Source organism: Eucyclogobius newberryi, unplaced genomic scaffold (assembly GCF_026437365.1).
Source record: "Eucyclogobius newberryi isolate DKJ021-1_F unplaced genomic scaffold, fEucNew1.0.hap1 SCAF_3, whole genome shotgun sequence".
In the NCBI taxonomy this organism is placed as follows: Eukaryota; Metazoa; Chordata; class Actinopteri; order Gobiiformes; family Gobiidae; genus Eucyclogobius; species Eucyclogobius newberryi.
In genome coordinates this window covers 40,691,986-40,980,343 of record NW_027315945.1, presented here as the reverse complement: position 1 = coordinate 40,980,343, position 288,358 = coordinate 40,691,986, and the positions used below count along the sequence as shown (strand labels likewise).

At 52.4% G+C, this 288,358-nt stretch overlaps 1 protein-coding gene across 1 annotated transcript; it reads left to right on the top strand.

The window, feature by feature from the left end:
- The first annotated feature begins 93,457 nt into the window (after positions 1–93,457).
- On the top strand, positions 93,458–242,459 carry npr1b (natriuretic peptide receptor 1b). Its single transcript, XM_072461371.1, has 21 exons — positions 93,458–94,247; positions 115,941–116,128; positions 120,908–121,021; positions 121,476–121,680; positions 192,518–192,612; positions 198,782–198,917; positions 199,949–200,033; positions 200,206–200,323; positions 205,719–205,793; positions 207,419–207,496; positions 211,302–211,406; positions 211,973–212,044; positions 212,489–212,651; positions 213,685–213,840; positions 214,815–214,983; positions 215,116–215,262; positions 217,464–217,587; positions 218,545–218,613; positions 239,088–239,262; positions 241,847–241,945; positions 242,280–242,459. The coding sequence occupies exons 1-21, from the start codon at positions 93,485–93,487 to the stop codon at positions 242,432–242,434; spliced, it is 3,291 nt and encodes a 1,096-aa protein (XP_072317472.1). The 5' UTR covers positions 93,458–93,484; the 3' UTR covers positions 242,435–242,459.
- The last annotated feature ends 45,899 nt before the right edge of the window (positions 242,460–288,358 follow it).

The window sequence follows — 288,358 nt, the reverse complement described above, 5'->3', positions numbered from 1 at the left end:
ACGTTTACACCATGGCAACACTCAGAGGTCACCTGCAGGTCACTACGTTAACACCATGGCAACACTCAGAGGTCACCTGCAGGTCACCACGTTTACACCATGGCAACACTCAGAGGTCACCTGCAGGTCACTACGTTAACACCATGGCAACACTCAGAGGTCACCTGCAGGTCACTACGTTAACACCATGGCAACACTCAGGTCATCTGCAGGTCACCACGTTTACACCATGGCAACACTCAGAGGTCACCTGCAGGTCACTACGTTAACACCATGGCAACACTCAGGTCATCTGCAGGTCACTACGTTAACACTACGTTTACACCATGGCAACACTCAGAGGTCACCTGAAGGTCACTACGTTTACATCACGTTTACACCATGGCAACACTCAGAGGTCACCTGCAGGTCACTACGTTTACACCATGGCAACACTCAGAGGTCACCTGCAGGTCACTACGTTTACACCATGGCAACACTCAGAGGTCACCTGCAGGTCACCACGTTTACACCATGGCAACACTCAGAGGTCACCTGCAGGTCACCACGTTTACACCATGGCAACACTCAGAGTTTATCTGCAGGTCACTACGTTAACACCATGGCAACACTCAGAGTTCATCTGCAGGTCACTACGTTAACACCATGGCAACACTCAGAGGTCACCTGCAGGTCACTACATTTACACCATGGCAACACTCAGGTCATCTGCAGGTCACTACGTTAACACCATGGCAACACTCGGGTCATCTACAGGTCACCACGTTTACACCATGTCAACACTCAGAGGTCACCTGCAGGTCACTACGTTAACACCATGGCAACACTCAGAGGTCACCTGCAGGTCACTACGTTTACACCATGGCAACACTCAGGTCATCTGCAGGTCACTACGTTAACACCATGGCAACACTCAGAGGTCACCTGCAGGTCACCACGTTTACACCATGGCAACACTCAGAGGTCACCTGCAGGTCACTACGTTTACACCATGGCAACACTCAGAGGTCACCTGCAGGTCACCACGTTTACACCATGGCAACACTCAGAGGTCACCTGCAGGTCACCACGTTTACACCATGGCAACACTCAGAGGTCACCTGCAGGTCACTACGTTTACACCATGGCAACACTCAGAGGTCACCTGCAGGTCACTACATTTACTTCATGGCAAGACTCAGGTCATCTGCAGGTCACTACGTTAACACCATGGCAACACTCAGAGGTCACCTGCAGGTCACCACGTTTACACCATGGCAACACTCAGAGGTCACCTGCAGGTCACCACGTTTACACCATGGCAACACTCAGAGGTCACCTGCAGGTCACCACGTTTACACCATGGCAACACTCAGTGGTCACCTGCAGGTCACTACGTTTACACCATGGCAACACTCAGAGGTCACCTGCAGGTCACCACGTTTACACCATGGCAACACTCAGAGGTCACCTGCAGGTCACTACGTTTACACCATGGCTACAATCAGAGGTCACCTGCAGGTCACTACGTTTACACCATGGCAACACTCAGAGGTCACCTGCAGGTCACTACGTTTACACCATGGCAACACTCAGGTCATCTGCAGGTCACTACGTTAACACCATGGCAACACTCAGAGGTCACCTGCAGGTCACCACGTTTACACCATGGCAACACTCAGAGTTCACCTGCAGGTCACTACGTTTACACCATGGCAACACTCAGGTCATCTGCAGGTCACTACGTTAACACCATGGCAACACTCAGAGGTCACCTGCAGGTCACCACGTTTACACCATGGCAACACTCAGAGGTCACCTGCAGGTCACTACGTTTACACCATGGCAACACTCAGAGGTCACCTGCAGGTCACCACGTTTACACCATGGCAACACTCAGAGGTCACCTGCAGGTCACCACGTTTACACCATGGCAACACTCAGAGGTCACCTGCAGGTCACTACGTTTACATCATGGCAACACTCAGAGGTCACCTGCAGGTCACTACGTTTACACCATGGCAACACTCAGAGGTCACCTGCAGGTCACTACGTTTACACCATGGCAACACTCAGGTCATCTGCAGGTCACTACGTTAACACCATGGCAACACTCAGAGGTCACCTGCAGGTCACCACGTTTACACCATGGCAACACTCAGAGGTCACCTGCAGGTCACCACGTTTACACCATGGCAACACTCAGAGGTCACCTGCAGGTCACCACGTTTACACCATGGCAACACTCAGAGGTCATCTGCAGGTCACTACGTTAACACCATGGCAACACTCAGAGGTCACCTGCAGGTCACCACGTTTACACCATGGCAACACTCAGAGGTCACCTGCAGGTCACCACGTTTACACCATGGCAACACTCAGAGGTCACCTGCAGGTCACTACGTTAACACCATGGCAACACTCAGGTCATCTGCAGGTCACTACGTTAACACCACGTTTACACCATGGCAACACTCAGAGGTCACCTGAAGGTCACTACGTTTACACCACGTTTACACCATGGCAACACTCAGAGGTCACCTGCAGGTCACTACGTTTACACCATGGCAACACTCAGAGGTCACCTGCAGGTCACTACGTTTACACCATGGCAACACTCAGAGGTCACCTGCAGGTCACCACGTTTACACCATGGCAACACTCAGAGGTCACCTGCAGGTCACCACGTTTACACCATGGCAACACTCAGAGTTCATCTGCAGGTCACTACGTTAACACCATGGCAACACTCAGAGGTCACCTGCAGGTCACTACATTTACACCATGGCAACACTCAGGTCATCTGCAGGTCACTACGTTAACACCATGGCAACACTCGGGTCATCTACAGGTCACCACGTTTACACCATGTCAACACTCAGAGGTCACCTGCAGGTCACTACGTTAACACCATGGCAACACTCAGAGGTCACCTGCAGGTCACTACGTTTACACCATGGCAACACTCAGGTCATCTGCAGGTCACTACGTTAACACCATGGCAACACTCAGAGGTCACCTGCAGGTCACCACGTTTACACCATGGCAACACTCAGAGGTCACCTGCAGGTCACCACGTTTACACCATGGCAACACTCAGAGGTCACCTGCAGGTCACCACGTTTACACCATGGCAACACTCAGAGGTCATCTGCAGGTCACTACGTTAACACCATGGCAACACTCAGAGGTCACCTGCAGGTCACCACGTTTACACCATGGCAACACTCAGAGGTCACCTGCAGGTCACCACGTTTACACCATGGCAACACTCAGAGGTCACCTGCAGGTCACTACGTTAACACCATGGCAACACTCAGGTCATCTGCAGGTCACTACGTTAACACCACGTTTACACCATGGCAACACTCAGAGGTCACCTGAAGGTCACTACGTTTACACCACGTTTACACCATGGCAACACTCAGAGGTCACCTGCAGGTCACTACGTTTACACCATGGCAACACTCAGAGGTCACCTGCAGGTCACTACGTTTACACCATGGCAACACTCAGAGGTCACCTGCAGGTCACCACGTTTACACCATGGCAACACTCAGAGGTCACCTGCAGGTCACCACGTTTACACCATGGCAACACTCAGAGTTTATCTGCAGGTCACTACGTTAACACCATGGCAACACTCAGAGTTCATCTGCAGGTCACTACGTTAACACCATGGCAACACTCAGAGGTCACCTGCAGGTCACTACATTTACACCATGGCAACACTCAGGTCATCTGCAGGTCACTACGTTAACACCATGGCAACACTCGGGTCATCTACAGGTCACCACGTTTACACCATGTCAACACTCAGAGGTCACCTGCAGGTCACTACGTTAACACCATGGCAACACTCAGAGGTCACCTGCAGGTCACTACGTTTACACCATGGCAACACTCAGGTCATCTGCAGGTCACTACGTTAACACCATGGCAACACTCAGAGGTCACCTGCAGGTCACCACGTTTACACCATGGCAACACTCAGAGGTCACCTGCAGGTCACTACGTTTACACCATGGCAACACTCAGAGGTCACCTGCAGGTCACCACGTTTACACCATGGCAACACTCAGAGGTCACCTGCAGGTCACCACGTTTACACCATGGCAACACTCAGAGGTCACCTGCAGGTCACTACGTTTACACCATGGCAACACTCAGAGGTCACCTGCAGGTCACTACTTTTACTTCATGGCAACACTCAGGTCATCTGCAGGTCACTACGTTAACACCATGGCAACACTCAGAGGTCACCTGCAGGTCACCACGTTTACACCATGGCAACACTCAGAGGTCACCTGCAGGTCACCACGTTTACACCATGGCAACACTCAGAGGTCACCTGCAGGTCACCACGTTTACACCATGGCAACACTCAGAGGTCACCTGCAGGTCACTACGTTTACACCATGGCAACACTCAGAGGTCACCTGCAGGTCACCACGTTTACACCATGGCAACACTCAGAGGTCACCTGCAGGTCACTACGTTTACACCATGGCTACAATCAGAGGTCACCTGCAGGTCACTACGTTTACACCATGGCAACACTCAGAGGTCACCTGCAGGTCACTACGTTTACACCATGGCAACACTCAGGTCATCTGCAGGTCACTACGTTAACACCATGGCAACACTCAGAGGTCACCTGCAGGTCACCACGTTTACACCATGGCAACACTCAGAGTTCACCTGCAGGTCACTATGTTTACACCATGGCAACACTCAGGTCATCTGCAGGTCACTACGTTAACACCATGGCAACACTCAGAGGTCACCTGCAGGTCACCACGTTTACACCATGGCAACACTCAGAGGTCACCTGCAGGTCACTACGTTTACACCATGGCAACACTCAGAGGTCACCTGCAGGTCACCACGTTTACACCATGGCAACACTCAGAGGTCACCTGCAGGTCACCACGTTTACACCATGGCAACACTCAGAGGTCACCTGCAGGTCACTACGTTTACATCATGGCAACACTCAGAGGTCACCTGCAGGTCACTACGTTTACACCATGGCAACACTCAGAGGTCACCTGCAGGTCACTACGTTTACACCATGGCAACACTCAGGTCATCTGCAGGTCACTACGTTAACACCATGGCAACACTCAGAGGTCACCTGCAGGTCACCACGTTTACACCATGGCAACACTCAGAGGTCACCTGCAGGTCACCACGTTTACACCATGGCAACACTCAGAGGTCACCTGCAGGTCACCACGTTTACACCATGGCAACACTCAGAGGTCACCTGCAGGTCACTACGTTTACACCATGGCAACACTCAGAGGTCACCTGCAGGTCACTACGTTTACACCATGGCAACACTCAGAGGTCACCTGCAGGTCACCACGTTTACACCATGGCGACACTCAGAGGTCACCTGCAGGTCACCACGTTTACACCATGGCAACACTCAGAGGTCACCTGCAGGTCACTACGTTAACACCATGGCAACACTCAGAGTTCATCTGCAGGTCACTACGTTTACACCATGGCAACACTCAGAGGTCACCTGCAGGTCACTACGTTAACACCATGGCAACACTCAGGTCATCTGCAGGTCACCACGTTTACACCATGGCAACACTCAGAGGTCACCTGCAGGTCACTACGTTAACACCATGGCAACACTCAGGTCATCTGCAGGTCACTACGTTAACACCATGGCAACACTCAGAGGTCACCTGCAGGTCACCACGTTTACACCACGTTTACACCATGGCAACACTCAGAGGTCACCTGCAGGTCACTACTTTTACACCATGGCAACACTCAGAGGTCACCTGCAGGTCACTACGTTTACACCATGGCAACACTCAGAGGTCACCTGCAGGTCACCACGTTTACACCATGGCAACACTCAGAGGTCACCTGCAGGTCACCAGGTTTACACCATGGCAACACTCAGAGTTCATCTGCAGGTCACCACGTTTACACCATGGCAACACTCAGAGGTCACCTGCAGGTCACTACGTTTACACCATGGCAACACTCAGAGGTCACCTGCAGGTCACCACGTTTACACCATGGCAACACTCAGAGGTCACCTGCAGGTCACCACGTTTACACCATGGCAACACTCAGAGGTCACCTGCAGGTCACTACGTTTACACCATTGCAACACTCAGAGGTCACCTGCAGGTCACTACATTTACACCATGGCAACACTCAGGTCATCTGCAGGTCACCACGTTTACACCATGGCAACACTCAGAGGTCGCCTGAAGGTCACTACGTTAACACCATGGCAACACTCAGAGGTCACCTGCAGGTCACCACGTTTACACCATGGCAACACTCAGAGGTCACCTGCAGGTCACCACGTTTACACCATGGCAACACTCAGAGGTCACCTGCAGGTCACCACGTTTACACCATGGCAACACTCAGAGGTCACCTGCAGGTCACTACGTTTAAACCATGGCAACACTCAGAGGTCACCTGCAGGTCACTACGTTTACACCATGGCAACACTCAGAGGTCACCTGCAGGTCACCACGTTTACACCATGGCAACACTCAGAGGTCACCTGCAGGTCACTACGTTAACACCATGGCAGCACTCAGAGTTCATCTGCAGGTCACTACGTTAACACCATGGCAACACTCAGAGGTCACCTGCAGGTCACTACGTTTACACCATGGCAACACTCAGAGGTCACCTGCAGGTCACTACGTTTACACCATGGCAACACTCAGAGGTCACCTGCAGGTCACTACGTTTACACCATGGCAACACTCAGAGGTCACCTGCAGGTCACCACGTTTACACCATGGCAACACTCAGAGGTCACCTGCAGGTCACTACGTTAACACCATGGCAACACTCAGAGTTCATCTGCAGGTCACTACGTTAACACCATGGCAACACTCAGAGGTCACCTGCAGGTCACTACGTTAACACCATGGCAACACTCAGGTCATCTGCAGGTCACTACGTTAACACCATGGCAACACTCAGAGGTCACCTGCAGGTCACCACGTTTACACCATGGCAACACTCAGAGGTCACCTGCAGGTCACCACGTTTACACCATGGCAACACTCAGAGGTCACCTGCAGGTCACCACGTTTACACCATGGCAACACTCAGAGGTCACCTGCAGGTCACTACGTTTACACCATGGCAACACTCAGAGGTCACCTGCAGGTCACTACGTTTACACCATGGCAACACTCAGAGGTCACCTGCAGGTCACCACGTTTACACCATGGCAACACTCAGAGGTCACCTGCAGGTCACCAGGTTTACACCATGGCAACACTCAGAGTTCATCTGCAGGTCACCACGTTTACACCATGGCAACACTCAGAGGTCACCTGCAGGTCACTACGTTTACACCATGGCAACACTCAGAGGTCACCTGCAGGTCACCACGTTTACACCATGGCAACACTCAGAGGTCACCTGCAGGTCACCACGTTTACACCATGGCAACACTCAGAGGTCACCTGCAGGTCACTACGTTTACACCATTGCAACACTCAGAGGTCACCTGCAGGTCACTACATTTACACCATGGCAACACTCAGGTCATCTGCAGGTCACCACGTTTACACCATGGCAACACTCAGAGGTCGCCTGAAGGTCACTACGTTAACACCATGGCAACACTCAGAGGTCACCTGCAGGTTACCACGTTTACACCATGGCAACACTCAGAGGTCACCTGCAGGTCACCACGTTTACACCATGGCAACACTCAGAGGTCACCTGCAGGTCACCACGTTTACACCATGGCAACACTCAGAGGTCACCTGCAGGTCACTACGTTTAAACCATGGCAACACTCAGAGGTCACCTGCAGGTCACTACGTTTACACCATGGCAACACTCAGAGGTCACCTGCAGGTCACCACGTTTACACCATGGCAACACTCAGAGGTCACCTGCAGGTCACTACGTTAACACCATGGCAGCACTCAGAGTTCATCTGCAGGTCACTACGTTAACACCATGGCAACACTCAGAGGTCACCTGCAGGTCACTACGTTTACACCATGGCAACACTCAGAGGTCACCTGCAGGTCACTACGTTTACACCATGGCAACACTCAGAGGTCACCTGCAGGTCACTACGTTTACACCATGGCAACACTCAGAGGTCACCTGCAGGTCACCACGTTTACACCATGGCAACACTCAGAGGTCACCTGCAGGTCACTACGTTAACACCATGGCAACACTCAGAGTTCATCTGCAGGTCACTACGTTAACACCATGGCAACACTCAGAGGTCACCTGCAGGTCACTACGTTAACACCATGGCAACACTCAGGTCATCTGCAGGTCACTACGTTAACACCATGGCAACACTCAGAGGTCACCTGCAGGTCACCACGTTTACACCATGGCAACACTCAGAGGTCACCTGCAGGTCACCACGTTTACACCATGGCAACACTCAGAGGTCACCTGCAGGTCACCACGTTTACACCATGGCAACACTCAGAGGTCACCTGCAGGTCACTACGTTTACACCATGGCAACACTCAGAGGTCACCTGCAGGTCACTACGTTTACACCATGGCAACACTCAGAGGTCACCTGCAGGTCACCACGTTTACACCATGGCAACACTCAGAGGTCACCTGCAGGTCACCACGTTTACACCGTGGCAACACTCAGAGGTCACCTGCAGGTCACCACGTTTACACCATGGCAACACTCAGAGGTCACCTGCAGGTCACCACGTTTACACCATGGCAACACTCAGAGGTCACCTGCAGGTCACTACGTTTACACCATGGCAACACTCAGAGGTCACCTGCAGGTCACTACATTTACACCATGGCAACACTCAGGTCATCTGCAGGTCACCACGTTTACACCATGGCAACACTCAGAGGTCACCTGCAGGTCACTATGTTAACACCATGGCAACACTCAGAGGTCACCTGCAGGTCACCACGTTTACACCATGGCAACACTCAGAGGTCACCTGCAGGTCACCACGTTTACACCATGGCAACACTCAGAGGTCACCTGCAGGTCACCACGTTTACACCATGGCAACACTCAGAGGTCACCTGCAGGTCACTACGTTTACACCATGGCAACACTCAGAGGTCACCTGCAGGTCACTACGTTTACACCATGGCAACACTCAGAGGTCACCTGCAGGTCACCACGTTTACACCATGGCAACACTCAGAGGTCACCTGCAGGTCACTACGTTAACACCATGGCAACACTCAGGGTTCATCTGCAGGTCACTACGTTAACACCATGGCAACACTCAGAGGTCACCTGCAGGTCACTACGTTAACACCATGGCAACACTCAGGTCATCTGCAGGTCACTACGTTAACACCATGGCAACACTCAGAGGTCACCTGCAGGTCACCACGTTTACACCATGGCAACACTCAGAGGTCACCTGCAGGTCACCACGTTTACACCATGGCAACACTCAGGTCATCTGCAGGTCACCACGTTTACACCATGGCAACACTCAGAGGTCACCTGCAGGTCACTACGTTAACACCATGGCAACACTCAGGTCATCTGCAGGTCACCACGTTTACACCATGGCAACACTCAGAGGTCACCTGCAGGTCACCACGTTTACACCATGGCAACACTCAGAGGTCACCTGCAGGTCACTACGTTTAAACCATGGCAACACTCAGAGGTCACCTGCAGGTCACTACGTTTACACCATGGCAACACTCAGAGGTCACCTGCAGGTCACCACGTTTACACCATGGCAACACTCAGAGATCACCTGCAGGTCACTACGTTAACACCATGGCAGCACTCAGAGTTCATCTGCAGGTCACTACGTTAACACCATGGCAACACTCAGAGGTCACCTGCAGGTCACTACGTTTACACCATGGCAACACTCAGAGGTCACCTGCAGGTCACTACGTTTACACCATGGCAACACTCAGAGGTCACCTGCAGGTCACTACGTTTACACCATGGCAACACTCAGAGGTGACCTGCAGGTCACCACGTTTACACCATGGCAACACTCAGAGGTCACCTGCAGGTCACTACGTTAACACCATGGCAACACTCAGAGTTCATCTGCAGGTCACTACGTTTACACCATGGCAACACTCAGGTCATCTGCAGGTCACTACGTTAACACCATGGCAACACTCAGAGGTCACCTGCAGGTCACCACGTTTACACCATGGCAACACTCAGAGTTCACCTGCAGGTCACTATGTTTACACCATGGCAACACTCAGGTCATCTGCAGGTCACTACGTTAACACCATGGCAACACTCAGAGGTCACCTGCAGGTCACCACGTTTACACCATGGCAACACTCAGAGGTCACCTGCAGGTCACTACGTTTACACCATGGCAACACTCAGAGGTCACCTGCAGGTCACCACGTTTACACCATGGCAACACTCAGAGGTCACCTGCAGGTCACCACGTTTACACCATGGCAACACTCAGAGGTCACCTGCAGGTCACTACGTTTACATCATGGCAACACTCAGAGGTCACCTGCAGGTCACTACGTTTACACCATGGCAACACTCAGAGGTCACCTGCAGGTCACTACGTTTACACCATGGCAACACTCAGGTCATCTGCAGGTCACTACGTTAACACCATGGCAACACTCAGAGGTCACCTGCAGGTCACCACGTTTACACCATGGCAACACTCAGAGGTCACCTGCAGGTTACCACGTTTACACCATGGCAACACTCAGAGGTCACCTGCAGGTCACCACGTTTACACCATGGCAACACTCAGAGGTCACCTGCAGGTCACCACGTTTACACCATGGCAACACTCAGAGGTCACCTGCAGGTCACTACGTTTAAACCATGGCAACACTCAGAGGTCACCTGCAGGTCACTACGTTTACACCATGGCAACACTCAGAGGTCACCTGCAGGTCACCACGTTTACACCATGGCAACACTCAGAGGTCACCTGCAGGTCACTACGTTAACACCATGGCAGCACTCAGAGTTCATCTGCAGGTCACTACGTTAACACCATGGCAACACTCAGAGGTCACCTGCAGGTCACTACGTTTACACCATGGCAACACTCAGAGGTCACCTGCAGGTCACTACGTTTACACCATGGCAACACTCAGAGGTCACCTGCAGGTCACTACGTTTACACCATGGCAACACTCAGAGGTCACCTGCAGGTCACCACGTTTACACCATGGCAACACTCAGAGGTCACCTGCAGGTCACTACGTTAACACCACGGCAACACTCAGAGTTCATCTGCAGGTCACTACGTTAACACCATGGCAACACTCAGAGGTCACCTGCAGGTCACTACGTTAACACCATGGCAACACTCAGGTCATCTGCAGGTCACTACGTTAACACCATGGCAACACTCAGAGGTCACCTGCAGGTCACCACGTTTACACCATGGCAACACTCAGAGGTCACCTGCAGGTCACCACGTTTACACCATGGCAACACTCAGAGGTCACCTGCAGGTCACCACGTTTACACCATGGCAACACTCAGAGGTCACCTGCAGGTCACTACGTTTACACCATGGCAACACTCAGAGGTCACCTGCAGGTCACTACGTTTACACCATGGCAACACTCAGAGGTCACCTGCAGGTCACCACGTTTACACCATGGCAACACTCAGAGGTCACCTGCAGGTCACCACGTTTACACCGTGGCAACACTCAGAGGTCACCTGCAGGTCACCACGTTTACACCATGGCAACACTCAGAGGTCACCTGCAGGTCACCACGTTTACACCATGGCAACACTCAGAGGTCACCTGCAGGTCACTACGTTTACACCATGGCAACACTCAGAGGTCACCTGCAGGTCACTACATTTACACCATGGCAACACTCAGGTCATCTGCAGGTCACCACGTTTACACCATGGCAACACTCAGAGGTCACCTGCAGGTCACTATGTTAACACCATGGCAACACTCAGAGGTCACCTGCAGGTCACCACGTTTACACCATGGCAACACTCAGAGGTCACCTGCAGGTCACCACGTTTACACCATGGCAACACTCAGAGGTCACCTGCAGGTCACCACGTTTACACCATGGCAACACTCAGAGGTCACCTGCAGGTCACTACGTTTACACCATGGCAACACTCAGAGGTCACCTGCAGGTCACTACGTTTACACCATGGCAACACTCAGAGGTCACCTGCAGGTCACCACGTTTACACCATGGCAACACTCAGAGGTCACCTGCAGGTCACTACGTTAACACCATGGCAACACTCAGGGTTCATCTGCAGGTCACTACGTTAACACCATGGCAACACTCAGAGGTCACCTGCAGGTCACTACGTTAACACCATGGCAACACTCAGGTCATCTGCAGGTCACTACGTTAACACCATGGCAACACTCAGAGGTCACCTGCAGGTCACCACGTTTACACCATGGCAACACTCAGAGGTCACCTGCAGGTCACCACGTTTACACCATGGCAACACTCAGGTCATCTGCAGGTCACCACGTTTACACCATGGCAACACTCAGAGGTCACCTGCAGGTCACTACGTTAACACCATGGCAACACTCAGGTCATCTGCAGGTCACCACGTTTACACCATGGCAACACTCAGAGGTCACCTGCAGGTCACCACGTTTACACCATGGCAACACTCAGAGGTCACCTGCAGGTCACTACGTTTAAACCATGGCAACACTCAGAGGTCACCTGCAGGTCACTACGTTTACACCATGGCAACACTCAGAGGTCACCTGCAGGTCACCACGTTTACACCATGGCAACACTCAGAGGTCACCTGCAGGTCACTACGTTAACACCATGGCAGCACTCAGAGTTCATCTGCAGGTCACTACGTTAACACCATGGCAACACTCAGAGGTCACCTGCAGGTCACTACGTTTACACCATGGCAACACTCAGAGGTCACCTGCAGGTCACTACGTTTACACCATGGCAACACTCAGAGGTCACCTGCAGGTCACTACGTTTACACCATGGCAACACTCAGAGGTGACCTGCAGGTCACCACGTTTACACCATGGCAACACTCAGAGGTCACCTGCAGGTCACTACGTTAACACCATGGCAACACTCAGAGTTCATCTGCAGGTCACTACGTTTACACCATGGCAACACTCAGGTCATCTGCAGGTCACTACGTTAACACCATGGCAACACTCAGAGGTCACCTGCAGGTCACCACGTTTACACCATGGCAACACTCAGAGTTCACCTGCAGGTCACTATGTTTACACCATGGCAACACTCAGGTCATCTGCAGGTCACTACGTTAACACCATGGCAACACTCAGAGGTCACCTGCAGGTCACCACGTTTACACCATGGCAACACTCAGAGGTCACCTGCAGGTCACTACGTTTACACCATGGCAACACTCAGAGGTCACCTGCAGGTCACCACGTTTACACCATGGCAACACTCAGAGGTCACCTGCAGGTCACCACGTTTACACCATGGCAACACTCAGAGGTCACCTGCAGGTCACTACGTTTACATCATGGCAACACTCAGAGGTCACCTGCAGGTCACTACGTTTACACCATGGCAACACTCAGAGGTCACCTGCAGGTCACTACGTTTACACCATGGCAACACTCAGGTCATCTGCAGGTCACTACGTTAACACCATGGCAACACTCAGAGGTCACCTGCAGGTCACCACGTTTACACCATGGCAACACTCAGAGGTCACCTGCAGGTCACCACGTTTACACCATGGCAACACTCAGAGGTCACCTGCAGGTCACCACGTTTACACCATGGCAACACTCAGAGGTCACCTGCAGGTCACTACGTTTACACCATGGCAACACTCAGAGGTCACCTGCAGGTCACTACGTTTACACCATGGCAACACTCAGAGGTCACCTGCAGGTCACCACGTTTACACCATGGCGACACTCAGAGGTCACCTGCAGGTCACCACGTTTACACCATGGCAACACTCAGAGGTCACCTGCAGGTCACTACGTTAACACCATGGCAACACTCAGAGTTCATCTGCAGGTCACTACGTTTACACCATGGCAACACTCAGAGGTCACCTGCAGGTCACTACGTTAACACCATGGCAACACTCAGGTCATCTGCAGGTCACCACGTTTACACCATGGCAACACTCAGAGGTCACCTGCAGGTCACTACGTTAACACCATGGCAACACTCAGGTCATCTGCAGGTCACTACGTTAACACCATGGCAACACTCAGAGGTCACCTGCAGGTCACCACGTTTACACCACGTTTACACCATGGCAACACTCAGAGGTCACCTGCAGGTCACTACGTTTACACCATGGCAACACTCAGAGGTCACCTGCAGGTCACTACGTTTACACCATGGCAACACTCAGAGGTCACCTGCAGGTCACCACGTTTACACCATGGCAACACTCAGAGGTCACCTGCAGGTCACCAGGTTTACACCATGGCAACACTCAGAGTTCATCTGCAGGTCACCACGTTTACACCATGGCAACACTCAGAGGTCACCTGCAGGTCACTACGTTTACACCATGGCAACACTCAGAGGTCACCTGCAGGTCACCACGTTTACACCATGGCAACACTCAGAGGTCACCTGCAGGTCACCACGTTTACACCATGGCAACACTCAGAGGTCACCTGCAGGTCACTACGTTTACACCATTGCAACACTCAGAGGTCACCTGCAGGTCACTACATTTACACCATGGCAACACTCAGGTCATCTGCAGGTCACCACGTTTACACCATGGCAACACTCAGAGGTCGCCTGAAGGTCACTACGTTAACACCATGGCAACACTCAGAGGTCACCTGCAGGTCACCACGTTTACACCATGGCAACACTCAGAGGTCACCTGCAGGTCACCACGTTTACACCATGGCAACACTCAGAGGTCACCTGCAGGTCACCACGTTTACACCATGGCAACACTCAGAGGTCACCTGCAGGTCACTACGTTTAAACCATGGCAACACTCAGAGGTCACCTGCAGGTCACCACGTTTACACCATGGCAACACTCAGAGGTCACCTGCAGGTCACTACGTTTACATCATGGCAACACTCAGAGGTCACCTGCAGGTCACTACGTTTACACCATGGCAACACTCAGAGGTCACCTGCAGGTCACTACGTTTACACCATGGCAACACTCAGGTCATCTGCAGGTCACTACGTTAACACCATGGCAACACTCAGAGGTCACCTGCAGGTCACCACGTTTACACCATGGCAACACTCAGAGGTCACCTGCAGGTTACCACGTTTACACCATGGCAACACTCAGAGGTCACCTGCAGGTCACCACGTTTACACCATGGCAACACTCAGAGGTCACCTGCAGGTCACCACGTTTACACCATGGCAACACTCAGAGGTCACCTGCAGGTCACTACGTTTAAACCATGGCAACACTCAGAGGTCACCTGCAGGTCACTACGTTTACACCATGGCAACACTCAGAGGTCACCTGCAGGTCACCACGTTTACACCATGGCAACACTCAGAGGTCACCTGCAGGTCACTACGTTAACACCATGGCAGCACTCAGAGTTCATCTGCAGGTCACTACGTTAACACCATGGCAACACTCAGAGGTCACCTGCAGGTCACTACGTTTACACCATGGCAACACTCAGAGGTCACCTGCAGGTCACTACGTTTACACCATGGCAACACTCAGAGGTCACCTGCAGGTCACTACGTTTACACCATGGCAACACTCAGAGGTCACCTGCAGGTCACCACGTTTACACCATGGCAACACTCAGAGGTCACCTGCAGGTCACTACGTTAACACCATGGCAACACTCAGAGTTCATCTGCAGGTCACTACGTTAACACCATGGCAACACTCAGAGGTCACCTGCAGGTCACTACGTTAACACCATGGCAACACTCAGGTCATCTGCAGGTCACTACGTTAACACCATGGCAACACTCAGAGGTCACCTGCAGGTCACCACGTTTACACCATGGCAACACTCAGAGGTCACCTGCAGGTCACCACGTTTACACCATGGCAACACTCAGAGGTCACCTGCAGGTCACCACGTTTACACCATGGCAACACTCAGAGGTCACCTGCAGGTCACTACGTTTACACCATGGCAACACTCAGAGGTCACCTGCAGGTCACTACGTTTACACCATGGCAACACTCAGAGGTCACCTGCAGGTCACCACGTTTACACCATGGCAACACTCAGAGGTCACCTGCAGGTCACCACGTTTACACCGTGGCAACACTCAGAGGTCACCTGCAGGTCACCACGTTTACACCATGGCAACACTCAGAGGTCACCTGCAGGTCACCACGTTTACACCATGGCAACACTCAGAGGTCACCTGCAGGTCACTACGTTTACACCATGGCAACACTCAGAGGTCACCTGCAGGTCACTACATTTACACCATGGCAACACTCAGGTCATCTGCAGGTCACCACGTTTACACCATGGCAACACTCAGAGGTCACCTGCAGGTCACTATGTTAACACCATGGCAACACTCAGAGGTCACCTGCAGGTCACCACGTTTACACCATGGCAACACTCAGAGGTCACCTGCAGGTCACCACGTTTACACCATGGCAACACTCAGAGGTCACCTGCAGGTCACCACGTTTACACCATGGCAACACTCAGAGGTCACCTGCAGGTCACTACGTTTACACCATGGCAACACTCAGAGGTCACCTGCAGGTCACTACGTTTACACCATGGCAACACTCAGAGGTCACCTGCAGGTCACCACGTTTACACCATGGCAACACTCAGAGGTCACCTGCAGGTCACTACGTTAACACCATGGCAACACTCAGGGTTCATCTGCAGGTCACTACGTTAACACCATGGCAACACTCAGAGGTCACCTGCAGGTCACTACGTTAACACCATGGCAACACTCAGGTCATCTGCAGGTCACTACGTTAACACCATGGCAACACTCAGAGGTCACCTGCAGGTCACCACGTTTACACCATGGCAACACTCAGAGGTCACCTGCAGGTCACCACGTTTACACCATGGCAACACTCAGGTCATCTGCAGGTCACCACGTTTACACCATGGCAACACTCAGAGGTCACCTGCAGGTCACTACGTTAACACCATGGCAACACTCAGGTCATCTGCAGGTCACCACGTTTACACCATGGCAACACTCAGAGGTCACCTGCAGGTCACCACGTTTACACCATGGCAACACTCAGAGGTCACCTGCAGGTCACTACGTTTAAACCATGGCAACACTCAGAGGTCACCTGCAGGTCACTACGTTTACACCATGGCAACACTCAGAGGTCACCTGCAGGTCACCACGTTTACACCATGGCAACACTCAGAGGTCACCTGCAGGTCACTACGTTAACACCATGGCAGCACTCAGAGTTCATCTGCAGGTCACTACGTTAACACCATGGCAACACTCAGAGGTCACCTGCAGGTCACTACGTTTACACCATGGCAACACTCAGAGGTCACCTGCAGGTCACTACGTTTACACCATGGCAACACTCAGAGGTCACCTGCAGGTCACCACGTTTACACCATGGCAACACTCAGAGGTCACCTGCAGGTCACTACGTTAACACCATGGCAGCACTCAGAGTTCATCTGCAGGTCACTACGTTAACACCATGGCAACACTCAGAGGTCACCTGCAGGTCACTACGTTTACACCATGGCAACACTCAGAGGTCACCTGCAGGTCACTACGTTTACACCATGGCAACACTCAGAGGTCACCTGCAGGTCACTACGTTTACACCATGGCAACACTCAGAGGTCACCTGCAGGTCACCACGTTTACACCATGGCAACACTCAGAGGTCACCTGCAGGTCACTACGTTAACACCACGGCAACACTCAGAGTTCATCTGCAGGTCACTACGTTAACACCATGGCAACACTCAGAGGTCACCTGCAGGTCACTACGTTAACACCATGGCAACACTCAGGTCATCTGCAGGTCACTACGTTAACACCATGGCAACACTCAGAGGTCACCTGCAGGTCACCACGTTTACACCATGGCAACACTCAGAGGTCACCTGCAGGTCACCACGTTTACACCATGGCAACACTCAGAGGTCACCTGCAGGTCACCACGTTTACACCATGGCAACACTCAGAGGTCACCTGCAGGTCACTACGTTTACACCATGGCAACACTCAGAGGTCACCTGCAGGTCACTACGTTTACACCATGGCAACACTCAGAGGTCACCTGCAGGTCACCACGTTTACACCATGGCAACACTCAGAGGTCACCTGCAGGTCACCACGTTTACACCGTGGCAACACTCAGAGGTCACCTGCAGGTCACCACGTTTACACCATGGCAACACTCAGAGGTCACCTGCAGGTCACCACGTTTACACCATGGCAACACTCAGAGGTCACCTGCAGGTCACTACGTTTACACCATGGCAACACTCAGAGGTCACCTGCAGGTCACTACATTTACACCATGGCAACACTCAGGTCATCTGCAGGTCACCACGTTTACACCATGGCAACACTCAGAGGTCACCTGCAGGTCACTATGTTAACACCATGGCAACACTCAGAGGTCACCTGCAGGTCACCACGTTTACACCATGGCAACACTCAGAGGTCACCTGCAGGTCACCACGTTTACACCATGGCAACACTCAGAGGTCACCTGCAGGTCACCACGTTTACACCATGGCAACACTCAGAGGTCACCTGCAGGTCACTACGTTTACACCATGGCAACACTCAGAGGTCACCTGCAGGTCACTACGTTTACACCATGGCAACACTCAGAGGTCACCTGCAGGTCACCACGTTTACACCATGGCAACACTCAGAGGTCACCTGCAGGTCACTACGTTAACACCATGGCAACACTCAGGGTTCATCTGCAGGTCACTACGTTAACACCATGGCAACACTCAGAGGTCACCTGCAGGTCACTACGTTAACACCATGGCAACACTCAGGTCATCTGCAGGTCACTACGTTAACACCATGGCAACACTCAGAGGTCACCTGCAGGTCACCACGTTTACACCATGGCAACACTCAGAGGTCACCTGCAGGTCACCACGTTTACACCATGGCAACACTCAGGTCATCTGCAGGTCACCACGTTTACACCATGGCAACACTCAGAGGTCACCTGCAGGTCACTACGTTAACACCATGGCAACACTCAGGTCATCTGCAGGTCACCACGTTTACACCATGGCAACACTCAGAGGTCACCTGCAGGTCACCACGTTTACACCATGGCAACACTCAGAGGTCACCTGCAGGTCACTACGTTTAAACCATGGCAACACTCAGAGGTCACCTGCAGGTCACTACGTTTACACCATGGCAACACTCAGAGGTCACCTGCAGGTCACCACGTTTACACCATGGCAACACTCAGAGGTCACCTGCAGGTCACTACGTTAACACCATGGCAGCACTCAGAGTTCATCTGCAGGTCACTACGTTAACACCATGGCAACACTCAGAGGTCACCTGCAGGTCACTACGTTTACACCATGGCAACACTCAGAGGTCACCTGCAGGTCACTACGTTTACACCATGGCAACACTCAGAGGTCACCTGCAGGTCACTACGTTTACACCATGGCAACACTCAGAGGTGACCTGCAGGTCACCACGTTTACACCATGGCAACACTCAGAGGTCACCTGCAGGTCACTACGTTAACACCATGGCAACACTCAGAGTTCATCTGCAGGTCACTACGTTTACACCATGGCAACACTCAGGTCATCTGCAGGTCACTACGTTAACACCATGGCAACACTCAGAGGTCACCTGCAGGTCACCACGTTTACACCATGGCAACACTCAGAGTTCACCTGCAGGTCACTATGTTTACACCATGGCAACACTCAGGTCATCTGCAGGTCACTACGTTAACACCATGGCAACACTCAGAGGTCACCTGCAGGTCACCACGTTTACACCATGGCAACACTCAGAGGTCACCTGCAGGTCACTACGTTTACACCATGGCAACACTCAGAGGTCACCTGCAGGTCACCACGTTTACACCATGGCAACACTCAGAGGTCACCTGCAGGTCACCACGTTTACACCATGGCAACACTCAGAGGTCACCTGCAGGTCACTACGTTTACATCATGGCAACACTCAGAGGTCACCTGCAGGTCACTACGTTTACACCATGGCAACACTCAGAGGTCACCTGCAGGTCACTACGTTTACACCATGGCAACACTCAGGTCATCTGCAGGTCACTACGTTAACACCATGGCAACACTCAGAGGTCACCTGCAGGTCACCACGTTTACACCATGGCAACACTCAGAGGTCACCTGCAGGTCACCACGTTTACACCATGGCAACACTCAGAGGTCACCTGCAGGTCACCACGTTTACACCATGGCAACACTCAGAGGTCACCTGCAGGTCACTACGTTTACACCATGGCAACACTCAGAGGTCACCTGCAGGTCACTACGTTTACACCATGGCAACACTCAGAGGTCACCTGCAGGTCACCACGTTTACACCATGGCGACACTCAGAGGTCACCTGCAGGTCACCACGTTTACACCATGGCAACACTCAGAGGTCACCTGCAGGTCACTACGTTAACACCATGGCAACACTCAGAGTTCATCTGCAGGTCACTACGTTTACACCATGGCAACACTCAGAGGTCACCTGCAGGTCACTACGTTAACACCATGGCAACACTCAGGTCATCTGCAGGTCACCACGTTTACACCATGGCAACACTCAGAGGTCACCTGCAGGTCACTACGTTAACACCATGGCAACACTCAGGTCATCTGCAGGTCACTACGTTAACACCATGGCAACACTCAGAGGTCACCTGCAGGTCACCACGTTTACACCACGTTTACACCATGGCAACACTCAGAGGTCACCTGCAGGTCACTACGTTTACACCATGGCAACACTCAGAGGTCACCTGCAGGTCACTACGTTTACACCATGGCAACACTCAGAGGTCACCTGCAGGTCACCACGTTTACACCATGGCAACACTCAGAGGTCACCTGCAGGTCACCAGGTTTACACCATGGCAACACTCAGAGTTCATCTGCAGGTCACCACGTTTACACCATGGCAACACTCAGAGGTCACCTGCAGGTCACTACGTTTACACCATGGCAACACTCAGAGGTCACCTGCAGGTCACCACGTTTACACCATGGCAACACTCAGAGGTCACCTGCAGGTCACCACGTTTACACCATGGCAACACTCAGAGGTCACCTGCAGGTCACTACGTTTACACCATTGCAACACTCAGAGGTCACCTGCAGGTCACTACATTTACACCATGGCAACACTCAGGTCATCTGCAGGTCACCACGTTTACACCATGGCAACACTCAGAGGTCGCCTGAAGGTCACTACGTTAACACCATGGCAACACTCAGAGGTCACCTGCAGGTCACCACGTTTACACCATGGCAACACTCAGAGGTCACCTGCAGGTCACCACGTTTACACCATGGCAACACTCAGAGGTCACCTGCAGGTCACCACGTTTACACCATGGCAACACTCAGAGGTCACCTGCAGGTCACTACGTTTAAACCATGGCAACACTCAGAGGTCACCTGCAGGTCACCACGTTTACACCATGGCAACACTCAGAGGTCACCTGCAGGTCACTACGTTTACATCATGGCAACACTCAGAGGTCACCTGCAGGTCACTACGTTTACACCATGGCAACACTCAGAGGTCACCTGCAGGTCACTACGTTTACACCATGGCAACACTCAGGTCATCTGCAGGTCACTACGTTAACACCATGGCAACACTCAGAGGTCACCTGCAGGTCACCACGTTTACACCATGGCAACACTCAGAGGTCACCTGCAGGTTACCACGTTTACACCATGGCAACACTCAGAGGTCACCTGCAGGTCACCACGTTTACACCATGGCAACACTCAGAGGTCACCTGCAGGTCACCACGTTTACACCATGGCAACACTCAGAGGTCACCTGCAGGTCACTACGTTTAAACCATGGCAACACTCAGAGGTCACCTGCAGGTCACTACGTTTACACCATGGCAACACTCAGAGGTCACCTGCAGGTCACCACGTTTACACCATGGCAACACTCAGAGGTCACCTGCAGGTCACTACGTTAACACCATGGCAGCACTCAGAGTTCATCTGCAGGTCACTACGTTAACACCATGGCAACACTCAGAGGTCACCTGCAGGTCACTACGTTTACACCATGGCAACACTCAGAGGTCACCTGCAGGTCACTACGTTTACACCATGGCAACACTCAGAGGTCACCTGCAGGTCACTACGTTTACACCATGGCAACACTCAGAGGTCACCTGCAGGTCACCACGTTTACACCATGGCAACACTCAGAGGTCACCTGCAGGTCACTACGTTAACACCATGGCAACACTCAGAGTTCATCTGCAGGTCACTACGTTAACACCATGGCAACACTCAGAGGTCACCTGCAGGTCACTACGTTAACACCATGGCAACACTCAGGTCATCTGCAGGTCACTACGTTAACACCATGGCAACACTCAGAGGTCACCTGCAGGTCACCACGTTTACACCATGGCAACACTCAGAGGTCACCTGCAGGTCACCACGTTTACACCATGGCAACACTCAGAGGTCACCTGCAGGTCACCACGTTTACACCATGGCAACACTCAGAGGTCACCTGCAGGTCACTACGTTTACACCATGGCAACACTCAGAGGTCACCTGCAGGTCACTACGTTTACACCATGGCAACACTCAGAGGTCACCTGCAGGTCACCACGTTTACACCATGGCAACACTCAGAGGTCACCTGCAGGTCACCACGTTTACACCGTGGCAACACTCAGAGGTCACCTGCAGGTCACCACGTTTACACCATGGCAACACTCAGAGGTCACCTGCAGGTCACCACGTTTACACCATGGCAACACTCAGAGGTCACCTGCAGGTCACTACGTTTACACCATGGCAACACTCAGAGGTCACCTGCAGGTCACTACATTTACACCATGGCAACACTCAGGTCATCTGCAGGTCACCACGTTTACACCATGGCAACACTCAGAGGTCACCTGCAGGTCACTATGTTAACACCATGGCAACACTCAGAGGTCACCTGCAGGTCACCACGTTTACACCATGGCAACACTCAGAGGTCACCTGCAGGTCACCACGTTTACACCATGGCAACACTCAGAGGTCACCTGCAGGTCACCACGTTTACACCATGGCAACACTCAGAGGTCACCTGCAGGTCACTACGTTTACACCATGGCAACACTCAGAGGTCACCTGCAGGTCACTACGTTTACACCATGGCAACACTCAGAGGTCACCTGCAGGTCACCACGTTTACACCATGGCAACACTCAGAGGTCACCTGCAGGTCACTACGTTAACACCATGGCAACACTCAGGGTTCATCTGCAGGTCACTACGTTAACACCATGGCAACACTCAGAGGTCACCTGCAGGTCACTACGTTAACACCATGGCAACACTCAGGTCATCTGCAGGTCACTACGTTAACACCATGGCAACACTCAGAGGTCACCTGCAGGTCACCACGTTTACACCATGGCAACACTCAGAGGTCACCTGCAGGTCACCACGTTTACACCATGGCAACACTCAGGTCATCTGCAGGTCACCACGTTTACACCATGGCAACACTCAGAGGTCACCTGCAGGTCACTACGTTAACACCATGGCAACACTCAGGTCATCTGCAGGTCACCACGTTTACACCATGGCAACACTCAGAGGTCACCTGCAGGTCACCACGTTTACACCATGGCAACACTCAGAGGTCACCTGCAGGTCACTACGTTTAAACCATGGCAACACTCAGAGGTCACCTGCAGGTCACTACGTTTACACCATGGCAACACTCAGAGGTCACCTGCAGGTCACCACGTTTACACCATGGCAACACTCAGAGGTCACCTGCAGGTCACTACGTTAACACCATGGCAGCACTCAGAGTTCATCTGCAGGTCACTACGTTAACACCATGGCAACACTCAGAGGTCACCTGCAGGTCACTACGTTTACACCATGGCAACACTCAGAGGTCACCTGCAGGTCACTACGTTTACACCATGGCAACACTCAGAGGTCACCTGCAGGTCACTACGTTTACACCATGGCAACACTCAGAGGTGACCTGCAGGTCACCACGTTTACACCATGGCAACACTCAGAGGTCACCTGCAGGTCACTACGTTAACACCATGGCAACACTCAGAGTTCATCTGCAGGTCACTACGTTTACACCATGGCAACACTCAGGTCATCTGCAGGTCACTACGTTAACACCATGGCAACACTCAGAGGTCACCTGCAGGTCACCACGTTTACACCATGGCAACACTCAGAGTTCACCTGCAGGTCACTATGTTTACACCATGGCAACACTCAGGTCATCTGCAGGTCACTACGTTAACACCATGGCAACACTCAGAGGTCACCTGCAGGTCACCACGTTTACACCATGGCAACACTCAGAGGTCACCTGCAGGTCACTACGTTTACACCATGGCAACACTCAGAGGTCACCTGCAGGTCACCACGTTTACACCATGGCAACACTCAGAGGTCACCTGCAGGTCACCACGTTTACACCATGGCAACACTCAGAGGTCACCTGCAGGTCACTACGTTTACATCATGGCAACACTCAGAGGTCACCTGCAGGTCACTACGTTTACACCATGGCAACACTCAGAGGTCACCTGCAGGTCACTACGTTTACACCATGGCAACACTCAGGTCATCTGCAGGTCACTACGTTAACACCATGGCAACACTCAGAGGTCACCTGCAGGTCACCACGTTTACACCATGGCAACACTCAGAGGTCACCTGCAGGTCACCACGTTTACACCATGGCAACACTCAGAGGTCACCTGCAGGTCACCACGTTTACACCATGGCAACACTCAGAGGTCACCTGCAGGTCACTACGTTTACACCATGGCAACACTCAGAGGTCACCTGCAGGTCACTACGTTTACACCATGGCAACACTCAGAGGTCACCTGCAGGTCACCACGTTTACACCATGGCGACACTCAGAGGTCACCTGCAGGTCACCACGTTTACACCATGGCAACACTCAGAGGTCACCTGCAGGTCACTACGTTAACACCATGGCAACACTCAGAGTTCATCTGCAGGTCACTACGTTTACACCATGGCAACACTCAGAGGTCACCTGCAGGTCACTACGTTAACACCATGGCAACACTCAGGTCATCTGCAGGTCACCACGTTTACACCATGGCAACACTCAGAGGTCACCTGCAGGTCACTACGTTAACACCATGGCAACACTCAGGTCATCTGCAGGTCACTACGTTAACACCATGGCAACACTCAGAGGTCACCTGCAGGTCACCACGTTTACACCACGTTTACACCATGGCAACACTCAGAGGTCACCTGCAGGTCACTACGTTTACACCATGGCAACACTCAGAGGTCACCTGCAGGTCACTACGTTTACACCATGGCAACACTCAGAGGTCACCTGCAGGTCACCACGTTTACACCATGGCAACACTCAGAGGTCACCTGCAGGTCACCAGGTTTACACCATGGCAACACTCAGAGTTCATCTGCAGGTCACCACGTTTACACCATGGCAACACTCAGAGGTCACCTGCAGGTCACTACGTTTACACCATGGCAACACTCAGAGGTCACCTGCAGGTCACCACGTTTACACCATGGCAACACTCAGAGGTCACCTGCAGGTCACCACGTTTACACCATGGCAACACTCAGAGGTCACCTGCAGGTCACTACGTTTACACCATTGCAACACTCAGAGGTCACCTGCAGGTCACTACATTTACACCATGGCAACACTCAGGTCATCTGCAGGTCACCACGTTTACACCATGGCAACACTCAGAGGTCGCCTGAAGGTCACTACGTTAACACCATGGCAACACTCAGAGGTCACCTGCAGGTCACCACGTTTACACCATGGCAACACTCAGAGGTCACCTGCAGGTCACCACGTTTACACCATGGCAACACTCAGAGGTCACCTGCAGGTCACCACGTTTACACCATGGCAACACTCAGAGGTCACCTGCAGGTCACTACGTTTAAACCATGGCAACACTCAGAGGTCACCTGCAGGTCACTACGTTTACACCATGGCAACACTCAGAGGTCACCTGCAGGTCACCACGTTTACACCATGGCAACACTCAGAGGTCACCTGCAGGTCACTACGTTAACACCATGGCAGCACTCAGAGTTCATCTGCAGGTCACTACGTTAACACCATGGCAACACTCAGAGGTCACCTGCAGGTCACTACGTTTACACCATGGCAACACTCAGAGGTCACCTGCAGGTCACTACGTTTACACCATGGCAACACTCAGAGGTCACCTGCAGGTCACTACGTTTACACCATGGCAACACTCAGAGGTCACCTGCAGGTCACCACGTTTACACCATGGCAACACTCAGAGGTCACCTGCAGGTCACTACGTTAACACCATGGCAACACTCAGAGTTCATCTGCAGGTCACTACGTTAACACCATGGCAACACTCAGAGGTCACCTGCAGGTCACTACGTTAACACCATGGCAACACTCAGGTCATCTGCAGGTCACTACGTTAACACCATGGCAACACTCAGAGGTCACCTGCAGGTCACCACGTTTACACCATGGCAACACTCAGAGGTCACCTGCAGGTCACCACGTTTACACCATGGCAACACTCAGAGGTCACCTGCAGGTCACCACGTTTACACCATGGCAACACTCAGAGGTCACCTGCAGGTCACTACGTTTACACCATGGCAACACTCAGAGGTCACCTGCAGGTCACTACGTTTACACCATGGCAACACTCAGAGGTCACCTGCAGGTCACCACGTTTACACCATGGCAACACTCAGAGGTCACCTGCAGGTCACCAGGTTTACACCATGGCAACACTCAGAGTTCATCTGCAGGTCACCACGTTTACACCATGGCAACACTCAGAGGTCACCTGCAGGTCACTACGTTTACACCATGGCAACACTCAGAGGTCACCTGCAGGTCACCACGTTTACACCATGGCAACACTCAGAGGTCACCTGCAGGTCACCACGTTTACACCATGGCAACACTCAGAGGTCACCTGCAGGTCACTACGTTTACACCATTGCAACACTCAGAGGTCACCTGCAGGTCACTACATTTACACCATGGCAACACTCAGGTCATCTGCAGGTCACCACGTTTACACCATGGCAACACTCAGAGGTCGCCTGAAGGTCACTACGTTAACACCATGGCAACACTCAGAGGTCACCTGCAGGTTACCACGTTTACACCATGGCAACACTCAGAGGTCACCTGCAGGTCACCACGTTTACACCATGGCAACACTCAGAGGTCACCTGCAGGTCACCACGTTTACACCATGGCAACACTCAGAGGTCACCTGCAGGTCACTACGTTTAAACCATGGCAACACTCAGAGGTCACCTGCAGGTCACTACGTTTACACCATGGCAACACTCAGAGGTCACCTGCAGGTCACCACGTTTACACCATGGCAACACTCAGAGGTCACCTGCAGGTCACTACGTTAACACCATGGCAGCACTCAGAGTTCATCTGCAGGTCACTACGTTAACACCATGGCAACACTCAGAGGTCACCTGCAGGTCACTACGTTTACACCATGGCAACACTCAGAGGTCACCTGCAGGTCACTACGTTTACACCATGGCAACACTCAGAGGTCACCTGCAGGTCACTACGTTTACACCATGGCAACACTCAGAGGTCACCTGCAGGTCACCACGTTTACACCATGGCAACACTCAGAGGTCACCTGCAGGTCACTACGTTAACACCATGGCAACACTCAGAGTTCATCTGCAAGTCACTACGTTAACACCATGGCAACACTCAGAGGTCACCTGCAGGTCACTACGTTAACACCATGGCAACACTCAGGTCATCTGCAGGTCACTACGTTAACACCATGGCAACACTCAGAGGTCACCTGCAGGTCACCACGTTTACACCATGGCAACACTCAGAGGTCACCTGCAGGTCACCACGTTTACACCATGGCAACACTCAGAGGTCACCTGCAGGTCACCACGTTTACACCATGGCAACACTCAGAGGTCACCTGCAGGTCACTACGTTTACACCATGGCAACACTCAGAGGTCACCTGCAGGTCACTACGTTTACACCATGGCAACACTCAGAGGTCACCTGCAGGTCACCACGTTTACACCATGGCAACACTCAGAGGTCACCTGCAGGTCACCACGTTTACACCGTGGCAACACTCAGAGGTCACCTGCAGGTCACCACGTTTACACCATGGCAACACTCAGAGGTCACCTGCAGGTCACCACGTTTACACCATGGCAACACTCAGAGGTCACCTGCAGGTCACTACGTTTACACCATGGCAACACTCAGAGGTCACCTGCAGGTCACTACATTTACACCATGGCAACACTCAGGTCATCTGCAGGTCACCACGTTTACACCATGGCAACACTCAGAGGTCACCTGCAGGTCACTACGTTAACACCATGGCAACACTCAGAGGTCACCTGCAGGTCACCACGTTTACACCATGGCAACACTCAGAGGTCACCTGCAGGTCACCACGTTTACACCATGGCAACACTCAGAGGTCACCTGCAGGTCACCACGTTTACACCATGGCAACACTCAGAGGTCACCTGCAGGTCACTACGTTTACACCATGGCAACACTCAGAGGTCACCTGCAGGTCACTACGTTTACACCATGGCAACACTCAGAGGTCACCTGCAGGTCACCACGTTTACACCATGGCAACACTCAGAGGTCACCTGCAGGTCACTACGTTAACACCATGGCAACACTCAGAGTTCATCTGCAGGTCACTACGTTAACACCATGGCAACACTCAGAGGTCACCTGCAGGTCACTACGTTAACACCATGGCAACACTCAGAGGTCACCTGCAGGTCACCACGTTTACACCATGGCAACACTCAGGTCATCTGCAGGTCACCACGTTTACACCATGGCAACACTCAGAGGTCACCTGCAGGTCACTACGTTAACACCATGGCAACACTCAGGTCATCTGCAGGTCACCACGTTTACACCATGGCAACACTCAGAGGTCACCTGCAGGTCACCACGTTTACACCATGGCAACACTCAGAGGTCACCTGCAGGTCACTACGTTTAAACCATGGCAACACTCAGAGGTCACCTGCAGGTCACTACGTTTACACCATGGCAACACTCAGAGGTCACCTGCAGGTCACCACGTTTACACCATGGCAACACTCAGAGGTCACCTGCAGGTCACTACGTTAACACCATGGCAGCACTCAGAGTTCATCTGCAGGTCACTACGTTAACACCATGGCAACACTCAGAGGTCACCTGCAGGTCACTACGTTTACACCATGGCAACACTCAGAGGTCACCTGCAGGTCACTACGTTTACACCATGGCAACACTCAGAGGTCACCTGCAGGTCACTACGTTTACACCATGGCAACACTCAGAGGTGACCTGCAGGTCACCACGTTTACACCATGGCAACACTCAGAGGTCACCTGCAGGTCACTACGTTAACACCATGGCAACACTCAGAGTTCATCTGCAGGTCACTACGTTTACACCATGGCAACACTCAGGTCATCTGCAGGTCACTACGTTAACACCATGGCAACACTCAGAGGTCACCTGCAGGTCACCACGTTTACACCATGGCAACACTCAGAGTTCACCTGCAGGTCACTATGTTTACACCATGGCAACACTCAGGTCATCTGCAGGTCACTACGTTAACACCATGGCAACACTCAGAGGTCACCTGCAGGTCACCACGTTTACACCATGGCAACACTCAGAGGTCACCTGCAGGTCACTACGTTTACACCATGGCAACACTCAGAGGTCACCTGCAGGTCACCACGTTTACACCATGGCAACACTCAGAGGTCACCTGCAGGTCACCACGTTTACACCATGGCAACACTCAGAGGTCACCTGCAGGTCACTACGTTTACATCATGGCAACACTCAGAGGTCACCTGCAGGTCACTACGTTTACACCATGGCAACACTCAGAGGTCACCTGCAGGTCACTACGTTTACACCATGGCAACACTCAGGTCATCTGCAGGTCACTACGTTAACACCATGGCAACACTCAGAGGTCACCTGCAGGTCACCACGTTTACACCATGGCAACACTCAGAGGTCACCTGCAGGTCACCACGTTTACACCATGGCAACACTCAGAGGTCACCTGCAGGTCACCACGTTTACACCATGGCAACACTCAGAGGTCACCTGCAGGTCACTACGTTTACACCATGGCAACACTCAGAGGTCACCTGCAGGTCACTACGTTTACACCATGGCAACACTCAGAGGTCACCTGCAGGTCACCACGTTTACACCATGGCGACACTCAGAGGTCACCTGCAGGTCACCACGTTTACACCATGGCAACACTCAGAGGTCACCTGCAGGTCACTACGTTAACACCATGGCAACACTCAGAGTTCATCTGCAGGTCACTACGTTTACACCATGGCAACACTCAGAGGTCACCTGCAGGTCACTACGTTAACACCATGGCAACACTCAGGTCATCTGCAGGTCACCACGTTTACACCATGGCAACAATCAGAGGTCACCTGCAGGTCACTACGTTAACACCATGGCAACACTCAGGTCATCTGCAGGTCACTACGTTAACACCATGGCAACACTCAGAGGTCACCTGCAGGTCACCACGTTTACACCACGTTTACACCATGGCAACACTCAGAGGTCACCTGCAGGTCACTACGTTTACACCATGGCAACACTCAGAGGTCACCTGCAGGTCACTACGTTTACACCATGGCAACACTCAGAGGTCACCTGCAGGTCACCACGTTTACACCATGGCAACACTCAGAGGTCACCTGCAGGTCACCAGGTTTACACCATGGCAACACTCAGAGTTCATCTGCAGGTCACCACGTTTACACCATGGCAACACTCAGAGGTCACCTGCAGGTCACTACGTTTACACCATGGCAACACTCAGAGGTCACCTGCAGGTCACCACGTTTACACCATGGCAACACTCAGAGGTCACCTGCAGGTCACCACGTTTACACCATGGCAACACTCAGAGGTCACCTGCAGGTCACTACGTTTACACCATTGCAACACTCAGAGGTCACCTGCAGGTCACTACATTTACACCATGGCAACACTCAGGTCATCTGCAGGTCACCACGTTTACACCATGGCAACACTCAGAGGTCGCCTGAAGGTCACTACGTTAACACCATGGCAACACTCAGAGGTCACCTGCAGGTCACCACGTTTACACCATGGCAACACTCAGAGGTCACCTGCAGGTCACCACGTTTACACCATGGCAACACTCAGAGGTCACCTGCAGGTCACCACGTTTACACCATGGCAACACTCAGAGGTCACCTGCAGGTCACTACGTTTAAACCATGGCAACACTCAGAGGTCACCTGCAGGTCACTACGTTTACACCATGGCAACACTCAGAGGTCACCTGCAGGTCACCACGTTTACACCATGGCAACACTCAGAGGTCACCTGCAGGTCACTACGTTAACACCATGGCAGCACTCAGAGTTCATCTGCAGGTCACTACGTTAACACCATGGCAACACTCAGAGGTCACCTGCAGGTCACTACGTTTACACCATGGCAACACTCAGAGGTCACCTGCAGGTCACTACGTTTACACCATGGCAACACTCAGAGGTCACCTGCAGGTCACTACGTTTACACCATGGCAACACTCAGAGGTCACCTGCAGGTCACCACGTTTACACCATGGCAACACTCAGAGGTCACCTGCAGGTCACTACGTTAACACCATGGCAACACTCAGAGTTCATCTGCAGGTCACTACGTTAACACCATGGCAACACTCAGAGGTCACCTGCAGGTCACTACGTTAACACCATGGCAACACTCAGGTCATCTGCAGGTCACTACGTTAACACCATGGCAACACTCAGAGGTCACCTGCAGGTCACCACGTTTACACCATGGCAACACTCAGAGGTCACCTGCAGGTCACCACGTTTACACCATGGCAACACTCAGAGGTCACCTGCAGGTCACCACGTTTACACCATGGCAACACTCAGAGGTCACCTGCAGGTCACTACGTTTACACCATGGCAACACTCAGAGGTCACCTGCAGGTCACTACGTTTACACCATGGCAACACTCAGAGGTCACCTGCAGGTCACCACGTTTACACCATGGCAACACTCAGAGGTCACCTGCAGGTCACCAGGTTTACACCATGGCAACACTCAGAGTTCATCTGCAGGTCACCACGTTTACACCATGGCAACACTCAGAGGTCACCTGCAGGTCACTACGTTTACACCATGGCAACACTCAGAGGTCACCTGCAGGTCACCACGTTTACACCATGGCAACACTCAGAGGTCACCTGCAGGTCACCACGTTTACACCATGGCAACACTCAGAGGTCACCTGCAGGTCACTACGTTTACACCATTGCAACACTCAGAGGTCACCTGCAGGTCACTACATTTACACCATGGCAACACTCAGGTCATCTGCAGGTCACCACGTTTACACCATGGCAACACTCAGAGGTCGCCTGAAGGTCACTACGTTAACACCATGGCAACACTCAGAGGTCACCTGCAGGTTACCACGTTTACACCATGGCAACACTCAGAGGTCACCTGCAGGTCACCACGTTTACACCATGGCAACACTCAGAGGTCACCTGCAGGTCACCACGTTTACACCATGGCAACACTCAGAGGTCACCTGCAGGTCACTACGTTTAAACCATGGCAACACTCAGAGGTCACCTGCAGGTCACTACGTTTACACCATGGCAACACTCAGAGGTCACCTGCAGGTCACCACGTTTACACCATGGCAACACTCAGAGGTCACCTGCAGGTCACTACGTTAACACCATGGCAGCACTCAGAGTTCATCTGCAGGTCACTACGTTAACACCATGGCAACACTCAGAGGTCACCTGCAGGTCACTACGTTTACACCATGGCAACACTCAGAGGTCACCTGCAGGTCACTACGTTTACACCATGGCAACACTCAGAGGTCACCTGCAGGTCACTACGTTTACACCATGGCAACACTCAGAGGTCACCTGCAGGTCACCACGTTTACACCATGGCAACACTCAGAGGTCACCTGCAGGTCACTACGTTAACACCATGGCAACACTCAGAGTTCATCTGCAGGTCACTACGTTAACACCATGGCAACACTCAGAGGTCACCTGCAGGTCACTACGTTAACACCATGGCAACACTCAGGTCATCTGCAGGTCACTACGTTAACACCATGGCAACACTCAGAGGTCACCTGCAGGTCACCACGTTTACACCATGGCAACACTCAGAGGTCACCTGCAGGTCACCACGTTTACACCATGGCAACACTCAGAGGTCACCTGCAGGTCACCACGTTTACACCATGGCAACACTCAGAGGTCACCTGCAGGTCACTACGTTTACACCATGGCAACACTCAGAGGTCACCTGCAGGTCACTACGTTTACACCATGGCAACACTCAGAGGTCACCTGCAGGTCACCACGTTTACACCATGGCAACACTCAGAGGTCACCTGCAGGTCACCACGTTTACACCGTGGAAACACTCAGAGGTCACCTGCAGGTCACCACGTTTACACCATGGCAACACTCAGAGGTCACCTGCAGGTCACCACGTTTACACCATGGCAACACTCAGAGGTCACCTGCAGGTCACTACGTTTACACCATGGCAACACTCAGAGGTCACCTGCAGGTCACTACATTTACACCATGGCAACACTCAGGTCATCTGCAGGTCACCACGTTTACACCATGGCAACACTCAGAGGTCACCTGCAGGTCACTACGTTAACACCATGGCAACACTCAGAGGTCACCTGCAGGTCACCACGTTTACACCATGGCAACACTCAGAGGTCACCTGCAGGTCACCACGTTTACACCATGGCAACACTCAGAGGTCACCTGCAGGTCACCACGTTTACACCATGGCAACACTCAGAGGTCACCTGCAGGTCACTACGTTTACACCATGGCAACACTCAGAGGTCACCTGCAGGTCACTACGTTTACACCATGGCAACACTCAGAGGTCACCTGCAGGTCACCACGTTTACACCATGGCAACACTCAGAGGTCACCTGCAGGTCACTACGTTAACACCATGGCAACACTCAGAGTTCATCTGCAGGTCACTACGTTAACACCATGGCAACACTCAGAGGTCACCTGCAGGTCACTACGTTAACACCATGGCAACACTCAGGTCATCTGCAGGTCACTACGTTAACACCATGGCAACACTCAGAGGTCACCTGCAGGTCACCACGTTTACACCATGGCAACACTCAGAGGTCACCTGCAGGTCACCACGTTTACACCATGGCAACACTCAGGTCATCTGCAGGTCACCACGTTTACACCATGGCAACACTCAGAGGTCACCTGCAGGTCACTACGTTAACACCATGGCAACACTCAGGTCATCTGCAGGTCACCACGTTTACACCATGGCAACACTCAGAGGTCACCTGCAGGTCACCACGTTTACACCATGGCAACACTCAGAGGTCACCTGCAGGTCACTACGTTTACACCATGGCAACACTCAGAGGTCACCTGCAGGTCACTACGTTTACACCATGGCAACACTCAGAGGTCACCTGCAGGTCACTACGTTTACACCATGGCAACACTCAGAGGTGACCTGCAGGTCACCACGTTTACACCATGGCAACACTCAGAGGTCACCTGCAGGTCACTACGTTAACACCATGGCAACACTCAGAGTTCATCTGCAGGTCACTACGTTAACACCATGGCAACACTCAGAGGTCACCTGCAGGTCACTACGTTAACACCATGGCAACACTCAGGTCATCTGCAGGTCACTACGTTAACACCATGGCAACACTCAGAGGTCACCTGCAGGTCACCACGTTTACACCATGGCAACACTCAGAGGTCACCTGCAGGTCACCACGTTTACACCATGGCAACACTCAGAGGTCACCTGCAGGTCACTACGTTTACACCATGGCAACACTCAGAGGTCACCTGCAGGTCACTACGTTTACACCATGGCAACACTCAGAGGTCACCTGCAGGTCACCACGTTTACACCATGGCAACACTCAGAGGTCACCTGCAGGTCACCACGTTTACACCGTGGCAACACTCAGAGGTCACCTGCAGGTCACCACGTTTACACCATGGCAACACTCAGAGGTCACCTGCAGGTCACCACGTTTACACCATGGCAACACTCAGAGGTCACCTGCAGGTCACTACGTTTACACCATGGCAACACTCAGAGGTCACCTGCAGGTCACTACATTTACACCATGGCAACACTCAGGTCATCTGCAGGTCACCACGTTTACACCATGGCAACACTCAGAGGTCACCTGCAGGTCACTACATTAACACCATGGCAACACTCAGAGGTCACCTGCAGGTCACCACGTTTACACCATGGCAACACTCAGAGGTCACCTGCAGGTCACCACGTTTACACCATGGCAACACTCAGAGGTCACCTGCAGGTCACCACGTTTACACCATGGCAACACTCAGAGGTCACCTGCAGGTCACTACAATTACACCATGGCAACACTCAGAGGTCACCTGCAGGTCACTACGTTTACACCATGGCAACACTCAGAGGTCACCTGCAGGTCACCACGTTTACACCATGGCAACACTCAGAGGTCACCTGCAGGTCACTACGTTAACACCATGGCAACACTCAGGTCATCTGCAGGTCACTACGTTAACACCATGGCAACACTCAGAGGTCACCTGCAGGTCACCACGTTTACACCATGGCAACACTCAGAGGTCACCTGCAGGTCACCACGTTTACACCATGGCAACACTCAGGTCATCTGCAGGTCACCACGTTTACACCATGGCAACACTCAGAGGTCACCTGCAGGTCACTACGTTAACACCATGGCAACACTCAGGTCATCTGCAGGTCACCACGTTTACACCATGGCAACACTCAGAGGTCACCTGCAGGTCACCACGTTTACACCATGGCAACACTCAGAGGTCACCTGCAGGTCACTACGTTTAAACCATGGCAACACTCAGAGGTCACCTGCAGGTCACTACGTTTACACCATGGCAACACTCAGAGGTCACCTGCAGGTCACCACGTTTACACCATGGCAACACTCAGAGGTCACCTGCAGGTCACTACGTTAACACCATGGCAGCACTCAGAGTTCATCTGCAGGTCACTACGTTAACACCATGGCAACACTCAGAGGTCACCTGCAGGTCACTACGTTTACACCATGGCAACACTCAGAGGTCACCTGCAGGTCACTACGTTTACACCATGGTAACACTCAGAGGTCACCTGCAGGTCACTACGTTTACACCATGGCAACACTCAGAGGTGACCTGCAGGTCACCACGTTTACACCATGGCAACACTCAGAGGTCACCTGCAGGTCACTACGTTAACACCATGGCAACACTCAGAGTTCATCTGCAGGTCACTACGTTAACACCATGGCAACACTCAGAGGTCACCTGCAGGTCACTACGTTAACACCATGGCAACACTCAGGTCATCTGCAGGTCACTACGTTAACACCATGGCAACACTCAGAGGTCACCTGCAGGTCACCACGTTTACACCATGGCAACACTCAGAGGTCACCTGCAGGTCACCACGTTTACACCATGGCAACACTCAGAGGTCACCTGCAGGTCACCACGTTTACACCATGGCAACACTCAGAGGTCACCTGCAGGTCACTACGTTTACACCATGGCAACACTCAGAGGTCACCTGCAGGTCACCACGTTTACACCATGGCAACACTCAGAGGTCACCTGCAGGTCACCACGTTTACACCATGGCAACACTCAGAGGTCACCTGCAGGTCACCACGTTTACACCATGGCAACACTCAGAGGTCACCTGCAGGTCACCACGTTTACACCATGGCAACACTCAGAGGTCACCTGCAGGTCACCACGTTTACACCATGGCAACACTCAGAGGTCACCTGCAGGTCACCACGTTTACACCATGGCAACACTCAGAGGTCACCTGCAGGTCACTACGTTTACACCATGGCAACACTCAGAGGTCACCTGCAGGTCACTACATTTACACCATGGCAACACTCAGGTCATCTGCAGGTCACCACGTTTACACCATGGCAACACTCAGAGGTCACCTGCAGGTCACTACGTTAACACCATGGCAACACTCAGAGGTCACCTGCAGGTCACCACGTTTACACCATGGCAACACTCAGAGGTCACCTGCAGGTCACCACGTTTACACCATGGCAACACTCAGAGGTCACCTGCAGGTCACCACGTTTACACCATGGCAACACTCAGAGGTCACCTGCAGGTCACTACGTTTACACCATGGCAACACTCAGAGGTCACCTGCAGGTCACTACGTTTACACCATGGCAACACTCAGAGGTCACCTGCAGGTCACCACGTTTACACCATGGCAACACTCAGAGGTCACCTGCAGGTCACTACGTTAACACCATGGCAACACTCAGAGTTCATCTGCAGGTCACTACGTTAACACCATGGCAACACTCAGAGGTCACCTGCAGGTCACTACGTTAACACCATGGCAACACTCAGGTCATCTGCAGGTCACTACGTTAACACCATGGCAACACTCAGAGGTCACCTGCAGGTCACCACGTTTACACCATGGCAACACTCAGAGGTCACCTGCAGGTCACCACGTTTACACCATGGCAACACTCAGGTCATCTGCAGGTCACCACGTTTACACCATGGCAACACTCAGAGGTCACCTGCAGGTCACTACGTTAACACCATGGCAACACTCAGGTCATCTGCAGGTCACCACGTTTACACCATGGCAACACTCAGAGGTCACCTGCAGGTCACTACGTTTACACCATGGCAACACTCAGAGGTCACCTGCAGGTCACTACGTTTACACCATGGCAACACTCAGAGGTCACCTGCAGGTCACAACGTTTACACCATGGCAACACTCAGAGGTCACCTGCAGGTCACCAGGTTTACACCATGGCAACACTCAGAGTTCATCTGCAGGTCACCACGTTTACACCATGGCAACACTCAGAGGTCACCTGCAGGTCACTACGTTTACACCATGGCAACACTCAGAGGTCACCTGCAGGTCACCACGTTTACACCATGGCAACACTCAGAGGTCACCTGCAGGTCACCACGTTTACACCATGGCAACACTCAGAGGTCACCTGCAGGTCACTACGTTTACACCATGGCAACACTCAGAGGTCACCTGCAGGTCACTACATTTACACCATGGCAACACTCAGGTCATCTGCAGGTCACCACGTTTACACCATGGCAACACTCAGAGGTCACCTGCAGGTCACCACGTTTACACCATGGCAACACTCAGAGGTCACCTGCAGGTCACTACGTTTAAACCATGGCAACACTCAGAGGTCACCTGCAGGTCACTACGTTTACACCATGGCAACACTCAGAGGTCACCTGCAGGTCACCACGTTTACACCATGGCAACACTCAGAGGTCTCCTGCAGGTCACTACGTTAACACCAGGGCAGCACTCAGAGTTCATCTGCAGGTCACTACGTTTACACCATGGCTACACTCAGAGGTCACCTGCAGGTCACTACGTTTACACCATGGCAACACTCAGAGGTCACCTGCAGGTCACCACGCTTACACCATGGCAACACTCAGAGGTCACCTGCAGGTCACCACGTTTACACCATGGCAACACTCAGAGGTCACCTGCAGGTCACTACGTTTACACCATGGCAACACTCAGAGGTCACCTGCAGGTCACCACGTTTACACCATGGCAACACTCAGAGGTCACCTGCAGGTCACTACGTTAACACCATGGCAACACTCAGAGTTCATCTGCAGGTCACTACGTTAACACCATGGCAACACTCAGAGGTCACCTGCAGGTCACTACGTTAACACCATGGCAACACTCAGGTCATCTGCAGGTCACTACGTTAACACCATGGCAACACTCAGAGGTCACCTGCAGGTCACCACGTTTACACCATGGCAACACTCAGAGGTCACCTGCAGGTCACCACGTTTACACCATGGCAACACTCAGAGGTCACCTGCAGGTCACCACGTTTACACCATGGCAACACTCAGAGGTCACCTGCAGGTCACTACGTTTACACCATGGCAACACTCAGAGGTCACCTGCAGGTCACTACGTTAACACCATGGCAACACTCAGAGTTCATCTGCAGGTCACTATGTTAACACCATGGCAACACTCTGAGGTCACCTGCAGGTCACTACGTTAACACCATGGCAACACTCAGGTCATCTGCAGGTCACTACGTTAACACCATGGCAACACTCAGAGGTCACCTGCAGGTCACCACGTTTACACCATGGCAACACTCAGAGGTCACCTGCAGGTCACCACGTTTACACCATGGCAACACTCAGGTCATCTGCAGGTCACCACGTTTACACCATGGCAACACTCAGAGCTCACCTGCAGGTCACTACGTTAACACCATGGCAACACTCAGAGTTCATCTGCAGGTCACTACGTTTACACCATGGCAACACTCAGAGGTCACCTGCAGGTCACTACGTTAACACCATGGCAACACTCAGGTCATCTGCAGGTCACCACGTTTACACCATGGCAACACTCAGAGGTCACCTGCAGGTCACTACGTTAACACCATGGCAACACTCAGGTCATCTGCAGGTCACCACGTTTACACCATGGCAACACTCAGAGGTCACCTGCAGGTCACTACGTTTACACCATGGCAACACTCAGAGGTCACCTGCAGGTCACTACGTTTACACCATGGCAACACTCAGAGGTCACCTGCAGGTCACCACGTTTACACCATGGCAACACTCAGAGGTCACCTGCAGGTCACCAGGTTTACACCATGGCAACACTCAGAGTTCATCTGCAGGTCACCACGTTTACACCATGGCAACACTCAGAGGTCACCTGCAGGTCACTACGTTTACACCATGGCAACACTCAGAGGTCACCTGCAGGTCACCACGTTTACACCATGGCAACACTCAGAGGTCACCTGCAGGTCACCACGTTTACACCATGGCAACACTCAGAGGTCACCTGCAGGTCACTACGTTTACACCATGGCAACACTCAGAGGTCACCTGCAGGTCACTACATTTACACCATGGCAACACTCAGGTCATCTGCAGGTCACCACGTTTACACCATGGCAACACTCAGAGGTCGCCTGAAGGTCACTACGTTAACACCATGGCAACACTCAGAGGTCACCTGCAGGTCACCACGTTTACACCATGGCAACACTCAGAGGTCACCTGCAGGTCACCACGTTTACACCATGGCAACACTCAGAGGTCACCTGCAGGTCACCACGTTTACACCATGGCAACACTCAGAGGTCACCTGCAGGTCACTACGTTTAAACCATGGCAACACTCAGCTGTCACCTGCAGGTCACTACGTTTACACCATGGCAACACTCAGAGGTCACCTGCAGGTCACCACGTTTACACCATGGCAACACTCAGAGGTCACCTGCAGGTCACTACGTTAACACCAGGGCAGCACTCAGAGTTCATCTGCAGGTCACTACGTTAACACCATGGCAACACTCAGAGGTCACCTGCAGGTCACCACGTTTACACCATGGCAACACTCAGAGGTCACCTGCAGGTCACTACGTTTACACCATGGCAACACTCAGAGGTCACCTGCAGGTCACTACGTTTACACCATGGCAACACTCAGAGGTCACCTGCAGGTCACCACGTTTACACCATGGCAACACTCAGAGGTCACCTGCAGGTCACTACGTTAACACCATGGCAACACTCAGAGTTCATCTGCATGTCACTACGTTAACACCATGGCAACACTCAGGTCATCTGCAGGTCACTACGTTAACACCATGGCAACACTCAGAGGTCACCTGCAGGTCACCACGTTTACACCATGGCAACACTCAGAGGTCACCTGCAGGTCACCACGTTTACACCATGGCAACACTCAGAGGTCACCTGCAGGTCACCACGTTTACACCATGGCAACACTCAGAGGTCACCTGCAGGTCACTACGTTTACACCATGGCAACACTCAGAGGTCACCTGCAGGTCACTACGTTTACACCATGGCAACACTCAGAGGTCACCTGCAGGTCACCACGTTTACACCATGGCAACACTCAGAGGTCACCTGCAGGTCACCACGTTTACACCATGGCAACACTCAGAGGTCACCTGCAGGTCACCACGTTTACACCATGGCAACACTCAGAGGTCACCTGCAGGTCACTACGTTAACACCATGGCAACACTCAGAGTTCATCTGCAGGTCACTACGTTAACACCATGGCAACACTCAGAGGTCACCTGCAGGTCACTACGTTAACACCATGGCAACACTCAGGTCATCTGCAGGTCACTACGTTAACACCATGGCAACACTCAGAGGTCACCTGCAGGTCACCACGTTTACACCATGGCAACACTCAGAGGTCACCTGCAGGTCACCACGTTTACACCATGGCAACACTCAGAGGTCACCTGCAGGTCACCACGTTTACACCATGGCAACACTCAGAGGTCACCTGCAGGTCACTACGTTTACACCATGGCAACACTCAGAGGTCACCTGCAGGTCACTACGTTTACACCATGGCAACACTCAGAGGTCACCTGCAGGTCACCACGTTTACACCATGGCAACACTCAGAGGTCACCTGCAGGTCACCACGTTTACACCATGGCAACACTCAGAGGTCACCTGCAGGTCACCACGTTTACACCATGGCAACACTCAGAGGTCACCTGCAGGTCACCACGTTTACACCATGGCAACACTCAGAGGTCACCTGCAGGTCACTACGTTTACACCATGGCAACACTCAGAGGTCACCTGCAGGTCACTACATTTACACCATGGCAACACTCAGGTCATCTGCAGGTCACCACGTTTACACCATGGCAACACTCAGAGCTCACCTGCAGGTCACTACGTTAACACCATGGCAACACTCAGAGGTCACCTGCAGGTCACCACGTTTACACCATGGCAACACTCAGAGGTCACCTGCAGGTCACCACGTTTACACCATGGCAACACTCAGAGGTCACCTGCAGGTCACCACGTTTACACCATGGCAACACTCAGAGGTCACCTGCAGGTCACTACGTTTACACCATGGCAACACTCAGAGGTCACCTGCAGGTCACTACGTTTACACCATGGCAACACTCAGAGGTCACCTGCAGGTCACCACGTTTACACCATGGCAACACTCAGAGGTCACCTGCAGGTCACTACGTTAACACCATGGCAACACTCAGAGTTCATCTGCAGGTCACTACGTTAACACCATGGCAACACTCAGAGGTCACCTGCAGGTCACTACGTTTACACCATGGCAACACTCAGAGGTCACCTGCAGGTCACTACGTTTACACCATGGCAACACTCAGAGGTCACCTGCAGGTCACCACGTTTACACCATGGCAACACTCAGAGGTCACCTGCAGGTCACTACGTTAACACCATGGCAACACTCAGAGTTCATCTGCAGGTCACTACGTTAACACCATGGCAACACTCAGAGGTCACCTGCAGGTCACTACGTTAACACCATGGCAACACTCAGGTCATCTGCAGGTCACTACGTTAACACCATGGCAACACTCAGAGGTCACCTGCAGGTCACCACGTTTACACCATGGCAACACTCAGAGGTCACCTGCAGGTCACCACGTTTACACCATGGCAACACTCAGAGGTCACCTGCAGGTCACCACGTTTACACCATGGCAACACTCAGAGGTCACCTGCAGGTCACTACGTTTACACCATGGCAACACTCAGAGGTCACCTGCAGGTCACTACGTTAACACCATGGCAACACTCAGAGTTCATCTGCAGGTCACTATGTTAACACCATGGCAACACTCTGAGGTCACCTGCAGGTCACTACGTTAACACCATGGCAACACTCAGGTCATCTGCAGGTCACTACGTTAACACCATGGCAACACTCAGAGGTCACCTGCAGGTCACCACGTTTACACCATGGCAACACTCAGAGGTCACCTGCAGGTCACCACGTTTACACCATGGCAACACTCAGGTCATCTGCAGGTCACCACGTTTACACCATGGCAACACTCAGAGCTCACCTGCAGGTCACTACGTTAACACCATGGCAACACTCAGAGTTCATCTGCAGGTCACTACGTTTACACCATGGCAACACTCAGAGGTCACCTGCAGGTCACTACGTTAACACCATGGCAACACTCAGGTCATCTGCAGGTCACCACGTTTACACCATGGCAACACTCAGAGGTCACCTGCAGGTCACTACGTTAACACCATGGCAACACTCAGGTCATCTGCAGGTCACCACGTTTACACCATGGCAACACTCAGAGGTCACCTGCAGGTCACTACGTTTACACCATGGCAACACTCAGAGGTCACCTGCAGGTCACTACGTTTACACCATGGCAACACTCAGAGGTCACCTGCAGGTCACCACGTTTACACCATGGCAACACTCAGAGGTCACCTGCAGGTCACCAGGTTTACACCATGGCAACACTCAGAGTTCATCTGCAGGTCACCACGTTTACACCATGGCAACACTCAGAGGTCACCTGCAGGTCACTACGTTTACACCATGGCAACACTCAGAGGTCACCTGCAGGTCACCACGTTTACACCATGGCAACACTCAGAGGTCACCTGCAGGTCACCACGTTTACACCATGGCAACACTCAGAGGTCACCTGCAGGTCACCACGTTTACACCATGGCAACACTCAGAGGTCACCTGCAGGTCACTACGTTAACACCATGGCAACACTCAGAGTTCATCTGCAGGTCACTACGTTAACACCATGGCAACACTCAGAGGTCACCTGCAGGTCACTACGTTAACACCATGGCAACACTCAGGTCATCTGCAGGTCACTACGTTAACACCATGGCAACACTCAGAGGTCACCTGCAGGTCACCACGTTTACACCATGGCAACACTCAGAGGTCACCTGCAGGTCACCACGTTTACACCATGGCAACACTCAGAGGTCACCTGCAGGTCACCACGTTTACACCATGGCAACACTCAGAGGTCACCTGCAGGTCACTACGTTTACACCATGGCAACACTCAGAGGTCACCTGCAGGTCACTACGTTTACACCATGGCAACACTCAGAGGTCACCTGCAGGTCACCACGTTTACACCATGGCAACACTCAGAGGTCACCTGCAGGTCACCACGTTTACACCATGGCAACACTCAGAGGTCACCTGCAGGTCACCACGTTTACACCATGGCAACACTCAGAGGTCACCTGCAGGTCACCACGTTTACACCATGGCAACACTCAGAGGTCACCTGCAGGTCACTACGTTTACACCATGGCAACACTCAGAGGTCACCTGCAGGTCACTACATTTACACCATGGCAACACTCAGGTCATCTGCAGGTCACCACGTTTACACCATGGCAACACTCAGAGCTCACCTGCAGGTCACTACGTTAACACCATGGCAACACTCAGAGGTCACCTGCAGGTCACCACGTTTACACCATGGCAACACTCAGAGGTCACCTGCAGGTCACCACGTTTACACCATGGCAACACTCAGAGGTCACCTGCAGGTCACCACGTTTACACCATGGCAACACTCAGAGGTCACCTGCAGGTCACTACGTTTACACCATGGCAACACTCAGAGGTCACCTGCAGGTCACTACGTTTACACCATGGCAACACTCAGAGGTCACCTGCAGGTCACCACGTTTACACCATGGCAACACTCAGAGGTCACCTGCAGGTCACTACGTTAACACCATGGCAACACTCAGAGTTCATCTGCAGGTCACTACGTTAACACCATGGCAACACTCAGAGGTCACCTGCAGGTCACTACGTTTACACCATGGCAACACTCAGAGGTCACCTGCAGGTCACTACGTTTACACCATGGCAACACTCAGAGGTCACCTGCAGGTCACCACGTTTACACCATGGCAACACTCAGAGGTCACCTGCAGGTCACTACGTTAACACCATGGCAACACTCAGAGTTCATCTGCAGGTCACTACGTTAACACCATGGCAACACTCAGAGGTCACCTGCAGGTCACTACGTTAACACCATGGCAACACTCAGGTCATCTGCAGGTCACTACGTTAACACCATGGCAACACTCAGAGGTCACCTGCAGGTCACCACGTTTACACCATGGCAACACTCAGAGGTCACCTGCAGGTCACCACGTTTACACCATGGCAACACTCAGAGGTCACCTGCAGGTCACCACGTTTACACCATGGCAACACTCAGAGGTCACCTGCAGGTCACTACGTTTACACCATGGCAACACTCAGAGGTCACCTGCAGGTCACTACGTTAACACCATGGCAACACTCAGAGTTCATCTGCAGGTCACTATGTTAACACCATGGCAACACTCTGAGGTCACCTGCAGGTCACTACGTTAACACCATGGCAACACTCAGGTCATCTGCAGGTCACTACGTTAACACCATGGCAACACTCAGAGGTCACCTGCAGGTCACCACGTTTACACCATGGCAACACTCAGAGGTCACCTGCAGGTCACCACGTTTACACCATGGCAACACTCAGGTCATCTGCAGGTCACCACGTTTACACCATGGCAACACTCAGAGCTCACCTGCAGGTCACTACGTTAACACCATGGCAACACTCAGAGTTCATCTGCAGGTCACTACGTTTACACCATGGCAACACTCAGAGGTCACCTGCAGGTCACTACGTTAACACCATGGCAACACTCAGGTCATCTGCAGGTCACCACGTTTACACCATGGCAACACTCAGAGGTCACCTGCAGGTCACTACGTTAACACCATGGCAACACTCAGGTCATCTGCAGGTCACCACGTTTACACCATGGCAACACTCAGAGGTCACCTGCAGGTCACTACGTTTACACCATGGCAACACTCAGAGGTCACCTGCAGGTCACTACGTTTACACCATGGCAACACTCAGAGGTCACCTGCAGGTCACCACGTTTACACCATGGCAACACTCAGAGGTCACCTGCAGGTCACCAGGTTTACACCATGGCAACACTCAGAGTTCATCTGCAGGTCACCACGTTTACACCATGGCAACACTCAGAGGTCACCTGCAGGTCACTACGTTTACACCATGGCAACACTCAGAGGTCACCTGCAGGTCACCACGTTTACACCATGGCAACACTCAGAGGTCACCTGCAGGTCACCACGTTTACACCATGGCAACACTCAGAGGTCACCTGCAGGTCACTACGTTTACACCATGGCAACACTCAGAGGTCACCTGCAGGTCACTACATTTACACCATGGCAACACTCAGGTCATCTGCAGGTCACCACGTTTACACCATGGCAACACTCAGAGGTCGCCTGAAGGTCACTACGTTAACACCATGGCAACACTCAGAGGTCACCTGCAGGTCACCACGTTTACACCATGGCAACACTCAGAGGTCACCTGCAGGTCACCACGTTTACACCATGGCAACACTCAGAGGTCACCTGCAGGTCACCACGTTTACACCATGGCAACACTCAGAGGTCACCTGCAGGTCACTACGTTTAAACCATGGCAACACTCAGCTGTCACCTGCAGGTCACTACGTTTACACCATGGCAACACTCAGAGGTCACCTGCAGGTCACCACGTTTACACCATGGCAACACTCAGAGGTCACCTGCAGGTCACTACGTTAACACCAGGGCAGCACTCAGAGTTCATCTGCAGGTCACTACGTTAACACCATGGCAACACTCAGAGGTCACCTGCAGGTCACCACGTTTACACCATGGCAACACTCAGAGGTCACCTGCAGGTCACTACGTTTACACCATGGCAACACTCAGAGGTCACCTGCAGGTCACTACGTTTACACCATGGCAACACTCAGAGGTCACCTGCAGGTCACCACGTTTACACCATGGCAACACTCAGAGGTCACCTGCAGGTCACCACGTTAACACCATGGCAACACTCAGAGTTCATCTGCATGTCACTACGTTAACACCATGGCAACACTCAGAGGTCACCTGCAGGTCACTACGTTAACACCATGGCAACACTCAGGTCATCTGCAGGTCACTACGTTAACACCATGGCAACACTCAGAGGTCACCTGCAGGTCACCACGTTTACACCATGGCAACACTCAGAGGTCACCTGCAGGTCACCACGTTTACACCATGGCAACACTCAGAGGTCACCTGCAGGTCACCACGTTTACACCATGGCAACACTCAGAGGTCACCTGCAGGTCACTACGTTTACACAATGGCAACACTCAGAGGTCACCTGCAGGTCACTACGTTTACACCATGGCAACACTCAGAGGTCACCTGCAGGTCACCACGTTTACACCATGGCAACACTCAGAGGTCACCTGCAGGTCACCACGTTTACACCATGGCAACACTCAGAGGTCACCTGCAGGTCACCACGTTTACACCATGGCAACACTCAGAGGTCACCTGCAGGTCACTACGTTAACACCATGGCAACACTCAGAGTTCATCTGCAGGTCACTACGTTAACACCATGGCAACACTCAGAGGTCACCTGCAGGTCACTACGTTAACACCATGGCAACACTCAGGTCATCTGCAGGTCACTACGTTAACACCATGGCAACACTCAGAGGTCACCTGCAGGTCACCACGTTTACACCATGGCAACACTCAGAGGTCACCTGCAGGTCACCACGTTTACACCATGGCAACACTCAGAGGTCACCTGCAGGTCACCACGTTTACACCATGGCAACACTCAGAGGTCACCTGCAGGTCACTACGTTTACACCATGGCAACACTCAGAGGTCACCTGCAGGTCACTACGTTTACACCATGGCAACACTCAGAGGTCACCTGCAGGTCACCACGTTTACACCATGGCAACACTCAGAGGTCACCTGCAGGTCACCACGTTTACACCATGGCAACACTCAGAGGTCACCTGCAGGTCACCACGTTTACACCATGGCAACACTCAGAGGTCACCTGCAGGTCACCACGTTTACACCATGGCAACACTCAGAGGTCACCTGCAGGTCACTACGTTTACACCATGGCAACACTCAGAGGTCACCTGCAGGTCACTACATTTACACCATGGCAACACTCAGGTCATATGCAGGTCACCACGTTTACACCATGGCAACACTCAGAGCTCACCTGCAGGTCACTACGTTAACACCATGGCAACACTCAGAGGTCACCTGCAGGTCACCACGTTTACACCATGGCAACACTCAGAGGTCACCTGCAGGTCACCACGTTTACACCATGGCAACACTCAGAGGTCACCTGCAGGTCACCACGTTTACACCATGGCAACACTCAGAGGTCACCTGCAGGTCACTACGTTTACACCATGGCAACACTCAGAGGTCACCTGCAGGTCACTACGTTTACACCATGGCAACACTCAGAGGTCACCTGCAGGTCACCACGTTTACACCATGGCAACACTCAGAGGTCACCTGCAGGTCACTACGTTAACACCATGGCAACACTCAGAGTTCATCTGCAGGTCACTACGTTAACACCATGGCAACACTCAGAGGTCACCTGCAGGTCACTACGTTAACACCATGGCAACACTCAGGTCATCTGCAGGTCACTACGTTAACACCATGGCAACACTCAGAGGTCACCTGCAGGTCACCACGTTTACACCATGGCAACACTCAGAGGTCACCTGCAGGTCACCACGTTTACACCATGGCAACACTCAGGTAATCTGCAGGTCACCACGTTTACACCATGGCAACACTCAGAGCTCACCTGCAGGTCACTACGTTAACACCATGGCAACACTCAGAGTTCATCTGCAGGTCACTACGTTTACACCATGGCAACACTCAGAGGTCACCTGCAGGTCACTACGTTAACACCATGGCAACACTCAGGTCATCTGCAGGTCACCACGTTTACACCATGGCAACACTCAGAGGTCACCTGCAGGTCACTACGTTAACACCATGGCAACACTCAGGTCATCTGCAGGTCACCACGTTTACACCATGGCAACACTCAGAGGTCACCTGCAGGTCACTACGTTTACACCATGGCAACACTCAGAGGTCACCTGCAGGTCACTACGTTTACACCATGGCAACACTCAGAGGTCACCTGCAGGTCACCACGTTTACACCATGGCAACACTCAGAGGTCACCTGCAGGTCACCAGGTTTACACCATGGCAACACTCAGAGTTCATCTGCAGGTCACCACGTTTACACCATGGCAACACTCAGAGGTCACCTGCAGGTCACTACGTTTACACCATGGCAACACTCAGAGGTCACCTGCAGGTCACCACGTTTACACCATGGCAACACTCAGAGGTCACCTGCAGGTCACCACGTTTACACCATGGCAACACTCAGAGGTCACCTGCAGGTCACTACGTTTACACCATGGCAACACTCAGAGGTCACCTGCAGGTCACTACATTTACACCATGGCAACACTCAGGTCATCTGCAGGTCACCACGTTTACACCATGGCAACACTCAGAGGTCGCCTGAAGGTCACTACGTTAACACCATGGCAACACTCAGAGGTCACCTGCAGGTCACCACGTTTACACCATGGCAACACTCAGAGGTCACCTGCAGGTCACTACGTTTAAACCATGGCAACACTCAGAGGTCACCTGCAGGTCACTACGTTTACACCATGGCAACACTCAGAGGTCACCTGCAGGTCACCACGTTTACACCATGGCAACACTCAGAGGTCACCTGCAGGTCACTACGTTAACACCAGGGCAGAACTCAGAGTTCATCTGCAGGTCACTACGTTAACACCATGGCAACACTCAGAGGTCACCTGCAGGTCACTACGTTTACACCATGGCAACACTCAGAGGTCACCTGCAGGTCACTACGTTTACACCATGGCAACACTCAGAGGTCACCTGCAGGTCACCACGTTTACACCATGGCAACACTCAGAGGTCACCTGCAGGTCACCACGTTTACACCATGGCAACACTCAGAGGTCACCTGCAGGTCACCACGTTTACACCATGGCAACACTCAGAGGTCACCTGCAGGTCACTACGTTTACACCATGGCAACACTCAGAGGTCACCTGCAGGTCACTACGTTAACACCATGGCAACACTCAGAGGTCACCTGCAGGTCACCACGTTTACACCATGGCAACACTCAGAGGTCAACTGCAGGTCACTACGTTTACACCATGGCAACACTCAGGTAATCTGCAGGTCACTACGTTAACACCATGGCAACACTCAGAGGTCACCTGCAGGTCACCACGTTTACACCATGGCAACACTCAGAGGTCACCTGCAGGTCACCACGTTTACACCATGGCAACACTCAGAGGTCACCTGCAGGTCACCACGTTTACACCATGGCAACACTCAGAGGTCACCTGCAGGTCACTACGTTTACACCATGGCAACACTCAGAGGTCACCTGCAGGTCACTACTTTTACACCATGGCAACACTCAGAGGTCACCTGCAGGTCACCACGTTTACACCATGGCAACACTCAGATGTCACCTGCAGGTCACCACGTTTACACCATGGCAACACTCAGAGGTCACCTGCAGGTCACCACGTTTACACCATGGCAACACTCAGAGGTCACCTGCAGGTCACCACGTTTACACCATGGCAACACTCAGAGGTCACCTGCAGGTCACTACGTTTACACCATGGCAACACTCAGAGGTCACCTGCAGGTCACTACATTTACACCATGGCAACACTCAGGTCATCTGCAGGTCACCACGTTTACACCATGGCAACACTCAGAGGTCACCTGCAGGTCACTACGTTAACACCATGGCAACACTCAGAGGTCACCTGCAGGTCACCACGTTTACACCATGGCAACACTCAGAGGTCACCTGCAGGTCACCACGTTTACACCATGGCAACACTCAGAGGTCACCTGCAGGTCACCACGTTTACACCATGGCAACACTCAGAGGTCACCTGCAGGTCACTACGTTTACACCATGGCAACACTCAGAGGTCACCTGCAGGTCACTACGTTTACACCATGGCAACACTCAGAGGTCACCTGCAGGTCACCACGTTTACACCATGGCAACACTCAGAGGTCACCTGCAGGTCACCACGTTAACACCATGGCAACACTCAGAGTTCATCTGCAGGTCACTACGTTAACACCATGGCAACACTCAGAGGTCACCTGCAGGTCACTACGTTAACACCATGGCAACACTCAGGTCATCTGCAGGTCACTACGTTAACACCATGGCAACACTCAGAGGTCACCTGCAGGTCACCACGTTTACACCATGGCAACACTCAGAGGTCACCTGCAGGTCACCACGTTTACACCATGGCAACACTCAGAGGTCACCTGCAGGTCACCACGTTTACACCATGGCAACACTCAGGTCATCTGCAGGTCACCACGTTTACACCATGGCAACACTCAGAGCTCACCTGCAGGTCACTACGTTAACACCATGGCAACACTCAGAGTTCATCTGCAGGTCACTACGTTTACACCATGGCAACACTCAGAGGTCACCTGCAGGTCACTACGTTAACACCATGGCAACACTCAGGTCATCTGCAGGTCACCACGTTTACACCATGGCAACACTCAGAGGTCACCTGCAGGTCACTACGTTAACACCATGGCAACACTCAGGTCATCTGCAGGTCACTACGTTAACACCATGGCAACACTCAGAGGTCACCTGCAGGTCACTACGTTTACACCACGTTTACACCATGGCAACACTCAGAGGTCACCTGCAGGTCACTACGTTTACACCATGGCAACACTCAGAAGTCACCTGCAGGTCACTACGTTTACACCATGGCAACACTCAGAGGTCACCTGCAGGTCACCACGTTTACACCATGGCAACACTCAGAGGTCACCTGCAGGTCACCACGTTTACACCATGGCAACACTCAGAGTTCATCTGCAGGTCACCACGTTTACACCATGGCAACACTCAGAGGTCACCTGCAGGTCACTACGTTTACACCATGGCAACACTCAGAGGTCACCTGCAGGTCACCACGTTTACACCATGGCAACACTCAGAGGTCACCTGCAGGTCACCACGTTTACACCATGGCAACACTCAGAGGTCACCTGCAGGTCACTACGTTTTCACCATGGCAACACTCAGAGGTCACCTGCAGGTCACTACATTTACACCATGGCAACACTCAGGTCATCTGCAGGTCACCACGTTTACACCATGGCAACACTCAGAGGTCACCTGCAGGTCACTACGTTAACACCATGGCAACACTCAGAGGTCACCTGCAGGTCACCACGTTTACACCATGGCAACACTCAGAGGTCACCTGCAGGTCACCACGCTTACACCATGGCAACACTCAGAGGTCACCTGCAGGTCACCACGTTTACACCATGGCAACACTCAGAGGTCACCTGCAGGTCACTACGTTTACACCATGGCAACACTCAGAGGTCACCTGCAGGTCACTACGTTTACACCATGGCAACACTCAGAGGTCACCTGCAGGTCACCACGTTTACACCATGGCAACACTCAGAGGTCACCTGCAGGTCACTACGTTAACACCATGGCAACACTCAGAGTTCATCTGCAGGTCACTACGTTAACACCATGGCAACACTCAGAGGTCACCTGCAGGTCACTACGTTAACACCATGGCAACACTCAGGTCATCTGCAGGTCACTACGTTAACACCATGGCAACACTCAGAGGTCACCTGCAGGTCACCACGTTTACACCATGGCAACACTCAGAGGTCACCTGCAGGTCACCACGTTTACACCATGGCAACACTCAGAGGTCACCTGCAGGTCACCACGTTTACACCATGGCAACACTCAGAGGTCACCTGCAGGTCACTACGTTTACACCATGGCAACACTCAGAGGTCACCTGCAGGTCACCACGTTTACACCATGGCAACACTCAGAGGTCACCTGCAGGTCACCACGTTTACACCTTGGCAACACTCAGAGGTCACCTGCAGGTCACCACGTTTACACCATGGCAACACTCAGAGGTCACCTGCAGGTCACTACGTTTACACCATGGCAACACTCAGAGGTCACCTGCAGGTCACTACGTTTACACCATGGCAACACTCAGAGTTCATCTGCAGGTCACCACGTTTACACCATGGCAACACTCAGAGGTCACCTGCAGGTCACTACGTTTACACCATGGCAACACTCAGAGGTCACCTGCAGGTCACCACGTTTACACCATGGCAACACTCAGAGGTCACCTGCAGGTCACCACGTTTACACCATGGCAACACTCAGAGGTCACCTGCAGGTCACTACGTTTACACCATGGCAACACTCAGAGGTCACCTGCAGGTCACTACATTTACACCATGGCAACACTCAGGTCATCTGCAGGTCACTACGTTAACACCATGGCAACACTCAGAGGTCACCTGCAGGTCACCACGTTTACACCATGGCAACACTCAGAGGTCACCTGCAGGTCACCACGTTTACACCATGGCAACACTCAGAGGTCACCTGCAGGTCACCACGTTTACACCATGGCAACACTCAGAGGTCACCTGCAGGTCACTACGTTTACACCATGGCAACACTCAGAGGTCACCTGCAGGTCACTACGTTTACACCATGGCAACACTCAGAGGTCACCTGCAGGTCACCACGTTTACACCATGGCAACACTCAGAGGTCACCTGCAGGTCACCACGTTTACACCATGGCAACACTCAGAGGTCACCTGCAGGTCACCACGTTTACACCATGGCAACACTCAGAGGTCACCTGCAGGTCACCACGTTTACACCATGGCAACACTCAGAGGTCACCTGCAGGTCACTACGTTTACACCATGGCAACACTCAGAGGTCACCTGCAGGTCACTACATTTACACCATGGCAACACTCAGGTCATCTGCAGGCAACACTCAGAGGTCACCTGCAGGTCACCACGTTTACACCATGGCAACACTCAGAGGTCACCTGCAGGTCACCAGGTTTACACCATGGCAACACTCAGAGTTCATCTGCAGGTCACCACGTTTACACCATGGCAACACTCAGAGGTCACCTGCAGGTCACTACGTTAACACCATGGCAACACTCAGAGGTCACCTGCAGGTCACCACGTTTACACCATGGCAACACTCAGAGGTCACCTGCAGGTCACCACGCTTACACCATGGCAACACTCAGAGGTCACCTGCAGGTCACCACGTTTACACCATGGCAACACTCAGAGGTCACCTGCAGGTCACTACGTTTACACCATGGCAACACTCAGAGGTCACCTGCAGGTCACTACGTTTACACCATGGCAACACTCAGAGGTCACCTGCAGGTCACCACGTTTACACCATGGCAACACTCAGAGGTCACCTGCAGGTCACTACGTTAACACCATGGCAACACTCAGAGTTCATCTGCAGGTCACTACGTTAACACCATGGCAACACTCAGAGGTCACCTGCAGGTCACTACGTTAACACCATGGCAACACTCAGGTCATCTGCAGGTCACTACGTTAACACCATGGCAACACCCAGAGGTCACCTGCAGGTCACCACGTTTACACCATGGCAACACTCAGAGGTCACCTGCAGGTCACCACGTTTACACCATGGCAACACTCAGAGGTCACCTGCAGGTCACCACGTTTACACCATGGCAACACTCAGAGGTCACCTGCAGGTCACTACGTTTACACCATGGCAACACTCAGAGGTCACCTGCAGGTCACCACGTTTACACCATGGCAACACTCAGAGGTCACCTGCAGGTCACCACGTTTACACCTTGGCAACACTCAGAGGTCACCTGCAGGTCACCACGTTTACACCATGGCAACACTCAGAGGTCACCTGCAGGTCACTACGTTTACACCATGGCAACACTCAGAGGTCACCTGCAGGTCACTACGTTTACACCATGGCAACACTCAGAGTTCATCTGCAGGTCACCACGTTTACACCATGGCAACACTCAGAGGTCACCTGCAGGTCACTACGTTTACACCATGGCAACACTCAGAGGTCACCTGCAGGTCACCACGTTTACACCATGGCAACACTCAGAGGTCACCTGCAGGTCACCACGTTTACACCATGGCAACACTCAGAGGTCACCTGCAGGTCACTACGTTTACACCATGGCAACACTCAGAGGTCACCTGCAGGTCACTACATTTACACCATGGCAACACTCAGGTCATCTGCAGGTCACTACGTTAACACCATGGCAACACTCAGAGGTCACCTGCAGGTCACCACGTTTACACCATGGCAACACTCAGAGGTCACCTGCAGGTCACCACGTTTACACCATGGCAACACTCAGAGGTCACCTGCAGGTCACCACGTTTACACCATGGCAACACTCAGAGGTCACCTGCAGGTCACTACGTTTACACCATGGCAACACTCAGAGGTCACCTGCAGGTCACTACGTTTACACCATGGCAACACTCAGAGGTCACCTGCAGGTCACCACGTTTACACCATGGCAACACTCAGAGGTCACCTGCAGGTCACCACGTTTACACCATGGCAACACTCAGAGGTCACCTGCAGGTCACCACGTTTACACCATGGCAACACTCAGAGGTCACCTGCAGGTCACCACGTTTACACCATGGCAACACTCAGAGGTCACCTGCAGGTCACTACGTTTACACCATGGCAACACTCAGAGGTCACCTGCAGGTCACTACATTTACACCATGGCAACACTCAGGTCATCTGCAGGCAACACTCAGAGGTCACCTGCAGGTCACCACGTTTACACCATGGCAACACTCAGAGGTCACCTGCAGGTCACCAGGTTTACACCATGGCAACACTCAGAGTTCATCTGCAGGTCACCACGTTTACACCATGGCAACACTCAGAGGTCACCTGCAGGTCACTACGTTTACACCATGGCAACAGTCAGAGGTCACCTGCAGGTCACCACGTTTACACCATGGCAACACTCAGAGGTCACCTGCAGGTCACCACGTTTACACCATGGCAACACTCAGAGGTCACCTGCAGGTCACTACGTTTACACCATGGCAACACTCAGAGGTCACCTGCAGGTCACTACATTTACACCATGGCAACACTCAGGTCATCTGCAGGTCACCACGTTTACACCATGGCAACACTCAGAGGTCGCCTGAAGGTCACTACGTTAACACCATGGCAACACTCAGAGGTCACCTGCAGGTCACCACGTTTACACCATGGCAACACTCAGAGGTCACCTGCAGGTCACCACGTTTACACCATGGCAACACTCAGAGGTCACCTGCAGGTCACCACGTTTACACCATGGCAACACTCAGAGGTCACCTGCAGGTCACTACGTTTAAACCATGGCAACACTCAGAGGTCACCTGCAGGTCACTACGTTTACACCATGGCAACACTCAGAGGTCACCTGCAGGTCACCACGTTTACACCATGGCAACACTCAGAGGTCACCTGCAGGTCACTACGTTAACACCAGGGCAGCACTCAGAGTTCATCTGCAGGTCACTACGTTAACACCATGGCAACACTCAGAGGTCACCTGCAGGTCACCACGTTTACACAATGGCAACACTCAGAGGTCACCTGCAGGTCACTACGTTTACACCATGGCAACACTCAGAGGTCACCTGCAGGTCACTACGTTTACACCATGGCAACACTCAGAGGTCACCTGCAGGTCACCACGTTTACACCATGGCAACACTCAGAGGTCACCTGCAGGTCACTACGTTAACACCATGGCAACACTCAGAGTTCATCTGCAGGTCACTACGTTAACACCATGGCAACACTCAGAGGTCACCTGCAGGTCACTACGTTAACACCATGGCAACACTCAGGTAATCTGCAGGTCACTACGTTAACACCATGGCAACACTCAGAGGTCACCTGCAGGTCACCACGTTTACACCATGGCAACACTCAGAGGTCACCTGCAGGTCACCACGTTTACACCATGGCAACACTCAGAGGTCACCTGCAGGTCACCACGTTTACACCATGGCAACACTCAGAGGTCACCTGCAGGTCACTACGTTTACACCATGGCAACACTCAGAGGTCACCTGCAGGTCACTACGTTTACACCATGGCAACACTCAGAGGTCACCTGCAGGTCACTACGTTAACACCATGGCAACACTCAGAGGTCACCTGCAGGTCACCACGTTTACACCATGGCAACACTCAGAGGTCACCTGCAGGTCACCACGTTTACACCATGGCAACACTCAGAGGTCACCTGCAGGTCACCACGTTTACACCATGGCAACACTCAGAGGTCACCTGCAGGTCACTACGTTTACACCATGGCAACACTCAGAGGTCACCTGCAGGTCACCACGTTTACACCATGGCAACACTCAGAGGTCACCTGCAGGTCACTACGTTAACACCAGGGCAGCACTCAGAGTTCATCTGCAGGTCACTACGTTAACACCATGGCAACACTCAGAGGTCACCTGCAGGTCACCACGTTTACACCATGGCAACACTCAGAGGTCACCTGCAGGTCACTACGTTTACACCATGGCAACACTCAGAGGTCACCTGCAGGTCACTACGTTTACACCATGGCAACACTCAGAGGTCACCTGCAGGTCACCACGTTTACACCATGGCAACACTCAGAGGTCACCTGCAGGTCACTACGTTAACACCATGGCAACACTCAGAGTTCATCTGCAGGTCACTACGTTAACACCATGGCAACACTCAGAGGTCACCTGCAGGTCACTACGTTAACACCATGGCAACACTCAGGTAATCTGCAGGTCACTACGTTAACACCATGGCAACACTCAGAGGTCACCTGCAGGTCACCACGTTTACACCATGGCAACACTCAGAGGTCACCTGCAGGTCACCACGTTTACACCATGGCAACACTCAGAGGTCACCTGCAGGTCACCACGTTTACACCATGGCAACACTCAGAGGTCACCTGCAGGTCACTACGTTTACACCATGGCAACACTCAGAGGTCACCTGCAGGTCACTACGTTTACACCATGGCAACACTCAGAGGTCACCTGCAGGTCACCACGTTTACACCATGGCAACACTCAGAGGTCACCTGCAGGTCACCACGTTTACACCATGGCAACACTCAGAGGTCACCTGCAGGTCACCACGTTTACACCATGGCAACACTCAGAGGTCACCTGCAGGTCACCACGTTTACACCATGGCAACACTCAGAGGTCACCTGCAGGTCACTACGTTTACACCATGGCAACACTCAGAGGTCACCTGCAGGTCACTACATTTACACCATGGCAACACTCAGGTCATCTGCAGGTCACCACGTTTACACCATGGCAACACTCAGAGGTCACCTGCAGGTCACTACGTTAACACCATGGCAACACTCAGAGGTCACCTGCAGGTCACCACGTTTACACCATGGCAACACTCAGAGGTCACCTGCAGGTCACCACGTTTACACCATGGCAACACTCAGAGGTCACCTGCAGGTCACCACGTTTACACCATGGCAACACTCAGAGGTCACCTGCAGGTCACTACGTTTACACCATGGCAACACTCAGAGGTCACCTGCAGGTCACTACGTTTACACCATGGCAACACTCAGAGGTCACCTGCAGGTCACCACGTTTACACCATGGCAACACTCAGAGGTCACCTGCAGGTCACTACGTTAACACCATGGCAACACTCAGAGGTCACCTGCAGGTCACTACGTTAACACCATGGCAACACTCAGAGGTCACCTGCAGGTCACTACGTTAACACCATGGCAACACTCAGGTCATCTGCAGGTCACTACGTTAACACCATGGCAACACTCAGAGGTCACCTGCAGGTCACCACGTTTACACCATGGCAACACTCAGAGGTCACCTGCAGGTCACCACGTTTACACCATGGCAACACTCAGAGGTCACCTGCAGGTCACCACGTTTACACCATGGCAACACTCAGAGGTCACCTGCAGGTCACTACGTTTTCACCATGGCAACACTCAGAGGTCACCTGCAGGTCACTACATTTACACCATGGCAACACTCAGGTCATCTGCAGGTCACCACGTTTACACCATGGCAACACTCAGAGGTCACCTGCAGGTCACTACGTTAACACCATGGCAACACTCAGAGGTCACCTGCAGGTCACCACGTTTACACCATGGCAACACTCAGAGGTCACCTGCAGGTCACCACGCTTACACCATGGCAACACTCAGAGGTCACCTGCAGGTCACCACGTTTACACCATGGCAACACTCAGAGGTCACCTGCAGGTCACTACGTTTACACCATGGCAACACTCAGAGGTCACCTGCAGGTCACTACGTTTACACCATGGCAACACTCAGAGGTCACCTGCAGGTCACCACGTTTACACCATGGCAACACTCAGAGGTCACCTGCAGGTCACTACGTTAACACCATGGCAACACTCAGAGTTCATCTGCAGGTCACTACGTTAACACCATGGCAACACTCAGAGGTCACCTGCAGGTCACTACGTTAACACCATGGCAACACTCAGGTCATCTGCAGGTCACTACGTTAACACCATGGCAACACTCAGAGGTCACCTGCAGGTCACCACGTTTACACCATGGCAACACTCAGAGGTCACCTGCAGGTCACCACGTTTACACCATGGCAACACTCAGAGGTCACCTGCAGGTCACCACGTTTACACCATGGCAACACTCAGAGGTCACCTGCAGGTCACTACGTTTACACCATGGCAACACTCAGAGGTCACCTGCAGGTCACCACGTTTACACCATGGCAACACTCAGAGGTCACCTGCAGGTCACCACGTTTACACCTTGGCAACACTCAGAGGTCACCTGCAGGTCACCACGTTTACACCATGGCAACACTCAGAGGTCACCTGCAGGTCACTACGTTTACACCATGGCAACACTCAGAGGTCACCTGCAGGTCACTACGTTTACACCATGGCAACACTCAGAGTTCATCTGCAGGTCACCACGTTTACACCATGGCAACACTCAGAGGTCACCTGCAGGTCACTACGTTTACACCATGGCAACACTCAGAGGTCACCTGCAGGTCACCACGTTTACACCATGGCAACACTCAGAGGTCACCTGCAGGTCACCACGTTTACACCATGGCAACACTCAGAGGTCACCTGCAGGTCACTACGTTTACACCATGGCAACACTCAGAGGTCACCTGCAGGTCACTACATTTACACCATGGCAACACTCAGGTCATCTGCAGGTCACTACGTTAACACCATGGCAACACTCAGAGGTCACCTGCAGGTCACCACGTTTACACCATGGCAACACTCAGAGGTCACCTGCAGGTCACCACGTTTACACCATGGCAACACTCAGAGGTCACCTGCAGGTCACCACGTTTACACCATGGCAACACTCAGAGGTCACCTGCAGGTCACTACGTTTACACCATGGCAACACTCAGAGGTCACCTGCAGGTCACTACGTTTACACCATGGCAACACTCAGAGGTCACCTGCAGGTCACCACGTTTACACCATGGCAACACTCAGAGGTCACCTGCAGGTCACCACGTTTACACCATGGCAACACTCAGAGGTCACCTGCAGGTCACCACGTTTACACCATGGACACTCAGAGGTCACCTGCAGGTCACCACGTTTACACCATGGCAACACTCAGAGGTCACCTGCAGGTCACTACGTTTACACCATGGCAACACTCAGAGGTCACCTGCAGGTCACTACATTTACACCATGGCAACACTCAGGTCATCTGCAGGCAACACTCAGAGGTCACCTGCAGGTCACCACGTTTACACCATGGCAACACTCAGAGGTCACCTGCAGGTCACCAGGTTTACACCATGGCAACACTCAGAGTTCATCTGCAGGTCACCACGTTTACACCATGGCAACACTCAGAGGTCACCTGCAGGTCACTACGTTTACACCATGGCAACAGTCAGAGGTCACCTGCAGGTCACCACGTTTACACCATGGCAACACTCAGAGGTCACCTGCAGGTCACCACGTTTACACCATGGCAACACTCAGAGGTCACCTGCAGGTCACTACGTTTACACCATGGCAACACTCAGAGGTCACCTGCAGGTCACTACATTTACACCATGGCAACACTCAGGTCATCTGCAGGTCACCACGTTTACACCATGGCAACACTCAGAGGTCGCCTGAAGGTCACTACGTTAACACCATGGCAACACTCAGAGGTCACCTGCAGGTCACCACGTTTACACCATGGCAACACTCAGAGGTCACCTGCAGGTCACCACGTTTACACCATGGCAACACTCAGAGGTCACCTGCAGGTCACCACGTTTACACCATGGCAACACTCAGAGGTCACCTGCAGGTCACTACGTTTAAACCATGGCAACACTCAGAGGTCACCTGCAGGTCACTACGTTTACACCATGGCAACACTCAGAGGTCACCTGCAGGTCACCACGTTTACACCATGGCAACACTCAGAGGTCACCTGCAGGTCACTACGTTAACACCAGGGCAGCACTCAGAGTTCATCTGCAGGTCACTACGTTAACACCATGGCAACACTCAGAGGTCACCTGCAGGTCACCACGTTTACACAATGGCAACACTCAGAGGTCACCTGCAGGTCACTACGTTTACACCATGGCAACACTCAGAGGTCACCTGCAGGTCACTACGTTTACACCATGGCAACACTCAGAGGTCACCTGCAGGTCACCACGTTTACACCATGGCAACACTCAGAGGTCACCTGCAGGTCACTACGTTAACACCATGGCAACACTCAGAGTTCATCTGCAGGTCACTACGTTAACACCATGGCAACACTCAGAGGTCACCTGCAGGTCACTACGTTAACACCATGGCAACACTCAGGTAATCTGCAGGTCACTACGTTAACACCATGGCAACACTCAGAGGTCACCTGCAGGTCACCACGTTTACACCATGGCAACACTCAGAGGTCACCTGCAGGTCACCACGTTTACACCATGGCAACACTCAGAGGTCACCTGCAGGTCACCACGTTTACACCATGGCAACACTCAGAGGTCACCTGCAGGTCACTACGTTAACACCATGGCAACACTCAGGTAATCTGCAGGTCACTACGTTAACACCATGGCAACACTCAGAGGTCACCTGCAGGTCACCACGTTTACACCATGGCAACACTCAGAGGTCACCTGCAGGTCACCACGTTTACACCATGGCAACACTCAGAGGTCACCTGCAGGTCACCACGTTTACACCATGGCAACACTCAGAGGTCACCTGCAGGTCACTACGTTTACACCATGGCAACACTCAGAGGTCACCTGCAGGTCACTACGTTTACACCATGGCAACACTCAGAGGTCACCTGCAGGTCACCACGTTTACACCATGGCAACACTCAGAGGTCACCTGCAGGTCACCACGTTTACACCATGGCAACACTCAGAGGTCACCTGCAGGTCACCACGTTTACACCATGGCAACACTCAGAGGTCACCTGCAGGTCACCACGTTTACACCATGGCAACACTCAGAGGTCACCTGCAGGTCACTACGTTTACACCATGGCAACACTCAGAGGTCACCTGCAGGTCACTACATTTACACCATGGCAACACTCAGGTCATCTGCAGGTCACCACGTTTACACCATGGCAACACTCAGAGGTCACCTGCAGGTCACTACGTTAACACCATGGCAACACTCAGAGGTCACCTGCAGGTCACCACGTTTACACCATGGCAACACTCAGAGGTCACCTGCAGGTCACCACGTTTACACCATGGCAACACTCAGAGGTCACCTGCAGGTCACCACGTTTACACCATGGCAACACTCAGAGGTCACCTGCAGGTCACTACGTTTACACCATGGCAACACTCAGAGGTCACCTGCAGGTCACTACGTTTACACCATGGCAACACTCAGAGGTCACCTGCAGGTCACCACGTTTACACCATGGCAACACTCAGAGGTCACCTGCAGGTCACTACGTTAACACCATGGCAACACTCAGAGGTCACCTGCAGGTCACTACGTTAACACCATGGCAACACTCAGAGGTCACCTGCAGGTCACTACGTTAACACCATGGCAACACTCAGGTCATCTGCAGGTCACCACGTTTACACCATGGCAACACTCAGAGGTCACCTGCAGGTCACCACGTTTACACCATGGCAACACTCAGGTCATCTGCAGGTCACCACGTTTACACCATGGCAACACTCAGAGCTCACCTGCAGGTCACTACGTTAACACCATGGCAACACTCAGAGTTCATCTGCAGGTCACTACGTTTACACCATGGCAACACTCAGAGGTCACCTGCAGGTCACTACGTTAACACCATGGCAACACTCAGGTCATCTGCAGGTCACCACGTTTACACCATGGCAACACTCAGAGGTCACCTGCAGGTCACTACGTTAACACCATGGCAACACTCAGGTCATCTGCAGGTCACTACGTTAACACCATGGCAACACTCAGAGGTCACCTGCAGGTCACTACGTTTACACCACGTTTACACCATGGCAACACTCAGAGGTCACCTGCAGGTCACTACGTTTACACCATGGCAACACTCAGAAGTCACCTGCAGGTCACTACGTTTACACCATGGCAACACTCAGAGGTCACCTGCAGGTCACCACGTTTACACCATGGCAACACTCAGAGGTCACCTGCAGGTCACCACGTTTACACCATGGCAACACTCAGAGTTCATCTGCAGGTCACCACGTTTACACCATGGCAACACTCAGAGGTCACCTGCAGGTCACTACGTTTACACCATGGCAACACTCAGAGGTCACCTGCAGGTCACCACGTTTACACCATGGCAACACTCAGAGGTCACCTGCAGGTCACCACGCTTACACCATGGCAACACTCAGAGGTCACCTGCAGGTCACTACGTTTACACCATGGCAACACTCAGAGGTCACCTGCAGGTCACTACGTTTACACCATGGCAACACTCAGAGGTCACCTGCCGGTCACTACGTTAACACCATGGCAACACTCAGGTCATCTGCAGGTCACTACGTTAACACCATGGCAACACTCAGAGGTCACCTGCAGGTCACCACGTTTACACCATGGCAACACTCAGAGGTCACCTGCAGGTCACCACGCTTACACCATGGCAACACTCAGAGGTCACCTGCAGGTCACCACGTTTACACCATGGCAACACTCAGAGGTCACCTGCAGGTCACTACGTTTACACCATGGCAACACTCAGAGGTCACCTGCAGGTCACTACGTTTACACCATGGCAACACTCAGAGGTCACCTGCAGGTCACCACGTTTACACCATGGCAACACTCAGAGGTCACCTGCAGGTCACTACGTTAACACCATGGCAACACTCAGAGTTCATCTGCAGGTCACTACGTTAACACCATGGCAACACTCAGAGGTCACCTGCAGGTCACTACGTTAACACCATGGCAACACTCAGGTCATCTGCAGGTCACTACGTTAACACCATGGCAACACTCAGAGGTCACCTGCAGGTCACCACGTTTACACCATGGCAACACTCAGAGGTCACCTGCAGGTCACCACGTTTACACCATGGCAACACTCAGAGGTCACCTGCAGGTCACCACGTTTACACCATGGCAACACTCAGAGGTCACCTGCAGGTCACTACGTTTACACCATGGCAACACTCAGAGGTCACCTGCAGGTCACTACGTTTACACCATGGCAACACTCAGAGGTCACCTGCAGGTCACCACGTTTACACCATGGCAACACTCAGAGGTCACCTGCAGGTCACTACGTTTACACCATGGAAACACTCAGAGGTCACCTGCAGGTCACCACGTTTACACCATGGCAACACTCAGGTCATCTGCAGGTCACCACGTTTACACCATGGCAACACTCAGAGGTCACCTGCAGGTCACTACGTTAACACCATGGCAACACTCAGAGTTCATCTGCAGGTCACTACGTTTACACCATGGCAACACTCAGAGGTCACCTGCAGGTCACTACGTTAACACCATGGCAACACTCAGAGGTCACCTGCAGGTCACCACGTTTACACCACGTTTACACCATGGCAACACTCAGAGGTCACCTGCAGGTCACTACGTTTACACCATGGCAACACTCAGAAGTCACTTGCAGGTCACTACGTTTACACCATGGCAACACTCAGAGGTCACCTGCCGGTCACTACGTTAACACCATGGCAACACTCAGGTCATCTGCAGGTCACTACGTTAACACCATGGCAACACTCAGAGGTCACCTGCAGGTCACCACGTTTACACCATGGCAACACTCAGAGGTCACCTGCAGGTCACCACGTTTACACCTTGGCAACACTCAGAGGTCACCTGCAGGTCACCACGTTTACACCATGGCAACACTCAGAGGTCACCTGCAGGTCACTACGTTTACACCATGGCAACACTCAGAGGTCACCTGCAGGTCACTACGTTTACACCATGGCAACACTCAGAGTTCATCTGCAGGTCACCACGTTTACACCATGGCAACACTCAGAGTTCATCTGCAGGTCACCACGTTTACACCATGGCAACACTCAGAGGTCACCTGCAGGTCACTACGTTTACACCATGGCAACACTCAGAGGTCACCTGCAGGTCACCACGTTTACACCATGGCAACACTCAGAGGTCACCTGCAGGTCACCACGTTTACACCATGGCAACACTCAGAGGTCACCTGCAGGTCACTACGTTTACACCATGGCAACACTCAGAGGTCACCTGCAGGTCACTACATTTACACCATGGCAACACTCAGGTCATCTGCAGGTCACCACGTTTACACCATGGCAACACTCAGAGGTCACCTGCAGGTCACTACGTTTACACCATGGCAACACTCAGAGGTCACCTGCAGGTCACCACGTTTACACCATGGCAACACTCAGAGGTCACCTGCAGGTCACTACGTTAACACCATGGCAACACTCAGAGTTCATCTGCAGGTCACTACGTTAACACCATGGCAACACTCAGAGGTCACCTGCAGGTCACTACGTTAACACCATGGCAACACTCAGGTCATCTGCAGGTCACTACGTTAACACCATGGCAACACTCAGAGGTCACCTGCAGGTCACCACGTTTACACCATGGCAACACTCAGAGGTCACCTGCAGGTCACCACGTTTACACCATGGCAACACTCAGAGGTCACCTGCAGGTCACCACGTTTACACCATGGCAACACTCAGGTCATCTGCAGGTCACCACGTTTACACCATGGCAACACTCAGAGGTCACCTGCAGGTCACTACGTTAACACCATGGCAACACTCAGAGTTCATCTGCAGGTCACTACGTTTACACCATGGCAACACTCAGAGGTCACCTGCAGGTCACTACGTTAACACCATGGCAACACTCAGGTCATCTGCAGGTCACCACGTTTACACCATGGCAACACTCAGAGGTCACCTGCAGGTCACTACGTTAACACCATGGCAACACTCAGGTCATCTGCAGGTCACTACGTTAACACCATGGCAACACTCAGAGGTCACCTGCAGGTCACCACGTTTACACCACGTTTACACCATGGCAACACTCAGAGGTCACCTGCAGGTCACTACGTTTACACCATGGCAACACTCAGAAGTCACCTGCAGGTCACTACGTTTACACCATGGCAACACTCAGAGGTCACCTGCAGGTCACCACGTTTACACCATGGCAACACTCAGAGGTCACCTGCAGGTCACCACGTTTACACCATGGCAACACTCAGAGTTCATCTGCAGGTCACCACGTTTACACCATGGCAACACTCAGAGGTCACCTGCAGGTCACTACGTTTACACCATGGCAACACTCAGAGGTCACCTGCAGGTCACCACGTTTACACCATGGCAACACTCAGAGGTCACCTGCAGGTCACCACGTTTACACCATGGCAACACTCAGAGGTCACCTGCAGGTCACTACGTTTACACCATGGCAACACTCAGAGGTCACCTGCAGGTCACTACATTTACACCATGGCAACACTCAGGTAATCTGCAGGTCACCACGTTTACACCATGGCAACACTCAGAGGTCACCTGCAGGTCACTACGTTAACACCATGGCAACACTCAGAGGTCACCTGCAGGTCACCACGTTTACACCACGTTTACACCATGGCAACACTCAGAGGTCACCTGCAGGTCACTACGTTTACACCATGGCAACACTCAGAAGTCACTTGCAGGTCACTACGTTTACACCATGGCAACACTCAGAGGTCACCTGCCGGTCACTACGTTAACACCATGGCAACACTCAGGTCATCTGCAGGTCACTACGTTAACACCATGGCAACACTCAGAGGTCACCTGCAGGTCACCACGTTTACACCATGGCAACACTCAGAGGTCACCTGCAGGTCACCACGTTTACACCTTGGCAACACTCAGAGGTCACCTGCAGGTCACCACGTTTACACCATGGCAACACTCAGAGGTCACCTGCAGGTCACTACGTTTACACCATGGCAACACTCAGAGGTCACCTGCAGGTCACTACGTTTACACCATGGCAACACTCAGAGTTCATCTGCAGGTCACCACGTTTACACCATGGCAACACTCAGAGTTCATCTGCAGGTCACCACGTTTACACCATGGCAACACTCAGAGGTCACCTGCAGGTCACTACGTTTACACCATGGCAACACTCAGAGGTCACCTGCAGGTCACCACGTTTACACCATGGCAACACTCAGAGGTCACCTGCAGGTCACCACGTTTACACCATGGCAACACTCAGAGGTCACCTGCAGGTCACTACGTTTACACCATGGCAACACTCAGAGGTCACCTGCAGGTCACTACATTTACACCATGGCAACACTCAGGTCATCTGCAGGTCACCACGTTTACACCATGGCAACACTCAGAGGTCACCTGCAGGTCACTACGTTTACACCATGGCAACACTCAGAGGTCACCTGAAGGTCACCACGTTTACACCATGGCAACACTCAGAGGTCACCTGCAGGTCACTACGTTAACACCATGGCAACACTCAGAGTTCATCTGCAGGTCACTACGTTAACACCATGGCAACACTCAGAGGTCACCTGCAGGTCACTACGTTAACACCATGGCAACACTCAGGTCATCTGCAGGTCACTACGTTAACACCATGGCAACACTCAGAGGTCACCTGCAGGTCACCACGTTTACACCATGGCAACACTCAGAGGTCACCTGCAGGTCACCACGTTTACACCATGGCAACACTCAGAGGTCACCTGCAGGTCACCACGTTTACACCATGGCAACACTCAGGTCATCTGCAGGTCACCACGTTTACACCATGGCAACACTCAGAGGTCACCTGCAGGTCACTACGTTAACACCATGGCAACACTCAGAGTTCATCTGCAGGTCACTACGTTTACACCATGGCAACACTCAGAGGTCACCTGCAGGTCACTACGTTAACACCATGGCAACACTCAGGTCATCTGCAGGTCACCACGTTTACACCATGGCAACACTCAGAGGTCACCTGCAGGTCACTACGTTAACACCATGGCAACACTCAGGTCATCTGCAGGTCACTACGTTAACACCATGGCAACACTCAGAGGTCACCTGCAGGTCACCACGTTTACACCACGTTTACACCATGGCAACACTCAGAGGTCACCTGCAGGTCACTACGTTTACACCATGGCAACACTCAGAAGTCACCTGCAGGTCACTACGTTTACACCATGGCAACACTCAGAGGTCACCTGCAGGTCACCACGTTTACACCATGGCAACACTCAGAGGTCACCTGCAGGTCACCACGTTTACACCATGGCAACACTCAGAGTTCATCTGCAGGTCACCACGTTTACACCATGGCAACACTCAGAGGTCACCTGCAGGTCACTACGTTTACACCATGGCAACACTCAGAGGTCACCTGCAGGTCACCACGTTTACACCATGGCAACACTCAGAGGTCACCTGCAGGTCACCACGTTTACACCATGGCAACACTCAGAGGTCACCTGCAGGTCACTACGTTTACACCATGGCAACACTCAGAGGTCACCTGCAGGTCACTACATTTACACCATGGCAACACTCAGGTAATCTGCAGGTCACCACGTTTACACCATGGCAACACTCAGAGGTCACCTGCAGGTCACTACGTTAACACCATGGCAACACTCAGAGGTCACCTGCAGGTCACCACGTTTACACCATGGCAACACTCAGAGGTCACCTGCAGGTCACCACGCTTACACCATGGCAACACTCAGAGGTCACCTGCAGGTCACCACGTTTACACCATGGCAACACTCAGAGGTCACCTGCAGGTCACTACGTTTACACCATGGCAACACTCAGAGGTCACCTGCAGGTCACTACGTTTACACCATGGCAACACTCAGAGGTCACCTGCAGGTCACCACGTTTACACCATGGCAACACTCAGAGGTCACCTGCAGGTCACTACGTTAACAACATGGCAACACTCAGAGTTCATCTGCAGGTCACTACGTTAACACCATGGCAACACTCAGAGGTCACCTGCAGGTCACTACGTTAACACCATGGCAACACTCAGGTCATCTGCAGGTCACTACGTTAACACCATGGCAACACTCAGAGGTCACCTGCAGGTCACCACGTTTACACCATGGCAACACTCAGAGGTCACCTGCAGGTCACCACGTTTACACCATGGCAACACTCAGAGGTCACCTGCAGGTCACCACGTTTACACCATGGCAACACTCAGAGGTCACCTGCAGGTCACCACGTTTACACCATGGCAACACTCAGAGGTCACCTGCAGGTCACTACGTTTACACCATGGCAACACTCAGAGGTCACCTGCAGGTCACCACGTTTACACCATGGCAACACTCAGAGGTCACCTGCAGGTCACCACGTTTACACCATGGCAACACTCAGAGGTCACCTGCAGGTCACTACGTTTACACCATGGCAACACTCAGAGGTCACCTGCAGGTCACCACGTTTACACCATGGCAACACTCAGAGGTCACCTGCAGGTCACTACGTTTACACCATGGCAACACTCAGAGGTCACCTGCAGGTCACCACGTTTACACCATGGCAACACTCAGAGGTCACCTGCAGGTCACTACGTTAACACCATGGCAACACTCAGAGTTCATCTGCAGGTCACTACGTTAACACCATGGCAACACTCAGAGGTCACCTGCAGGTCACTACGTTTACACCATGGCAACACTCAGAGGTCACCTGCAGGTCACCACGTTTACACCATGGCAACACTCAGGTCATCTGCAGGTCACCACTTTTACACCATGGCAACACTCAGAGGTCACCTGCAGGTCACTACGTTAACACCATGGCAACACTCAGAGTTCATCTGCAGGTCACTACGTTTACACCATGGCAACACTCAGAGGTCACCTGCAGGTCACTACGTTAACACCATGGCAACACTCAGGTCATCTGCAGGTCACCACGTTTACACCATGGCAACACTCAGAGGTCACCTGCAGGTCACTACGTTAACACCATGGCAACACTCAGGTCATCTGCAGGTCACTACGTTAACACCATGGCAACACTCAGAGGTCACCTGCAGGTCACCACGTTTACACCACGTTTACACCATGGCAACACTCAGAGGTCACCTGCAGGTCACTACGTTTACACCATGGCAACACTCAGAAGTCACCTGCAGGTCACTACGTTTACACCATGGCAACACTCAGAGGTCACCTGCAGGTCACCACGTTTACACCATGGCAACACTCAGAGGTCACCTGCAGGTCACCACGTTTACACCATGGCAACACTCAGAGTTCATCTGCAGGTCACCACGTTTACACCATGGCAACACTCAGAGGTCACCTGCAGGTCACTACGTTTACACCATGGCAACACTCAGAGGTCACCTGCAGGTCACCACGTTTACACCATGGCAACACTCAGAGGTCACCTGCAGGTCACCACGTTTACACCATGGCAACACTCAGAGGTCACCTGCAGGTCACTACGTTTACACCATGGCAACACTCAGAGGTCACCTGCAGGTCACTACATTTACACCATGGCAACACTCAGGTCATCTGCAGGTCACCACGTTTACACCATGGCAACACTCAGAGGTCACCTGCAGGTCACTACGTTAACACCATGGCAACACTCAGAGGTCACCTGCAGGTCACCACGTTTACACCATGGCAACACTCAGAGGTCACCTGCAGGTCACCACGTTTACACCATGGCAACACTCAGAGGTCACCTGCAGGTCACCACGTTTACACCATGGCAACACTCAGAGGTCACCTGCAGGTCACTACGTTTACACCATGGCAACACTCAGAGGTCACCTGCAGGTCACTACGTTTACACCATGGCAACACTCAGAGGTCACCTGCAGGTCACCACGTTTACACCATGGCAACACTCAGAGGTCACCTGCAGGTCACTACGTTAACACCATGGCAACACTCAGAGTTCATCTGCAGGTCACTACGTTAACACCATGGCAACACTCAGAGGTCACCTGCAGGTCACTACGTTAACACCATGGCAACACTCAGGTCATCTGCAGGTCACCACGTTTACACCATGGCAACACTCAGAGGTCACCTGCAGGTCACTACGTTAACACCATGGCAACACTCGGTCATCTGCAGGTCGCTACGTTAACACCATGGCAACACTCAGAGGTCACCTGCAGGTCACCACGTTTACACCATGGCAACACTCAGAGGTCACCTGCAGGTCACCACGTTTACACCATGGCAACACTCAGAGGTCACCTGCAGGTCACTACGTTTACACCATGGCAACACTCAGAGGTCACCTGCAGGTCACTACTTTTACACCATGGCAACACTCAGAGGTCACCTGCAGGTCACCACGTTTACACCATGGCAACACTCAGAGGTCACCTGCAGGTCATCACGTTTACACCATGGCAACACTCAGAGGTCACCTGCAGGTCACTACGTTTACACCATGGCTACACTCAGAGGTCACCTGCAGTTCACCACGTTTACACCATGGCAACACTCAGAGGTCACCTGCAGGTCACTACGTTTACACCATGGCAACACTCAGAGGTCACCTGCAGGTGACCACGTTTACACCATGGCAACACTCAGAGGTCACCTGCAGGTCACTACGTTAACACCATGGCAACACTCAGAGGTCATCTGCAGGTCACTACGTTTACACCATGGCAACACTCAGAGGTCACCTGCAGGTCACTACGTTAACACCATGGCAACACTCAGGTCATCTGCAGGTCACCACGTTTACACCATGGCAACACTCAGGTCATCTGCAGGTCACTAATTTAACACCACGTTTACACCATGGCAACACTCAGAGGTCACCTGCAGGTCACTACGTTTACACCATGGCAACACTCAGAGGTCACCTGCAGGTTACTACGTTTACACCATGGCAAAACTCAGAGGTCACCTGCAGGTCACCACGTTTACACCATGGCAACACTCAGAGGTCACCTGCAGGTCACCACGTTTACACCATGGCAACACTCAGAGTTCATCTGCAGGTCACTACGTTAACACCATGGCAACACTCAGAGTTCATCTGCAGGTCACTACGTTAACACCATGGCAACACTCAGAGGTCACCTGCAGGTCACTACGTTAACACCATGGCAACACTCAGGTCATCTGCAGGTCACTACGTTAACACCATGGCAACACTCAGAGGTCACCTGCAGTATACCACGTTTACACCATGGCAACACTCAGAGGTCACCTGCAGGTCACTACGTTTACACCATGGCAACACTCAGAGGTCACCTGCAGGTCACCACGTTTACACCATGGCAACACTCAGAGGTCACCTGCAGGTCACCACGTTTACACCATGGCAACACTCAGCGGTCACCTGCAGGTCACTACGTTTACACCATGGCAACACTCAGAGGTCACCTGCAGGTCACTACATTTACACCATGGCAACACTCAGGTCATCTGCAGGTCACTACGTTAACACCATGGCAACACTCAGAGGTCACCTGCAGGTCACCACATTTACACCATGGCAACACTCAGAGGTCACCTGCAGGTCACCACGTTTACACCATGGCAACACTCAGAGGTCACCTGCAGGTCACTACGTTAACACCATGGCAACACTCAGAGGTCACCTGCAGGTCACTACGTTTACACCATGGCAACACTCAGAGGTCACCTGCAGGTCACTACGTTAACACCATGGCAACACTCAGGTCATCTGCAGGTCACCACGTTTACACCATGGCAACACTCAGAGGTCACCTGCAGGTCACTACGTTAACACCATGGCAACACTCAGGTCATCTGCAGGTCACTACGTTAACAGCACGTTTACACCATGGCAACACTCAGAGGTCACCTGCAGGTCACTACGTTTACACCATGGCAACACTCAGAGGTCACCTGCAGGTTACTGCGTTTACACCATGGCAACACTCAGAGGTCACCTGCAGGTCACCACGTTTACACCATGGCAACACTCAAAGGTCACCTGCAGGTCACCACGTTTACACCATGGCAACACTCAGAGTTCATCTGCAGGTCACTACGTTAACACCATGGCAACACTCAGAGTTCATCTGCAGGTCACTACGTTAACACCATGGCAACACTCAGAGGTCACCTGCAGGTCACCACGTTTACACCATGGCAACACTCAGAGGTCACCTGCAGGTCACTACGTTTACACCATGGCAACACTCAGAGGTCACCTGCAGGTCACTACGTTTACACCATGGCAACACTCAGAGGTCACCTGCAGGTCACCACGTTTACACCATGGCAACACTCAGAGGTCACCTGCAGGTCACCACGTTTACACCATGGCAACACTCAGAGGTCACCTGCAGGTCACTACGTTTACACCATGGCAACACTCAGAGGTCACCTGCAGGTCACTACATTTACACCATGGCAACACTCAGGTCATCTGCAGGTCACTACGTTAACACCATGGCAACACTCAGAGGTCACCTGCAGGTCACCACGTTTACACCATGGCAACACTCAGAGGTCACCTGCAGGTCACCACGTTTACACCATGGCAACACTCAGAGGTCACCTGCAGGTCACCAATTTTACACCATGGCAACACTCAGAGGTCACCTGCAGGTCACTACGTTTACACCATGGCAACACTCAGAGGTCACCTGCAGGTCACTACGTTTACACCATGGCAACACTCAGAGGTCACCTGCAGGTCACCACGTTTACACCATGGCAACACTCAGAGGTCACCTGCAGGTCACTACGTTAACACCATGGCAACACTCAGAGTTCATCTGCAGGTCACTAAGTTAACACCATGGCAACACTCAGAGGTCACCTGCAGGTCACTACGTTAACACCATGGCAACACTCAGGTCATCTGCAGGTCACCACGTTTACACCATGGCAACACTCAGAGGTCACCTGCAGGTCACTACGTTAACACCATGGCAACACTCAGGTCATCTGCAGGTCACTACGTTAACACCATGGCAACACTCAGAGGTCACCTGCAGGTCACCACGTTTACACCATGGCAACACTCAGAGGTCACCTGCAGGTCACCACGTTTACACCATGGCAACACTCAGAGGTCACCTGCAGGTCACTACGTTTACACCATGGCAACACTCAGAGGTCACCTGCAGGTCACCACGTTTACACCATGGCAACACTCAGAGGTCACCTGCAGGTCACCACGTTTACACCATGGCAAAACTCAGAGGTCACCTGAAGGTCACTACGTTTACACCATGGCTACACTCAGAGGTCACCTGCAGGTCACCACGTTTACACCATGGCAAAACTCAGAGGTCACCTGCAGGTCACTACGTTTACACCATGGCAACACTCAGAGGTCACCTGCAGGTCACCACGTTTACACCATGGCAACACTCAGAGGTCACCTGCAGGTCACTACGTTAACACCATGGCAACACTCAGAGGTCATCTGCAGGTCACTACGTTAACACCATGGCAACACTCAGAGGTCACCTGCAGGTCACTACGTTAACACCATGGCAACACTCAGGTCATCTGCTGGTCACCACGTTTACACCATGGCAACACTCAGAGGTCACCTGCAGGTCACTACGTTAACACCATGGCAACACTCAGGTCATCTGCAGGTCACTACGTTAACACCATGGCAACACTCAGAGGTCACCTGCAGGTCACTACGTTTACACCATGGCAATGTTCAGAGGTCAGCTGCAGGTCACTACGTTTACACCATGGCAACACTCAGGTCATCTGCAGGTCACCACGTTAACACCATGGCAACACTCAGAGGTCATCTGCAGGTCACTACGTTTACACCATGGCAACACTCAGAGGTCACCTGCAGGTCACTACGTTTACACCATGGCAACGTTCAGAGGTCATCTGCAGGTCACTACGTTTACACCATGGCAACGTTCAGAGGTCACCTGCAGGTCACTACGTTTACACCATGGCAACACTCAGAGGTCACCTGCAGGTCACTACGTTTACACCATGGCAACACTCAGAGGTCACCTGCAGGTCACTACGTTTACACCATGGCAACACTCAGAGGTCACCTGCAGGTCACTACGTTAACACCATGGCAACACTCAGAGGTCACCTGCAGGTCACTACGTTTACACCATGGCAACACTCAGAGGTCACCTGTAGGTCACTACGTTTACACCATGGCAACACTCAGAGGTCACCTGCAGGTCACTACGTTTACACCATGGCAACACTCAGAGGTCACCTGCAGGTCACTACGTTTACACCATGGCAACACTCAGAGGTCACCTGCAGGTCACTACGTTTACACCATGGCAACACTCAGAGGTCACCTGCAGGTCACTACGTTTACACCATGGCAACACTCAGAGGTCACCTGCAGGTCACTACGTTTACACCATGGCAACACTCAGAGGTCACCTGCAGGTCACTACGTTTACACCATGGCAACACTCAGAGGTCACCTGCAGGTCACTACGTTTACCTCCTAAAATACACTGTAAACATGATTGAATGATTGACATAAACCTGGCTCTGGTTTTTGCCTGATGTCTTGTTTCTCAGAGATCTCGTGTTAAATAATTAAACCGAGCGAATCTCTCCAGGACTTGAATCATTTAAACAGGAAAACTGTAACTCGCCTCATGAATAATGACGTCTCACAAATGTCTCTGAGGACAATTTCATCTGGAAAAACAGTTCAAAGCACATGTGATTCTGCGGAATCTCCAGCAGGTGGAGCCAGTGTCTCATATTGTGAATGTGTCTGAGCCTGGACTTTAAAACCAGATGAAACATTGATCTGCATCTGTAACGGTCCAGAGAGGTCCAGAGAGGTCCAGATAGGTCCAAGTCCAGAGAGGTCCAGAGAGGTCCAAGTCCAGAGAGGTCCAATTCCAGAGAGGTCCAGAGAGGTCCAAGTCCAGAGAGGTCCAAGTCCAGAGAGGTCCAGAGAGGTCCAAGTCCAGAGAGGTCCAAGTCCAGAGAGGTCCAGCGAGGTCCAGGTCCAGAGAGGTCCAAGTCCAGAGAGGTCCAAGTCCAGAGAGGTCCAAGTCTAGAGAGGTCCAGCGAGGTCCAGGTCCAGAGAGGTCCAAGTCCAGAGAGGTCCAGCGAGGTCCAGGTCCAGAGAGGTCCAAGTCCAGAGAGGTCCAAGTCCAGCGAGGTCCAAGTCCAGAGGGGTCCAAGTCCAGAGAGGTCCAAGTCCAGAGAGGTCCAAGTCCAGAGAGGTCCAGCGAGGTCCAGGACCAGAGAGGTCCAAGTCCAGAGAGGTCCAAGTCCAGCGAGGTCCAAGTCCAGAGAGGTCCAAGTCCAGAGAGGTCCAAGTCCAGAGAGGTCCAAGTCCAGAGAGGTCCAGCGAGGTCCAAGTCCAGAGAGGTCCAGCAAGGTCCAAGTCCAGAGAGGTCCAAGTCCAGAGAGGTCCAGCGAGGTCCAAGTCCAGAGAGGTCCAAGTCCAGAGGGGTCCACGTCCAGAGAGGTCCAGAGAGGTCCAGAGAGGTCCAAGTCCAGAGAGGTCCAGAGAGGTCCAAGTCCAGAGAGGTCCAAGTCCAGAGAGGTCCAGAGAGGTCCAAGTCCAGAGAGGTCCAAGTCCAGAGAGGTCCAAGTCCAGAGAGGTCCAGAGAGGTCCAAGTCCAGAGAGGTCCAAGTCCAGAGAGGTCCAGCGAGGTCCAGGTCCAGAGAGGTCCAAGTCCAGAGAGGTCCAAGTCCAGAGAGGTCCAAGTCCAGAGAGGTCCAGCGAGGTCCAGGTCCAGAGAGGTCCAAGTCCAGAGAGGTCCAAGTCCAGAGAGGTCCAGTGAGGTCCAGGACCAGAGAGGTCCAAGTCCAGAGAGGTCCAAGTCCAGCGAGGTCCAAGTCCAGAGGGGTCCAAGTCCAGAGAGGTCCAAGTCCAGAGAGGTCCAAGTCCAGAGAGGTCCAGCGAAGTCCAGGTCCAGAGAGGTCCAAGTCCAGAGAGGTCCAAGTCCAGAGAGGTCCAAGTCCAGAGAGGTCCAGAGAGGTCCAAGTCCAGAGAGGTCCAAGTCCAGAGAGGTCCAGCGAGGTCCAGGTCCAGAGAGGTCCAAGTCCAGAGAGGTCCAAGTCCAGAGAGGTCCAAGTCCAGAGAGGTCCAGCGAGGTCCAGGTCCAGAGAGGTCCAAGTCCAGAGAGGTCCAAGTCCAGAGAGGTCCAGTGAGGTCCAGGACCAGAGAGGTCCAAGTCCAGAGAGGTCCAAGTCCAGCGAGGTCCAAGTCCAGAGGGGTCCAAGTCCAGAGAGGTCCAAGTCCAGAGAGGTCCAAGTCCAGAGAGGTCCAGCGAAGTCCAGGTCCAGAGAGGTCCAAGTCCAGAGAGGTCCAAGTCCAGAGAGGTCCAGTGAGGTCCAGGACCAGAGAGGTCCAAGTCCAGAGAGGTCCAAGTCCAGCGAGGTCCAAGTCCAGAGAGGTCCAAGTCCAGAGAGGTCCAAGTCCAGAGAGGTCCAGCGAGGTCCAAGTCCAGAGAGGTCCAAGTCCAGAGAGGTCCAGAGAGGTCCAAGTCCAGAGAGGTCCAGAGATGTCCAGGTCCAGAGAGGTCCAAGTCCAGAGAGGTCCAGAGATGTCCAGGTCCAGCAAGGTCCAAGTCCAGAGAGGTCCAAGTCCAGAGAGGTCCAAGTCCAGAGAGGTCCAGCGAGGTCCAAGTCCAGAGAGGTCCAAGTCCAGAGGGGTCCAAGTCCAGAGAGGTCCAAGTCCAGAGAGGTCCAAGTCCAGAGAGGTCCAGAGAGGTCCAAGTCCAGAGAGGTCCAAGTCCAGAGAGGTCCAGAGAGGTCCAAGTCCAGAGAGGTCCAGAGATGTCCAGGTCCAGAGAGGTCCAAGTCCAGAGAGGTCCAGAGAGTACCAAGTCCAGAGAGGTCCAGAGAGGTCCAGGTCCAGAGAAGTCCAAGTCCAGAGAGGTCCAAGTCCAGAGAGGTTAAGAGAGGTAAAGAGAGGTAAAGAGAAGTCCAGAGAAGTCCAGAGAAGTCCAGAGAAGTCCAGAGAAGTCCAGAGAAGTCCAGAGAGGTCCAAGTCCAGAAGGGTCCAGAAAGGTCCAAGTCCAGAGAGGTCAAGAGAGTTCCAAGTCCAGAGAGGTCCAGAGAGGTCCAAGTCCAGAGAGGTCCAAGTCCAGAGAGGTCCAAGTCCAGAAGGGTCCAGAGAGGTCAGCTGCAGGTCACTACGTTTACACCATGGCAACACTCAGAGGTCACCTGCAGGTCACTACGTTTACACCATGGCAACACTCAGAGGTCACCTGTAGGTCACTACGTTTACACCATGGCAACACTCAGAGGTCACCTGCAGGTCACTACGTTTACACCATGGCAACACTCAGAGGTCACCTGCAGGTCACTACGTTTACACCATGGCAACACTCAGAGGTCACCTGCAGGTCACTACGTTTACACCATGGCAACACTCAGAGGTCACCTGCAGGTCACTACGTTTACACCATGGCAACACTCAGAGGTCATCTGCAGGTCACTACGTTTACACCATGGCAACACTCAGAGGTCACCTGCAGGTCACTACGTTTACACCATGGCAACACTCAGAGGTCACCTGCAGGTCACCACGTTTACACCATGGCAACACTCAGAGGTCACCTGTAGGTCACTACGTTTACACCATGGCAACACTCAGAGGTCACCTGCAGGTCACCACGTTTACACCATGGCAACACTCAGAGGTCACCTGCAGGTCACTACGTTTACACCATGGCAACACTCAGAGGTCACCTGCAGGTCACTACGTTTACCTCCTAAAATACACTGTAAACATGATTGAATGATTGACATAAACCTGGCTCTGGTTTTTGCCTGATGTCTTGTTTCTCAGAGATCTCGTGTTAAATAATTAAACCGAGCGAATCTCTCCAGGACTTGAATCATTTAAACAGGAAAACTGTAACTCGCCTCATGAATAATGACGTCTCACAAATGTCTCTGAGGACAATTTCATCTGGAAAAACAGTTCAAAGCACATGTGATTCTGCGGAATCTCCAGCAGGTGGAGCCAGTGTCTCATATTGTGAATGTGTCTGAGCCTGGACTTTAAAACCAGATGAAACATTGATCTGCATCTGTAACGGTCCAGAGAGGTCCAGAGAGGTCCAGATAGGTCCAAGTCCAGAGAGGTCCAGAGAGGTCCAAGTCCAGAGAGGTCCAATTCCAGAGAGGTCCAGAGAGGTCCAAGTCCAGAGAGGTCCAAGTCCAGAGAGGTCCAGAGAGGTCCAAGTCCAGAGAGGTCCAAGTCCAGAGAGGTCCAGCGAGGTCCAGGTCCAGAGAGGTCCAAGTCCAGAGAGGTCCAAGTCCAGAGAGGTCCAAGTCCAGAGAGGTCCAGCGAGGTCCAGGTCCAGAGAGGTCCAAGTCCAGAGAGGTCCAGCGAGGTCCAGGTCCAGAGAGGTCCAAGTCCAGAGAGGTCCAAGTCCAGCGAGGTCCAAGTCCAGAGGGGTCCAAGTCCAGAGAGGTCCAAGTCCAGAGAGGTCCAAGTCCAGAGAGGTCCAGCGAGGTCCAGGACCAGAGAGGTCCAAGTCCAGAGAGGTCCAAGTCCAGCGAGGTCCAAGTCCAGAGAGGTCCAAGTCCAGAGAGGTCCAAGTCCAGAGAGGTCCAAGTCCAGAGAGGTCCAGCGAGGTCCAAGTCCAGAGAGGTCCAGCAAGGTCCAAGTCCAGAGAGGTCCAAGTCCAGAGAGGTCCAGCGAGGTCCAGCGAGCAAGTCCAGAGAGGTCCAGCGAGGTCCAAGTCCAGAGAGGTCCAAGTCCAGAGAGGTCCAAGTCCAGAGAGGTCCAGAGAGGTCCAAGTCCAGAGACGTCCAAGTCCAGAGAGGTCCAGAGAGGTCCAGAGAGGTCCAAGTCCAGAGAGGTCCAGAGAGGTCCAAGTCCAGAGAGGTCCAAGTCCAGAGAGGTCCAGAGAGGTCCAAGTCCAGAGAGGTCCAAGTCCAGAGAGGTCCAGAGAGGTCCAAGTCCAGAGAGGTCCAGCGAGGTCCAGGTCCAGAGAGGTCCAAGTCCAGAGAGGTCCAAGTCCAGCGAGGTCCAAGTCCAGAGGGGTCCAAGTCCAGAGAGGTCCAAGTCCAGAGAGGTCCAAGTCCAGAGAGGTCCAGCGAGGTCCAGGACCAGAGAGGTCCAAGTCCAGAGAGGTCCAAGTCCAGCGAGGTCCAAGTCCAGAGAGGTCCAAGTCCAGAGAGGTCCAAGTCCAGAGAGGTCCAAGTCCAGAGAGGTCCAGCGAGGTCCAAGTCCAGAGAGGTCCAGCAAGGTCCAAGTCCAGAGAGGTCCAAGTCCAGAGAGGTCCAGCGAGGTCCAGCGAGCAAGTCCAGAGAGGTCCAGCGAGGTCCAAGTCCAGAGAGGTCCAAGTCCAGAGAGGTCCAAGTCCAGAGAGGTCCAGAGAGGTCCAAGTCCAGAGACGTCCAAGTCCAGAGAGGTCCAGAGAGGTCCAGAGAGGTCCAAGTCCAGAGAGGTCCAGAGAGGTCCAAGTCCAGAGAGGTCCAAGTCCAGAGAGGTCCAGAGAGGTCCAAGTCCAGAGAGGTCCAAGTCCAGAGATGTCCAAGTCCAGAGAGGTCCAGAGAGGTCCAAGTCCAGAGAGGTCCAAGTCCAGAGAGGTCCAGCGAGGTCCAGGTCCAGAGAGGTCCAAGTCCAGAGAGGTCCAAGTCCAGAGAGGTCCAAGTCCAGAGAGGTCCAGCGAGGTCCAGGTCCAGAGAGGTCCAAGTCCAGAGAGGTCCAGCGAGGTCCAGGTCCAGAGAGGTCCAAGTCCAGAGAGGTCCAAGTCCAGCGAGGTCCAAGTCCAGTGGGGTCCAAGTCCAGAGAGGTCCAAGTCCAGAGAGGTCCAAGTCCAGAGAGGTCCAGTGAAGTCCAGGTCCAGAGAGGTCCAAGTCCAGAGAGGTCCAAGTCCAGAGAGGTCCAGCGAGGTCCAGGTCCAGAGATGTCCAAGTCCAGAGAGGTCCAAGTCCAGCGAGGTCCAAGTCCAGAGAGGTCCAAGTCCAGAGAGGTCCAAGTCCAGAGAGGTCCAAGTCCAGAGAGGTCGAGCGAGGTCCAAGTCCAGAGAGGTCCAGCGAGGTCCAAGTCCAGAGAGGTCCAAGTCCAGAGAGGTCCAAGTCCAGAGAGGTCCAAGTCCAGAGAGGTCCAGCGAGGTCCAAGTCCAGAGAGGTCCAAGTCCAGAGGGGTCCAAGTCCAGAGAGGTCCAAGTCCAGAGAGGTCCAAGTCCAGAGAGGTCCAGAGAGGTCCAAGTCCAGAGAGGTCCAAGTCCAGAGAGGTCCAGAGAGGTCCAAGTCCAGAGAGGTCCAGAGATGTCCAGGTCCAGAGAGGTCCAAGTCCAGAGAGGTCCAGAGAGTACCAAGTCCAGAGAGGTCCAGAGAGGTCCAGGTCCAGAGAAGTCCAAGTCCAGAGAGGTCCAAGTCCAGAGAGGTTAAGAGAGGTCCAAGTCCAGAGAGGTCCAGAGAGGTAAAGAGAGGTAAAGAGAAGTCCAGCGAAGTCCAGAGAAGTCCAGAGAAGTCCAGAGAAGTCCAGAGAGGTCCAAGTCCAGAAGGGTCCAGAAAGGTCCAAGTCCAGAGAGGTCAAGAGAGTTCCAAGTCCAGAGAGGTCCAGAGAGGTCCAAGTCCAGAGAGGTCCAAGTCCAGAGAGGTCCAAGTCCAGAAGGGTCCAGAGAGGTCCAAGTCCAGCGAGGTCCAAGTCCAGAGAGGTCCAAGTCCAGAGAGGTCCAAGTCCAGAGAGGTCCAAGTCCAGAGAGGTCCAGCGAGGTCCAAGTCCAGAGAGGTCCAAGTCCAGAGAGGTCCAAGTCCATAGAGGTCCAAGTCCAGAGAGGTCCAGAGAGGTCCAAGTCCAGAGACGTCCAAGTCCAGAGAGGTCCAAGTCCAGAGAGGTCCAGCGAGGTCCAAGTCCAGAGAGGTCCAAGTCCAGAGAGGTCCAAGTCCAGAGAGGTCCAAGTCCAGAGAGGTCCAGAGAGGTTCAAGTCCAGAGACGTCCAAGTCCAGAGAGGTCCAGAGAGGTCCAAGTCCAGAGAGGTCCAAGTCCAGAGAGGTCCAAGTCCAGAGAGGTTAAGAGAGGTCCAAGTCCAGAGAGGTCCAAGTCCAGAGAGGTCCAGAGAGGTAAAGAGAGGTAAAGAGAAGTCCAGAGAAGTCCAGAGAAGTCCAGAGAGGTCCAAGTCCAGAAGGGTCCAGAAAGGTCCAAGTCCAGAGAGGTCAAGAGAGGTCCAAGTCCAGAGAGGTCCATATAGGTCCAAGTCCAGAGAGGTCCAAGTCCAGAAGGGTCCAGAGAGGTCCAAGTCCAGCGAGGTCCAAGTCCAGAAAGGTCCAAGTCCAGAGAGGTCCAAGTCCAGAGAGGTCCAGCGAGGTCCAAGTCCAGAGACGTCCAAGTCCAGAGAGGTCCAAGTCCAGAGAGGTCCAAGTCCAGAGAGGTCCAAGTCCAGAGAGGTCCAGAGAGGTCCAGGTCCAGAGAGGTCCAAGTCCAGAGAGGTCCAAGTCCAGAGAGGTCCAAGTCCAGAGAGGTCCAAGTCCAGAGAGGTCCAAGTCCAGAGAGGTCCAGCTAATTTAAGACAAGTCCAGACTCAGATTGATAAGGACTCGGGCGTCTCTGATCAGGTCTAGTCCTGGTCCAGATTTAGTTCGTGTTTTGTCCTGAACAGAAGGATCAGATTTCACTGAGTCGATACTAAAAGCTTTTAGAGCCTCAGCTTCCTCTGACACACACACACACACACACACACACACACACTCACACACACACACTCACACACACACACAGACACACACACACTCACACACACACACTCACACACTCTAAACCAGGACTAAACCAGGACTAAACCAGGACTAAACCAGGACTGAACCAGGACTAAACCAGGACTAAACCAGGACTAAAACAGGACTAAACCGGGTCTAAACCGGGACTAAACCGGGTCTAAAACGGGTCTAAACCAGGACTAAACCAGGACAAAATCAGGACTAAACCAGGACTGAACCAGGACTAAACCAGGACTAAACCAGGACTAAACCAAAACTAAATCGGGACTAAATCAGGACTAAACCAGGACTAAACCAAGACTAAACCAGGTCTAAACCAGGACTGCACCAAGACTAAACCAAGACTAAACCAGGACTAAACCAGGTCTAAACCAAGACTAAACCAGGACTAAACCAGGACTAAACCAGGACTAAACCAGGACTAAACCAGGTCTAAACCAGGACTAAACCAGGACTAAACCAGGACTAAACCAGGACTAAACCAGGACTAAACCAGGACTAAATCAGGACGAAACCAGGACTAAACCAGGGCCAAACCAGGACTAAACCAGGACTAAACCAGGACAAAATCAGGACTAAACCAGGACTAAACCAGGACTAAACCAGGACTAAACCATCACTAAACCAGGTCTAAACCAGGACTAAATCAGGACAAAACCAGGACTAAACCAGGACTAAACCAGGACTAAACCAAGCCTAAACCAAGACTAAACCAGGTCTAAACCAGGACTGAACCAGGTCTAAACCAAGACTAAACCGGGACTAAACCAGGACTAAACCAAGACTAAACCAGGTCTAAACCAGGACTGAACCAAGACTAAACCAAGACTAAACCAGGACTAAACGAGGTCTAAACCAAGACTAAACCAAGACTAAACCAGGACTAAACCAGGACTAAACCAGGACCAAACCAGGACTAAACCAGGACTAAATCAGGACTATATCAAGTCTAAACCAGGACTAAACCAGGACTAAACTAGGACTAAACCAGGACTAAACCAGGACTAAACCAGGACTAAACCAGGACTAAACCAAGACTAAACCAAGACTGAACCAGGTTTAAATCAGGTCTAAACCAGGACTAAACCAGGACTAAACCAGGACTAAACCAGGACTATATAAGGTCTAAACCAGGACTAAACCAGGACTAAACCAGGACTAAACCAGTACTAAACCAGGACTAAATCAGGACTAAACCAGGACTAAACCAGGACTAAACCAGGACCAAACCAGGGCCAAACCGGGACTAAACCGGGTCTAAACCAGGACTAGACCAGGACCAAACCAGGACCAAACCAGGGCCAAACCAGGGCTAAACCAGGACTAAATCAGGACTAAACTAGGACTAAACCAGGACTAAATCAGGACTAAACCAGGACTAAACCAGGACTAAACCGGGACTAAACCGGGACCAAACCAGGACCAAACCGGGACCAAACCAGGGCTAAACCGGGACTAAACCGGGACTAAACCGGGTCTAAAATGGGTCTAAACCAGGACTAAACCAGGACAAAATCAGGACTAAACCAGGACTGAACCAGGACTAAACCAGGACTAAACCAGGACTAAACCAAAACTAAATCGGGACTAAATCAGGACTAAACCAGGACTAAATCAGGGCTAAATCAGGACTAAACCAGGACTAAACCAGGACTAAATCAGGACTAAACCAGGACTAAACCAGGACTAAACCAGGACTAAACCAAGACTAAACCAGGTCTAAACCAGGACTGAACCAAGACTAAACCAAGACTAAACCAGGACTAAACCAGGACTAAATCAGGTCTAAACCAGGACTAAACCAGGACTAAACCAGGACTAAACCAGGACTATATCAGGTCTAAACCAGGACTAAACCAGGACTAAACCAGGACTAAACCAGGACTTAATCAGGACTAAACCAGGACTAAACCAGGACTAAACCAGGACCAAACCAGGACTAAACCAGGACTAAACCAGGACTAAACCAGGGCCAAACCAGGGCTAAATCAGGACTTAACCAGGACTAAACCAGGACTAAACCAGGACTAAACCAGGACTAAACCAGGACTATATCAAGTCTAAACCAGGACTAAACCAGGGCTAAATCAGGACTAAACCAGGACTAAACCAGGACTAAACCAGGACTAAACCAAGACTAAACCAAGACTGAACCAGGTTTAAATCAGGTCTAAACCAGGACTAAACCAGGACTAAACCAGGACTAAACCAGTACTAAACCAGGACTAAATCAGGACTAAACCAGGACTAAACCAGGACAAATCAGGACAAAATCAGGACTAAACCAGGACTAAACCAGGACTAAACCATCACTAAACCAGGTCTAAACCAGGACTAAATCAGGACAAAACCAGAACTAAACCAGGACTAAACCAGGACTAAACCAGGACTAAACCAGGTCTAAACCAGGACTGAACCAGGACTAAACCAGGTCTAAACCAGGACTCCCTCCCTCTCTCCTTCGCTCCTCCCTCTGTTCTCTTCACTTCAGTTCAGACGTTTCCTTCAGCAGCAGCAGCCACGAGTCTGCTCTTAAACCAGGACTAAACCAGCTCCTAAACCAGGACTAAACCAGCTCCTAAACCAGGACTAAACCAGGAATTTTCCAGGACTAAACCAGCTCCAGAACCAGGACTAAACCAGGACTAAGATCCTCATTTTCTCCGTTTGTGGATGTAACTCTTCTTCTTCACATGTGGATTACAAATTGCGAAACCTTTTCCTGATTTTTCTGCTGCAGGATTTTGATTTCATACGATTCCAGAAAGAAACAAAGCAAAGATCATATTTTATTTATAAAACCATTGGATATTCTTGTTCACAGCAATAATCAAATGAATGAACTAAACCAGGGAAAAACTCACCAGCTCTAAACATTTAATGTAGAATTTAAATTTAAAGTTATAACAAAACATCAAATTCCAGCGGATTTTTGTAAATGTCATTATGAGATTAAAGCGGAAAAGTTCACCTTAAACCAGGACTAAACCAGGACTAAACCAGGACTAAACCAGGTCTAAACCAGGACTAAACCAGGTCTAAACCAGGTCTAAACCAGGTCTAAACCAGGACTAAACCAGGTCTAAACCAGGTCTAAACCAGGTCTAAACCAGGACTAAACCAGGACTAAACCAGGTCTAAACCAGGTCTAAACCAGGTCTAAACCAGGTCTAAACCAGGACTAAACCAGGTCTAAACCAGGACTAAACCAGGACTAAACCAGGTCTAAACCAGGTCTAAACCAGGTCTAAACCAGGACTAAACCAGGTCTAAACCAGGACTAAACCAGGTCTAAACCAGGTCTAAACCAGGTTTAAACCAGGACTAAACCAGGACTAAACCAGGTCTAAACCAGGTCTAAACCAGGACTAAACCAGGTCTAAACCAGGTCTAAACCAGGACTAAATCAGGACTAAACCAGGACTAAACCAGGTCTAAACCAGGACTAAACCAGGACTAAACCAGGTCTAAACCAGGTCTAAACCAGCTCTAAACCAGCTCTAAACCAGGACTAAACCAGGACTAAACCAGGTCTAAACCAGAACTAAACCAGGACTAAACCAGGACTAAACCAGGTCTAAACCAGGACAAAACCAGGACTAAACCAGGTCCAAACCAGGACTAAACCAGGTCTAAACCAGGTCTAAACCAGGACTAAACCAAGTCTAAACCAGGACTAAACCAGGTCTAAACCAGGTCTAAACCAGGTCTAAACCAGGACTAAACCAGGACTAAACCAGGTCTAAACCAGGTCTAAACCAGGACTAAACTAGGTCTAAACCAGGACTAAACCAGGACTAAACCAGGACTAAACCAGGTCTAAACCAGGTCTAAACCAGGACTAAACTAGGTCTAAACCAGGAGTAAACCAGGTCTAAACCAGGTCTAAACCAGGACTAAACCATGTCTAAACCAGGACTAAACCAGGACTAAACCAGGACTAAACCAGGTGCAAACCAGGACAAAACCAGGTCTAAACCAGGACTAAACCAGGACTAAACCAGGACTAAACCAGGTCTAAACCAGGATTAAACCAGGTCCAAACCAGGTCCAAACCAGGTCCAAACCAGGACTAAACCAGGTCTAAACCAGGTCTAAACCAGGTCTAAACCAAGTCTAAACCAAGACTAAACCAGGACTAAACCAGGTCTAAAGGACTAAACCAGGACTAAACCAAGTCTAAAGAAGGACTAAACCAGGACTAAACGAGGTCTAAAGAAGGACTAAACCAGGACTAAACGAGGTCTAAAGAAGGACTAAACCAGGACTTAACCAGGTCTAAACCAAGACTAAACCAGGTCTAAACCAGGACTAAACCAGGACTAAACCAGGTCTAAACCAGGACTAAACCAGGACTAAACCAGGTCTAAACCAGGACTAAACCAGGTCTGAACCAGGACTAAAGAAGGACTAAACCAGGACTAAACAGGACTAAACCGGGATTAAACCAGGTCTAAACCAGGACTAAACCAGGTCTAAAGAAGGACTAAAGCAGGTCCAAACCAGGTCTAAATAAGGACTAAACCAGGACTAAACCAGGACTAAACCAGGACTAAACCAGGACTAAACCAGGACTAAACCAGGTCTAAACCAGGACTAAACCAGGACTAAACCAGGTCTAAAGAAGGACTAAACCAGGACTAAACCAGGACTAAACCAGGACTAAACCAGGTCTAAACCAGGACTAAACCAGGACTAAACCAGGTCCAAAGAAGGACTAAACCAGGACTAAACCAGGTCTAAACCAGGACTAAACCAGGACTAAACCAGGTCCAAAGAAGGACTAAACCAGGACTAAACCAGGTCTAAACCAGGACTAAACCAGGACTAAACCAGGTCCAAAGAAGGACTAAACCAGGACTAAACCAGGACTAAACCAGGTCTAAAGAAGGACTGATGGATTCAACAAAAACAGGCAAAAATTAAAACATGAAAGTATAAAAGAGTTTGTGTCTAAAGACTCTGCAAACTGAACCAGAAGTGACGAACCAAGACAAATCAAGACAAACCAAGACAAACCAAGACAAACCAAGACAAACCAAGACAAACCAAGACAAACCAGGATCTTCAGAAGATGTTTTACCTGACGATGGACGCAGAGGTGAGTCCAGATGTTTCCTCATGTTCTTCCTGTGTCTGCATCATCTGCGGCAGGTTCATCTGCGGCAGGTTCATCTGCGGCAGGTTCATCTGCGGCAGGTTCAACTGCGGCAGGTTCATCTGCGGCAGGTTCATCTGCGGCAGGTTCATCTGCGGCAGGTTCATCTGCGGCAGGTTCATCTGCGGCAGGTTCATCCGCGGCAGGTTCATCCGCGGCAGGTTCATCCGCGGCAGGTTCATCCGCGGCAGGTTCAACTGCGGCAGGTTCATCTGCGGCAGGTTCATCTGCGGCAGGTTCAACTGCGGCAGGTTCAACTGCGGCAGGTTCATCTGCGGCAGGTTCAACTGCGGCAGGTTCATCTGCGGCAGGTTCATCTGCGGCAGGTTCATCTGCGGCAGGTTCATCTGCGGCAGGTTCATCCGCGGCAGGTTCATCCGCGGCAGGTTCAACTGCGGCAGGTTCATCTGCGGCAGGTTCATCTGCGGCAGGTTCATCCGCGGCAGGTTCATCCGCGGCAGGTTCAACTGCGGCAGGTTCATCTGCGGCAGGTTCATCTGCGGCAGGTTCAACTGCGGCAGGTTCAACTGCGGCAGGTTCATCTGCGGCAGGTTCAACTGCGGCAGGTTCATCTGGGGCAGGTTCATCCGCGGCAGGTTCATCCGCGGCAGGTTCATCCGCGGCAGGTTCATCCGCGGCAGGTTCATCCGCGGCAGGTTCATCTGTGTGTTTGGACATTACAGACTGGGAGGAGCTACACGGACACTGTGATGTCACACATGTGAGGACAGAATTAACCCATCGAACACCAAAGTCACCACAGGGGCGGAGCTAGAGGGCAGCGCACAGGGGCGGAGCTAGAGGGCAGCGCACAGGGGCGGAGCTAGAGGGCAGCGCACAGGGGCGGAGCTAGAGGGCAGCGCACAGGGGCGGAGCTAGAGAGCGCTACAAAAAGGCAAAGTACGGATTTAGCAGGAGCTAGATCTCAGTACAACACGTGTCTGTGTGGAGTGGCCCCGCCTCTGTGTGGAGGGGCCCCGCCTCTGTGTGGAGTGGCCCCGCCTCTGTGTGGAGGGGCCCCGCCTCTGTGTGGAGTGGCCCCGCCTCTGTGTGGAGTGGCCCCGCCTCTGTGTGGAGGGGCCCCGCCTCTGTGTGGAGTGGCCCCGCCTCTGTGTGGAGGGGCCCCGCCTCTGTGTGGAGGGGCCCCGCCTCTGTGTGGAGTGGCCCCGCCTCTGTGTGGAGTGGCCCCGCCTCTGTGTGGAGTGGGCCCGCCTCTGTGTGGAGTGGCCCCGCCTCTGTGTGGAGTGGCCCCGCCTCTGTGTGGAGGGGCCCCGCCTCTGTGTGGAGTGGCCCCGCCTCTGTGTGGAGGGGCCCCGCCTCTGTGTGGAGGGGCCCCGCCTCTGTGTGGAGTGGCCCCGCCTCTGTGTGGAGTGGCCCCGCCTCTTTGTGGAGTGGGCTCAGGCTTCTCACCAACTATAAGCCCAGAGCCCCCCTTCTGCAGCCGACCAAAAACTGCCCTCATCGCCATGACGACACCACCCTCATCACCATGACAACAGGCCCCTCCCCTCAGGCAGGAGGCCCCTCCCCTCAGGCAGGAGGCCCCTCCCCTCAGGCAGGAGGCCACGCCCCTCATGAACACTTCTGAAACACTTTAACATCATTTATCACTTTCTGCTCGACACGTGTCATTTCAACTGTTCAAGTCGTGAACATTTTAAGCCTTTTGTTATTTTGATTCTATCGTTTGTGAATTCTGTTCATTCACAATGAGAATAAATCTTTTCTGAATCCGACTCTAAAACACAAAAGACATTTTATAACAAACATTATTGAATAAAAATATAAAAAAAGAAAGAACTGTTTCTAAATCAATCAATAACACACTTATCCAGAGATAAGAGATCACATCTTTAGACCCTTGTGTCTTTAACATGTCTTCAACATGTCTTCAACATGTCTTTAACATGTCTTCAACATGTCTTTAACATGTCTTCAACATGTCTTCAACATGTCTTTAACATGTCTTCAACATGTCTTCAACATGTCTTTAACATGTCTTCAACATGTCTTCAACATGTCTTTAACATGTCTTCAACATGTCTTTAACATGTCTTCAACATGTCTTCAACATGTCTTTAACATGTCTTCAACATGTCTTCAACATGTCTTTAACATGTCTTCAACATGTCTTCAACATGTCTTTAACATGTCTTCAACATGTCTTTAACATGTCTTCAACATGTCTTCAACATGTCTTTAACATGTCTTCAACATGTCTTTAACATGTCTTCAACATGTCTTTAACATGTCTTTAACATGTCTTTAAAATGTCTTTAAAATGTCTTTGAAATGTCTTTGAAATGTCTTTATCATGTCTTTAACATGTCTTTAAAATGTCTTTAAAATGTCTTTAAAATGTCTCTAAAATGTCTTTAAAATGTCTTCAACATGTCTTTAAAATGTCTTTAAAATGTCTTTGAAATGTCTTTGAAATGTCTTTGAAATGTCTTTAAAATGTCTTTAACATGTCTTTAACATGTCTTTAACATGTCTTTAAAATGTCTTTAAAATGTTTTTAAAATGTTTTTAAAATGTCTTTAAAATGTCTTTAACATGCCTTTAAAATGTCTTTAAAATGTTTTTAACATGTCTTTAACATGTCTTTAACATGTCTTTAACATGTCTTTAGAATGTCTTTAAAATGTTTTTAAAATGTTTTTAAAATGTCTTTAAAATGTCTTTAACATGTTTTTAAAATGTTTTTAAAATGCCTTTAAAATGTCTTTAACGTGTCTTTAGTTGTTTCATCTGGACTCGGTTAGAAAAAATAGACGTTTCGACTTCATCCAAGAGTCATTGTCAATAAAAGCACTTTCAGCACTAGAGAAAGATCACAGCATCAACATCCTCCAGCAGACAAGGGACGTTGCACTGTGATTCTCAACGCAGCTGATTACGAAGCCAAAGTCCACACCCTCCTCGAGGACACGCCCACATACGAGCGCTTGAAAAGAGATCCGACCAGTGGTTACAAGAAGACAGTGATAGACTGTTTACAAAGGCTGGAAAAAGAGGAAGCGATAGACCGGCCTCTGTATTACAGACTGTATCCTGGTGAAGCCATGCCTTGCATTTATGGCCTTCCAAAAATACACAAAAAGGAGGTTCCACTCAGACCCATAGTGTGCAGCACAGATTCCATCACCTACAATGTGGCCAAGCATTTAACAACTATATTGGCTCCGCTTGTGGGGAATTCGGAACATCATGTGGAAAACACGCACAACTTTGTGGATAAAGTGAAACATCTCCAACTGGACCCAGATGACCTCATGGTTTCATATGATGTTGTGTCCCTGTTCACCTGCATCTGACCTCTGACCTCTGATGCAGTAGCAGCAGTAAGGACCAGACTGCAGGAAGACACCACCTACAGGAAAGGACCAAACTGACACCTGAACACATATGTAAACTGTTGGACATCTGTCTGAACACCACTTACTTTCAATTCCGGGGACAATTTTACAGACAGATTCATGGCTGTGCCATGGGCTCGCCCGTCTCTCCCATAGTGGCCAACCTGTACATGGAGCACTTTGAGAAGAAGGCACTGTCCTCATTCTCAGGCTCCGCCCCAAAACTGTGGCTCCGCTATGTCGATGATACTTTTGTAACAATCAAGAAACAAGAGCTGGAAACCTTCTCTGATCACATCAATGCTGTGGACCCACATATCAGGTTTACAAGAGAAGACGCTAAGGAGAATCGCTTGGCCTTTCTTGATTGTTCCACGATCAGAGGAGAGGACGGGAAACTCCTAATAGAAGTATATAGGAAACCTACACACACGGACCAGTATCTGCTCTTTGGTTCCAACCACCCACTACAGCACAAGCTGGGGGTGATCAGAACCTTACAACACAGAGGACAAGGTTTACACTTTAAGACAAAAACTGGTTCACCCTAAGGACAAGTTGCCGACTCAAAAACAGAGCAATGTAGTTTATTCGATCCAATGCAGTGAAGAAAGCTGTAAAGAACGGTACATAGGTGAGACTAAACAGCCTCTACACAAGAGGCTTTATCAGCACAGAAGAAATACTAGTTCAGGACCTCAGAGCGCCGTGCATCTCCATCTTGAAGCCTCTAATCACTCGTTTGAAGACGGTGATGTGAAGGTTTGAAGCAGGAGAAAAGATGGTTTGAAAGAGGAGTCAAGGAAGCTATTTTTGTTAAAAAAGAAAAACCTTCTTTAAACAGAAACGGAAGTCTAAGGTTCAATCTTCCTGTAGTGTACACTGGTATACTGAACCCCTGGAGAGGTAGAGGACCAGGACCAGGACATTTAGATGTTAATCAGGTCCTCAGGGTGAGCCAGGGTCTCACAAAGACAAAGGGGAGACTAATAGGCCATTAAAGGGTTGAATAGGCTCGGTAGATACAAGGGGGTAAGTTTCTGTTGAAACAAACAACTCTTTCCTCTTCAGGAGGCTCCGCCCAATGGGCGGGTCTTACCACAGAACAGTATTAATATCGGAGTTCTCGACCTAAATTCTGTTATTGACAATGACTCTTGGATGAGAGTCGAAACGTCTATTTTTCAAACTGAGTCCAGATGAAACAACTGAAGCTTTTTCTACTATGGACCACGCCTGGACCAATGAGGGACACGCCGACGTCTTTGAAATGTCTTTAAAATGTCTTTGAAATGTCTTTAAAATGTCTTTAAAATGTCTTTAAAATGTCTTTAAAATGTCTTTGAAATGTCTTTGAAATGTCTTTAAAATGTCTTTGAAATGTCTTTGAAATGTCTTTAAAATGTCTCACTGTTTCTTCAATAGTCCACGCTCATGTGACCTCGACCTCTAGAATAATCATGTCTTTCTCTTCTGGACTTGTTCTTTTTCGCTCTGACATTTCTCCCTCGTTTCTTTCTCCTCAGACTCTTGAATAATTGAGGCGGCTCTGTGACCATGGGCCCCCCGTGTGGCCCCTGCCGTGTCCCCTGCCGTGGCCCCTGGCTCTCTCTGCTGCTGCTGCTCATGCTCTGGTCCTCGGCACAGTCTCACAAGCGGCGTCTGACTCGTAACCACGGCTACAGCCCGGGCCCCAAACCCAACGTGACCCTGGCCGTGATCCTCCCGCACAACAACACCAAGTATGCGTGGGCGTGGCCTCGCACCGGCGCCGCCATCGACCGCGCCGTCCGCGTGGTGAACTCTGACCCGCGGCTGCTCCCGGACCACGTGCTCACGTACGTGTTCAAGACGAGTCAGGGCGACGACGGGATCTGCTCCGACTCAACGGCGCCGCTCATGGCCGTGGACCTGAAGTTCACCTACGAACCCTGGGCCATCATCGGGCCCGGCTGCTCCTACGCCGCTTCGCCCGTGGGACTGTTCGCCGGACACTGGGACATCCCCTTGGTGACGGCGGGCGCTCCGGCCGTGGCCTTCTACGGCGGGGTGTACCCTGCCATCACCAACACGGGCCCCACGCACAAGAAGCTGGGCCACTTCGTGCAGCGGCTGTGCCAACACTTCGGCTGGAGCGAGCACGTGATGCTCGTGTTCAACGACAACAAAGTGGACGACCGGCCGTGTTACTTCGCCATCGAGGGCCTCTTCACGGAGCTGCAGGGCCTCAACGTGACGCTGGAGGAGCTGGTGTTCAACGAGAGCGGGCCCCCGCTCAACTATTCCAACATCCTGAGCATCATGCAGAACGAGGGCCGAGGTGAGAGCGAGGGCCCGAGGGCCCAAGGTGAGAGCGGGGCCCGAGGTGAGAGCGAGGGCCCGAGGTGAGAGCGAGGGCCCGAGGTGAGAGCGAGGGCCGAGGTGAGAGCGAGGGCCGAGGTGAGAGCGAGGCCCAAGGGCCCGAGGTGAGAGCGAGGCCCAAGGGCCCGAGGTGAGAGCGAGGCCCGAGGTGAGAGCGAGGGCCCGAGGTGAGAGCGAGGGCCCGAGGTGAGAGCGAGGGCCCGAGGTGAGAGCGAGGGCCCGAGGTGAGAGCGAGGGCCCGAGGTGAGAGCGAGGGCCCGAGGTGAGAGCGAGGGCCCAAGGGCCCGAGGTGAGAGCGAGGCCCAAGGGCCCGAGGTGAGAGCGAGGGCCCGAGGTGAGAGCGAGGGCCCGAGGTGAGAGCGAGGGCCCGAGGTGAGAGCGAGGGCCCGAGGTGAGAGCGAGGGCCGAGGTGAGAGCGAGGCCCAAGGGCCCGAGGTGAGAGCGAGGCCCAAGGGCCCGAGGTGAGAGCGATGGCCGAGGTGAGAGCGAGGGCCCAAGGGCCCGAGGTGAGAGCGAGGCCCAAGGGCCCGAGGTGAGAGCGAGGGCCGAGGTGAGAGCGAGGGCCGAGGTGAGAGCGAGGGCCCGAGGGCCCGAGGTGAGAGCGAGGCCCAAGGGCCCGAGGTGAGAGCGAGGCCCAAGGGCCCGAGGTGAGAGCGAGGGCCGAGGTGAGAGCGAGGGCCGAGGTGAGAGCGAGGGCCGAGGTGAGAGCGAGGGCCCGAGGGCCCGAGGTGAGAGCGAGGCCCAAGGGCCCGAGGTGAGAGCGAGGCCCAAGGGCCCGAGGTGAGAGCGAGAGCCGAGGTGAGAGCGAGGGCCGAGGTGAGAGCGAGGCCCCGAGGGCCCGAGGTGAGAGCGAGGCCCAAGGGCCCGAGGTGAGAGCGAGGGCCGAGGTGAGAGCGAGGGCCCAAGGGCCCGAGGTGAGAGCGAGGCCCAAGGGCCCGAGGTGAGAGCGAGGGCCGAGGTGAGAGCGAGGGCCGAGGTGAGAGCGAGGGCCCGAGGGCCCGAGGTGAGAGCGAGGCCCAAGGGCCCGAGGTGAGAGCGAGGCCCAAGGGCCCGAGGCGAGAGCGAGGGCCCGAGGGGCCGAGGCGAGAGCGAGGGCCGAGGTGAGAGCGAGGGCCCGAGGGCCCGAGGTGAGAGCGAGGCCCAAGGGCCCGAGGTGAGAGCGAGGTCCAAGGGCCCGAGGTGAGAGCGAGAGCCGAGGTGAGAGCGAGGGCCGAGGTGAGAGCGAGGCCCAAGGGCCCGAGGTGAGAGCGAGGCCCAAGGGCCCGAGGTGAGAGCGAGGGGCCGAGGTGAGAGCGAGGCCCAAGGGCCCGAGGTGAGAGCGAGGGGCCGAGGTGAGAGCGAGGGCCCGAGGTGAGAGCGAGGGCCCGAGGTGAGAGCGAGGGCCGAGGTGAGAGCGAGGCCCAAGGGCCCGAGGTGAGAGCGAGGCCCAAGGGCCCGAGGTGAGAGCGAGGGCCGAGGTGAGAGCGAGGGCCCAAGGGCCCGAGGTGAGAGCGAGGCCCAAGGGCCCGAGGTGAGAGCGAGGGCCGAGGTGAGAGCGAGGGCCGAGGTGAGAGCGAGGGCCCGAGGTGAGAGCGAGGGCCGAGGTGAGAGCGAGGGCCGAGGTGAGAGCGAGGGCCCGAGGGCCCGAGGTGAGAGCGAGGCCCAAGGGCCCGAGGTGAGAGCGAGGCCCAAGGGCCCGAGGTGAGAGCGAGGGCCGAGGTGAGAGCGAGGGCCGAGGTGAGAGCGAGGGCCCGAGGGGCCGAGGTGAGAGCGAGGGCCGAGGTGAGAGCGAGGGCCCGAGGGGCCGAGGTGAGAGCGAGGGCCGAGGTGAGAGCGAGGCCCAAGGGCCCGAGGTGAGAGCGAGGGCCGAGGTGAGAGCGAGGGCCGAGGTGAGAGCGAGGGCCCGAGGGGCCGAGGTGAGAGCGAGGGCCGAGGTGAGAGCGAGGGCCCGAGGGGCCGAGGTGAGAGCGAGGGCCGAGGTGAGAGCGAGGGCCCGAGGGGCCGAGGCGAGAGCGAGGGCCGAGGTGAGAGCGAGGGCCCGAGGGGCCGAGGCGAGAGCGAGGGCCGAGGTGAGAGCGAGGGCCCGAGGGCCCGAGGTGAGAGCAAGGCCCAAGGGCCCGAGGTGAGAGCGAGGCCCAAGGGCCCGAGGTGAGAGCGAGGGCCGAGGTGAGAGCGAGGGCCCGAGGGCCCGAGGTGAGAGCGAGGCCCAAGGGCCCGAGGTGAGAGCGAGGAGCGAGGGCCGAGGTGAGAGCGAGGGCCGAGGTGAGAGCGAGGGCCCGAGGGGCCGAGGCGAGAGCAAGGACCAGAATGACAAGAGCGCCGCACCTGCTCGACAGGCGCAGCGCTCACTGCAGCTGTAGCTCGATGGGTTTGTTTATGTGGTGCAGTTTCTGCTCGTGTTTTTTTGAGAGGGAAAAACATCTTTGGCCTGAGCTCCAAACGGAAACAGACCATGCAGGCGTCCAGGCCATTAGTGCTTCTGAACAGCTGTAAGAGCAGGGCTGAGGTTTGGTTCTGGTTTTGTTCCTGAAAAGCAAAAGTTTATGAGCCGCAGTAAAAAGTCATGATTCTAATCTTGAGATGAACTTCAGACCTCGAACCAACGAGTCAATGATTCATGTGTCACGTGTTTAATCTGAGAGTCTGAGGGGTGAGAGTCTGAGGGGTGAGAGTCTGAGGGGTGAGAGTCTGAGGGGTGAGAGTCTGAGGGGTGAGAGTCTGAGGGGTGAGAGTCTGAGGGGTGAGAGTCTGAGGGGTGAGAGTCTGAGGGGTGAGAGTCTGAGGGGTGAGAGTCTGAGGGGTGAGAGTCTGAGGGGTGAGAGTCTGAGGGGTGAGAGTCTGAGGGGTGAGAGTCTGAGGGGTGAGAGTCTGAGGGGTGAGAGTCAGAGGGGTGAGAGTCTGAGGGGTGAGAGTCTGAGGGGTGAGAGTCTGAGGGGTGAGAGTCTGAGGGGTGAGAGTCCGAGGGGTGAGAGTCTGAGGGGTGAGAGTCAGAGGGGTGAGAGTCTGAGGGGTGAGAGTCTGAGGGGTGAGAGTCTGAGGGGTGAGAGTCCGAGGGGTGAGAGTCTGAGGGGTGAGAGTCAGAGGGGTGAGAGTCTGAGGGGTGAGAGTCTGAGGGGTGAGAGTCAGAGGGGTGAGAGTCTGAGGGGTGAGAGTCAGAGGGGTGAGAGTCTGAGGGGTGAGAGTCTGAGGGGTGAGAGTCTGAGGGGTGAGAGTCTGAGGGGTGAGAGTCTGAGGGGTGAGAGTCTGAGGGGTGAGAGTCTGAGGGGTGAGAGTCCGGGGGGTGAGAGGACATCAGGAGTTTGAACCTTCTCCTAGGGTTTAAAATAATCCAGGACAAAAACATGGACATAAAAGGACTTAAAGTGTAAATGTTTGAGACAAAATGTGTCTGAATCTGGAAAAACATCAAGAAACTGACTCTGAGCTGCTCCTGCTGCGAGAGAGAGAAACCAGGACTAAACCAGGTCTAAACCAGGACTAAACCAGGACTAAACCAGGACTAAACCAGGACTAAACCAGGACTAAACCAGGACTAAACCAGACCCGGTTCAGACCTGGTTTAGTCCTGGTTTAGTCCTGGTTTAGTCCTGGTTTAGACCTGGTTTAGTCCTGGTTTAGACCTGGTTTAGTCCTGGTTTAGACCTGGTTTAGTTCTGATTTAGACCTGGTTCATTCGAGTGTGGCACTCACTGTGGTTTCCCACGGCGACATGACTCCCCTTGTCACTCATTCACAGAGGTCAGAGGTCACAGCCGCCCAAATCCACTTCCTGTTTCCAGTGCAGGTTTGAGCTCGACCCGAGAAGAACTAAACCTGGACCTAAACCTATATATATATATATATATATATATATATACTGTATATATATATGTATATTATGTACTATAATATACAGTATATATATATATATATATATATATATATATATATATATATATATACTGTATATTATAGTACATCATATACAGTATATATTATATATACATATATATGTATATATATATATATATATATATATACTGTATATTATAGTACATAATATACATATATATATACAGTATATATATATATATATATATATATATATATATATATATATACTGTATATTATAGTACATCATATACAGTATATATTATATATACATATATATGTATATATATATATATATATATATATATACTGTATATTATAGTACATAATATACATATATATATACAGTATATATATATATATATATATATATATATATATATATATACATATATATGTATATATAATATATACTGTATATGATGTACTATAATATACAGTACTATGATATTCCATCCTCTCCTGAGCTTGTTGCTGACTGAGGCTCTTCCTCTGCATCTCTGGTTAAACATTGATGCAGAGGATTCTCTTCACGCTCTGCAGAGCATCAGCTTTTATTACACCAGGATTAATATTTAAAGAGGCTCCGGCTGTGCTCGTGTGGGAGCGGCGGCCGAGAGCCAGAGAAAACACTACAGCACAGAACAGCACAGGAAAAACACAGGAAAAACACAGGAAAAACACGGGAAAAACACGGGAAAAACACAGGAAAAACATGGGAAAAACACGGGAAAAACATGGGAAAAACACGGGTAAAACATGGGAAAACATGGGAAAAACACAGGAAAAACACAGGAAAAACACAGGAACAACACGGGAAAAACACGGGAAAAACATGGGAAAAACACGGGAAAAACACGGGAAAAACACAGGAAAAACACGGGAAAAACACGGGAAAAACATGGGAAAAACACGGGTAAAACATGGGAAAACATGGGAAAAACACAGGAAAAACACAGGAAAAACACAGGAACAACACGGGAAAAACACGGGAAAAACATGGGAAAAACACAGGTAAAACATGGGAAAACGTGGGAAAAACACGGGAAAAACATGGGAAAAACACGGGAAAAACATGGGAAAAACACAGGAAAAAAAAAAGGAAAAACACGGGAAAAACATGGGAAAAACATGGGAAAAACACGGGAAAAACATGGGAAAAACATGGGAAAAACACGGGAAAAACATGGGAAAAACACAGGAAAAACACAGGAAAAACACGGGAAAAACACAGGAAAAACACAGGAAAAACACGGGAAAAACACAGGAAAAACACAGGAAAAACACGGGAAAAACATGGGAAAAACACGGGAAAAACATGGGAAAAACATGGGAAAAACACGGGTAAAACATGGGAAAACATAGGAAAAACACAGGAAAAACACAGGAAAAACACAGGAAAAACACGGGAAAAACACGGGAAAAACATGGGAAAAACACAGGTAAAACATGGGAAAACATGGGAAAAACACGGGAAAAACATGGGAAAAACACGGGAAAAACATGGGAAAAACACAGGAAAAACACAGGAAAAACACGGGAAAAACATGGGAAAAACATGGGAAAAACACGGGAAAAACATGGGAAAAACATGGGAAAAACACGGGAAAAACACGGGAAAAACATGGGAAAAACATGGGAAAAACACGGGTAAAACATGGGAAAACATGGGAAAAACACAGGAAAAACACAGGAAAAACACGGGAAAAACACGGGAAAAACATGGGAAAAACACAGGTAAAACATGGGAAAACGTGGGAAAAACACGGGAAAAACATGGGAAAAACACGGGAAAAACATGGGAAAAACACAGGAAAAAAAAAAGGAAAAACATAGGAAAAACACAGGAAAAACACAGGAAAAACACAGGAAAAACACGGGAAAAACACGGGAAAAACATGGGAAAAACACAGGTAAAACATGGGAAAACATGGGAAAAACACGGGAAAAACATGGGAAAAACACGGGAAAAACATGGGAAAAACACAGGAAAAACACAGGAAAAACACGGGAAAAACATGGGAAAAACATGGGAAAAACACGGGAAAAACATGGGAAAAACACGGGAAAAACATGGGAAAAACATGGGAAAAACACGGGAAAAACATGGGAAAAACACAGGAAAAACACAGGAAAAACACGGGAAAAACACAGGAAAAACACAGGAAAAACACGGGAAAAACACAGGAAAAACACAGGAAAAACACGGGAAAAACATGGGAAAAACACGGGAAAAACATGGGAAAAACATGGGAAAAACACGGGTAAAACATGGGAAAACATAGGAAAAACACAGGAAAAACACAGGAAAAACACAGGAAAAACACGGGAAAAACACGGGAAAAACATGGGAAAAACACAGGTAAAACATGGGAAAACATGGGAAAAACACGGGAAAAACATGGGAAAAACACGGGAAAAACATGGGAAAAACACAGGAAAAACACAGGAAAAACACGGGAAAAACATGGGAAAAACATAGGAAAAACACGGGAAAAACACGGGAAAAACATGGGAAAAACATGGGAAAAACACGGGTAAAACATGGGAAAACATGGGAAAAACACAGGAAAAACACAGGAAAAACACGGGAAAAACACGGGAAAAACATGGGAAAAACACGGGAAAAACATGGGAAAAACACAGGAAAAACACGGGAAAAACATGGGAAAAACACAGGAAAAACACGAGGAAAACACGGGAAAAACATGGGAAAAACACGGGAAAAACACGGGAAAAACATGGGGAAAAACATGGGGAAAACACGGGAAAAACATGGGAAAAACACAGGAAAAACACGGGGAAAACACGGGAAAAACATGGGAAAAACATGGGAAAAACACGGGAAAAACACGGGAAAAACATGGGAAAAACATGGGAAAAACATGGGAAAAACATGGGAAAAACACAGGAAAAACAGGAAAAACACGGGAAAAACATGGGAAAAACATGGGGAAAAACACGGGAAAAACACGGGAAAAACACGGGAAAAACATGGGGAAAACACGGGAAAAACATGGGAAAAACACAGGAAAAACACGGGGAAAACACGGGAAAAACACGGGAAAAACATGGGAAAAACAAGGGAAAAGCATGAGAAAAAAAAGGGTAAAACACAAGAAAAGAATGAGGAAAAACACAGGAAAACACGGGGAAAGGAACAAGAAAAACACGGGAATAACATTAGAAAAACACGTGAAAAAGACGAAAAAAACACGGGAAAAACATGGGAAAAGTACGGGAAAAACAGGAAAATCACGAGAAAAACACGGGAAAAACATCAGAAAAACACAAAAAAAAACAGAAAAACACAAGAAAAACACAGGAAAAACATGAGAAAAAACACGAGAAAAACACGAGAAAAAGCACAAGAAAACACGGGAAAAGAACGAGAAAAACTCAGGAAAAACACGAGAAAAACATCAGAAAAACATCAGAAAAACAGGTGAAAAAGACGAAAAAAAACCCCGGAAAACACGGGGAAAGTACGAGAAAAAACACTGGAAAAACATGGGAAAAACATGGGAAAAACACGGGTAAAACATGGGAAAACATGGGAAAAACACAGGAAAAACACAGGAAAAACACGGGAAAAACATGGGAAAAACACGGGAAAAACATGGGAAAAACACAGGGAAAACAGGAAAAACACGGGAAAAACATGGGGAAAAACACGGGAAAAACACGGGAAAAACATGGGAAAAACATGGAGAAAACACGGGAAAAACATGGGGAAAACACGGGAAAAACACGGGGAAAACACGGGAAAAACATGGGAAAAACATGGGAAAAACATGGGAAAAACACGGGAAAAACACGGGAAAAATATGGGAAAAACATGGGGAAAACACGGGAAAAACATGGGAAAAACACAGGAAAAACACGGGGAAAACATGGGAAAAACATGGAAAAAACACGGGAAAAACACGGGAAAAACACGGAAAAAACACGGGAAAAACATGCGAAAAACATGGGAAAAACACAGGAAAAACACAGGAAAAACACGGGAAAAACATGGGAAAAACATGGGAAAAACACGGGAAAAGCATGAGAAAAAAAAAAAGGGTAAAACACAAGAAAAGAATGAGGAAAAACACAGGAAAACACGGGGAAAGGAACAAGAAAAACATGGGAATAACATTAGAAAAACACGTGAAAAAGACGAAAAAAACACGAGAAAAACATGGGAAAAGTACGGGAAAAACAGGAAAAACACGAGAAAAACACGGGAAAAACATGAGAAAAACACTGGAAAAGTACAAGAAAAACACCAGAAAAACACCAAAAAAACATCAGAAAAACACCAGAAAAAAACAGAAAAACACAAGAAAAACACAGGAAAAACATGAGAAAAAACACGAGAAAAACACGAGAAAAAGCACAAGAAAAACACGGGAAAAGAACGAGAAAAACTCAGGAAAAACACGAGAAAAACATCAGAAAAACATCAGAAAAACAGGTGAAAAAGACGAAAAAAAAACCGGAAAACACGGGGAAAGTACGAGAAAAAACACTGGAAAAACATGAGAAATACATGAAAAAAACGTGGGAAAAGTACAAGAAAAACAGGAAAAACACGAGAAAAGTACAAGAAAAACACGGGAAAAATGTGAGAAAAACACCAGAAAGATACAAAAAAAAACACGATAAAAACACAGGAAACGTACGAGAAAAACACAAGAAAAAACATCAGAAAAACACAAGAAAACATTAGAAGAGCAACTTCAAACTGGTCCTACTTGTAATTTGTACTTGTAACTTGTACTTGTAACTTGTACTTGTAACTTGTACTTGTAACTGTACTTGTAACTTGTACTTGTAACTTGTACTTGTAACTTGTACTTGTAACTGTACTTGTAACTTGTACTTGTAACTTGTACTTGTAACTTGTACTTGTAACTGTACTTATAATTTGTACTTGTAACTTGTACTTGTACTTGTAACTTGTACTTGTAACTGTACTTGTAACTGTACTTATAATTTGTACTTGTAACTGTACTTGTAACTTGTACTTGTAACTTGTACTTGTAACTTGTACTTGTACCTTGTACTTGTAAATGTACTTGTAACTTGTACTCGTACTTTTACTTGTAACTGTACTTGTACTTGAAACTTGTACCTTGTACGTGTAACTGTACTTGTACCTTGTACTTGTAAATGTACTTGTAACTTGTACTCGTACTTTTACTTGTAACTGTACTTGTACTTGTACCTTGTACTTGTAATTGTACCTTGTAACTTGTACTTGTAACTGTACATGTAACTGTACATGTAACTTGTGCTTGTAACATGTACTTTTAACTTGTACTTTTAACTGAACTTGTACTTGTAACTTGTACTCGTACTTGTAAGTTGTACTTATACTTGTAACTGCTTTTACGACCGTCCAAACAAAGTACACGTCTCGAAGTAAAAGACCTGGTTTAGACCTGGTTTAGTCCTGGTTTAGTCCTGGTTTAGTCCTGGTTTAGTTCAGGTTTAGTCCTGGTTTAGTCCTGGTTTAGTCCTGATTTAGACCTGGTTTTGACCTGGTTTAGTCCTGGTTTAGTCCTGGTTTAGTCCTGGTTTAGTCCTGGTTTAGTCCTGGTTTAGTTCTGGTTTGGACCTGGTTTAGACCTGGTTTAGTCCTGGTTTAGTCCTGGTTTAGTTCTGGTTTAGACCTGGTTTAGTCCTGGTTTAGTCCTGGTTTAGTTCTGGTTTAGACCTGGTTTAGTCCTGGTTTAGTCCTGGTTTGGTCCTGGTTTGGTCCTGGTTTAGTTGTGGTTTAGACCTGGTTTAGACCTGGTTTAGTCCTGGTTTAGTCCTCTTATAAAACCTTAGACATTTATGTTTCTGAAACCTTTGCACGTTGAACCATGAGCGATGACTTTATTGTCTGAGAGCTCGTCACACGCTTCTGTGAGGGGCGTGGCTAAAACTAGTGTGTGTGAGGGGCGTGGCTAAAGCTAGAGTGTGTGAGGGGCGTGGCTAAAGCTAGTGTATGTGAGGGGCGTGGCTAAAGCTAGAGAGTGTGAGGGGCGTGGCTAAAGCTAGTGTGTGTAAGGGGCGTGGCTAAAGCTAGTGTGTGTGAGGGGCGTGGCTAAAGCTAGAGTGTGTGAGGGGCGTGGCTAAAGCTAGTGTGTGTGAGGGGCGTGGCTAAAGCTAGAGTGTGTGAGGGGCGTGGCTAAAGCTAGTGTATGTGAGGGGCGTGGCTAAAGCTAGAGAGTGTGAGGGGCGTGGCTAAAGCTAGTGTGTGTGAGGGGCGTGGCTAAAGCTAGTGTGTGTGAGGGGCGTGGCTAAAGCTAGTGTGTGTGAGGGGCGTGGCTAAAGCTAGTGTGTGTGAGGGGCGTGGCTAAAGCTAGTGTGTGTGAGGGGCGTGGCTAAAGCTAGAGTGTGTGAGGGGCGTGGCTAAAGCTAGTGTGTGTGAGGGGCGTGGCTAAAGCTAGAGTGTGTGAGGGGCGTGGCTAAAGCTAGTGTATGTGAGGGGCGTGGCTAAAGCTAGAGAGTGTGAGGTGCGTGGCTAAAGCTAGTGCGTGTGAGGGGCGTGGCTAAAGCTAGTGTGTGTGAGGGGCGTGGCTAAAGCTAGAGAGTGTGAGGGGCGTGGCTAAAGCTAGAGTGTGTGAGGGGCGTGGCTAAAGCTAGTGTGTGTGAGGGGCGTGGCTAAAGCTAGAGTGTGTGAGGGGCGTGGCTAAAGCTAGAGTGTGTGAGGGGCGTGGCTAAAGCTAGTGTATGTGAGGGGCGTGGCTAAAGCTAGAGAGTGTGAGGGGCGTGGCTAAAGCTAGAGTGTGTGAGGGGCGTGGCTAAAGCTAGTGTATGTGAGGGGCGTGGCTAAAGCTAGAGAGTGTGAGGGGCGTGGCTAAAGCTAGTGTGTGTGAGGGGCGTGGCTAAAGCTAGTGTGTGTGAGGGGCGTGGCTAAAGCTAGAGTGTGTGAGGGGCGTGGCTAAAGCTAGTGTATGTGAGGGGCGTGGCTAAAGCTAGTGTGTGTGAGGGGCGTGGCTAAAGCTAGAGTTTGTGAGGGGCGTGGCTAAAGCTAGAGTGTGTGAGGGGCGTGGCTAAAGCTAGTGTGTGTGAGGGGCGTGGCTAAAGCTAGAGTGTGTGAGGGGCGTGGCTAAAGCTAGTGTATGTGAGGGGCGTGGCTAAAGCTAGAGAGTGTGAGGGGCGTGGCTAAAGCTAGTGCGTGTGAGGGGCGTGGCTAAAGCTAGTGTGTGTGAGGGGCGTGGCTAAAGCTAGAGAGTGTGAGGGGCGTGGCTAAAGCTAGTGTGTGTGAGGGGCGTGGCTAAAGCTAGAGTGTGTGAGGGGCGTGGCTAAAGCTAGTGTGTGTGAGGGGCGTGGCTAAAGCTAGTGTGTGTGAAGGGCGTGGCTAAAGCTAGAGTGTGTGAGGGGCGTGGCTAAAGCTAGTGTGTGTGAGGGGCGTGGCTAAAGCTAGAGTGTGTGAGGGGCGTGGCTAAAGCTAGAGTGTGTGAGGGGCGTGGCTAAAACTAGTGTGTATGAGGGGCGTGGCTAAAGCTAGAGTGTGTGAGGGGCGTGGCTAAAGCTAGTATGTGTGAGGGGCGTGGCTAAAGCTAGTGTGTGTGAGGGGCGTGGCTAAAGCTAGTTTGTGTGAGGGGCGTGGCTAAAGCTAGAGTGTGTGAGGGGCGTGGCTAAAGCTAGTGTGTGTGAGGGGCGTGGCTAAAGCCTGTGTGTATGAGGAGCGTGTCTAAAGCTAGTGTGTGTGAGGGGCGTGGCTAAAGCTAGTGTGTGTGAGGGGCGTGGCTAAAGCTAGTGTGTTTGAGGGGCGTGGCTAAAGCCTGTGTGTATGAGGGGCGTGTCTAAAGCCTGTGTGTGTAAGGGGCGTGGCTAAAGCTAGTTTGTGTGAGGGGCGTGGCTAAAGCTAGAGCGTGTGAGGGGCGTGGCTAAAGCTAGTGTGTGTGAGGGGCGTGGCTAAAGCTAGAGTGTGTGAGGGGCGTGGCTAAAGCTAGTGTGTGTGAAGGGCGTGGCTAAAGCTAGTGTTTGTGAGGGGCGTGGCTACAGCTAGTGTGTGTGAGGGGCGTGGCTAAAGCTAGTGTGTGTGAGGGGCGTGGCTAAAGCTAGTGTGTGTGAGGGGCGTGGCTAAATCTAGTGTGTGTGAGGGGCGTGGCTAAATCTAGTGTGTGTGAGGGGCGTGGCTAAATCTAGTGTGTGTGAGGGGCGTGGCTAAAGCCTCTGTGTATGAGGGGTGTGTCTAAAGCTAGTGTGTGTGAGGGGCGTGGCTAAAGCTAGTGTGTGTGAGGGGCGTGGCTAAAGCTAGTATGTGTGAGGGGCGTGGCTAAAGCCTCTGTGTATGAGGGGTGTGTCTAAAACTAGTGTGTATGAGGGGCGTGGCTAAAGCTAGAGTGTGTGAGGGGCGTGGCTAAAGCTAGTATGTGTGAGGGGCGTGGCTAAAGCTAGTGTGTGTGAGGGGCGTGGCTAAAGCTAGTTTGTGTGAGGGGCGTGGCTAAAGCTAGAGCGTGTGAGGGGCGTGGCTAAAGCTAGAGTGTGTGAGGGGTGTGGCTAAAGCTAGTGTATGTGAGGGGCGTGGCTAAAGCTAGTGTGTGTGAGGGGCGTGGCTAAAGCTAGAGTGTGTGAGGGGCGTGGCTAAAGCTAGTGTATGTGAGGGGCGTGGCTAAAGCTAGTGTGTGTGAGGGGCGTGGCTAAAGCTAGTGTGTGTGAGGGGCGTGGCTAAAGCTAGTGTGTGTGAGGGGCGTGGCTAAAGCTAGTGTATGTGAGGGGCGTGGCTAAAGCTAGAGAGTGTGAGGGGCGTGGCTAAAGCTAGTGTGTGTGAGGGGCGTGGCTAAAGCTAGTGTGTGTGAGGGGCGTGGCTAAAGCTAGAGTGTGTGAGGGGCGTGGCTAAAGCTAGTGTGTGTGAGGGGCGTGGCTAAAGCTAGAGTGTGTGAGGGGCGTGGCTAAAGCTAGTGTATGTGAGGGGCGTGGCTAAAGCTAGAGAGTGTGAGGGGCGTGGCTAAAGCTAGTGTGTGTGAGGGGCGTGGCTAAAGCTAGTGTGTGTGAGGGGCGTGGCTAAAGCTAGAGTGTGTGAGGGGCGTGGCTAAAGCTAGTGTATGTGAGGGGCGTGGCTAAAGCTAGTGTGTGTGAGGGGCGTGGCTAAAGCTAGTGTGTGTGAGGGGCGTGGCTAAAGCTAGAGTGTGTGAGGGGCGTGGCTAAAGCTAGTGTGTGTGAGGGGCGTGGCTAAAGCTAGAGTGTGTGAGGGGCGTGGCTAAAGCTAGTGTATGTGAGGGGCGTGGCTAAAGCTAGAGAGTGTGAGGGGCGTGGCTAAAGCTAGTGCGTGTGAGGGGCGTGGCTAAAGCTAGTGTGTGTGAGGGGCGTGGCTAAAGCTAGAGAGTGTGAGGGGCGTGGCTAAAGCTAGTGTGTGTGAGGGGCGTGGCTAAAGCTAGTGTGTGTGAAGGGCGTGGCTAAAGCTAGAGTGTGTGAGGGGCGTGGCTAAAGCTAGTGTGTGTGAGGGGCGTGGCTAAAGCTAGAGTGTGTGAGGGGCGTGGCTAAAGCTAGAGTGTGTGAGGGGCGTGGCTAAAACTAGTGTGTATGAGGGGCGTGGCTAAAGCTAGAGTGTGTGAGGGGCGTGGCTAAAGCTAGTATGTGTGAGGGGCGTGGCTAAAGCTAGTGTGTGTGAGGGGCGTGGCTAAAGCTAGTTTGTGTGAGGGGCGTGGCTAAAGCTAGAGCGTGTGAGGGGCGTGGCTAAAGCTAGTGTGTGTGAGGGGCGTGGCTAAAGCTAGAGTGTGTGAGGGGCGTGGCTAAAGCTAGTGTGTGTGAAGGGCGTGGCTAAAGCTAGTGTTTGTGAGGGGCGTGGCTACAGCTAGTGTGTGTGAGGGGCGTGGCTAAAGCTAGTGTGTGTGAGGGGCGTGGCTAAAGCTAGTGTGTGTGAGGGGCGTGGCTAAATCTAGTGTGTGTGAGGGGCGTGGCTAAATCTAGTGTGTGTGAGGGGCGTGGCTAAATCTAGTGTGTGTGAGGGGCGTGGCTAAAGCCTCTGTGTATGAGGGGTGTGTCTAAAGCTAGTGTGTGTGAGGGGCGTGGCTAAAGCTAGTGTGTGTGAGGGGCGTGGCTAAAGCTAGTGTGTGTGAGGGGCGTGGCTAAAGCCTGTGTGTATGAGGAGCGTGTCTAAAGCTAGTGTGTGTGAGGGGCGTGGCTAAAGCTAGTGTGTGTGAGGGGCGTGGCTAAAGCTAGTGTGTTTGAGGGGCGTGGCTAAAGCCTGTGTGTATGAGGGGCGTGTCTAAAGCCTGTGTGTGTAAGGGGCGTGGCTAAAGCTAGTTTGTGTGTGAGGGGCGTGGCTAAAGCTTGTGTGCATGAGGGGCGTGGCTAAAGCTAGCGTGTGTGAGGGGCGTGGCTAAAGTTAGTGTGTGTGAGAAGCGTGGCTAAAGCTAGCGTGTGTGAGGGGCGAGGCTAAAGCTAGTGTGTGTGAGGGGCGTGGCTAAAGCTAGTGTGTGTGAGGGGCGTGGCGTTTGAACCTCTCTTTATGTCATGCTAATGCTAACGTCAGACGCTTTATGACCTGGAAATATCAGATTGTAGCTCTGGACAAAGCGAGTGCCATAAACAGGAAACAGCTGTTGTTAACGTGCTTTGCTAGCTTTGTGTTGCTAACGTGCTTTGCTAGCTTTGTGTTGCTAACGCGCTTTTCTAGCTTTGTGTTGCTAACGCGCTTTGCTAGCTTTGTGTTGCTAACGTGCTTTGCTAGCTTTGTGTTGCTAACGCGCTTTGCTAGCTTTGTGTTGCTAACGCACTTTGCTAGCTTTGTGTTGCTAACATGCTTTGCTAGCTCTGTGTTGCTAATGTGCTTTGCTAGCTCTGTGTTGCTAAAGTGCTTTGCCTGCTCGTTCCTCTCTCCTTCCTCTCTCGTTCCTCTCCTTCCTCTCTCGTTCCTCTCTCCTTCCTCTCTCCTTCCTCTCTCGTTCCTCTCTCCTTCCTCTCTCGTTCCTCTCTCTCGTTCCTCTCTAGTTCCTCTCTCCTTCTTCTCTCCTTCCTCTCTCTCGTTCCTCTCTCCTTCCTCTCTCCTTCCTCTCTCGTTCCACTCCTTCCTCTCTCCTTCCTCTCTCCTTCCTCTCTCGTTCCTCTCTCCTTCCTATCTCTCGTTCCTCTCACCTTCCTCTCTCGTTCCTCTCTCGTTCCTCTCTCGTTCCTCTCTCGTTCCTATCTCTCGTTCCTCTCTCCTTCCTCTCTCCTTCCTCTCTCGTTCCTCTCTCCTTCCTCTCTCGTTCCTATCTCTCGTTCCCCTCTCCTTCCTCTCTCCTTCCTCTCTCGTTCCTCTCTCCTTCCTCTCTCCTTCCTCTCTCCTTCCTCTCTCCTTCCTCTCTCGTTCCTCTCTCGTTCCTCTCTCGTTCCTCTCTCTCGTTCCTCTCTCTCGTTCCTCTCTCCTTCCTCTCTCCTTCTTCTCCCCTTCCTCTCTCCCGTTCCTGTCTCCTTCCTCTCTCGTTCCTCTCTCCTTCCTCTCTCGTTCCTCTCCTTCCTCTCTCCTTCCTCTCTCCTTCCTCTCTCCTTCCTCTCTCGTTCCTCTCTCCTTCCTATCTCTCGTTCCTTTCTCCTTCCTCTCTCCTTCCTCTCTCATTCCTCTCTCGTTCCTCTCTCTTTCCTCTCGTTCCTATCTCTCGTTCCTCTCTCCTTCCTCTCTCCTTCCTCTCTCGTTCCTCTCTCGTTCCTCTCCTTCCTCTCTCCTTCCTCTCTCGTTCCTCTCCTTCCTCTCTCCTTCCTCTCTCGTTCCTCTCCTTCCTCTCTCCTTCCTCTCTCGTTCCTCTCTCCTTCCTCTCTCGTTCCTCTCTCCTTCCTCTCTCCTTCCTCTCTCTCGTTCCTCTCTCCTTCCTCTCTCGTTCCTCTCTCCTTCCTCTCTCGTTCCTCTCTCCTTCCTCTCTCCTTCCTCTCTCCTTCCTCTCTCTCGTTCCTCTCTCCTTCCTCTCTCGTTCCTCTCTCCTTCCTCTCTCGTTCCTCTCTCCTTCCTCTCTCCTTCTTCTCTCCTTCCTCTCTCCTTCCTCTCTCCTTCCTCTCTCGTTCCTCTCTCCTTCCTCTCTCCTTCCTCTCTCGTTCCTCTCTCCTTCCTCTCTCGTTCCTCTCTCCTTCTTCTCTCCTTCCTCTCTCCTTCCTCTCTCATTCCTATCTCTCGTTCCTCTCTCGTTCCTCTCTCCTTCCTCTCTCCTTCCTCTCTCGTTCCTCTCTAGTTCCTCTCTCCTTCCTCTCTCCTTCCTCTCTCCTTCCTCTCTCTCGTTCCTCTCTCCTTCCTCTCTCGTTCCTCTCTCCTTCCTCTCTCCTTCCTCTCTCTTGTTCCTCTCTCCTTCCTCTCTCCTTCCTCTCTCGTTCCTCTCTCCTTCCTCTCTCCTTCCTCTCTCGTTCCTATCTCTCGTTCCTCTCTCCTTCCTCTCTCCTTCCTCTCTCCTTCCTCTCTCGTTCCTATCCCTCGTTCCTCTCTCGTTCCTATCTCTCCTTCCTCTCTCGTTCCTCTCTACTTCCTCTCTCCTTCCTCTCTCCTTCCTCTCTCGTTCCTATCCCTCGTTCCTCTCTCCTTCCTCTCTCCTTCCTCTCTCGTTCCTCTCTCCTTCCTCTCTCCTTCCTCTCTCGTTCCTCTCTCCTTCTTCTCTCCTTCCTCTCTCCTTCCTCTCTCGTTCCTATCTCTCGTTCCTCTCTCGTTCCTCTCTCCTTCCTCTCTCCTTCCTCTCTCGTTCCTCTCTAGTTCCTCTCTCCTTCCTCTCTCCTTCCTCTCTCCTTCCTCTCTCTCGTTCCTCTCTCCTTCCTCTCTCGTTCCTCTCTACTTCCTCTCTCCTTCCTCTCTCGTTCCTCTCTCGTTCCTCTCTCGTTCCTATCTCTCGTTCCTCTCTCCTTCCTCTCTCCTTCCTCTCTCCTTCCTCTCTCCTTCCTCTCTCCTTCCTCTCTCCTTCCTCTCTCCTTCCTCCCTCTCGTTCCTCTCTCCTTCCTCTCTCGTTCCTCTCTCCTTCCTCTCTCCTTCCTCTCTCTCGTTCCTCTCTCCTTCCTCTCTCGTTCCTCTCTCCTTCCTCTCTCGTTCCTCTCTCCTTCCTCTCTCCTTCCTCTCTCCTTCCTCTCTCCTTCCTATCTCTCGTTCCTCTCTCGTTCCTATCTCTCGTTCCTTTCTCCTTACTCTCTCCTTCCTCTCTCCTTCCTCTCTCGTTCCTCTCTCGTTCCTCTCTCCTTCCTCTCTCCTTCCTCTTTCGTTCTTCTCCTTCCTCTCTCCTTCCTCTCTCCTTCCTCTCTCGTTCCTCTCTCTCGTTCCTCTCTCTCGTTCCTCTCTCCTTCCTCTCTCGTTCCTCTCTCTTTCCTCTCTCGTTCCTCTCTCCTTCCTCTCTCTCGTTCCTCTCTCCTTCCTCTCTCGTTCCTCTCTCGTTCCTCTCTCCTTCCTCTCTCCTTCCTCTCTCCTTCCTCTCTCCTTCCTCTCTCTCGTTCCTCTCTCCTTCCTCTCTCGTTCCTCTCTCCTTCCTCTCTCGTTCCTCTCTCCTTCCTCTCTCCTTCCTCTCTCCTTCCTCTCTCCTTCCTCTCTCGTTCCTCTCTCCTTCTTCTCTCCTTCCTCTCTCCTTCCTCTCTCCTTCCTCTCTCGTTCCTCTCTCCTTCTTCTCTCCTTCCTCTCTCCTTCCTCTCTCCTTCCTCTCTCCTTCCTCTCTCCTTCCTCTCTCCTTCCTCTCTCGTTCCTCTCTCCTTCCTCTCTCCTTCCTCTCTCGTTCCTCTCTCCTTCTTCTCTCCTTCCTCTCTCCTTCCTCTCTCGTTCCTATCTCTCGTTCCTCTCTCGTTCCTCTCTCCTTCCTCTCTCCTTCCTCTCTCGTTCCTCTCTCGTTCCTCTCTCCTTCCTCTCTCGTTCCTCTCTCCTTCCTCTCTCGTTCCTGTCTCCTTCCTCTCTCCTTCCTATCTCTCCTTCCTCTCTCGTTCCTTTCTACTTCCTCTCTTCTTCCTCTCTCCTTCCTCTCTCGTTCATCTCTAGTTCCTCTCTCCTTCCTCTCTCCTTCCTCTCTCCTTCCTCTCTCTCGTTCCTCTCTCCTTCCTCTCTCGTTCCTCTCTACTTCCTCTCTCCTTCCTCTCTCGTTCCTCTCTCGTTCCTCTCTCGTTCCTATCTCTCGTTCCTCTCTCCTTCCTCTCTCCTTCCTCTCTCCTTCCTCTCTCCTTCCTCTCTCCTTCCTCTCTCCTTCCTCTCTCGTTCCTCTCTCCTTCTTCTCTCCTTCCTCTCTCCTTCCTCTCTCGTTCCTATCTCTCGTTCCTCTCTCGTTCCTCTCTCCTTCCTCTCTCCTTCCTCTCTCGTTCCTCTCTCGTTCCTCTCTCTCGTTCCTCTCTCCTTCCTCTCTCCTTCCTCTCTCGTTCCTCTCTCGTTCCTCTCTCGTTCCTCTCTCTCGTTCCTCTCTCCTTCCTCTCTCCTTCCTCTCTCGTTCCTCTCTACTTCCTCTCTCCTTCCTCTCTCCTTCCTCTCTTCCTCTCAGTATTGATCTCTCTCTTCTCACATTACTGCAGCGTCACAAACGTCTCGTGTTCTCTTTGTTTGTGCTCATGATGGGAGGGCATCTGTCATATTATTCTCCTGAAGCTTCTCGCCTCATCAGCTCCAATCAGTCGCACTTTAGCCCGAAGCTAGCACCGCAGGAGGCTAACGACTGCTTCTTCCTGTCTGCCGCAGCCACTTCCTGTCTCCTTTCCCCCTCCCCAGACGCTTCATCAGTCTCACACTGAGATCTGCACATCATTCTCCCTTCTTCTTCTCAGTCATGTTCTGCGTCTCTTCTTCTCAGTCATGTTCTGCGTCTCTTCTCAGTCATGTTCTGCGTCTCTTCCTCTCAGTCATGTTCTGCGTCGCTTCTTCTCAGTCATGTTCTGCGTCTCTTCTTCTCAGTCATGTTCTGCGTCTCTTCTTCTCAGTCATGTTCTGCGTCTCTTCCTCTCAGTCATGTTCTGCGTCTCTTCTTCTCAGTCATGTTCTGCGTCTCTTCTTCTCAGTCATGTTCTGCGTCTCTTCTTCTCAGTCATGTTCTGCATCTCTCTTCTTCTCAGTCATGTTCTGCGTCTCTTCTTCTCAGTCATGTTCTGCGTCTCTTCTTCTCAGTCATGTTCTGCATCTCTTCTTCTCAGTCATGTTCTGCGTCTCTTCTTCTCAGTCATGTTCTGCGTCTCTTCTTCTCAGTCATGTTCTGCGTCTCTTCCTCTCAGTCATGTTCTGCGTCTCTTCTTCTCAGTCATGTTCTGCGTCTCCCTTCTTCTCAGTCATGTTCTGCGTCTCTTCTTCTCAGTCATGTTCTGCGTCTCTTCTTCTCAGTCATGTTCTGCGTCTCTTCATCTCAGTCATGTTCTGCGTCTCTTCTTCTCAGTCATGTTCTGCGTCTCTTCTTCTCAGTCATGTTCTGCGTCTCTTCTTCTCAGTCATGTTCTGCGTCTCTTCTTCTCAGTCATGTTCTGCGTCTCTTCTTCTCAGTCATGTTCTGCGTCTCTTCTTCTCAGTCATGTTCTGCGTCTCTTCTTCTCAGTCATGTTCTGCGTCTCCTTCTTCTCAGTCATGTTCTGCGTCTCTTCTTCTCAGTCATGTTCTGCGTCTCTTCTTCTCAGTCATGTTCTGCGTCTCTTCTTCTCAGTCATGTTCTGCGTCTCTTCTTCTCAGTCATGTTCTGCGTCTCTTCTTCTCAGTCATGTTCTGCGTCTCTTCTTCTCAGTCATGTTCTGCGTCTCTTCTTCTCAGTCATGTTCTGCGTCTCTTCTTCTCAGTCATGTTCTGCGTCTCTTCTTCTCAGTCATGTTCTGCGTCTCTTCTTCTCAGTCATGTTCTGCGTCTCTTCTTCTCAGTCATGTTCTGCGTCTCTTCTTCTCAGTCATGTTCTGCGTCTCTTCTTCTCAGTCATGTTCTGCGTCTCTTCTTCTCAGTCATGTTCTGCGTCTCTCTTCTTCTCAGTCATGTTCTGCGTCTCTTCTTCTCAGTCATGTTCTGCGTCTCTCTTCTTCTCAGTCATGTTCTGCGTCTCTTCTTCTCAGTCATGTTTCTGCGTCTCTCTTCTTCTCAGTCATGTTCTGCGTCTCTTCTTCTCAGTCATGTTCTGCGTCTCTTTTTCTCAGTCATGTTCTGCGTCTCTTCTTCTCAGTCATGTTCTGCGTATCTTCTTCTCAGTCATGTTCTGCGTCTCTCTTCTTCTCAGTCATGTTCTGCGTCTCTTCTTCTCAGTCATGTTCTGCGTCTCTTCTTCTCAGTCATGTTCTGCGTCTCTTCTTCTCAGTCATGTTCTGCGTCTCTTCTTCTCAGTCATGTTCTGCGTCTCTCTTCTTCTCAGTCATGTTCTGCGTCTCTTCTTCTCAGTCATGTTCTACGTCTCTCTTCTTCTCAGTCATGTTCTGCGTCTCTTCTTCTCAGTCATGTTCTGCGTCTCTTCTTCTCAGTCATGTTCTGCATCTCTCTTCTTCTCAGTCATGTTCTGCATCTCTCTTCTTCTCAGTCATGTTCTGCGTCTCTTCTTCTCAGTCATGTTCTGCGTCTTTTCTTCTCAGTCATGTTCTACGTCTCTTCTTCTCAGTCATGTTCTGCGTCTCTCTTCTTCTCAGTCATGTTCTGCGTCTCTTCCTCTCAGTCATGTTCTGCGTCTCTTCTTCTCAGTCATGTTCTGCGTCTCTTCCTCTCAGTCATGTTCTGCGTCTCTTCTTCTCAGTCATGTTCTGCGTCTCTTCTTCTCAGTCATGTTCTGCGTCTCTTCTTCCAGTCATGTTCTGCGTCTCTCTTCTTCTCAGTCATGTTCTGCGTCTCTTCTTCTCAGTCATGTTCTGCGTCTCTTCTTCTCAGTCATGTTCTGCATCTCTCTTCTTCTCAGTCATGTTCTGCATCTCTCTTCTTCTCAGTCATGTTCTGCGTCTCTTCTTCTCAGTCATGTTCTGCGTCTTTTCTTCTCAGTCATGTTCTACGTCTCTTCTTCTCAGTCATGTTCTGCGTCTCTCTTCTTCTCAGTCATGTTCTGCGTCTCTTCCTCTCAGTCATGTTCTGCGTCTCTTCTTCTCAGTCATGTTCTGCGTCTCTTCCTCTCAGTCATGTTCTGCGTCTCTTCTTCTCAGTCATGTTCTGCGTCTCTCTTCTTCTCAGTCATGTTCTGCGTCTCTCTTCTTCTCAGTCATGTTCTGCGTCTCTTCTTCTCAGTCATGTTCTGCGTCTCTTCTTCTCAGTCATGTTCTGCGTCTTTTCTTCTCAGTCATGTTCTACGTCTCTTCTTCTCAGTCATGTTCTGCGTCTCTCTTCTTCTCAGTCATGTTCTGCGTCTCTTCCTCTCAGTCATGTTCTGCGTCTCTTCTTCTCAGTCATGTTCTGCGTCTCTTCCTCTCAGTCATGTTCTGCGTCTCTTCTTCTCAGTCATGTTCTGCGTCTCTCTTCTTCTCAGTCATGTTCTGCGTCTCTCTTCTTCTCAGTCATGTTCTGCGTCTCTTCTTCTCAGTCATGTTCTGCGTCTCTTCTTCTCAGTCATGTTCTGCGTCTCTTCTTCTCAGTCATGTTCTGCGTCTCTTCTTCTCAGTTATGTTCTGCGTCTCTTCTTCTCAGTCATGTTCTGCGTCTCCCTTCTTCTCAGTCATGTTCTGCGTCTCTTCTTCTCAGTCATGTTCTGCGTCTCTTCTTCTCAGTCATGTTCTGCGTCTCCCTTCTTCTCAGTCATGTTCTGCGTCTCTTCTTCTCAGTCATGTTCTGCGTCTCTTCTTCTCAGTCATGTTCTGCGTCTCTTCTTCTCAGTCATGTTCTGCGTCTCTTCTTCTCAGTCATGTTCTGCGTCTCTTCTTCTCAGTCATGTTCTGCGTCTCTTCTTCTCAGTCATGTTCTGCGTCTCTTCTTCTCAGTCATGTTCTGCGTCTCTTCTTCTCAGTCATGTTCTGCGTCTCTCTTCTTCTCAGTCATGTTCATCTGCTGCACGCCCGACGTCTTCAGGAAGTTGATGGTTGAATTCCGTCGGGCCGATCTTCCCCACGAGCAGTTCGTCTTCTTCTACATCGACGTCTTCGGAGACAGTCTCAACTCTGAGTCAAAAACGCCGTGGGCTCGAGGCGACGACGAGGACGCCATCGCCAAGGACGCCTTTCAGGTGAACAGTAAAGAGACCAGGCCTTTCAGGTGGACATTAATGAGACCAGGCCTTTCAGGTGAACAGTAAAGAGACCAGGCCTTTCAGATGGACATTAAAGTGACCAGGCCTTTCAGATGGACATTAAAGTGACCAGGCCTTTCAGATGGACATTAAAGTGACCAGGCCTTTCAGATGGACATAAAAGAGACCAGGCCTTTCAGGTGACCAGTAAAGAGTGGAGGCCTTTCAGGTGAACACTAAAGAGTGGAGGCCTTTCAGGTGAACACTAAAGAGTGGAGGCCTTTCAGGTGAACACTAAAGAGTGGAGGCCTTTCAGGTGAACAGTAAAGAGTGGAGTCCTTTCAGGTAAACATTAAAGAGACCAGGCCTTTCAGGTAAACATTAAAGAGACCAGGCCTTTCAGGTAAACACTAAAGAGTGGAGTCCTTTCAGGTAAACATTAAAGAGACCAGGCCTTTCAGGTAAACATTAAAGAGACCAGGCCTTTCAGGTAAACACTAAAGAGTGGAGGCCTTTCAGGTGGACATTAAAGAGTAGAGGCCTTCCAGGTGAACACTAAAGAGTGGAGGCCTTTCAGGTGAACATTAAAGAGTAGAGGCCTTTCAGGTGAACATAAAAGAGACCAGGCCTTTCAGGTGACCATTAAAGATTAGAGGCCTTTCAGGTAAACATTAAAGAGTAGAGGCCTTTCAGGTGAACACTAAAGAGTAGGGGCCTTTCAGGTAAACATCAAAGAGGAGAGGCCTTTCAGGTGAACACTAAAGAGTAGGGGCCTTTCAGGTGAACACTAAAGAGTAGGGGCCTTTCAGGGGAACATTAAAGAGTAGGGTCCTTTCAGGGGGACACCAAAGAGTGGAGGCCTTTCAGGTGAACATTAAAGAGTGGAGGCCTTTCAGGTGAACACTAAAGAGTGGAGGCCTTTCAGGTGGACATTAAAGAGACCAGGCCTTTCAGGTGAACATTAAAGAGACCAGGCCTTTCATGTGAACACTAAATAGTAGGGGCCTTTCAGGTGAACATTAAAGAGTAGGGTCCTTTCAGGGGGACACCAAAGAGTGGAGGCCTTTCAGGTGAACATTAAAGAGTGGAGGCCTTTCAGGTGAACACTAAAGAGTGGAGGCCTTTCAGGTGGACATTAAAGAGACCAGGCCTTTCAGGTGAACATTAAAGAGACCAGGCCTTTCATGTGAAGACTAAAGAGTAGGGACCTTTCAGGTGAACACTAAAGAGTGGGGCCTTTCAGGTGGACATTAAAGAGACCAGGCCTTTCAGGTGAACATTAAAGAGACCAGGCCTTTCATGTGAACACTAAAGAGTAGGGACCTTTCAGGTGAACACTAAAGAGTGGGGCCTTTCAGGGGAACATTAAAGAGACCTGGCCTTTCAGGTGAACACTAAAGAGTGGGGCCTTTCAGGGGAACATTAAAGAGATCTGGCCTTTCAAGTGAACATTAAAGAGTGGAGGCCTTTCAGGTGGACATTAAAGAGACCAGGCCTTTCAGGTGAACATTAAAGAGACCAGGCCTTTCAGGTGAACACTAAAGAGTAGGGACCTTTCAGGTGACCACTAAAGAGTGGGGCCTTTCAGGGGAACATTAAAGAGACCTGGCCTTTCAGGTGAACACTAAAGAGTGGAGGCCTTTCAGGTTGACATTAAAGAGTAGAGGCCTTCCAGGTGAACACTAAAGAGTAGGGGCCTTTCAGGTGAACAGACCTGGTCCTGGTCAGACCTGGTCCTGGTCATACCTGGTCCTGGTCAGACCTGGTCCTGGTCCTGGTCAGACCTGGTCCTGGTCCTGGTCCTGGTCAGACCTGGTCCTGGTCCTGGTCCTGGTCAGACCTGGTCCTGGTCCTGGTCAGACCTGGTCCTGGTCCTGGTCCTGGTCAGACCTGGTCCTGGTCCTGGTCAGACCTGGTCCTGGTCCTGGTCCTGGTCCTGGTCCTGGTCCTGGTCCTGGTCAGACCTGGTCCTGGTCCTGGTCAGACCTGGTCCTGGTCCTGGTCCTGGTCCTGGTCCTGGTCCTGGTCCTGGTCCTGGTCCTGGTCAGACCGTGGCTGTGGTCAGTAAGTGGATTTGCTGGTGTCGTCCGTCGCTCTGATCTAATATTCGGCTCTAAACGTCCGTCTTGTTTGACACGACAGAGACGTCGCCATGGAAACACTGAGAGGAGCTGTTTGGTTTGTCCACCCTCTTGTCTCGTTGGTCCCTCAGGTTCTTCAGGTTCCTCTGTGTCTGGGGGTCAAAGGTCAGAGGTCAGAGCAGGTTTACTCTTCACATGATGGATGTGGAGTGTCGTAACCGAGCGAGAGCAGAGAAGGAGAGACGTTTCAGTAAGAAGCACTAATATGATTTAAAAGATGAAATCATGTGAAAGTTCAGACTCTCATGAACTGGTGGAGGTGAAGGTTCTACGTTCAAGAGTTTATATCATCTTTGTTATTTTTACTGTTGGGCAAAACAAGAAAATGAGAACAGTTTTGAACCTTTTAACGAGAGTAAAAGTACACACTAAAGTACAGCCACGTTTCGACCAGTCCTGGTCTTTGTCCTGGTCCTGGTCCTGGTCCTGGTTCTGGTCTGGTCCTGGTCCTGGTCCTGGTCCTGGTCCTGGTCTTTGTCCTGGTCCTGGTCCTGGTCGCTCCAATGTGATCATCAACGCACCAGCGTCTAAAAAAACAACATCAGGTCTAATGTAAAGCTAACGCACAGTAGTATGCTAACGCCTGAGGTGAAGCTAACGCACAGTAGTATGCTAACGCCCTAGGTGAAGCTAACACACAGCAGTATGCTAACGCCCGAGGTGAAGCTAACACACATTAGTATGCTAGCGCCAGAGGTGAAGCTAACACACATTAGTATGCTAACGCCCAAGGTGAAGCTAACACACTTTAGAATGCTAACGCCAGAGGTGAAGCTAACACACATTAGTATGCTAACGCCCGAGGTGAAGCTAACACACATTAGTATGCTAACGCCTGAGGTGAAGCTAACGCACAGTAGTATGCTAACGCCCTAGGTGAAGCTAACACACAGCAGTATGCTAACGCCCGAGGTGAAGCTAACACACATTAGTATGCTAGCGCCAGAGGTGAAGCTAACACACATTAGTATGCTAACGCCCAAGGTGAAGCTAACACACTTTAGAATGCTAACGCCAGAGGTGAAGCTAACACACATTAGTATGCTAACGCCCGAGGTGAAGCTAACACACATTAGTATGCTAACGCCTGAGGTAAAGCTAACGCACAGTGCCGAGGTGAAGCTAACGCACAGTAGTATACTAAACGCACAGTAGTATACTAACGTCTGAGTTGAAGCTAACACACAGTAGTATGCTAACGCCCGAGGTGAAGCTAACGCACATTAGTATGCTAGCGCCAGAGGTGAAGCTAACACACATTTGTATGCTAACGCCAAAGGTGAAGCTAATATACTTTAGAATGCTAACGCCAGAGGTGAAGCTAACACACATTAGTATGCTAACGCCCGAGGTGAAGCTAATGCACAGTGCCGAGGTGAAGCTAACGCACAGTAGTATACTAACGTCTGAGTTGAAGCTAACACACATTAGTATGCTAACGCCCGAGGTGAAGCTAACACACTTTTGTATGCTAACTTCCGAGTTGAAGCTAACACACAGTAGTATACTAACGTCTGAGTTGAAGCTAACACACAGTAGTATGCTAACGCCCGAGGTGAAGCTACACACATTAGTATGCTAGCACCAGAGGTGAAGCTAACACACATTAGTATGCTAACGCCCGAGGTGAAGCTAACGCACAGTGCCGAGGTGAAGCTAACGCACAGTAGTATACTAACGTCTGAGTTGAAGCTAACACACATTAGTATGCTAACGCCCGAGGTGAAGCTAACACACTTTAGTATGCTAACTTCCGAGTTGAAGCTAACACACAGTAGTATGCTAACGCCTGAGGTGAAGCTAACACACTTTAGTATGCTAACGCCCGAGGTGAAGCTAACACACTTTAGTATGCAAACTTCCGAGTTGAAGCTAACACACATTAGTATGCTAACGCCCGAGGTGAAGCTAACACACTTTAGTATGCTAACGCTCCGAGGTGAAGCTAACACACTTTAGTATGCTAACTTCCGAGGTGAAGCTAACACACAGTAGTATGCTAACGCCCAAGGTGAAGCTAACACACTTTAGAATGCTAACGCCAGAGGTGAAGCTAACACACATTAGTATGCTAACGCCCGAGGTGAAGCTAACACACTTTAGAATGCTAACGCCAGAGGTGAAGCTAACACACTTTAGAATGCTAACGCCAGAGGTGAAGCTAACACACATTAGTATGCTAACGCCCAAGGTGAAGCTAACACACTTTAAAATGCTAACGCCAGAAGTGAAGCTAACACACAGCAGTATGCTAACGCCCGAGGTGAAGCTAACACACTTTAGTATGCTAGCTTCCGAGGTGAAGCTAACACACAGTAGTATGCTAACGCCTGAGGTGAAGCTAACACACTTTAGTATGCTAACTTCCGAGTTGAAGCTAACACACATTAGTATGCTAACGCCCGAGGTGAAGCTAAGACACTTTAGAATGCTAACGCCAGAGGTGAAGCTAACACACACTAGTATGCTAACGCCCAAGGTGAAGCTAACACACTTTAGAATGCTAACGCCAGAGGTGAAGCTAACACACGTTAGAATTCTAACGCCCAAGGTGAAGCTAACACACGTTAGAATGCTAACGCCCGAGGTGACGCTAACACACATTAGTATGCTAACGCGTTTGTTTGTGTTTCAGAACGTGAAGATCGTGACCTACAGAGAACCTCAGAACCCAGAGTACAGAGACTTCATCAGGATCCTGAAGGAAGACGCTCAGAAGATGTTCAACTACACCATGGAAGACACACTGGTGAGTCCAACCCACAACCTCCTGGCCGAGAGGGGGACAGGATAACCACTCTGCCACAGCGAGAGGTCTCAATCTGAAGGAGTTAGATCCAGTTTCAGATGGTCTTCTCCCTATGGTTCTCCTGCATCTCACTGAGCAGCAGGCTCTGAGCAGCAGGTTCCGAGCAGCAGGTTCCGAGCTGCCGGTTCCGAGCAGCCGGTTCTGAGCAGCCGGTTCCGAGCAGCAGGTTCCGAGCTGCCGGTTCCGAGCAGCAGGTTCCGAGCTGCCGGTTCCGAGCAGCCGGTTCCGAGCAGCAGGTTCCGAGCAGCAGGTTCCGAGCTGCCGGTTCCGAGCAGCCGGTTCCGAGCAGCCGGTTCCGAGCAGCAGGTTCCAAACAGCCGGTTTTGAGCAGCAGGTTCCGAGCAGTTTCAGGCCCTCTCATGGACAGATGAGGTATCACACTTTGTTCTTTCAGATGAACATAATCGCCGGAGGGTTCTACGACGGGCTGATGGTCTACGCCCGCGCGCTCAACGAGTCCCTGAGCGAGCTCGCCAGAGCCGGACCCAACCGGACCCACAGACCGGACCGGACCCACGGACCGGACCTGATCCAGGGAGCGGCGCTGAGACCGAGCGGGGAAGAGGTGACCAGGAGGATGTGGAACCGCACCTACTACGGTCAGTGTGTCAGATGCCCTCCCGGTCCTGTCTTTTGAGTCAAACCAGGCTTAAGATGAAGCCTCGTCACGTTGGGCTGATGCTTCGGCTTCGATCGTTCCTTTCACTGAGTTCAATGGTCACCTTCTATAGTCCCTGCAGGCGTTCAGTCCCCTTCTATAGTCCCTGCAGGCGCTCAGTCCCCTTCTATAGTCCCTGCAGGCGTTCAGTCCTCTTCTATAGTCCCTGCAGGCGTTCAGTCCCCTTCTATAGTCCCTGCAGGCGTTCAGTCCTCTTCTATAGTCCCTGCAGGCGTTCAGTCCCCTTCTATAGTCCCTGCAGGCGTTCAGTCCCCTTCTATAGTCCCTGCAGGCGTTCAGTCCTCTTCTATAGTCCCTGCAGGCGTTCAGTCCCCTTCTATAGTCCCTGCAGGTGTCCAGTCTCCTTCTATAGTCCCTGCAGGCGTTCAGTCCCCTTCTATAGTCCCTGCAGGCATACAGTCCCCTTCTATAGTCCCTGCAGGTGTTTAGTCCCCTTCTATAGTCCCTGCAGGCATTCAGTCCCCTTCTATAGTCCCTGCAGGCGTTCAGTCCCCTTCTATAGACCCTGCAGGCATTCAGTCCCCTTCTATAGACCCTGCAGGCGTTCAGTCCCCTTCTATACTCCCTGCAGGCGTTCAGTCCCCTTCTATAGTCCCTGCAGGCATTCAGTCCCCTTCTATAGTCCTTGCAGGCAATCAGTCCCCTTCTATAGTCCCTGCAGGCGTTCAGTCCCCTTCTATAGACCCTGCAGGCATGCAGTCCCCTTCTATAGACCCTGCAGGCGTTCAGTCCCCTTCTATAGTCCTTGCAGGCATTCAGTCCCCTTTTATAGTCCTTGCAGGCGTTCAGTCCCCTTCTATAGTCCCTGCAGGCATTCACTCCCCTTCTATAGTCCTTGCAGGCGTTCAGTCCCCTTCTATAGTCCTTGCAGGTGTTCAGTCCCCGTCTATAGTCCTTGCAGGCGTTCAGTCCCCTTCTATAGTCCCTGCAGGCGTTCAGTCCTCTTCTATAGTCCTTGCAGGCGTTCAGTCCCCTTCTATAGTCCTTGCAGGCGTTCAGTCCCCTTCTATAGTCCCTGCAGGCGTTCAGTCCCCTTCTATAGTCCTTGCAGGCGTTCAGTCCCCTTCTATAGTCCCTGCAGGCGTTCAGTCCCCTTCTATAGTCCTTGCAGGCGTTCAGTCCCCTTCTATAGTCCTTGCAGGCGTTCAGTCCCCTTCTATAGTCCCTGCAGGCGTTCAGTCCCCTTCTATAGTCCTTGCAGGCGTTCAGTCCCCTTCTATAGTCCTTGCAGGCGTTCAGTCCCCTTCTATAGTCCTTGCAGGCGTTCAGTCCCCTTCTATAGTCCTTGCAGGCGATCAGTCCCCTTCTATAGTCCTTGCAGGCGTTCAGTCCCCTTCTATAGTCCTTGCAGGCGTTCAGTCCCCTTCTATAGTCCTTGCAGGCGATCAGTCCCCTTCTATAGTCCTTGCAGGCGTTCAGTCCCCTTCTATAGTCCTTGCAGGCGTTCAGTCCCCTTCTATAGTCCTTGCAGGCGTTCAGTCCCCTTCTATAGTCCTTGCAGGCGTTCAGTCCCCTTCTATAGTCCCTGCAGGCGTTCAGTCCCCTTCTATAGTCCTTGCAGGCGTTCAGTCCCCTTCTATAGTCCTTGCAGGCGTTCAGTCCCCTTCTATAGTCCCTGCAGGCGTTCAGTCCCCTTCTATAGTCCTTGCAGGCGTTCAGTCCCCTTCTATAGTCCTTGCAGGCGTTCAGTCCCCTTCTATAGTCCTTGCAGGCGTTCAGTCCCCTTCTATAGTCCTTGCAGGCGATCAGTCCCCTTCTATAGTCCTTGCAGGCGTTCAGTCCCCTTCTAAAGTCCTTGCAGGCGTTCAGTCCCCTTCTATAGTCCTTGCAGGCGTTCAGTCCCCTTCTATAGTCCTTGCAGGTGTTCAGTCCCCTTCTATAGTCCTTGCAGGCGTTCAGTCCCCTTCTATAGTCCCTGCAGGCGTTCAGTCCTCTTCTATAGTCCTTGCAGGCGTTCAGTCCCCTTCTATAGTCCTTGCAGGCGTTCAGTCCCCTTCTATAGTCTTTGCAGGCGTTCAGTCCCCTTCTATAGTCCTTGCAGGCGCTCAGTCCCCTTCTATAGTCCTTGTAGGCGATCAGTCCCCTTCTATTGTCCTTGCAGGCGTTCAGTCCCTTTCTATAGTCCTTGCAGGTGTTCAGTCCCCTTCTATAGTCCTTGCAGGCGTTCAGTCCCCTTCTATAGTCTTTGCAGGCATTCAGTCCCCTTCTATAGTCCTTGCAGGCGTTCAGTCCCCTTCTATAGTCCTTGCAGGCGTTCAGTCCCCTTCTATAGTCCTTGCAGGCGTTCAGTCCCCTTCTATAGTCCCTGCAGGCATTCAGTCCCCTTCTATAGTCCTTGCAGGCGTTCAGTCCCCTTCTATAGTCCCTGCAGGCGTTCAGTCCCCTTCTATAGTCCTTGCAGGCGTTCAGTCCCCTTCTATAGTCCTTGCAGGCGTTCAGTCCCCTTCTATAGTCCTTGCAGGCGTTCAGTCCCCTTCTATAGTCCTTGCAGGCGATCAGTCCCCTTCTATAGTCCTTGCAGGCGTTCAGTCCCCTTCTAAAGTCCTTGCAGGCATTCAGTCCCCTTCTATAGTCCTTGCAGGCATTCAGTCCCCTTCTATAGTCCCTGCAGGCGTTCAGTCCCCTTCTATAGTCCTTGCAGGCGTTCAGTCCCCTTCTATAGTCCTTGCAGGCGTTCAGTCCCCTTCTATAGTCTTTGCAGGCGTTCAGTCCCCTTCTATAGTCCTTGCAGGCGTTCAGTCCCCTTCTATAGTCCTTGCAGGCGTTCAGTCCCCTTCTATAGTCCTTGCAGGCGTTCAGTCCCCTTCTATAGTCCTTGCAGGCGTTCAGTCCCCTTCTATAGTCCCTGCAGGCATTCAGTCCCCTTCTATAGTCCTTGCAGGCGTTCAGTCCCCTTATATAGTCCTTGCAGGCGTCAGTCCCCTTCTATAGTCCTTGCAGGCGTTCAGTCCCCTTCTATAGTCCTTGCAGGCGTTCAGTCCCCTTCTATAGTCCTTGCAGGCGTTCAGTCCCCTTCTATAGTCCTTGCAGGCGTTCAGTCCCCTTCTATTGTCCTTGCAGGCGTTCAGTCCCCTTCTATAGTCCTTGCAGGCGTTCAGTCCCCTTCTATAGTCCTTGCAGGCGTACAGTCCCCTTCTATAGTCCTTGCAGGCGTTCAGTCCCCTTCTATAGTCCTTGCAGGCGTTCAGTCCCCTTATATAGTCCTTGCAGGCGTCAGTCCCCTTCTATAGTCCTTGCAGGCGTTCAGTCCCCTTCTATAGTCCTTGCAGGCGTTCAGTCCCCTTCTATAGTCCTTGCAGGCGTTCAGTCCCCTTCTAAAGTCCTTGCAGGCATTCAGTCCCCTTCTATAGTCCTTGCAGGCGTTCAGTCCCCTTCTATAGTCCTTGCAGGCGTTCAGTCCCCTTCTATAGTCCTTGCAGGGGTTCAGTCCCCTTCTATAGTCCTTGCAGGCGTTCAGTCCCCTTCTATAGTCCTTGCAGGCGTTCAGTCCCCTTCTAAAGTCCTTGCAGGCATTCAGTCCCCTTCTATAGTCCTTGCAGGCGTTCAGTCCCCTTCTATACTCCTTGCAGGCGTTCAGTCCCCTTCTATAGTCCTTGCAGGGGTTCAGTCCCCTTCTATAGTCCTTGCAGGCGTTCAGTTCCCTTCTATAGTCCTTGCAGGCGTTCAGTCCCCTTCTATAGTCCTTGCAGGCGTTCAGTCCCCTTCTATAGTCCTTGCAGGCGTTCAGTCCCCTTCTATAGTCCTTGCAAGCGATCAGTCCCCTTCTATAGTCCTTGCAGGCGTTCAGTCCCCTTCTAAAGTCCTTGCAGGCATTCAGTCCCCTTCTATAGTCCTTGCAGGCGTTCAGTCCCCTTCTATAGTCCTTGCAGGCATTCAGTCCCCTTCTATAGTCCCTGCAGGCGTTCAGTCCCCTTCTATAGTCCTTGCAGGCGTTCAGTCCCCTTCTATAGTCCCTGCAGGCATTCAGTCCCCTTCTATAGTCCTTGCAGGCGTTCAGTCCCCTTATATAGTCCTTGCAGGCGTCAGTCCCCTTCTATAGTCCTTGCAGGCGTTCAGTCCCCTTCTATAGTCCTTGCAGGCGTTCAGTCCCCTTCTATAGTCCTTGCAGGCGTTCAGTCCCCTTCTATAGTCCTTGCAGGCGTTCAGTCCCCTTCTATAGTCCTTGCAGGCGTTCAGTCCCCTTCTATAGTCCTTGCAGGCGTTCAGTCCCCTTCTATAGTCCTTGCAGGCGTTCAGTCCCCTTCTATAGTCCTTGCAGGCGTTCAGTCCCCTTCTATAGTCCTTGCAGGCGTTCAGTCCCCTTCTATAGTCCCTGCAGGCATTCAGTCCCCTTCTATAGTCCTTGCAGGCGTTCAGTCCCCTTATATAGTCCTTGCAGGCGTCAGTCCCCTTCTATAGTCCTTGCAGGCGTTCAGTCCCCTTCTATAGTCCTTGCAGGCGTTCAGTCCCCTTCTATAGTCCTTGCAGGCGTTCAGTCCCCTTCTATAGTCCTTGCAGGCGTTCAGTCCCCTTCTATAGTCCTTGCAGGCGTTCAGTCCCCTTCTATAGTCCTTGCAGGCGTTCAGTCCCCTTCTATAGTCCTTGCAGGCGTTCAGTCCCCTTCTATAGTCCTTGCAGGCATTCAGTCCCCTTCTATAGTCCTTGCAGGTGTTCAGGATACTTCACATAGGTCATGTTCAAGGGTCAAACTCATTCTCGTTCTCTCACTCACGTTCGTTAGCACTTCACAGGTTTAGAGTTCAGTGTCTGTGGTCACATGACTTGTCTGTGGTCACATGACTTGTCTGTGGTTTCCTTTGGCTCGGGTCCTATCTCTGTGTCAGAGGCCATGAGACTAAAGCGGGACTAAAGCGGGACTAAAGCAGGACTAAAGCAGGACTAAAGCGGGACTAAAGCAGGACTAAAGCAGGACTAAAGCAGGACTAAAGCGGGACTAAAGCGGGTCTAAAGCGGGACTAAAGCAGGTCTAAAGCGGGACTAAAGCGGGACTAAAGCGGGTCTAAAGCGGGACTAAAGCAGGTCTAAAGCAGGACTAAAGCGGGACTAAACCCTGTCTAAAGCAGGACTAAAGCAGGACTAAAGCGGGACTAAAGCGGGTCTAAAGCGGGACTAAAGCAGGTCTAAAGCAGGACTAAAGCGGGTCTAAAGCGGGACTAAAGCGGGTCTAAAGCGGGACTAAAGCAGGTCTAAAGCAGGACTAAAGCGGGTCTAAAGCGGGTCTAAAGCGGGACTAAAGCAGGTCTAAAGCAGGACTAAAGCGGGTCTAAAGCGGGACTAAAGCAGGTCTAAAGCAGGACTAAAGCAGGACTAAAGCAGGACTAAAGCGGGACAAAAGCAGGACTAAAGCGGGACTAAAGCGGGACTAAAGCGGGTCTAAAGCGGGACTAAAGCAGGTCTAAAGCAGGTCTAAAGCGGGACTAAACCCTGTCTAAAGCAGGACTAAAGCAGGACTAAAGCGGGACTAAAGCGGGTCTAAAGCGGGACTAAAGCAGGTCTAAAGCAGGACTAAAGCGGGTCTAAAGCGGGACTAAAGCGGGTCTAAAGCGGGACTAAAGCAGGTCTAAAGCAGGACTAAAGCGGGTCTAAAGCGGGACTAAAGCAGGTCTAAAGCAGGACTAAAGCAGGACTAAAGCGGGACTAAAGCAGGACTAAAGCGGGACTAAAGCGGGACTAAAGCGGGACTAAAGCAGGACTAAAGCGGGACTAAAGCAGGACTAAAGCGGGACTAAAGCAGGACTAAAGCGGGACTAAAGCAGGACTAAAGCGGGACTAAAGCGGGACTAAAGCAGGACTAAAGCAGGACTAAAGCGGGACTAAAGCGGGACTAAAGCGGGACTAAAGCAGGACTAAAGCGGGACTAAAGCAGGACTAAAGCGGGACTAAAGCGGGACTAAAGCGGGTCTAAAGCGGGACTAAAGCAGGTCTAAAGCAGGACTAAAGCGGGTCTAAAGCGAGACTAAAGCGGGTCTAAAGCGGGACTAAAGCAGGTCAAAAGCGGGACTAAACCCTGTCTAAAGCAGGACTAAAGCAGGACTAAAGCGGGACTAAAGCGGGTCTAAAGCGGGACTAAAGCAGGTCTAAAGCGGGACTAAAGCAGGTCTAAAGCGGGACTAAAGCGGGTCTAAAGCGGGACTAAAGCAGGTCTAAAGCAGGACTAAAGCGGGTCTAAAGCGGGACTAAAGCGGGTCTAAAGCGAGACTAAAGCGGGATTAAAGCGGGTCTAAAGCGAGACTAAAGCGGGACTAAAGCGGGTCTAAAGCGGGACTAAAGCAGGTCTAAAGCAGGTCTAAAGCGGGACTAAAGCAGGACTAAAGCGGGACTAAAACAGGTCTAAAGCGGGACTAAAGCGGGTCTAAAGCGGGACTAAAGCAGGACTAAAGCGGGACTAAAGCGGGACTAAACCAGGTCTAAAGCGGGACTAAAGCAGGACTAAAGCAGGACTAAAGCTGGTCTAAAGCGGGTCTAAAGCGGGACTAAAGCGGGTCTAAAGCGGGTCTAAAGCGGGACTAAAGCGGGACTAAAGCGGGTCTAAAGCGGGTCTAAAGCGGGTCTAAAGCGGGACTAAAGCGGGTCTAAAGCGGGTCTAAAGCGGGACTAAAGCGGGACTAAAGCGGGTCTAAAGCGGGACTAAAGTTTGAGTAAAGCAGGTCTAAAGCGGGACTAAGCGGGACTAAAGCGGGACTAAAGCGGGACTAAAGCGGGTCTAAAGCAGGTCTAAAGCAGGACTAAAGCGGGTCTAAAGCGGGACTAAGTGGGACTAAAGCGGGACTAAAGCGGGACTAAAGCGGGACTAAAGCGGGACTAAAGTTGGACTAAAGCAGGTCTAAAGCGGGACTAAGCGGGACTAAAGCAGGACTAAAGCGGGACTAAAGCGGGACTAAAGTTGGACTAAAGCAGGTCTAAAGCGGGACTAAGTGGGACTAAAGCGGGACTAAAGCGGGACTAAAGCGGGACTAAAGCGGGACTAAAGCGGGACTAAAGTTGGACTAAAGCAGGTCTAAAGCGGGACTAAAGCGGGACTAAAGCGGGACTAAAGCGGGACTAAAGCGGGACTAAAGTTGGAGTAAAGCAGGTCTAAAGCGGGACTAAAGCGGGACTAAAGCAGGACTAAAGCGGGACTAAAGTTGGACTAAAGCAGGTCTAAAGCGGGACTAAAGCGGGACTAAGCGGGACTAAAGCGGGACTAAAGTTGGAGTAAAGCGGGTCTAAAGCGGGACTAAGCGGGACTAAAGCGGGACTAAAGCGGGACTAAAGCGGGACTAAAGCGGGACTAAAGTTGGACTAAAGCGGGACTAAAGCGGGTCTAAAGCGGGACTAAGCGGGACTAAAGCGGGACTAAAGCGGGACTAAAGCGGGACTAAAGCGGGACTAAAGTTGGACTAAAGCAGGTCTAAAGCGGGACTAAAGCGGGACTAAAGCGGGACTAAAGCGGAACTAAAGCGGGACTAAAGCAGGTCTAAAGCAGGTCTAAAGCGGGACTAAAGCAGGACTAAAGCAGGACTAAAGCGGGACTAAAGCGGGACTAAAGCGGGACTAAAGCGGGACTAAAGCGGGACTAAAGTTGGACTAAAGCAGGTCTAAAGCGGGACTAAAGCAGGTCTAAAGCGGGACTAAAGCGGGACTAAAGCGGGTCTAAAGCGGGACTAAAGCGGGACTAAAGCGGGACTAAAGCGGGACTAAAGCGGGTCTAAAGCGGGACTAAAGCGGGATTAAAGCGGGTCTAAAGCGGGACTAAAGCAGGTCTAAAGCGGGACTAAAGCGGGACTAAAGCGGGTCTAAAGCGGGTCTAAAGCGGGACTAAGCGGGTCTAAAGCGGGACTAAAGCGGGACTAAACCAGGTCTAAAGCGGGACTAAAGCAGGACTAAAGCGGGACTAAAGCGGGTCTAAAGCGGGACTAAAGCGGGACTAAAGCGGGTCTAAAGCGGGTCTAAAGCGGGACTAAAGCGGGTCTAAAGCAGGACTAAAGCAGGTCTAAACCGGGTCTAAAGCGGGACTAAAGCGGGTCTAAAGCGGGACTAAAGTTGGAGTAAAGCAGGTCTAAAGCAGGACTAAAGTTGGAGTAAAGCAGGTCTAAAGCGGGACTAAGCGGGACTAAAGCGGGACTAAAGCGGGACTAAAGCGGGACTAAAGCGGGACTAAAGTTGGACTAAAGCAGGTCTAAAGCGGGACTAAAGCGGGACTAAAGCGGGACTAAAGCGGGACTAAAGCAGGACTAAAGCAGGTCTAAAGCAGGACTAAAGCGGGACTAAAGCAGGTCTAAAGCGGGACTAAAGCGGGACTAAAGCGGGACTAAAGTTGGACTAAAGCAGGTCTAAAGCGGGACTAAGCGGGACTAAAGCGGGTCTAAAGCAGGTCTAAAGCGGGACTAAAGCGGGACTAAAGCGGGACTAAAGCGGGTCTAAAGCAGGTCTAAAGCAGGTCTAAAGCAGGACTAAAGCAGGTCTAAAGCGAGACTAAAGCGGGACTAAAGCGGGTCTAAAGCGGGACTAAAGCAGGTCTAAAGCAGGTCTAAAGCGGGACTAAACCCTGTCTAAAGCAGGACTAAAGCAGGACTAAAGCGGGACTAAAGCGGGTCTAAAGCGGGACTAAAGCAGGTCTAAAGCGGGACTAAAGCAGGTCTAAAGCAGGACTAAAGCGGGTCTAAAGCGAGACTAAAGCGGGATTAAAGCGGGTCTAAAGCGAGACTAAAGCGGGACTAAAGCGGGTCTAAAGCGGGACTAAAGCAGGACTAAAGCAGGTCTAAACTGGGACTAAAGCAGGACTAAAGCGTGACTAAAACAGGTCTAAAGCGGGACTAAAGCGGGTCTAAAGCGGGACTAAAGCAGGACTAAAGCGGGACTAAAGCGGGACTAAACCAGGTCTAAAGCGGGACTAAAGCGGGTCTAAAGCGGGACTAAAGCAGGACTAAAGCAGGACTAAAGCGGGACTAAAGCGGGTCTAAAGCGGGACTATACCAGGTCTAAAGCGGGACTAAAGCAGGACTAAAGCGGGTCTAAAGCGGGTCTAAAGCGGGACTAAAGCGGGTCTAAAGCGGGTCTAAAGCGGGACTAAAGCGGGACTAAAGCGGGTCTAAAGCAGGTCTAAAGCGGGACTAAGTGGGACTAAAGCGGGACTAAAGCGGGTCTAAAGCGGGACTAAGTGGGACTAAAGCGGGACTAAAGCGGGTCTAAAGCGGGTCTAAAGCGGGACTAAAGCGGGACTAAAGCGGGTCTAAAGCGGGACTAAAGTTTGAGTAAAGCAGGTCTAAAGCGGGACTAAGCGGGACTAAAGCGGGACTAAAGCGGGACTAAAGCGGGACTAAAGCGGGACTAAAGTTGGACTAAAGCAGGTCTAAAGCGGGACTAAGCGGGACTAAAGCGGGACTAAAGCGGGACTAAAGCGGGACTAAAGCGGGACTAAAGCGGGACTAAAGTTGGAGTAAAGCAGGTCTAAAGCGGGACTAAGCGGGACTAAAGCGGGACTAAAGCGGGACTAAAGCAGGACTAAAGCGGGACTAAAGTTGGACTAAAGCAGGTCTAAAGCGGGACTAAAGCGGGACTAAGCGGGTCTAAAGCGGGACTAAAGTTGGAGTAAAGCGGGTCTAAAGCGGGACTAAGCGGGACTAAAGCGGGACTAAAGCGGGACTAAAGCGGGACTAAAGCGGGACTAAAGTTGGACTAAAGCGGGACTAAAGCGGGTCTAAAGCGGGACTAAGCGGGACTAAAGCGGGACTAAAGCGGGACTAAAGCGGGACTAAAGCGGGACTAAAGTTGGACTAAAGCAGGTCTAAAGCGGGACTAAAGCGGGACTAAAGCGGGTCTAAAGCGGGACTAAAGCGGGACTAAAGCGGGACTAAAGCGGGACTAAAGCGGGACTAAAGTTGGACTAAAGCAGGACTAAAGCGGGACTAAAGCGGGACTAAAGTTGGACTAAAGCGGGACTAAAGCGGGACTAAAGCGGGACTAAAGCGGGACTAAAGCGGGTCTAAAGCGGGACTAAAGCGGGATTAAAGCAGGTCTAAAGCGGGACTAAAGCGGGACTAAACCCTGTCTAAAGCGGGTCTAAAGCAGGACTAAACCGGGTCTAAAGCAGGACTAAAGCGGGACTAAAGCGGGACTAAAGCGGGACTAAAGCGGGATTAAAGCGGGTCTAAAACGGGACTAAAGCAGGACTAAAGCAGGACTAAACCGGGTCTAAAGCAGGACTAAAGCGGGACTAAAGCGGGACTAAAGCGGGACTAAAGCGGGATTAAAGCGGGTCTAAACTGGGACTAAAGCAGGACTGAAGCTGGACTAAAGCAGGACTAAAGCGGGACTAAAACAGGTCTAAAGCGGGACTAAAGCGGGACTAAAGCGGGTCTAAAGCGGGTCTAAAGCGGGACTAAACCAGGTCTAAAGCGGGACTAAAGCAGGACTAAAGCGGGACTAAAGCGGGTCTAAAGCGGGACTAAAGCGGGACTAAAGCGGGTCTAAAGCGGGTCTAAAGCGGGACTAAAGCGGGTCTAAAGCAGGACTAAAGCAGGTCTAAACCGGGTCTAAAGCGGGACTAAAGCGGGTCTAAAGCGGGACTAAAGTTGGAGTAAAGCAGGTCTAAAGCAGGACTAAAGTTGGAGTAAAGCAGGTCTAAAGCGGGACTAAAGCGGGACTAAAGTTGGACTAAAGCGGGACTAAAGCGGGACTAAAGCGGGACTAAAGCGGGACTAAAGCGGGACTAAAGCGGGACTAAAGCGGGACTAAAGCGGGACTAAAGCAGGACTAAAGCAGGACTAAAGCAGGTCTAAAGCAGGACTAAAGCGGGACTAAAGCGGGACTAAAGTTGGACTAAAGCAGGTCTAAAGCAGGACTAAAGCGGGACTAAAGTTGGACTAAAGCAGGTCTAAAGCGGGACTAAAGCGGGACTAAAGCGGGACTAAAGTTGGACTAAAGCAGGTCTAAAGCGGGACTAAGCGGGACTAAAGCGGGTCTAAAGCAGGTCTAAAGCGGGACTAAGCAGGACTAAAGCGGGACTAAAGCGGGACTAAAGCGGGACTAAAGCGGGACTAAAGTTGGACTAAAGCAGGTCTAAAGCGGGACTAAAGCGGGACTAAAGCGGGACTAAAGTTGGACTAAAGCAGGTCTAAAGCGGGACTAAGCAGGACTAAAGCGGGACTAAAGCGGGACTAAAGCGGGACTAAAGCGGGACTAAAGCGGGACTAAAGCGGGACTAAAGTTGGACTAAAGCAGGTCTAAAGCGGGACTAAGCGGGACTAAAGCGGGACTAAAGCGGGACTAAAGCGGGACTAAAGCGGGACTAAAGCAGGACTAAAGCGGGTCTAAAGCGGGACTAAAGCGGGACTAAAGCGGGACTAAAGCGGCACTAAAGTTGGACTAAAGCAGGACTAAAGCGGAACTAAAGCGGGACTAAAGCAGGACTAAAGCGGGACTAAAGCAGGTCTAAAGTAGGTCTAAAGCGGGACTAAAGCGGGACTAAAGCAGGACTAAAGCGGAACTAAAGCGGGACTAAAGTGGGACTAAAGCGGGTCTAAAGCAGGACTAAAGCGGGACTAAACCAGGTCTAAAGCAGGTCTAAAGCGGGACTAAAGCAAGACTAGAGCAGGACTAAAGCGGGACTAAAGCGGAACTAAAGCGGCACTAAAGTTGGACTAAAGCAGGACTAAAGCGGAACTAAAGCGGGACTAAAGCAGGACTAAAGCGGGACTAAACCAGGTCTAAAGCAGGTCTAAAGCGGGACTAAAGCAAGACTAGAGCAGGTCTAAAGCAGGTCTAAAGCGGGACTAAAGCGGGACTAAAGCGGGTCTAAAGCGGGTCTAAAGCGGGACTAAACCGGGTCTAAAGCGGGACTAAAGCGGGTCTAAAGCGGGTCTAAAGCAGGTCTAAAGCGGGACTAAAGTTGGACTAAAGCGGGTCTAAAGCGGGACTAAAGCGGGACTAAAGCGGGACTAAAGCGGGACTAAAGCGGGACTAAAGCGGGACTAAATCAGGTCCAAACCGGGTCTAAAGCGGGACTAAACCGGGTCTAAAGCGGGACTAAAGCGGGACTAAAGCGGGACTAAAGCGGGACTAAAGCGGGACTAAAGCGGGACTAAAGTTGGACTTAAGCGGGTCTAAAGCAGGTCTAAACCGGGTCTAAAGCGGGACTAAAGCGGGACTAAAGCGGGACTAAAGTTGGACTAAAGCAGGTCTAAAGCGGGACTAAAGCGGGACTAAAGTTGGACTAAAGCAGGTCTAAAGCGGGACTAAAGCGGGTCTAAAGCGGGACTAAAGCGGGACTACACCGGGTCTAAAGCGGGACTAAAGCGGGACTAAAGCGGGACTAAAGCGGGACTAAAGCGGGACTAAAGTTGGACTAAAGCAGGTCTAAAGCGGGACTAAAGCGGGACTAAAGCGGGACTAAAGCGGGTCTAAAGCAGGTCTAAAGCAGGTCTAAACCGGGTCTAAAGCGGGACTAAAGCGGGTCTAAAGCGGGTCTAAAGCGGGACTAAAGCGGGTCTAAAGCGGGACTAAAGCGGGACTAAAGCGGGTCTAAAGCAGGTCTAAAGCGGGACTAAAGTTGGACTAAAGCGGGTCTAAAGCAGGACTAAAGCGGGTCTAAAGCGGGACTAAAGCGGGACTTAAGCGGGTCTAAAGCAGGTCTAAAGCGGGACTAAAGCGGGACTAAAGCAGGTCTAAACCGGGTCTAAAGCGGGACTAAAGCGGGACTAAAGCGGGACTAAAGCGGGACTAAAGCGGGACTAAAGTGGGACTAAAGCGGGACTAAAGCGGGACTAAAGAGGGACTAAAGCGGGACTAAAGCGGGACTAAAGCAGGTCTAAACCGGGTCTAAAGCAGGTCTAAACCGGGTCTAAAGCGGGACTAAAGCGGGTCTAAAGCGGGACTAAAGTTGGAGTAAAGCAGGTCTAAAGCGGGACTAAGCGGGACTAAAGCGGGACTAAAGCGGGACTAAAGCAGGACTAAAGCGGGACTAAAGTTGGACTAAAGCAGGTCTAAAGCGGGACTAAAGCGGGACTAAGCGGGTCTAAAGCGGGACTAAAGTTGGAGTAAAGCGGGTCTAAAGCGGGACTAAGCGGGACTAAAGCGGGACTAAAGCGGGACTAAAGCGGGACTAAAGCGGGACTAAAGCGGGACTAAAGCGGGACTAAAGCGGGACTAAAGTTGGACTAAAGCAGGTCTAAAGCGGGACTAAAGCAGGACTAAAGCAGGACTACAGCAGGACTAAACCGGGTCTAAAGCGGGACTAAACCGGGTCTAAAGCGGGACTAAAGCGGGTCTAAAGCGGGACTAAAGCGGGACTAAAGCGGGACTAAAGCGGGACTAAAGCGGGACTAAAGTTGGACTAAAGCGGGACTAAAGCGGGACTAAAGCGGGACTAAAGCGGGACTAAAGCGGGTCTAAAGCGGAACTAAAGCGGGTCTAAAGCGGGACTAAAGTTGGACTAAAGCGGGACTAAAGCGGGACTAAAGCGGGACTAAAGCGGGACTAAAGTTGGACTAAAGCGGGACTAAAGCGGGACTAAAGCGGGACTAAAGCAGGACTAAAGCGGGACTAAAGCGGGACTAAGCGGGTCTAAAGCGGGACTAAAGCGGGGCTAAAGCGGGACTAAAGCAGGACTAAAGCAGGACTAAAGCGGGACTAAAGCAGGACTAAAGCGGGTCTAAAGCGGGACTAAAGCGGGACTAAAGCGGGACTAAAGCGGGTCTAAAGCAGGTCTAAACCGGGTCTAAAGCGGGACTAAAGCGGGTCTAAAGCGGGACTAAAGCGGGACTAAAGCGGGACTAAAGCGGGACTAAAGCAGGACTAAAGCAGGACTAAAGCAGGACTAAAGCGGGACTAAAGTTGGACTAAAGCAGGTCTAAACCGGGTCTAAAGCGGGACTAAAGTTGGACTAAAGCGGGACTAAAGCGGGACTAAAGCGGGACTAAAGCAGGACTAAAGCGGGACTAAAGCGGGACTAAGCGGGTCTAAAGCGGGACTAAAGCGGGGCTAAAGCGGGACTAAAGCAGGACTAAAGCAGGACTAAAGCGGGACTAAAGCAGATCTAAAGCGGGACTAAAGCAGGACTAAAGCGGGACTAAAGCGGGTCTAAAGCAGGTCTAAACCGGGTCTAAAGCGGGACTAAAGCGGGTCTAAAGCGGGACTAAAGCGGGACTAAAGCGGGACTAAAGCGGGACTAAAGCGGGACTAAAGCAGGACTAAAGCAGGACTAAAGCAGGACTAAAGCGGGACTAAAGTTGGACTAAAGCAGGTCTAAACCGGGTCTAAAGCGGGACTAAAGCGGGACTAAAGCGGGACTAAAGCGGGACTAAAGCGGGACTAAAGTTGGACTAAAGCAGGTCTAAACCGGGTCTAAAGCGGGACTAAAGCAGGTCTAAAGCGGGACTAAAGCGGGTCTAAAGCAGGACTAAAGCAGGACTAAAGCAGGACTAAAGCGGGACTAAAGCGGGACTAAAGCAGGACTAAAGCAGGACTAAAGCAGGACTAAAGCGGGACTAAAGTTGGACTAAAGCAGGTCTAAACCGGGTCTAAAGCGGGACTAAAGCAGGTCTAAAGCGGGACTAAAGCGGGTCTAAAGCAGGACTAAAGCAGGACTAAAGCAGGACTAAACCGGGTCTAAAGCGGGACTAAAGCGGGTCTAAAGCGGGACTAAAGCGGGACTAAAGCGGGACTAAAGCAGGACTAAAGCAGGACTAAAGCAGGACTAAAGCGGGACTAAAGTTGGACTAAAGCAGGTCTAAACCGGGTCTAAAGCGGGACTAAAGCAGGTCTAAAGCGGGACTAAAGCGGGTCTAAAGCAGGACTAAAGCAGGACTAAAGCAGGACTAAAGCAGGACTAAAGCAGGACTAAAGCAGGACTAAAGCGGGACTAAAGCGGGACTAAAGCGGGACTAAAGTTGGACTAAAGCGGGACTAAAGCGGGACTAAAGCGGGACTAAAGCAGGACTAAAGCGGGACTAAAGCGGGACTAAGCGGGTCTAAAGCGGGACTAAAGCGGGGCTAAAGCGGGACTAAAGCAGGACTAAAGCAGGACTAAAGCGGGACTAAAGCAGGACTAAAGCGGGTCTAAAGCGGGACTAAAGCGGGACTAAAGCGGGACTAAAGCGGGTCTAAAGCAGGTCTAAACCGGGTCTAAAGCGGGACTAAAGCGGGTCTAAAGCGGGACTAAAGCGGGACTAAAGCGGGACTAAAGCGGGACTAAAGCAGGACTAAAGCAGGACTAAAGCAGGACTAAAGCGGGACTAAAGTTGGACTAAAGCAGGTCTAAACCGGGTCTAAAGCGGGACTAAAGTTGGACTAAAGCGGGACTAAAGCGGGACTAAAGCGGGACTAAAGCAGGACTAAAGCGGGACTAAAGCGGGACTAAGCGGGTCTAAAGCGGGACTAAAGCGGGGCTAAAGCGGGACTAAAGCAGGACTAAAGCAGGACTAAAGCGGGACTAAAGCAGATCTAAAGCGGGACTAAAGCAGGACTAAAGCGGGTCTAAAGCGGGACTAAAGCGGGACTAAAGCGGGACTAAAGCGGGTCTAAAGCAGGTCTAAACCGGGTCTAAAGCGGGACTAAAGCGGGTCTAAAGCGGGACTAAAGCGGGACTAAAGCGGGACTAAAGCGGGACTAAAGCGGGACTAAAGCAGGACTAAAGCAGGACTAAAGCAGGACTAAAGCGGGACTAAAGTTGGACTAAAGCAGGTCTAAACCGGGTCTAAAGCGGGACTAAAGCGGGACTAAAGCGGGACTAAAGCGGGACTAAAGCGGGACTAAAGTTGGACTAAAGCAGGTCTAAACCGGGTCTAAAGCGGGACTAAAGCAGGTCTAAAGCGGGACTAAAGCGGGTCTAAAGCAGGACTAAAGCAGGACTAAAGCAGGACTAAAGCGGGACTAAAGCGGGACTAAAGCAGGACTAAAGCAGGACTAAAGCAGGACTAAACCGGGTCTAAAGCGGGACTAAAGCGGGTCTAATGCGGGACTAAAGCGGGACTAAAGCGGGACTAAAGCAGGACTAAAGCAGGACTAAAGCAGGACTAAAGCGGGACTAAAGTTGGACTAAAGCAGGTCTAAACCGGGTCTAAAGCGGGACTAAAGCGGGACTAAAGCGGGACTAAAGCGGGACTAAAGCGGGACTAAAGTTGGACTAAAGCAGGTCTAAACCGGGTCTAAAGCGGGACTAAAGCGGGTCTAAAGCGGGACTAAAGCGGGACTAAAGCGGGACTAAAGCGGGACTAAAGCGGGACTAAAGCGGGACTAAACCGGGTCTAAAGCGGGACTAAAGCGGGTCTAAAGCGGGACTAAAGCGGGACTAAAGCGGGACTAAAGCGGGACTAAAGCGGGACTAAAGCGGGTCTAAAGCGGGACTAAAGCGGGACTAAAGCGGGACTAAAGTTGGACTAAAGCAGGACTAAAGCAGGACTAAAGCGGGACTAAAGTTGGACTAAAGCAGGTCTAAAGCGGGACTAAAGCGGGTCTAAAGCAGGACTAAAGCAGGTCTAAACCGGGTCTAAAGCGGGACTAAAGCGGGACTAAAGCGGGACTAAAGCGGGACTAAAGTTGGACTAAAGTTGGAGTAAAGCGGGTCTAAAGCGGGACTAAGCGGGACTAAAGCGGGTCTAAAGCAGGACTAAAGTTGGAGTAAAGCGGGTCTAAAGCGGGACTAAGCGGGACTAAAGCGGGACTAAAGCGGGACTAAAGCGGGACTAAAGCGGGACTAAAGCGGGACTAAAGCGGGACTAAAGCGGGACTAAAGTTGGACTAAAGCAGGTCTAAAGCGGGACTAAAGCAGGACTAAAGCAGGACTACAGCAGGACTAAACCGGGTCTAAAGCGGGACTAAAGCGGGTCTAAAGCGGGACTAAAGCGGGACTAAAGCGGGACTAAAGTTGGACTAAAGCGGGACTAAAGCGGGACTAAAGCGGGACTAAAGCGGGACTAAAGCGGGTCTAAAGCGGAACTAAAGCGGGTCTAAAGCGGGACTAAAGTTGGACTAAAGCGGGACTAAAGCGGGACTAAAGCGGGACTAAAGCGGGACTAAAGTTGGACTAAAGCGGGACTAAAGCGGGACTAAAGCGGGACTAAAGCAGGACTAAAGCGGGACTAAAGCGGGACTAAGCGGGTCTAAAGCGGGACTAAAGCGGGGCTAAAGCGGGACTAAAGCAGGACTAAAGCAGGACTAAAGCGGGACTAAAGCAGGACTAAAGCGGGTCTAAAGCGGGACTAAAGCGGGACTAAAGCGGGACTAAAGCGGGTCTAAAGCAGGTCTAAACCGGGTCTAAAGCGGGACTAAAGCGGGTCTAAAGCGGGACTAAAGCGGGACTAAAGCGGGACTAAAGCGGGACTAAAGCGGGACTAAAGCAGGACTAAAGCAGGACTAAAGCAGGACTAAAGCGGGACTAAAGTTGGACTAAAGCAGGTCTAAACCGGGTCTAAAGCGGGACTAAAGTTGGACTAAAGCGGGACTAAAGCGGGACTAAAGCGGGACTAAAGCAGGACTAAAGCGGGACTAAAGCGGGACTAAGCGGGTCTAAAGCGGGACTAAAGCGGGGCTAAAGCGGGACTAAAGCAGGACTAAAGCAGGACTAAAGCGGGACTAAAGCAGATCTAAAGCGGGACTAAAGCAGGACTAAAGCGGGTCTAAAGCGGGACTAAAGCGGGACTAAAGCGGGACTAAAGCGGGTCTAAAGCAGGTCTAAACCGGGTCTAAAGCGGGACTAAAGCGGGTCTAAAGCGGGACTAAAGCGGGACTAAAGCGGGACTAAAGCGGGACTAAAGCGGGACTAAAGCAGGACTAAAGCAGGACTAAAGCAGGACTAAAGCGGGACTAAAGTTGGACTAAAGCAGGTCTAAACCGGGTCTAAAGCGGGACTAAAGCGGGACTAAAGCGGGACTAAAGCGGGACTAAAGCGGGACTAAAGTTGGACTAAAGCAGGTCTAAACCGGGTCTAAAGCGGGACTAAAGCAGGTCTAAAGCGGGACTAAAGCGGGTCTAAAGCAGGACTAAAGCAGGACTAAAGCAGGACTAAAGCGGGACTAAAGCGGGACTAAAGCAGGACTAAAGCAGGACTAAAGCAGGACTAAAGCGGGACTAAAGTTGGACTAAAGCAGGTCTAAACCGGGTCTAAAGCGGGACTAAAGCGGGACTAAAGCGGGACTAAAGCGGGACTAAAGCGGGACTAAAGTTGGACTAAAGCAGGTCTAAACCGGGTCTAAAGCGGGACTAAAGCGGGTCTAAAGCGGGACTAAAGCGGGACTAAAGCGGGACTAAAGCGGGACTAAAGCGGGACTAAAGCAGGACTAAAGCAGGACTAAAGCAGGACTAAAGCGGGACTAAAGTTGGACTAAAGCAGGTCTAAACCGGGTCTAAAGCGGGACTAAAGCGGGACTAAAGCGGGACTAAAGCGGGACTAAAGCGGGACTAAAGTTGGACTAAAGCAGGTCTAAACCGGGTCTAAAGCGGGACTAAAGCGGGTCTAAAGCGGGACTAAAGCGGGTCTAAAGCAGGACTAAAGCAGGACTAAAGCAGGACTAAAGCGGGACTAAAGCGGGACTAAAGCAGGACTAAAGCAGGACTAAAGCAGGACTAAAGCGGGACTAAAGTTGGACTAAAGCAGGTCTAAACCGGGTCTAAAGCGGGACTAAAGCGGGACTAAAGCAGGTCTAAACCGGGTCTAAAGCAGGACTAAACCGGGTCTAAAGCGGGACTAAAGCGGGTCTAAAGCGGGACTAAAGCGGGACTAAAGCGGGACTAAAGCAGGACTAAAGCAGGACTAAAGCAGGACTAAAGCGGGACTAAAGTTGGACTAAAGCAGGTCTAAACCGGGTCTAAAGCGGGACTAAAGCAGGTCTAAAGCGGGACTAAAGCGGGTCTAAAGCAGGACTAAAGCAGGACTAAAGCAGGACTAAAGCGGGACTAAAGCGGGACTAAAGCAGGACTAAAGCAGGACTAAAGCAGGACTAAAGCGGGACTAAAGTTGGACTAAAGCAGGTCTAAACCGGGTCTAAAGCGGGACTAAAGCGGGACTAAAGCGGGACTAAAGCGGGACTAAAGCGGGACTAAAGTTGGACTAAAGCAGGTCTAAACCGGGTCTAAAGCGGGACTAAAGCGGGTCTAAAGCAGGTCTAAACCGGGTCTGAAGCGGGACTAAACCGGGTCTAAAGCGGGACTAAAGCGGGTCTAAAGCGGGACTAAAGCGGGACTAAAGCGGGACTAAAGCGGGACTAAAGCGGGACTAAAGCGGGTCTAAAGCGGGACTAAAGCGGGACTAAAGCGGGACTAAAGTTGGACTAAAGCAGGACTAAAGCAGGACTAAAGCGGGACTAAAGTTGGACTAAAGCAGGTCTAAAGCGGGACTAAAGCGGGTCTAAAGCAGGACTAAAGCAGGTCTAAACCGGGTCTAAAGCGGGACTAAAGCGGGACTAAAGCGGGACTAAAGCGGGACTAAAGTTGGACTAAAGCGGGACTAAAGCGGGACTAAAGCGGGACTAAAGCAGGACTAAAGTTGGACTAAAGCAGGTCTAAAGCAGGACTAAAGCAGGTCTAAACCGGGTCTAAAGTGGGACTAAAGCGGGACTAAAGCGGGACTAAAGCGGGTCTAAAGCAGGACTAAAGCAGGTCTAAACCGGGTCTAAAGCAGGACTAAAGCGGGACTAAAGCGGGACTAAAGTTGGACTAAAGCAGGACTAAAGCGGGACTAAGCGGGTCTAAAGCAGGTCTAAACCGGGACTAAAGCGGGACTAAAGCGGGACTAAAGCAGGACTAAAGCGGGTCTAAAGCGGGACTAAAGCGGGACTAAAGCGGGACTAAAGCGGGACTAAAGCGGGACTAAAGCAGGTCTAAAGCAGGACTAAAGCAGGACTAAAGCAGGACTAAAGCAGGACTAAAGCGGGACTAAAGCGGGTCTAAAGCGGGACTAAAGCGGGACTAAAGCAGGACTAAAGCGGGACTAAAGCAGGTCTAAAGCAGGACTAAAGCAGGACTAAAGCAGGACTAAAGCAGGACTAAAGCAGGTCTAAAGCGGGACTAAAGCGGGACTAAAGCAGGACTAAAGCAGGACTAAAGCAGGTCTAAAGCAGGACTAAAGCGGGACTAAAGCGGGACTAAACCGGGTCTAAAGCGGGACTAAACCGGGTCTAAAGCGGGACTAAAGCGGGACTAAAGCGGGACTAAAGCGGGACTAAAGCGGGACTAAAGCTGGACTAAAGCGGGTCTAAAGCGGGACTAAAGCGGGACTAAAGTTGGACTAAAGCAGGACTAAAGCAGGACTAAAGCGGGACTAAAGTTGGACTAAAGCAGGTCTAAAGCGGGACTAAAGCGGGACTAAAGCGGAACTAAAGCGGGACTAAAGCAGGACTAAAGCGGGACTAAAGTTGGACTAAAGCGGGACTAAAGCGGGACTAAAGCGGGACTAAAGCAGGACTAAAGCGGGACTAAAGTTGGACTAAAGCAGGTCTAAAGCGGGACTAAAGCGGGACTAAAGCGGGACTAAAGCGGGACTAAAGCGGGACTAAAGCGGGACTAAAGCGGGACTAAAGCGGGACTAAAGCGGGACTAAAGCAGGACTAAAGCGGGACTAAAGTTGGACTAAAGCAGGTCTAAAGCAGGACTAAAGTTGGACTAAAGCAGGACTAAAGCAGGACTAAAGCAGGACTAAAGTTGGTCTAAAGCAGGTCTAAAGCAGGACTAAAGTTGGACTAAATAGGACTAAACCATGTCTAAAGCGGGACTAAAGTTGGACTAAAGCTGGTCTAAAGCGGGACTAAAGCGGGACTAAAGCAGGTCTAAAGCGGGACTAAAGCAGGACTAAAGCGGGACTAAAGCGGGACTAAAGCGGGACTAAAGCGGGACTAAAGCAGGTCTAAAGCAGGACTAAAGCATGTCCAAAGTGGGACAAAGTTCAGAGCTCGTTCTGTACCCGCAGACGTAAGAGTGATGTAAAGCTCCATGTGTTTTAGATTTATGCTCAGAGCGGCTCCACTTTGGTCCTCTGATACCGGACCTGGACCTGAGCCAGGACTCAAACTGGATCCGGACCAGGATTTACTGTAACGGCGAGGCCAGCGGGAGGAAGCAGGAGGGGCGGGACCAGAGTTTAAAACGCTCCTTGTGATGAACGAGAGGTCGAGCTCGTAAACGGGATTCATGAAGAGAAAGTCCAGCTCAGACTGTGCCCACCTGAGCGAGACGCCGACGCCAACGCCAACAAGAGACAGTTTCAGGACAAGAACATTAGAACACAGTAGAACGTGCCATTGCCTCTTTAGACTGCTTTCCTCCTCAGACCTTGCGCCCTCCGCTGGTGTTTGGGACGTACTCTGTGGGTTTATATTTAAACTCAGAAGGATCCAGATGTTTCCTCACACACAGGAAGTGACTGTGCCCTCAGTGTTAGCATTTCCCCTGTTTACTTCCTGTTAGCATGCCCTGGGTTAGCCTAGCATCCTGCCGTACATGCTTCTAGAAACGAGACATTGTTTTGTAAAAGTCAGAGCGCTACATTCATCCAAATGAAGCTGTTCTAAAGCTGTCCTAAAGCTGTTCTAAAGCTGTTCTAAAGCTGTTCTAAAGCTGTCCTAAAGCTGTCCTAAAGCTGTTCTAAAGCTGTCCTAAAGCTGTTCTTAAGCTGTTCTAAAGCTGTTCTAAAGCTGTCCTAAAGCTGTTCTAAAGCTGTTCTAAAGCTGTTCTAAAACTGTCCTAAAGCTGTTCTAAAGCTGTTCTAAAGCTGTCCTAAAGCTGTTCTAAAGCTGTTCTAAAGCTGTTCTAAAACTGTCCTAAAGCTGTTCTAAAGCTGTTCTAAAGCTGTCCTAAAGCTGTTCTAAAGCTGTTCTAAAGCTGTTCTAAAACTGTCCTAAAGCTGTCCTAAAGCTGTTCTAAAACTGTCCTAAAGCTGTTCTAAAGCTGTTCTAAAGCTGTTCTAAAGCTGTTCTAAAGCTGTCCTAAAGCTGTTCTAAAGCTGTTCTAAAGCTGTTCTAAAGCTGTCCTAAAGCTGTCCTAAAGCTGTTCTAAAGCTGTTCTAAAGCTGTCCTAAAGCTGTTCTAAAGCTGTTCTAAAGCTGTCCTAAAGCTGTCCTAAAACTGTCCTAAAGCTGTCCTAAAGCTGTTCTAAAACTGTCCTAAAGCTGTCCTAAAGCTGTCCTAAAACTGGTCTAAAGCTGTTCTAAAGCTGTCCTAAAGCTGGTCTAAAGCTGTTCTAAAGCTGTTCTAAAGCTGTTCTAAAGCTGTCCTAAAGCTGTTCTAAAGCTGTTCTAAAGCTGTCCTAAAGCTGTTCTAAAGCTGCCCTAAAGCTGTCCTAAAGCTGTCCTAAAGCTGTCCTAAAACTGTCCTAAAACTGTTCTAAAGCTGTTCTAAAACTGTCCTAAAGCTGTTCTAAAGCTGTTCTAAAGCTGTCCTAAAGCTGTCCTAAAGCTGTTCTAAAGCTGTTCTAAATCTATCCTAAAGCTGTTCTAAAGCTGTCCTAAAGCTGTCCTAAAGCTGTCCTAAAGCTGTCCTAAAGCTGTTCCAAAGCTGTGTTCTAAAGCTGTCCTAAAGCTGTTCTAAAGCTGTTCTAAAGCTGTCCTAAAGCTGTCCTAAAGCTCTTCCAAAGCTGTGTTCTAAAGCTGTTGTAAAGCTGTTCCTAAAGCTGTCCTAAAGCTGTTCTAAAGCTGTCCTAAAGCTGTCCTAAAGCTGTCCTAAAGCTGTCCTAAAGCTGTTCTAAAGCTGTCCTAAAGCTGTTCTAAAGCTGTCCTAAAGCTGTTCTAAAGCTGTCCTAAAGCTGTTCTAAAGCTGTCCTAAAGCTGTCCTAAAGCTGTTCTAAAGCTGTCCTAACGCTGTCCTAAAGCTGTCCTAAAGCTGTTCTAAAGCTGTCCTAAAGCTGTTCTAAAGCCGTCCTAAAGCTGTTCTAAAGCTGTCCTAAAGCTGTTCTAAAGCTGTTCTAAAGCTGTCCTAAAGATGTCCTAAAGCTGTCCTAAAGCTGTTCTAAAGCTGTTCTAAAGCTGTTCTAAAGCTGTTCTAAAGCTGTCCTAAAGCTGTCCTAAAGCTGTTCTAAAGCTGTCCTAAAGCTGTTCTAAAGCTGTTCTAAAGCTGTTCTAAAGCTGTTCTAAAGCTGTCCTAAAGCTGTCCTAAAGCTGTCCTAAAGCTGTTCTAAAGCTGTCCTAAAGCTGTTCTAAAGCTGTTCTAAAGCTGTTCTAAAGCTGTCCTAAAGCTGTCCTAAAGGTGTCCTAAAGCTGTCCTAAAGCTGTTCTAAAGCTGTTCTAAAGCTGTCCTAAAGCTGTTCTAAAGCTGTCCTAAAGCTGTTCTAAAGCTGTTCTAAAGCTGTCCTAAAGCTGTTCTAAAGCTGTTCTAAAGCTGTCCTAAAGCTGTCCTAAAGCTGTCCTAAAGCTGTTCTAAAGCTGTTCTAAAGCTGTTCTAAAGCTGTCCTAAAGCTGTCCTAAAGCTGTCCTAAAGCTGTTCTAAAGCTGTTCTAAAGCTGTCCTAAAGCTGTCCTAAAGCTGTTCTAAAGCTGTCCTAAAGCTGTCCTAAAGCTGTTCTAAAGCTGTTCTAAAGCTGTCCTAAAGCTGTCCTAAAGCTGTCCTAAAGCTGTTCTAAAGCTGTCCTAAAGCTGTCCTAAAGCTGTTCTAAAGCTGTGTTCTAAAGCTGTTGTAAAGCTGTTCCTAAAGCTGTCCTAAAGCTGTTCTAAAGCTGTCCTAAAGCTGTCCTAAAGCTGTCCTAAAGCTGTCCTAAAGCTGTTCTAAAGCTGTCCTAAAGCTGTTCTAAAGCTGTCCTAAAGCTGTTCTAAAGCTGTCCTAAAGCTGTTCTAAAGCTGTCCTAAAGCTGTCCTAAAGCTGTCCTAAAGCTGTCTTAACGCTGTCCTAAAGCTGTCCTAAAGCTGTTCTAAAGCTGTCCTAAAGCTGTTCTAAAGCTGTCCTAAAGCTGTTCTAAAGCTGTTCTAAAGCTGTCCTAAAGCTGTCCTAAAGGTGTCCTAAAGCTGTCCTAAAGCTGTTCTAAAGCTGTTCTAAAGCTGTTCTAAAGCTGTTCTAAAGCTGTTCTAAAGCTGTCCTAAAGCTGTCCTAAAGCTGTCCTAAAGCTGTCCTAAAGCTGTCCTAAAGCTGTCCTAAAGCTGTTCTAAAGCTGTTCTAAAGCTGTTCTAAAGCTGTCCTAAAGCTGTCCTAAAGCTGTTCTAAAGCTGTCCTAAAGCTGTCCTAAAGCTGTTCTAAAGCTGTTCTAAAGCTGTCCTAAAGCTGTTCTAAAGCTGTCCTAAAGCTGTTCTAAAGCTGTTCTAAAGCTGTCCTAAAGCTGTCCTAAAGCTGTTCTAAAGCTGTCCTAAAGCTGTCCTAAAGCTGTTCTAAAGCTGTTCTAAAGCTGTCCTAAAGCTGTTCTAAAGCTGTTCTAAAGCTGTCCTAAAGCTGTCCTAAAGCTGTTCTAAAGCTGTCCTAAAGCTGTTCTAAAGCTGTTCTAAAGCTGTCCTAAAGCTGTCCTAAAGCTGTTCTAAAGCTGTTCTAAAGCTGTCCTAAAGCTGTTCTAAAGCTGTCCTAAAGCTGTCCTAAAGCTGTTCTAAAGCTGTCCTAAAGCTGTTCTAAAGCTGTCCTAAAGGTGTCCTAAAGCTGTTCTAAAGCTGTCCTAAAGCTGTCCTAAAGCTGTTCTAAAGCTGTTCTAAAGCTGTCCTAAAGCTGTTCTAAAGCTGTCCTAAAGCTGTTCTAAAGCTGTTCTAAAGCTGTCCTAAAGCTGTTCTAAAGCTGTTCTAAAGCTGTCCTAAAGCTGTCCTAAAGCTGTTCTAAAGCTGTCCTAAAGCTGTCCTAAAGCTGTTCTAAAGCTGTTCTAAAGCTGTCCTAAAGCTGTTCTAAAGCTGTCCTAAAGCTGTTCTAAAGCTGTCCTAAAGCTGTCCTAAAGCTGTTCTAAAGCTGTCCTAAAGCTGTCCTAAAGCTGTCCTAAAGCTGTTTTCTTGTGGCGAGTTTTTTTGAACATGCTAATAAAGGATTAGCATATGTGATTAGCACAGGTCCAACATAATGGACTAGTAATAGTGATAGTAATAGTAATAGCAGTTGTAGTAATCGTAATAGTAGTTGTAGTAATAACAGTTGTAGTAATAGTAGTTGTAGTAAAAGTAATAGTAGTTGTAGTAATCGTAATAGTAATAGTAGTTGTAGTAATAGTAGTTGTAGTAAAAGTAATAGTGATAGTAGTTGTAGTAATAGTAGTTGTAGTAATCGCAATAGTAACAGTAGTTGTAGTAATAGTAGTTGTAGTAATAGTACTTGTAGTAATAGTAGTTGTAGTAATAGTAGTTGTAGTAATAGTAGTTGTAGTAAAAGTAATAGTAGTTGTAGTAATAGTAATAGTAGTAGTAATAATAGTAGTTGTAGTAATAGTAATAGTAATAGTAATAGTAATAGTAGTTGTAGTAATAGTAGTTGTAGTAATAGTAATAGTAATAGTAGTTAGTAGTTGTAGTAATAGTAATAGTAATAATTATAGTAATAGTAATAGTAATAGTTATAGTAGTAGTAGTACTAGTAGTAGTAGTAGTAGTAGTAGTAGTAGTTAACGGTGAGGGTCGTTAGCCTCACGTTAGCATGAGGCGCTGGAGCTAACGGTGAGGGTCATTAGCCTAAAGCTAACGTTAAAGCAGACGTTTGTGGAAGTGCAGCAGCAGATCATCGTCACACTTGTTTTTTTAACTTGTGCATTTTTCAACTTGGATAAACATGTTCCCGAAGAGCACATGACCACAGCACCGACCTCACTGACCTCTGACCTCACTGACCTCTGACCTCACTGACCTCTGACCTCACTGACCTCTGACCCGAAAAAGTAAAAGCTCTGCTCATCAGGTAATTCAAAATAAAACAAACTTCTCCTCAGTCACAGATGAGAGAGCTCCTTTCCTCCTGAACGTCTGCAGATGTTCTCCTGGTGTGTTCTCCTGGTGTGTTCTCCTGGTGTGTTCTCCTGGTGTGTTCTCCTGGTGTGTTCTCCTGGTGTGTTCTCCTGGTGTGTTCTCCTGGTGTGTTCTCCTGGTGTGTTCTCCTGGTGTGTTCTCCTGGTGTGTTCTCCTGGTGTGTTCTCCTGGTGTGTTCTCCTGGTGTGTTCTCCTGGTGTGTTCTCCTGGTGTGTTCTCCTGGTGTGTTCTCCTGGTGTGTTCTCCTGGTGTGTTCTCCTGGTTTCTGGTGCGTGGGTGGAGCAGGTTCTAGACGTCATGGTTGGTTTGATGCATCACGTCTCAGATTTGAAGGAAAAGTTTGTTTAGTGATGAAACGAACTCAAAAGAAAAACATGAAAGTTCAACTTGGTCCAGTCAAAACGAAACATGTTTATGTGAAAGAAACGTAATGTTTTGTTCTGAAGAAATGTTCTGTGTGAATGAAGAGAAAACGACAGTCCTGGTTTAGTCCTGGTTTAGTCCTGCTTTAGACCTGGTTTAGACCTGGTTTAGTCCTGGTTTAGTCCTGGTTTAGTCCTGGTTTAGTCCTGCTTTAGACCTGGTTTAGACCTGGTTTAGACCTGGTTTAGACCTGGTTTAGTCCTGGTTTAGTCCTGGTTTAGTCCTGGTTTAGACCTGGTTTAGACCTGGTTTAGTCCTGGTTTAGACCTGGTTTAGACCTGGTTTAGACCTGGTTTAGTCCTGGTTTATTCCTGGTTTAGACCTGGTTTAGTCCTGGTTTAGACCTGGTTTAGACCTGGTTTAGTCCAGGTCCAGGTCTGTCAGGTGCTGGATGTGGTTGTCATGGAGACGTGTCTGTTCTCTCTGATGTGACAGATTCAAATCACATTAAAGTGTGTCATCTACAACAGAGCCACGTGCACGCTCCTGAAGCCACGTGCACACTCCTGAAGCCACGTGCACGCTCCTGAAGCCACGTGCACGCTCCTGAAGCCACGTACACGCTCATGAGGCCCACGTGCACGCTCCTGAAGCCACGTGCACGCTCCTGAAGCCACGTGCATGCTCCTGAAGCCACGTGCACGCTCCTGAAGCCACGTGCACGCTCCTGAAGCCACGTGCACGCTCATGAGGCCCACGTGCACGCTCCTGAAGCCACGTGCACGCTCCTGAAGCCACGTGCACACTCCTGAAGCCACGTGCACGCTCCTGAAGCCACGTGCACGCTCCTGAAGCCACGTACACGCTCATGAGGCCCACGTGCACGCTCCTGAAGCCACGTGCACGCTCCTGAAGCCACGTGCATGCTCCTGAAGCCACGTGCACGCTCCTGAAGCCACGTGCACGCTCCTGAAGCCACGTGCACGCTCCTGAAGCCACGTGCACGCTCATGAGGCCCACGTGCACGCTCCTGAAGCCACGTGCACGCTCCTGAAGCCACGTGCACGCTCATGAGGCCCACGTGCACGCTCCTGAAGCCACGTGCACGCTCCTGAAGCCACGTGCACGCTCATGAGGCCCACGTGCACACTCCTGAGGCCCACGTGCACGCTCCTGAAGCCACGTGCACGCTCCTGGTGCCCACGCTCCTGAGGCCCACGTGCACGCTCCTGGTGCCCACGTGCACGCTCCTGAGGCCCACGTGCACGCTCCTGAAGCCACGTGCACGCTCCTGAAGCCACGTGCACGCTCATGAGGCCCACGTGCATGCTCCTGATGCCCACGTGCATGCTCCTGGTGCCCACGTGCATGCTCCTGATGCCCACGTGCACGCTCCTGAAGCCACGTGCACGCTCCTGATGCCCACGTGCACGCTCCTGATGCCCACGTGCATGCTCCTGATGCCCACGTGCACGCTCCTGATGCCCACGTGCACGCTCCTGAAGCCACGTGCACGCTCCTGATGCCCACGTGCACGCTCCTGATGCCCACGTGCATGCTCCTGATGCCCACGTGCATGCTCCTGGTGCCCACGTGCACGCTCCTGATGCCCACGTGCACGCTCCTGAAGCCACGTGCACGCTCCTGATGCCCACGTGCACGCTCCTGAAGCCACGTGCACGCTCCTGAAGCCACGTGCACGCTCCTGAAGCCACGTGCACGCTCATGAGGCCCACGTGCACGCTCCTGAAGCCACGTGCACGCTCATGAGGCCCACGTGCACGCTCCTGAAGCCACGTGCACGCTCCTGAAGCCACGTGCACGCTCATGAGGCCCACGTGCACGCTCCTGAAGCCACGTGCACGCTCCTGAAGCCACGTGCACGCTCCTGAAGCCACGTGCACGCTCATGAGGCCCACGTGCACACTCCTGAGGCCCACGTGCACGCTCCTGAAGCCACGTGCACGCTCCTGGTGCCCACGCTCCTGAGGCCCACGTGCACGCTCCTGGTGCCCACGTGCACGCTCCTGAGGCCCACGTGCACGCTCCTGAAGCCACGTGCACGCTCCTGAAGCCACGTGCACGCTCATGAGGCCCACGTGCATGCTCCTGATGCCCACGTGCACGCTCCTGAAGCCACGTGCACGCTCCTGATGCCCACGTGCACGCTCCTGATGCCCACGTGCATGCTCCTGATGCCCACGTGCACGCTCCTGATGCCCACGTGCATGCTCCTGGTGCCCACGTGCACGCTCCTGATGCCCACGTGCACGCTCCTGAAGCCACGTGCACGCTCCTGATGCCCACGTGCACGCTCCTGATGCCCACGTGCATGCTCCTGATGCCCACGTGCATGCTCCTGGTGCCCACGTGCACGCTCCTGATGCCCACGTGCACGCTCCTGAAGCCACGTGCACGCTCCTGATGCCCACGTGCACGCTCCTGAAGCCCATGTGCACGAGGCACTCAGAGAGAAAACAGATCTGATTACATCATGGATATTTATGGTAACAGCCGTCAAGAAATTAATCAACGTGTGACAAGAGAACAAATGCAATCAGTGACCTCAAGACCTGGTTTAGTCCTGGTTTAGACCTGGTTTAGTCCTGGTTTAGACCTGGTTTAGTCCTGGTTTAGACCTGGTTTAGTCCTGGTTTAGACCTGGTTTAGTCCTGGTTTAGTCCTGGTTTGGTCCTGGTTTAGTCTTGGTTTAGTCCTGGTTTAGACCTGGTTTAGTCTTGGTTTAGTCCTGGTTTAGATCTGCTTTAGTCCTGGTTTAGACCTGGTTTAGTCCTGGTTTAGTCTTGGTTTAGTCCTGGTTTAGTCCTGGTTTAGTCTTGGTTTAGTCCTGGTTTAGTCCTGGTTTAGTCCTGGTTTAGTCCTGGTTTAGTCCTGGTTTGGTCCTGGTTTAGTCCTGGTTTAGTCCTGGTTTAGACATGGTTTAGTCTTGGTTTAGACCTGGTTTAGTCCTGGTTTAGTCTTGGTTTAGTCCTGGTTTGGTCCTGGTTTAGTCTTGGTTTAGTCCTGGTTTAGACCTGCTTTAGTCCTGGTTTAGTCCTGGTTTAGTCTTGGTTTAGTCCTGGTTTAGTCCTGGTTTAGTCCTGGTTTAGTCTGGGTTTAGTCCTGGTTTAGTCCTGGTTTAGTCCTGGTTTAGTCCTGGTTTAGTCTGGGTTTAGTCCTGGTTTAGTCCTGGTTTAGTCCTGGTTTAGTCCTGGTTTAGTCCTGGTTTATAGTCCTACAGCACAAAACTGAAACAGGGTCTGAAGCTGTGATGATGATGATGGTTGTGAAAACAGATTTGAGTCAGAGTTAAGTGCTTTTTTATGTGTTTAATGAACCGCTCCTGTTAATGTGTTAGCACGGTACGCTAATGTTAGCACACTGTGCGAGAGCCCTTAGTAAACACAGAATTGGAGCAAACAGTAGCTTCATGTGAAGATCATGAAACTTCTCCTGGTTTAGTCCTGCTTTAGACCTGGTTTAGACCTGGTTTAGTCCTGGTTTAGTCCTGCTTTAGACCTGGTTTAGACCTGGTTTAGTCCTGGTTTAGTCCTGGTTTAGTCCTGCTTTAGACCTGGTTTAGACCTGGTTTAGTCCTGGTTTAGTCCTGGTTTAGTCCTAGTTTAGACCTGGTTTAGTCCTGGTTTAGTCCTGGTTTAGTCCTGGTTTAGTCCTGGTTTAGTCCTGGTTTAGTCCTGGTTTAGACCTGGTTTAGACCTGGTTTAGTCCTGGTTTAGTCCTGGTTTAGTCCGGGTTTAGTCCTGGTTTAGTCCTGGTTTAGACCTGGTTTAGACCTGGTTTAGTCCTGGTTTAGTTCTGGTTTAGTCCTTGTTTAGACCTGGTTTAGACCTGGTTTAGTCCTGGTTTAGTCCTGGTTTAGACCTGGTTTAGACCTGGTTTAGACCTGGTTTAGTCCTGGTTTAGTCCTGGTTTAGACCTGGTTTAGACCTGGTTTAGTCCTGGTTTAGTCCTGGTTTAGTCCTGGTTTAGACCTGGTTTAGACCTGGTTTAGTCCTGGTTTAGACCTGGTTTAGTCCTGGTTCAGTCCTGGTTCAGTCCTGGTTTAGACCTGGTTTAGTCCTGGTTTAGACCTGGTTTAGTCCTGGTTTAGACCTGGTTTAGTCCTGGTTTAGTCCTGGTTTAGACCTGGTTTAGACCTGGCTTAGTCCTGGTTTAGTCCTGGTTTAGACCTGGTTTAGTCCTGGTTTAGACCTGGTGTAGTCCTGGTTTAGACCTGGTTTAGTCCTGGTTTAGTCCTGGTTTAGTCCTGGTTTAGACCTGGTTTAGACCTGGTTTAGTCCTGGTTTAGTCCTGGTTTAGTCCTGGTTTAGACCTGGTTTAGACCTGGTTTAGACCTGGTTTAGTCCTGGTTTAGTCCTGATTCAGTCCTGGTTTAGTCCTGGTTTAGACCTGGTTTAGTCCTGGTTTAGTCCTGGTTTAGACCTGGTTTAGTCCTGGTTTAGACCTGGTTTAGTCCTGGTTTAGTCCTGGTTTAGTCCTGGTGTAGACCTGGTTTAGTCCTGGTTTAGTCCTGGTTTAGTCCTGGTTTAGTCCTGGTTTAGACCTGGTTTAGTCCTGGTTTAGTCCTGGTTTAGACCTGGTTTAGACCTGGTTTAGTCCTGGTTTAGTCCTGGTTTAGTCCTGGTTTAGACCTGGTTTAGACCTGGTTTAGTCCTGGTTTAGTCCTGGTTTAGTCCTGGTTTAGACCTGGTTTAGACCTGGTTTTGTCCTGGTTTAGTCCTGGTTTAGTCCTGGTTTATTCCTGGTTCAGTCCTGGTTTAGTCCTGGTTTAGACCTGGTTTAGTCCTGGTTTAGTCCTGGTTTAGACCTGGTTTAGTCCTGGTTTAGTCCTGGTTTAGACCTGGTTTAGACCTGGCTTAGTCCTGGTTTAGTCCTGGTTTAGTCCTGGTTTAGTCCTGGTTTAGACCTGGTTTAGTCCTGGTTTAGACCTGGTTTAGTCCTGGTTTAGTCCTGGTTTAGTCCTGGTTTAGACCTGGTTTAGTCCTGGTTTAGTCCTGGTTTAGTCCTGGTTTAGAACTGGTTTAGACCTGGTTTAGACCTGGTTTAGTCCTGGTTTAGTCCTGGTTTAGTCCTGGTTTAGACCTGGTTTAGTCCTGGTTTAGACCTGGTTTAGTCCTGGTTTAGTCCTGGTTTAGACCTGGTTTAGTCCTGGTTTAGACCTGGTTTAGTCCTGGTTTAGTCCTGGTTTAGACCTGGTTTAGACCTGGCTTAGTCCTGGTTTAGTCCTGGTTTAGTCCTGGTTTAGTCCTGGTTTAGACCTGGTTTAGTCCTGGTTTAGACCTGGTTTAGTCCTGGTTTAGTCCTGGTTTAGAACTGGTTTAGACCTGGTTTAGACCTGGTTTAGTCCTGGTTTAGTCCTGGTTTAGACCTGGTTTAGACCTGGTTTAGTCCTGGTTTAGTCCTGGTTTAGACCTGGTTTAGTCCTGGTTTAGTCCTGGTTTAGTCCTGGTTTAGAACTGGTTTAGACCTGGTTTAGACCTGGTTTAGTCCTGGTTTAGTCCTGGTTTAGACCTGGTTTAGACCTGGTTTAGTCCTGGTTTAGTCCTGGTTTAGTCCTGGTTTAGACCTGGTTTAGACCTGGTTTAGTCCTGGTTTGGTCCTGGTTCAGTCCTGGTTTAGTCCTGGTTTAGTCCTGGTTTAGTCCTGGTTTAGACCTGGTTTAGACCTGGTTTAGTCCTGGTTTAGACCTGGTTTAGTCCTGGTTTGGTCCTGGTTCAGTCCTGGTTTAGTCCTGGTTTAGTCCTGGTTTAGACCTGGTTTAGTCCTGGTTTAGACCTAGTTTAGACCTGGTTTAGTCCTGGTTTAGTCCTGGTTTAGACCTGGTTTAGTCCTGGTTTAGTCCTGGTTTAGACCTGGTTTAGTCCTGGTTTAGTCCTGGTTTAGTCCTGGTTTAGTCCTGGTTTAGACCTGGTTTAGTCCTGGTTTAGTCCTGGTTTAGTCCTGGTTTAGTCCTGGTTTAGACCTGGTTTAGACCTGGTTTAGTCCTGGTTTAGTCCTGGTTTAGTCCTGGTTTAGACCTGGTTCTGGAGGAAGCAGATCTGATCTGAGCTCGTCCGGTGTTTATCTGCTCCAGAGTCGTTTCTCCTCCTGGGATTTCACTAAATACCACAGTCCGGAAATGTCTCAGATGCCCTCCCGTCCTCTGGGTCAGATGCCCTCCCGTCCTCTGGGTCAGATGCCCTCCCGTCCTCTGGGTCAGATGCCCTCCCGTCCTCTGTGTCTCAGATGCCCTCCCGTCCTCTGTGTCTCAGATGCCCTCCCGTCCTCTGGGACAGATGTCCTCCCGTCCTCTTTGTCTCAGATGCCCTCCCGTCCTCTGTCTCAGATGCCCTCCCGTCCTCTGGGTCAGATGCCCTCCCGTCCTCTGGGTCAGATGCCCTCCCGTCCTCTGGGTCAGATGCCCTCCCGTCCTCTGTGTCTCAGATGCCCTCCCGTCCTCTGGGACAGATGTCCTCCCGTCCTCTTTGTCTCAGATGCCCTCCCGTCCTCTGGGACAGATGCCCTCCCGTCCTCTGTCTCAGATGCCCTCCCGTCCTCTGGGTCAGATGCCCTCCCGTCCTCTGGGACAGATGTCCTCCCGTTCTCTGTGTCTCAGATGCCCTCCCGTCCTCTGGGACAGATGCCCTCCCGTCCTCTGTCTCAGATGCCCTCCCGTCCTCTGGGTCAGATGCCCTCCCGTCCTCTGTCTCAGGAGCCCTCCCGTCCTCTGTGTCTCGGATGCCCTCCCGTCCTCTGGGTCAGATGTCCTCCCGTCCTCTGGGTCAGATGTCCTCCCGTCCTCTGGGACAGATGCCCTCCCGTCCTCTGGGACAGATGTCCTCCCGTCCTCTGGGAAAGATGCCCTCCCGTCCTCTGGGACAGATGTCCTCCCGTCCTCTGGGTCAGATGCCCTCCCGTCCTCTGGGTCAGATGTCCTCCCGTCCTCTGGGTCAGATGCCCTCCCGTGCTCTGTCTCAGGAGCCCTCCCGTCCTCTGTGTCTCGGATGCCCTCCCGTCCTCTGGGTCAGATGTCCTCCCGTCCTCTGGGTCAGATGTCCTCCCGTCCTCTGGGTCAGATGTCCTCCCGTCCTCTGGGACAGATGCCCTCCCGTCCTCTGGGTCAGATGTCCTCCCGTCCTCTGGGTCAGATGCCCTCCCGTGCTCTGTCTCAGGAGCCCTCCCGTCCTCTGTGTCTCGGATGCCCTCCCGTCCTCTGGGTCAGATGTCCTCCCGTCCTCTGGGTCAGATGTCCTCCCGTCCTCTGGGTCAGATGTCCTCCCGTCCTCTGGGTCAGATGCCCTCCCGTCCTCTGTCTCAGGAGCCCTCCCGTCCTCTGTGTCTCGGATGCCCTCCCGTCCTCTGGGTCAGATGTCCTCCCGTCCTCTGGGTCAGATGTCCTCCCGTCCTCTGGGACAGATGCCCTCCCGTCCTCTGGGACAGATGTCCTCCCGTCCTCTGGGAAAGATGCCCTCCCGTCCTCTGGGACAGATGTCCTCCCGTCCTCTGGGTCAGATGCCCTCCCGTCCTCTGGGTCAGATGTCCTCCCGTCCTCTGGGTCAGATGCCCTCCCGTGCTCTGTCTCAGGAGCCCTCCCGTCCTCTGTGTCTCGGATGCCCTCCCGTCCTCTGGGTCAGATGTCCTCCCGTCCTCTGGGTCAGATGTCCTCCCGTCCTCTGGGTCAGATGTCCTCCCGTCCTCTGGGACAGATGCCCTCCCGTCCTCTGGGTCAGATGCCCTCCCGTCCTCTGGGTCAGATGCCCTCCCGTCCTCTGGGACAGATGCCCTCCCGTCCTCTGGGTCAGATGCCCTCCCGTCCTCTGGGTCAGATGCCCTCCCGTCCTCTGGGACAGATGCCCTCCCGTCCTCTGGGTCAGATGCCCTCCCGTCCTCTGGGACAGATGCCCTCCCGTATGTACATCCCTCAGTTTTATTGAGCTGCGTTTGCCCCGCCCCCTTCACTTCCCTCTGATGACATCATTCTTCGGGCTTTGTCCTGACGACCGCGCCTTTTCCTCCCGCTCTCCTCAGGTTCTTTAAGTTCTTTAGGTTCAGAGATGTCAAAGAAATTAGTCAAAACTGTTCCTGTGAACCTTAGCTTTAGCCACGCCCCTCACACACACTAGCTTTAGCCACGCCCCTCACACACACTAGCTTTAGCCACGCCCCTCACACACACTAGCTTTAGCCACGCCCCTCACACACACTAGCTTTAGCCACGCCCCTCACACACACTAGCTTTAGCCACGCCCCTCACACACACTAGCTTTAGCCACGCCCCTCACACACACTAGCTTTAGCCACGCCCCTCACACACACTAGCTTTAGCCACGCCCCTCACACACACTAGCTTTAGCCACGCCCCTCACACACACTAGCTTTAGCCACGCCCCTCACACACACTAGCTTTAGCCACGCCCCTCACACACACTAGCTTTAGCCACGCCCCTCACACACACTAGCTTTAGCCACGCCCCTCACACACACTAGCTTTAGCCACGCCCCTCACACACACTAGCTTTAGCCACGCCCCTCACACACACTAGCTTTAGCCACGCCCCTCACACACACTAGCTTTAGCCACGCCCCTCACACACACTAGCTTTAGCCACGCCCCTCACACACACTAGCTTTAGCCACGCCCCTCACATACACTAGCTTTAGCCACGCCCCTCACACACACTAGCTTTAGCCACGCCCCTCACACACACTAGCTTTAGCCACGCCCCTCACACACACTAGCTTTAGCCACGCCCCTCACACACACTAGCTTTAGCCACGCCCCTCACACACACTAGCTTTAGCCACGCCCCTCACACACACTAGCTTTAGCCACGCCCCTCACACACACTAGCTTTAGCCACGCCCCTCACATACACTAGCTTTAGCCGCGCCCCTCACACACACTATCTTTAGCCACGCCCCTCAAATACACTAGCTTTAGCCACGCCCCTCACACACAATATCTTTAGCCACGCCCCTCACACACACTAGCTTTAGCCACGCCCCTCAAACACACTAGCTTTAGCCACGCCCCTCACATACACTAGCTTTAGCCACGCCCCTCACACACACTATCGTTAGCCACGCCCCTCAAATACACTAGCTTTAGCCACGCCCCTCCCACACACTAGCTTTAGCCACGCCCCTTAAATACACTACCTTTAGCCACGCCCCTCACACACACTAGCTTTAGCCACGCCCCTCACATACACTAGCTTTAGCCACGCCCCTCACACACACTAACTTTAGCCACGCCCTCACACACAATAGCTTTAGCCACGCCCCTAACATTCACTAGCTTTAGCCACGCCCCTCACACACACTTGGCCACGCCCCACACACACACTAGCTTTAGCCACGCCCCTCAAACACACTAGCTTTAGCCACGCCCCTCACATACACTAGCTTTAGCCACGCCCCTCACATACACTAGCTTTAGCCACGCCCCTCAAACACACTAGCTTTAGCCACGCCCCTCACACACACTTGGCCACGCCCTTCACACTCACTAGCTTTAGCCACGCCCCTCACACACACTTGGCCACGCCCTTCACACACGCTAGCTTTAGCCACGCCCCTCACACACACTTGGCCACGCCCTTCACACACACTAGCTTTAGCCACGCCCCTCACATACAGTAGCTTTAGCCACACCCCTCAAATACACTAGCTTTAGCCACGCCCCTCACAAACACTAGCTTTAGCCACGCCCCTCACATACACTAGCTTTAGCCACGCCCCTCACAAACACTAGCTTTAACCACGCCCCTCACATACACTAGCTTTAGCCACGCCCCTCACACAAACTAGCTTTAGCCACGCCCCTCACACAAACTAGCTTTAGCCACGCCCCTCACACACACTAGCTTTAGCCACGCCCCTCACACTAGCTTTAGCCATGCCCCTCACACACACTTGGCCACGCCCTTCACACTCACTAGCTTTAGCCACGCCCCTCACACACACTTGGCCACGCCCCTCACACACACTAGCTTTAGCCACGCCCCTAACATACACTAGCTTTAGCCACACCCCTCAAATACACTAGCTTTAGCCACGCCCCTCACAAACACTAGCTTTAGCCACGCCCCACACACACACTAGCTTTAGCCACGCCCCTCAAACACACTAGCTTTAGCCACGCCCCTCACATACACTAGCTTTAGCCACGCCCCTCACATACACTAGCTTTAGCCACGCCCCTCAAACACACTAGCTTTAGCCACGCCCCTCACACACACTTGGCCACGCCCTTCACACTCACTAGCTTTAGCCACGCCCCTCACACACACTTGGCCACGCCCTTCACACACGCTAGCTTTAGCCACGCCCCTCACACACACTTGGCCACGCCCTTCACACACACTAGCTTTAGCCACGCCCCTCACATACAGTAGCTTTAGCCACACCCCTCAAATACACTAGCTTTAGCCACGCCCCTCACAAACACTAGCTTTAGCCACGCCCCTCACATACACTAGCTTTAGCCACGCCCCTCACAAACACTAGCTTTAACCACGCCCCTCACATACACTAGCTTTAGCCACGCCCCTCACACAAACTAGCTTTAGCCACGCCCCTCACACAAACTAGCTTTAGCCACGCCCCTCACACACACTAGCTTTAGCCACGCCCCTCACACTAGCTTTAGCCACGCCCCTCACACACACTTGGCCACGCCCTTCACACTCACTAGCTTTAGCCACGCCCCTCACACACACTTGGCCACGCCCCTCACACACACTAGCTTTAGCCACGCCCCTAACATACACTAGCTTTAGCCACACCCCTCAAATACACTAGCTTTAGCCACGCCCCTCACAAACACTAGCTTTAGCCACGCCCCTCACATACACTAGCTTTAGCCACGCCCCTCACAAACACTAGCTTTAGCCACGCCCCTCACATACACTAGCTTTAGCTACGCCCCTCATAAACACTAGCTTTAGCCACACCCCTCACACACACTAGCTCTAGCCACGCCCCTCACACACACTAGCTTTAGCCACGCCCCTCACACACACTAGCTTTAGCCACGCCCCTCACACACACTAGCTTTAGCCACGCCCCTCACACACACTATCTTTAGCCACGCCCCTCACACACACTAGCTTTAGCCACGCCCCTCACACACACTATCTTTAGCCACGCCCCTCACACTCACTGGAATGACTAAACGTCTTTTTGTGGCTCAGATCGAGCTCAGGAGGATTTAGTTGTTTGTTCTTTCATAAACACGAGTGACTCTAGAGGTGGGTTTTTGAATAAATGATCAACTGAAGAGTTTAATGACAGTCATTAAGTGCTCACCCGGCAACCACTTGGCAACAGGCCAACACTGCACACTGATTGGATGAGAGCTCACACCTGAAGAGTTATCAGGTGCTCATTATGTATCATTATGTAAATGAGATGTAAAAACACCGCTTTTAAACACCATTCATGTCACTAAACCAGGACTAAACCAGGACTAAACCAGGACTAAACCAGGACTAAACCAGGTCTAAACCAGCTCTAAACCAGGACTAAACCAGGACTAAACCAGCTCCAAACCAGGTCTAAACCAGCTCTAAACCAGGACTAAACCAGGTCCAAACCAGGTCTAAACCAGCTCTGAACCAGGTCTAAACTAGGTCTAAACTAGTCTAAACCAGGACTAAACCAGGACAAAACCAGGACTAAACCAGGACTAAACCAGCTCTAAACCAGCTCTAAACCAGGTCAAAACCACGTCTAAACCAGGACTAAACCAGGACTAAACCAGGACTAAACCAGGACTAAACCAGGACTAAACCAGGTCTAAACCAGCTCTAAACCAGGACTAAACCAGGAGTAAACCAGCTCCAAACCAGGTCTAAACCAGCTCTAAACCAGGACTAAACCAGGTCCAAACCAGGTCTAAACCAGCTCTGAACCAGGTCTAAACTAGGTCTAAACTAGTCTAAACCAGGACTAAACCAGGACTAAACCAGGACTAAACCAGGTCTAAACCAGGACTAAACCAGGACTAAACCAGGTCTAAACCAGGACTAAACCAGCTCTAAACCAGGACTAAACCAGCTCTAAACCAGGACTAAACCAGGACTAAACCAGGACTAAACCAGGACTAAACCAGCTCTAAACCAGCTCTAAACCAGGACTAAACCAGGACTAAACCAGCTCCAAACCAGGTCTAAACCAGCTCTAAACCAGGACTAAACCAGGTCCAAACCAGGTCTAAACCAGCTCTGAACCAGGTCTAAACTAGGTCTAAACTAGTCTAAACCAGGACTAAACCAGGACAAAACCAGGACTAAACCAGGACTAAACCAGCTCTAAACCAGCTCTAAACCAGGTCAAAACCACGTCTAAACCAGGACTAAACCAGGACTAAACCAGGACTAAACCAGGTCTAAACCAGGACTAAACCAGGACTAAACCAGGTCTAAACCAGGACTAAACCAGCTCTAAACCAGCTCTAAACCAGGACTAAACCAGCTCTAAACCAGGACTAAACCAGGACTAAACCAGGACTAAACCAGGACTAAACCAGCTCTAAACCAGCTCTAAACCAGGACTAAACCAGGACTAAACCAGGACTAAACCAGGTCTAAACCAGGACTAAACCAGGTCTAAACCAGCTATAAACCAGCTCTAAACTACGTCTAAACCAGGACTAAACCAGGACTAAACCAGGTCTAAACCAGGACTAAACCAGGACTAAACCAGGACTAAACCAGGACTAAACCAGGACTAAACCAGGTCTAAACCAGCTCTAAACCAGGACTAAACCAGGACTAAACCAGCTCCAAACCAGGTCTAAACCAGCTCTGAACCAGGTCTAAACTAGGTCTAAACTAGTCTAAACCAGGACTAAACCAGGACAAAACCAGGACTAAACCAGGACTAAACCAGCTCTAAACCAGCTCTAAACCAGGTCAAAACCACGTCTAAACCAGGTCTAAACCAGGACTAAACCAGGACTAAACCAGGTCTAAACCAGGACTAAACCAGGACTAAACCAGGTCTAAACCAGGACTAAACCAGCTCTAAACCAGCTCTAAACCAGGACTAAACCAGCTCTAAACCAGGACTAAACCAGGACTAAACCAGGACTAAACCAGGACTAAACCAGCTCTAAACCAGCTCTAAACCAGGACTAAACCAGGACTAAACCAGGACTAAACCAGGTCTAAACCAGGACTAAACCAGGTCTAAACCAGCTATAAACCAGCTCTAAACCAGCTCTAAACTACGTCTAAACCAGGACTAAACCAGGACTAAACCAGGTCTAAACCAGGACTAAACCAGGACTAAACCAGGACTAAACCAGGAATAAACCAGGTCTAAACCAGCTCTAAACCAGGACTAAACCAGGACTAAACCAGGACTAAACCAGGTCTAAACCAGCTCTAAACCAGGACTAAACCAGGACTAAACCAGGTCTAAACCAGGACTAAACCAGGTCTAAACTTGGACTAAACCAGGACTAAACCAAGACTAAACCAGCTCTAAACCAGCTCTAAACCAGGACTAAACCAGGACTAAACCAGGACTAAACCAGCTCTAAACCAGCTCTAAACCAGGACTAAACCAGGACTAAACCAGGACTAAACCAGGACTAAACCAGGTCTAAACCAGGACTAAACCAGCTCTAAACCAGGACTAAACCAGGTCCAAACCAGGTCTAAACCAGGACTAAACCAGGACTAAACCAGGTCTAAACCAGGACTAAAGGATTAAACCAGTTCCAAACCAGTTCTAAACCAGGATTAAACCAGGACTAAACCAGGACTAAACCAGGTCTAAACCAGGTCTATACCAGGACCAAACCAGGTCTAAACCAGGACTAAACCAGTTCTAAACCAGGTCAAAACCAGGTCTAAACCAGGACTAAACCAGGTCCAAACCAGGACTAAACCAGGTCCAAACCAGGTCTAAACCAGGACTAAACCAGGTCTAAACCAGGACTAAACCAGGTCTAAACCAGGTCTAAACCAGGACTAAACCAGGTCTATACCAGGACTAAACCAGGACTAAACCAGCTCTAAACCAGGACTAAACCAAGACTAAACTAGGTCTAAACCAGGTCCAAACCAGGTCTAAACCAGGTATAAACCAGGACTAAACCAGGTCCAAACCAGGTCTAAACCAGCTCTAAACCAAGACTAAACTAGGTCTAAACTAGGTCTAAACTAGGTCTAAACCAGGACTAAACCAGGACTAAACTAGGTCTAAACCAGCTCTAAACCAGCTCTAAACCAGGTCTAAACCAGGACTAAACCAGCCCTAAACCAGCTGTACACCAGGACTAAACCTGATCCAAACCAGGTTTAAACCATGTCTAAACCAGGACTAAACCAGGTCTAAACCAGGTCTAAACCAGGACTAAACCTGATCCAAACCAGGTTTAAACCATGTCTAAACCAGGACTAAACCAGGTCTAAACCAGGTCTAAACCAGGACCAAACCAGGTCTAAACCAGGACTAAACCAGGACAAAACCAGGACTAAACCAGGACTAAACCAGCTCAAAACCAGCTCTAAACCAGGACTAAACCAGGACTAAACCAGGTCTAAACCAGGACTAAACCAGGTCCAAACCAGGTCTAAACCAGCTCTAAACCAGGACTAAACTAGGACTAAAATAGGTCTAAACCAGGACTAAACCAGTTCTAAACCAGGACTAAACCAGGACTAAACCAGGTCTAAACCAGGACTAAACCAGGACTAAACCACGACTAAACCAGCTCTAAACCAGGACTAAACCAGGACTAAACCAAGACTAAACCAGGTCCAAACCAGGTCTAAACCAGGACTAAAATAGGTCTAAACCAGGACTAAACCAGTTCTAAACCAGGACTAAACCAGGACTAAACCAGGTCTAAACCAGGACTAAACCAGGACTAAACCACGACTAAACCAGCTCTAAACCAGGACTAAACCAGGACTAAACAAAGACTAAACTAGGTCTAAACCAGGACTAAACCAGGTCCAAACCAGGTCCAAACCAGGACTAAACCAGGACTAAACCAGGTCTAAGGACTAAACCAGTTCTAAACCAGGACTAAACCAGGACTAAACCAGTACTAAACCAGCTCTTAACCAGGACTAAACCAGGTCTAAACCAGGTCTAAACCAGCCCTAAACCAGGTTTAAACCATGTCTAAACCAGGTCTAAACCAGGACTAAACCAGTACTAAACCAGGACTAAACCAGGTCTATACCAGGACTAAACCAGGTCTAAACCAAGTCTAAACCAGGACTAAACCAGGTCTTAACCAGGACTAAACCAGGACTAAACCAGGACTAAACCAGGACTAAACCAGGACTAAACCAGCTCTAAACCAGGACTAAACCAGGACTAAACCAAGACTAAACTAGGTCTAAACCAGGTCCAAACCAGGACTAAACCAGGTCTAAACCAGGACTAAACCAAGACTAAACTACGTCTAAACTAGGTCTAAACTAGGTCTAAACCAGGACTAAACCAGGACTAAACTAGGTCTAAACCAGGTCTAAACCAGGTCCAAACCAGGACTAAACCAGGACTAAACCAGGTCTAAACCAGGACTAAGGACTAAACCAGTTCTAAACCAGGACTAAACCAGGACTAAACCAGTACTAAACCAGCTCTTAACCAGGACTAAACCAGGTCTAAACCAGGTCTAAACCAGCCCTAAACCAGGTTTAAACCATGTCTAAACCAGGTCTAAACCAGGACTAAACCAGTACTAAACCAGGACTAAACCAGGTCTATACCAGGACTAAACCAGGTCTAAACCAAGTCTAAACCAGGACTAAACCAGGTCTTAACCAGGACTAAACCAGTTCTAAACCAGGACTAAACCAGGACTAAACCAGGACTAAACCAGGTCTAAACCAGGACTAAACCAGCTCTAAACCAGGACTAAACCAGGACTAAACCAGGACTAAACCAGGACTAAACCAGGTCTAAACCAGGACTAAACCAGCTCTAAACCAGGTCTAAACCAGGACTAAACCAAGACTAAACTAGGTCTAAACCAGGTCCAAACCAGGACTAAACCAGGTCTAAACCAGCTCTAAACCAGCTCTAAACCAGGTCTAAACCAGGACTAAACCAGGACTAAACCAGGTCTAAACCAGGTCTAAACCAGGACTAAACCAGGTCTAAACCAGGACTAAACCAGGTCTAAACCAGGACTAAACCAGGTCCAAACCAGGACTAAACCAGGTCCAAACCAGGTCTAAACCAGGACTAAACCAGGACTAAACCAGGTCTAAACCAGGACTAAACCAGGTCTTAACCAGCTCTAAACCAGGACTAAACCAGGACTAAACCAGGACTAAACCAGGTCTAAACCAGCTCTAAACCAGGACTAAACCAGGACTAAACCAGGTCTAAACCAGGACTAAACCAGGTCTAAACTTGGACTAAACCAGGACTAAACCAAGACTAAACCAGCTCTAAACCAGCTCTAAACCAGGACTAAACCAGGACTAAACCAGGACTAAACCAGCTCTAAACCAGCTCTAAACCAGGACTAAACCAGGACTAAACCAGGACTAAACCAGGACTAAACCAGGTCTAAACCAGGACTAAACCAGCTCTAAACCAGGACTAAACCAGGTCCAAACCAGGTCTAAACCAGGACTAAACCAGGACTAAACCAGGTCTAAACCAGGACTAAAGGATTAAACCAGTTCCAAACCAGTTCTAAACCAGGATTAAACCAGGACTAAACCAGGACTAAACCAGGTCTAAACCAGGTCTATACCAGGACCAAACCAGGTCTAAACCAGGACTAAACCAGTTCTAAACCAGGTCAAAACCAGGTCTAAACCAGGACTAAACCAGGTCCAAACCAGGACTAAACCAGGTCCAAACCAGGACTAAACCAGGTCTAAACCAGGTCTAAACCAGGACTAAACCAGGTCTATACCAGGACTAAACCAGGACTAAACCAGGTCTAAACCAGGTCTAAACCAGGACTAAACCAGGTCTATACCAGGACTAAACCAGGACTAAACCAGCTCTAAACCAGGACTAAACCAAGACTAAACTAGGTCTAAACCAGGTCCAAACCAGGTCTAAACCAGGTATAAACCAGGACTAAACCAGGTCCAAACCAGGTCTAAACCAGCTCTAAACCAAGACTAAACTAGGTCTAAACTAGGTCTAAACTAGGTCTAAACCAGGACTAAACCAGGACTAAACTAGGTCTAAACCAGCTCTAAACCAGCTCTAAACCAGGTCTAAACCAGGACTAAACCAGCCCTAAACCAGCTGTACACCAGGACTAAACCTGATCCAAACCAGGTTTAAACCATGTCTAAACCAGGACTAAACCAGGTCTAAACCAGGTCTAAACCAGGACTAAACCTGATCCAAACCAGGTTTAAACCATGTCTAAACCAGGACTAAACCAGGTCTAAACCAGGTCTAAACCAGGACCAAACCAGGTCTAAACCAGGACTAAACCAGGACAAAACCAGGACTAAACCAGGACTAAACCAGCTCAAAACCAGCTCTAAACCAGGACTAAACCAGGACTAAACCAGGTCTAAACCAGGACTAAACCAGGTCCAAACCAGGTCTAAACCAGCTCTAAACCAGGACTAAACTAGGACTAAAATAGGTCTAAACCAGGACTAAACCAGTTCTAAACCAGGACTAAACCAGGACTAAACCAGGTCTAAACCAGGACTAAACCAGGACTAAACCACGACTAAACCAGCTCTAAACCAGGACTAAACCAGGACTAAACCAAGACTAAACCAGGTCCAAACCAGGTCTAAACCAGGACTAAAATAGGTCTAAACCAGGACTAAACCAGTTCTAAACCAGGACTAAACCAGGACTAAACCAGGTCTAAACCAGGACTAAACCAGGACTAAACCACGACTAAACCAGCTCTAAACCAGGACTAAACCAGGACTAAACAAAGACTAAACTAGGTCTAAACCAGGACTAAACCAGGTCCAAACCAGGTCCAAACCAGGACTAAACCAGGACTAAACCAGGTCTAAGGACTAAACCAGTTCTAAACCAGGACTAAACCAGGACTAAACCAGTACTAAACCAGCTCTTAACCAGGACTAAACCAGGTCTAAACCAGGTCTAAACCAGCCCTAAACCAGGTTTAAACCATGTCTAAACCAGGTCTAAACCAGGACTAAACCAGTACTAAACCAGGACTAAACCAGGTCTATACCAGGACTAAACCAGGTCTAAACCAAGTCTAAACCAGGTCTAAACCAGGTCTAAACCAGGACTAAACCAGGACTAAACCAGGTCTAAACCAGGACTAAACCAGCTCTAAACCAGGACTAAACCAGGACTAAACCAGGACTAAACCAGGACTAAACCAGGACTAAACCAGGTCTAAACCAGGACTAAACCAGCTCTAAACCAGGACTAAACCAGGACTAAACCAAGACTAAACTAGGTCTAAACCAGGTCCAAACCAGGTCTAAACCAGGTCTAAACCAGGACTAAACCAGGTCCAAACCAGCTCTAAACCAAGACTAAACTACATCTAAACTAGGTCTAAACTAGGTCTAAACCAGGACTAAACCAGGACTAAACCAGGTCCAAACCAGGTCCAAACCAGGACTAAACCAGGACTAAACCAGGTCTAAGGACTAAACCAGTTCTAAACCAGGACTAAACCAGGACTAAACCAGTACTAAACCAGCTCTTAACCAGGACTAAACCAGGTCTAAACCAGGTCTAAACCAGCCCTAAACCAGGTTTAAACCATGTCTAAACCAGGTCTAAACCAGGACTAAACCAGTACTAAACCAGGACTAAACCAGGTCTATACCAGGACTAAACCAGGTCTAAACCAAGTCTAAACCAGGTCTAAACAGGGTCTATACCAGGACTAAACCAGGACTAAACCAGGTCTAAACCAGGACTAAACCAGCTCTAAACCAGGACTAAACCAGGACTAAACCAGGACTAAACCAGGACTAAACCAGGACTAAACCAGGTCTAAACCAGGACTAAACCAGCTCTAAACCAGGACTAAACCAGGACTAAACCAAGACTAAACTAGGTCTAAACCAGGTCCAAACCAGGTCTAAACCAGGTCTAAACCAGGACTAAACCAGGTCCAAACCAGCTCTAAACCAAGACTAAACTACATCTAAACTAGGTCTAAACTAGGTCTAAACCAGGACTAAACCAGGACTAAACTAGGTATAAACCAGCTCTAAACCAGCTCTAAACCAGGACTAAACCAGGACTAAACCAGTTCTAAACCAGGTTTAAACCAGGACTAAACCAGCCCTAAACCAGCTGTAAACCAGGACTAAACCAGGTCTAAACCAGGACTAAACCTGATCTAAACCAGGTTTAAACCAGGACTAAACCAGCCCTAAACCAGCTGTAAACCAGGACTAAACCAGGTCTAAACCAGGTCTAAACCAGGTCTATACCAGGACTAAACCAGGTCTAAACCAAGTCTAAACCAGGACTAAACCAGGTCTTAACCAGGACTAAACCAGTTCTAAACCAGGACTAAACCAGGACTAAACCAGGACTAAACCAGGACAAAACCAGGACTAAACCAGGACTAAACCAGCCCTAAACCAGCTGTAAACCAGGACTAAACCAGGTCTAAACCAGGACTAAACCTGATCTAAACCAGGTCTAAACCAGGTCTAAACCAGGTCTATACCAGGACTAAACCAGGTCTAAACCAAGTCTAAACCAGGACTAAACCAGTTCTAAACCAGGACTAAACCAGGACTAAACCAGGACTAAACCAGGACTAAACCAGGACTAAACCAGGACAAAACCAGGTCTAAACCAGGACTAAACCAGGACTAAACCAGGACTAAACCAGGTCTAAACCAGGACTAAACCAGGACTAAACCAGCTCTAAACCAGCTCTAAACCAGGACTAAACCAGGACTAAACCAGGACTAAACCAGGTCTAAACCAGGACTAAACCAGGTCTAAACCAGCTATAAACCAGCTCTAAACCAGCTCTAAACTACGTCTAAACCAGGACTAAACCAGGTCTAAACCAGGACTAAACCAGGACTAAACCAGGACTAAACCAGGTCTAAACCAGCTCTAAACCAGGACTAAACCAGGACTAAACCAGGACTAAACCAGGTCTAAACCAGCTATAAACCAGGACTAAACCAGGACTAAACCAGGACTAAACCAGGTCTAAACTTGGACTAAACCAGGACTAAACCAGGACTAAACCAGCTCTAAACCAGCTCTAAACCAGGACTAAACCAGGACTAAACCAGGACTAAACTTGGACTAAACCAGGACTAAACCAAGACTAAACCAGCTCTAAACCAGCTCTAAACCAGGACTAAACCAGGACTAAACCAGGACTAAACCAGCTCTAAACCAGCTCTAAACCAGGACTAAACCAGGACTAAACCAGGACTAAACCAGGACTAAACCAGGTCCAAACCAGGACTAAACCAGGTCCAAACCAGGTCTAAACCAGGACTAAACCAGGTCTAAACCAGGACTAAACCAGGTCTAAACCATGTCTAAACCAGGACTAAACCAGGTCTATACCAGGACTAAACCAGGACTAAACCAGCTCTAAACCAGGACTAAACCAAGACTAAACTAGGTCTAAACCAGGTATAAACCAGGACTAAACCAGGTCCAAACCAGGTCTAAACCAGCTCTAAACCAAGACTAAACTAGGTCTAAACTAGGTATAAACTAGGTCTAAACCAGGACTAAACCAGGACTAAACCTGATCCAAACCAGGTTTAAACCATGTCTAAACCAGGACTAAACCAGGTCTAAACCAGGTCTAAACCAGGACTAAACCAGGTCAAACCAGGTCTAAACCAGGACTAATCCAGGTCTAAATCAGAACTAAACCAGGACCAAACCAGGTCTAAACCAGGTCTAAACCAGGACTAAACCAGTACTAAACCAGGACTAAACCAGGACTAAACCAGGACTAAACCAGTTCTAAACCAGGTCTAAACCAGGACTAAACCAGCCCTAAACCAGCTGTAAACCAGGACTAAACCAGGTCTAAACCTGATCCAAACCAGGTTTAAACCAGGACTAAACCAGGTCTAAACCAGGACTAAACCAGGACTAAACCAGGTCCAAACCAGTTCTAAACCAGGTCCAAACCAGGACTAAACCAGGTCCAAACCAGGTCTAAACCAGGACTAAACCAGTTCAAAACCAGGACTAAACCAGGACTAAACCAGGTCTTAACCAGGACTAAACCATGTCCAAACCAGTTCAAAACCAGGACTAAACCAGGACTAAACCAGGTCTTAACCAGGACTAAACCAGGTCCAAACCAGGACTAAACCAGGACCAAACCAAGTCTAAACCAGGTCTAAACCAGGACTAAACCACGACTAAACCAGCTCTAAACCAGGACTAAACCAGGACTAAACCAAGACTAAACCAGGTCCAAACCAGGTCTAAACCAGGACTAAAATAGGTCTAAACCAGGACTAAACCAGTTCTAAACCAGGACTAAACCAGGACTAAACCAGGTCTAAACCAGGACTAAACCAGGACTAAACCACGACTAAACCAGCTCTAAACCAGGACTAAACCAGGACTAAACAAAGACTAAACTAGGTCTAAACCAGGACTAAACCAGGTCCAAACCAGGTCTAAACCAGGACTAAACCAGTACTAAACCAGGACTAAACCAGGACTAAACCAGTACTAAACCAGCTCTTAACCAGGTCTAAACCAGGACTAAACCAGCTCTAAACCAGGACTAAACCAAGACTAAACCAGGACTAAACCAGGTCCAAACCAGCTCTAAACCAAGACTAAACTACGTCTAAACTAGGTCTAAACCAGGACTAAACTAGGTCTAAACCAGCTCTAAACCAGCTCTAAACCATGTCTAAACCAGGACTAAACCAGGACTAAACCAGTTCTAAACCAGGTCTAAACCAGGACTAAACCAGCCCTAAACCAGGTTTAAACCATGTCTAAACCAGGTCTAAACCAGGTCTAAACCAGGACTAAACCAGGTCTAAACCAGGTCTAAACCAGGACTAAACCAGTACTAAACCAGGACTAAACCAGGTCTATACCAGGACTAAACCAGGTCTAAACCAAGTCTAAACCAGGACTAAACCAGGTCTTAACCAGGACTAAACCAGTTCTAAACCAGGACTAAACCAGGACTAAACCAGGACTAAACCAGGTCTAAACCAGGACTAAACCAGCTCTAAACCAGGACTAAACCAGGACTAAACCAAGACTAAACTAGGTCTAAACCAGGTCCAAACCAGGACTAAACCAGGTCTAAACCAGGACTAAACCAGGTCCAAACCAGCTCTAAACCAAGACTAAACTACGTCTAAACTAGGTCTAAACTAGGTCTAAACCAGGACTAAACCAGGACTAAACTAGGTCTAAACCAGCTCTAAACCAGCTCTAAACCAGGTCTAAACCAGGACTAAACCAGGACTAAACCAGTTCTAAACCAGGTCTAAACCAGGACTAAACCAGCCCTAAACCAGGACTAAACCTGATCTAAACCAGGTTTAAACCATATCTAAACCAGGACTAAACCAGGTCTAAACCAGGTCTAAACCAGGACTAAACCAGGTCTAAACCAGGACTAAACCAGGACTAAACCAGGTCCAAACCAGTTCTAAACCAGGTCCAAACCAGGACTAAACCAGGTCCAAACCAGGTCTAAACCAGGACTAAACCAGGTCTTAACCAGGACTAAACCAGGTCCAAACCAGGACTAAACCAGGACTAAACTAAGTCTAAACCAGGTCTAAACCAGGACTAAACCAGGACTAAACCAGGTCTATACCAGGACTAAACCAGGTCTAAACCAGGACTAAACCAGGACTAAACCAGGTCCAAACCAGTTCTAAACCAGGACTAAACCAGGTCTAAACCAGGACTAAACCAGCTCTAAACTACGTCTAAACCAGGACTAAACCAGGACTAAACCAGGACTAAACCAGGACTAAAGACTAAACCAGCTCTAAACCAGCTCTAAACCAGGACTAATCCAGGACTAAACCAGGTCCAAACCAGGTCTAAACCAGCTCTAAACCAGCTCTAAACCAGGACTAAACCAGGACTAAACCAGGATTAAACCAGGACTAAACCAGGTCTAAACCAGGACTAAACCAGGTCCAAACCAGGTCTAAACCAGCTCTAAACCAGGACTAAACCACGACTAAACCAGCTCTAAACCAGGACTAAAATAGGTCTAAACCAGGACTAAACCAGTTCTAAACCAGGACTAAACCAGGACTAAACCAGGTCCAAACCAGGACTAAAATAGGTCTAAACCAGGACTAAACCAGTTCTAAACCAGGACTAAACCAGGACTAAACCAGGACTAAACCAAGACTAAACTAGGTCTAAACCAGGACTAAACCAGGTCCAAACCAGGTCTAAACCAGGACTAAACCAGGACTAAACCAGGTCTAAACCAGGACTAAGGACTAAACCAGTTCTAAACCAGGACTAAACCAGGACTAAACCAGTTCTAAACCAGCTCTTAACCAGGACTAAACCAGGACTAAACCAGGACCAAACCAGGTCAAAACCAGGTCTATACCAGGACTAAACCAGGTCTAAACCAGGACTAAACCAGGTCCAAACCAGGTCTAAACCAGGACTAAACCAGCACTAAACCAGGACCAAACCAGGTCTAAACCAGGACTAAACCAGTTCTAAACCAGGACTAAACCAGGACTAAACCAGGACTAAACCAGGTCTAAACCAGGACTAAACCAGGACTAAACCAGGACTAAACCAGCTCTAAACCAGGACTAAACCAGGACTAAACCAATACTAAACTAGGTCTAAACCAGGTCCAAACCAGGTCCAAACCAGGTCTGAACCAGGTCCAAACCAGGACTAAACCAGGTCCAAACCAGGTCTAAACCAGCTCTAAACCAAGACTAAACCAGCTCTAAACCAGGTCTAAACCAGGTCTAAACAAGGACTAAACCAGGACTAAACAAGGTCTAAACCAGGTCTAAACCAGGACTTAAACAGGTCTAAACCAGGTCTAAACCAGGACTTAAACAGGTCTAAACCAGGTCTAAACCAGGACTAAACCAGTTTTAAACCAGGTCTAAACCAGGACTAAACCAGGTCTAAACCAGGTCTAAACCAGGACTAAACCAGGTCTAAACCAGGTCTAAACCAGGACTAAACCAGGACTAAACCAGGTCTATACCAGGACTAAACCAGGACTAAACCAGCTCTAAACCAGGACTAAACCAGGACTAAACCAGGTCTAAACCAGGACTAAACCAGGACTAAACCAGGTCCAAACCAGGACTAAACCAGGTCCAAACCAGGACTAAACAAGGTCTAAACCAGGTCTAAACCAGGACTAAACCAGTTTTAAACCAGGTCTAAACCAGGACTAAACCAGGTCTAAACCAGGTCTAAACCAGGACTAAACCAGGTCTAAACCAGGTCTAAACCAGGACTAAACCAGGACTAAACCAGGTCTATACCAGGACTAAACCAGGACTAAACCAGGTCTAAACCAGGACTAAACCAGCTCTAAACCAGGACTAAACCAGGACTAAACCAGGTCTAAACCAGGACTAAACCAGGACTAAACCAGGTCCAAACCAGGACTAAACCAGGTCCAAACCAGGACTAAACAAGGTCTAAACCAGGTCTAAACCAGGACTTAAACAGGTCTAAACCAGGTCTAAACCAGGACTAAACCAGTTTTAAACCAGGTCTAAATCAGGTCTAAACCAGGACTAAACCAGGTCTAAACCAGGTCTAAACCAGGATTAAACCAGGACTAAACCAGGTCTAAACCAGGACTAAACCAGGACTAAACCAGCTCTAAACCAGGACTAAACCAGGACTAAACCAGGACTAAACCAGGTCTAAACCAGGACTAAACCAGCTCTAAACCAGGACTAAACCAGGACTAAACCAGGACTAAACCAGGACTAACCCAGGTCTAAACCAGGACTAAACCAGCTCTAAACCAGGACTAAACCAGGACTAAACCAAGACTAAACTAGGTCTAAACCAGGTCCAAACCAGGTCTAAACCAGGACTAAACCAGGTCCAAACCAGCTCTAAACCAAGACTAAACTACATCTAAACTAGGTCTAAACTAGGTCTAAACCAGGACTAAACCAGGACTAAACTAGGTCTAAACCAGCTCTAAACCAGCTCTAAACCAGGTCTAAACCAGGACTAAACCAGGACTAAACCAGTTCTAAACCAGGTTTAAACCAGGACTAAACCAGCCCTAAACCAGCTGTAAACCAGGACTAAACCAGGTCTAAACCAGGACTAAACCTGATCTAAACCAGGTTTAAACCAGGTCTAAACCAGGTCTAAACCAGGACTAAACCTGGTCTAAACCAGGTCTAAACCAGGTCTAAACCAGGTCTATACCAGGACTAAACCAGGTCTAAACCAAGTCTAAACCAGGACTAAACCAGGTCTTAACCAGGACTAAACCAGGACTAAACCAGGACTAAACCAGGACTAAACCAGCTCTAAACCAGGTCAAAACCAGGTCTAAACCAGGACTAAACCAGGACTAAACCAGGACTAAACCAGGACTAAACCAGGACTAAACCAGGTCTAAACCAGGACTAAACCAGGACTAAACCAGGTCTAAACCAGGACTAAACCAGGACTAAACCAGCTCTAAACCAGCTCTAAACCAGGACTAAACCAGGACTAAACCAGGACTAAACCAGCTCTAAACCAGCTCTAAACCAGGACTAAACCAGGACTAAACCAGGACTAAACGAGGTCTAAACCAGGACTAAACCAGGTCTAAACCAGCTCTAAACCAGCTCTAAACTACGTCTAAACCAGGACTAAACCAGGTCTAAACCAGGACTAAACCAGCTCTAAACCAGCTCTAAACCAGGACTAAACCAGGACTAAACCAGGACTAAACCAGGTCTAAACCAGCTATAAACCAGGACTAAACCAGGACTAAACCAGGACTAAACCAGGTCTAAACTTGGACTAAACCAGGACTAAACCAGGACTAAACCAGCTCTAAACCAGCTCTAAACCAGGACTAAACCAGGACTAAACCAGGACTAAACTTGGACTAAACCAGGACTAAACCAAGACTAAACCAGCTCTAAACCAGCTCTAAACCACGACTAAACCAGGACTAAACCAGGACTAAACCAGCTCTAAACCAGCTCTAAACCAGGACTAAACCAGGACTAAACCAGGACTAAACCAGGACTAAACCAGGACTAAACCAGCTCTAAACCAGGACTAAACCAGGTCCAAACCAGGTCTAAACCAGGACTAAACCAGGACTAAAGGATTAAACCAGTTCCAAACCAGTTCTAAACCAGGATTAAACCAGGACTAAACCAGGACTAAACCAGGACTAAACCAGGTCTATACCAGGACCAAACCAGGTCTAAACCAGGACTAAACCAGTTCTAAACCAGGTCAAAACCAGGTCTAAACCAGGACTAAACCAGGTCCAAACCAGGACTAAACCAGGTCCAAACCAGGTCTAAACCAGGACTAAACCAGGTCTAAACCAGGACTAAACCAGGTCTAAACCATGTCTAAACCAGGACTAAACCAGGACTAAACCAGGACTAAACCAAGACTAAACTAGGTCTAAACCAGGTCCAAACCAGGTCTAAACCAGGTATAAACCAAGACTAAACCAGGACTAAACTAGGTCTAAACCTGATCCAAACCAGGTTTAAACCATGTCTAAACCAGGACTAAACCAGGTCTAAACCAGGTCTAAACTAGGTCTAAACTAGGTCTAAACCAGGACTAAACCAGGACTAAACTAGGTCTAAACCTGATCCAAACCAGGTTTAAACCATGTCTAAACCAGGACTAAACCAGGTCTAAACCAGGTCTAAACCAGGACTAAACCTGATCCAAACCAGGTTTAAACCATGTCTAAACCAGGACTAAACCAGGTCTAAACCAGGTCTAAACCAGGACTAAACCAGGTCAAACCAGGTCTAAACCAGAACTAATCCAGGTCTAAATCAGAACTAAACCAGGACCAAACCAGGTCTAAACCAGGACTAAACCAGGACTAAACCATGTCTAAACCAGGACTAAAGGATTAAACCAGTTCCAAACCAGTTCTAAACCAGGATTAAACCAGGACTAAACCAGGACTAAACCAGGACTAAACCAGGTCTATACCAGGACCAAACCAGGTCTAAACCAGGACTAAACCAGTTCTAAACCAGGTCAAAACCAGGTCTAAACCAGGACTAAACCAGGTCCAAACCAGGACTAAACCAGGTCCAAACCAGGTCTAAACCAGGACTAAACCAGGTCTAAACCAGGACTAAACCAGGTCTAAACCATGTCTAAACCAGGACTAAACCAGGTCTATACCAGGACTAAACCAGGACTAAACCAGCTCTAAACCAGGACTAAACCAGGTCCAAACCAGGTCTAAACCAGCTCTAAACCAAGACTAAACTAGGTCTAAACTAGGTCTAAACTAGGTCTAAACCAGGACTAAACCAGGACTAAACTAGGTCTAAACCAGCTCTAAACCAGCTCTAAACCAGGTCTAAACCAGGACTAAACCAGCCCTAAACCAGCTGTACACCAGGACTAAACCTGATCCAAACCAGGTTTAAACCATGTCTAAACCAGGACTAAACCAGGTCTAAACCAGGTCTAAACCAGGACTAAACCAGGTCAAACCAGGTCTAAACCAGGACTAATCCAGGTCTAAATCAGAACTAAACCAGGACCAAACCAGGTCTAAACCAGGTCTAAACCAGGTCTAAACCAGGACTAAACCAGTACTAAACCAGGACTAAACCAGGACTAAACCAGGACTAAACCAGCTGTAAACCAGGACTAAACCAGGTCTAAACCAGGACTAAACCAGGTCTAAACCAGGTCTAAACCAGGACTAAACCAGGTCTAAACCAGGACTAAACCAGGACTAAACCAGGTCCAAACCAGTTCTAAACCAGGTCCAAACCAGGTCTAAACCAGGACTAAACCAGGACTAAACCAGGTCTAAACCAGGTCTAAACCAGGTCTTAACCAGGACTAAAACAGGTCCAAACCAGGTCTAAACCAGGACTAAACCAGGACTAAACCAGGTCTAAACCAGGTCTAAACCAGGTCTTAACCAGGACTAAAACAGGTCCAAACCAGGACTAAAACAGGACTAAACCAAGTCTAAACCAGGTCTAAACCAGGACTAAACCAGGACTAAACCAGGTCTATACCAGGACTAAAACCAGGACTAAACCCGGACTAAACTAGGTCCAAACCAGTTCTAAACCAGGACTAAACCAGGTCTAAACCAGGTCTAAACCAGGACTAAACCAGGACAAAACCAGGTCCAAACCAGTTCTAAACCAGGACTAAACCAGGTCTAAACCAGGACTAAACCAGCTCTAAACCAGCTCTAAACTACGTCTAAACCAGGACTAAACCAGGACTAAACCAGGACTAAACCAGGACTAAACCAGGACTAAAGCAGTTCTAAACCAGGACTAAACCAGGACTAAACCAGTACTAAACCAGCTCTAAACCAGCTCTAAACCAGGACTAATCCAGGACTAAACCAGCGCTAAACCAGGACTAAACCAGGTCCAAACCAGGACTAAACCAGGTCCAAACCAGGTCTAAACCAGCTCTAAACCAGCTCTAAACCAGCTCTATACCAGGACTAAACCAGGACAAAACCAGGTCTAAACCAGGACTAAACCAGGTCCAAACCAGGTCTAAACCAGCTCTAAACCAGGACTAAACCAGGACTAAACCAGGTCTAAACCAGTTCTAAACCAGGACTAAACCAGGACTAAACCAGTTCTAAACCAGGACTAAACCAGGACTAAACCAGTTCTAAACCACGACTAAACCAGGTCTAAACCAGGACTAAACCAGGACTAAACCAAGACTAAACCAGGTCCAAACCAGGTCTAAACCAGGACTAAAATAGGTCTAAACCAGGACTAAACCAGTTCTAAACCAGGACTAAACCAGGACTAAACCAGGTCTAAACCAGGACTAAACCAGGACTAAACCACGACTAAACCAGCTCTAAACCAGGACTAAACCAGGACTAAACAAAGACTAAACTAGGTCTAAACCAGGACTAAACCAGGTCCAAACCAGGTCTAAACCAGGACTAAACCAGGACTAAACCAGGTCTAAACCAGGACTAAGGACTAAACCAGTTCTTAACCAGGACTAAACCAGGACTAAACCAGGACTAAACCAGGTCTAAACCAGGTCTATACCAGGACTAAACCAGGTCTAAACCAGAACTAAACCAGGTCCAAACCAGGTCCAAACCAGGACTAAACCAGGTCTAAACCAGGTCTAAACCAGGTCTAAACCAGGACTAAACCAGCTCTAAACCAGGACTAAACCAAGACTAAACCAGGACTAAACCAGGTCTAAACCAGCTCTAAACCAGCTCTAAACCATGTCTAAACCAGGACTAAACCAGGACTAAACCAGTTCTAAACCAGGTCTAAACCAGGACTAAACCAGCCCTAAACCAGGTTTAAACCATGTCTAAACCAGGTCTAAACCAGGACTAAACCAGTACTAAACCAGGACTAAACCAGGTCTATACCAAGTCTAAACCAGGACTAAACCAGGTCTTAACCAGGACTAAACCAGTTCTAAAACAGGACTAAACCAGGACTAAACCAGGACTAAACCAGGTCTAAACCAGGACTAAACCAGCTCTAAACCAGGACTAAACCAGGACTAAACCAGGACTAAACCAGTTCTAAACCAGGTCTAAACCAGGACTAAACCAGGACTAAACCTGATCTAAACCAGGTTTAAACCATATCTAAACCAGGACTAAACCAGGTCTAAACCAGGTCTAAACCAGGACTAAACCAGGACTAAACCAGGTCCAAACCAGTTCTAAACCAGGTCCAAACCAAGACTAAACCAGGTCCAAACCAGGTCTAAACCAGGACTAAACCAGTTCAAAACCAGGACTAAACCAGGACTAAACCAGGTCTTAACCAGGACTAAACCAGGTCCAAACCAGGACTAAACCAGGACTAAACCAAGTCTAAACCAGGTCTAAACCAGGACTAAACCAGGACTAAACCAGGTCTATACCAGGACTAAAACCAGGACTAAACCCGGACTAAACTAGGTCCAAACCAGGTCTAAACCAGGTCTAAACCAGGACTAAACCAGGACTAAACCAGCTCTAAACCAGCTCTAAACTACGTCTAAACCAGGACTAAACCAGGACTAAACCAGCTCTAAACCAGCTCTAAACCAGGACTAATCCAGGACTAAACCAGGTCCAAACCAGGACTAAACCAGCTCTAAACCAGCTCTAAACCAGGACTAAACCAGGATTAAACCAGGACTAAACCAGGTCTAAACCAGGACTAAACCAGGACTAAAATAGGTCTAAACCAGGACTAAACCAGCTCAAAACCAGCTCTAAACCAGGACTAAACCAGGATTAAACCAGGACTAAACCAGGTCCAAACCAGGTCTAAACCAGCTCTAAACCAGGACTAAACCAGGACTAAAATAGGTCTAAACCAGGACTAAACCAGTTCTAAACCAGGACTAAACCAGGACTAAACCAGGTCTAAACCAGGACTAAACCAGGACTAAACCACGACTAAACCAGCTCTAAACCAGGACTAAACCAGGTCCAAACCAGGTCTAAACCAGGACTAAAATAGGTCTAAACCAGGACTAAACCAGTTCTAAACCAGGACTAAACCATGACTAAACCAGGACTAAACCAAGACTAAACTAGGTCTAAACCAGGACTAAACCAGGTCCAAACCAGGTCTAAACCAGGACTAAACCAGGTCTAAACCAGGACTAAGGACTAAACCAGTTCTAAACCAGGACTAAACCAGGACTAAACAAGTTCTAAACCAGCTCTTAACCAGGACTAAACCAGGACTAAACCAGGACTAAACTAGGTCTAAACCAGGTCTATACCAGGACCAAACCAGGTCAAAACCAGATCTATACCAGGACTAAACAAGGTCTAAACCAGGACTAAACCAGGACCAAACCAGGTCTAAACCAGGAAAAAAACAGGTCTAAACCAGGACTAAACCAGTTCTAAACCAGGACTAAACCAGGTCTAAACCAGGTCTAAACCAGGTCTAAACCAGGACTAAACCAGGACTAAACCAGGTAAAAACCAGGTCTAAACCAGGTCTAAACCAGGTCTAAACCAGGACTAAACCAGGTCTAAACCAGGTCTAAACCAGGACTAAACCAGGACTAAACCAGGTCTATACCAGGACTAAACCAGGACTAAACCAGGTCTAAACCAGGACTAAACCAGCTCTAAACCAGGACTAAACCAGGACTAAACCAGGTCTAAACCAGGACTAAACCAGGACTAAACCAAGACTAAACTAGGTCTAAACCAGGTCCAAACCAGGTCTAAACCAGGTCCAAACCAGCTCTAAACCAAGACTAAACTACATCTAAACTAGGTCTAAACTAGGTCTAAACCAGGACTAAACCAGGACTAAACTAGGTCTAAACCAGCTCTAAACCAGCTCTAAACCAGGTCTAAACCAGGACTAAACCAGCTGTAAACCAGGACTAAACCAGGTCTAAACCAGGACTAAACCTGATCTAAACCAGGTTTAAACCATGTCTAAACCAGGTCTAAACCAGGTCTAAACCAGGTCTATACCAGGAATAAACCAGGTCTAAACCAAGTCTAAACCAGGACTAAACCAGGTCTTAACCAGGACTAAACCAGTTCTAAACCAGGACTAAACCAGGACTAAACCAGGACTAAACCAGGACAAAACCAAGACTAAACCAGGACTAAACCAGCTCTAAACCAGCTCTAAACCAGGTCAAAACCAGGTCTAAACCAGGACTAAACCAGGACTAAACCAGGTCTAAACCAGGACTAAACCAGGTCTAAACCAGGTCTAAACCAGGACTAAACCAGGTCTAAACCAGGTCTAAACCAGGACTAAACCAGTACTAAACCACGACTAAACCAGGTCCATACCAGGACTAAACCAGGTTTAAACCAAGTCTAAACCAGGACTAAACCAGGTCTTAACCAGGACTAAACCAGTTCTAAACCAGGACTAAACCAGGACTAAACCAGGACTAAACCAGGTCTAAACCAGGACTAAACCAGCTCTAAACCAGGACTAAACCAGGACTAAACCAAGACTAAACCAGGACTAAACTAGGTCTAAACCAGCTCTAAACCAGCTCTAAACCAGGTCTAAACCAGGACTAAACCAGGACTAAACCAGCCCTAAACCAGCTGTAAACCAGGACTAAACCAGGTCTAAACCAGGACTAAACCAGCCCTAAACCAGCTGTAAACCAGGACTAAACCAGGTCTAAACCAGGTCTGAACCAGGTCTAAACCAGGTCTAAACCAGGTCTAAACCAGGTCTAAACCAAGTCTAAACCAGGACTAAACCAGGTCTTAACCAGGACTAAACCAGTTCTAAACCAGGACTAAACCAGGACTAAACCAGGACTAAACCAGGTCTAAACCAGGACTAAACCAAGACTAAACTAGGTCTAAACCAGGTCCAAACCAGGTCTAAACCAGGTCTAAACCAGGACTAAACCAGGTCCAAACCAGCTCTAAACCAAGACTAAACTACGTCTAAACTAGGTCTAAACTAGGTCTAAACCAGGACTAAACCAGGACTAAACTAGGTCCAAACCAGCTCTAAACCAGGTCTATACCAGGACTAAACCAGGTCTAAACCAAGTCTAAACCAGGACTAAGCCAGGTCTTAACCAGGACTAAACCAGTTCTAAACCAGGACTAAACCAGGACTAAACCAGGACTAAACCAGGACAAAACCAGGACTAAACCAGGACTAAACCAGCTCTAAACCAGCTCTAAACCAGGTCAAAACCAGGTCTAAACCAGGACTAAACCAGGACTAAACCAGGACTAAACCAGGTCTAAACCAGGACTAAACCAGGACTAAACCAGGTCTAAACCAGGACTAAACCAGCTCTAAACCAGCTCTAAACCAGGACTAAACCAGCTCTAAACCAGGACTAAACCAGGACTAAACCAGGACTAAACCAGCTCTAAACCAGCTCTAAACCAGGACTAAACCAGGACTAAACCAGGACTAAACCAGGTCTAAACCAGGACTAAACCAGGTCTAAACCAGCTATAAACCAGCTCTAAACCAGCTCTAAACTACGTCTAAACCAGGACTAAACCAGGACTAAACCAGGTCTAAACCAGGTCTAAACCAGCTCTAAACCAGGACTAAACCAGGACTAAACCAGGACTAAACCAGGTCTAAACCAGCTCTAAACCAGGACTAAACCAGGACTAAACCAGGTCTAAACCAGGACTAAACCAGGTCTAAACTTGGACTAAACCAGGACTAAACAAGGACTAAACCAGCTCTAAACCAGGACTAAACCAGGACTAAACCAGGACTAAACCAGGACTAAACCAGGACTAAACCAGCTCTAAACCAGCTCTAAACCAGGACTAAACCAGGACTAAACCAGGTCTAAACCAGGACTAAACCAGCTCTAAACCAGGACTAAACCAGGTCCAAACCAGGTCTAAACCAGGACTAAACCAGGACTAAACCAGGTCTAAACCAGGACTAAAGGACTAAACCAGTTCCAAACCAGTTCTAAACCAGGACTAAACCAGGACTAAACCAGGACTAAACCAGGTCTAAACCAGGTCTATACCAGGACCAAACCAGGTCCAAACCAGGACTAAACCAGGACTAAACCAGGTCCAAACCAGGACTAAACCAGGTCCAAACCAGGTCTAAACCAGGACTAAACCAGGTCTAAACCAGGACTAAACCAGGTCTAAACCAGGTCTAAACCAGGACTAAACCAGGACTAAACCAAGACTAAACTAGGTCTAAACCAGGTCCAAACCAGGTCTAAACCAGCTCTAAACCAAGACTAAACTAGGTCTAAACTAGGTCTAAACTAGGTCTAAACCAGGACTAAACCAGGACTAAACTAGGTCCAAACCAGCTCTAAACCAGGTCTATACCAGGACTAAACCAGGTCTAAACCAAGTCTAAACCAGGACTAAGCCAGGTCTTAACCAGGACTAAACCAGGACTAAACCAGGACAAAACCAGGACTAAACCAGGACTAAACCAGGACTAAACCAGGACTAAACCAGGACAAAACCAGGACTAAACCAGGACTAAACCAGCTCTAAACCAGCTCTAAACCAGGTCAAAACCAGGTCTAAACCAGGACTAAACCAGGACTAAACCAGGACTAAACCAGGTCTAAACCAGGACTAAACCAGGACTAAACCAGCTCTAAACCAGGACTAAACCAGGACTAAACCAGGACTAAACCAGCTCTAAACCAGCTCTAAACCAGGACTAAACCAGGACTAAACCAGGACTAAACCAGGTCTAAACCAGGACTAAACCAGGTCTAAACCAGCTATAAACCAGCTCTAAACCAGGACTAAACCAGGACTAAACCAGGACTAAACCAGCTCTAAACTACGTCTAAACCAGGACTAAACCAGGACTAAACCAGGTCTAAACCAGGACTAAACCAGGACTAAACCAGGACTAAACCAGGACTAAACCAGGTCTAAACCAGCTCTAAACCAGGACTAAACCAGGACTAAACCAGGACTAAACCAGGTCTAAACCAGCTCTAAACCAGGACTAAACCAGGACTAAACCAGGTCTAAACCAGGACTAAACCAGGTCTAAACTTGGACTAAACCAGGACTAAACAAGGACTAAACCAGCTCTAAACCAGCTCTAAACCAGGACTAAACCAGGACTAAACCAGGACTAAACCAGGACTAAACCAGGACTAAACCAGCTCTAAACCAGCTCTAAACCAGGACTAAACCAGGACTAAACCAGGTCTAAACCAGGACTAAACCAGCTCTAAACCAGGACTAAACCAGGTCCAAACCAGGTCTAAACCAGGACTAAACCAGGACTAAACCAGGTCTAAACCAGGACTAAAGGACTAAACCAGTTCCAAACCAGTTCTAAACCAGGACTAAACCAGGACTAAACCAGGACTAAACCAGGTCAAAACCAGGTCTAAACCAGGACTAAACCAGGTCCAAACCAGGACTAAACCAGGTCCAAACCAGGTCTAAACCAGGACTAAACCAGGTCTAAACCAGGACTAAACCAGGTCTAAACCAGGTCTAAACCAGGACTAAACCAGGACTAAACCAAGACTAAACTAGGTCTAAACCAGGTCCAAACCAGGTCCAAACCAGGTCTAAACCAGCTCTAAACCAGGACTAACCCAGGTCTAAACCAGGTCTAAACCAGGACTAAACCAGCCCTAAACCAGGTCTAAACCAGGTCTAAACCAGGACTAAACCAGGTCAAACCAGGTCTAAACCAGGACTAATCCAGGTCTAAATCAGAACTAAACCAGGACCAAACCAGGTCTAAACCAGGTCTAAACCAGGTCTAAACCAGGACTAAACCAGTACTAAACCAGGACTAAACCAGGACTAAACCAGGACTAAACCAGGTCTAAACCAGGACTAAACCAGGTCTAAACCAGGACTAAACCAGGTCTAAACCAGGACTAAACCAGGACTAAACCAGGACTAAACCAGGTCTAAACCAGGACTAAAGACTAAACCAGTTCCAAACCAGTTCTAAACCAGGACTAAACCAGGACTAAACCAGGTCTAAACCAGGACTAAAGACTAAACCAGTTCCAAACCAGTTCTAAACCAGGACTAAACCAGGACTAAACTAGGACTAAACCAGGTCTAAACCAGGTCTATACCAGGACCAAACCAGGTCTAAACCAGGACTAAACCAGGTCCAAACCAGGTCTAAACCAGGACTAAACCAGGTCTAAACCAAGTCTAAACCAGGACTAAACCAGGTCTTAACCAGGACTAAACCAGTTCTAAACCAGGACTAAACCAGGACTAAACCAGGACAAAACCAGGACAAAACCAGGACTAAACCAGGACTAAACCAGCTCTAAACCAGCTCTAAACCAGGTCAAAACCAGGTCTAAACCAGGACTAAACCAGGACTAAACCAGGACTAAACCAGGACTAAACCAGGTCTAAACCAGGACTAAACCAGGACTAAACCAGGTCTAAACCAGGACTAAACCAGCTCTAAACCAGCTCTAAACCAGGACTAAACCAGCTCTAAACCAGGACTAAACCAGGACTAAACCAGGACTAAACCAGCTCTAAACCAGCTCTAAACCAGGACTAAACCAGGACTAAACCCGGACTAAACCAGGTCTAAACCAGGACTAAACCAGGTCTAAACCAGCTACAAACCAGCTCTAAACCAGGTCTAAACCAGGACTAAACCAGGACTAAACCAGGTCTAAACCAGGACTAAACCAGGACTAAACCAGGACTAAACCAGGTCCAAACCAGCTCTAAACCAGGACTAAACCAGGACTAAACCAGGACTAAACCAGGTCTAAACCAGCTCTAAACCAGGACTAAACCAGGACTAAACCAGGTCTAAACCAGGACTAAACCAGGTCTAAACTTGGACTAAACCAGGACTAAACCAGGACTAAACCAGCTCTAAACCAGCTCTAAACCAGGACTAAACCAGGACTAAACCAGGACTAAACCAGGACTAAACCAGCTCTAAACCAGGACTAAACCAGCTCTAAACCAGGACTAAACCAGGACTAAACCAGGTCTAAACCAGGACTAAAGGACTAAACCAGTTCCAAACCAGTTCTAAACCAGGACTAAACCAGGACTAAACCAGGACCAAACCAGGTCTAAACCAGGTCTATACCAGGACCAAACCAGGTCTAAACCAGGACTAAACCAGTTCTAAACCAGGTCAAAACCAGGTCTAAACCAGGGCTAAACCAGGTCCAAACCAGGACTAAACCAGGTCCAAACCAGGTCTAAACCAGGACTAAACCAGGTCTAAACCAGGACTAAACCAGGTCTAAACCAGGCCTAAACCAGGACTAAACCAGGACTAAACCAAGACTAAACTAGGTCTAAACCAGGTCCAAACCAGGTCTAAACCAGGTCTAAACCAGGACTAAACCAGGTCCAAACCAGGTCTAAACCAGCTCTAAACCAAGACTAAACTAGTTCTAAACCAGGTCCAAACCAGGTCTAAACCAGGTCTAAACCAGGTCTAAACCAGGTCTAAACCAGGACTAAACCAGTACTAAACCAGGACTAAACCAGGACTAAACCAGGACTAAACCAGGTCTAAACCAGGACTAAACCAGGTCTAAACCAGGACTAAACCAGTACTAAACCAGGACTAAACCAGGACTAAACCAGGACTAAACCAGGTCTAAACCAGGACTAAACCAGGACTAAACCAGGACTAAACCAGGTCTAAACCAGGACTAAAGACTAAACCAGTTCCAAACCAGTTCTAAACCAGGACTAAACCAGGACTAAACCAGGTCTAAACCAGGACTAAAGACTAAACCAGTTCCAAACCAGTTCTAAACCAGGACTAAACCAGGACTAAACTAGGACTAAACCAGGTCTAAACCAGGTCTATACCAGGACCAAACCAGGTCTAAACCAGGACTAAACCAGGTCCAAACCAGGTCTTAACCAGGACTAAACCAGTTCTAAACCAGGACTAAACCAGGACTAAACCAGGACAAAACCAGGACAAAACCAGGACTAAACCAGGACTAAACCAGCTCTAAACCAGCTCTAAACCAGGTCAAAACCAGGTCTAAACCAGGACTAAACCAGGACTAAACCAGGACTAAACCAGGACTAAACCAGGTCTAAACCAGGACTAAACCAGCTCTAAACCAGCTCTAAACCAGGACTAAACCAGCTCTAAACCAGGACTAAACCAGGACTAAACCAGGACTAAACCAGGACTAAACCAGGACTAAACCAGCTCAAAAACCAGCTCTAAACCAGGACTAAACCAGGACTAAACCCGGACTAAACCAGGTCTAAACCAGGACTAAACCAGGTCTAAACCAGCTACAAACCAGCTCTAAACCAGGACTAAACCAGGACTAAACCCGGACTAAACCAGGTCTAAACCAGGACTAAACCAGGACTAAACCAGGTCTAAACCAGGACTAAACCAGGACTAAACCAGGACTAAACCAGGTCCAAACCAGCTCTAAACCAGGACTAAACCAGGACTAAACCAGGACTAAACCAGGTCTAAACCAGCTCTAAACCAGGACTAAACCAGGACTAAACCAGGTCTAAACCAGGACTAAACCAGGTCTAAACTTGGACTAAACCAGGACTAAACCAGGACTAAACCAGCTCTAAACCAGCTCTAAACCAGGACTAAACCAGGACTAAACCAGGACTAAACCAGGACTAAACCAGCTCTAAACCAGGACTAAACCAGCTCTAAACCAGGACTAAACCAGGACTAAACCAGGTCTAAACCAGGACTAAAGGACTAAACCAGTTCCAAACCAGTTCTAAACCAGGACTAAACCAGGACTAAACCAGGACCAAACCAGGTCTAAACCAGGTCTATACCAGGACCAAACCAGGTCTAAACCAGGACTAAACCAGTTCTAAACCAGGTCAAAACCAGGTCTAAACCAGGACTAAACCAGGTCCAAACCAGGACTAAACCAGGTCCAAACCAGGTCTAAACCAGGACTAAACCAGGACTAAACCAGGACTAAACCAAGACTAAACTAGGTCTAAACCAGGTCCAAACCAGGTCTAAACCAGGTCTAAACCAGGACTAAACCAGGTCCAAACCAGGTCTAAACCAGCTCTAAACCAAGACTAAACTAGTTCTAAACCAGGTCCAAACCAGGTCTAAACCAGGTCTAAACCAGGACTAAACCAGGACTAAACTAGGTCTAAACCAGCTCTAAACCAGCTCTAAACCAGGTCTAAACCAGGACTAAACCAGCCCTAAACCAGCTGTACACCAGGACTAAACCTGATCCAAACCAGGTTTAAACCATGTCTAAACCAGGACTAAACCAGGTCTAAACCAGGTCTAAACCAGGACTAAACCTGATCCAAACCAGGTCTAAACCAGGACTAAACCAGGTCTAAACCAGGTCTAAACCAAGACTAAACCAGGTCAAACCAGGTCTAAACCAGGACTAATCCAGGTCTAAATCAGAACTAAACCAGGACCAAACCAGGTCTAAACCAGGTCTAAACCAGGTCTAAACCAGGACTAAACCAGTACTAAACCAGGACTAAACCAGGACTAAACCAGGACTAAACCAGGTCCAAACCAGTTCTAAACCAGGACTAAACCAGGTCTAAACCAGGACTAAACCAGCTCTAAACCAGCTCTAAACCAGGACTAAACCAGGACTAAACCAGGACTAAACCAGGACTAAACCAGGACTAAACCAGGACTAAACCAGGACTAAAGACTAAAGCAGTTCTAAACCAGGACTAAACCAGGACTAAACCAGTACTAAACCAGCTCTAAACCAGCTCTAAACCAGGACTAATCCAGGACTAAACCAGCTCTAAACCAGGACTAAACCAGGTCTAAACCAGGACTAAACCAGCTCTAAACCAGCTCTAAACTACGTCTAAACCAGGACTAAACCAGGACTAAACCAGGACTAAACCAGGACTAAACCAGGACTAAAGACTAAAGCAGTTCTAAACCAGGACTAAACCAGGACTAAACCAGGACTAAACCAGTACTAAACCAGCTGTAAACCAGCTCTAAACCAGGACTAATCCAGGACTAAACCAGCTCTAAACCAGCTCTAAACCAGCTCTAAACCAGGACTAAACCAGGACAAAACCAGAACTAAACCAGCTCAAAACCAGGACTAAACCAGGACTAAACCAGGACTAAACCAGGTCCAAACCAGGACTAAACCAGGTCCAAACCAGGTCTAAACCAGCTCTAAACCAGGACTAAACCAGGACTAAAATAGGTCTAAACCAGGACTAAACCAGTTCTAAACCAGGACTAAACCAGGACTAAACCAGGTCTAAACCAGGACTAAACCAGGACTAAACCAGGACTAAACCAGGACTAAACCAAGACTAAACTAGGTCTAAACCAGGACTAAACCAGGTCCAAACCAGGTCTAAACCAGGACTAAACCAGGACTAAACCAGGTCTAAACCAGGACTAAGGACTAAACCAGTTCTAAACCAGGACTAAACCAGGACTAAACCAGTACTAAACCAGCTCTTAACCAGGACTAAACCAGGACTAAACCAGGACTAAACCAGGTCCAAACCAGGTCTATACCAGGACTAAACCAGGTCTAAACCAGGACTAAACCAGGTCCAAACCAGGTCCAAACCAGGACTAAACCAGCACTAAACCAGGACTAAACCAGGTCTAAACCAGCTCTAAACCAAGACTAAACTAGGTCTAAACTAGGTCTAAACCAGGACTAAACCAGGACTAAACCAGCTCTAAACCAGCTCTAAACCAGGTCTAAACCAGGACTAAACCAGCCCTAAACCAGCTGTACACCAGGACTAAACCAGGAATAAACCAGGTCTAAACCAGGACTAAACCAGGTCTAAACCAGGTCTAAACCAGGACTAAACCTGATCCAAACCAGGTTTAAACCATGTCTAAACCAGGACTAAACCAGGTCTAAACCAGGTCTAAACCAAGACTAAACCAGGTCTAAACCAGGTCTAAACCAGGACTAAACCAGGTCAAACCAGGTCTAAACCAGGACTAATCCAGGTCTAAATCAGAACTAAACCAGGACCAAACCAGGTCTAAACCAGGTCTAAACCAGGTCTAAACCAGGACTAAACCAGTACTAAACCAGGACTAAACCAGGACTAAACCAGGACTAAACCAGGTCTAAACCAGGACTAAACCAGGACTAAACCAGGTCCAAACCAGTTCTAAACCAGGACTAAACCAGGTCTAAACCAGGACTAAACCAGCTCTAAACCAGCTCTAAACCAGGACTAAACCAGGACTAAACCAGGACTAAACCAGGACTAAACCAGGACTAAAAACTAAACCAGCTCTAAACCAGCTCTAAACCAGGACTAATCCAGGACTAAACCAGGACTAAACCAGTACTAAACCAGCTCTAAACCAGCTCTAAACCAGCTCTAAACCAGGACTAAACCAGGACTAAACCAGGACTAAACCAGTACTAAACCAGCTCTAAACCAGCTCTAAACCAGGACTAATCCAGGACTAAACCAGCTCTAAACCAGCTCTAAACCAGCTCAAAACCAGCTCTAAACCAGGACTAAACCAGGACTAAACCAGGACTAAACCAGGTCTAAACCAGGACTAAACCAGGTCCAAACCAGGTCTAAACCAGCTCTAAACCAGGACTAAACCAGGACTAAAATAGGTCTAAACCAGGACTAAACCAGGACTAAACCAGGACTAAACCAGGACTAGACCAAGACTAAACTAGGTCTAAACCAGGACTAAACCAGGTCCAAACCAGGTCTAAACCAGGACTAAACCAGGACTAAACCAGGTCTAAACCAGGACTAAGGACTAAACCAGTTCTAAACCAGGACTAAACCAGGACTAAACCAGTACTAAACCAGCTCTTAACCAGGACTAAACCAGGACTAAACCAGGTCCAAACCAGGTCTATACCAGGACCAAACCAGGTCAAAACCAGGTCTATACCAGGACTAAACCAGGTCTAAACCAGGACTAAACCAGGTCCAAACCAGGTCCAAACCAGGACTAAACCAGCACTAAACCAGGACTAAACCAGGTCTAAACCAGGTCTAAACCAGGTCTAAACCAGGACTAAACCAGCACTAAACCATGACCAAACCAGGTCTAAACCAGGAAAAAAACAGGTCTAAACCAGGACTAAACCAGTTCTAAACCAGGACAAAACTAGTGCTAAACCAGGACTAAACCAGGTCTAAACCAGGACTAAACCAGGACTAAACCAGGACTAAACCAGCTCTAAACCAGGACTAAACCAGGACTAAACCAATACTAAACTAGGTCTAAACCAGGTCCAAACCAGGTCTAAACCAGGTCTAAACTAGGTCTAAACTAGGTTTAAACCAGGACTAAACCAGGACTAAACCAGGACTAAACTAGGTCTAAACCAGCTCCAAACTAGCTCTAAACCAGGTCTAAACCAAGACTAAACTAGGTCTAAACTAGGTTTAAACCAGGACTAAACCAGGACTAAACCAGGACTAAACTAGGTCTAAACCAGCTCCAAACTAGCTCTAAACCAGGTCTAAACCAAGACTAAACTAGGTCTAAACTAGGTTTAAACCAGGTCTAAACCAGGTCTAAACCAGGACTAAACCAGGTCTAAACCAGGACTAAACCAGGACTAAACCAGGTCCAAACCAGGTCTAAACCAGGACTAAACCAGGTCTAAACCATGTCTAAACCAGGACTAAACCAGGTCCAAACCAGGACTAAACAAGGTCTAAACCAGGTCTAAACCAGGACTTAAACAGGTCTAAACCAGGTCTAAACCAGGACTAAACCAGGTTTAAACCAGGTCTAAACCAGGACTAAACCAGGTCTAAACCAGGTCTAAACCAGGTCTAAACCAGGACTAAACCAGGACTAAACCAGGTCTAAACCAGGTCTAAACCAGGACTAAACCAGGACTAAACTAGGTCTAAACCAGCTCTAAACCAGCTCTAAACCAGGTCTAAACCAGGACTAAACCAGGACTAAACCAGTTCTAAACCAGGTCTAAACCAGGACTAAACCAGCCCTAAACCAGCTGTAAACCAGGACTAAACCAGGTCTAAACCAGGACTAAACCAGGTCTAAACCAGGACTAAACCAGGACTAAACCAGGTCCAAACCAGGACTAAACCAGGTCTAAACCAGGACTAAACCAGGACTAAACCAGGTCTAAACCAGGACTAAACCAGGTCAAAACCAGGTCTAAACCAGGACTAAACCAGGTCTAAACCAGGACTAAACCATGTCTAAACCAGGTATGGTGTACTGTGACTTTTATCAGACTAAACGCTTTATTGTCTTTATTGAAATGTTTTCTCGTGACATTTGAGGCGCAGCTGTGAGTTTGATCTGATTTGATAAACTCATCACAGGGGGCGGGGTCAAATCACCTCTATCTGCGACCTGATTGGTGCAAATGTCATTTGGCTTATTGTGGTCATAAATACTTTGCTTTGTCCTTTATGGCACAGCAGCGTTTCCAGGAAGTGACACGCCTAACGACCGCAGCAGGGGTCAAAGGTCGTGGATAAATCAGTCATGTGATCACTTCTGCTTTCACGCCTCGCAATAACGGGTGAAATATGAGCTGCAGCGAGTCCCACGGGAAACGAGAGCGCGAACACTGGGACAGACAAACACTGGGACAGACACACAGCGGGACGGAAGGACACTGGGACGGACAAACACTGGGACGGACAAACACTGGGACAGACAAACACTGGGACAGACAAACACTGGGACGGACAAACACTGGGACAGACAAACACTGGGACAGACAAACACTGGGACGGACAAACACTGGGACAGACAAACAGCGGGACGGAAGGACACTGGGACGGACAAACACTAGGACAGACAAACACTGGGACAGACAAACACTGGGACAGACAAACACTGGGACGGACAAACACTGGGACAGACAAACAGCGGGACGGAAGGACACTGGGACGGACAAACACTAGGACAGACAAACACTGGGACAGACAAACACTGGGACAGACAAACAGCGGGACGGACAAACACTGGGACGGACAAACACTGGGACAGACAAACACTGGGACAGACGAACACTGGGACGGACAATCACTGGGACGGACAATCACTGGGACGGACAATCACTGGGACAGACGAACACTGGGACAGACGAACACTGGGACAGACAAACACTGGGACGGACAATCACTGGGACGGACGAACACTGGGACGGACGAACACTGGGACGGACGAACACTGGGACGGACAATCACTGGACAAACACTGGGACAGACAATCACTGGACAAACACTGGGACAGACAAACACTGGACAAACACTGGGACAGACAAACACTGGGACAGACAAACACTGGACAAACACTGGGACAGACGAACACTGGACAAACACTGGGACAGACAGTGGGACAGACAATCACTGGACAAACACTGGGACAGACAGTGGTCAATAACCGATAAACAGTGAGGAGCATCTGAACACATCTTAAATGAATTCTGTGTCTGAGGTGGCAGTGCAGCTCTGGAGAGTCTGAGGTGGCAGTGCAGCTCTGGAGAGTCTGAGGTGGCAGTGCAGCTCTGGAGAGTCTGAGGTGGCAGTGCAGCTCTGGAGAGTCTGAGGTGGCAGTGCAGCTCTGGAGAGTCTGAGGTGGCAGTGCAGCTCTGGAGAGTCTGAGGTGGCAGTGCAGCTCTGGAGAGTCTGAGGTGGCAGTGCAGCTCTGGAGAGTCTGAGGTGGCAGTGCAGCTCTGGAGAGTCTGAGGTGGCAGTGCAGCTCTGGAGAGTCTGAGGTGGCAGTGCAGCTCTGGAGAGTCTGAGGTGGCAGTGCAGCTCTGGAGAGTCTGAGGTGGCAGTGCAGCTCTTGAGAGTTCATCTCTGTCATCACTGGTTCTTTTCTGTTGTACAAATAAACTAGAGTCACATTATTTTGTCACAACAGTCTCTAAAAGAGTAAAGCTTCAAAGTTTGTGAATCATCATTTTGAAGATTTCTTTCTAAAACCGTGAATCTCCAGTTGAGTTATATTATCCTGCTTTTGTTTCTTTTGTTTCAGGAGTCACTGGAGCTCTGCATCTGGACGAGAACGGAGACAGAGAGATGGACTTTGCTCTGTGGGACCTGAGCGACACCAACTCCTCCGTCTACCAGGTAAGACACAACTGTACAACTGTAAGACACAACTGTAAAACAGTAAATCACAACTGTAAAACTGTAAGACACAACTGTAAGACACAACTGTAAAACTGTGAAACACAACTGTAAAACTGTAAGACACAACTGTAAAACTGTAAGACACAACTGTAAGACACAACTGTAAAACTGTGAAACACAACTGTAAAACTATAAGACACAACTGTAAAACTGTAAGACACAGCTGTAAACTGTAAGACACAACTGTAAAACTGTAAAACACAACTGTAAAACTATAAGACACAACTGTAAAACTGTAAAACACAACTGTAAAACTGTAAGACACAACTGTAAAACTGTAAGACACAACTGTAAGACACAACTGTAAAACTGTGAAACACAACTGTAAAACTGTAAGACACAACTGTAAAACTGTAAGACACAACTGTAAGACACAACTGTAAAACTGTGAAACACAACTGTAAAACTGTAAAACACAACTGTAAGACACAACTGTAAAACTGTGAAACACAACTGTAAAACTGTAAGACACAACTGTAAAACTGTAAGACACAGCTGTAAGACACAACTGTAAAGCTGTAAGACACAACTGTAAGACACAACTGTAAGACACAACTGTAAAACTGTGAAACACAACTGTAAAACTGTAAAACACAACTGTAAGACACAACTGTAAAACTGTGAAACACAACTGTAAAACTGTAAGACACAACTGTAAAACTGTAAGACACAACTGTAAAACTGTAAGACACAACTGTAAGACACAACTGTAAAACTGTGAAACACAACTGTAAAACTGTAAGACACAACTGTAAAACACAACTGTAAAACTGTGAAACACAACTGTAAAACTGTAAGACACAACTGTAAAACTGTAAAACACAACTGTAAAACTGTAAGACACAACTGTAAACTGTAAAACACAACTGTAAAACTGTAAGACACAGCTGTAAACTGTAAGACACAACTGTAAAACTGTAAAACACAACTGTAAAACTATAAGACACAACTGTAAAACTGTAAAACACAACTGTAAAACTGTAAGACACAACTGTAAAACTGTAAGACACAACTGTAAACTGTAAAACACAACTGTAAAACTGTAAGACACAACTGTAAGACACAACTGTAAAACTGTAAGACACAACTGTAAGACACAACTGTAAGACACAACTGTAAAACTGTAAGACACAACTGTAAGACACAACTGTAAAACTGTAAAACACAACTGTAAAACTGTAAGACACAACTGTAAGACACAACTGTAAAACACAACTGTAAAACTGTAAAACTGTAAGACACAACTGTAGAGCACCTCCTCATCAACGCGGGGAAGACCAAGGAGCTGGTGGTGGACTCACCAGTGAACAGGGACGGGACATTGAGAGAGTGACCTGGTGTTCATCTGAACCACAAACTGGACTCATAACACAGACTGTACAGGAAGAGCCAGAGTCAGCTCCACCTCCTGAGGAGACTCAGGTCTTTTGGAGTGACAGGGCCACTCCTGAAGACCTTCTACGACTCTGTGGTGGCATCAGCTCCTGTAGGTGTGGCCTGCTGGAGCAGCAGCATCACAGAGAGGGAGAGGAGGAAGCTGGACAAAGTCATCAAGAAGTCCAGCTCCGTCCTGGGCTGTGCTCTAGACTCGGTGCAGGAGGTGGGGGACAGGAGGGTCCTGGCTAAACTCACATCTATGCTGGACCATGAGTCTCACCCCCTGCAGGACACTCTGTCCCCTGCAGGACACTCTGTCCACTCTGGAGAGCGGCTTCAGTGATTGATCCACCCTCTGTGTGAAGGAGACGTTTCACAGTCTTTCCTTCTGCTGCTGTCACACTCTACAACAAACACTGTCATGTGCAATACTGTCATACCCATGTGCAATACTGTCACACCCATGTGCAATACTGTCATAATCATATACAATACTGTCACACCCATGTGCAATACTGTCACACCCATGTGCAATACTGTCACACCCATGTGCAATACTGTCATAATCATATACAATACTGTCACACCCATGTGCAATACTGTCACACCCATGTGCAATACTGTCACACCCATGTGCAATACCAACATACCCATGTGCAATACTGTCATACCCATGTGCAATACTGACATACCCATGTGCAATGCTGTCATACCCATGTGCAATACTGTCATACCCATGTGCAATACTGTCATACCCATGTGCAATACTGACATACCCATGTGCAATACTATCATACCCATGTACAATACTGACATACCCATGTGCAATGCTGTCACACCCATGTGCAATACTGACATACCCATGTACATATAACTGATGAAAATGAGTTTATTTTACCATTATTGTTAGTATCATTTTGTCTTACGCTGTTTTTGTTTTATTAGGCCCGAGCCCCAGCAGGGGGAGGGCCTATTGCTCCCGCAACGCTGCCGAAGGCAGCGTTGCAACTGTCTGACCAAACATGTTGACCAAACATGTTTGGTACCCCGTCGCCCCTGGCAAGTACAGTGAACTAGCCCATGCCGAAGGCATGGATCATGCATACTTACTCCTGCTATGACAGAAATAGTCAACAATTAGTGAATGGGCGTAGCCCATTCACTAATTGTTGACAACAGCAGCGCGAAGCGCTGCATTCCTCCAAAAACCCTCCTGGCATCGTCCCGTATGCGAGAATCCATGCCGCAGGCATGGGCCATGCTTGTATCTGCTCAAATCAATGGAAGTCTATGGGGAGTGGGCGGGGCATCCCGACGGAATAGGGAGTGACGAGCGCGTAAGCGCTCGTAATGATAATTCCACCCCATGGCGGCATCGGGAAGGCTTAGAGCTTTCAAACGATGTATCATTTGTTGTTATAGTAAAAACGGCTATATTGTTTTTGCTAAAAATATTATTAGGCCCGAGCCCCAGCAGGGCGGAGGGCCTATTGCTCCCGCAACGCTGCCGAAGGCAGCGTTGCAACTGTCTTACCAAACATGCGGGCGCAGCCCGCATGTTTGGTGCCCCGTCGCCCCTGGCAAGTACAGTGAACTAGCCCATGCCGAAGGCATGGATCATGCATACTTACTCCTGCTATGACAGAAATAGTCAACAATTAGTGAATGGGCGTAGCCCATTCACTAATTGTTGACAACAGCAGCGCGAAGCGCTGCATTCCTTCAAAAACCCTCCTGGCATCGTCCTGTACGCGAGAATCCATGCCGCAGGCATGGGCCATGCTTGTATCTGCTCAAATCAATGGAAGTCTATGGGGAGTGGGCGGGGCATCCCGACGGAATAGGGAGTGACGAGCGCGTAAGCGCTCGTAATGATGATTCCACCCCATGGCGGCATCGGGAAGGCTTAGAGCTTTCAAACGATGTATAATTTGTTGTTATAGTGGAAACGGCTATATTGTTTTTGCTAAAAATATTATTATTATTATTATTAGGCCCGAGCCCCAGCAGGGGGAGGGCCTATTGCTCCCGCAACGCTGCCGAAGGCAGCGTTGCAACTGTCTGACCAAACATGCGGGCGCAGCCCGCATGTTTGGTACCCCGTCGCCCCTGGCAAGTACAGTGAACTAGCCCATGCCGAAGGCATGGATCATGCATACTTACTCCTGCTATGACAGAAATAGTCAACAATTAGTGAATGGGCGTAGCCCATTCACTAATTGTTGACAACAGCAGCGCGAAGCGCTGCATTCCTCCAAAAACCCTCCTGGCATCGTCCCGTATGCGAGAATCCATGCCGCAGGCATGGGCCATGCTTGTATCTGCTCAAATCAATGGAAGTCTATGGGGAGTGGGCGGGGCATCCCGACGGAATAGGGAGTGACGAGCGCGTAAGCGCTCGTAATGATAATTCCACCCCATGGCGGCATCGGGAAGGCTTAGAGCTTTCAAACGATGTATCATTTGTTGTTATAGTAAAAACGGCTATATTGTTTTTGCTAAAAATATTATTATTATTATTATTATTATTATTATTTTTCTTGTTCTTCTTCAGCGCTTTGATCTCTAATTTGACCCCCTGAACATGCTCAAAAACTCACCAAACTTTGCCCAAAATTCAGAATCGGTGAAAAATTTTATTTTTTCTGGGCCATTTTTTTTTTCGTTAAAAAATGGCGCGACAGCGCCACCGACAAAAGTCAAAATACATTGCGCCTATGGGAGACGCCCCGAGGTCAACTTTGGCGTAAAGCTACGAAATTCGGGACACGCATTCCTCTCGTGAGGATAAACAAAAAAAAAACATTGTGGCCACGCCCCCAAACTTACCCTATGGCCGCCATCTTCCTTTGAAAATGAAAACAAGCTGAGTTAGCCATTTTGTTTACGTCAAACTTTGACGAACTCCTCCTAGGGCGTTTTGCCCACCGACTTCAAAATCGGCGTACGTCCTCTGGACAAGTGGGGCATCTAAAGTTATTCAATTTTTTGAGATACCTTTTACGGTCTGTGTGCGGCGCAGCCGCAAAGTTGGACAACTTATTTTGGAATATTGCAGGTCTAAAAATTGCTCCCATTTGATCAAAACCAGTCCGATTAGGACCAAATTTGAATCAGTTGTTAAACTTTCTAGTTTGGACCAGTTTAGGCTGACAAAATTGAAATGGCAGTGATAGCGCCCCCTACAGAGTGACCTTTAAATTAACATTGAAGGTCAAAAATTAGTTTTACCAAAATTGTCTAAACTTTACCCAAAATTCTATTTTGCCGTCCCGATCACAAAAGCCAATCACAAAAATGCCTAAATTTTTACGCCGTAGTCGTAGCGATGACAGAAACCTCCCATGTTATCCCTATGGGAAAACCACAAAATCTCTCAAATTACCACATTTTTATGTTTTACACTTTAACGAAGTCCTCCTAGTGCGTTTTGCCCACCAACCTCAAAATCGGTGTACGTCCTCTAGACAAGTGGTGTATCTAAAGTTATCCAAATTTTAAGGATAACTTTTACGGTCTTTGTGCGACGGAGCCGCAAACGTTTCCCAGAATTCTGACTATTTGGCCTTCAGAGTGGCCTATAAACAATAGAGTTTTTCCAAATGACATGATATTTTGAACAAAATTCTAATTTGCCATCCTGATCATAAAAGTATGAGAGCCAAAGTCATATTTTGTACGGCGTAACCGTAGCGTTGACAGAAACATCCCATGTTATCCTTATGGGAAAATCGTAGAATCGCTCAAATCACCACATTTTTACGCTTCACACTTTAATGAACTCCTCCTAGGGCGATTGTCCGATCAAGTTCATATTTGGAGAATATCATCTACACAAGCGGGGCATCAAAACTTACCCATATTTTGATTCTAAGTGCTACGGTCTCTGTGTGGCGGACCCGCAAATATATGTCAGAAATGGGAAAACAGCGAAATCTCTAAAATCACCACATTTTTACGCTTCACACTTTAACGAACTCCTCCTAGGGCGATTGCCCGATCAAGCTCATATTTGGGGAAAATCATCTACACAAACGGGGCATCAAAAGTTATCCATATTTTGATTTTAAGTGGTACGGTCTCTGTGCCGTGGAGCTGCAAATATACTGTCACAAATGGGAAAAACGCCAAATCCTTGAAATGTTCACATTTACGCTTCACACTTTAACAAACTCCTCCGTGGGCAATAGCTCGATCAAGCTTTACTTTGGGAAATATCATCTACACAAGCGCGGCATCAAAAGGTATCCATATTTTTATTCCAAGTGCTACGGTCTCTGTGCGGCGGCGCAGCAAATTTGACTGACACTTGTGTTCATTTGCACTGGATTGGCCATGTCCAATGTGTCGCCGTCTGTCAAGTTCTTTTTTTATTCAAGACACAATAAGGGCGCCATCTTTATCAAGTCAAAAGCGCAGAGTCGGAAGGCCGGCGGCCCGCGAGGGCCGTTGGATGCCGCTTGCGGCTTTAATTTTATTCTTGTTTTTTCTTTATTAAGAAAAGAGAGGTTTTGTCTATAGGAGTTTTTGTTTATAAGAGTTTTGTTTATAAGAGTTCTTCTATTAAGAGTGTTTTTTAAACTTCCAATATAAGTTTTCTGTTCTTTTCCTTTGGATCTACTGCGTTGCAACAATGAAATTTCCACATGTGTGGACAATAAAGGAATATCTTATCTTAAAACTGTAAAACACAACTGCACCAGGTAAAACATGTCCTGTTTATGTCCAGATTGTGATGGTCTTCACTGGGTTTGACGAGACTCTGGCCTTGGTCCCTGGGACACAGCTGCACTGGCTCTCAGGGGCCCCTCCTCGAGATGTACCGCTTTGTGGCTTCAAGAATGACAACCCACTCTGCCTAGCCAGTGAGGACCAGGACTAGACCTGAACTGGACCGGGACTGGACCGGAACCGGACCAGGTCTAAACCAAGTCTAAACCAGGACTAAACCAGGACTAAACCGGGACTAAACCAGGTCTAAATCGGGTCTAAACCAGGACTAAACCAGGTCTAAACCAGGTCTAAACCAGGTCTAAACCAGGTCTAAACCAGGACTAAACCAGGACTAAACCAGGTCTAAACCAGAACTAAACCAGGACTAAACCAGGACTAAATCAGGTCTAAACCAGGACTAAACCAGGACTAAACCGGGACTAAACCGGGTCTAAATCGGGTCTAAACCAGGACTAAACCAGGTCTAAACCAGGTCTAAACCAGAACTAAACCAGGACTAAACCAGGACTAAACCAGGTCTAAATCAGGTCTAAACCAGGACTAAACCAGGACTAAACCAGGTCTAAACCAGAACTAAACCAGGACTAAACCAGGTCTAAATCAGGTCTAAACCAGGACTAAACCAGGTCTAAACCAGAACTAAACCAGGACTAAACCGGGACTAAACCGGGTCTAAATCGGGTCTAAACCAGGACTAAACCAGGTCTAAACCAGGTCTAAACCAGGACTAAACCAGGACTAAACCAGGTCTAAACCAGGTCTAAACCAGGACTAAACCAGGACTAAACCAGGTCTAAACCAGGTCTAAACCAGAACTAAACCAGGTCTAAACCAGCTCTAAAACAGGTCTAAATCAGGTCTAAACCAGGACTAAACCAGGTCTAAATCAGGTCTAAACCAGGACTAAACCAGGACTAAACCAGGTTTAAACCAGGTCTAAACCAGAACTAAACCAGGACTAAACCGGGTCTAAACCAGGACTAAACCAGGACTAAACCAGGACTAAACCAGGACTAAACCAGGTCTAAACCAGAACTAAACCAGGTCTAAACCAGGCCTAAACCAGGCCTAAACCAGGACTAAACCAGAACTAAACCAGAACTAAACCAGGTCTAAACCAGGACTCTGGCTTGTAACTTCTTGTCTGCTCTTCTGTCCTCAGAGACCATCACGATCCATCAGCTCGTCTCCATCATCCTGTTCTTCATCTTCATCATGATCCTCACTGTCACCGTCTTCATCTACAGGTAACACACCTGGACATGTGTGACACGCACCCCGCGGGTGTGACACGCCCCCTGCGGGTGTGGCACGCTCCCTGCAGGTGTGACACGCCCCCTGCGGGTGTGGCACGCTCCCTGCAGGTGTGACACGCCCCCTGCATGTGTGACACGCCCCCTGTGTGTGTTTGTGTTACAGGAGGATGAGGCTGGAGAAGGAGCTGGTGGCTCAGCTCTGGAGGATCCACTGGGAGGACATCCACATGAGCAACATGGACAAAGTGCTGAGGAGCGGCAGCCGCATCACGCTCTCTCTGGTGATGCCGGCTTACTCCTGTTTTACTCCTGTTTTACTTCTTTTTTACTCCTGTTTTACTCTTGTTTTACTCCTGTTTTACTACTTATTTTTTACTCCTGTTTTACTCCTGTTTTACTCCTGTTTTACTTCTTTTTTACTCCTGTTTTACTCCTGTTTTACTCCTGTTTTACTCCTGTTTATTCATGTTTTACTCCTGTTTTACATCTTTTTTACTCCTGTTTTACTCCTGTTTTACTCATGTTTTACTCCTGTTTTACTCCTGTTTAACTCCTGTTTTACTCCTGTTTTACTCCTGTTTACTCCTGTTTTACTACTTATTTTTTACTCCTGTTTTACTCCTGTTTTACTCCTGTTTTACTTATTTTTTACTCCTGTTTTACTCCTGTTTTACTCCTGTTTTACTTCTTTTTTACTCCTGTTTTACTCCTGTTTTACTCCTGTGTTACTCCTGCAGCACAGACAGCGAGATGTAGTGACAGGTGCAGGATATTCTGCTCAGGTCTACATTCATCCTTAGATCCCCAAAAGTAATGAGTCGACTATTAAAAATCTTGTTTAGGGAATTACTCAGCTAAAATAACAGGAGGTCTGGAGGCCTAAAGGTGACGTCTGGAGGCCTAAAGGCGACGTCTGGAGGCCTAAAGGCGACGTCTGGAGGCCTAAAGGCGACGTCTGGAGGCCTAAAGGTGACGTCTGGTGACGTCTGGAGGCCTAAAGGCGACGTCTGGAGGCCTAAAGGCGACATCTGGAGGCCTAAAGGTGACGTCTGGTGACGTCTGGAGGCCTAAAGGCGACGTCTGGAGGCCTAAAGGCGACGTCTGGAGGCCTAAAGGCGACATCTGGTGACGTCTGGAGGCCTAAAGGCGACGTCTGGAGGCCTAAAGGCGATGTCTGGAGGCCTAAAGGTGACGTTTGGTGAGGTCTGGAGGCCTAAGGGTGAGGTTTGGAGGCCTAAAGGCAACGTCTGGAGGCCTAAAGGCGATGTCTGGGGGCCTAAAGGCGACGTCTGGTGACGTCTGGAGGCCTAAAATCGACGTCTGGAGGCCTAAAGGCGACGTCTGGAGGCCTAAAGGCAACGTCTGGAGGCCTAAAGGCGACGTCTGGAGGCCTAAAGGCTTAAGGCGACGTCTGGAGGCCTAAAGGCTTAAGGCGACGTCTGGAGGCCTAAAGGCGACGTCTGGAGGCCTAAAGGCGACGTCTGGAGGCCTGAAGGCGACGTTTGGAAGCCTAAAGGCGAAGTCTGGAGGCCTAAAGGTGACGTCTGCAGGCGACGTCTGGAGGCCTATAGGCGACGTCTGGAGGCCTAAAGGCGACGTCTGGAGGCCTAAAGGCGACGTCTGGAGGCCTAAAGGCGACGTCTGGAGGCCCAAAGGTGACGTCTGCAGGCGAAGTCTGGAGGCCTAAAGGTGACGTCTGCAGGCGACGTCTGGAGGCCTTTAGGCGACGTCTGGAGGCCTAAAGGCGACGTCTGGAGGCCTAAAGGCGACGTCTGGAGGCCTAAAGGCGACGTCTGGAGGCCCAAAGGCAAAGTCTAGAGGCCTAAAGGTGACGTCTGCAGGCGACGTCTGGAGGCCTAAAGGCGACGTCTGGTGACGTCTGGAGGCCTAAAGGCGACGTCTGGAGGCCTAAAGGCGACGTCTGGAGGCCTAAAGGTGACGTCTGCAGGCGACGTCTGGAGGCCTAAAGGCGACGTCTGGAGGCCTAAAGGCGACGTCTGGTGACGTCTGGAGGCCTAAAGGCGACGTCTGGTGGCCTAAAGGCGACGTCTGGTGACGTCTGGAGGCCTAAAGGCGACGTCTGATGACGTCTGGAGGCCAAAAGGCGACGTCTGGAGGCCTAAAGGTGACGTCTAGAGGCCTAAAGGCGACGTCTGGTGACGTCTGGAGGCCTAAGGGCGACGTCTGGAGGCCTAAAGGCGACGTCTGGTGACGTCTGGAGGCCTAAAGGCGACGTCTGGAGGCCTAAAGGCGACGTCTGGAGGCCTAAAGGCGACGTCTGGAGGCCTAAAGGTGACGTCTGGAGGCCTTAAGGCGATGTCTGGCGACGTCTGGAGGCCTAAAGGCGACGTCTGGAGGCCCAAAGGCGAAGTCTAGAGGCCTAAAGGTGACGTCTGCAGGTGACGTCTGGGGGCCTAAAGGCGACGTCTGGAGGCCTAAAGGCGACGTCTGGAGGCCTAAAGGCGATGTCTGGAGGCCTAAAGACAACGTCTGGTGACGTCTGGAGGCCTAAAGGCGACGTCTGGAGGCCTAAAGGCGACGTCTGGAGGCCTAAAGGCTTAAGGCGACGTCTGGAGGCCTAAAGGCGACATCTGGAGGCCTAAAGGCGACGTCTGGAGGCCTGAAGGCGACGTCTGGAAGCCTAAAGGCGAAGTCTGGAGGCCTAAAGGTGACGTCTGCAGGCGACGTCTGGAGGCCTAAAGGCGATGTCTGGAGGCCTAAAGGCAACGTCTGGAGGCCTAAAGGCGACGTCTGGTGAAGTCTGGAGGCCTAAAGGCGACTTCTGGAGGCCTAAAGGCGACGTCTGGTGACGTCTGGAGGCCTAAAGGCGACGTCTGGAGGCCTAAAGGTGACGTCTATAGGCGTAAAGGCGACGTCTGGTGACGTCTGGAGGCCTAAAGGCGACGTCTGGAGGCCTAAAGGCGACGTCTGGAGGCCTAAAGGCGACGTCTGGAGGCCTAAAGGCGACGTCTGGAGGCCTAAAGGCGACGTCTGGAGGCCTAAAGGCGACGTCTGGAGGCCTTAAGGCAACGTCTGGAGGCGTAAAGGTGACGTCTGGAGGCCTAAAGGCGACGTCTGGAGGCCTAAAGGTGACGTCTAGAGGCCTAAAGGCGACGTCTGGTGACGTCTGGAGGCCTAAAGGCGACGTCTGGAGGCCTAAAGGTGACGTCTGGAGGCCTAAAGGCGACGTCTGGAGGCCTAAAGGCGACATCTGGTGACGTCTGGAGGCCTAAAGGCGACGTCTGGAGGCCTAAAGGCGACGTCTGGAGGCCTAATGGTGACGTTTGGAGGCCTAAGGGCGACGTCTGGAGGCCTAAAGGCGATGTCTGGAGGCCTAAAGGTGACGTCTGGTGAGGTCTGGAGGCCTAAGGGTGAGGTTTGGAGGCCTAAAGGCGACGTCTGGAGGCCTAAAGGCGATGTCTGGGGGCCTAAAGGCGACGTCTGGTGACGTCTGGAGGCCTAAAGGCGACGTCTGGAGGCCTAAAGGCGACGTCTGGAGGCCTAAAGGCGACGTCTGGAGGCCTAAAGGCGACGTCTGGAGGCCCAAAGGCAAAGTCTAGAGGCCTAAAGGTGACGTCTGCAGGCGACGTCTGGAGGCCTAAAGGCGACGTCTGGAGGCCTAAAGGCGACGTCTGGAGGCCTAAAGGCGACGTCTTGAGGCCTAAAGGCGACGTCTGGAGGCCTAAAGGCGACGTCTGGTGACGTCTGGAGGCCTAAAGGCGACGTCTGGAGGCCTAAAGGCGACGTCTGGAGGCCTAAAGGCGACGTCTGGAGGCCTAAAGGCGACGTCTGGAGGCCTTAAGGCAACGTCTGGAGGCGTAAAGGTGACGTCTGGAGGCCTAAAGGCGACGTCTGGAGGCCTAAAGGTGACGTCTAGAGGCCTAAAGGCGACGTCTGGTGACGTCTGGAGGCCTAAAGGCGACGTCTGGAGGCCTAAAGGTGACGTCTGGAGGCCTAAAGGCGACGTCTGGAGGCCTAAAGGCGACATCTGGTGACGTCTGGAGGCCTAAAGGCGACGTCTGGAGGCCTAAAGGCGACGTCTGGAGGCCTAATGGTGACGTTTGGAGGCCTAAGGGCGACGTCTGGAGGCCTAAAGGCGATGTCTGGAGGCCTAAAGGTGACGTCTGGTGAGGTCTGGAGGCCTAAGGGTGAGGTTTGGAGGCCTAAAGGCGACGTCTGGAGGCCTAAAGGCGATGTCTGGGGGCCTAAAGGCGACGTCTGGTGACGTCTGGAGGCCTAAAGGCGACGTCTGGAGGCCTAAAGGCGACGTCTGGAGGCCTAAAGGCGACGTCTGGAGGCCTAAAGGCGACGTCTGGAGGCCCAAAGGCAAAGTCTAGAGGCCTAAAGGTGACGTCTGCAGGCGACGTCTGGAGGCCTAAAGGCGACGTCTGGAGGCCTAAAGGCGACGTCTGGAGGCCTAAAGGCGACGTCTTGAGGCCTAAAGGCGACGTCTGGAGGCCTAAAGGCGACGTCTGGAGGCCTAAAGGCGACGTCTGGAGGCCTAAAGGCGACGTCTGGAGGCCTAAAGGCGACGTCTGGAGGCCTTAAGGCAACGTCTGGAGGCGTAAAGGTGACGTCTGGAGGCCTAAAGGCGACGTCTGGAGGCCTAAAGGTGACGTCTAGAGGCCTAAAGGCGACGTCTGGTGACGTCTGGAGGCCTAAAGGCGACGTCTGGAGGCCTAAAGGTGACGTCTGGAGGCCTAAAGGCGACGTCTGGAGGCCTAAAGGCGACATCTGGTGACGTCTGGAGGCCTAAAGGCGACGTCTGGAGGCCTAAAGGCGACGTCTGGAGGCCTAATGGTGACGTTTGGAGGCCTAAGGGCGACGTCTGGAGGCCTAAAGGCGATGTCTGGAGGCCTAAAGGTGACGTCTGGTGAGGTCTGGAGGCCTAAGGGTGAGGTTTGGAGGCCTAAAGGCGACGTCTGGAGGCCTAAAGGCGATGTCTGGGGGCCTAAAGGCGACGTCTGGTGACGTCTGGAGGCCTAAAGGCGACGTCTGGAGGCCTAAAGGCGACGTCTGGAGGCCTAAAGGCGACGTCTGGAGGCCTAAAGGCGACGTCTGGAGGCCCAAAGGCAAAGTCTAGAGGCCTAAAGGTGACGTCTGCAGGCGACGTCTGGAGGCCTAAAGGCGACGTCTGGAGGCCTAAAGGCGACGTCTGGAGGCCTAAAGGCGACGTCTTGAGGCCTAAAGGCGACGTCTGGAGGCCTAAAGGCGACGTCTGGTGACGTCTGGAGGCCTAAAGGCGACGTCTGGAGGCCTAAAGGCGACGTCTGGAGGCCTAAAGGCTTAAGGCGACGTCTGGAGGCCTAAAGGCTTAAGGCGACGTCTGGAGGCCTAAAGGCGACGTCTGGAGGCCTAAAGGCGACGTCTGGAGGCCTGAAGGCGACGTTTGGAAGCCTAAAGGCGAAGTCTGGAGGCCTAAAGGTGACGTCTGCAGGCGACGTCTGGAGGCCTAAAGGCGACGTCTGGAGGCCTAAAGGCGACGTCTGAGGCCTTTAGGCGACGTCTGGAGGCCTAAAGGCGACGTCTGGAGGCCTTAAGGCGACGTCTGGAGGCCTTAAGGCGACGTCTGAGCGTGTTAAGCATAAACATTACCTTCTTTAACTTCTTATGAGGGAATTTCCTTTGAAAAAACCTAAAAACATCAAATGTTTTTCGTCTTTCCGTTTGTTTCAGAGAGGATCAAACTACGGCTCTCTGATGACGGGAGATGGAAACCTGCAGGTGTTCGCCAAAACCGGATACTACAAGGTAAATGTCCAGGCTCAGGGGGAGGAGCTTCACAGCGCAGCCAGATGATTGGACGAGAGAGAGAACAAGCAAACTCAGGTCAAAACCAGAAACACAAAAGAATCATTTGTCTCCAAACTCTGACTCGATCTCGTGCTAAAGCGACGTGTTTTCCACTGATGCTAACGACTATGTGCAGCCTTAGCAACAGAGAGCTAGCAAAGCACGTTAGCAACAAAGAGCTAGCAAAGCACGTTAGCAACACAGAGCTAGCAAAGCACGTTAGCAACACAGAATTAGCAAGGCACGTTAGCAACACAGAGCTAGCAAAGCGCGTTAGCAACACAAAGCTAGCAAAGCACGTTAGCAACACAGAGCTAGCAAAGCACGTTAGCAACACAAAGCTAGCGTAGCGCGTTAGCAACAGCTTTTTCCTGTTTATGGCACTCGATTTGTCAAGAGCCACTATTTTAAATTTCCAGGTCATAAAGCGTCTGATGTTAGCATTAGCATTAGCATGACATACGCCCCTCACACACACTAAGTTTAGCCACGCCCCTCAAACACGCTAGCTTTAGCCACGCCCCTCACACACACTAAGTTTAGCCACGCCCCTCACACACGCTAGCTTTAGACCACGCCCCTCACACACGCTAGCTTTAGCCACGCCCCTCCCACGCCCCTCACACACACAAGCTTTAGCCACGCCCCTCACACACACAAGCTTTAGCCACGCCCCTCACACACACTCGCTTTAGCCACGCCCCTCACACACACTAGCTTTAGCCACGCCCCTCACACACACTAGCTTAAGCCACGCCCCTCACACACACTAGCTTTAGCCACGCCCCTCACACACAATAAGTTTAGCCACGCCCCTCACAAACGCTAGCTTTAGACCACGCCCCTCACACACGCTAGCTTTAGCCACGCCCCTCACACACACAAGCTTCAGCCACGCCCCTCACGCTCACTAGCTTTAGCCACGCCGCTCACACACACTAAATTTAGCCACGCCCCTCACACACACTCGCTTTAAGATAAACCTTTAATGTCCCACGGGGACATGTGGTTGTTGCAGTAGAAACAGGAGGAAAGGACATATTATAGGAAGTTTCAAAAACAAAAAAACTCTTATGAACAAAACTCCTCTCCTCTCTTAATAGGGAATGGAGGGGGGAAAATAATATAAAATAGATAATAAAAAATACAAAAAGATAAAAAATCAGATAATAACAATAAAATAATGATAATAGAATAAAATAAAAATAAAATAAAGTAAAAATAACTAGCACAAGACTAGGTAATACTATTAGCAGGTAAATAAACCGTATAAAAACAAACACACACTAGCTTTAGCCACACCCCTCACACACACTAGCTTTAGCCACGCCTCTCACACACACTAGCTTTAGCCACGCCCCTCACACACACTCGCTTTAGCCACGCCTCTCACACACACTCGCTTTAGCCACGCCCCTCACACACACTCGCTTTAGCCACACCCCTCACACACACTCGCTTTAGCCACGCCCCTCACACACACATGCTTTAGCCACGCCCCTCACACACACATGCTTTAGCCACACCCTTCACACACACTGGGGGACGTCCGTTGTCTCTAAATGTCTCGTTCTCTTTTTCAGGGGAACATTGTGGCGATCAAGTACGTAAACAGGAAGCGAGTGGAACTGAACAGGAAGGTTCTGTTTGAGCTCAAACACGTGAGTGGCTCCCCCTTGTGGACAGTGGGTTAGTGCTCTTCAATTCTACTTCAACAGTGAATTAAGTGAGACTGGAGCTGGTAAACTCCACACAGCTCCACCCAGAGGACAGGAGCAGTACTGCAGCTCCACCCAGAGGACAGGAGCAGTACTACAGCTCCACCCAGAGGACAGGAGCAGTACTACAGCTCCACCCAGAGGACAGGAGCAGTACTGCAGCTCCACCCAGAGGACAGGAGCAGTACTACAGCTCCACCCAGAGGACAGGAGCAGTACTACAGCTCCACCCAGAGGACAGGAGCAGTACTACAGCTCCACCCAGAGGACAGGAGCAGTACTGCAGCTCCACCCAGAGGACAGGAGCAGTACTACAGCTCCACCCAGAGGACAGGAGCAGTACTACAGCTCCACCCAGAGGACAGGAGCAGTACTGCAGCTCCACCCAGAGGACAGGAGCAGTACTGCAGCTCCACCCAGAGGACAGGAGCAGTACTACAGCTCCACCCAGAGGACAGGAGCAGTACTACAGCTCCACCCAGAGGACAGGAGCAGTACTGCAGCTCCACCCAGAGGACAGGAGCAGTACTACAGCTCCACCCAGAGGACAGGAGCAGTACTACAGCTCCACCCAGAGGACAGGAGCAGTACTACAGCTCCACCCAGAGGACAGGAGCAGTACTGCAGCTCCACCTAGAGGACAGGAGCAGTACTACAGCTCCACCCAGAGGACAGGAGCAGTACTACAGCTCCACCCAGAGGACAGGAGCAGTACTGCAGCTCCACCCAGAGGACAGGAGGAGTACTGCAGCTCCACCCAGAGGACAGGAGCAGTACTGCAGCTCCACCCAGAGGACAGGAGCAGTACTGCAGCTTCACAGGAAAACAAAAGCTCTTTTGCTGAAATGAATCGTTTTGTTCCAGTTGCTCCAAAGACCATGATCCTTTGCTTCAAAGACCATGATCCTTTGCTTCAAAGACCATGATCCTTTGCTCCAAAGACCATGATCCTTTGCTCCATGAAGACAGCCGTTATTTAACCCTTTTATATCTTCCGTTTTTGGAATATGTGATTATTCCCCCAAAGTCAAAGTATCATTTGTACAATTCTGCTAAACTCTCCACAATATTTCAATAATTACTGCATCAGATTATTATTGTTTTCATATCACACTGTGACATCATAACTTGTCATTTTTGTGTTGTGTTGTTTGTGTTGTCATGTTTGTGTTTTGTTGTTTGTGTTGTCATGTTTGTGTTGTGTTGTGTGTGTTGTCATGTTTGTGTTGTGTTGTGTTGTAATGTGTGTGTTGTCATGTTTGTGTTGTGTTGTCATGTGTGTGTTATCATGTGTGTGTTGTGTTGTCATGTGTGTGTTATCATGTGTGTCTTGTCATGTGTGTGTTGTGTGTGTGTTGTGTATGTTGTCATGTGTGTGTTGTGTGTGTTGTCATGTGTGTGTTGTCATTTGTGTGTTGTGTTGTGTTGTCATGTGTGTGTTGTCATGTGTGTGTTGTCATGTGTGTGTTGTGTTGTCATGTGTGTGTTGTGTATGTTGTCATGTGTGTGTTGTGTGTGCTGTCATGTGTGTGTTGTGTGTGTTGTCATATTTGTGTTGTGTTGTGTGTGTTGTCATGTTTGTGTTGTGTTGTTTGTGTTGTGTTGTCATGTGTGTGTTGTCATGTGTGTGTTGTGTGTGTTGTCATGTGTGTGTTGTGTGTTTTGTCATTTGTGTGTTGTCATGTGTGTGTTGTGTGTTTTGTCATGTGTGTGTTGTGTGTGTTGTCATGTGTGTGTTGTGTGTTTTGTCATGTGTGTGTTGTCATGTGTGTGTTGTGTGTTTTGTCATGTGTGTGTTGTCATGTGTGTGTTGTCATGTGTGTGTTGTGTGTGTTGTCATGTGTATGTTGTGTGTGTTGTGTGTGTTGTCGTGTGTGTGTGTTGTCATGTGTGTGTTGTGTGTTTTGTCATTTGTGTGTTGTCATGTGTGTGTTGTGTGTTTTGTCATGTGTGTGTTGTGTGTGTTGTCATGTGTGTGTTGTGTGTTTTGTCATGTGTGTGTTGTCATGTGTGTGTTGTGTGTTTTGTCATGTGTGTGTTGTCATGTGTGTGTTGTCATGTGTGTGTTGTGTGTGTTGTCATGTGTATGTTGTGTGTGTTGTGTGTGTGTTGTCATGTGTATGTTGTGTGTGTTGTCATGTGTGTGTTGTGTGTGTTGTGTGTGTTGTCATGTGTGTGTTGTGTGTGTTGTCATGTGTGTGTTGTCATGTGTGTGTTGTGTGTGTTGTCATGTGTGTGTTGTCATGTGTGTGTTGTGTGTGTTGTCATGTTTGTGTTGTGTGTGTTGTCATTTGTGTGTTGTGTGTGTTGTCATGTGTGTGTTGTGTGTGTTGTCATGTGTGTTGTGTGTGTTGTCATGTGTGTGTTGTGTGTGTTGTCATATGTGTGTTGTGTGTGTGTTGTGTGTGTTGTCATGTGTGTGTTGTGTGTGTTGTCATGTGTGTGCTGTGTGTGTTGTGTGTGTTGTGTGTGTTGTGTGTGTTGTCATATGTGTGTTGTGTGTGTTGTCATGTGTTTGTTGTGTGTGTTGTGTGTGTTGTCATGTGTGTGTTGTCATGTGTGTGTTGTGTGTGTTGTCATGTGTGTGTTGTCATGTGTGTGTTGTCATGTGTGTGTTGTGTGTGTTGTCATGTGTGTGTTTTGTGTGTTGGCATGTGTGTGTTGTGTATGTTGTCATGTGTGTGTGTGTTGTGTGTGTTGTCATGTGTGTTGTGTTTGTTGTGTGTGTGTTGTCATGTGTTTGTTGTGTGTGTTGTCATGTGTGTGTTGTGTGTGTTGTGTGTGTTGTCATTTGTGTGTTGTCATGTGTGTGTTGTGTGTGTTGTCATGTGTATGTTGTGTGTGTTGTGTTTGTGTTATCATGTGTGTGTTGTGTGTGTTGTGTGTGTGTTTTCATGTGTGTCTTGTGTGTGTTGTCATGTGTGTGTTGTCATGTGTGTGTTGTCATGTGTGTGTTGTGTGTATTGTGTGTGTGTTGTGTGTGTTGTCATGTGTGTGTTGTGTGTGTGTGTTGTGTGTGTTGTCATCTGTGTGTTGTGTGTGTTGTCATGTGTGTGTTGTCATGTGTGTGTTGTGTGTGTTGTCATGTGTGTGTTTTGTGTGTTGGCATGTGTGTGTTGTGTATGTTGTCATGTGTGTGTGTGTTGTCATGTGTGTTGTGTTTGTTGTGTGTGTGTTGTCATGTGTTTGTTGTGTGTGTTGTGTGTGTTGTCATTTGTGTGTTGTCATGTGTGTGTTGTGTGTGTTGTGTGTGTGTTTTCATGTGTGTCTTGTGTGTGTTGTCATGTGTGTGTTGTCATGTGTGTGTTGTCATGTGTGTGTTGTGTGTATTGTGTGTGTGTTGTGTGTGTTGTCATGTGTGTGTTGTGTGTGTGTGTTGTGTGTGTTGTCATCTGTGTGTTGTGTGTGTTGTCATGTGTGTGTTGTGTGTGTTGTCATGTGTGTGTTGTGTGTGTTGTCATGTGTGTGTTGTCATGTGTGTGTTGTGTGTGTTGTCATCTGTGTGTTGTGTGTGTTGTCATGTGTGTGTTGTGTGTGTTGTCATGTGTGTGTTGTGTGTGTTGTCATGTGTGTGTTGTCATGTGTGTGTTGTGTGTGTGTTGTGTGTGTTGTGTGTGTGTTGTGTGTGTATGTTGTGTGTGTTGTGTGTGTTGTCATGTGTGTGTTGTGTGTGTTGTCATGTGTGTGTTGTGTGTGTGTTGTCATGTGTGTTGTCATGTGTGTGTTGTGTGTGTTGTGTGTGTTGTAGATGAGAGACGTTCAGAATGAACACTTGACTCGCTTCATCGGCGCTTGTATCGATCCTTCAAACATCTGCATCATCACAGAATACTGCCCCCGAGGGAGTCTGCAGGTACTGCAACTACTACTACTACTACTAATACTATTACTACTAATACTATTACTACTACTACTATCACTACTAATACTATCACTAATAATACTATTACTACTAATACTATTACTACTACTACTATCACTACTAATACTATCACTAATAATACTATTACTACTAATACTATTACTACTACTACTATCACTACTAATACTATCACTAATAATACTATTACTACTAATACTATTACTACTACAACTATCACTACTAATACTATCACTAATAATACTATTACTGCTAATGCTAATACTATTACTACTACTAACACTGCTTCTACTTTGATTAAAAATACTGCTCTTCTGCTCGTGAAACTACAATGAGTCATTTTAATCCAGATCAGGACATTTTATTATGGTTCATTTGTTAAAAGTGTACATATATATATGATATATAATATATAATATATAAGAAGAGAACGATCAGACGCTGACATCTGTCACTCTGCCCCAGGGCAGCTGTGGCTCTGATGGAACAGAACGTGTGATGGAATGAAACTCTCAGAATGTTCTGGTGTTTTTGTGCAGGACATTCTGGAGAACGACAGCATCACTCTGGACTGGATGTTCAAGTATTCACTCCTCAACGACATCGTCAAGGTAACGACACACTTCAGGCCCGGTTCAGGCCCGGTTCAGGCCCGGTTCAGACCCGGTTCGGGCCCGGTTCAGACCCGGTTCAGTCCCTATTCAGACCCGATTCAGACCCGGTTCAGTCCCGATTCAGACCCGGTTCAGTCCCTATTCAGACCCGGTTCACACCCGGTTCAGACCCGGTTCAGTCCCTATTCAGACCCGATTCAGACCCGGTTCAGGCCCGGTTCAGGCCCGGTTCAGACCCGGTTCAGACCCGATTCAGACCCGGTTCAGGCCCGGTTCAGACCCGGTTCAGTCCCTATTCAGACCCGATTCAGACCCGGTTCAGGCCCGGTTCAGACCCGGTTCAGTCCCGATTCAGACCCGATTCAGACCCGGTTCAGACCCGGTTCAGGCCCGGTTCAGACCCGGTTCAGACCCGGTTCAGACCCGGTCTCTTCTGTGCAGGGCATGCTGTTCCTCCACAACAGTGTGATCGTGTCTCATGGGAAGCTGAAGTCTTCAAACTGTGTCGTGGACAATCGCTTCGTCCTGAAGATCACAGACTACGGCCTGTCCAGCTTCAGAGCGGACGGCGAGAGCAGCGCCGACGCCCACGCCTACTACGCCCGTGAGTCCTGGTCCTGAGCGGGTTTAGGGCGGGTTTAGGGCAGGATTAGGGCGGGTTTAGAGCGGGTTTAGGGCGGGTTTAGGGCGGGATTAGGGCGGGTTTAGGGCGGGTTTAGAGCGGGTTTAGGGCGGGTTTAGAGCGGGTTTAGAGTGGCTTTAGACTGGGTTTAGAGCGGGTTTAAAGCGGGTTTAGAACGGGTCCAGACCGGGTTTAGAGTGGGTTTAGTGCGGGTGTAGAGCGGGTTTAGAGCGGGTCCAGACCGGGTTTAGAGCTTGCCCGGACCGGTTTTAGAGCGGGTTTAGAGCGGGTTTAGACTGGGTTTAGAGCGGGTTTAGAGCGGGTCCAGACTGGGTTTAGAGCAGGTTTATAGCGGTTTAGAGCGGGTTTGGACTGGGTTTAGAGCGGGTTTAGAGCGGGTTTAGAGCGGGTTTAGAGCGGGTTTATACTGGGTTAAGAGCGGGTTTAGAGCGGGTCCAGACTGGGTTTAGAGCAGGTTTATAGCGGTTTAGAGCGGGTTTGGACTGGGTTTAGAGCGGGTTTCGAGCGGGTTTAGAGCGGGTTTAGAGCGGGTTTGGAGCGGGTTTAAATCGGGATTAGAGCGGGTTTAGAGCGGGTTTAGAGCGGGTTTAGAGCGGGTTTATACTGGGTTAAGAGCGGGTTTAGAGCGGGTCCAGACTGGGTTTAGAGCAGGTTTATAGCGGTTTAGAGCGGGTTTGGACTGGGTTTAGAGCGGGTTTAGAGCGGGTTTAGAGCGGGTATAGACTGGGTTTAGAGCGGGTTTATAGCGGGTTTGGAGCGGGTTTAAATCGGGATTAGAGCGGGTTTAGAGCGGGTTTAGAGCGGGTATAAACTGGGTTTAGAGCGGGTTTAAAGCGGGTTTAGAGCGGGTTTAAAGCGGGTTTAAAGCGGGTTTAGACCTGGTTGAGTCCTGGTTCAGTCCTGGTTCAGTCCTGGTTCAGTCCTGGTTCAGTTCTTGTTCAGTCCTGGTTCAGTCCTGGTTCAGTCCTGGTTCAGTCCTGGTCCTGTTTCTCAGAGCGGTTGTGGATGGCCCCTGAGCTGCTGCGGCTCGAGGCTCCTCCCCCTCAGGGGACGCAGAAGAGCGATGTTTACAGCTTTGGCATCGTCGTCCAGGAGGTGGCGCTGCGACGAGGAGCCTTCTACCTCCAGGGAGATCCACTCAGTCCTAAAGGTGAGATCCACTCAGTTTAGTCCTGGTTTGGTCCTGGTTTAGTCCTGGTTTAGACCTGGTTTAGTCCTGGTTTAGTCCTGGTTTAGTCCTGGTTTAGTCCTGGTTTAGACCTGGTTTAGACCTGGTTTAGACCTGGTTTAGTCCTGGTTTAGTCCTGGTTTAGTCCTGGTTTAGACCTGGTTTAGTCCTGGTTTAGTCCTGGTTTAGTCCTGCTTTAGTCCTGGTTTAGTCCTGGTTTAGACCTGGTTTAGACCTGGTTTAGTCCTGGTTTAGTCCTGGTTTAGTCCTGGTTTAGACCTGGTTTAGTCCTGGTTTAGTCCTGGTTTAGTCCTGGTTTAGACCTGGTTTAGTCCTGGTTTAGACCTGGTTTAGACCTGGTTTAGACCTGGTTTAGACCTGGTTTAGTCCTGGTTTAGTCCTGGTTTAGTCCTGGTTTAGACCTGGTTTAGACCTGGTTTAGTCTTGGTTTAGACCTGGTTTAGACCTGGTTTAGACCTGGTTTAGTCCTGGTTTAGACCTGGTTTAGACCTGGTTTATACCTGGTTTAGTCCTGGTTTAGTCCTGGTTTGGTCCTGGTTTGGTCCTGGTTTAGTCCTCATTTGCATAAATGTATAAATCAGTCTGATTTCCATCTCAGGAAATGAAAGATCATTTCATTCATTTAAAATTTTTTATTTTAAATTATTTTGCTTTTGAGCGACGCCTTGAGCTTCACAGTCGTGTGGAATATTGAAAATTCCACACCACAAACTGTGGAAGAGAAGGATTGGGACAAACCTGTGGAAGAGAAGCTCAAAATATGATTATATGTTTGTATTGTGTGTCGTGCTGTTTACATCACCATGAACTGTTCAGTAAAAAGGAACTAAACTGGTCAAAAACAGACTGCAGAGCGTCGTGAGCGTCAGTCCCAGAACACATGTTACATTTCCCTGTGAAGAATGAGAGCGTCTCATGAAGTCCTGTTTGTGCAGAGATTGTGGACCGTGTGGTACTCGGGGAGTGGCCCTGCCTCAGACCCACTCTGGACCCTCAGGTCCACAGTCCAGAACTGGGCCAGCTCATGTCCCGCTGCTGGGCCGAGGAACCGACCGAGAGACCGGACTTCAACCACATCAAAGTCCTGCTGCGGAAACAGAACAAGTGAGGACTGGACTGGGACTGGGACTGGGACCAGGACCTGGACTGGACCTGGACTGGGACTGGGACCAGGACCTGGACTGGGACCAGGACCAGGACCTGGACCTCAGAGTCTTACGTCCAGCTTGTGTCCAGGGAGTCTCGGACAAACATCCTGGACAACCTTCTGTCTCGGATGGAGCTTTACGCCAACAACCTGGAGGAGCTGGTGGAGGAGCGGACGCAGGCGTATCACGAGGAGAAGAGGAAGGCCGAGGCACTGCTCTACCAGATCCTGCCCCAGTGAGTACTGCCACTGCAAATACTGCAAATACTGCAAATACTGCCACTACTGCCACTGCAAATACTGCAAATACTGCAAATACTGCCCCTGCTACTGCAAATACTGCCACTGCAAATACTGCAAATACTGCAAATACTGCCACTACTGCCACTGCAAATACTGCAAATACTGCCCCTGCTACTGCAAATACTGCCACTGCAAATACTGCCACTGCAAATACTGCAAATACTGCAAATACTGCCACTGCTACTGCAAATACTGCAAATACTGCCACTGCTACTGCAAATACTGCCACTGTAAATACTGCCACTGCAAATACTGCCACTGCAAATACTGCCACTGCAAATACTGCAAATACTGCAAATACTGCCACTGCAAATACTGCAAATACTGCAAATCCTGCCACTGCAAATACTGCAAATCCTGCCACTGCAAATACTGCAAATACTGCAAATACTGCAAATACTGCCACTGCTACTGCAAATACTGCCACTGCTACTGCAAATACTGCCACTGCAAATACTGCCACTGCAAATACTGCAAATACTGCCACTGCAAATACTGCCACTGCAAATACTGCCACTGCAAATACTGCAAATACTGCCACTGCAAATACTGCAAATACTGCCACTTTAAATACTGCCACTGCAAATACGGCAAATTCTGCCACTGCAAATACTGCAAATACTGCAAATACTGCCGCTGCAAAAACTGCAAATACTGCCACTGCAAATACTGCAAATACTGCCACTGCAAATACTGCAAATACTGCCACTGCAAATACTGCCACTGCAAATACTGCCACTGCAAATACTGCCACTGCAAATACTGCAAATACTGCCACTGCAAATACTGCAAATACTGCCACTTTAAATACTGCCACTGCAAATACTGCAAATACTGCCACTGCAAATACTGCAAATACTGCCACTGCAAATACTGCAAATACTGCCACTTTAAATACTGCCACTGCAAATACGGCAAATTCTGCTACTGCAAATACTTCCACTGCTATTGCAAATACTGCCACTGCAAATACTACCTCTGCAAATACTGCCACTACAAATACTACCTCTGCAAATACTGCCACTGCAAATACTGCCACTGCAAATGCTGCCACTGCAAATACTGCCACTGCAAATATTACCTCTGCAAATACTGCCACGGCAAATACTGCTACTGCAAATACTGCCACTGCAAATACTACCTCTGCAAATACTGCCACTGCAAATACTGCTACAGCATCACACTCTCAGTCTTTAGTACGACATCTGTCTCTGTGTTTCAGTTCTGTTGTGTCTCTGTGTTTCAGTTCTGTTGTGTCTCTGTGTTTCAGTTCTGTTGTGTCTCTGTGTTTCAGTTCTGTTGTGTCTCTGTGTTTCAGTTCTGTTGTGTCTCTGTGTTTCAGTTCTGTTGTGTCTCTGTGTTTAAGTTCTGTTGTGTCTCTGTGTTTCAGTTCTGTTGTGTCTCTGTGTTTCAGTTCTGTTGTGTCTCTGTGTTTCAGTTCTGTTGTGTCTCTGTGTTTCAGGTCTGTTGTGTCTCTGTGTTTCAGTTCTGTTGTGTCTCTGTGTTTCAGGTCTGTTGTGTCTCTGTGTTTCAGTTCTGTTGTGTCTCTGTGTTTCAGGTCTGTTGTGTCTCTGTGTTTCAGTTCTGTTGTGTCTCTGTGTTTCAGTTCTGTTGTGTCTCTGTGTTTCAGTTCTGTTGTGTCTCTGTGTTTCAGTTCTGTTGTGTCTCTGTGTTTCAGTTCTGTTGTGTCTCTGTGTTTCAGTTCTGTTGTGTCTCTGTGTTTCAGTTCTGTTGTGTCTCTGTGTTTCAGGTCTGTTGTGTCTCTGTGTTTCAGTTCTGTTGTGTCTCTGTGTTTCAGTTCTGTTGTGTCTCTGTGTTTCAGTTCTGTTGTGTCTCTGTGTTTCAGGTCTGTTGTGTCTCTGTGTTTCAGTTCTGTTGTGTCTCTGTGTTTCAGTTCTGTTGTGTCTCTGTGTTTCAGTTCTGTTGTGTCTCTGTGTTTCAGGTCTGTTGTGTCTCTGTGTTTCAGGTCTGTTGTGTCTCTGTGTTTCAGGTCTGTTGTGTCTCTGTGTTTCAGTTCTGTTGTGTCTCTGTGTTTCAGGTCTGTTGTGTCTCTGTGTTTCAGGTCTGTTGTGTCTCTGTGTTTCAGGTCTGTTGTGTCTCTGTGTTTCAGTTCTGTTGTGTCTCTGTGTTTCAGTTCTGTGGCAGAGCAGCTTAAACGAGGAGAGACGGTTCAGGCTGAAGCTTTCGACTCTGTGACGATTTACTTCAGCGACATCGTGGGCTTCACCTCCATCTCTGCAGAGAGCACCCCCATGGAGGTGAGCACCCCGAGGTTTGACACAGAGAGCACCCCGAGGTTTGACACAGAGAGCACCCCGATGTTTGACACAGAGAGCACACAGAGAGCACCCGGAGGTTTAACACAGAGAGCACACAGAGAGCACACCGAGGTTTGACACAGAGAGCACCCGGAGGTTTAACACAGAGAGCACACAGAGAGCACCCCGAGGTTTGACACAGAGAGCACCCGGAGGTTTGACACAGAGAGCACCCGGAGGTTTAACACAGAGAGCACACAGAGAGCACCCCGAGGTTTGACACAGAGAGCACCCCGAGGTTTGACACAGAGAGCACACAGAGGTTTGACACAGAGAGCACACAGAGAGCACCCCGAGTGTCAGTTAAGTGTCAGTTAAGTGTAACTGTCTCTGTGTCGCACACTGATGACATCACAGAGAGATTCAACTCCACTTCCTGATTAAACTTTTTCTTTTCAACATTTCTTCACAAACTGCAACTTAAGTAAAACTATGATGAATGTTTAGCACATATGCCCCTCCCACAGATGCCCCTCCCACAGATGCCCCTCCCACAGATGCCCCTCCCACAGATGCCCCTCCCACAGATGCCCCTCCCACAGATGCCCCTCCCATAGGATGCCCTCCCACAGATGCCCCTCCCACAGATGCCCCTCCCACATATGCCCCTCCCACAGATGCCCCTCCCACAGATGCCCCTCCCACAGATGCCCCTCCCACAGATGCCCCTCCCACAGAGGCAGACGCGTCATGCGACTTTAAAGTCACTTATACTTGTGTATTTGTGTATGTTCTACGCTCTTTGTACTATCACAAATATAAAGTAAACACAGTGTTAGATCCCGGCCCGCGCCCCGCGCCCCGGCCCGCACCCCGCGCCCCGGCCCGCACCCCGCGCCCCGCCCTGGCCCGCGCCCCGGCCCAGTTCACTTCCAGCTCCTCCTCATTGTGTTGCAGGTCGTGACTTTGCTGAACGACCTTTACACGTGTTTCGACGCCATCATCGACAACTTTGACGTTTACAAGGTGAGGAAGTGTGTCCTGTGGCGCCCTCGCGTGGAGGAAGTGTGTCCTGTGGCGCCCTCGTGTGGAGGAAGTGTGTCCTTTGGGGCCCTCGTGTGGAGGAAGTGTGTCCTGTGGCGCCCTCGTGTGGAGGAAGTGTGTCCTGTGGCGCCCTCGTGTGGAGGAAGTGTGTCCTGTGGGGCCCTCGTGTGGAGGAAGTGTGTCCTGTGGCGCCCTCGTGTGGAGGAAGTGTGTCCTGTGGCGCCCTCGTGTGGAGGAAGTTTGTCCTGTGGCGCCCTCGTGTGGAGGAAGTGTGTCCTGTGGCGCCCTCGTGTGGAGGAAGTGTGTCCTGTGGCGCCCTCGTGTGGAGGAAGTGTGTCCTGTGGGGCCCTCGTGTTGAGGAAGTGTGTCCTGTGGGGCCCTCGTGTGGAGGAAGTGTGTCCTCTGGAGCCCTCGTGTGGAGGAAGTGTGTCCTGTGGGGCCCTCGTGTGGAGGAAGTGTGTCCTGTGGGGCCCTCGTGTGGAGGAAGTGTGTCCTGTGGCGCCCTTGTGTGGAGGAAGTGTGTCCTGTGGGGCCCTCGTGTTGAGGAAGTGTGTCCTGTGGGGCCCTCGTGTGGCGGAAGTATGTCCTGTGGAGCCCTCGTGTGGAGGAAGTGTGTCCTGTGGGGCCCTCGTGTGGAGGAAGTGTGTCCTCTGGAGCCCTCGTGTGGAGGAAGTGTGTCCTGTGGCGCCCTTGTGTGGAGGAAGTGTGTCCTGTGGCGCCGTCGTGTGGAGGAAGTGTATCCTGTGGGGCCCTCGTGTGGAGGAAGTGTGTCCTGTGGGGCCCTCGTGTGGAGGAAGTGTGTCCTGTGGCACCCTCGTGTGGAGGAAGTGTGTCCTGTGGGGCCCTCGTGTGGAGGAAGTGTGTCCTGTGGCACCCTCGTGTGGAGGAAGTGTGTCCTGTGGGGCCCTCGTGTGGAGGAAGTGTGTCCTGTGGCGCCCTCGTGTGGAGGAAGTGTGTCCTGTGGCGCCCTCGTGTGGAGGAAGTGTGTCCTGTGGCGCCCTCGTGTGGAGGAAGTGTGTCCTGTGGGGCCCTCGTGTGGAGGAAGTGTGTCCTGTGGCGCCCACGTGTGGAGGAAGTGTGTCCTGTGGGGCCCTCGTGTGGAGGAAGTGTGTCCTGTGTCGCCCCTCGTGTGGAGGAAGTGTGTCCTGTGGCGCCCTCGTGTGGAGGAAGTGTGTCCTGTGTCGACCCTCGTGTGGAGGAAGTGTGTCCTGTGTCTCCCCTTGTGTGGAGGAAGTGTGTCCTGTGGGGCCCTCGTGTGGAGGAAGTGTGTCCTGTGGGGCCCTCGTGTGGAGGAAGTGTGCCCTGTGGCGCCCTGGTGTGGAGGAAATGTGTCCTGTGTCGCCCATCGTGTGGAGGAAGTGTGTCCTGTGACGCCCTCGTGTGGAGGAAGTGTGTCCTGTGGCGCCCTCGTGTGGAGGAAGTGTGTCCTGTGTCGACCCTCGTGTGGAGGAAGTGTGTCCTGTGTCTCCCCTTGTGTGGAGGAAGTGTGTCCTGTGGGGCCCTCGTGTGGAGGAAGTGTGTCCTGTGGGGCCCTCGTGTGGAGGAAGTGTGTCCTGTGTTGCCCTCGTGTGGAGGAAGTGTGCCCTGTGGCGCCCTGGTGTGGAGGAAATGTGTCCTGTGTCGCCCATCGTGTGGAGGAAGTGTGTCCTGTGACGCCCTCGTGTGGAGGAAGTGTGTCCTGTGGCGCCCTCGTATGGAGGAAGTGTGTCCCGTGTCGCCCATCGTGTGGAGGAAGTGTGTCCTGTGGGGCCCTCGTGTGGAGGAAGTGTGTCCCGTGGCGCCCTCGTGTGGAGGAAGTGTGTCCTGTGGGGCCCTCGTGTGGAGGAAGTGTGTCCTGTGGCGCCCTTGTGTGGAGGAAGTGTGTCCTGTGGGGCCCTCGTGTGGAAGAAGTGTGTCCTGTGGCGCCCTCGTGTGGAGGAAGTGTGCCCTGTGGGGCCCTCGTGTGGAGGAAGTGTGTCCTGTGGTGCCCTCGCGTGGAGGAAGTGTTTCCTGTGTCGCCCTCGTGTGGAGGAAGTGTGTCCTGTGGCGCCCTCGTGTGGAGGAAGTGTGTCCTGTGGGGCCCTCGTGTGGAAGAAGTGTGTCCTGTGGCGCCCTCGTGTGGAGGAAGTGTGTCCTGTGGGGCCCTCGTGTGGAGGAAGTGTGTCCTGTGGGGCCCTCGTGTGGAGGAAGTGTGTCCTGTGGTGCCCTCGTGTGGAGGAAGTGTGTCCTGTGGCGCCCTCGTGTGGAGGAAGTGTGTCCTGTGGCGCCCTCGTGTGGAGGAAGTGTGTCCTTTGGCGCCCTCGTGTGGAGGAAGTGTGTCCTGTGTCGACCCTCGTGTGGAGGAAGTGTGTCCTGTGTCTCCCCTTGTGTGGAGGAAGTGTGTCCTGTGGGGCCCTCGTGTGGAGGAAGTGTGTCCTGTGGGGCCCTCGTGTGGAGGAAATGTGTCCTGTGTCGCCCATCGTGTGGAGGAAGTGTGTCCTGTGACGCCCTCGTGTGGAGGAAGTGTGTCCTGTGGCGCCCTCGTATGGAGGAAGTGTGTCCTGTGTCGCCCATCGTGTGGAGGAAGTGTGTCCTGTGACGCCCTCGTGTGGAGGAAGTGTGTCCTGTGGCGCCCTCGTATGGAGGAAGTGTGTCCCGTGGCGCCCTCGTGTGGAGGAAGTGTGTCCTGTGGGGCCCTCGTGTGGAGGAAGTGTGTCCTGTGGGGCCCTCGTGTGGAGGAAGTGTGTCCTGTGGGGCCCTCGTGTGGAGGAAGTGTGCCCTGTGGCGCCCTCGCGTGGAGGAAATGTTTCCTGTGTCGCCCTCATGTGGAGGAAGTGTGTCCTGTGGGGCCCTCGTGTGGAGGAAGTGTGTCCTGTGGGGCCCTCGTGTGGAGGAAGTGTGCCCTGTAGCGCCCTCGCGTGGAGGAAGTGTTTCCTGTGTCGCCCTCGTGTGGAGGAAGTGTGTCCTGTGGCGCCCTTGTGTGGAGGAAGTGTGTCCTGTGGGGCCCTAGTGTGGAGGAAGTGTGTCCTGTGGGGCCCTCGTGTGGAGGAAGTGTGTCCTGTGGGGCCCTCGTGTGGAGGAAGTTTGTCCTGTGGGGCCTTCGTGTGGAGGAAGTGTGTCCTGTGGGGCCCTCGTGTGGAGGAAGTGTGTCCTGTGGCGCCCTCGTGTGGAGGAAGTGTGTCCTGTGTCGCCCTCGTGTGGAGGAAGTGTGTCCTGTGTTGCCCTCTTGTGGAGGAAGTTTGCACTGTGGCGCCCTCGTGTGGAGGAAGTGTGTCCTGTGTCGCCCTCGTGTGGAGAAAGTGTGTCCTGTGTCTCCCCTCGTGTGGAGGAAGTGTGTCCTGTGTCGCCCTCGTGTGGAGGAAGTGTGTCCTGTGGGGCCCTCGTGTGGAGGAAGTGTGTCCTGTGGCGCCCTCGTGTGGAGGAAGTGTGTCCTGTGGTGCCCTCGTGTGGAGGAATTGTGTCCTGTGGAGCCCTCGTGTGGAGGAAGTGTGTCCTGTGGGTTCCTCGTGTGGAGGAAGTGTGTCCTCTGGAGCCCTCGTGTGGAGGAAGTGTGTCCTGTGGCGCCATTGTGTGGAGGAAGTGTGTCCTGTGGCGCCCTTGTGTGGAGGAAGTGTGTCCTGTGGGGCCCTTGTGTGGAAGAAGTGTGTCCTGTGGCGCCCTCGTGTGGAGGAAGTGTGTCCTGTGGGGCCCTCGTGTGGAGGTAGTGTGTCCTGTGGGGCCCTCGTGTGGAGGAAGTGTGTCCTGTGGTGCCCTCGTGTGGAGGAAGTGTGTCCTGTGGCGCCCTCGTGTGGAGGAAGTGTGTCCTGTGGCGCCCTCGTGTGGAGGAAGTGTGTCCTTTGGCGCCCTCGTGTGGAGGAAGTGTGTCCTGTGTCGACCCTCGTGTGGAGGAAGTGTGTCCTGTGTCTCCCCTTGTGTGGAGGAAGTGTGTCCTGTGGGGCCCTCGTGTGGAGGAAGTGTGTCCTGTGGGGCCCTCGTGTGGAGGAAGTGTGTCCTGTGTTGCCCTCGTGTGGAGGAAGTGTGCCCTGTGGCGCCCTGGTGTGGAGGAAATGTGTTCTGTGTCGCCCATCGTGTGGAGGAAGTGTGTCCTGTGACGTCCTCGTGTGGAGGAAGTGTGTCCTGTGGCGCCCTCGTATGGAGGAAGTGTGTCCTGTGTCGCCCATGGTGTGGAGGAAGTGTGTCCTGTGACACCCTCGTGTGGAGGAAGTGTGTCCTGTGGCGCCCTCGTGTGGAGGAAGTGTGTCCTGTGTCGCCCTCGTGTGGAGGAAGTGTGTCCTGTGTTGCCCTCTTGTGGAGGAATTTTGCCCTGTGGCGCCCTCGTGTGGAGGAAGTGTGTCCTGTGTCGCCCTCGTGTGGAGAAAGTGTGTCCTGTGTCTCCCCTCGTGTGGAGGAAGTGTGTCCTGTGTCGCCCTCGTGTGGAGGAAGTGTGTCCTGTGGGGCCCTCGTGTGGAGGAAGTGTGTCCTGTGGCGCCCTCGTGTGGAGGAAGTGTGTCCTGTGGTGCCCTCGTGTGGAGGAATTGTGTCCTGTGGAGCCCTCGTGTGGAGGAAGTGTGTCCTGTGGGTTCCTCGTGTGGCGGAAGTGTGTCCTCTTGAGCCCTCGTGTGGAGGAAGTGTGTCCTGTGGCGCCCTTGTGTGGAGGAAGTGTGTCCTGTGGCGCCCTCGTGTGGAGGAAGTGTGTCCTGTGGGGCCCTCGTGCGGAGGAAGTGTGTCCTGTGGCGCCCTCGTGTGGAGGAAGTGTGTCCTGTGGTGCCCTCATGTGGAGGAAGTGTGTCCTGTGGAGCCCTCGTGTGGAGGAAGTGTGTCCTGTGGGGCCCTCATGTGGAGGAAGTGTGTCCTCTGGAGCCCTCGTGTGGAGGAAGTGTGTCCTGTGGCGCCCTTGTGTGGAGGAAGTGTGTCCTGTGGGGCCCTCGTGTGGAGGAAGTGTGTCCTGTGGGGCCCTTGTGTGGAGGAAGTGTGTCCTGTGGCGCCCTCATTTGGAGGAAGTGTTTCCTGTGGCGCCCTCGTGTGGAGGAAGTGTGTCCTGTTGCGCCCTCGTGTGGAGGAAGTGTGTCCTGTGGGGCCCTCGTGTGGAGGAAGTGTGTCCTGTGGGGCCCTCGTGTGGAGGAAGTGTGTCCTTTGGGGCCCTCGTGTGGAGGAAGTGTGTCCCGTGGCGCCCTCGTGTGGAGGAAGTGTGTCCTGTGGGGCCCTCGTGTGGAGGAAGTGTGCCCTGTGGCGCCCTCGCGTGGAGGAAGTGTTTCCTGTGTCGCCCTCATGTGGAGGAAGTGTATCCTGTGGCGCCCTTGTGTGGAGGAAGTGTGTCCTGTGGGGCCCTAGTGTGGAGGAAGTGTGTCCTGTGGGGCCCTCGTGTGGAGGAAGTGTGTCCTGTGGGGCCCTCGTGTGGAGGAAGTGTGTCCTGTGGGGCCCTCGTGTGGAGGAAGTGTGTCCTGTGGCGACCTCGTGTGGAGGAAGTGTGTCCTGTGGCGCTCTCGTGTAGAGAAAGTGTATCCTGTGTCGCCCTCGTGTGGAGGAAGTGTGTCCTGTGGGGCCCTCTTGTGGAGGAAATGTCTCCTGCGGCGCCCTTGTGCGGAGGAAATGTGTCCTGTGGGGCCCTCGTGTAGAGGAAGTGTGTCCTGTGTCGCCCTCGTGTGGAGGAAGTGTGTCCTGTGGCGCCCTCGTGAGGAGGAAGTGTGTCCTGTAGCGCCCTCGTGTGGAGGAAGTGTGTCCTGTGGGGCCCTCGTGTGGAGAAAGTGTGTCCTGTGGGGCCCTCGTGTGGAGGAAGTTTGTCCTGTGGGGCCTTCGTGTGGAGGAAGTGTGTCCTGTGGGGCCCTCGTGTGGAGGAAGTGTGTCCTGTGGGGCCCTCGTGTGGAGGAAGTGTGTCCTCTGGGGCCCTCGTGTGGAGGAAGTGTGTCCTGTGGGGCCCTCGTGTGGAGGAAGTGTGTCCTGTGGCGCCCTCGTGTGGAGGAAGTGTGTCCTGTGGGGCCCTCGTGTGGAGGAAGTGTGTCCTGTGGCGCCCTCGTGTGGAGGAAGTGTGTCCTGTGGCGCCCTCGTGTGGAGGAAGTGTGTCCTGTGGGGCCCTCGTGTGGAGGAAGTATGTCCTGTGGGGCCCTCGTGTGGAGGAAGTGTGTCCTGTGGCGCCCTCGTGTGGAGGAAGTGTGTCCTATGGTGCCCTCGTTTGGAGGAAGTGTGTCCTGTGGAGCCCTCGTGTGGAGGAAGTGTGTCCTGTGGGGCCCTCGTGTGGAGGAAGTGTGTCCTGTGGCGCCCTCGTGTGGAGGAAGTGTGTCCTGTGGGGCCCTCGTGTGGAGGAAGTGTGTCCTGTGGCGCCCTCGTGTGGAGGAAGTGTATTCTGTGGGGCCCTCGTGTGGAGGAAGTAGGTCCTGTGGGGCCCTCGTGTGGAGGAAGTGTGTCCTGTGGCGCCCTCGTGTGGAGGAAGTGTGTCCTGTGTAGCCCTCTTGTGGAGGAAGTTTGCCCTGTGGCGCCCTCGTGTGGAGGAAGTGTGTCCTGTGTCGCCCTCGTGTGGAGAAAGTGTGTCCTGTGTCTCCCCTCGTGTGGAGGAAGTGTGTCCTGTGTCGCTCTCGTGTGGAGGAAGTGTGTCCTGTGTCGCCCTCGTGTGGAGGAAGTGGGTCCTGTGGCTCCCTCGTGAGGAGGAAGTGTTTCCTGTGTCGCCCTCGTGTGGAGGAAGTGTGTCCTGTGGGGCCCTCGTGTGGAGGAAGTGTGTCCTGTGGCGCCCTCGTGTGGAGGAAGTGTGTCCTATGGTGCCCTCGTTTGGAGGAAGTGTGTCCTGTGGAGCCCTCGTGTGGAGGAAGTGTGTCCTGTGGGGCCCTCGTGTGGAGGAAGTGTGTCCTGTGGCGCCCTCGTGTGGAGGAAGTGTGTCCTGTCGGGCCCTCGTGTGGAGGAAGTGTGTCCTGTGGCGCCCTCGTGTGGAGGAAGTGTATTCTGTGGGGCCCTCGTGTGGAGGAAGTAGGTCCTGTGGGGCCCTCGTGTGGAGGAAGTAGGTCCTGTGGGGCCCTCGTGTGGAGGAAGTGTGTCCTGTGTCGCCCTCGTGTGGAGAAAGTGTGTGCTGTGTCTCCCCTCGTGTGGAGGAAGTGTGTCCTGTGTCGCTCTCGTGTGGAGGAAGTGTGTCCTGTGTCGCCCTCGTGTGGAGGAAGTGGGTCCTGTGGCTCCCTCGTGAGGAGGAAGTGTTTCCTGTGTCGCCCTCGTGTGGAGGAAGTGTGTCCTGTGGCGCCCTCGTGTGGAGGAAGTGTGTCCTCTGGCGCCCTCGTGTGGAGGAAGTGTGTCCTGTGTCGCCCTCGTGTGGAGGAAGTGTGTCCTGTGGGGCCCTCTTGTGGAGGAAATGTCTCCTGTGGCGCCCTTGTGCGGAGGAAATGTGTCCTGTGGGGCCCTCGTGTGGAGGAAGTGTGTCCTGTGTCGCCCTCGTGTGGAGGAAGTGTGTCCTGTGGCGCCCTCGTGAGGAGGAAGTGTGTCCTGTAGCGCCCTCGTGTGGAGGAAGTGTGTCCTGTGGGGCCCTCGTGTGGAGGAAGTGTGTCCTGTGGGGCCCTCGTGTGGAGGAAGTGTGTCCTGTGGGGCCTTCGTGTGGAGGAAGTGTGTCCTGTTGGGCCCTCGTGTGGAGGAAGTGTGTCCTGTGGGGCCCTCGTGTGGAGGAAGTGTGTCCTCTGGGGCCCTCGTGTGGAGGAAGTGTGTCCTGTGGGGCCCTCGTGTGGAGGAAGTGTGTCCTGTGGCGCCCTCGTGTGGAGGAAGTGTGTCCTGTGGGGCCCTCGTGTGGAGGAAGTGTGTCCTGTGGCGCCCTCGTGTGGAGGAAGTGTGTCCTGTGGCGCCATCGTGTGGAGGAAGTGTGTCCTGTGGGGCCCTCGTGTGGAGGAAGTGTGTCCTGTGGGGCCCTCGTGTGGAGGAAGTGTGTCCTGTAGCGCCCTCGTGTGGAGGAAGTGTGTCCTGTGGCGGCCTCGTGTGGAGGAAGTGTGTCCTGTGGAGCCCTCGTTTGGAGGAAGTGTGTCCTGTGGGTTCCTCGTGTGGAGGAAGTGTGTCCTCTGGAGCCCTCGTGTGGAGGAAGTTTGTCCTGTGGCGCCCTTGTGTGGAGGAAGTGTTTCCTGTGGCGCCCTCGTGTGGAGGAAGTGTGTCCTCTGGTATCCTCATGTGGAGAAAGTGTGTCCTGTGTCTCCCCTCGTGTGGAGGAAGTGTGTCCTGTGTCGCTCTCGTGTGGAGGAAGTGTGTCCTGTGTCGCCCTCGTGTGGAGGAAGTGGGTCCTGTGGCGCCCTCGTGAGGAGGAAGTGTTTCCTGTGTCGCCCTCGTGTGGAGGAAGTGTGTCCTGTGGCGCCCTCGTGTGGAGGAAGTGTGTCCTCTGGCGCCCTCGTGTGGAGGAAGTGTGTCCTGTGTCGCCCTCGTGTGGAGGAAGTGTGTCCTGTGGGGCCCTCTTGTGGAGGAAATGTCTCCTGTGGCGCCCTTGTGCGGAGGAAATGTGTCCTGTGGGGCCCTCGTGTGGAGGAAGTGTGTCCTGTGTCGCCCTCGTGTGGAGGAAGTGTGTCCTGTAGCGCCCTCGTGTGGAGGAAGTGTGTCCTGTGGGGCCCTCGTGTGGAGGAAGTGTGTCCTGTGGGGCCCTCGTGTGGAGGAAGTGTGTCCTGTGGGGCCTTCGTGTGGAGGAAGTGTGTCCTGTGGGGCCCTCGTGAGGAGGAAGTGTGTCCTGTAGCGCCCTCGTGTGGAGGAAGTGTGTCCTGTGGGGCCCTCGTGTGGAGGAAGTGTGTCCTGTGGGGCCCTCGTGTGGAGGAAGTGTGTCCTGTGGGGCCTTCGTGTGGAGGAAGTGTGTCCTGTGGGGCCCTCGTGTGGAGGAAGTGTGTCCTCTGGGGCCCTCGTGTGGAGGAAGTGTGTCCTGTGGGGCCCTCGTGTGGAGGAAGTGTGTCCTGTGGCGCCCTCGTGTGGCGGAAGTGTGTCCTGTGGGGCCCTCGTGTGGAGGAAGTGTGTCCTGTGGCGCCCTCGTGTGGAGGAAGTGTGTCCTGTGGCGCCATCGTGTGGAGGAAGTGTGTCCTGTGGGGCCCTCGTATGGAGGAAGTGTGTCCTGTGGGGCCCTCGTGTGGAGGAAGTGTGTCCTGTGGCGCCCTCGTGTGGAGGAAGTGTGTCCTGTGGCGCCCTCGTGTGGAGGAAGTGTGTCCTGTGGAGCCCTCGTTTGGAGGAAGTGTGTCCTGTGGGTTCCTCGTGTGGAGGAAGTGTGTCCTCTGGAGCCCTCGTGTGGAGGAAGTGTGTCCTGTGGCGCCCTTGTGTGGAGGAAGTGTGTCCTGTGGCGCCCTCGTGTGGAGGAAGTGTGTCCTCTGGGGCCCTCGTGTGGAGGAAGTGTGTCCTGTGGCGCCCTAGTATGGAGGAAGTGTGTCCTGTGGTGCCCTCATGTGGAGGAAGTGTGTCTTGTGGAGCCCTCGTGTGGAGGAAGTGTGTCCTGTGGGGCCCTCGTGTGGAGGAAGTGTGTCCTGTGTCGCCCTCGTGTGGAGGAAGTGTGTCCTGTGGCGCCCTCGTGAGGAGGAAGTGTGTCCTGTAGCGCCCTCGTGTGGAGGAAGTGTGTCCTGTGGGGCCCTCGTGTCCTCTGGGGCCCTCGTGTGGAGGAAGTGTGTCCTGTGGGGCCCTCGTGTGGAGGAAGTGTGTCCTGTGGCGCCCTCGTGTGGAGGAAGTGTGTCCTGTGGGGCCCTCGTGTGGAGGAAGTGTGTCCTGTGGCGCCCTCGTGTGGAGGAAGTGTGTCCTGTGGCGGCCTCGTGTGGAGGAAGTGTGTCCTGTGGAGCCCTCGTTTGGAGGAAGTGTGTCCTGTGGGGCCCTCGTGTGGAAGAAGTGTGTCCTGTGGAGCCCTCGTTTGGAGGAAGTGTGTCCTGTGGGTTCCTCGTGTGGAGGAAGTGTGTCCTCTGGAGCCCTCGTGTGGAGGAAGTTTGTCCTGTGGCGCCCTTGTGTGGAGGAAGTGTGTCCTGTGGCGCCCTCGTGTGGAGGAAGTGTGTCCTCTGGGGCCCTCGTGTGGAGGAAGTGTGTCCTGTGGTATCCTCATGTGGAGAAAGTGTGTCCTGTGTCTCCCCTCGTGTGGAGGAAGTGTGTCCTGTGTCGCTCTCGTGTGGAGGAAGTGTGTCCTGTGTCGCCCTCGTGTGGAGGAAGTGGGTCCTGTGGCGCCCTCGTGAGGAGGAAGTGTTTCCTGTGTCGCCCTCGTGTGGAGGAAGTGTGTCCTGTGGCGCCCTCGTGTGGAGGAAGTGTGTCCTCTGGCGCCCTCGTGTGGAGGAAGTGTGTCCTGTGTCACCCTCGTGTGGAGGAAGTGTGTCCTGTGGGGCCCTCTTGTGGAGGAAATGTCTCCTGTGGCGCCCTTGTGCGGAGGAAATGTGTCCTGTGGGGCCCTCGTGTGGAGGAAGTGTGTCCTGTGTCGCCCTCGTGTGGAGGAAGTGTGTCCTGTAGCGCCCTCGTGTGGAGGAAGTGTGTCCTGTGGGGCCCTCGTGTGGAGGAAGTGTGTCCTGTGGGGCCCTCGTGTGGGGGAAGTGTGTCCTGTGGGGCCTTCGTGTGGAGGAAGTGTGTCCTGTGGGGCCCTCGTGAGGAGGAAGTGTGTCCTGTAGCGCCCTCGTGTGGAGGAAGTGTGTCCTGTGGGGCCCTCGTGTGGAGGAAGTGTGTCCTGTGGGGCCCTCGTGTGGAGGAAGTGTGTCCTGTGGCGCCCTCGTGTGGCGGAAGTGTGTCCTGTGGGGCCCTCGTGCGGAGGAAATGTGTCCTGTGGGGCCCTCGTGTGGAGGAAGTGTGTCCTGTGTCGCCCTCGTGTGGAGGAAGTGTGTCCTGTAGCGCCCTCGTGTGGAGGAAGTGTGTCCTGTGGGGCCCTCGTGTGGAGGAAGTGTGTCCTGTGGGGCCCTCGTGTGGAGGAAGTGTGTCCTGTGGGGCCTTCGTGTGGAGGAAGTGTGTCCTGTGGGGCCCTCGTGAGGAGGAAGTGTGTCCTGTAGCGCCCTCGTGTGGAGGAAGTGTGTCCTGTGGGGCCCTCGTGTGGAGGAAGTGTGTCCTGTGGGGCCCTCGTGTGGAGGAAGTGTGTCCTGTGGCGCCCTCGTGTGGCGGAGGTGTGTCCTGTGGGGCCCTCGTGTGGAGGAAGTGTGTCCTGTGGCGCCCTCGTGTGGAGGAAGTGTGTCCTGTGGCGCCATCGTGTGGAGGAAGTGTGTCCTGTGGGGCCCTCGTGTGGAGGAAGTGTGTCCTGTGGGGCCCTCGTGTGGAGGAAGTGTGTCCTGTGGCGCCCTCGTGTGGAGGAAGTGTGTCCTGTGGCGCCCTCGTGTGGAGGAAGTGTGTCCTGTGGAGCCCTCGTTTGGAGGAAGTGTGTCCTGTGGGTTCCTCGTGTGGAGGAAGTGTGTCCTCTGGAGCCCTCGTGTGGAGGAAGTGTGTCCTGTGGCGCCCTTGTGTGGAGGAAGTGTGTCCTGTGGCGCCCTCGTGTGGAGGAAGTGTGTCCTCTGGGGCCCTCGTGTGGAGGAAGTGTGTCCTGTGGCGCCCTAGTATGGAGGAAGTGTGTCCTGTGGTGCCCTCATGTGGAGGAAGTGTGTCTTGTGGAGCCCTCGTGTGGAGGAAGTGTGTCCTGTGGGGCCCTCGTGTGGAGGAAGTGTGTCCTGTGTCGCCCTCGTGTGGAGGAAGTGTGTCCTGTGGCGCCCTCGTGAGGAGGAAGTGTGTCCTGTAGCGCCCTCGTGTGGAGGAAGTGTGTCCTGTGGGGCCCTCGTGTCCTCTGGGGCCCTCGTGTGGAGGAAGTGTGTCCTGTGGGGCCCTCGTGTGGAGGAAGTGTGTCCTGTGGCGCCCTCGTGTGGAGGAAGTGTGTCCTGTGGGGCCCTCGTGTGGAGGAAGTGTGTCCTGTGGCGCCCTCGTGTGGAGGAAGTGTGTCCTGTGGCGCCATCGTGTGGAGGAAGTGTGTCCTGTGGGGCCCTCGTGTGGAGGAAGTGTGTCCTGTGGGGCCCTCGTGTGGAGGAAGTGTGTCCTGTGGCGCCCTCGTGTGGAGGAAGTGTGTCCTGTGGCGGCCTCGTGTGGAGGAAGTGTGTCCTGTGGAGCCCTCGTTTGGAGGAAGTGTGTCCTGTGGGTTCCTCGTGTGGAGGAAGTGTGTCCTCTGGAGCCCTCGTGTGGAGGAAGTTTGTCCTGTGGCGCCCTTGTGTGGAGGAAGTGTGTCCTGTGGCGCCCTCGTGTGGAGGAAGTGTGTCCTCTGGGGCCCTCGTGTGGAGGAAGTGTGTCCTGTGGTATCCTCATGTGGAGAAAGTGTGTCCTGTGTCTCCCCTCGTGTGGAGGAAGTGTGTCCTGTGTCGCTCTCGTGTGGAGGAAGTGTGTCCTGTGTCGCCCTCGTGTGGAGGAAGTGGGTCCTGTGGCGCCCTCGTGAGGAGGAAGTGTTTCCTGTGTCGCTCTCGTGTGGAGGAAGTGTGTCCTGTGTCGCCCTCGTGTGGAGGAAGTGGGTCCTGTGGCGCCCTCGTGAGGAGGAAGTGTTTCCTGTGTCGCCCTCGTGTGGAGGAAGTGTGTCCTGTGGCGCCCTCGTGTGGAGGAAGTGTGTCCTCTGGCGCCCTCGTGTGGAGGAAGTGTGTCCTGTGTCGCCCTCGTGTGGAGGAAGTGTGTCCTGTGGGGCCCTCTTGTGGAGGAAATGTCTCCTGTGGCGCCCTTGTGCGGAGGAAATGTGTCCTGTGGGGCCCTTGTGTGGAGGAAGTGTGTCCTGTGTCGCCCTCGTGTGGAGGAAGTGTGTCCTGTAGCGCCCTCGTGTGGAGGAAGTGTGTCCTGTGGGGCCCTCGTGTGGAGGAAGTGTGTCCTGTGGGGCCCTCGTGTGGAGGAAGTGTGTCCTGTGGGGCCTTCGTGTGGAGGAAGTGTGTCCTGTGGGGCCCTCGTGAGGAGGAAGTGTGTCCTGTAGCGCCCTCGTGTGGAGGAAGTGTGTCCTGTGGGGCCCTCGTGTGGAGGAAGTGTGTCCTGTGGGGCCCTCGTGTGGAGGAAGTGTGTCCTGTGGGGCCTTCGTGTGGAGGAAGTGTGTCCTGTGGGGCCCTCGTGTGGAGGAAGTGTGTCCTCTGGGGCCCTCGTGTGGAGGAAGTGTGTCCTGTGGGGCCCTCGTGTGGAGGAAGTGTGTCCTGTGGCGCCCTCGTGTGGCGGAAGTGTGTCCTGTGGGGCCCTCGTGTGGAGGAAGTGTGTCCTGTGGCGCCCTCGTGTGGAGGAAGTGTGTCCTGTGGCGCCATCGTGTGGAGGAAGTGTGTCCTGTGGGGCCCTCGTGTGGAGGAAGTGTGTCCTGTGGGGCCCTCGTGTGGAGGAAGTGTGTCCTGTGGCGCCCTCGTGTGGAGGAAGTGTGTCCTGTGGCGCCCTTGTGTGGAGGAAGTGTGTCCTGTGGCGCCCTCGTGTGGAGGAAGTGTGTCCTCTGGGGCCCTCGTGTGGAGGAAGTGTGTCCTGTGGCGCCCTAGTATGGAGGAAGTGTGTCCTGTGGTGCCCTCATGTGGAGGAAGTGTTTCTTGTGGAGCCCTCGTGTGGAGGAAGTGTGTCCTGTGGGGCCCTCGTGTGGAGGAAGTGTGTCCTCTGGAGCCCTCGTGTGGAGGAAGTGTGTCCTGTGGCGCCCTTATGTGGAGGAAGTGGGTCCTGTGGTGCCCTCGTGAGGAGGAAGTGTTTCCTGTGTCGCCCTCGTGTGGAGGAAGTGTGTCCTGTGGCACCCTCGTGTGGAGGAAGTGTGTCCTCTGACGCCCTCGTGTGGAGGAAGTGTGTCCTGTGTCGCCCTCGTGTGGAGGAAGTGTGTCCTGTGGGGTCCTCTTGTGGAGGAAATGTCTCCTGTGGCGCCCTTGTGCGGAGGAAATGTGTCCTGTGGGGCCCTCGTGTGGAGGAAGTGTGTCCTGTGTCGCCCTCGTGTGGAGGAAGTTTATCCTGTGGGGCCCTCGTGTGGAGGAAGTGTGTCCTGTGGGGCCCTTGTTTGGAGGAAGTGTGTCCTGTGGCGCCCTCGTTTCGAGGAAGTGTGTCCTGTGGCGCCCTCGTGTGGAGGAAGTGTGTCCTGTGGCGCCCTCGTGTGGAGGAAGTGTGTCCTGTGGGGCCCTCGTGTGGAGGAAGTGTGTCCTGTGGGGCCCTCGTGTGGAGGAAGTGTGTCCTCTGGAGCCCTCGTGTGGAGGAAGTTTGTCCTGTGGCGCCCTTGTGTGGAGGAAGTGTGTCCTGTGGCGCCCTCGTGTGGAGGAAGTGTGTCCTCTGGGGCCCTCGTGTGGAGGAAGTGTGTCCTGTGGTATCCTCATGTGGAGAAAGTGTGTCCTGTGTCTCCCCTCGTGTGGAGGAAGTGTGTCCTGTGTCGCTCTCGTGTGGCGGAAGTGTGTCCTGTGTCGCCCTCGTGTGGAGGAAGTGAGTCCTGTGGCGCCCTCGTGAGGAGGAAGTGTTTCCTGTGTCGCCCTCGTGTGGAGGAAGTGTGTCCTGTGGCGCCCTCGTGTGGAGGAAGTGTGTCCTCTGGCGCCCTCGTGTGGAGGAAGTGTGTCCTGTGTCGCCCTCGTGTGGAGGAAGTGTGTCCTGTATGGCCCTCTTGTGGAGGAAATGTCTCCTGTGGCGCCCTTGTGCGGAGGAAATGTGTCCTGTGGGGCCCTCGTGTGGAGGAAGTGTGTCCTGTGTCGCCCTCGTGTGGAGGAAGTGTGTCCTGTAGCGCCCTCGTGTGGAGGAAGTGTGTCCTGTGGGGCCCTCGTGTGGAGGAAGTGTGTCCTGTGGGGCCCTCGTTTGGAGGAAGTGTGTCCTGTGGGGCCTTCGTGTGGAGGAAGTGTGTCCTGTGGGGCCCTCGTGAGGAGGAAGTGTGTCCTGTAGCGCCCTCGTGTGGAGGAAGTGTGTCCTGTGGGGCCCTCGTGTGGAGGAAGTATGTCCTGTGGGGCCCTCGTGTGGAGGAAGTGTGTCCTGTGGGGCCTTCGTGTGGAGGAAGTGTGTCCTGTGGGGCCCTCGTGTGGAGGAAGTGTGTCCTCTGGGGCCCTCGTGTGGAGGAAGTGTGTCCTGTGGGGCCCTCGTGTGGAGGAAGTGTGTCCTGTGGCGCCCTCGTGTGGCGGAAGTGTGTCCTGTGGGGCCCTCGTGTGGAGGAAGTGTGTCCTGTGGCGCCCTCGTGTGGAGGAAGTGTGTCCTGTGGCGCCATCGTGTGGAGGAAGTGTGTCCTGTGGGGCCCTCGTGTGGAGGAAGTGTGTCCTGTGGGGCCCTCGTGTGGAGGAAGTGTGTCCTGTGGCGCCCTCGTGTGGAGGAAGTGTGTCCTGTGGCGCCCTCGTGTGGAGGAAGTGTGTCCTGTGGAGCCCTCGTTTGGAGGAAGTGTGTCCTGTGGGTTCCTCGTGTGGAGGAAGTGTGTCCTCTGGAGCCCTCGTGTGGAGGAAGTGTGTCCTGTGGCGCCCTTGTGTGGAGGAAGTGTGTCCTGTGGCGCCCTCGTGTGGAGGAAGTGTGTCCTCTGGGGCCCTCGTGTGGAGGAAGTGTGTCCTGTGGCGCCCTAGTATGGAGGAAGTGTGTCCTGTGGTGCCCTCATGTGGAGGAAGTGTGTCTTGTGGAGCCCTCGTGTGGAGGAAGTGTGTCCTGTGGGGCCCTCGTGTGGAGGAAGTGTGTCCTCTGGAGCCCTCGTGTGGAGGAAGTGTGTCCTGTGGCGCCCTTATGTGGAGGAAGTGGGTCCTGTGGTGCCCTCGTGAGGAGGAAGTGTTTCCTGTGTCGCCCTCGTGTGGAGGAAGTGTATCCTGTGGCACCCTCGTGTGGAGGAAGTGTGTCCTCTGACGCCCTCGTGTGGAGGAAGTGTGTCCTGTGTCGCCCTCATGTGGAGGAAGTGTGTCCTGTGGGGTCCTCTTGTGGAGGAAATGTCTCCTGTGGCGCCCTTGTGCGGAGGAAATGTGTCCTGTGGGGCCCTCGTGTGGAGGAAGTGTGTCCTGTGTCGCCCTCGTGTGGAGGAAGTTTATCCTGTGGGGCCCTCGTGTGGAGGAAGTGTGTCCTGTGGGGCCCTTGTTTGGAGGAAGTGTGTCCTGTGGCGCCCTCGTTTCGAGGAAGTGTGTCCTGTGGCGCCCTCGTGTGGAGGAAGTGTGTCCTGTGGCGCCCTCGTGTGGAGGAAGTGTGTCCTGTGGGGCCCTCGTGTGGAGGAAGTGTGTCCTGTGGGGCCCTCGTGTGGAGGAAGTGTGTCCTGTGGGGCCCTCGTGTGGAGGAAGTGTGTCCCGTGGCGCCCTCGTGTGGAGGAAGTGTGTGCTGTGGGGCCCTCGTGTGGAGGAAGTGTGTCCTGTGGGACCCTCGTGTGGAGGAAGTGTGTCCTGTGGGGCCCTCGTGTGGAGGAAGTGTGCCCTGTGGCGCCCTCGCGTGGAGGAAGTGTTTCCTGTGTCGCCCTCTTGTGGAGGAAGTGTGTCCTGTGGCGCCCTTGTGTGGAGGAAGTGTGTCCTGTGGGGCCCTAGTGTGGAGGAAGTGTGTCCTGTGGGGCCCTCGTGTGGAGGAAGTGTGTCCTGTGGGGCCCTCGTGTGGAGGAAGTGTGTCCTGTGGCGCCCTCGTGTGGAGGAAGTGTGTCCTGTGTCGCCCTCGTGTGGAGGAAGTGTGTCCTGTGGGGCCCTCGTGTGGAGGAAGTGTGTCCCGTGGCGCCCTCGTGTGGAGGAAGTGTGCCCTGTGGCGCCCTCGTGTGGAGGAAGTGTGTCCTGTGGGGCCCTCGTGTGGAGGAAGTGTGTCCTGTGGGGCCCTCGTGTGGAGGAAGTGTGTCCTGTGGGGCCCTCGTGTGGAGGAAGTGTGTCCTGTGGCGCCCTTGTGTGGAGGAAGTGTGTCCTGTGGGGCCCTAGTGTGGAGGAAGTGTGTCCTGTGGGGCCCTCGTGTGGAGGAAGTGTGTCCTGTGTCGCCCTCGTGTGGAGGAAGTGTGTCCTGTGGGGCCCTCGTGTGGAGGAAGTGTGTCCCGTAGCGCCCTCGTGTGGAGGAAGTGTGTCCCGTGGCGCCCTCGTGTGGAGGAAGTGTGTCCTGTGGGGCCCTCGTGTGGAGGAAGTGTGTCCTGTGGGGCCCTCGTGTGGAGGAAGTGTGTCCTGTGGGGCCCTCGTGTGGAGGAAGTGTGTCCTGTGGCGCCCTTGTGTGGAGGAAGTGTGTCCTGTGGGGCCCTAGTGTGGAGGAAGTGTGTCCTGTGGGGCCCTCGTGTGGAGGAAGTGTGTCCTGTGGGGCCCTCGTGTGGAGGAAGTGTGTCCTGTGGGGCCCTCGTGTGGAGGAAGTGTGTCCTGTGGCGCCCTCGTGTGGAGGAAGTGTGTCCTGTGGCGCCCTCGTGTAGAGGAAGTGTGTCCTGTGTCGCCCTCGTGTGGAGGAAGTGTGTCCTGTGGGGCCCTCTTGTGGAGGAAATGTCTCCTGCGGCGCCCTCGTGCGGAGGAAATGTGTCCTGTGGGGCCCTCGTGTGGAGGAAGTGTGTCCTGTGTCGCCCTCGTGTGGAGGAAGTGTGTCCTGTGGCGCCCTCGTGAGGAGGAAGTGTGAACTGTAGCGCCCTCGTGTGGAGGAAGTGTGTCCTGTGGGGCCCTCGTGTGGAGGAAGTGTGTTCTGTGGGGCCCTCGTGTGGAGGAAGTTTGTCCTGTGGGGCCCTCGTGTGGAGGAAGCGTGTCCTGTGGGGCCCTCGTGTGGAGGAAGTTTGTCCTGTGGGGCCTTCGTGTGGAGGAAGTGTGTCCTGTGGGGCCCTCGTGTGGAGGAAGTATGTCCTGTGGGGCCCTCGTGTGGAGGAAGTGTGTCCAGTGGGGCCCTCGTGTGGAGGAAGTGTGTCCTCTGGGGCCCTCGTGTGGAGGAAGTGTGTCCTGTGGGGCCCTCGTGTGGAGGAAGTGTGTCCTGTGGCGCCCTCGTGTGGAGGAAGTGTGTCCTGTGGGGCCCTCGTGTGGAGGAAGTGTGTCCTGTGGCGCCCTCGTGTGGAGGACGTGTGTCCTGTGGGGCCCTCGTGTGGAGGAAGTGTGTCCTGTGTCGCCCTCGTGTGGAGGAAGTGTGTCCTGTGGGGTCCTCTTGTGGAGGACATGTCTCCTGTGGCGCCCTTGTGCGGAGGAAATGTGTCCTGTGGGGCCCTCGTGTGGAGGAAGTGTGTCCTGTGTCGCCCTCGTGTGGAGGAAGTGTGTCCTGTGGCGCCCTCGTGTGGAGGAAGTGTGTCCTGTGTCGCCCTCGTGTGGAGGAAGTGTGTCCTGTGGGGCTCTCGTGTGGAGGAAGTGTGCCCTGTGGCGCCCTCGCGTGGAGGAAGTGTGTCCTGTGTCGCCCTCGTGTGGAGGAAGTGTGTCCTGTGGCGCCCTTGTGTGGAGGAAGTGTGTCCTGTGGGGCCCTCGTGTGGAGGAAGTGTGTCCTGTGGCGCCCTCGTGTGGAGGAAGTGTGTCCTGTGGGGCCCTCGTGTGGAGGAAGTGTGTCCTGTGGGGCCCTCGTGTGGAGGAAGTGTGTCCTGTGGGGCCTTCGTGTGGAGGAAGTGTGTCCTGTGGGGCCCTCGTGTGGAGGAAGTGTGTCCTGTGGGGCCCTCGTGTGGAGGAAGTGTGTCCTCTGGGGCCCTCGTGTGGAGGAAGTGTGTCCTGTGGGGCCCTCGTGTGGAGGAAGTGTGTCCGGTGGCGCCCTCGTGTGGAGGAAGTGTGTCCTGTGGGGCCCTCGTGTGGAGGAAGTGTGTCCTGTGGCGCCCTCGTGTGGAGGAAGTGTGTCCTTTGGCGCCCTCGTGTGGAGGAAGTGTGTCCTGTGGGGCCCTCGTGTGGAGGAAGTGTGTCCTGTGGGGCCCTCGTGTGGAGGAAGTGTGTCCTGTGGCGCCCTCGTGTGGAGGAAGTGTGTCCTGTGGCGCCCTCGTGTGGAGGAAGTGTGTCCTGTGGGGCCCTCGTGTGGAGGAAGTGTGTCCTGTGGCGCCCTCGTGTGGAGGAAGTGTGTCCTGTGGGGCCCTCGTGTGGAGGAAGTGTGTCCTGTGGCGCCCTCGTGTGGAGGAAGTGTGTCCTGTGGCGCCCTCGTGTGGAGGAAGTGTGTCCTGTGGGGCCCTCGTGTGGAGGAAGTGTGTCCTGTGGCGCCCTCGTGTGGAGGAAGTGTGTCCTGTGGGGCCCTCGTGTGGAGGAAGTGTGTCCTGTGGCGCCCTCGTGTGGAGGAAGTGTGTCCTGTGGCGCCCTCGTGTGGAGGAAGTGTGTCCTGTGGTAAACACTTTAATTTCAATTTAATAATAGTTAAACATTTCTTGAGTTCTAGTCAAGACCGTTTCTCTCGATCTCACAGACTTTGGAATGTTCTTTTAAAGTTCTTTGTGTTTCAGGTTCTGACGTCACAAACTCATGTTCTCTTCATAAATATGATCTAAAGCCAGTCACAAAAAGACGTTTAGTAATTCCAGTGTGTGTGAGGGGCGTAGCTAAAGCTAGAGTGTGTGAGGGGCGTGGCTAAAGCTAGTGTGTGAGGGGCGTAGCTAAAGCTAGTGTGTGTGAGGGGCGTGGCTAAAGCTAGTGTGTGTGAGGGGCGTGGCTAAAGCTAGTGTGTGTGAGGGGCGTGGCTAAAGCTAGTGTGTGAGGGGCGTAGCTAAAGCTAGTGTGTGTGAGGGGCGTGGCTAAAGCTAGTGTGTGTGAGGGGCGTGGCTAAAGCTAGTGTGTGAGGGGCGTAGCTAAAGCTAGTGTGTGTGAGGGGCGTGGCTAAAGCTAGTGTGTGTGAGGGGCGTAGCTAAAGCTAGTGTGTGTGAGGGGCGTAGCTAAAGCTAGTGTGTGTGAGGGGCGTGGCTAAAGCTAGTGTGTGAGGGGCGTAGCTAAAGCTAGTGTGTGTGAGGGGCGTGGCTAAAGCTAGTGTGTGTGAGGGGCGTGGCTAAAGCTAGTGTGTGTGAGGGGCGTGGCTAAAGCTAGTGTGTGAGGGGCGTAGCTAAAGCTAGTGTGTGTGAGGGGCGTGGCTAAAGCTAGTGTGTGTGAGGGGCGTGGCTAAAGCTAGTGTGTGAGGGGCGTAGCTAAAGCTAGTGTGTGTGAGGGGCGTGGCTAAAGCTAGTGTGTGTGAGGGGCGTAGCTAAAGCTAGTGTGTGTGAGGGGCGTGGCTAAAGCTAGTGTGTGTGAGGGGCGTGGCTAAAGCTAGTGTGTGAGGGGCGTAGCTAAAGCTAGTGTGTGTGAGGGGCGTGGCTAAAGCTAGTGTGTGTGAGGGGCGTGGCTAAAGCTAGTGTGTGAGGGGCGTAGCTAAAGCTAGTGTGTGTGAGGGGCGTGGCTAAAGCTAGTGTGTGTGAGGGGCGTGGCTAAAGTTAGTGTGTGTAATGGGCTTGGCTAAAGCTAGAGTGTGTGAGGGGCGTGGCTAAAGCTAGTGTGTGTGAGGGGCGTGGCTAAAGCTAGTGTTTGTGAGGGTCGTGGCTAAAGCTAGTTTGTGTGAGGGGTGTGGCTAAAGCTAGTGTGTGGGAGGGTTGTGGCTAAAGCTAGTGTGTATGAGGGGCGTGGCTAAAGTTAGTGTGTCCGAGGGGCGTGGCTAAAGCTAGTGTGTGGGAGGGGCGTGCCGTTTGAACCTCTCTTTATATCATGCTAATGCTAATGCTAACGTTAGACGCTTTATGACCTGGAAATATCAGATTGTGGCTCTTGACAAAGCGAGTGCCACAAACGGGAAATGGCTGTTGCTAACGTGCTACACTAGCTTTGTGTTGCTAAGGCTCCACGTATAAGTTAGCATAGTGATGATTGCGTTGGCGCCCTCAGGTGGAGACGATCGGCGACGCCTACATGGTTGTCTCCGGTTTGCCGGTGCGGAACGGGAAGCTCCACGGCAGAGAGGTGGCTCGTATGGCTCTGGCGCTGCTCGACGCCGTTCACTCGTTCAGGATCCGGCATCGTCCAGAGCTGCAGCTGAAGCTGCGCATCGGCATCCACAGCGGTAAAGCACGCAAACAGAAGCACGGCTAGTTTAGCTCTAAAGACCTCAGCGAGCTCTAAAGACCTCAGCGAGCTCTAAAGACCTCAGCGAGCTCTAAAGCTCTAAAGACCTCAGTGAGCTCTAAAGACCTCAGTGAGCTCTAAAGACCTCAGCGAGCTCTAAAGACCTCAGTGAGCTCTAAAGACCTCAGCGAGCTCTAAAGACCTCAGCGAGCTCTAAAGCTCTAAAGACCTCAGTGAGCTCTAAAGACCTCAGTGAGCTCTAAAGACCTCAGCGAGCTCTAAAGCTCTAAAGACCTCAGTGAACTCTAAAGACCTCAGTGAGCTCTAAAGACCTCAGCGAGCTCTAAAGACCTCAGCGAGCTCTAAAGCTCTAAAGACCTCAGTGAGCTCTAAAGCTCTAAAGACCTCAGTGAGCTCTAAAGACCTCAGCGAGCTCTAAAGACCTCAGTTAGCTCTAAAGACCTCAGCGAGCTCTAAAGACCTCAGCGAGCTCTAAAGACCTCAGTGAGCTCTAAAGCTCTAAAGACCTCAGTGAGCTCTAAAGACCTCAGCGAGCTCTAAAGACCTCAGTGAGCTCTAAAGACTTCAGCGAGCTCTAAAGCTCTAAAGACCTCAGTGAGCTCTAAAGACCTAAGCGAGCTCTAAAGACCTCAGCGAGCTCTAAAGCTCTAAAGACCTCAGTGAGCTCTAAAGACCTCAGCGAGCTCTAAAGCTCTAAAGACCTCAGTGAGCTCTAAAGCTCTAAAGACCTCAGCGAGCTCTAAAGACCTCAGCGAGCTCTAAAGACCTCAGCGAGCTCTAAAGCTCTAAAGACCTCAGTGAGCTCTAAAGCTCTAAAGACCTCAGTGAGCTCTAAAGACCTCAGTGAGCTCTAAAGACCTCAGTGAGCTCTAAAGACCTCAGCGAGCTCTAAAGACCTCAGCGAGCTCTAAAGCTCTAAAGACCTCAGTGAACTCTAAAGACCTCAGTGAGCTCTAAAGACCTCAGCGAGCTCTAAAGACCTCAGCGAGCTCTAAAGCTCTAAAGACCTCAGTGAGCTCTAAAGCTCTAAAGACCTCAGTGAGCTCTAAAGCTCTAAAGACCTCAGTGAGCTCTAAAGACCTCAGCGAGCTCTAAAGACCTCAGTTAGCTCTAAAGACCTCAGCGAGCTCTAAAGACCTCAGCGAGCTCTAAAGCTCTAAAGACCTCAGTGAGCTCTAAAGACCTCAGTGAGCTCTAAAGACCTCAGCGAGCTCTAAAGACCTCAGCGAGCTCTAAAGCTCTAAAGACCTCAGTGAGCTCTAAAGCTCTAAAGACCTCAGTGAGCTCTAAAGCTCTAAAGACCTCAGTGAGCTCTAAAGACCTCAGCGAGCTCTAAAGACCTCAGTTAGCTCTAAAGACCTCAGCGAGCTCTAAAGACCTCAGCGAGCTCTAAAGACCTCAGTGAGCTCTAAAGCTCTAAAGACCTCAGTGAGCTCTAAAGACCTCAGCGAGCTCTAAAGACCTCAGTGAGCTCTAAAGACTTCAGCGAGCTCTAAAGCTCTAAAGACCTCAGTGAGCTCTAAAGACCTCAGCGAGCTCTAAAGACCTAAGCGAGCTCTAAAGACCTCAGCGAGCTCTAAAGCTCTAAAGACCTCAGTGAGCTCTAAAGACCTCAGCGAGCTCTAAAGCTCTAAAGACCTCAGTGAGCTCTAAAGCTCTAAAGACCTCAGCGAGCTCTAAAGACCTCAGCGAGCTCTAAAGACCTCAGCGAGCTCTAAAGACCTCATTGAGCTCTAAAGCTCTAAAGACTTCAGCGAGCTCTAAAGTGTGCGGAGGGACAGAATGATCGTTCAGGAGGATTATATAAAGTAAAGGGCCCAGAGCACTGCCCTGAGGAACTCCACACTGTCACTAGTACGTTTAATAAATCATTGTCTTTGTTATAAAAGTCCAGTTTTGTCCAAACAAACACAACTCACATTATTTTAAATAGAAACAAAAAAGATGCAGTAAACAAAACAGCATAAAGAACAAATAAAAGACAAAACATGAAATTCAAACTTAATTTACAAACATGAAACTTTTACATCAAGATAACAAACCAGTGGTTCAGATGTTATGTTTATCTGCTCCTGCTCCTGCTCCTGCTCCTGCTCCTGCTCCTGGTCCTGCTCCTGCTCCTGCTCCTGGTCCTGCTCCTGCTCCTGCTCCTGCTCCTGCTCCTGCTTCTGGTCCTGCTCCTGCTCCTGCTCCTGCTCCTGCTCCTGGTCCTGCTCCTGCTTCTGGTCCTGGTCCTGGTCCTGCTCCTGGTCCTGGTCCTGCTCCTGCTCCTGCTTCTGGTCCTGGTCCTGGTCCTGGTCCTGCTCCTGGTCCTGCTCCTGCTCCTGCTCCTGCTCCTGCTCCTGCTCCTGCTCCTGCTTCTGGTCCTGCTCCTGCTCCTGCTCCTGCTCCTGGTCCTGCTCCTGCTCCTGCTTCTGGTCCTGCTCCTGGTCCTGGTCCTGGTCCTGGTCCTGCTCCTGCTCCTGCTCCTGCTCCTGGTCCTGCTCCTGCTCCTGCTTCTGGTCCTGCTCCTGCTCCTGGTCCTGGTCCTGGTCCTGGTCCTGCTCCTGCTCCTGGTTCAGGTCCGGTCTGTGCTGGAGTGGTGGGTCTGAAGATGCCTCGATACTGTCTGTTTGGAGACACAGTCAACACATCGTCCAGAATGGAGTCGACAGGAGAAGGTCAGAAAACTGGACTCAAACTGGACTGAACCCTGATTAGACCCACTGGACTAAACCAGGTCTAAACCAGGTCTAAACGAGGACTAAACCAGGACTAAACGAGGACTAAACCAGGACTAAACGAGGACTAAACCAGGTCTAAACCAGGTCTAAACGAGGACTAAACCAGGACTAAACGAGGACTAAACCAGGTCTAAACGAGGACTAAACCAGGTCTAAACGAGGACTAAACCAGGACTAAACGAGGACTAAACCAGGTCTAAACGAGGACTAAACCAGGACTAAACGAGGACTAAACCAGGACTAAACGGTTTGATTTCTTGTGTTTCTGCAGCTCTGAAGATCCACGTTTCGTCTGCGACTTGTGACGTTCTCACCGACTTTAACTGTTTCCAGCTCGAGCGTCGAGGAGACATCGACATCAAGGGCAAAGGGAAGATGACCACGTACTGGCTCCTGGGGGAGTCCAGCCCACATGCTCACCACTGAACACTATCCACTGAACACTAACCACTGAACACTATCCACTGAACACTAACCACTGAACACTATCCACTGAACACTAACCACTGAACACATGCGACTGAACACTAACCACTGAACACTACCCACTGAACACTAACCACTGAACACATGCGACTGAACACTAACCACTGAACACTACCCACTGAACACTAACGACTGAACACTATCCACTGAACACTAACCACTGAACACATGCGACTGAACACTAACCACTGAACACTAACGACTGAACACTATCCACTGAACACTACCCACTGAACACTAACCACTGAACACATGCGACTGAACACTAACCACTGAACACTACCCACTGAACACTAACGACTGAACACATGCGACTGAACACTAACCACTGAACACATGCGACTGAACACTAACGACTGAACACATGCGACTGAACACTAACGACTGAACACATGCGACTGAACACTAACGACTGAACACATGCGACTGAACACTAACGACTGAACACATGCGACTGAACACTAACGACTGAACACATGCGACTGAACACTAACGACTGAACACATGCGACTGAACACTAACGAGGGCTGTGTCCGAATGTCCCCACTCTTCCCCACAGAGGGCGCTATATCGTGGTCCCGCCGTGTCCGAATGTCCAGCATTGGGGCCCATAATGCTGGAGCGTACAGTCTGAGTGTGTCTGTGGGGGGCGAGGGGTGAGGCAGGACATTCAGACGCAGCCCAAACCTAAAACTTCAACTTCTTTAGAGACTTTGACGTAGCGACGGAGCAAACCAGCAGAGGGCAGTATTCTGGACACATGGTACAAGGACTGAAAGCACGGATTTACAGGAAAAGTAGATCCAGAGGCGGCGGCGGAAGGACACGGACTTTGGGATTCTTGGTACAGGTTTTTGTGGCTCCGGGACTCGGAGTGAACCGGGATTCTGCGAAAGACGTTCTGTTCTTATAAAAGAGGAGATATTTTTGTATCGTCAGTGTTAAACGTCACGTGTAAAATATGTAGAAAGTAGAAACATCTAAATAAACGGTTGTGGGATCAATACGCATGTTCGTCTGCGTCTCTTGTGTTATTGTCTGAATGTTGCACTGTACGGCATTAAACGGGTCTCGCTCGACTTTAGCGCGCTGGCTAAACCCGCCGTGTTTGTGGCACGATGCTAAAGCTAATGCTAGGCGTAAATACATATGAAAAACACCACAAAGTGAATTCATTTACGCATAACATTTCATCTGAAAGTTAGCGTTAGCATTCGAGGCGTCGTCGACGAGCGAACGCTTCCGTCGGTGTGTCTGCGGCGGCCATCTTGGTTCTGGTCGCTCATTCAAACAAATTTAAACTTTTAAATAAATCGGTATAAAACGGCTCAAACATCTTTACAGCGACGTTTAAAACACAAATGAGATCGTACAGAAGCCGTCTACAACGACCCCTCCTGGACCAATGAGGAATTACACCCACGTGGTCCTGGTCCTGGTCCTGGTCCTGGTCCTGGTCCTGGTCCTGGTCAAGTTAATGTGACATGTCAAGGTGGTGGCACCTTTAAGGTTCTTTGGGGGCGGCGTGCACACTACCCTCAGATGCAGGTACTGTGAGAGCGCCCCCTGCTGCTCAGTGAGTGTATGTGAGAGCGCCCCCTGCTGCTCAGTGAGTGTATGTGAGAGCGCCCCCTGCTGCTCAGTGAGTGTATGTGAGAGCGCCCCCTGCTGCTCAGTGAGTGTATGTGAGAGCGCCCCCTGCTGCTCAGTGAGTGTATGTGAGAGCGCCCGTCTGTTGTTCTCCAAAAGACGCTTTAGTTCCCCAGAATATACATCTATTCTCACGCTCGATGGTAATATGACTGAATAAGTACTCTAGTACAAATACTGGATCGATGATAAGGTTCAGCTCTAAGGTTCAGCTCTAAGGTTCAGCTCTAAGGTTCAGCTCTAAGGTTCAGCTCTAAGGTTCAGCTCTTAGGTTCAGCTCTAAGGTTCAGCTCTAAGGTTCAGCTCTGAGGTTAAGCTCTAAGGTTCAGCTCTAAGGTTCAGCTCTGAGGTTCAGCTCTAAGGTTCAGCTCTAAGGTTCAGCTCTGAGGTTCAGCTCTAAGGTTCAGCTCTGAGGTTCAGCTCTAAGGTTCAGCTCTAAGGTTCAGCTCTGAGGTTCAGCTCTAAGGTTCAGCTCTAAGGTTCAGCTCTGAGGTTCAGCTCTGAGGTTCAGCTCTAAGGTTCAGCTCTAAGGTTCAGCTCTGAGGTTCAGCTCTGAGGTTCAGCTCTAAGGTTCAGCTCTAAGGTTCAGCTCTGAGGTTCAGCTCTGAGGTTCAGCTCTAAGGTTCAGCTCTGATGTTCAGCTCTAAGGTTCAGCTCTAAGGTTCAGCTCTGAGGTTCAGCTCTGAGGTTCAGCTCTAAGGTTCAGCTCTAAGGTTCAGCTCTGAGGTTCAGCTCTGAGGTTCAGCTCTAAGGTTCAGCTCTAAGGTTCAGCTCTGAGGTTCAGCTCTAAGGTTCAGCTCTGAGGTTCAGCTCTGAGGTTCAGCTCTAAGGTTCAGCTCTAAGGTTCAGCTCTGAGGTTCAGCTCTGAGGTTCAGCTCTAAGGTTCAGCTCTAAGGTTCAGCTCTAAGGTTCAGCTCTAAGGTTCAGCTCTTAGGTTCAGCTCTAAGGTTCAGCTCTAAGGTTCAGCTCTGAGGTTAAGCTCTAAGGTTCAGCTCTAAGGTTCAGCTCTGAGGTTCAGCTCTAAGGTTCAGCTCTAAGGTTCAGCTCTGAGGTTCAGCTCTAAGGTTCAGCTCTAAGGTTCAGCTCTGAGGTTCAGCTCTGAGGTTCAGCTCTAAGGTTCAGCTCTAAGGTTCAGCTCTGAGGTTCAGCTCTGAGGTTCAGCTCTAAGGTTCAGCTCTAAGGTTCAGCTCTGAGGTTCAGCTCTGAGGTTCAGCTCTAAGGTTCAGCTCTGATGTTCAGCTCTAAGGTTCAGCTCTAAGGTTCAGCTCTGAGGTTCAGCTCTGAGGTTCAGCTCTAAGGTTCAGCTCTAAGGTTCAGCTCTGAGGTTCAGCTCTAAGGTTCAGCTCTGAGGTTCAGCTCTAAGGTTCAGCTCTGAGGTTCAGCTCTGAGGTTCAGCTCTAAGGTTCAGCTCTAAGGTTCAGCTCTGAGGTTCAGCTCTGAGGTTCAGCTCTAAGGTTCAGCTCTAAGGTTCAGCTCTGAGGTTCAGCTCTGAGGTTCAGCTCTAAGGTTCAGCTCTAAGGTTCAGCTCTGAGGTTCAGCTCTAAGGTTCAGCTCTAAGGTTCAGCTCTGAGGTTCAGCTCTAAGGTTCAGCTCTAAGGTTCAGCTCTGAGGTTCAGCTTTGATGTTCAGCTCTAAGGTTCAGCTCTGAGGTTCAGCTCTAAGGTTCAGCTCTGATGTTCAGCTCTAAGGTCCAGCTCTAAGGTTCAGCTCTGAGGTTCAGCTCTAAGGTTCAGCTCTAAGGTTCAGCTCTAAGGTTCATCTCTGAGGTTCAGCTCTAAGGTTCAGCTCTAAGGTTCAGCTCTAAGGTTCAGCTCTAAGGTTCAGCTCTAAGGTTCAGCTCTGAGGTTCAGCTCTAAGGTTCAGCTCTGAGGTTCAGCTCTGAGGTTCAGCTCTAAGGTTCAGCTCTAAGGTTCAGCTCTGAGGTTCAGCTCTGAGGTTCAGCTCTAAGGTTCAGCTCTAAGGTTCAGCTCTGAGGTTCAGCTCTGAGGTTCAGCTCTAAGGTTCAGCTCTAAGGTTCAGCTCTAAGGTTCAGCTCTGAGGTTCAGCTCTGAGGTTCAGCTCTGAGGTTCAGCTCTAAGGTTCAGCTCTAAGGTTCAGCTCTGAGGTTCAGCTCTGAGGTTCAGCTCTAAGGTTCAGCTCTAAGGTTCAGCTCTAAGGTTCAGCTCAGAGGTTCAGCTCTGAGGTTCAGCTCTAAGGTTCAGCTCTAAGGTTCAGCTCTAAGGTTCAGCTCTAAGGTTCAGCTCTGAGGTTCAGCTCTAAGGTTCAGCTCTAAGGTTCAGCTCTAAGGTTCAGCTCTAAGGTTCAGCTCTGAGGTTCAGCTCTAAGGTTCAGCTCTAAGGTTCAGTTCTGAGGTTCAGCTCTAAGGTTCAGCTCTGAGGTTCAGCTCTAAGGTTCAGCTCTAAGGTTCAGCTCTGAGGTTCAGCTCTAAGGTTCAGCTCTAAGGTTCAGCTCTGAGGTTCAGCTTTGATGTTCAGCTCTAAGGTTCAGCTCTAAGGTTCAGCTCTGATGTTCAGCTCTAAGGTCCAGCTCTAAGGTTCAGCTCTAAGGTTCAGCTCTGAGGTTCAGCTCTAAGGTTCAGCTCTAAGGTTCAGCTCTGAGGTTCAGCTCTAAGGTTCAGCTCTAAGGTTCAGCTCTGAGGTTCAGCTCTAAGGTTCAGCTCTAAGGTTCAGCTCTAAGGTTAAGCTCTGAGGTTCAGCTCTAAGGTTCAGCTCTAAGGTTCAGCTCTGAGGTTCAGCTCTGAGGTTCAGCTCTAAGGTTCAGCTCTAAGGTTCAGCTCTGAGGTTCAGCTCTGAGGTTCAGCTCTAAGGTTCAGCTCTGAGGTTCAGCTCTAACGTTCAGCTCTAAGGTTCAGCTCTAAGGTTCAGCTCTGAGGTTCAGCTCTAAGGTTCAGCTCTGAGGTTCAGCTCTAAGGTTCAGCTCTAAGGTTCAGCTCTAAGGTTCAGCTCTAAGGTTAGGCTCTGAGGTTCAGCTCTAAGGTTCAGCTCTAAGGTTCAGCTCTAAGGTTCAGCTCTATGGTTCAGCTCTGAGGTTCAGCTCTAAGGTTCAGCTCTAAGGTTCAGCTCTGAGGTTCAGCTCTAAGATTCACCTCTAAGGTTCAGCTCTAAGGTTCAGCTCTGAGGTTCAGCTCTGAGGTTCAGCTCTAAGGTTCAGCTCTAAGGTTCAGCTCTGAGGTTCAGCTCTGAGATTCAGCTCTAAGGTTCAGCTCTGAGGTTCAGCTCTAAGATTCAGCTCTAAGGTTCAGCTCTAAGGTTCAGCTCTGAGGTTCAGCTCTGAGGTTCAGCTCTAAGGTTCAGCTCTAAGGTTCAGCTCTAAGGTTCAGCTCTGAGGTTCAGCTCTGAGGTTCAGCTCTAAGGTTCAGCTCTAAGGTTCAGCTCTGAGGTTCAGCTCTAAGGATCAGCTCTAAGGTTCAGCTCTAAGGTTCAGCTCTAAGGTTCAGCTCAAAGGTTCAGCTCTAAGGTTCAGCTCTAAGGTTCAGCTCTAAGGTTCAGCTCAAAGGTTCAGCTCTAAGGTTCAGCTCTAAGGTTCAGCTCTGAGGTTCAGCTCTGAGGTTCAGCTCTGAGGTTCAGCTCTAAGGTTCAGCTCTGAGGTTCAGCTCTGAGGTTCAGCTCTGAGGTTCAGCTCTTAGGTTCAGCTCTAAGGTTCAGCTCTAAGGTTCAGCTCTGAGGTTCAGCTCTGAGGTTCAGCTCTGAGGTTCAGCTCTAAGGTTCAGCTCTAAGGTTCAGCTCTAAGGTTCAGCTCTGAGGTTCAGCTCTGAGGTTCAGCTCTAAGGTTCAGCTCTAAGGTTCAGATCTAAGGTTCAGCTCTGAGGTTCATCTCTAAGGTTCAGCTCTGAGGTTCAGCTCTAAGGTTCAGCTCTAAGGTTCAGCTCTAAGGTTCAGCTCTGAGGTTCAGCTCTGAGGTTCAGCTCTAAGGTTCAGCTCTAAGGTTCAGCTCTGAGGTTCAGCTCTAAGGTTCAGCTCTAAGGTTCAGCTCTGAGGTTCAGCTCTAAGGTTCAGCTCTAAGGTTCAGCTCTGAGGTTCAGCTTTGATGTTCAGCTCTAAGGTTCAGCTCTGAGGTTCAGCTCTAAGGTTCAGCTCTGATGTTCAGCTCTAAGGTCCAGCTCTAAGGTTCAGCTCTGAGGTTCAGCTCTGAGGTTCAGCTCTAAGGTTCAGCTCTAAGGTTCAGCTCTAAGGTTCAGCTCTAAGGTTCAGCTCTGAGGTTCAGCTCTGAGGTTCAGCTCTAAGGTTCAGCTCTAAGGTTCAGCTCTGAGGTTCAGCTCTGAGGTTCAGCTCTAAGGTTCAGCTCTAAGGTTCAGCTCTGAGGTTCAGCTCAGAGGTTCAGCTCTGAGGTTCAGCTCTAAGGTTCAGCTCTAAGGTTCAGCTCTAAGGTTCAGCTCTAAGGTTCAGCTCTAAGGTTCAGCTCTGAGGTTCAGCTCTGAGGTTCAGCTCTAAGGTTCAGCTCTAAGGTTCAGCTCTGAGGTTCAGCTCTGAGGTTCAGCTCTAAGGTTCAGCTCTAAGGTTCAGCTCTGAGGTTCAGCTCTAAGGATCAGCTCTAAGGTTCAGCTCTAAGGTTCAGCTCTAAGGTTCAGCTCTAAGGTTCAGCTCTGAGGTTCAGCTCTGAGGTTCAGCTCTGAGGTTCAGCTCTAAGGTTCAGCTCTAAGGTTCAGCTCTAAGGTTCAGCTCTAAGGTTCAGCTCTGAGGTTCAGCTCTGAGGTTCAGCTCTAAGGTTCAGCTCTAAGGTTCAGCTCTGAGGTTCAGCTCTGAGGTTCAGCTCTAAGGTTCAGCTCTAAGGTTCAGCTCAGAGGTTGAGCTCTAAGGTTCAGCTCTAAGGCTCAGCTCTGAGGTTCAGCTCTAAGGTTCAGCTCTAAGGTTCAGCTCTGAGGTTCAGCTTTGATGTTCAGCTCTAAGGTTCAGCTCTGAGGTTCAGCTCTAAGGTTCAGCTCTGATGTTCAGCTCTAAGGTCCAGCTCTAAGGTTCAGCTCTGAGGTTCAGCTCTAAGGTTCAGCTCTAAGGTTCAGCTCTAAGGTTCATCTCTGAGGTTCAGCTCTAAGGTTCAGCTCTAAGGTTCAGCTCTAAGGTTCAGCTCTAAGGTTCAGCTCTAAGGTTCAGCTCTGAGGTTCAGCTCTAAGGTTCAGCTCTGAGGTTCAGCTCTGAGGTTCAGCTCTAAGGTTCAGCTCTAAGGTTCAGCTCTGAGGTTCAGCTCTGAGGTTCAGCTCTAAGGTTCAGCTCTAAGGTTCAGCTCTGAGGTTCAGCTCTAAGGTTCAGCTCTAAGGTTCAGCTCTAAGGTTCAGCTCTAAGGTTCAGCTCTGAGGTTCAGCTCTGAGGTTCAGCTCTAAGGTTCAGCTCTAAGGTTCAGCTCTGAGGTTCAGCTCTGAGGTTCAGCTCTAAGGTTCAGCTCTAAGGTTCAGCTCTGAGGTTCAGCTCTGAGGTTCAGCTCTAAGGTTCAGCTCTAAGGTTCAGCTCTAAGGTTCAGCTCTGAGGTTCAGCTCAGAGGTTCAGCTCTGAGGTTCAGCTTTGATGTTCAGCTCTAAGGTTCAGCTCTGAGGTTCAGCTCTAAGGTTCAGCTCTGATGTTCAGCTCTAAGGTTCAGCTCTGAGGTTCAGCTCTAAGGTTCAGCTCTAAGGTTCAGCTCAAAGGTTCAGCTCTAAGGTTCAGCTCTAAGGTTCAGCTCTGAGGTTCAGCTCTGAGGTTCAGCTCTGAGGTTCAGCTCTAAGGTTCAGCTCTGAGGTTCAGCTCTGAGGTTCAGCTCTAAGGTTCAGCTCTAAGGTTCAGCTCTAAGGTTCAGCTCTGAGGTTCAGCTCTGAGGTTCAGCTCTAAGGTTCAGCTCTAAGGTTCAGCTCTGAGGTTCAGCTCTGAGGTTCAGCTCTGAGGTTCAGCTCTAAGGTTCAGCTCTAAGGTTCAGCTCTAAGGTTCAGCTCTGAGGTTCAGCTCTGAGGTTCAGCTCTAAGGTTCAGCTCTAAGGTTCAGATCTAAGGTTCAGCTCTGAGGTTCATCTCTAAGGTTCAGCTCTGAGGTTCAGCTCTAAGGTTCAGCTCTAAGGTTCAGCTCTAAGGTTCAGCTCTTAGGTTCAGCTCTAAGGTTCAGCTCTAAGGTTCAGCTCTGAGGTTCAGCTCTAAGGTTCAGCTCTAAGGTTCAGCTCTGAGGTTCAGCTCTAAGGTTCAGCTCTGAGGTTCAGCTTTGATGTTCAGCTCTAAGGTTCAGCTCTGAGGTTCAGCTCTAAGGTTCAGCTCTGATGTTCAGCTCTAAGGTCCAGCTCTAAGGTTCAGCTCTGAGGTTCAGCTCTGAGGTTCAGCTCTAAGGTTCAGCTCTAAGGTTCAGCTCTAAGGTTCAGCTCTAAGGTTCAGCTCTGAGGTTCAGCTCTGAGGTTCAGCTCTAAGGTTCAGCTCTAAGGTTCAGCTCTGAGGTTCAGCTCTGAGGTTCAGCTCTAAGGTTCAGCTCTAAGGTTCAGCTCTAAGGTTCAGCTCTGAGGTTCAGCTCAGAGGTTCAGCTCTGAGGTTCAGCTCTAAGGTTCAGCTCTAAGGTTCAGCTCTAAGGTTCAGCTCTAAGGTTCAGCTCTAAGGTTCAGCTCTGAGGTTCAGCTCTGAGGTTCAGCTCTAAGGTTCAGCTCTGAGGTTCAGCTCTGAGGTTCAGCTCTGAGGTTCAGCTCTAAGGTTCAGCTCTAAGGTTCAGCTCTGAGGTTCAGCTCTAAGGATCAGCTCTAAGGTTCAGCTCTAAGGTTCAGCTCTAAGGTTCAGCTCTAAGGTTCAGCTCTGAGGTTCAGCTCTGAGGTTCAGCTCTAAGGTTCAGCTCTAAGGTTCAGCTCAAAGGTTCAGCTCTAAGGTTCAGCTCTAAGGTTCAGCTCTGAGGTTCAGCTCTGAGGTTCAGCTCTGAGGTTCAGCTCTAAGGTTCAGCTCTGAGGTTCAGCTCTGAGGTTCAGCTCTGAGGTTCAGCTCTAAGGTTCAGCTCTAAGGTTCAGCTCTGAGGTTCAGCTCTGAGGTTCAGCTCTAAGGTTCAGCTCTAAGGTTCAGCTCTGAGGTTCAGCTCTGAGGTTCAGCTCTGAGGTTCAGCTCTAAGGTTCAGCTCTAAGGTTCAGCTCTAAGGTTCAGCTCTGAGGTTCAGCTCTGAGGTTCAGCTCTAAGGTTCAGCTCTAAGGTTCAGATCTAAGGTTCAGCTCTGAGGTTCATCTCTAAGGTTCAGCTCTGAGGTTCAGCTCTAAGGTTCAGCTCTAAGGTTCAGCTCTAAGGTTCAGCTCTGAGGTTCAGCTCTGAGGTTCAGCTCTAAGGTTCAGCTCTAAGGTTCAGCTCTGAGGTTCAGCTCTAAGGTTCAGCTCTAAGGTTCAGCTCTGAGGTTCAGCTCTAAGGTTCAGCTCTAAGGTTCAGCTCTGAGGTTCAGCTTTGATGTTCAGCTCTAAGGTTCAGCTCTGAGGTTCAGCTCTAAGGTTCAGCTCTGATGTTCAGCTCTAAGGTCCAGCTCTAAGGTTCAGCTCTGAGGTTCAGCTCTGAGGTTCAGCTCTAAGGTTCAGCTCTAAGGTTCAGCTCTGAGGTTCAGCTCTAAGGTTCAGCTCTAAGGTTCAGCTCTAAGGTTCATCTCTGAGGTTCAGCTCTAAGGTTCAGCTCTAAGGTTCAGCTCTAAGGTTCAGCTCTAAGGTTCAGCTCTAAGGTTCAGATCTAAGGTTCAGCTCTGAGGTTCAGCTCTGAGGTTCAGCTCTAAGGTTCAGCTCTAAGGTTCAGATCTAAGGTTCAGCTCTGAGGTTCAGCTCTAAGGTTCAGCTCTAACGTTCAGTTCTGAGGTTCAGCTCTGAGGTTCAGCTCTAAGGTTCAGTTCTGAGGTTCAGCTCTAAGGTTCAGCTCTGAGGTTCAGCTCTAAGGTTCAGCTCTAAGGTTCAGCTCTGAGGTTCAGCTCTAAGGTTCAGCTCTAAGGTTCAGCTCTGAGGTTCAGCTCTAAGGTTCAGCTCTGATGTTCAGCTCTAAGGTCCAGCTCTAAGGTTCAGCTCTAAGGTTCAGCTCTAAGGTTCAGCTCTAAGGTTCAGCTCTAAGGTTCAGCTCTGAGGTTCAGCTCTAAGGTTCAGCTCTAAGGTTCAGCTCTGAGGTTCAGCTCTAAGGTTCAGCTCTAAGGTTCAGCTCTAAGGTTCAGCTCTGAGGTTCAGCTCTAAGGTTCAGCTCTAAGGTTCAGCTCTGAGGTTCAGCTCTGAGGTTAAGCTCTAAGGTTCAGTTCTGAGGTTCAGCTCTGAGGTTCAGCTCTAAGGTTCAGCTCTAAGGTTCAGTTATGAGGTTCAGCTCTAAGGTTCAGCTCTGAGGTTCAGCTCTAAGGTTCAGCTCTAAGGTTCAGCTCTAAGGTTCAGCTCTGAGGTTCAGCTTTGATGTTCAGCTCTAAGGTTCAGCTCTGAGGTTCAGCTCTAAGGTTCAGCTCTAAGGTTCAACTCTGAGGTTCAGCTCTAAGGTTCAGCTCTAAGGTTCAGCTCTGAGGTTCAGCTCTAAGGTTCAGCTCTAAGGTTCAGCTCTGAGGTTCAGCTCTAAGGTTCAGCTCTAAGGTTCAGCTCTAAGGTTCAGCTCTAAGGTTCAGCTCTGAGGTTCAGCTCTAAGGTTCAGCTCTAAGGTTCAGCTCTAAGGTTCAGCTCTAAGGTTCAGCTCTGAGGTTCAGCTCTAAGGTTCAGCTCTAAGGTTCAGTTCTGAGGTTCAGCTCTAAGGTTCAGCTCTGAGGTTCAGCTCTAAGGTTCAGCTCTAAGGTTCAGCTCTGAGGTTCAGCTCTAAGGTTCAGCTCTAAGGTTCAGCTCTGAGGTTCAGCTTTGATGTTCAGCTCTAAGGTTCAGCTCTAAGGTTCAGCTCTGATGTTCAGCTCTAAGGTCCAGCTCTAAGGTTCAGCTCTAAGGTTCAGCTCTGAGGTTCAGCTCTAAGGTTCAGCTCTAAGGTTCAGCTCTGAGGTTCAGCTCTAAGGTTCAGCTCTAAGGTTCAGCTCTGAGGTTCAGCTCTAAGGTTCAGCTCTAAGGTTCAGCTCTAAGGTTAAGCTCTGAGGTTCAGCTCTAAGGTTCAGCTCTAAGGTTCAGCTCTGAGGTTCAGCTCTGAGGTTCAGCTCTAAGGTTCAGCTCTAAGGTTCAGCTCTGAGGTTCAGCTCTAAGGTTCAGCTCTAAGGTTCAGCTCTTAGGTTCAGCTCTAAGGTTCAGCTCTAAGGTTCAGCTCTGAGGTTCAGCTCTGAGGTTCAGCTCTAAGGTTCAGCTCTGAGGTTCAGCTCTGAGGTTCAGCTCTGAGGTTCAGCTCTAAGGTTCAGCTCTGAGGTTCAGCTCTAACGTTCAGCTCTAAGGTTCAGCTCTAAGGTTCAGCTCTAAGGTTCAGCTCTGAGGTTCAGCTCTAAGGTTCAGCTCTGAGGTTCAGCTCTAAGGTTCAGCTCTAAGGTTCAGCTCTAAGGTTCAGCTCTAAGGTTAGGCTCTGAGGTTCAGCTCTAAGGTTCAGCTCTAAGGTTCAGCTCTAAGGTTCAGCTCTATGGTTCAGCTCTGAGGTTCAGCTCTAAGGTTCAGCTCTAAGGTTCAGCTCTATGGTTCAGCTCTGAGGTTCAGCTCTAAGGTTCAGCTCTAAGGTTCAGCTCTGAGGTTCAGCTCTGAGGTTCAGCTCTAAGGTTCAGCTCTAAGGTTCAGCTCTGAGGTTCAGCTCTGAGATTCAGCTCTAAGGTTCAGCTCTGAGGTTCAGCTCTAAGATTCAGCTCTAAGGTTCAGCTCTAAGGTTCAGCTCTGAGGTTCAGCTCTGAGGTTCAGCTCTAAGGTTCAGCTCTAAGGTTCAGCTCTGAGGTTCAGCTCTAAGGTTCAGCTCTAAGGTTCAGCTCTAAGGTTCAGCTCTAAAGTTCAGCTCTAAGGTTCAGCTCTGAGGTTCAGCTCTAAGGTTCAGCTCTAAGGTTCAGCTCTGAGGTTCAGCTCTAAGGTTCAGCTCTAAGGTTCAGCTCTAATGTTTAGCTCTAAAGTTCAGCTCTAAGGTTCAGCTCTAAGGTTCAGCTCTAATGTTCAGCTCTAAAGTTCAGCTCTAAGGTTCAGCTCTAAGGTTCAGCTCTAAGGTTCAGCTCTGAGGTTCAGCTCTAAGGTTCAGCTCTAAAGTTCAGCTCTAAGGTTCAGCTCTAAGGTTCAGCTCTGAGGTTCAGCTCTAAGGTTCAGCTCTAAAGTTCAGCTCTAATGTTCAGCTCTAAAGTTCAGCTCTAAACTTTGCTCCTGTGGAACAAAACACAGAGACTTTTGAAACTAAATCATTTTATGCCTTTTAATGATTTTAAAGACGACCCACAATGCACTTGTTTGATATCGTTTGATCTCATGTTGTGTAAATGTGTTTTAATGCATCGGGTCATTTTATCCAATGTTTTCTTTGTGTTTTAGTGTCATACGTGTTTAGAAATATATCACATGAAATGAAAGACTCTTTTATTCACGTTTTACACTTTATTATTTGTCTCGTCAACTAATGATTCATGACATTTCAACCTGACAAAAGAAAACATCAACAAAGCAGTAAAAACACCTCAGTATCACTTTGTGCAGAAGAGAACATTCACCAGCCAAAAATATAAATAATATAGATAAATATGGATGAATAAATCAGTTGTAAAACTTCACATCCTTCAGCCATGAATGAACGCTTCACTCACAGATGAAGTGGACTTCCTCTGCACAGTCACAGCTCATCTTCTGACCCTCTGAGTTTAATGCTGCGCAGCGATGCTGAACGGGACACGGATCCAGCGCCTGTCGTGTTTCAAACCACAGAGGAGCGCCGCTGACCCACAGCCACTGGTCTCCTAGGAAACGCAGTCCGATCCACACCCGCTCAACTCCTGCAGCCGACATTCCCCTTTGAGCAGAGTTTATGTCTATGTTTGGACCACCAAGGACTTTATCATGGGTCATGCAGTGCTCCAGGGCGTTCTCCCACGTCATCTTCATCTGCACCACAGGAACGTCAATGCAGAAAAACGGGTATGAATCATTTTCTGATTTATCATTCCATGTTTTATCAGAATTAACAACTCCTCTGTTTTGTTTGCCCTCATAGTTATCTGGTTGGTTTGTGTCCCAGTTTTGGAAGGTCATCAGTCCTGCTCCAGACCACATCCAATTCCACGGGTTTTGAGGATCAATGTAAAGCCCGATCCATGCGCGCGTGGATGATCCGGTGGATAATGATCCGGTGGGGAGTAGGTCCAGATCACTTTGACTTTCCACGTAGGCCAAGTCTGTGTAGTTGTTTCTACAATAGGTCTGAGCCTCCTTCCAGGTCTTTTCCTCAGAAATATAATGGTATTTCCCAAAAAGTACTTCAAAAGCTGCAAACAAAATGACAATAAAAGTAGTGCTCGCCATAGTGATAGACAGGTGATAGACAGGTGATAGACAGGTGATAGACAGGTGATAGACAGGTGATGTTGGCGTTCTGTGTGGAGCCACTGCAGATAAACTCGTGCTGATGGGATGGATTTGAATGTACGCAAAGCACCGTTCGCCTCCCAAACAAAAATGCTTCATGTAAATTGTTATGGACGACATACTCTGGCACCAGCAGGAGGCCGGCCCATGTTTAGTCCTGACTCTGGCACCAGCAGGAGGCCGGTCCATGTTTAGTCCTGACTCTGGCACCAGCAGGAGGCCGGCCCATGTTTAGTCCTGACTCTGGCACCAGCAGGAGGCCGGCCCATGTTTAGTCCTGACTCTGGCACCAGCAGGAGGCCGGCCCATATTTAGTCCTGACTCTGGCACCAGCAGGAGGCCGGCCCATGTTTAGTCCTGACTCTGGCACCAGCAGGAGGCCGGTCCATGTTTAGTCCTGACTCTGGCACCAGCAGGAGGCCGGTCCATGTTTAGTCCTGACTCTGGCACCAGCAGGAGGCCGGTCCATGTTTAGTCCTGACTCTGGCACCAGCAGGAGGCTGGTCCATGTTCAGTCCTGACTCTGGCACCAGCAGGAGGCTGGTCCATGTTTAGTCCTGACTCTGGCACCAGCAGGAGGCCGGTCCATGTTTAGTCCTGACCCTGGCACCAGCAGGAGGCCGGTCCATGTTTAGTCCTGACTCTGGCACCAGCAGGAGGCTGGTCCATGTTCAGTCCTGACTCTGGCACCAGCAGGAGGCCGGTCCATGTTTAGTCCTGACTCTGGCACCAGCAGGAGGCCGGTCCATGTTTAGTCCTGACTCTGGCACCAGCAGGAGGCCGGCCCATGTTTAGTCCTGACTCTGGCACCAGCAGGAGGCCGGCCCATGTTTAGTCCTGACTCTGGCACCAGCAGGAGGCCGGCCCATATTTAGTCCTGACTCTGGCACCAGCAGGAGGCCGGCCCATGTTTAGTCCTGACTCTGGCACCAGCAGGAGGCCGGTCCATGTTTAGTCCTGACTCTGGCACCAGCAGGAGGCCGGTCCATGTTTAGTCCTGACTCTGGCACCAGCAGGAGGCCGGTCCATGTTTAGTCCTGACTCTGGCACCAGCAGGAGGCTGGTCCATGTTCAGTCCTGACTCTGGCACCAGCAGGAGGCTGGTCCATGTTTAGTCCTGACTCTGGCACCAGCAGGAGGCCGGTCCATGTTTAGTCCTGACCCTGGCACCAGCAGGAGGCCGGTCCATGTTTAGTCCTGACTCTGGCACCAGCAGGAGGCTGGTCCATGTTCAGTCCTGACTCTGGCACCAGCAGGAGGCCGGTCCATGTTTAGTCCTGACTCTGGCACCAGCAGGAGGCCGGTCCATGTTTAGTCCTGACTCTGGCACCAGCAGGAGGCCGCTCCATGTTTAGTCCTGACTCTGGCACCAGCAGGAGGCCGGTCCATGTTTAGTCCTGACTCTGGCACCAGCAGGAGGCTGGTCCATGTTCAGTCCTGACTCTGGCACCAGCAGGAGGCCGGTCCATGTTTAGTCCTGACTCTGGCACCAGCAGGAGGCCGGTCCATGTTTAGTCCTGACTCTGGCACCAGCAGGAGGCCGGTCCCTGAGGTCCACCGCTCCAGACATACATAACATATTTTGATCCAATTCTTTAATGAATGTTAACTCTGAACGTGGCGCTCTTTCATAAGTGAATAACACTAATAACAATAAAACTACTTAAAGACCAAAGAGCAGAAGAACTGTTTGATGACCCAGGATTTTGGTCCAGATTGTGCTTATTTTGAAGAGTGGGATCTGATCCAGAGACTGTAAATCCAGTCTTTCCTCAGGGGAAGTGGAACTGTATTTACTCTAAAACATTGACTAAAACCTTCCGTTTCAAACTGAATCTGTTTCTGAACTTTTGGAAACAAACAAATGTCCGAGCTCTTTGTGAAGACTCAGAGGAACATCAGCTTTCAGATTTCTTCTTTTGAATTCAAAGTCAAGTTAAAGGTTTGGACTGAGCGTTTGTTTGGTTTGGACTATTACACTTTCAAAGCAGAAGCTGACGTGAGACAGAGGGACGTGTTGAGAGTCCAAGGGTGACGCAAAAGACATTTAAATGTTGTGCGTCTGGAAAACAAAGCTGTTCATTTGCCTGAGAGTAAATGGGCTTTGATTTGTTTATGTGTCACAGCCAGAGTCAGATGGTCGAGCAAAAGAAATTCTGGCCTCAGAAATTTGACTAATGACATTTTGTCAAAGCTGTAAATATTTCTGCAAATGAAAACTAAATGAATGTTGAATACATTTGTTGGGGCTTCGTTTGAGTTGTTTGGGCTTTATGTGTTCAAAATGAACTGGGATTGGGCAGTTTCGATTATTAAGTGTTCGGAAAGTTGAATTGATATGGTTTTAATGGAGTCGGCGCAGCTTTGTTAATTGTTTAGAAGACGGTTCTTAAGCCTTCTTCACACCGCCAAGTCCAAAGCGTCCAGTTTACATTCTAAGTCTATGTGGACGCACGTTTTGGGCGTCCAGCGTTTTGGCGGCGCGATTCCTGCACTTTGGAAGCTTTGGACGCTTTGGACGCTTTGGACGCTTTGGACGCTTTGGACGCTTTGGACGCTTTGGACGCTTTGAACTCAGAAAAGTTGGACAAAGCGGGACTTTTCTGCGTGGGACGCGGCGCAGCAGCTGATCAGAGATGACGCTTCAGTGACGTGCTGAGCAAGACCCGGAAAAAGGACCAAAACAAACCCTGCAACGATAAAAAAAAATCCTCAAGACGCAGCTCTTGGAGGAAATAATGATATTGACTAAACTCTGCTCAGCTCTGAAGTATCTGGAACTGGACTGGCCCCGGGGCCCATCGCCTCCAATTGGATTAAAGTGAATGCCCCAAAGACACTTTCTCCACCTGTTCTTCCATCGCACGGCTACAGAAACACAACAACCTCCACTGCACATGTGCTGGACGTCGAGGCGTCAGCCTCCAAATGTACGGGCGTCCAACTCCGGCGTCGGACACAAATTGGACGCCGCGGTCTGAACGCTCCTTTACATTTTAATAGATAATTAACCTGTGGAAATGGACACCCCCAGCCCCCCCCTCACCATCACAGACTCCCCCATCTCCACTGTGGACTCCCTCCACCTCCTCTGCTCCTCCATCACCAGGACCTCAAGTGGGAGGAGCCACCATCACCAGGACCTCAAGTGGGAGGAGCCACCATCAGCTCCTCATCAAGAAGAACCAGCAGAGGATGTACTTCCTGCAGCAGCTGAAGAAAGACAAGCTGATGATGGAGCAGTTCTACACCAGCATCACTGAGTCCATCCTCACCTCCTCCATCACCTCCTCCACCACCTCCATCACCTCCTCCACCACCTCCTCCACCACCTCCTCCATCACCTCCTCCACCACCTCCTCCATCACCTCCTCCACCACCTCCTCCACCACCTCCTCCACCACCTCCTCCACCACCTCCTCCATCACCTCCTCCACCACCTCCTCCATCACCTCCTCCATCACCTCCTCCATCACCTCCTCCATCACTGTGTGGTACGCTGGAGCCACAGCCAGGGACAAACAGAGACTACAGCGCCCTCTGCTGAGACGTGCAGGTCAGATCACAGCTGACCCTTCTCACCCAGGACATGGACTATTTGAGCTACTCCCCTCAGGCAGGAGGCCACACTCCTCAGGCAGGAGGCCACTCCCCTCAGGCAGGAGGCCACTCCCCTCAGGCAGGAGGCCACACCCCTCAGGCAGGAGGCCACTCCCCTCAGGCAGGAGCCACTCCCCTCAGGCAGGAGGCCACTCCCCTCAGGCAGGAGCCACTCCCCTCAGGCAGGAGGCCACTCCCCTCAGGCAGGAGCCACTCCCCTCAGGCAGGAGGCCACTCCCCTCAGGCAGGAGCCACTCCCCTCAGGCAGGAGGCCACTCCCCTCAGGCAGGAGCCACTCCCCTCAGGCAGGAGGCCACTCCCCTCAGGCAGGAGGCCACTCCCCTCAGGCAGGAGGCCACTCCCCTCAGGCAGGAGCCACTCCCCTCAGGCAGGAGGCCACTCCCCTCAGGCAGGAGCCACTCCCCTCAGGCAGGAGGCCACACCCCTCAGGCAGGAGGCCACTCCCCTCAGGCAGGAGGCCACTCCCCTCAGGCAGGAGGCCACACCCCTCAGGCAGGAGGCCACACCCCTCAGGCAGGAGGCCACTCCCCTCAGGCAGGAGGCCACTCCCCTCAGGCAGGAGGCCACACCCCTCAGGCAGGAGGCCACAGGCAGGAGGCCACTCCCCTCAGGCAGGAGGCCACACCCCTCAGGCAGGAGGCCACTCCCCTCAGGCAGGAGGCCACACCCCTCAGGCAGGAGGCCACTCCCCTCAGGCAGGAGGCCACTCCCCTCAGGCAGGAGGCCACACCCCTCAGGCAGGAGGCCACTCCCCTCAGGCAGGAGGCCACACCCCTCAGGCAGGAGTCCACTCCCCTCAGGCAGGAGGCCACACCCCTCAGGCAGGAGGCCACTCCCCTCAGGCAGGAGGCCACTCCCCTCAGGCAGGAGGCCACACCCCTCAGGCAGGAGGCCACACCCCTCAGGCAGGAGGCCACTCCCCTCAGGCAGGAGGCCACACCCCTCAGGCAGGAGGCCACACCCCTCAGGCAGGAGGCCACTCCCCTCAGGCAGGAGGCCACACCCCTCAGGCAGGAGGCCACACCCCTCAGGCAGGAGGCCACTCCCCTCAGGCAGGAGGCCACACCCCTCAGGCAGGAGGCCACACCCCTCAGGCAGGAGGCTCCGGTCCATCAGGACCAGAATCTCCCGCCATAAGAACAGTCTCTTTCCCTCGGCCGTTGGACTCATGAACACTTCTTAAACACTGTCACTTTAACCATATTTAATCACTCACTTTTCACTTTCTGCACTACAAATGTAAATCTGTACAACTGTAAATGTGTGTACATTTTAAGCCTATTTATTATGTTTATATTTAGGCCCGAGCGCCACAAGCTGGCGAGAGGCCTATTAGTCCCGTAAGGCCGTGCAAAGCACGGCTGCGAAAGTGCGCACATAGAACATATTGCGCACTAAACGAGCGCTTTACATTGGGATGACGACCGTTCCAATGTAAAGTAAAGGAACTATGTAAAGTAGCTCACGAATACGTTCCCCATCTCTTGCATGTTCCGTGCGTATAAGCATGTAATGCAAAAATTGAACATTATTACTGTATAGAGGGCCAAAAACACAAAGTGGGCGGAGCCCACTCAAAATTAACGAAAGTACCCGTCAGTGACCAGGGACCCACACCATGAGGTAGGAAAGCACGAGCGCTTTTCCGAAAATGTACAATATTGGAATATTATTCTTTCTTTCTTCTCAGGACTAATCCTGAGAGGACACTCTCATGGGTGTGCAGCGCCCCTTGGAGGACGCTCACGTGTGTCTGCAGCGCCCCCTGGAGGACGTTCACATGTGTGTGCAGCGCCCCCTGGAGGACGCTCACGTGTGTCTGCAGCGCCCCCTGGAGGACGTTCACATGTGTGTGCAAAGCCCCCTGGAGGACGCTCACATGTGTGTGCAGCGCCCCCTGGAGGACGTTCACGTGTGTCTGCAGTGCCCCCAGGAGGACGTTCACATGTGTTTGCAGCGCCCCCTGGAGGACGCTCACATGTGTCTGCAGCGCCCCCTGGAGGACGCTCACGTGTGTCTGCAGCGCCCCCTGGAGGACGTTCACATGTGTGTGCAAAGCCCACTGGAGGACGCTCACATGTGTCTGCAGCGCCCCCTGGAGGACGCTCACGTGTGTCTGCAGCGCCCCCTGGAGGACGTTCACATGTGTGTGCAGCGCCCCCTGGAGGACGCTCACATGTGTCTGCAGCGCCCCCTGGAGGACGCTCACGTGTGTCTGCAGCGCCCCCTGGAGGACGTTCACATGTGTGTGCAAAGCCCACTGGAGGACACTCACATGTGTCTGCAGCGCCCCCTGGAGGACGCTCACGTGTGTCTGCAGCGCCCCCTGGAGGACGTTCACATGTGTGTGCAGCGCCCCCTGGAGGACGCTCACATGTGTGTGCAGCACCCCCTGGAGGACGCTCACATGTGTCTGCAGCGCCCCCTGGAGGACGCTCTCATGTGTGTGCAGCGCCCCCTGGAGGACACTCACATGTGTGTGCAGCGCCCCCTGGAGGACGCTCACATGTGTCTGCAGCGCCCCCTGGAGGACGCTCACATGTGTGTGCAGCTCCCCCTAGAGGACACTCACATGTGTGTGCAGCGCCCCCTGGAGGACGCTCACATGTGTCTGCAGCGCCCCCTGGAGGACGCTCAAGTGTGTCCGCAGCGCCCCCTGGAGGACGCTCACGTGTGTCCGCAGCGCCCCCTGGAGGACGCTCACGTGTGTCCGCAGCGCCCCCTGGAGGACGCTCACGTGTGTCTGCAGCGCCCCCTGGAGGACGCTCACGTGTGTCTGCAGCCCCCCCTGGAGGACACTCACGTGTCTCTGCAGCGCCCCCTGGAGGACGCTCACGTGTGTCTGCAGCGCCCCCTGGAGGACGCTCTCATGTGTGTGCAGCGCCCCCTGGAGGACGCTCACGTGTGTGTGCAGCGCCCCCTGGAGGACGCTCACATATATGTGCAGCGCCCCCTGGAGGACGCTCACGTGTGTCTGCAGCGCCCCCTGGAGGACGCTCACATGTGTCTGCAGCGCCCCCTGGAGGACGCTCTCATGTGTGTGCAGCGCCCCCTGGAGGACGCTCACGTGTGTCTGCAGCGCCCCCTGGAGGACGCTCACATGTGTCTGCAGCGCCCCCTGGAGGACGTTCACATGTGTGTGCAGCGCCCCCTGGAGGACACTCACATGTGTGTGCAGCGCCCCCTGGAGGACGCTCACATGTATGTGCAGCGCCCCCTGGAGGACGCTCACATGTGTGTGCAGCTCCCCCTAGAGGACACTCACATGTGTGTGCAGCGCCCCCTGGAGGACGCTCACATGTGTCTGCAGCGCCCCCTGGAGGACGCTCAAGTGTGTCCGCAGCGCCCCCTGGAGGACACTCACGTGTGTCTGCAGCGCCCCCTGGAGGACGCTCACATGTGTCTGCAGCGCCCCCTGGAGGACGCTCTCATGTGTGTGCAGCGCCCCCTGGAGGACGCTCACATATATGTGCAGCGCCCCCTGGAGGACGCTCACGTGTGTCTGCAGCGCCCCCTGGAGGACACTCACGTGTGTCTGCAGCGCCCCCTGGAGGACGCTCACGTGTGTCTGCAGCGCCCCCTGGAGGACGCTCACATGTGTCTGCAGCGCCCCCTGGAGGACGCTCACGTGTGTCTGCAGCGCCCCCTGGAGGACGCTCACGTGTGTCTGCAGCGCCCCCTGGAGGACGCTCACGTGTGTCTGCAGCGCCACCTGGAGGACGCTCACGTGTGTCTGCAGCGCCCCCTGGAGGACGTTCACATGTGTGTGCAGCGCCCCCTGGAGGACGCTCACATGTGTCTGCAGCGCCCCCTGGAGGACGCTCACGTGTGTCTGCAGCGCCCCCTGGAGGACGCTCACATGTGTCTGCAGCGCCCCCTGGAGGACGCTCTCATGTGTGTGCAGCGCCCCCTGGAGGACGCTCACGTGTGTCTGCAGCGCCCCCTGGAGGACGCTCACATGTGTCTGCAGCGCCCCCTGGAGGACGCTCTCATGTGTGTGCAGCGCCCCCTGGAGGACGCTCTCATGTGTCTGCAGCGCCCCCTGGAGGACGCTCACATGTGTCTGCAGCGCCCCCTGGAGGACGCTCACATGTGTGTGCAGCGCCCCCTGGAGGACGCTCTCATGTGTCTGCAGCGCCCCCTGGAGGACGCTCTCATGTGTGTGCAGCGCCCCCTGGAGGACACTCACATGTGTGTGAAGCGCCCCCTGGAGGACGCTCACATGTATGTGCAGCGCCCCCTGGAGGACACTCACATGTGTCTGCAGCGCCCCCTGGAGGACGCTCACGTGTGTCCGCAGCGCCCCCTGGAGGACGCTCACGTGTGTCTGCAGCGCCCCCTGGAGGACGCTCACATGTGTCTGCAGCGCCCCCTGGAGGACGCTCTCATGTGTGTGCAGCGCCCCCTGGAGGACGCTCACATATATGTGCAGCGCCCCCTGGAGGACGCTCACGTGTGTCTGCAGCGCCCCCTGGAGGACGCTCACGTTTGTCTGCAGCGCCCCCTGGAGGACGCTCTCATGTGTCTGCAGCGCCCCCTAGAGGACGCTCACATATGTGTGCAGCGCCCCCTGGAGGACGCTCACATGCTTTTGCAGTGCCCCCTGGAGGACGCTCACATGTGTCTGCAGCGCCCCCTGGAGGACGCTCACATGTGTCTGCAGCGCCCCCTGGAGGACGCTCACATGTATGTGCAGCGCCCCCTGGAGGACACTCACATGTGTCTGCAGCGCCCCCTGGAGGACACTCACGTGTGTCTGCAGCGCCCCCTGGAGGACGCTCACATGTGTGTGCAGCGCCCCCTGGAGGACGCTCACATGTGTCTGCAGCGCCCCCTGGAGGACGCTCACATGTGTCTGCAGCGCCCCCTGGAGGACGCTCACATGTATGTGCAGCGCCCCCTGGAGGACGCTCACGTGTGTGTGCAGCGCCCCCTGGAGGACGCTCACATGTATGTGCAGCGCCCCCTGGAGGACGCTCTCATGTGTGTGCAGCGCCCCCTGGAGGACGCTCACATGTGTCTGCAGCGCTCCCTGGAGGACGCTCACGTGTGTCTGCAGCGCCCCCTGGAGGACGCTCACATGTGTCTGCAGCGCCCCCTGGAGGACGCTCTCATGGGTGTGCAGCGCCCCTTGGAGGACGCTCACGTGTGTCTGCAGCGCCCCCTGGAGGACGTTCACATGTGTGTGCAGCGCCCCCTGGAGGACGCTCACGTGTGTCTGCAGCGCCCCCTGGAGGACGTTCACATGTGTGTGCAAAGCCCCCTGGAGGACGCTCACATGTGTGTGCAGCGCCCCCTGGAGGACGTTCACGTGTGTCTGCAGTGCCCCCAGGAGGACGTTCACATGTGTTTGCAGCGCCCCCTGGAGGACGCTCACATGTGTCTGCAGCGCCCCCTGGAGGACGCTCACGTGTGTCTGCAGCGCCCCCTGGAGGACGTTCACATGTGTGTGCAAAGCCCACTGGAGGACGCTCACGTGTGTCTGCAGCGCCCCCTGGAGGACGCTCACATGTGTCTGCAGCGCCCCCTGGAGGACGCTCAAGTGTGTCCGCAGCGCCCCCTGGAGGACGCTCACGTGTGTCCGCAGCGCCCCCTGGAGGACGCTCACGTGTGTCCGCAGCGCCCCCTGGAGGACGCTCACGTGTGTCTGCAGCGCCCCCTGGAGGACGCTCACGTGTGTCTGCAGCGCCCCCTGGAGGACGCTCACGTGTGTCTGCAGCCCCCCCTGGAGGACACTCACGTGTCTCTGCAGCGCCCCCTGGAGGACGCTCACGTGTGTCTGCAGCGCCCCCTGGAGGACGCTCTCATGTGTGTGCAGCGCCCCCTGGAGGACGCTCACGTGTGTGTGCAGCGCCCCCTGGAGGACGCTCACATATATGTGCAGCGCCCCCTGGAGGACGCTCACGTGTGTCTGCAGCGCCCCCTGGAGGACGCTCACATGTGTCTGCAGCGCCCCCTGGAGGACGCTCTCATGTGTGTGCAGCGCCCCCTGGAGGACGCTCACGTGTGTCTGCAGCGCCCCCTGGAGGACGCTCACATGTGTCTGCAGCGCCCCCTGGAGGACGTTCACATGTGTGTGCAGCGCCCCCTGGAGGACACTCACATGTGTGTGCAGCGCCCCCTGGAGGACGCTCACATGTGTCTGCAGCGCCCCCTGGAGGACGCTCACATGTGTCTGCAGCGCCCCCTGGAGGACGCTCACATGTGTGTGCAGCGCCCCCTGGAGGACACTCACATGTGTGTGCAGCGCCCCCTGGAGGACGCTCACATGTGTCTGCAGCGCCCCCTGGAGGACGCTCACATGTGTCTGCAGCGCTCCCTGGAGGACGCTCACATGTGTCTGCAGCGCCCCCTGGAGGACGCTCACATGTGTGTGCAGCGCCCCCTGGAGGACGCTCACATGTGTCTGCAGCGCCCCCTGGAGGACGCTCACATGTGTCTGCAGCGCCCCCTGGAGGACGCTCACATGTGTCTGCAGCGCCCCCTGGAGGACGCTCTCATGGGTGTGCAGCGCCCCTTGGAGGACGCTCACGTGTGTCTGCAGCGCCCCCTGGAGGACGTTCACATGTGTGTGCAGCGCCCCCTGGAGGACGCTCACGTGTGTCTGCAGCGCCCCCTGGAGGACGTTCACATGTGTGTGCAAAGCCCCCTGGAGGACGCTCACATGTGTGTGCAGCGCCCCCTGGAGGACGCTCACGTGTGTCTGCAGCGCCCCCTGGAGGACGTTCACGTGTGTCTGCAGTGCCCCCAGGAGGACGTTCACATGTGTTTGCAGCGCCCCCTGGAGGACGCTCACATGTGTCTGCAGCGCCCCCTGGAGGACGCTCACGTGTGTCTGCAGCGCCCCCTGGAGGACGTTCACATGTGTGTGCAAAGCCCACTGGAGGACGCTCACATGTGTCTGAAGCGCCCCCTGGAGGACGCTCACGTGTGTCTGCAGCGCCCCCTGGAGGACGCTCACATGTGTCTGCAGCGCCCCCTGGAGGACGCTCACGTGTGTCTGCAGCGCCCCCTGGAGGACGTTCACATGTGTGTGCAAAGCCCACTGGAGGACACTCACATGTGTCTGCAGCGCCCCCTGGAGGACGCTCACGTGTGTCTGCAGCGCCCCCTGGAGGACGTTCACATGTGTGTGCAGCGCCCCCTGGAGGACGCTCACATGTGTGTGCAGGACCCCCTGGAGGACACTCACATGTGTCTGCAGCGCCCCCTGGAGGACGCTCACATGTGTCTGCAGCGCCCCCTGGAGGACACTCACGTGTGTCTGCAGCGCCCCCTGGAGGACACTCACATGTGTCTGCAGCGCCCCCTGGAGGACGCTCACGTGTGTCTACAGCGCCCCCTGGAGGACGCTCTCGTGTGTGTGCAGCGCCCCCTGGAGGATGCTCTCGTGTGTCTGCAGCGCCCCCTGGAGGACGCTCTCATGTGTGTGCAGCGCCCCCTGGAGGACGCTCACATGTATGTGCAGCGCCCCCTGGAGGACGCTCTCATGTGTCTGCAGCGCCCCCTGGAGGACGCTCACTTGTGTCTGCAGCGCCCCCTGGAGGACGCTCACATGTGTGTGCAGCGCGCCCTGGAGGACGCTCTCATGTGTGTGCAGCGCCCCCAGGAGGACGCTCACATGTATGTGCAGCGCCCCCTGGAGGACGCTCACATGTGTGTGCAGCGCCCCCTGGAGGACGCTCTCATGTGTGTGCAGCGCCCCCTGGAGGACGCTCTCATGTGTGTGCAGCGCCCCCTGGAGACGCTCACATGTGTCTGCAGCGCTCCCTGGAGGACGCTCACGTGTGTCTGCAGCGCCCCCTGGAGGACGCTCACATGTGTCTGCAGCGCCCCCTGGAGGACGCTCACGTGTGTCTGCAGCGCCCCCTGGAGGACGCTCACGTGTGTCTGCAGCGCCCCCTGGAGGACGCTCACGTGTGTCTGCAGCGCCACCTGGAGGACGCTCATGTGTGTCTGCAGCGCCCCCTGGAGGACGCTCACGTGTGTCTGCAGCGCCCCCTGGAGGACTTTCACATGTGTGTGCAGCGCCCCCTGGAGGACGCTCACATGTGTCTGCAGCGCCCCCTGGAGGACGCTCACATGTGTGTGCAGCGCCCCCTGGAGGACGCTCTCATGTGTCTGCAGCGCCCCCTGGAGGACGCTCACGTGTGTCTGCAGCGCCACCTGGAGGACGCTCATGTGTGTCTGCAGCGCCCCCTGGAGGACGTTCACATGTGTGTGCAGCGCCCCCTGGAGGACGCTCACATGTGTCTGCAGCGCCCCCTGGAGGACGCTCACGTGTGTCTGCAGCGCCCCCTGGAGGACTTTCACATGTGTGTGCAGCGCCCCCTGGAGGACGCTCACATGTGTCTGCAGCGCCCCCTGGAGGACGCTCACATGTGTGTGCAGCGCCCCCTGGAGGACGCTCTCATGTGTCTGCAGCGCCCCCTGGAGGACGCTCTCATGTGTGTGCAGCGCCCCCTGGAGGACACTCACATGTGTGTGCAGCGCCCCCTGGAGGACGCTCACATGTATGTGCAGCGCCCCCTGGAGGACGCTCACATGTGTGTGCAGCGCCCCCTAGAGGACGCTCACATGTGTGTGCAGCGCCCCCTGGAGGACACTCACGTGTGTCTGCAGCGCCCCCTGGAGGACGCTCACATGTATGTGCAGCGCCCCCTGGAGGACGCTCACGTGTGTCCGCAGCGCCCCCTGGAGGACGCTCACGTGTGTCCGCAGCGCCCCCTGGAGGACGCTCACGTGTGTCTGCAGCGCCCCCTGGAGGACGCTCACGTGTGTCTGCAGGGCCCCCTGGAGGACACTCACATGTGTGTGCAGCGCCCCCTGGAGGACGCTCACATGTATGTGCAGCGCCCCCTGGAGGACGCTCACGTGTGTCTGCAGCGCCCCCTGGAGGACGCTCTCATGTGTGTGCAGCGCCCCCTGGAGGACACTCACATGTGTGTGCAGCGCCCCCTGGAGGACGCTCACATGTATGTGCAGCGCCCCCTGGAGGACGCTCACATGTGTGTGCAGCGCCCCCTAGAGGACGCTCACATGTGTGTGCAGCGCCCCCTGGAGGACACTCACGTGTGTCTGCAGCGCCCCCTGGAGGACGCTCACATGTATGTGCAGCGCCCCCTGGAGGACGCTCACGTGTGTCTGAAGCGCCCCCTGGAGGACGCTCACGTGTGTCTGCAGCGCCCCCTGGAGGACGCTCACATGTGTCTGCAGCGCCCCCTGGAGGACGCTCACGTGTGTCTGCAGCGCCCCCTGGAGGACGTTCACATGTGTGTGCAAAGCCCACTGGAGGACACTCACATGTGTCTGCAGCGCCCCCTGGAGGACGCTCACGTGTGTCTGCAGCGCCCCCTGGAGGACGTTCACATGTGTGTGCAGCGCCCCCTGGAGGACGCTCACATGTGTGTGCAGCGCCCCCTGGAGGACACTCACGTGTGTCTGCAGCGCCCCCTGGAGGACACTCACATGTGTCTGCAGCGCCCCCTGGAGGACGCTCACGTGTGTCTGCAGCGCCCCCTGGAGGACGCTCTCGTGTGTGTGCAGCGCCCCCTGGAGGATGCTCTCGTGTGTCTGCAGCGCCCCCTGGAGGACGCTCTCATGTGTGTGCAGCGCCCCCTGGAGGACACTCACATGTATGTGCAGCGCCCCCTGGAGGACGCTCTCATGTGTCTGCAGCGCCCCCTGGAGGACGCTCACTTGTGTCTGCAGCGCCCCCTGGAGGACGCTCACATGTGTGTGCAGCGCGCCCTGGAGGACGCTCTCATGTGTGTGCAGCGCCCCCAGGAGGACGCTCACATGTATGTGCAGCGCCCCCTGGAGGACGCTCACATGTGTGTGCACCGCCCCCTGGAGGACGCTCTCATGTGTGTGCAGCGCCCCCTGGAGGACGCTCTCATGTGTGTGCAGCGCCCCCTGGAGACGCTCACATGTGTCTGCAGCGCTCCCTGGAGGACGCTCACGTGTGTCTGCAGCGCCCCCTGGAGGACGCTCACATGTGTCTGCAGCGCCCCCTGGAGGACGCTCACGTGTGTCTGCAGCGCCCCCTGGAGGACGCTCACGTGTGTCTGCAGCGCCCCCTGGAGGACGCTCACGTGTGTCTGCAGCGCCACCTGGAGGACGCTCATGTGTGTCTGCAGCGCCCCCTGGAGGACGCTCACGTGTGTCTGCAGCGCCCCCTGGAGGACTTTCACATGTGTGTGCAGCGCCCCCTGGAGGACGCTCACATGTGTCTGCAGCGCCCCCTGGAGGACGCTCACATGTGTGTGCAGCGCCCCCTGGAGGACGCTCTCATGTGTCTGCAGCGCCCCCTGGAGGACGCTCACGTGTGTCTGCAGCGCCACCTGGAGGACGCTCATGTGTGTCTGCAGCGCCCCCTGGAGGACGTTCACATGTGTGTGCAGCGCCCCCTGGAGGACGCTCACATGTGTCTGCAGCGCCCCCTGGAGGACGCTCACGTGTGTCTGCAGCGCCCCCTGGAGGACTTTCACATGTGTGTGCAGCGCCCCCTGGAGGACGCTCACATGTGTCTGCAGCGCCCCCTGGAGGACGCTCACATGTGTGTGCAGCGCCCCCTGGAGGACGCTCTCATGTGTCTGCAGCGCCCCCTGGAGGACGCTCTCATGTGTGTGCAGCGCCCCCTGGAGGACACTCACATGTGTGTGCAGCGCCCCCTGGAGGACGCTCTCATGTGTGTGCAGCGCCCCCTGGAGGACACTCACATGTGTCTGCAGCGCCCCCTGGAGGACGCTCACGTGTGTCTGCAGCGCCCCCTGGAGGACGCTCTCATGTGTGTGCAGCGCCCCCTGGAGGACACTCACATGTGTGTGCAGCGCCACCTGGAGGACGCTCACGTGTGTCTGCAGCGCCCCCTGGAGGACGTTCACATGTGTGTGCAGCGCCCCCTGGAGGACGCTCACGTGTGTCTGCAGCGCCCCCTGGAGGACGCTCACATGTGTCTGCAGCGCCCCCTGGAGGACGCTCTCGTGTGTGTGCAGCCCCCCCTGGAGGACGCTCACGTGTGTCTGCAGCGCCCCCTGGAGGACGCTCACATGTGTCTGCAGCGCCCCCTGGAGGACGCTCTCATGTGTGTGCAGCGCCCCCTGGAGGACGCTCTCATGTGTCTGCAGCGCCCCCTGGAGGACGTTCACATGTGTGTGCAGCGCCCCCTGGAGGACGCTGACGTGTGTCTGCAGCGCCCCCTGGAGGACGCTCACATGTGTCTGCAGCGCCCCCTGGAGGACGCTCTCGTGTGTGTGCAGCGCCCCCTGGAGGACGCTCACGTGTGTCTGCAGCGCCCCCTGGAGGACGCTCACATGTGTCTGCAGCGCCCCCTGGAGGACGCTCTCATGTGTGTGCAGCGCCCCCTGGAGGACACTCTCATGTGTCTGCAGCGCCCCCTGGAGGACGCTCACATGTGTGTGCAGCGCCCCCTGGAGGACGCTCACATGTGTGTGCAGCGCCCCCTGGAGGACGCTCTCATGTGTCTGCAGCGCCCCCTGGAGGACGCTCTCATGTGTGTGCAGCGCCCCCTGGAGGACGCTCACATGTGTGTGCAGCGCCCCCTGGAGGACGCTCACATGTATGTGCAGCGCCCCCTGGAGGACGCTCACATGTGTGTGCAGCTCCCCCTAGAGGACACTCACATGTGTGTGCAGCGCCCCCTGGAGGACGCTCTCATGTGTCTGCAGCGCCCCCTGGAGGACGCTCACATGTGTCTGCAGCGCCCCCTGGAGGACACTCACGTGTGTCTGCAGCGCCCCCTGGAGGACGCTCACATGTGTCTGCAGCGCTCCCTGGAGGACGCTCACGTGTGTCTGCAGCGCCCCCTGGAGGACGCTCACATGTGTCTGCAGCGCCCCCTGGAGGACGCTCACGTGTGTCTGCAGCGCCCCCTGGAGGATGCTCACGTGTGTCTGCAGCGCCCCCTGGAGGACGCTCACGTGTGTCTGCAGCGCCACCTGGAGGACGCTCACGTGTGTCTGCAGCGCCCCCTGGAGGACGTTCACGTGTGTGCAGCGCCCCCTGGAGGACGCTCACATGTGTCTGCAGCGCCCCCTGGAGGACGCTCACGTGTGTCTGCAGCGCCCCCTGGAGGACGCTCTCATGTGTGTGCAGCGCCCCCTGGAGGACACTCACTTGTGTGTGCAGCGCCCCCTGGAGGACGTTCACATGTGTGTGCAGCGCCCCCTGGAGGACGCTCACGTGTGTCCGCAGCGCCCCCTGGAGGAGGCTCACGTGTGTCCGCAGCGCCCCCTGGAGGACGCTCACGTGTGTCTGCAGCGCCCCCTGGAGGACGCTCACGTGTGTCTGCAGCCCCCCCTGGAGGACACTCACGTGTCTCTGCAGCGCCCCCTGGAGGACGCTCACGTGTGTCTGCAGCGCCCCCTGGAGGACGCTCTCATGTGTGTGCAGCGCCCCCTGGAGGACGCTCACATATATGTGCAGCGCCCCCTGGAGGACGCTCACGTGTGTCTGCAGCGCCCCCTGGAGGACGCTCACATGTGTCTGCAGCGCCCCCTGGAGGACGCTCTCATGTGTGTGCAGCGCCCCCTGGAGGACGCTCACGTGTGTCTGCAGCGCCCCCTGGAGGACGCTCACATGTGTCTGCAGCGCCCCCTGGAGGACGCTCACATGTGTGTGCAGCGCCCCCTGGAGGACGCTCTCATGTGTCTGCAGCGCCCCCTGGAGGACGCTCTCATGTGTGTGCAGCGCCCCCTGGAGGACACTCACATGTGTGTGCAGCGCCCCCTGGAGGACGCTCACATGTATGTGCAGCGCCCCCTGGAGGACGCTCACATGTGTCTGCAGCGCCCCCTGGAGGACGCTCAAGTGTGTCCGCAGCGCCCCCTGGAGGACGCTCACGTATGTCCGCAGCGCCCCCTGGAAGACGCTCACGTGTGTCCGCAGCGCCCCCTGGAGGACACTCACGTGTGTCCGCAGCGCCCCCTGGAGGACGCTCACGTGTGTCTGCAGCGCCCCCTGGAGGACACTCACGTGTGTCTGCAGCGCCCCCTGGAGGACGCTCACATGTGTCTGCAGCGCCCCCTGGAGGACGCTCTCATGTGTGTGCAGCGCCCCCTGGAGGACGCTCACATGTGTCTGCAGCGCCCCCTGGAGGACGCTCTCATGTGTGTGCAGCGCCCCCTGGAGGACGCTCACATATATGTGCAGCGCCCCCTGGAGGACGCTCACATGTGTCTGCAGCGCCCCCTGGAGGACACTCACGTGTGTCTGCAGTGCCCCCTGGAGGACGCTCACATGTGTCTGCAGCGCTCCCTGGAGGACGCTCACGTGTGTCTGCAGCGCCCCCTGGAGGACGCTCACATGTGTCTGCAGCGCCCCCTGGAGGACGCTCACGTGTGTCTGCAGCGCCCCCTGGAGGACGCTCACGTGTGTCTGCAGCGCCCCCTGGAGGACGCTCACGTGTGTCTGCAGCGCCACCTGGAGGACGCTCACGTGTGTCTGCAGCGCCCCCTGGAGGACGTTCACATGTGTGTGCAGCGCCCCCTGGAGGACGCTCACGTGTGTCTGCAGCGCCCCCTGGAGGACGCTCTCATGTGTGTGCAGCGCCCCCTGGAGGACACTCACTTGTGTGTGCAGCGCCCCCTGGAGGACGTTCACATGTGTGTGCAGCGCCCCCTGGAGGACGCTCTCATGTGTGTGCAGCGCCCCCTGGAGGACGCTCTCATGTGTGTGCAGCGCCCCCTGGAGGACACTCACATGTGTGTGCAGCGCCACCTGGAGGACGCTCACGTGTGTCTGCAGCGCCCCCTGGAGGACGTTCACATGTGTGTGCAGCGCCCCCTGGAGGACGCTCACGTGTGTCTGCAGCGCCCCCTGGAGGACGCTCACATGTGTCTGCAGCGCCCCCTGGAGGACGCTCTCGTGTGTGTGCAGCGCCCCCTGGAGGACGCTCACGTGTGTCTGCAGCGCCCCCTGGAGGACGCTCACATGTGTCTGCAGCGCCCCCTGGAGGACGCTCTCATGTGTGTGCAGCGCCCCCTGGAGGACGCTCTCATGTGTCTGCAGCGCCCCCTGGAGGACGTTCACATGTGTGTGCAGCGCCCCCTGGAGGACGCTCACGTGTGTCTGCAGCGCCCCCTGGAGGACGCTCACATGTGTCTGCAGCGCCCCCTGGAGGACGCTCACATGTGTCTGCAGCGCCCCCTGGAGGACGCTCTCGTGTGTGTGCAGCGCCCCCTGGAGGACGCTCACGTGTGTCTGCAGCGCCCCCTGGAGGACGCTCACGTGTGTCTGCAGCGCCCCCTGGAGGACGCTCACATGTGTCTGCAGCGCCCCCTGGAGGACGCTCTCATGTGTGTGCAGCGCCCCCTGGAGGACGCTCTCATGTGTCTGCAGCGCCCCCTGGAGGACGCTCACATGTGTCTGCAGCGCCCCCTGGAGGACGCTCACATGTGTGTGCAGCGCCCCCTGGAGGACGCTCTCATGTGTCTGCAGCGCCCCCTGGAGGACGCTCTCATGTGTGTGCAGCGCCCCCTGGAGGACGCTCACATGTGTGTGCAGCGCCCCCTGGAGGACGCTCACATGTATGTGCAGCGCCCCCTGGAGGACGCTCACATGTGTGTGCAGCTCCCCCTAGAGGACACTCACATGTGTGTGCAGCGCCCCCTGGAGGACGCTCTCATGTGTCTGCAGCGCCCCCTGGAGGACGCTCACATGTGTCTGCAGCGCCCCCTGGAGGACACTCACGTGTGTCTGCAGCGCCCCCTGGAGGACGCTCACATGTGTCTGCAGCGCTCCCTGGAGGACGCTCACGTGTGTCTGCAGCGCCCCCTGGAGGACGCTCACATGTGTCTGCAGCGCCCCCTGGAGGACGCTCACGTGTGTCTGCAGCGCCCCCTGGAGGATGCTCACGTGTGTCTGCAGCGCCCCCTGGAGGACGCTCACGTGTGTCTGCAGCGCCACCTGGAGGACGCTCACGTGTGTCTGCAGCGCCCCCTGGAGGACGTTCACATGTGTGTGCAGCGCCCCCTGGAGGACGCTCACATGTGTCTGCAGCGCCCCCTGGAGGACGCTCACGTGTGTCTGCAGCGCCCCCTGGAGGACGCTCTCATGTGTGTGCAGCGCCCCCTGGAGGACACTCACTTGTGTGTGCAGCGCCCCCTGGAGGACGTTCACATGTGTGTGCAGCGCCCCCTGGAGGACGCTCTCATGTGTGTGCAGCGCCCCCTGGAGGACGCTCACATATATGTGCAGCGCCCCCTGGAGGACGCTCACGTGTGTCTGCAGCGCCCCCTGGAGGACGCTCACGTGTGTCCGCAGCGCCCCCTGGAAGACGCTCACGTGTGTCCGCAGCGCCCCCTGGAGGACACTCACGTGTGTCCGCAGCGCCCCCTGGAGGACGCTCACGTGTGTCTGCAGCGCCCCCTGGAGGACACTCACGTGTGTCTGCAGCGCCCCCTGGAGGACGCTCACATTTGTCTGCAGCGCCCCCTGGAGGACGCTCTCATGTGTGTGCAGCGCCCCCTGGAGGACGCTCACATGTGTCTGCAGCGCCCCCTGGAGGACGCTCTCATGTGTGTGCAGCGCCCCCTGGAGGACGCTCACATATATGTGCAGCGCCCCCTGGAGGACGCTCACATATATGTGCAGCGCCCCCTGGAGGACGCTCACGTGTGTCTGCAGCGCCCCCTGGAGGACGCTCACATGTGTCTGCAGCGCCCCCTGGAGGACGCTCTCATGTGTGTGCAGCGCCCCCTGGAGGACGCTCACGTGTGTCTGCAGCGCCCCCTGGAGGACGCTCACATGTGTCTGCAGCGCCCCCTGGAGGACGCTCACATGTGTGTGCAGCGCCCCCTGGAGGACGCTCTCATGTGTCTGCAGCGCCCCCTGGAGGACGCTCTCATGTGTGTGCAGCGCCCCCTGGAGGACGCTCACATGTGTCTGCAGCGCCCCCTGGAGGACGCTCAAGTGTGTCCGCAGCGCCCCCTGGAGGACGCTCACGTGTGTCCGCAGCGCCCCCTGGAAGACGCTCACGTGTGTCCGCAGCGCCCCCTGGAGGACACTCACGTGTGTCCGCAGCGCCCCCTGGAGGACGCTCACGTGTGTCTGCAGCGCCCCCTGGAGGACACTCACGTGTGTCTGCAGCGCCCCCTGGAGGACGCTCACATTTGTCTGCAGCGCCCCCTGGAGGACGCTCTCATGTGTGTGCAGCGCCCCCTGGAGGACGCTCACATGTGTCTGCAGCGCCCCCTGGAGGACGCTCTCATGTGTGTGCAGCGCCCCCTGGAGGACGCTCACATATATGTGCAGCGCCCCCTGGAGGACGCTCACATGTGTCTGCAGCGCCCCCTGGAGGACACTCACGTGTGTCTGCAGCGCCCCCTGGAGGACGCTCACATGTGTCTGCAGCGCTCCCTGGAGGACGCTCACGTGTGTCTGCAGCGCCCCCTGGAGGACGCTCACATGTGTCTGCAGCGCCCCCTGGAGGACGCTCACGTGTGTCTGCAGCGCCCCCTGGAGGACGCTCACGTGTGTCTGCAGCGCCCCCTGGAGGACGCTCACGTGTGTCTGCAGCGCCACCTGGAGGACGCTCACGTGTGTCTGCAGCGCCCCCTGGAGGACGTTCACATGTGTGTGCAGCGCCCCCTGGAGGACGCTCACGTGTGTCTGCAGCGCCCCCTGGAGGACGCTCTCATGTGTGTGCAGCGCCCCCTGGAGGACACTCACTTGTGTGTGCAGCGCCCCCTGGAGGACGTTCACATGTGTGTGCAGCGCCCCCTGGAGGACGCTCACGTGTGTCTGCAGCGCCCCCTGGAGGACGCTCACATGTGTCTGCAGCCCCCCCTGGAGGACACTCACGTGTCTCTGCAGCGCCCCCTGGAGGACGCTCACGTGTGTCTGCAGCGCCCCCTGGAGGACGCTCACATGTGTCTGCAGCGCCCCCTGGAGGACGCTCTCATGTGTGTGCAGCGCCCCCTGGAGGACGCTCACGTGTGTCTGCAGCGCCCCCTGGAGGACGCTCACATGTGTCTGCAGCGCCCCCTGGAGGACGCTCACATGTGTGTGCAGCGCCCCCTGGAGGACGCTCTCATGTGTCTGCAGTGCCCCCTGGAGGACGCTCTCATGTGTGTGCAGCGCCCCCTGGAGGACACTCACATGTGTGTGCAGCGCCCCCTGGAGGACGCTCACATGTATGTGCAGCGCCCCCTGGAGGACGCTCACATGTGTCTGCAGCGCCCCCTGGAGGACGCTCAAGTGTGTCCGCAGCGCCCCCTGGAGGACGCTCACGTGTGTCCGCAGCGCCCCCTGGAAGACGCTCACGTGTGTCCGCAGCGCCCCCTGGAGGACACTCACGTGTGTCCGCAGCGCCCCCTGGAGGACGCTCACGTGTGTCTGCAGCGCCCCCTGGAGGACACTCACGTGTGTCTGCAGCGCCCCCTGGAGGACGCTCACATTTGTCTGCAGCGCCCCCTGGAGGACGCTCTCATGTGTGTGCAGCGCCCCCTGGAGGACGCTCACATGTGTCTGCAGCGCCCCCTGGAGGACGCTCTCATGTGTGTGCAGCGCCCCCTGGAGGACGCTCACATATATGTGCAGCGCCCCCTGGAGGACGCTCACATGTGTCTGCAGCGCCCCCTGGAGGACACTCACGTGTGTCTGCAGCGCCCCCTGGAGGACGCTCACATGTGTCTGCAGCGCTCCCTGGAGGACGCTCACGTGTGTCTGCAGCGCCCCCTGGAGGACGCTCACATGTGTCTGCAGCGCCCCCTGGAGGACGCTCACGTGTGTCTGCAGCGCCCCCTGGAGGACGCTCACGTGTGTCTGCAGCGCCCCCTGGAGGACGCTCACGTGTGTCTGCAGCGCCACCTGGAGGACGCTCACGTGTGTCTGCAGCGCCCCCTGGAGGACGTTCACATGTGTGTGCAGCGCCCCCTGGAGGACGCTCACGTGTGTCTGCAGCGCCCCCTGGAGGACGCTCTCATGTGTGTGCAGCGCCCCCTGGAGGACACTCACTTGTGTGTGCAGCGCCCCCTGGAGGACGCTCACATGTGTGTGCAGCGCCCCCTGGAGGACGCTCACGTGTGTCTGCAGCGCCCCCTGGAGGACGCTCACATGTGTCTGCAGCCCCCCCTGGAGGACACTCACGTGTCTCTGCAGCGCCCCCTGGAGGACGCTCACGTGTGTCTGCAGCGCCCCCTGGAGGACGCTCTCATGTGTGTGCAGCGCCCCCTGGAGGACGCTCACATATATGTGCAGCGCCCCCTGGAGGACGCTCTCATGTGTGTGCAGCGCCCCCTGGAGGACGCTCACATATATGTGCAGCGCCCCCTGGAGGACGCTCACGTGTGTCTGCAGCGCCCCCTGGAGGACGCTCACATGTGTCTGCAGCGCCCCCTGGAGGACGCTCTCATGTGTGTGCAGCGCCCCCTGGAGGACGCTCACGTGTGTCTGCAGCGCCCCCTGGAGGACGCTCACATGTGTCTGCAGCGCCCCCTGGAGGACGCTCACATGTGTGTGCAGCGCCCCCTGGAGGACGCTCTCATGTGTCTGCAGCGCCCCCTGGAGGACGCTCTCATGTGTGTGCAGCGCCCCCTGGAGGACACTCACATGTGTGTGCAGCGCCCCCTGGAGGACGCTCACATGTATGTGCAGCGCCCCCTGGAGGACGCTCACATGTGTCTGCAGCGCCCCCTGGAGGACGCTCAAGTGTGTCCGCAGCGCCCCCTGGAGGACGCTCACGTGTGTCCGCAGCGCCCCCTGGAAGACGCTCACGTGTGTCCGCAGCGCCCCCTGGAGGACACTCACGTGTGTCCGCAGCGCCCCCTGGAGGACGCTCACGTGTGTCTGCAGCGCCCCCTGGAGGACACTCACGTGTGTCTGCAGCGCCCCCTGGAGGACGCTCACATGTGTCTGCAGCGCCCCCTGGAGGACGCTCTCATGTGTTTGCAGCGCCCCCTGGAGGACGCTCACATATATGTGCAGCGCCCCCTGGAGGACGCTCACGTGTGTCTGCAGCGCCCCCTGGAGGACACTCACGTGTGTCTGCAGCGCCCCCTGGAGGACGCTCACGTGTGTCTGCAGCGCCACCTGGAGGACGCTCACGTGTGTCTGCAGCGCCCCCTGGAGGACGTTCACATGTGTGTGCAGCGCCCCCTGGAGGACGCTCACATGTGTCTGCAGCGCCCCCTGGAGGACGCTCACGTGTGTCTGCAGCGCCCCCTGGAGGACGCTCACATGTGTCTGCAGCGCCCCCCTGGAGGACGCTCTCATGTGTGTGCAGCGCCCCCTGGAGGACGCTCACGTGGGTCTGCAGCGCCCCCTGGAGGACGCTCACATGTGTCTGCAGCGCCCCCTGGAGGACGCTCTCATGTGTGTGCAGCGCCCCCTGGAGGACGCTCTCATGTGTCTGCAGCGCCCCCTGGAGGACACTCACATGTATGTGCAGCGCCCCCTGGAGGACGCTCACGTGTGTCTGCAGCGCCCCCTGGAGGACGCTCACGTGTGTCTGCAGCGCCCCCTGGAGGACGCTCTCATGTGTCTGCAGCGCCCCCTGGAGGACGCTCACATGTGTGTGCAGCGCCCCCTGGAGGACGCTTACATGTGTCTGCAGCGCCCCCTGGAGGACGCTCACATGTATGTGCAGCGCCCCCTGGAGGACACTCACTTGTGTCTGCAGCGCCCCCTGGAGGACACTCACGTGTGTCTGCAGCGCCCCCTGGAGGACGCTCACGTGTGTCTGCAGCGCCCCCTGGAGGACACTCACATGTGTGTGCAGCGCCCCCTGGAGGACGCTCACATGTGTGTGCAGCGCCCCCTGGAGGACGCTCACATGTGTCTGCAGCGCCCCCTGGAGGACGCTCACATGTATGTGCAACGCCCCCTGGAGGACGCTCACATGTGTCTGCAGCGCCCCCTGGAGGACGCTCACATGTATGTGCAGCGCCCCCTGGAGGACGCTCTCATGTGTGTGCAGCACCCCCTGGAGGACGCTCACATGTGTCTGCAGCGCTCCCTGGAGGACGCTCACGTGTGTCTGCAGCGCCCCCTGGAGGACGCTCACATGTGTCTGCAGCGCCCCCTGGAGGACGCTCTCATGGGTGTGCAGCGCCCCCTGGAGGACGCTCACGTGTGTCTGCAGCGCCCCCTGGAGGACGTTCACATGTGTGTGCAGCGCCCCCTGGAGGACGCTCACATGTGTCTGCTGCGCCCCCTGGAGGACGCTCACGTGTGTCTGCAGCGCCCCCTGGAGGACGTTCACATGTGTGTGCAAAGCCCCCTGGAGGATGTTCACGTGTGTCTGCAGTGCCCCCAGGAGGACGTTCACATGTGTTTGCAGCGCCCCCTGGAGGACGCTCACATGTGTCTGCAGCGCCCCCTGGAGGACGCTCACGTGTGTCTGCAGCGCCCCCTGGAGGATGTTCACGTGTGTCTGCAGTGCCCCCAGGAGGACGTTCACATGTGTTTGCAGCGCCCCCTGGAGGACGCTCACATGTGTCTGCAGCGCCCCCTGGAGGACGCTCACGTGTGTCTGCAGCGCCCCCTGGAGGACGCTCACGTGTGTCTGCAGCGCCCCCTGGAGGACGTTCACATGTGTGTGCAGCGCCCCCTGGAGGACGCTCACATGTGTCTGCAGCGCCCCCTGGAGGACGCTCACGTGTGTCTGCAGCGCCCCCTGGAGGACGTTCACATGTGTGTGCAAAGCCCACTGGAGGACACTCACATGTGTCTGCAGCGCCCCCTGGAGGACGCTCACGTGTGTCTGCAGCGCCCCCTGGAGGACGTTCACATGTGTTTGCAGCGCCCCCTGGAGGACGCTCACATGTGTGTGCAGCACCCCCTGGAGGACACTCACATGTATGTGCAGCGCCCCCTGGAGGACGCTCACGTGTGTCTGCAGCGCCCCCTGGAGGACGCTCACGTGTGTCTGCAGCGCCCCCTGGAGGACGCTCTCATGTGTCTGCAGCGCCCCCTGGAGGACGCTCACATGTGTGTGCAGCGCCCCCTGGAGGACGCTTACATGTGTCTGCAGCGCCCCCTGGAGGACGCTCACATGTATGTGCAGCGCCCCCTGGAGGACACTCACTTGTGTCTGCAGCGCCCCCTGGAGGACACTCACGTGTGTCTGCAGCGCCCCCTGGAGGACGCTCACGTGTGTCTGCAGCGCCCCCTGGAGGACACTCACATGTGTGTGCAGCGCCCCCCAGGAGGACGCTCACATGTGTGTGCAGCGCCCCCTGGAGGACGCTCACATGTGTCTGCAGCGCCCCCTGGAGGACGCTCACATGTATGTGCAACGCCCCCTGGAGGACGCTCACATGTGTCTGCAGCGCCCCCTGGAGGACGCTCACATGTATGTGCAGCGCCCCCTGGAGGACGCTCTCATGTGTGTGCAGCACCCCCTGGAGGACGCTCACATGTGTCTGCAGCGCTCCCTGGAGGACGCTCACGTGTGTCTGCAGCGCCCCCTGGAGGACGCTCACATGTGTCTGCAGCGCCCCCTGGAGGACGCTCTCATGGGTGTGCAGCGCCCCCTGGAGGACGCTCACGTGTGTCTGCAGCGCCCCCTGGAGGACGTTCACATGTGTGTGCAGCGCCCCCTGGAGGACGCTCACATGTGTCTGCTGCGCCCCCTGGAGGACGCTCACGTGTGTCTGCAGCGCCCCCTGGAGGACGTTCACATGTGTGTGCAAAGCCCCCTGGAGGATGTTCACGTGTGTCTGCAGTGCCCCAAGGAGGACGTTCACATGTGTCTGCAGCGCCCCCTGGAGGACGCTCACGTGTGTCTGCAGCGCCCCCTGGAGGATGTTCACGTGTGTCTGCAGTGCCCCCAGGAGGACGTTCACATGTGTTTGCAGCGCCCCCTGGAGGACGCTCACATGTGTCTGCAGCGCCCCCTGGAGGACGCTCACGTGTGTCTGCAGCGCCCCCTGGAGGACGCTCACGTGTGTCTGCAGCGCCCCCTGGAGGACGTTCACATGTGTGTGCAGCGCCCCCTGGAGGACGCTCACATGTGTCTGCAGCGCCCCCTGGAGGACGCTCACGTGTGTCTGCAGCGCCCCCTGGAGGACGTTCACATGTGTGTGCAAAGCCCACTGGAGGACACTCACATGTGTCTGCAGCGCCCCCTGGAGGACGCTCACGTGTGTCTGCAGCGCCCCCTGGAGGACGTTCACATGTGTTTGCAGCGCCCCCTGGAGGACGCTCACATGTGTGTGCAGCACCCCCTGGAGGACACTCACGTGTGTCTGCAGCGCCCCCTGGAGGACGCTCACGTGTGTCTGCAGCGCCCCCTGGAGGACACTCACGTGTGTCTGCAGCGCCCCCTGGAGGACGCTCACATGTATGTGCAGCGCCCCCTGGAGGACGGTCTCATGTGTCTGCAGCGCCCCCTGGAGGACGCTCACGTGTGTCTGCAGCGCGCCCTGGAGGACGCTCTCATGTGTGTGCAGCGCCCCCAGGAGGACGCTCACATGTATGTGCAGCGCCCCCTGGAGGACGCTCACATGTGTCTGCAGCGCCCCCTGGAGGACGCTCACGTGTGTCTGCAGCGCCCCCTGGAGGACGTTCACATGTGTGTGCAAAGCCCCCTGGAGGACGCTCACATGTGTCTGCAGCGCCCCCTGGAGGACGCTCACGTGTGTCTGCAGCGCCCCCAGGAGGACGTTCACATGTGTTTGCAGCGCCCCCTGGAGGACGCTCACATGTGTCTGCAGCGCCCCCTGGAGGACGCTCACGTGTGTCTGCAGCGCCCCCTGGAGGACGCTCACGTGTGTCTGCAGCGCCCCCTGGAGGACGTTCACATGTGTGTGCAGCGCCCCCTGGAGGACGCTCACATGTGTCTGCAGCGCCCCCTGGAGGACGCTCACGTGTGTCTGCAGCGCCCCCTGGAGGACGTTCACATGTGTGTGCAAAGCCCACTGGAGGACACTCACATGTGTCTGCAGCGCCCCCTGGAGGACGCTCACGTGTGTCTGCAGCGCCCCCTGGAGGACGTTCACATGTGTGTGCAGCGCCCCCTGGAGGACGCTCACATGTATGTGCAGCACCCCCTGGAGGACACTCACGTGTGTCTGCAGCGCCCCCTGGAGGACGCTCACGTGTGTCTGCAGCGCCCCCTGGAGGACACTCACGTGTGTCTGCAGCGCCCCCTGGAGGACGCTCACATGTATGTGCAGCGCCCCCTGGAGGACGGTCTCATGTGTCTGCAGCGCGCCCTGGAGGACGCTCTCATGTGTGTGCAGCGCCCCCAGGAGGACGCTCACATGTATGTGCAGCGTCCCCTGGAGGACGCTCACATGTGTCTGCAGCGCCACCTGGAGGACGCTCTCATGTGTGTGCAGCGCCCCCTGGAGACGCTCACATGTGTCTGCAGCGCTCCCTGGAGGACGCTCACGTGTGTCTGCAGCGCCCCCTGGAGGACGCTCACATGTGTCTGCAGCGCCCCCTGGAGGACGCTCACGTGTGTCTGCAGCGCCCCCTGGAGGACGCTCACGTGTGTCTGCAGCGCCCCCTGGAGGACGCTCACGTGTGTCTGCAGCGCCCCCTGGAGGACGCTCACGTGTGTCTGCAGCGCCCCCTGGAGGACGCTCACGTGTGTCTGCAGCGCCCCCTGGAGGACGTTCACGTGTGTGCAGCGCCCCCTGGAGGACGCTCACATGTGTCTGCAGCGCCCCCTGGAGGACGCTCACGTGTGTCTGCAGCGCCCCCTGGAGGACGTTCACATGTGTGTGCAAAGCCCACTGGAGGACACTCACATGTGTCTGCAGCGCCCCCTGGAGGACGCTCACGTGTGTCTGCAGCGCCCCCTGGAGGACGTTCACATGTGTGTGCAGCGCCCCCTGGAGGACGCTCACATGTGTGTGCAGCACCCCCTGGAGGACACTCACGTGTGTCTGCAGCGCCCCCTGGAGGACGCTCACGTGTGTCTGCAGCGCCCCCTGGAGGACACTCACGTGTGTCTGCAGCGCCCCCTGGAGGACGCTCACATGTATGTGCAGCGCCCCCTGGAGGACGGTCTCATGTGTCTGCAGCGCCCCCTGGAGGACGCTCACGTGTGTCTGCAGCGCGCCCTGGAGGACGCTCTCATGTGTGTGCAGCGCCCCCAGGAGGACGCTCACATGTATGTGCAGCGCCCCCTGGAGGACGCTCACATGTGTGTGCAGCGCCCCCTGGAGGACGCTCTCATGTGTGTGCAGCGCCCCCTGGAGACGCTCACATGTGTCTGCAGCGCTCCCTGGAGGACGCTCACGTGTGTCTGCAGCGCCCCCTGGAGGACGCTCACATGTGTCTGCAGCGCCCCCTGGAGGACGCTCACGTGTGTCTGCAGCGCCCCCTGGAGGACGCTCACGTGTGTCTGCAGCGCCACCTGGAGGACGCTCACGTGTGTCTGCAGCGCCCCCTGGAGGACGTTCACATGTGTGTGCAGCGACCCTGGAGGACGCTCACATGTGTCTGCAGCGCCCCCTGGAGGACGCTCACGTGTGTCTGCAGCGCCCACTGGAGGACTTTCACATGTGTGTGCAGCGCCCCCTGGAGGACGCTCACATGTGTCTGCAGCGCCCCCTGGAGGACGCTCACATGTGTGTGCAGCGCCCCCTGGAGGACGCTCTCATGTGTCTGCAGCGCCCCCTGGAGGACGCTCTCATGTGTGTGCAGCGCCCCCTGGAGGACACTCACATGTGTGTGCAGCGCCCCCTGGAGGACGCTCACATGTATGTGCAGCGCCCCCTGGAGGACGCTCACATGTATGTGCAGCGCCCCCTGGAGGACGCTCACGTGTGTCCGCAGCGCCCCCTGGAGGACGCTCACGTGTGTCCGCAGCGCCCCCTCGAGGACACTCACGTGTGTCTGCAGCGCCCCCTGGAGGACGCTCACGTGTGTCTGCAGCCCCCCCTGGAGGACGCTCTCATGTGTCTGCAGCGCCCCCTGGAGGACGCTCTCATGTGTGTGCAGCGCCCCCTGGAGGACGCTCACATGTGTGTGCAGCGCCCCCTGGAGGAAACTCTCATGTGTCTGCAGCGCCCCCTGGAGGACGCTCTCATGTGTGTGCAGCGCCCCCTGGAGGACACTCATGTGTGTGCAGCGCCCCCTGGAGGACGCTCACATGTATGTGCAGCGCCCCCTGGAGGACGCTCACATGTGTGTGCAGCGCCCCCTAGAGGACGCTCACGTGTGTGTGCAGCGCCCCCTGGAGGACGCTCACGTGTGTCTGCAGCGCCCCCTGGAGGACGCTCACGTGTGTCCGCAGCGCCCCCTGGAGGACGCTCACGTGTGTCCGCAGCGCCCCCTGGAGGACGCTCACGTGTGTCCGCAGCGCCCCCTGGAGGACGCTCACGTGTGTCCGCAGCGCCCCCTGGAGGACGCTCAAGTGTGTCCGCAGCGCCCCCTGGAGGACGCTCACGTGTGTCTGCAGCGCCCCCTGGAGGACGCTCACGTGTGTCTGCAGCCCCCCCTGGAGGACACTCACGTGTGTCTGCAGCGCCCCCTGGAGGACGCTCACGTGTGTCTGCAGCGCCCCCTGGAGGACGCTCTCATGTGTGTGCAGCGCCCCCTGGAGGACGCTCACATATATGTGCAGCGCCCCCTGGAGGACGCTCACGTGTGTCTGCAGCGCCCCCTGGAGGACACTCACGTGTGTCTGCAGTGCCCCCTGGAGGACGCTCACATGTGTCTGCAGCGCCCCCTGGAGGACGCTCTCATGTGTGTGCAGCGCCCCCTGGAGGACGCTCACATATATGTGCAGCGCCCCCTGGAGGACGCTCACGTGTGTCTGCAGCGCCCCCTGGAGGACACTCACGTGTGTCTGCAGCGCCCCCTGGAGGACGCTCTCATGTGTCTGCAGCGCCCCCTGGAGGACGCTCACATGTGTGTGCAGCGCCCCCTGGAGGACGCTCACATGCTTTTGCAGCGCCCCTGGAGGACGCTCACATGTGTCTGCAGCGCCCCCTGGAGGACGCTCACATGTGTCTGCAGCGCCCCCTGGAGGACGCTCTCATGTGTGTGCAGCGCCCCCTGGAGGACACTCACATGTGTGTGCAGCGCCCCCTGGAGGACACTCACGTGTGTCTGCAGCGCCCCATGGAGGACGCTCATATGTATGTGCAGCGCCCCCTGGAGGACACTCACATGTGTTTGCAGCGCCCCCTGGAGGACACTCACGTGTGTCTGCAGCGCCCCCTGGAGGACGCTCACGTGTGTCTGCAGCGCCCCCTGGAGGACGCTCTCATGTGTCTGCAGCGCCCCCTGGAGGACGCTCTCATGTGTGTGCAGCGCCCCCTGGAGGACACTCACATGTGTGTGCAGCGCCCCCTGGAGGACGCTCACATGTGTGTGCAGCGCCCCCTGGAGGACGCTCACATGTGTCTGCAGCGCCCCCTGGAGGACGCTCACATGTGTCTGCAGCGCCCCCTGGAGGACGCTCTAATGTGTCTGCAGCGCCCCCTGGAGGACGCTCACGTGTGTCTGCAGCGCCCCCTGGAGGACGCTCTCGTGTGTCTGCAGCGCCCCCTGGAGGACGCTCTCATGTGTGTGCAGCGACCCCTGGAGGACGCACACATGTGTGTGCAGCGCCCCCTGGAGGACGCTCACATGTGTCTGCAGCGCCCCCTGGAGGACGCTCTCATGTGTGTGCAGCGCCCCCTGGAGGACGCTCAAATGTGTCTGCAGCGCCCCCTGGAGGACGCTCACATGTATGTGCAGCGCCCCCTGGAGGATACTCACGTGTGTCTGCAGCGCCCCCTGGAGGACACTCACATGTGTCTGCAGCGCCCCCTGGAGGACACTCACATGTGTGTGCAGCGCCCCCTGGAGGACACTCACATGTGTGTGCAGCGCCCCCTGGAGGACGCTCACATATATGTGCAGCGCCCCCTGGAGGACGCTCACGTGTGTCTGCAGCGCCCCCTGGAGGACGCTCTCATGTGTGTGCAGCGCCCCCTGGAGGACGCTCAAATGTGTCTGCAGCGCCCCCTGGAGGACGCTCACATGTATGTGCAGCGCCCCCTGGAGGACGCTCACATGTGTCTGCAGCGCCCCCTGGAGGACGCTCACTGGTGTGTGCAGCGCCCCCTGGAGGACGCTCACGTGTGTGTGCAGCGCCCCCTGGAGGACGCTCACATGTGTGTGCAGCGCCCCCTGGAGGACGCTCACGTGTGTGTGCAGCGCCCCCTGGAGGACGCTCAATTGTGTGTGCAGCGCCCCCTGGAGGACGCTCACATGTATGTGCAGCGCCCCCTGGAGGACGCTCACATGTGTGTGCAGCGCCCCCTAGAGGACGCTCACGTGTGTGTGCAGCGCCCCCTGGAGGACACTCACGTGTGTCTGCAGCGCCCCCTGGAGGACGCTCACGTGTGTCTGCAGCGCCCCCTGGAGGACGCTCACGTGTGTCTGCAGCGCCCCCTGGAGGACGCTCACATGTGTCTGCAGCGCCCCCTGGAGGACGCTCTCATGTGTGTGCAGCGCCCCCTGGAGGACGCTCACATATATGTGCAGCGCCCCCTGGAGGACGCTCACATGTGTCTGCAGCGCCCCCTGGAGGACGCTCACATGCTTTTGCAGCGCCCCTGGAGGACGCTCACATGTGTCTGCAGCGCCCCCTGGAGGACGCTCACATATGTCTGCAGCGCCCCCTGGAGGACGCTCACATGTATGTGCAGCGCCCCCTGGAGGACGCTCTCATGTGTCTGCAGCGCCCCCTGGAGGACGCTCACGTGTGTCTGCAGCGCCCCTTGGAGGACGCTCTCGTGTGTCTGCAGCGCCCCCTGGAGGACGTTCACATGTGTGTGCAGCGCCCCCTGGAGGACGCTCACGTGTGTGTGCAGCGCCCCCTGGAGTACGCTCACGTGTGTGTGCAGCGCCCCCTGGAGGACGCTCACGTGTGTGTGCAGCGCCCCCTCGAGGACGCTCACATGTATGTGCAGCGCCCCCTGGAGGACGCTCACATGTGTGTGCAGCGCCCCCTGGAGGACGCTCACATGTATGTGCAGTGCCCCCTGGAGGACGCTCACATGCTTTTGCAGCGCCCCCTGGAGGACGCTCACATGTGTCTGCAGCGCCCCCTGGAGGACGTTCACATGTATGTGCAGCGCCCCCTGGAGGACGCTCACGTGTGTCTGCAGCGCCCCCTGGAGGACGCTCACGTGTGTCTGCAGCGCCCCCTGGAGGACGCTCTCGTGTGTCTGCAGCGCCCCCTGGAGGACGCTCTCATGTGTGTGCAGCGCCCCCTGGAGGACGCTCACATGTGTGTGCAGCGCCCCCTGGAGGACGCTCACATGTGTGTGCAGCGCCCCCTGGAGGACGCTCACATGTATGTGCAGCGCCCCCTGGAGGACACTCACATGTATGTGCAGCGCCCCCTGGAGGACACTCACATGTGTCTGCAGCGCCCCCTGGAGGACGCTCACGTGTGTCTGCAGCGCCCCCTGGAGGACGCTCACATGTGTCTGCAGCGCCCCCTGGAGGACGCTCACATATATGTGCAGCGCCCCCTGGAGGACGCTCACGTGTGTCTGCAGCGCCCCCTGGAGGACGCTCACGTGTGTCTGCAGCGCCCCCTGGAGGACGCTCTCATGTGTGTGCAGCGCCCCCTGGAGGACGCTCTCATGTGTCTGCAGCGCCCCCTGGAGGACGCTCACGTGTGTCTGCAGCGCCCCCTGGAGGACGCTCTCATGTGTCTGCAGCGCCCCCTGGAGGACGCTCACGTGTGTCCGCAGCGCCCCCTGGAGGACGCTCACATGTGTCTGCAGCGCCCCCTGGAGGACGCTCACATGTGTCTGCAGCGCCCCCTGGAGGACGCTCTGATGTGTCTGCAGCGCCCCCTGGAGGACGCTCACGTGTGGCTGCAGCGCCCCCTGGAGGACGCTCTCGTGTGTCTGCAGCGCCCCCTGGAGGACGCTCTCATGTGTGTGCAGCGCCCCCTGGAGGACACTCACATGTGTCTGCAGCGCCCCCTGGAGGACGCTCTCATGTGTGTGCAGCGCCCCCTGGAGGACGCTCAAATGTGTCTGCAGCGCCCCCTGGAGGACGCTCACATGTATGTGCAGCGCCCCCTGGAGGACGCTCACATGTGTCTGCAGCGCCCCCTGGAGGACGCTCACTGGTGTGTGCAGCGCCCCCTGGAGGACGCTCACGTGTGTCTGCAGCGCCCCCTGGAGGACGCTCACTGGTGTGTGCAGCGCCCCCTGGAGGACGCTCACGTGTGTGTGCAGCGCCCCCTTGAGGACGCTCACGTGTGTGTGCAGCGCCCCCTGGAGGACGCTCACATGTGTGTGCAGC

Excerpts from the sequence above, each read along its gene's own strand:
- npr1b (XM_072461371.1), top strand. The coding sequence starts at position 93,485 with ATGGGCCCCCCGTGTGGCCCCTGCCGTGTCCCCTGCCGTGGCCCCTGG. Across the intron at positions 211,407-211,972 it reads GCCCCCGAGGGAGTCTGCAG|GACATTCTGGAGAACGACAG; the intron begins GTACTGCAACTA and ends GTTTTTGTGCAG. Across the intron at positions 218,614-239,087 it reads ACAACTTTGACGTTTACAAG|GTGGAGACGATCGGCGACGC; the intron begins GTGAGGAAGTGT and ends TGGCGCCCTCAG.